The sequence below is a fragment of the Alligator mississippiensis genome, chromosome 9 (genome assembly GCF_030867095.1).
Source record: "Alligator mississippiensis isolate rAllMis1 chromosome 9, rAllMis1, whole genome shotgun sequence".
Lineage (NCBI taxonomy): Eukaryota > Metazoa > Chordata > Crocodylia > Alligatoridae > Alligator > Alligator mississippiensis.
The window spans coordinates 60,539,542-60,822,695 of record NC_081832.1 but is presented as its reverse complement, the minus strand read 5'-3'; the positions used below and the strand labels follow the sequence as shown (position 1 = coordinate 60,822,695).

Genomic DNA, 283,154 nt, shown 5'->3' with positions numbered 1-283,154 from the left:
TCACTCACTGTGATCACCTTTGCTGGTGAGTCCTTGGGGATCTCTGTGTCTGGGAGAGCAGGGCTCCCCCTGCTTCATCAGGCTCCTGAGGTACTTTCTTCTCACTTTGACCTAGTGGAAATGACCTCCAGAGTTAAAGCAACTCCTGTCCTTCCACTGAGCCTTCCCAATCAACCCCTGTAGGTGATCATGGATTTCTATCATGTGACTTCATTGCTAAATTCTTTGTCCCTTAATAACCATTGCCAATACTCCTAGAGAGGAACTAGCATGCTTAACATTTCAACAATAGATCATTTAAGTCAATGACCCTCTGTGCTACTATTATAGAATCCCAGTCCTCTTTTGAAAGGTCAAAAGAGAAGGTAACAAAGCCCACGTTCAAAATGGAGTCTTCGGTCTGACACACATGTATGTAAGGAGATCTCAGCATCAGGTAGATTTCACAAACTGTACTAAGAGGTTGCAGACGGTCTGAAATCTGCTTCCACCTCAGGCTGGCTCTCAACCAGGACCTTCTCTGACTTCCAAGGCAGTCTTTCATCCCTTTCAAAGTTCCTTTGTCTGCTTGTGACCCCCAAAACCGGCACCATTCAGTTTATGCTCCTTACCACAGAAGTTTGAGAGAGACCTCCAGCAACAGATTCACTGTGTTGTCCTTTATTGGTTCATTAAGCACTGGTAATTGAGTTAGCCATTGCCAGCCTTCCTGAAGATATGTAAAACCACTCAGGAATGAGTAGCTCTTTACTTTCACATAGCAGACAGTGGGATAATAATGACGTAGATAGAGATTTGTAAGAAGTAATGCAAATGTCTCCCAGGTTCTACACACATTTAATTTCTTGCCTGGACTATAAATGCTACTTCTTTTAGGGTAGCTTTGGAGTCAGGGGTGGACACTTCTCCAGGCTGAAGTGTCTATATCACAAGGGTTGGATACAGGCTTGGGCCCAAATGTTCCAGATACCTGGGAAGATGGGTTGGCTACAGGTTTCAGTCCAGGTCTCCCCAGTAGCATAACTAGACATGGGTGAGCAGGGCAGTAGCACTGGCATTGTGGCAGAAATGTCTGGCCTATGACTCCCCACAATTCTCCAGAGCTCAAAGGGAAAGAATTAAATAAGAGAATGGATTAAATGTGGGTCTCATCCGGTGGGCAGGGAAGTTTATTTAACACAGAAGCTATTGGATAAATGGGAGGTTTTACCACTACCTCCTTTGGTTGTTCTCTGAATCTAGCTCTTTCTTCCTCCTCCTCTTCCCTGAGCAGTTTTGTGATTCAACGCTGCACTCCTTTGGCAGTTTAGTGAATCCCACTCTTCACTTCCTTTCTCTTCTGATGTGTACCCAAGAAAACCATTCCATTTTGGGTCAAATAACATGATTGGGGGGGCGGGGTTCACTTCAGAGGGAAAAAAATGAAAAAATGTAAGCTCCCTGCAGTTTGCTTTGAACTGGAGAGTTCTATGTCTGGTTCTTTTCCTCACAGCCAAACTGAAAAATCATTTTTATATGCACACAAAAAGTCTGTGTGACTGTAACGTGCTCAGTGCTAGGGCAGCAAAGCCCCCCCCCCCCCCCCCCCCCGCCCTCCTGGCCACCGACTCAGCTCCACCTTGTGGTTCCCTTTGGCATTTCAGAGTCCCACCCTGTTATCTCTCCTGCCATGCCTTGATACTACAAATTGCCAGGGAGGCTGCTCATAGAGGGCAAAAAGGGGTTTTGCATGGTTGGCCCTTTTATGAGCTTTGGTCCCCTAGCCTGGTCCCACTTTACTCTGGATGAGCCCCTTGGCTTAGGGCCCACTGTCCTAGGACTGCAAGCTCTCAGGGTCGGGATCCAGCCATACCCTCATGACTCTGGGCCCCCTCACCCCTGCTTAGGTGCTCACAGGCTTTTAGGTGCTCACAGGCTCTGGGCTCTGCTCTGGTCTCACCTTTGTGAGTTCTGGGCCTGTGCCCCCAGTCTTTGCTGTGCCTCTCCCCTTGTGGGCTCTGGGCCTCTTGACCCCTGGTCTCACCTTCTGTGGCCTCTGGGCTTGCTCCCCCAGTCTTTACTGTCTGACAGCAGAATCCTTCTGCCAACCACAGTACCTAGGATCTAGGTACACTTCTCAGTGGCCTCCTCTACTGCTACAGCCACAATCTGGTCCTCCAGTATAAATGTAAATCAAAACACTTGAGAGTCCACTCCACAACAAAGGGGTCCTTTCCAAGGGCTAATCTTGCCCTGCAAAAGCTCCTTTCCCCAAAGGGCCCGAGGCACTTATCTGTTCCTATTCAGAAAACAGGGATTCCTCCACCTCCTCTGCAACTCAGAGTCCTTCCTCTAGGTCACCCAGCCTTGCTTGCTCCTAGAACTCTGCCTCCTGTGGCTCTTACAGCCAGACTGCCCCTCTGGCTTGGATCAATTGCTTATAAGTCACTCTCTGGGTCACCTGACCCTCCACTTCCGTACCCAGACTGGTCAGTCACTTCCTGTACTTGGGATGGGCAGCTATTTTATTCCAGGGCTCTCTGCCCACCTTAGCTTATCCTAGAGGTTGGGGAGGGTCAGTTACCCCTGGGCTCCCTCTCACCTTTAGTAATGGGGTATGGGCCCCACTACAGTGACAAAACTGAAAAGGCCTGAAAAACTGGCCCTCCAGTGAGAACCTCAGTGAGAAGCTCAGCCTGTTTAGTTTTTAAACAAAAGAAGGATGAGGAGTGACTTGATGACAATACATATGTTCCTAGATGGGGAGAAGATTTCTGATGCTAATGGCCTCTTCAGTTTAATAAACAAAGACACGATAAGCCCCAGGGGCTGAAAGCTGAAGCTAGACAAATTCAGATTAGAAATAACATGCCATTTTAAACATGTAATTAAACATCAGAACAAGCCACATAAAGCAGCAGTGCACTCTTATTTATAGTTTAGCCAGCAGATAAAAGCTTGCTGCAGAAACCACTGCTGAAATTCCATGGACTCCTTATACAAGGGGTCATAATGACAAGCATAATGATGCCTTCTATCTATGAATAGCTAAAATAGGGAAAGATCTAAGTCTGGGATTTTCAAAGGGATCTAAGAGGACCTGAGTTGAAATGGACCTAAATGGGAGTTGAGTGCCCAACTACTTCAGGTTCCTTGAATTACCTGAGGGCTACATACCAGTTGTAATGGCATAATCTAGTGCACTTTGTGTTGTGAGTTCCCTCAGTGCTGACACTCAAAGGCAATGGATTTGTTACCTCTCCTAGCCAAAGGCTTGCTTCCTGAGCTCAAGCCCTTATGACAGATGTGTTTTGCTGTGGAGATCCCTACTTCAATCCACACGAGGTTTGTGATAAAAGGATTCTCAGGTCCATAGCAGTTCCAACATCAGTCCTCCGCTGGCATCAGCTGATGTGTGCAGAGGAAGTGGAAATGCTCTCATTGCATCCTGAAGGCTACTGTGCACCCTCACCTCCCATTAAAATCAGTGGGAAGTGGCCTTTGGTCTTCTGCAGAAGCAGGCTCTAAAGCTGCAATCTAGTATGGCTCTTTAAAACATTGTATATTTACATGCTATTGCAGGTACATTTGGGTGCAGGTTATGGCTGCTATTGAGGGAGGCAGCTGGGCCAGGTCTCCAGAGGTGTGTTGTGGAAGTGGTGTCTATCACCTTCTGGAGGGTAAGAACTATCATCACGACTAATTTGTAAGCAATTCTTAGAGTGAATAATAACACACAGGTATAGTTCATTGCATCTGTGGAAACAAATCCACTTTCCCAACAATCCCTGACCAGTCTGTTGAACCTGAGTAGGGTAATATAAATGTTTACGTGGTCACTGAGTCCTTCCAAATCTGACAATGATTATCAATTATCACTGTCTAGCTAAATGGACAGAATTTTTTCCTATATGTAAACATTTACCAGCGGCATGCCTTGACTTGTGGTGTCCCCTCATCTGTTAAATCCAGCTTAATTAACGCTTCTAAAAAAGAAAGAAAGATGAAGGCAAAGGATCCATGTGCCAAGTTCCCAAGTGAGTTAAGTATTAGTTCATCGCTACATTTATAGAGAATTATGCAAGGGATTTTGTGCTCTTATTATCTGTCTCTATATATACTATAGAGATGGTTTAATAACCCTAGTGCAAGTGAACTGATCAAAGAGGCCTGATAGAAGCAATTTATCACATGGCGCTGCACTTTGTCACAGCGATGTCACAATGGAGATTTATACCTCAGTGCACATCTCATACTGAATACAGAGGCATGCACAAAAACATATGAAGATCATTTAAGGTCCTAGGGAAATAGCTTGGGTGGTTATATGACCAACTGGAGGTCACACTCTAGAGCCCCCATAGTAGGGACCAGGAGAAGACAGCCTGTCCAGTGACGAGAGAGAGGACCTCCACACCCACACACACACACACAACATACACACACACTTAACCTCAAGCCAAAGAAAGGTTTCAGACAATGTTTCCAACTGCCCTCTAAGGAGGTTTCTCCCCTCCAGATACCTTCAGCCCTTTCCATGAGGACCAGCTCCTTCCCCATCGGTTCATTTAAAAGCTGTCATATCTCTTAAACTAACTTGATTTTCTAGCCCCAGGAGGCTAAAGAGCACAGATGAGTTATCAATGACAGGAAGACCTGATGTGCCCATGCAAAAACTGCTAGCACAGGAAATTATCCCTTATCCATGAAGGGAATGGGTTCCTCCAAATCTCCTCTTTGGTGCAGAAGCATCATGGTGTCATACCTTCATAATGAGATCTTTGGCTCATGGTGATCTGGGCCCGAGGAGCTTAACAGTCTGTCAGTATCATACTTCTTGTTGTACAGAGAGGGTAAAGAGACCTGGTTGAGGTCCCTCAGAGCAAAAGTCTTCATTGACTATTGTACCTTCACTTGCCTGGAGGTGGAAATGAACACTGCTCCACATGAAGTTAGCCCAGGCTGGAGATGGCACTCACAGCATGGTGTGTAACAACAGGGCTGAGCCTGCGCAAGCTGAGTTGCAACGTTCTGCCTGTTGGGCAACTCATACCCCAGTACAAGGGTCTCCACCTTGCTGACAGACAGACAGACACAGACACTTGCTTTCCAAGGAAGGGAGAGATCTGGGGTGCATTTTGTTTTCAGACTGATTTGGAATTAGAGCAGGGAAAAAGCAACTTCCACTAGCCTTGGCCTGAATAACCAGAGCATCTAGAAGTTAAATAGGCAGCCAAGTCCTTCACTATCCTCCCTTGATAGCCTTTGCCCTGCCTTTGTCCCGGCACCACCTTCTCCTCTTTCTCTGAGCAGCTCACAGAGGTAACAGCCAATAGTTGCACTGCCCTCCAGTTCAGGCCATGGATTTCTCTGAAGAGTGTACAGAAAACAAACCAAGTCTTCAGACTGTGCCAAACACAGAGAGCAGCTGTCCTGCCAGGGCCTGGAGGGGATCCTCCAGAAAAGCTGAGTGTTTGGGGGAGGGGAAGGAAAGACACTATTTACAATAGCATCTGGCTTTGGGATTTGCCTTTGTTCTAATCGTATTTATTTTTGTACCAGCCAAGGCCTCTAACCCTCGTTTGAAGGCAATGGAAAGGAAAGAGCTTGTTTCCCTCAATTGCACAGGAATTGCAGCTCTGATTTGGCACAGGGAGCATTTCAGGATGCTTGAAAGAGCCTGGGCTGTGCCTGTGCGACTGCCCGAGATGACCGCCTTTAGCCTGTGGGGCAGGAAATATTAATGAGCTACTAATTATTGCTAAGGTTCCTCTCACGCACTAGGGAGGGGAGGCTCTTGGTCACAACTGGCATGTCTGAAACAACACATTTCTCTGCTGTTCTTTCTGTTCTCCCTAGGCCGCTGCGCTCTGGACTCCACGATACAGGCACACGGCTTCCATCTGGGCCCCTCACACCTCATTGTCATTTGTTAAGGTGAGATATTAACATCCATTTTGAACAGTACAGATACTATAGCCACCCTCAAGAAATATGATAATAGGGGATGGAGGGGTATTTTGTTTTGGACACTAAATAAAGTGTCCAAATAGATGAAGCCTGATGGAAAAAGTAAGGATGGAGAAGCATTGCTCAGGCAGAGTCAGCAGATCAGACTGGGGCAGCTAGGCTGCTGCCAGGCTATTTGTATGGGCCACTCACCTCCTGCGGGACTAAGTTTATAGAGTGAGCCAGCGTCACGGCCCCTGAATTCTTCCACAATACCGTGTGAGAAATCCCAAACCTGGCAAAATCCAGGGGAGCGTGAGAAGGAACAGCTTTGTTCTGGTTTCCTCAAGCCAAGCATTCCTGAGGGGAGTATTTGCACTGATGATTTCTATGGCTTTGCTTCTGTGGGACCTGTTTCTCAGCACCTCCAAAGGTCAGTTCCCTGGTGTGGTGCAGACTTCTTGGATGGGCAGGAAGGAAGTGGTTTCATAGCCTCCTTGTTTTGCTTTTTTCTGTCTGCTGGTTTCTTAACCTTCTCAAAGCTATTAGACTAGATCCACAGTTTCTCAGTGTTTTCAGGCTTGAGACACCCCTCAATAGGCTCAAGGCACCTCTCAGAAAATGCCAGCTGTGGCAGAGCACCAGTGGGGTACTTGCCACTCTGGGGCAGTTACAAGCTTCGTGGGAGCTTGCTTGCAGAGCAGTGGGGAAAAGCCACCTCTAGGAACCATTTTAAGGGGGAAGGTGGTGCCAAAGCCCTCGCAGTGCTCTGCCATTTTAAAGTCTGGGCCAGGCCGCAGGCAGGTGTAGCCCAGTCTTGATGAGTAGCCATCTAAAACTCAGGCCAGCAGGACCGGGGGCAGCAATTCCTGCCTGGTGCTGAGGGAAGCAACATCTCCTGGAGGAGCTGCTACTCCGAGAACAACTAGGAGCTAAGGGCAGGAGCTATGGGGATGGCTTGGAGGCTCCTGGTCCTGGGCATGACCTAAAACTGAACTCTGTCAGTATAGGAAGGCCTGGTAGTCCTGCCTGTGGTAGGGCAGGGCCAGGAAATGCCAGGTTCAAGGACCATCCCAAAGGTGGGTTGGGATGCCTTAATAACCCCTGCCCCCACCACCTGGCAAGTTAATGATTACTGGAGAGAAAGAGAGTAGTGGGGCCAGGGATGTCCATAGAGGACACCTGAGCCCATTGTGGGTACAAGACCACAAAGGGGAGTAGTGAAGGCTGGGTTAGCTTTGAGAAGCACCTGAGCCTGAAAGGGTGGAAGACCCCATAAGGCAAGCAGTTGAGGCTCTGGTGAGAGGGCAATTTGCGGGCCAGGCATGCCGATGAGCAGCACCTGAGTCTGCGGAGGTGTTCGACCACAGACCCCAAAGTATGGGGTGGAGTAGAGAGTGGCAGTGGTGAAGCCCAGTGAGTGAGGGGCGTGAGTTGGGGCCCTGAGGGCAGGGGCTTGAGTGGAGACCCTGCTAGCATGGGGCCCTGAGTTAGGTCCAGTTGAGCTTTCAAGAGCCTAAGGCCGCAGGTGGGCCAGAGGCTGGTTGGGGGGTGGCAGAGGAGAAGCCACAAGGAGAACAGGGGGTGAGCCATCAGCCCCTTGATGGAGAGCAGCCAGGGGAGTTACCTGGTTACGAGACCAGAGGCAGAGTCAGCACAGCATTTAGTTAACCTCCCAGTGCTCACTCAGATGAGGGTAGCGGGAGATGCCCAAAAGGCTGTGTGCTTGCTGACTGGGGAGTGAAGAGTAGCAAGCCTGCGGACCCTCCAGGTGAGGGAAGGGTGAATATGGTCCCCAGGAGAAGGGGCTGTATGTGCGAGGCCCAGGAAGGGTGGGATGAAAGAGACTGCGTGAGAGCCAGTGGAGGGTGAGAGGCCTCTGTGAAATGGAGGCGGTATGAGTGTGGTCCTAGCAGGGCAGAGCGAATGAGGCTGAATGCTGTGACAAGTTGGGCCTGGCCACAGGCCAGAGCTTAGCACAGCTGTGAGCAACATCTGCAAGGCTTGGGATGCAGTACAGGGGTGGTTGGAGCTGCATACATAAGCCCAGGAGAACAGGGCAGTCAATGGGTAACCTCCAGCCTAATTAAGATCATAATTACTTAAGAGCAAGGCGTGGCAGGAAAGATAGGCGGGCAGCGTGCCCAGAGGCAGTGGGAGACCAGCACAGTGGCTGGCTGGGGAGCTCCCACATTTGCCACACCAGCTTTTAGTTTTCACTGGGCATGTCTACACATGCATTTACATCAGCTTAAATTTACTGTGGGAATAGGACAGAGTCTACATGTGCAGGCGTTAAAACACATTAACACTGTGTTACTGTACAGTAACATGTCTACACATGCATTACAGCACAGTAATTAATTGGGCATCAATCCGATACATGCATGATGCAGGTTTCAAATTTACACTCAAGTCGGTGTAAGTCGCCATATTGACTGTTCAGTACGGGCATACACATGTAGGCATGTGCCCATACTGTACAGTAATTTCTGTTACTGCACAGTAAATGTGCATGTGTAGACACGCCCACTCAGTTGTTAGCTACAGAAAAATATTACAGCAGTTCTTCAGTTTGTAAAGAATTCTGAAAAACCACAACAATGGTTTGAACATTATGGATTCCTATTTGAAATCTCTGGATTTATCTTATGAACCACCTTAAAAATCTAACAATGCTAACATAGTGTAGTGCCTCACAGCATCCTTGAAAGGATGTCAAGGCACTCCAAGATGCTACTGCAGTACATCCTGGCTGCGAACACTGAATTCAATGGCATTCCCATAGTGGGCACTATAATGTGACAGGAGGAATCTAACGTCTAGGAACTTGCAGAACTCTGCTACTAGACAACACTGAATGACAGAGGACATAGAGCAGGAAAAATAATGCTTGAATGTTGCATTGTCTTGTCTTTCACCATCACACCTGAGCACTGAATGTGATTTCAAAAGCGAGTCAGCTCCTGCCAGCATGAGAAATCAGAAACTCAGAATACTGCAAAACATGCAAACAAAAGCAAACAGCATTCACAGCTGCAGACCAGATTCCAGTCTCCAAGCAATTGGACTTGAAAGGGGATGTGTTTAGCAATTGGACATTCTTTAGATCACAATGGGGAAACTACAGAATTGCCATTAAGTTGGACAAAAAGGAGAACAAACTAGGAGGTGCTCCACTATTATCTGTAATGTGCAATGAGCCACATGTTCCTACAGCATGTGGCGAGGGCAGTAGCAGACAAAAGAGGGCCCTTATAAAATCTTAGAAGCACTTCAAAAGCATTTTTGACCATTATAAGTCTTATATGAAAGGTAGTTTATCAACAATTGCAATCAAGTGGCCAGAGAAACAACAGATCTGTACACTGCCCAACTGCGCGAAATAGCTGACGTGTGTGATGATCATCATAGAATAAGTGAACCACAAGTGGGACAATTTAATTTCCAACCGCAAATACACAGCACTTCAGAAAAACAGAAGAGAGTGTGCCAGCTCTGCCTATGAGCAACACTTCAGTGCAAAGTTCTGCAGGATGAAGAATCTATGGACGGATGAGAGGCATAGGTTAAGAGCTCATCTTGAATTGTGTTCAAGCCAAGTACCAAAAATCATGCCAACAGTTCCATGAATTCATCCCCATAACAAAGAACCTCTCAACAACAGCAAAACCACACCTTTAAAAGGAATACTTCACCTACTACACTAAACATACTGCATTTTAAGAGATCAGATGATGGTTATTTACCATTATTATTGGATTATGCATGTGTTATCACAAAGGTTAATAGAGAACATTTTGCTATATTTTGTCCCTATTTCAGCAAGCAAAATGTTGGCCACCATACTACCAAGAGCAATAGACATGTGCAAAGGTAGTGAGTGAGCTCACATCCAAATACAGAGAAGGAAACATGTGGAGCAATTGTAAAGCTCATTCACCAACTAGCAATGGGGAAGCACAAAAGTACAAGGAAAAACAGAGCAAAATTCATGCAAAAGCAAATGCACCAATTAGAAGCAGAGAAAGACAAAATGCAAAGGAAGTGTGATGAGTATTGTGGAGAAATACTGACAAAAAGCTTTATACATTGGTCGTGTACCATATTCATAGATTCATAGATGTTAGGGTCGGAAGGGACCTCAATAGATCATCGAGTCCGACCCCCTGCATAGGCAGGAAAGAGTGCTGGGTCTAGATGACCCCAGCTAGATGCATATCCAACCTCCTCTTGAAGACTCCCAGGGTAGGGGAGAGCACCACCTCCCTTGGGAGCCCGTTCCAGACCTTGGCCACTCGAACTGTAAAGAAGTTCTTCCTAATGTCTAGTCTAAATCTGCTCTCTGCTAGCTTGTGGCCATTATTTCTTGTAACCCCCGGGGGCCCCTTAGTGAATAAAACCTCACCAATTCCCTTCTGTGCCCCCGTGATGAACTTATAGGCAGCCACAAGGTCGCCTCTCAACCTTCTCTTGCGGAGGCTGAAAAGGTCCAGGTTCTCTAGTCTCTCCTTGTAGGGCTTGGTCTGCAAGAGAAATATTGTTACAAGAGAAATCATTATGCCAAAGCTTGCAAACAAGAAAAAATAAAGAAACACGTGCATCATAGCAATTATTCAAAGGGCAAAATTTTGCATGGATGTGTCAGTGATGCAGTTCATAGTACCAAAATAAATGAGGACTTGGACTAACACCAGTTGTAAAAGCGAGGCAGCAGCACACAAGCCTACATGAAGCTGAACACCAAATTGAAAGTGGTATCAGCGAGGGTATAACAGACATACTCCTAAGATAATTTACTGTGGAAATTCATATAGACTAAAATTTCAGATAGTACAGGCAAGACGGGAGCTGCTGCTTTCAACTAAAATAAGTGCATTTGTTTATGCCAAAACTTGATCAAACTGTTCTTACAATGGACACACAAGCAAAATATTCAAAGTGGACAATGCACTGTGGCATTAATTTACCAATGCCACTCAAAAAATACAAATAAATGTATTTGAATGACTGGAAAATCTTCCAGGAATGTTATACGTGGAAGAAATGATTCTACCAATGTAACATCCACCGCACAATGGATCACATTTAAGGAAAAAAATAATTGGAGCAATATCACTAATGAAGAGAATTGTTGCTACAGACACAGGCTACAAGTTGGATAAACAGCATGGGAGACATAAGCCAGGCAAGCTGTGCGTTTACATAGATTCAAGCAATTTAAAGAAAGCACTAAAAGGGTCATACCAAATGCTGACAACTGAAAAAAACATAGTTGTGTTAGCAAAAACAAAAATATTCACCATACTATTGCTACATCTTGGGCACTAACAGTTGACTATGAATTTAGGATAAAACCTACAGGAGAAAGATACCAGTATTACCTGCAAGTCTTACCACCAAGAATAATTGGGACCAGTATCATAGCTGCTACATTCTGCTATGTGTCTGCATAAAAACAGCATAAGGACATTGTGGTAAATCACAACCATGACCTCACCTGTACTCTAGAACAATCCTAAACAGTGAAGATAAAAAGGAGTAAAAGAAAGATGTAAAACACCTAACAGATTAAATAATTTCAGGGAATATTAAGGTGTGAGTAAATTTCCTCTATAAATGGCTTCTTATCTAGAGCAGCCCTGCTGTATGAAAATACAGCAGCTAAGCAAGATGATCTCCCAAACCTGCTATAAAAACAGAGCGCAGAAACATAACACCAATCAAGCTGGTTATATGCCAGCTTCAAGGCAGGGCCTGGAAAGAATCAAAGACTAAGCCATATACCACATAAGGGGCATGTCTACACATGTGCATGCTTACTGCATAGTAAAAAGCCCTTAATTGTGATTAAATTTGTTACCAGCAAATGCAGGTAGTAAATTTAAGTGTGATTAGTTAATGCACAGTAACGCACATGTAAATGTGACCTGGAAGCAAGTTTGCTCCCAGGTCTGCCCAGCCAGTAGGGGGCCAGCCTAAGGTGAGCCACAAGGCTACAGCTGGCTCAGGGCTGGGTTGCTCTATGGCAGCCCCAGCCTGCAGGCTATGAAAGCCTGCACATATTTTGTGCTCTGGAGCACACAACACAGGTAGCCTGAGGGCACTGCAGGCCTTATGTGTCCCCCTGGGCAGGCCACAGCCCTGGTGTGCCTATCTGCTGGCACCTCAACAGTGCTGCCTGGCACTGCCCTGCCTTGCGGCTGCCAGGACAGTGCCATTGGGGCCACCTGCATTTAGGTTCTGGCAGGTCCACCTGAATGCAGCTTCTGGCAGTAGGGCCAGTGCTACCTGCCTGCAGCATCCCCCCAACAGCCTGCCCTGTGCCTGCAGGTGCTGCAGGGCATAGCCTCTGCTGTATGGCTGACTGTCCCATGCTGTGACCTTGTGCTGGGTGCTGCTGGCAGCTGCCCAGAGCCGGCAACACCAGGACAGCCACGCAGGGGCCCAGAGAGCCAATGCGGGACCCAGCATGGCCTCATCTTCCCCATCCAGGCCCAGGACTATACACGTGTGCACACCCATGCCCTCCACCCGGCACCTCAACTGCAGCCAGGAGGAGACTGGCAGCCTTGTGGTGCTGCACCAGTTTGAGTGGGCAGGCATTCCAATGCCCACATTTATGAGGCCCTGTCGGGTGAGATGCAGAAGTGAGGGCATGACTGGTTGTGCCACATAAAGGTCAGTGTCTGGTAGGCACAGTGGGTCACCGTGAATGACCACAATCATTGGTCTGGCTGTGCCCACAAGACCATGCCCTTTATGTGGCAGCTGACCAACTTTTGGTGCTACAACCTTGTGATTTATACCAGCACGGGTGGCCTGCCCAAGCCACTTCCCCACACTGACATCTCCAGTGCCGTATTACCAGAAGGGGGAACCCTGGCCAGTGCCTGCCTAGACAGCTGCACAGCCCCAGCGCCAGCAAGGAATGGCCAGCCATGACACCACCAGCTACCAGTAGTGCCAGCTCTTCCCCGGGGGGGGGCCCTGACTGGATGCCTGCACACTGTGCCCCACGTGCCAAGGACACTGGCACATAGCTAGTTGGGAGGACCACGCCAAGCCACCAGTCACACCAGCCCTGGACACATGGTAAACCTCACACTGTGGGGAGAGTCCGCCTGGCCGACTCACGCTCCCCTGGCCCCGAGTTCCCCCCCACAGCACACAGAGAAGCAGGACACAGTGCAAAACGTTATTGAGCAGCCCGTGCCCCTGTAGCTGGATGGACTCGGGCCTCACATCAAGGCTGGCAATGATGTCCTCCTCAGCAGTGGGAGGCAGGGACATGTAGCACTGCCACAGGTAGCCCTCCAGATGGTGGTTGCAGGCCAGCCGAGGCTTGCCTCCCCATGCCAGTGTAGCTCAGGATCCCAAACCAGGAGTACAGCTGTTCCTGGGGCATCATGAAGACCAGCAGCAACAGGGTGTAGTGGGTTGGGCACCCTTTGGCCTGCACAAACAGCTCATCGTGCATTGCCCAAGCCACGTGCAGCAGGGACACACTTGGGGTGCAGTAGCAGCATGGTGTGGGGCTGGTGCCAGGGTTCCCCCCCAGAGAGGTCCTCTGCAGGGAGGATGGGGGTGCAACCAGCTCCTCATCCCAGTTGTCCAGGAGACAGGGACTGCATCTTCCCGTAACACACAGCAGTGCCCAAAGAACAATTCTTGTAGCCATGAAGAGAAGAGGGAAGAGAGAAATAATTATCTAAATCAGCAACCTATGGCATATGGACAGGATCTGACTGGCAAGGGCAAGAGGCTTCAACACCATTTTAGCTATAGAAAGAGAGCAGGAAATTCACCCTGCAAAAAAAGTTTTCCAGTCCATGTTTCACTAACAGAGTGCTAATCCCCAGATATCCAGTCCAGCCTGTGTTCCATGTTCTACATTTTATTGTGTACTGATCTCCTTCTGCCCCTTCGTGTCCCTCACCATGGCCTCTGGTCACTATCACAGCTGAGTTTGTAAAATCATGGAAGGCTGGTCATGCTTCACAATAGCACATTTTTGTGCTGAAGCCTCATTAGAGGGGCAAGAGAGCAGCCCTCTGCACAGAGTAGGATCTGCTGGAGCAGCCAGAAAGGAACAGTATCCCACAGTACTAGCCAAGTTGCAAACTGTGACCCATGCTAATAAAAGGTTGTAGACCTCTGGCAGTAGTTAATGACACGGTCCATCCTTATACAGTGACAGCAAGCACTGCAAATTCAGCAAAATGGCATAGCAATATGGCAAGTGATGCAAACCATTTCAATATGAGAGATGATATTAAGGTGCTGGGCTTGAGCCTTTGAGTTTGGGCATGCCACGTCAAGCCCCAGTTTTTAGGCCCAGTGCTTCAGTTGGGACATCTGGAGTGTGTGTAAGGAAGTGAAACTTGGTGCAGCCAAAATGCTTTTTTTTTCTTTTTCAATGTTGGGGCAGCTGAGAGCCTTGAGGCCCTGGAGGCTTGTGCTGTTTCTCTGGGGCTGAGCATCATGCTGGCAGGGAAGAGGGGGATGTTTGTGGCTGCCTATGGCCTCTTCCTGCAGGTCAGGGGGTCTTCCATCAGGGATTGAAATATTTTATTTTTTAGTGTGGGTTGGTGGTGTCCCAATGTAGGTATGTGTGTGTGGTGCTGGTCTGGTCAGGAAGGTCGGTTAGAGGCAAGAGCTAGACTTGCTGCATGGCTCATGCCCTTGGGTACTGAGCTTGGGCTAAGAAACTGATAATTTCTAGTTCAGGTTGTGCCCCCTTGGACTCAGCCAGGACGGGGGTCATGTGAAAATATTTTTTGCGCCTCAAAACATGGCAAGCTGTGATGGGCTGCAGAACTGATCAGACCAGTGCCAGGGCTCCCTGGCTGAAAGATGCTGGGCTTGATGTGAACTGGGAGCAACTCTTCTCCCTAATCTCCACATGTGTAGACACCTACCCAAAAATCCTTACTCCAGCTTACTGCATGGTACATCTGGGCTGGAGTAAATGCATCTGAAGATGCACCCAAAATTTCCCAGTTCTCATGTCCATCATTCTGTTGGTATTACCTGACATTTGGGGGGAAAAAACCACTGGCCTTTCAAGAATACTGGAACTACAAAAAAAGAAAGAAAAGCTGAGTCTACAAGATGGCAGATCATACAAAGACATCAAAACATAAAGCCCAAAGCACCTGAGAAATTGTCCCAAGAATTCACTGGAGCTATTCTGCAGTAGAAACCTGTATCTGAAAAGACAGAAGAGTTGTAGTCTGGGCAAGCATGACCCAGGCATTTGAGACCTAGTGAGCAGACGTGATCTGGTACTCATGAGAAAAGGCAGCTAAACAAGACAAGAAAAAGCCAGTGCACCCCCAGCAGACTCTAGAGTAAAGTTAGAAGAGACCTTTTCTCCGTAGGTCACACAAATTTCTTCCTTGCTGTAGCATTGGTCAGGCTTCTGGGTGCTAAGTGAGGTGTCAACAACCATCATAGAGAAAGAAACCTGTGAAACATCTCAGCAGGCTTTCTATCACATTGAGCAAGCTCCTGTAATTTACTCAAGAATTATATCACGTCCAGTTATCGCCCTGCCCTTCCAGCCAAACTACAAAGCCAAACAGCCAGTTCCAATTGCTAGCATTTGATTAAAGAGACCTGCTCCTCCTCCTTCCCCCTATTAGTGGCCTTTTGTTTGGCTACAATTTCAAAACTTTCTTGGCCTTATCCACATATGTACAGGTTTCCATCGATTTATGCGGGTTCTTTATATGTGAATTTGCTCTTATGCACTGAGCATATTTAGGCTCATAATTCATTATATGAAAGGTAAATTCTCTCTTATGTAATCACCCCCCACCCCCAAGCAGATAAGTCTATGAGGGGATGGGAAAGGGCCATGGCCCCGTCACCCAGCCCCAGCTGCAGCGGCCCCAGGGGTGGCCAGCGCCAGCTGCCTGCAGCTGCTGGGCTGCACCGTGCTCCGCCTGTCCCCCTGCACCTGGGCTCACCGCAGCTCCTGGGCTGCGCCATGCCGTGGTGCAGGCAGCTGGTGTCAGCTGCTCCCAGGGCCACTCCAACATGGGCTGGGATGAGTGTGGACAAGTGGAGCCCTAGGTGGCGCAGGGCATAGCACTCACCCCAGCCCCAGTTGCAGTGGCCCCAGGAGCAGCCAACACCAGCTGCCTGCCCCAGGGCACAGTGCAGCCCAGGAGCAGAGGTGAGTGTGGAGAGGCAGAGCATGGTGCAGCCCAGCAACTGCAGGCAGCTGGCACTGGCCATTCCCAGGGCTGCTGCAGCTGGGGCTTGTGTGAGTGCTGCTCTGTTTGCTTTGCTTTGCTGCCTTGTGCAGCCTCAGGAGCAGCACCCCTTCCCTAGTCCCAGCCTCACTCCCTCCCTCTCACCACCATGGAAACCTATCCCTATTTGTTACGTTGTAAAGAGCGTTCGCTTTATGTGAATTCAATTTATGGGCCATTCTCTGGGAACACATGTACAGCATAAATCAAGGGAAACCTGTAGATCAACAAACAGCATTGTGTACTTGTCCCAGCAGAATGTAGCCCGGCTGAGCATAGAGACCTGCAAATGCCCAAAGCTGAATCCTCAACAGAATGCAAGTGCCAAAAACTTCAACTCTGTAGCTGAATAAATAACTGAATAAATAGCTGAATAAATAACTACCATTTAGGTGCAAAAAGTGAAACAGGATTGAGCCCTCAGTTTTCCCATCCACAAAAATGGAGTTTAGCATATCACACCACTTCCATACAAGGCTCTGGGATTCTCCAAATGAAATGTGTTCTAGAAATGCAAAGAAAAATCATCATATCTCTAAGGGCTACTCACTGACTTGCAAAGTTGGCTAACACTCTGTGCCTTTATTGTGAGATAAAGGACCATTAACAAAGTAACTCACATTATACAAATGATCCGGAGGAACCAACATCCTCAAATACAATGAAACCAATGAAAGCATAAGCATCGGATCTGGTTAGGAGAGTTCATGACTCAGGAAGAGGTTTTCAGAAAAGCTTAGTGCCAGCCTCACTGGTCCCACCAAAGTCAATGAAGAGCTTGAGAAATCTGACTTGCGGAGATGGGGTAATTTTTTTGGTCCAGATAAGCATTGTGCTGACATTTAAGGCCAAATTGAGACTCAGACACCAGATGGGATTAAAGAGATTGGAGCTAGACCCTGGCAGTGGGCAACTGCTGGGGCAGGGGACAATATCCCAGCCCTGACTCCGATCTGTCATTTGGAGCGGGGGCTGGGAAGCAGGCAGCTGCCCGGGCGAGGGGACAGTTCGCCTGCCACCTGCTGCCTGGGCTGACCAGGAGCATTTTGCTCCCGGTCACCTATGTAACCTTGCGCTACTGTGCATTAGCTATGTAGTAAATCTACTACCTGTATTTACCATTAATAGAAAACTGCACATTAGCTTATTTTAAGGCGCAGTGCTGCTGCACAAAGTTACCTAGTGATGCTTTACTATACAGTAGATTAGTCTACTGTACAGTAAAGCATCTTGTGTAGATGCACCCACTACATGCGAAAGCTACTACCTGGAACATCCTGTGTGTATTCCCTCCTGGATTGCATCCCAAAGCAAATTGGCACCCTTGCCACCTATTGGCCATGCTCTGTAATATCAGCAACTCTAGACAGTTTGAGAGAGCTCCTTATCACCGACTACCTTTTTTGTGGAGTAAAATGCAGGGTAAGTTCCTCCACAGTGATTGTATTGTGAATCTGCTCCTTTTGTAAGGAGTTCTAGTTGTTCCCACTGGAATTTGCCTAGGGGCTTTTAGGAAGTGCAAACGGCTTGCCCATTCTCTATACAGGTATGTTTGCATATTTGATATGACTCTGTCACAGTGCCAAAGTACACAGAGAAACGGTTCTCAAGCTTTTTAGACTCCGTACCCCCTTGTTTGATTCAGGGCACCCGACATAAAATGCCAGCTCTTTGTTTTCAATCATTTTTGGTGGAAAAATAATAGAGCAGTTTTTTTGCTGCAAAGAATTTAAGAAGACCACAACAGGTCAAAATGTGTTGACACCAAAAGTTCCTGTTTAAAATCTATGGATTTATCTTGTGACTCCTGTGTCAGTCTTTGCACACCTAAGAGTGCTAATATCTCATGGCACTCAGCAGTACCCTTAAAAGGATCTTGTCGTACCCTAGTTTAGAGTCACTGAACTAGAAATAACTAGAGCTGGTTGAAAAACAGGCAGGGAAAATGCCAGTCATTTACTGCTCTCGTTATGTTACAATGTGCCTTTCCTTCTTGAGAAGCTGCCTGGTGTTTGGGGTCCTGGTCCTTTGTTTCCATGCGGATCCCTGGATTGTCTCCCAACAGCCTTGTGGTGTTTGAGTAGCAAGCCTTTTTTTCCTGTTTAATGTTATTAAGTAGCCTGGCAGGAATTGTTGGCACTTGGCTTGTCTCAATCACTCCTGAGGGGGGTGAATCCTGCTGCCAAACTTCCCGCGTGTGCTTCCCTCTTGGAGAAGGACAAGCTGCTGGGATCTCAGTGCATCATTCAGGAGTCAGGACAGCTACAAGGCACATGGATTACTCAAGATTTCATAGGTGTCCTGCATCTCTGCACACCACAGCACCATCCTGTTCCTCCCTGGAGCTGGGGCCGATAAAGATGGGACAGAGCAGCAGACTTTTATGGAGCCGAGGAAAAAGCAGCTTGAAATTAAGCTACTTGCCGCACAGTTGAGGTTTGGTACCAAGAGGTGTACGGCACCCTCCCTGCTCTCCAGACAATCTTCTCTGTTTTCAAGGGACTGGATTTTCCATGAAGTGTTCACTGTTTCCATACCCTGTTCTCTTCCTGTCCAAAAGCTCTTCCTATTTTATTTTCCCAGTGGCCTATCTTCCCATGTGGTCCTCAGTACCACAGTAACTCATTGTGCCCTGTGGAAGGTAAGAGAGGGCATATCTTCCTCATACAGTTGACTCTATCCAAATTTTAGCCCAGTCCCAGTACTATCCATTGGGAGAGTGTTTTTGGCTAGTGCTTGGAGAGAGTCTACAGTTATCTGCCAGGAGTGAGCATGTTGGGTGGGAAGAGCATCCTGCTGTGCTGAGACTGTGTCCATGCTTCCCAGATGAGAACACCTGAGTCTGGAGGGGTATTGACTGTGGGGCATTTGTCCAGCATTGGGAGGTGTAGGGAGCACAGAGAAGTTGCTGGATATGGGATCCCATTTTAACTCTACCTGGAATCCAGCTACTTTTGCAGTGCAGACATAAAATCACCATTAAATTCTGGTGGTCCTTGCAAGGAGGTGTTTGTCCCCTCCAGGACATAGTTATAGGTACTTTCATATCCCTCCATCCAACTCAGCTCAGCTCAGCAGTGCTGAGTTCACTCTCTCAGCTCAGTCACATTGCCATCTGTATTCCTCTCTTGAGTCTCTAGTCTCATTATGGTAAGATCCTTGGGGTAGGGACTTTCTTTTTAATGTCTTATGTGCCCAAGACCTGACAGCTAGAGCCATTCCTGCCTTTAGGTGCCTCTGCACTCCTGATCCATAAACCTCTTCAGTCAGTCTGTTAAGATGCACACCATTCACTTACAGTTTGGTTTGGTTCTGCCATCTGAACATGTTGAGTCAGGCAGAGATACTCCCTCCCCACACACACACTATTTAAATGTATGCTAAAGGACTGCAGTCACTAGGCTTGAGACAGTACAGCCCAAGAAGAGGAGGTTTTATTTAAGCAATGTTATGTTTAGTGGCTCTTGGCTCCTAGTTGGTTTCCCACCATCCCTTTTTTACACACCACCTGTCATGCATATTTATCATCTCAATTATAATGGAAAAAAACACACTGCTGTGGAAATACATGGTTTTTTTAATCTAAATTGCCCAGTTTATATACTTCACACACCTCTGCTTAGTTGAACAGCTGGTGTTTACCAGTCTCCTCATTACTTCTTCACCCCAACTATGGTAGATGCTGTTGAAGAGCACCACACTCCTCCCAGATAACGCTGGCTGGGATTTATGTCCACGTCCCAGACTATCTGTTCCCCCACATCCCTTGGGAAGCTTTCCCCAGAGCCATGCTGCCCTCTAGTCCTATCCAGAAGGAAAGCCAGCCAAGAAAGAAGCCAAAACACAATGTTTATTGGGACAGAGGAGTAATGTAATACCCCTGGATAGTTTCCAGCAGCATAACCCATGTGTGCATGTGAATCTGAGTGCCTCTGACTCAGACTATTTCTACACAGCAAATGAAGGTGCCATTGAAACCCAGGCAGGTGAATCCAAGTGGAGGGTAATCTGGTAAGTATGGATAACAACAGTACCAGACTCTGGTGCAGACTAGCTGCCCAGGATCCCCTCAACTTTGTGTCACCAGCATGGAGGTCTTTGCTGCCATGGCTTCACTACTATCAATCCCCAAGATTATGGCTACTTTGGATAAAGTATTTTCTGTGCAGACACACCCCACATGCCTGTTTGGGCAGAGTGTATTGCTATTACCATTCAAAGATGCCAGTTGTATTAGTAAAAGCCATTATACGTTGGACTCGGAAGATATGGATGCCAGCACCCTCTTCCCTAATATAGTGCCCATCCTATGAGCTCTTCTGTGATGTCTAAGTCCCTGATCCTTAGAGTGTCAAGGGTCTTTGTAAAGACAGATTTCCTCTCAGAAGGTTTGGATAATCTTGAGTCTGGGAGAGTGTTTCTGGCCAGTGCATGGAGAGAGTCTACAGTTATCTGCCAGGAGTGAGCATGTTGGGTGGGAAGAGCATCCTGCTGTGCTGAGACTGTGTCCATGTTCCCAGGAACCAGGTCATGATGGCCATGCCAGGCCATGATGGTCTATGCCAGAGATAAAGTGGGCTCTGCATCTGGATTTGACCAGAACTTCTAGAGTCCAATCTGTGACTTCTTTTCTCCTGATCAGTGTGGTGAAGGGATCAAGGGAAGCTCATCAGAGGGGGCATTAAAAGCTTCCCTTTCAATACCAGGTAGTGTTAAACCCAAGATGAATGTATATTTCTACAAGCTAGAGGAACTTGTGGTCTTACTCAGACTACTGGGCCACGGGCAATAGTGTGTAACATTTGAGGTGCTATTCTTCACAGAAGATGTGAAATGAACTCACTTCTGCCTATCTCCAGAGAGCTATCCTCATGGGCAGCAAAGTCCCAGAACTTCTTAAGAGTACTCCTCTGGTCCTGGCCAACATTTCATAATCGCTGGAGGCCTAATCCAAACCCCCAATGAAGTCAGAGGAAGGATGTTGGGACTGGATCCTAGCAGGACTCAGAGGACTAAGAATGGTTGTGAGCTATGCCTTAAGACCAAAATGTTTCTTGTATTCACCACCCCCCTGCCCCCCACCCTCCAGTTGCTGTATCCAAATTGGTTTCTAGAAGAGATGGTCCCAACCTGAACCCTGAATCTGCATATCACAGGCCCTTACTTCTCAAACAGGTAAATCCAGACTTCCCTAAAGTTAGGGCCTAGCTCCGAAACAGAGGGACTGGAAACCCCAAGGGAAGTCAGTGCGAAAAGTCAAGATTGTAGCAGAAATGGGCGTGTGAGCCCAGAAAGTTTGGGAACCACTGTTCCAAATGGCTGGAAGGCAGCCACAAAGCCAACTTTATGCAAGGGCTGAAAACTGAATTAATGGCTGTGTGTAGACTAAACAAGAGGTGTGTGTACAACACTTTAAAGCGGGCTAAATGCTTTTGCACCACTTTAATGGTGTTGGTGTTTGCACATGTTGGCAGCGTATTACGCATTAATTCCAGCTGCTGTAAGAAATTTGGCGGCGTAATGTGCTTTAAATGACTTATGACACAGCAAACTAAAGCTCCTTCAAGGGGGAGGGGCAGCTCCACAACTCTGCAGGAACCCCTGCAGGCAGCCTGGCAGCAGCCTGGGAAAGCAGTTCTGCCCAAGAAAAGCGGCGAGCCTGATTCCCCCACCCCGAGCCTGCCTGCCTGAGCTGCATGGGGGCCTGGTGCTTCCCTCCACAGCTGCGGTGCCCCCTGGGACTGCTTGAGTTGGGTGCCTGCAGGTGGGTGCCGCCTGGTGGGAGCCACCGCTGCCATGGGGAGAAACACTGCCCCCCCGCTGCAACCCAGGAACCGCTCCTCCCACCAGCAGCTCACCTCCCCTCCTCGCTGGAGAGGCAGGTAAGTCGGGGGGGTGTGCATGACGTGTGGGTTTAATCAGCCCTAAATTGAAGCAATGTTTTTAAAACCCACTGCCTCAATTTAGGGCCCCCATTTCATCTACACACACCCAATGACACTGAGCCACTTTCTTCCCTGCCTCAGGCAGGGTGTGGAAAAATAAATCTTCCATGGGAAGTGGCAGAGTTGGGAGCAGAAGGGAGGCCTGACTGCCAGCCCAGTTCCCTAATCATGGTGCCCCTACTTGTCATTACTCTGATGAATGATTGTGCTGCTGCGCAGTGAAGGGATGTTCAAGGATATTCGCTCATAATTATTATTCCTGTTTGCTGGGCACTCATCTTCCATAGGAAAGAGTGGTATCTGTGTAAACCCAAATAATACCAGCTATCTCTGCATTTCTATTCATATCTGTATTTACATTTTATTCCAGGGGATTTTTTTAAGGCTTGGGAAACCAGTTCTCAGGCTTGCATAAGTTAAGAGCTGTTCTTCTCATGGTGTTTCCACTATCCAAGAACTGCTATACATTGAAGAAATCAAAGCTCCACTTATCCCACACCTATAAATAGTTCCTGAGGACATTTAAATGAAAGAAACATTTATTCAATTCATATAACGCTCAAGAAGGCTTGTAATAAAAGAGCAGAATAATTTATAAAACAGGGGAGTGACAAGAGAACAAAGTGACTTAAAAGGGAGGCAGAATATCAACATAAAATGGACCCCGCCCTCCCAACAATATCTCAGTGTGCCAGCTTTTGTTCTGGCACTGGTTGAAATCAGGAGTGATTCCATAAAAATGAATGGTGTTACACTAGCGTAAAAACAGAGCAAAATCAAACTCATGAGTGTTCTCTGGAAACACAAGTATGAGACCAATGCTCCTATCTAGCAACTGCTGTTAGAGGAAGATTTCTATAGCACTCTTCTAAGTGCAGTAACTGGAGGAGCATGGGGGAGCTGTTTGACAGTGGACCTTGAACCTTTCTAGCCATTTGCTGATGAGAGAATTGGCTAATTTCCCTGAGAAGTGATTAGCCATCATGTACTGAGTAGGGCTGGGATCCAAGCCCATAGCAGGGCAAGTTGATGGTTTCTTCTGGTAAGAAATTATTTAATCCAAACTTAATTTTTATGACATAGAGGAGGAAAAGACAACTTTTTTTTGGCCTAATTATGCCACTCTCTCCCCCACGCTCAAACCATGTCAGCCCTGTCTTGTCTCTCTGAGTGAGAGGCAACACTCTCCTCCTGACAGCCTTCGTCTCTGCTCCGAGCGATCCCTCACTGCTTCATTGGGCCTCGCTGTGAAATGCATGCCTATACCCCATCCTTCCACGGTGACATGACAGGAGGACACCATGGCAAAGGACTGTGACTGCAGCACTTCCCTGAACCTGGCATAAAGACATCCTTTCCACTGGTGTCTTCCTATATTGCAGTGGAGGAACTCCTATATTGCAGTGGAGGATGGCTTCCTCCACATTGGGTGGGACTTCCCTTCTTGTTCCCCATTGACTCTCCCTGGTGGCTGAGCTAAGAATCCACGCTGAGCTCTGGAGGACTGGCCACCTCCACTGCTCAATGTGGCAGTCATGATGCATCTCATTGCCCATGATCCAGAGCTGATGGCTGGAGGAACACTATCCTCCCAATCTCTTGTGCATGGGCCCAGGTGCTGGCATGGTAGCAGGCACACAGAGTCTATCCAGGGAGTGACTGTCCACTCCAAGTTTCACTTTATTTTCAAGTATTATTGAGTTTAATTATCCCTGGCCAGGATGACCTCACATCCCACTAGGAAGAGAGCCCAGATTTGTCAGGGGAAGAGGGAAAGGAAACAATTCTGCATGGGACATTCCCAAGAAGAGATTCTCGCTGTTTATTTACTTTTCCCAGGCAGCACAAATTTATTTGCTGTTAATTTAAAGGGGCCACATAAGGTTAAAAAACAGGGGCCAGCTCTTCAGCCAGTGCCAATTCAGTCTCCATCCGTTCCAGTGGAGTGACACTGAGTTAGACCCGCCTGGGAAATGGCGCTGTGTTTTAAACCAAACCAGCTTCCTCACCAGAGTTGTAAGTAAGAGTTTATTTGATTGCCATTGAAAGGATTTTTAAGAAAAGGATTTACTCTTCACTATGGTTTCCTCAATTTTGGCCCTAGAAATGACAGTCAGATGGCGATATCTGGAGAGCTGGACCAAGGCCAACTTAGGACCGATGTCTAGCTCAATGCCCACCCCCCCATGTCTACGGGTAAGGACAAGCAAACAATTTACAGCAAGGTGAGCAGCTTAGTCGCTTACCACGGGTCAGCCGCTCCCTGGCAGCAGGCAACGTTGCTGTGATTTAGTTTGCCCCTGCTGCCAGGTGGGTGGGGGCACACAGGCAGCCCCTTTTAAAATGCTGTAGCTTGTTTGTCCACACCCTAACAGTGGAGTCTGAGCAATATCATAAAACAACAATAGTAGTAAAAAACACTGAGAGAGCCAGAGCCCTTCCTACCAGATGACACAAGAGCTGAGGTTTGCTATTGTGACTTCAGGACTAAATCAAGTCAAAAATAAACAAAAGGGCTGACCACTCACACATCCCTCATCTTGGAGGACATTGCTCTCTTCACCCTCTGTTGCCTTCTTGTTTGGTTTCCTTTTGCTTAAATGTTGATGTTGGTTAACCCAAGAAATGCAGAACCAGAAAGCTGATGCTGCAGAAGGAGCAACTTACCCTAAATGAAGGCCATCCACAGCTTCTGAGGTTCCTGTGTGAATGCTGTTTGTGCCTCTCCCATTTGGGGTGTTTTTTATCCCATGCCATGCCTCTTGCTTGGGGCTTATCAGGCTGAAAACAAGGACAGAGTATCCTGACCAAGTAGGGCCTCTTACCAAAGGATTTAATATTGCACTTTCGCTGCTAGAGACATGTAAAGAGACGCTAATGTAAATATGAATCTGGTCCTATAATTCTTTGGGATGCTTCAACCTCCAGTGAGCCCCAAGATCTAAATACGGCATCATTTCAAGCACTGCTTGATGTTTGGGGACTTGCATTTCATTAGCTAGTCATCTAGAAGAGCTCTGATGCACTGGATGAGGAACCAAACTAAAACCATTTCCAGCAGAGGCGATGTGGAGGGGATGCCCACCCCCCTGGGGCTGACAGTACCAGTGGAGTTTGCAGGAGCTCCACAATTACTGCCGCCGGGCTCCCACCACCGCCACCGCTCTCCCACTGCCAGCACAGCTGTGACCCCCCCAGCCGCTGGAGGCATGTGCCGTTCATGATTTCCAATGACCATCAGAGAGTCTCAAGCCCTATATTTTTGTGCAATAAGCCTAGAGAGGTTTGGATCCTTCTTTATTGGCCCAGTGATGTTGACTAGTAACATTTATTTGCCATGAATAAACACGTGAATAAAAGCCTTTCTTCTTCACTGGTCTCATGCACCTTCAATGTGTACCTAATATTATTGTTAACACTGCCAGACTCCAACAAGAGCAGCAGCGGAAAGGGATCTTGGAGTCACTATAGACTCCAAGATGAACATTAGCCATCAATGTGACAAAGTGATCAGTAAAGCTCACTGCACTTTATCATGCATTAGCAGGTGCATGACAAACAGGTCCAAGGTCAGGCTGCAGCTGAAGTACTGTGTCCAGTTTTGGAGCCATTCTTCAAGAGGAATGTGGACAACCTCAAGAGGGTTCAGAGGAGGGCCACTTGTATGGTTAGGAGCCTGCAGGCAAAACCCTACGAGGAGAGATGGAGGGCCCTAGATCTCTTCAGCCTCCGCAAGGGAAAGCTGACAGGTGATCTTGTGGCCGCCTACAAATTCATCAGGGGAGGACAGCAAGGAATAGGAGAAGCTCTGTTTATCAGGGCACCCCTTGGAGCAACTAGGAACAATGGCCACAAACTGATGGAGAGCAGATTTATGCTAGACATCAGGAAGAACTTATTTACAGTGAGGATTGCCAGAATCTGGAATGGGTTTCCAAGGGAGGTGGTGCTCTCCCCTACCTTGGGGGTCTTTAATAGGAGGCTAGATATGCACCTGGCTGGGGTCATCTGACCCCAGTGCTCTTTCCTGCCCAGGGCAGGGGGTCAGACTCAATCTGCTAAGGTCCCTTCTGACCCAAACATCTATGAATCTAAGATGACTGTAGTACCTGGCCCACCATCCCAAGGCAGAATATTTCCTTACCTCATACACACATTTTGTCCTTCAGACTCAGCACACAAAGGTAGTCTGCCCAGGTCCCACCATTCTGGCCTCATGAACAAAACACTTCACTCACGGATCAGTGAGGACTTCACTCACTGATCTCTGCCCTTTGAGCAGCAAGAAAAGAACTTGACCCCCAATGTCTCCCTGTGCTTTGTGTGTGTTTGTGAGCTCCACTTTGTTGGAAGTTAAAATGGAGCATGAAGGAAAAGCAGCAAAGTGAGGAGGAGGTTCTTTTGGTAAAGGTTTTTCCAAAATGATGCAGTTCATCTATTAGGATTAAGATTTGCCTTCTCTGAGCCCATTCTCAGGGTAGAACTGACATTCTAGTGCCAATGGGTGACTAGTGATACTCAGCTAATTAAGCACTAAACTACACACTGTTGTGCTGATGGACACAGCGTGCAGCTTGGACAGGGACATGGATTTGGGGTTTTATTGAGAGCATTGGGAAATATGCCTTATTTTTAGGAATGACAAATAATGGGGACTACAGACAACAGGAGAATGCCCTTCAGCAATATCCCTTCCTGGAGGCAAGACTACATATATGCACCCTGGACTGCTTCAGGAGCATCTTTTGGAGGTCTCTCTCCTTGGACACTGAGCCTCAGCATCTTAAACAACCACAGGCTCCTCAGTCAAATAGATTTTAAAAACATGGAAATCTGGGCATTCTAGTTGGAGTCAGGACTCCAAAGGGTCAGGCTTGAAGTGCTGTGAGTTATTGCCCTCCAGTGGCAAGAAGTGGTATAGAGGGAGTGGTACAATTTTGTACTGCCAGGACCCAGATCTTGTGGTGTGTTAGGGGCATTGTGTGCATGTGGCACTTACTGGCCTCACTCCTTTGCATCTTCTCTCTAAAGGGCATTCTTATTTTTTCAGCAACAAACATTCCTCAAAGCATCAAAATACAATCTATTATACTGCTCTCATAGAAGACAGACAGAGATGCTGACTATTGCAACAGGGAGCAGGTGTCTTCACAAAGACAAAGCAAACTCCCTCCTCCCTCAGCACAATCATGAGCCCCCCAGCTACTCACCCAATGGACTGTGAAGCAGATTGCAGGAGAAGCCTCTGGGTGCTCCTTGAGAATCCATGGGCACAGCTGTCTGACACCACACCTTTGTGGCTTCTCTTCCATCTATCATTTGGAAGACCTGTGGTCAATCCTGCATCAAGACAGGACTGTCATCCACTCACACCTGCCAAGCAGGAGGCGGGGATCCAATGCTTGACCAGAGATTTGCTGGGATGATGAATCATCCTCCCCACCACTGGGGCCTTACTCTTCTATGGCTGTCATGACCAGTGTCCCCATATGGGGCTTGTGGCCTGTCTGTAGTGTCTGAGATGCACGGTGAGATTCCAGGCACTATGGAAACAGGACATCTGCCTCACATTAAGGAGGCAATAAAGTGTGTGGCACTCTCCTGCCACTCTTACGCATCCTTCCCCATTGCTCACGAATACTTCATGAATGGCCCTAGCTTCCTGCTCTTTTCCATCCCATTAAATACTACATGCTCAAGTGGGGTGAGCTGGGATGCAGAACACTAGTTCTTGGGAGCTCTTCTCTGCTGAAAGGACTGTGTGACCAGTGAGGAGGTGGATGAAAAGAACCATTAAAAGCAGAGATTTGTCATTTGTTTTCTTTCCCTTTGAAATGTTCCAGCAATGAGAATACGGGGCCATCTAGAATATGCCCCCATCTAGAATAAGTGGGCATCTAGCACTGTGGCTGCTGACTGGGCAATGCCATGTTAGCTATCTCCCTCCAGAATATGATTCTGATGCTCCCTGTGCAGGTGGGCAGAATGGATCAAAAAAAGAGGAGGTAAAGAGCCCCTTTTGCCCCAGACCTCAGCAGGGGCCACCATCAACATGAACTGAGGGCAGGCCCCAGAATGCCAGTCTGTGCTCCCAGTATGTGTATTCAAACAATGCAGCCCATCCTCAAGGCAGCAGCCCCATGCACTCAAGCGATGGCCAAAGCTATCACCCAAGCACTCATGCTAGTTAAAAGGCTGAGGCATCTTTCTTCCAGGCTGAACCTTTACAAAGTAGAAGCAAGAACTATTGCTGAGCAGTCTCCCTGGCTGAGCAGACCAAAGCTACTCCTATTCTCCCAGGCTTGGGACAGACATTCAAAAAGCCTGAATTGATTCAATCTTTGCAAGTTAGTCTAACCTGGCTAGGCTGAACCAGTTTGTAACTGCACAGACATCCCAGACATACAGGCATGTGCCTGCAGTGGCTTAGGTAAAAGCTGGAAGGCGCTAGAGCAGTTCTCCCAACGCTTCCACAGCACTGAGCTGAGGGAGGGGGGGAGAGGGTGTGGCCAGGCCCCAGAAGGATGCTCTGATTATCTCAGCAGGGAATTGATAGCAGTATTTATCACCCCCTAACTCAGTGTTTATCACCCCATTAAGAAAACAACAGAGGGACATTACCAGCTACCTGTTGATTCAACAGGGACCATAGCCAGCATGTGGTCTGTTAGCTAATACGCAGACACCTCCTCAGCAAGGTAGAGGGCAGGCAGGGAATTCCTACTTAGCAGGGAGTAGTGAGGGTGAGGGGGGAGGTGCAGCCAGGGAGCAGAGGGGAGGCGCCAGCCCTACTGTGGAGCAGAGAGCCCCGCCCAGCCCCGAGAACATGCCAGGATGCTGGGGGAGTCTGGTTTATCTTAAACCAGCAAAGGGTCTGGGATGGACATTTCATAAACCGGTTTGAGCCAAATCGGTTAAATCTGATACTATATTCAACCAGGTTTATCTCAAACTGGTTTCAGCTATTTTCAAACTGGTTTATGTGCACCGAACATCTATTCTGTTACAGGTTTAAATCCATTTCTAATCACTTAAACTGGCTTATGTGTAATGTCTGCCCCTAGCCCCAGGGTACTCAGCTGTTTGTAGCTAGGCAGGACTCTACCCTACTACTTTGCTTGTGGCTTTAATGAGGACAGTTTCTCCCTCTCCTCACAAGGGACTGCCTGCCTTTCCTTTTCCCACCATCCACACAGATCCTGGAGTGGCCTTTGGCACATACTTCTTCCCTTCTCATCTCTTCCTCATGGAGTTTATGGTGCTTTGTAATGCTGAATGCCTCAGAGGCAATCCTGGTGGTTGTGTAGCAGGCCACCAGCCCCTGCCTGCCTCTCCCTTTCCCCCCACCTCCCAACTCCATCAAAACAAGCACACAAGTGAAACCAAATAGAAATAAATAAAAAAATGTTCTTTGACTAATTAAAATGTAGCTGGGATTACAGCTTAGACCCCACCGCTGGCTCCACCAATCCATGTGCGCAGCCCAAGGCTGTGAGCACTCAGGAAGGAGATGGTATTCTGTAAAATAAGCATCAGACTAATGACCAAGCTCAACACTTTGCCAGCACTTGGGCAGTGCTTTTCCCATCTGATCAGCTGCATTCTTGGAGTGCCATCTAGTGGCAAGACCCAATAATGTGCATTCCCAAGGCACAGGAAACCAGTTCCACCCTAGAACAGGCCAAGAACTGAGCTCCCAAGCTGCGGCGTGGGGTAACACACAGGCAGCATGCCCATTCTGAATGTGGGACACTGGGGCACGTGTGGCAGCAGTGTCTCCTCTGTATGTGCTTTGTGCTTGCTGATAGGCTAAGGGTTTAGTTTTCCAAGGGATCCAAGAAGGAAGTCAGTGAGCAAGCTATGAGGAAAACATCACATCCCAAACCCCTGATGTGACAGCCAACCTCTGTGAAATGAAAAGCTAACATGGCACAACAATAGGCTGCTTTTCTCAGGCTGACATTGAGAACTTTCCATGTGCCATTTGCTTTGGCTTCAGAAGGCATGTGGGCAACTGTCTGCAATGAGGTATGAAGATCTGTCATCATCTGTCTCACAAACTTGGTTTGTCACACTTGTCCTCCTTCACTGAGCCACCTAGCCCGATATGTGGCACAGCCATCCAGAGCCTTGGGTTGGAGGGGCATGCTGTATATGTAAGCCAACTTGGCATAGATGACATCTTGCAGCTTCTTGTCTCCCAGCACTGTGGCTGCAGCCAGGGCCAGCAGGAAGTAACCAGTAGCATCTTGTTCATCCTAACCAGAAAGCACAAAGGGAGATGTTAAGGACTGGCTGAAATGAAGGCAAAAAAGGCTGTGCTGGAACTAGACAAGGGCCTAGCATCTCATGGGAGACCACTGGGATGCCTGACTCATTTAAAATGAGACCCCTGGTCTGTCTAGCAGCTGCATTCCAGGCTGAGATTTGTGTTACATTGGCTCTTCAGCAAGACTACTATGTTCCACAGAGCACTTCATGGAAAGATGCTCCTCACCTTCAGTTTGTGCAGGGTCAGATTGCCAAGGTGACAGTAAATCTTAGAATAGTACATGGCCTCTTCAGCACACTGCAGCATGGGAGAGCACAAGGCAAGCGTCTTCAGATAGCAGTCCTCAGCCATCTCGTACATCTGCAGGAAATAGTACACTGAAGCCAGGCGGTGAAATGCAACCAGCTCTTGCAACTGATCTCCTGGAAAAAGAAGTGCTGATACAGCAATACTGCCACCTGCTAATAAATCATCCCCATTCCAGTACTACTAAGCCCAGGGCCTGCTAGTGCTGAAGTTCTGTATTTGCTTCGCAATCAGGGGATGAACCTATATGTGCACTTTACTGTAGAGCTGACTAATTAACCCCACAGGAAAGTGTCACAGTCTACACGTGCACAGATATTAAGGTGCAGTAAACTAATTAACTCTGCCGTAAGATAGCACTGTTGGGGACAGTACTATCTTAGAGTCATAGAATCATAGAAAATTAGGGTTGAAAGGGACCTCAGGAGGTCATCTAGTCCAACCCCCTGCTCAAAGCAGGACCAGCCCCAACTATATCATCCCAGCCAAAGCTTTGTTTAGCTGGGTCTTAAAAACTGCCAAGGACAGAGATTTCACAACCTCTCTGGGTAACCAATGCCTTACTACCCTCCTAGTAAGAAAGTTTTTCTTAATATCTAACCTAAACTTCCTTTGCTGCAACTTGAAACCATTGTTCCTTGTTCTCTCATCTGCCACCACTGAGAACAGTCCAGCTCCATCCTCTTTGGAACCCCCTTCAGGTAGCTGAAGAGTACTATTAAATTCCCTCTCAGTCTTCTCTTCTTTAGACTAAGTAAGCCTCGTTCCTTCAGCCTCTTATATGTCATGTACTCTAGCCCCTTAACTATATTTTATGGCAGAGTAATTAAGTGTGATGAAACACACGTGTAGATGGTGGTAGGGGCTGGCTGAGGCATGAGGGTGCTAAAGTGTGGGGGTTGCCTGCTGTCTACCTGCAGATTCTGCACCCTCATGCCCCAGCCAGCCCCTCTGCCACCCAACACTGCCACCTGGAGCCCAGGGCTAACCCCCAGAACCTGCTGCTAACCTGAGGCTGCTCTGTCCCAGCTCAAAACTGCTGCTGTCCCGGGTGCATGTGTAGATGCTGCGCCTTGGCAAAGTTGACTCTGGCTCACACAGCTCTGGAGTTTATTGCATTGCATTAATTGAATGTGTAGATGCACCCAGGGAGTAGAGGCAGGAACCCCTGTGATTTAGGAGATGGCTGAGACTCTCCATGTTCATCCGGATGGTCCAGTGGGGACACAGCCAACAACAGGATTAATGTCGTGATGGGCACAAGGGAAGAACTAAAGGGCAAGTATTAGTCATTAGAGTCTCTGAGGGCACCAGGCCTGCACAGGCTGTTTCACTAGTCCCACCTACAGTCATATACTGGCATTGTCCTCAAAGCATCCTACCTAATTAAACTATTTAGATGCAGAGTTGTGAGCGGTGTCATCAGAGAAGTAAAGCAGTGAGGAATCGCCGCATTCTAACTCCTAATTTCCCATCATCTGACAAAATGACGGATATGAGAACAACCCATGCAATAATAAGAGGCCGTCCAGCATCTTTATTATGTCAGAAATATATTCCCTTCAGGCAATGAAGTTTTCTCCCTTCTGAGGAGACAACCCACCCACTCTGTGTGGAGAAGACTTGGAATAGCTGCTGTCTCTCAAGGAGGCAAAACCACTCACCTACGCTGGTGCTCAGCCTGGCTGCCAGGGTGGCAAATTCTAGTGCCTTCTCATAGCCCCGTAGTCCAATCTGCAGCTCTGCCAGCTTATTGAACAACCGCAGCTCTGTCCTGGTGGCCTTCAGTTTCCTGGCCAAAGGCACAGCACCTCCCTGGGCAGATGGGGGGACAGTAAGTCCAAAGGGATTACTTGGCAGTTATAGCTCAAAACCCATGCTTCACATCAGGGCAAATGAGCAGCAACACACAGCACTGACTTGCTGGCTAGACATTAGGGATGGCACAGAAGCAATGGTTTAGGTGCTGGCAGGAGATGCTGCTAACCCAAGTTCAAATGTTGCCCTGCCCCAAACCTTCTGTGTGACTTGAGCAAGTCAGTTAGGCCTGGACTCAAAAGAAGTTTGATACTTTAACGTGGGATTCAAGTATCCAATTCTGAGAGTGTAATCCTCAAAGTCCCTGTCTATATTTCACCAGGAAAGCCCCCTGGGTGAGGGATAGCTTGCCTAGTCAACGCTGAACAAGTCGTGGTTGTCCTGGGGTCCCACAAGCCAAGCAATTTTGCTCTTGGTCAAGCATTTGGCAGGTGTGCTCACAACTATGGCAATGATTCTCCACCAGGGTGCCATGGCACCCTGGGGTGCATGAGATCCTTTCAAGGGTGCTTCAGGGTGTCATGCAATGTTATCACCACTAGATGTGCAACTGTAACTCATAAGATAAACCTAGAATTGCAAATGGGAATCCCCAGTGTTAAAACCACCCTGACCTGCTGTAGTCTTTCTGAGGTCTTTGCAACAGAAGAAATGTCCTATTATTTTTCTGTAGTCAAAAAACAAGTGAGAGCTAAGAACTGGCATTTCCTGAGCGGTGCCTCCAGTCTATGAGGGATGTCTTGAGTCCAAAAAGGTTGAGAACTGCTGAGCTATGGGACCAGGGTCTACACAAAACACAGGAAACTGCTTTGGGTTGAAAGAAGTGGCCTCTACTCTGCTTCAGACAAGCAAAGAAGTTGTTTAACTCCAGCAAAAGGGTGCAGGGCTGTGACCCCTGAGTGGAGGGAGGTTTGGCCCACAGGCCCTGGAGAAGACAGGGCTTAGTGATCCCTCTGAGCTAGCTCTGGTGCTCCAGGCTTGGTGATCTGGCTCTTGTAAGCCCCACCTGACTGAGGGACCCAGCTCCTCTGTGCACAGCATAGAACCTAGGGCCCGAACTCAGGGTGGGGGTCCCACCAAGAGTTAGGTGCTCAGCATTGCACCTTCCATCTCTTTGTGCCTCAGTCCTCACACAAGTGTTTGGAAGGACAAGTCCACAAAAGACTGTGAGGTGCCCTGAAGTTTTGGGCCTGATGTTCTGGTCTGGGACCAGATTTGGACCTACAGCATAGATAGCTCCTGCCTCCTCCCAGTACCCTTGGCACTCACTCCCCTTGTCTGCCATGAAGCATCCCGACAGCAAAAGGGCTCTTCCCTGCCTGTACCCTGCCACGCTCAAACTGGAGTTCCCTATCGCAATGCTGTTCTGTGTAGAGCCCATCTCAGGCACTCAGACCAACTCACTGTGTTAGTTCCCAGAAAAGTAACCACTCAGCCTTCCTCTGGAATGGTCTCCTGTCTCAGAGGAGCCCTTGCTGTGGCAGCAGCTACTGTCCTGAGTATCACGGCTCCAGGTGCAGTGGCAGCAGTTGCACTCTCATGCTCCTAAACACCCCGTCACCTCACCAACACTTCCCTTTCAGCCTCTCTGTAGCCATTTCTGAATGACCAGCAAACCTGCCCTTCCACTGGAGAGCTCACTACAGCTGTTTGCATGGGAGGAGTACATTGATGGGAGTGCTCCAGTACCCTGTAAAATTCCACTGCTCGGTGTCTGTTTCGGCTGCCATTAAAAAAGATATCCCCCGCCTCTTCATACAGATCCATGGCCAAGGAGAAGTCCCCTGGTTTCAGTGCAGTCTGTATAGCTGCCTAGAATGAGAAGAAATTGAGGTGAGAACCTGAGAGTCCACCATAGATGTACTCCAAGGTGATTTTGTTAATAAAATAACAATAAAAACAAGCTCAAATCTTCAGAATGGTGCGAACATATTTTGCATGCTCTGTTCTAGTAGCAATGCATGAAAATTAGTAATTAGAAGACCAACTGGTCATTTGCATTTGAATGCACAGGTACTGTCATACATGCACAATTGTGGTAATTGCACTTGCAATTTATGTGCATGCAGTTTGGACACTGGGACCAGGGAGTGAATTTCTATGTAGATGCAATATGCCAGGCCAAAAGCATGTGACAATTGTTCAGCAAAGTGGTGTAACCATTGGCTGTGCAAGTTCCACCCAGCACTTGGGAGAACTGCTTCTGGGTATGAAAAGGGGATTTGAAAACTTAGACAGGGGGGAAGTCAAACCCATAGCTAGAGCAAGTGGCTATACATAGATAACTTTCAATAGTGCAGGAGTCACTTATGTCAAAAAGCCCTATTAAAGCCATCTCCCAGCCAAAGCAGGATCATTTCCTATTGTGTATTCATTATCATAACTCTATTCCCTCTGAAGATATTTCTCAGACTAACAGGCAAGCCCTGTTAGGAAGATCTGAGAGAGATTTGGCCTATACTTATTCTTTGTTAATGGTAACATTTTGCTGTTCATACATTCCATGTGCTGAAACCACCATCTAAAGAGTTAATTACAACCATCTGTAATAAGTGCTATAGATTTTCCTGCTGTGAATTCTTGACTTTTAGGATCAAGGCTACCAATTCACTTCACACAGGTCAATGAGCAGCCATTGGATAACTGACAACTTCCAGACCCTACTGTCTTGATTTAGATCCATGCTGAAGATGTACAAGTAAAAGGGCTGGTAGCGGGGCAGGAGCCTAACTACTTGTCTTACCCAGCCACACCAGTTTACAGTATTTCTGATGCTTGAAATAGAAGCTTTCTGTATCCAGGTTGCTACTTTACTGTAAATTCTGGTGGTTCACACCATTAGCAAACCAACGCAGCCTTCTCCTCTGAATAATCTGCAATTCATGCAAGGCCCTTTCCCTTTCAAGGAGATGGCTTTCTGTGATTAATGCTTGCACCAGGTATTATTGTTTCATTTCTCCCCTTCACAGCTAAAACAATAGATTCCCAAATACTAGTGATGGAAAGGACTCAGGAGATGAAAAGATCTAGTCACCTCATAGAGGCTCAGATAGCAGAGACTTGCACTGCCCACCCCTGCCTTACCTGGAAGTACATTTCCACCGGCTCATCCTCCTCCATAAGATAGTGGAGCCTGCCAGCCTGCAACCAGGCCTGTGCTGCTTTGACTTGCTCCCCCAGGTCAATGAAGATCCGTAAGCTCTGTTTGGTACAGTCCAGGGACTGTCTCAAGGACCTGGAAGGTTAACAGGGAATCATCGTTACAGAGCACAAGATGATGCCCCCAGAATTCAGATAAACTTTCATTAAACAACTCTGCATGCCCTCCCCACATATGTGTTGCTTTGGCTCATTGTGAACCATCTGTCTCCTTTTGGCTCCCATCAGCTAACTGAAAAGTGAAACCTGTGCAAGAACAGGCCTCTCTTGTCTCTCTCTCTCTCTCTCCCTCTCCTGCGAGCTATAGGGAAGCTCCTACTAGCAACAGTACCTGGGCCTTTACCCTAATTTTTTTGGCACTAGAAGGCAAAATGACCAGTACTTACTTGTGTGAGCCATGTGATACAACATTTGGCATCCGGCAGGGGGCACTGACCCACCGACAAACCAGCCTTCAGGTTGGTTTGTGGGTTTGGCAGATTGTCTTTAAAGCTACTGGACTCCAGCTGTCCTTCTTGCTGAGGGTGTGGGGTGCCTTTGTAATCCAAAATAGCACCACTCACATGACAGATGGCTGCTTCCTAAATTCCTTCCCCCTGAATTCACTGTGACCTTACATGCCATTCCAGGGTCTTCAGAGCAAATTCACCAGTACTTGGCATTTGTTTGCCTTTAAAAAGCACAATACTTCCTTTGCCTGTGGTGTTTAATGGCAAATCCTGACTCCATTTGGGCCTAACCTGATAGGTTACCTCCAATTTATCAAAAAGGAAGATTTAGAGGTGACATGATTGTGGCATATAAGTGACCTCCTGGGGAGAAAACAAGGTTAAAAAGGGCCTTTTAGCTAGCAGAGAAAGGAATAATGAGAACCAATGGCTGGAAGCCAAACCCTTATACTGTATTAGTGTGATCCCAGCAGAATGGCAACTCAGGTTTATGTTAGAAAGAAGTAAAATTGGACCTGGTTTTGCAAAAACTGATTGGTGGCAAAGTGCTGTAGAAAGGAGTCAGAATATACGTTACAAATACGCCTTTGTCCCATCTTCTTTACAGATGATTTAGATTGGTTCCTGGTAACTTAAAGAACCTGGATGGACAACACTCTTATATCAGTATAATTGGCATTTCACTGCTGTAAAAGTGTGGTAGATAGATTATATAAATCCCTAAACTGAAATAATTTTGCCCAATCCACTGCAGAATTATCCTTAAAAGAATCAGAGAGAAAACTCCCTTAGTGGAAGTTACACTCATTTAGGTATCATTTCTCCAAGTAATAGCTGCATACTATGAGCCAGCCCAGAATGGCTGACTGCCTGTTCTGTTCCTTGTGTAATTTACAGTAGCAAGCAAAAACTGAAAGAACTAGCACCAGGTTATGTGTTTGTCTGTGCTTGCCCAGAGATGCCCCCTCTCCCAGGCTCCCTCTCCGATAATTCCTAGCTCGGTGTATCAGGCGGCACTGGTAGTCAGACTCTCTCCTAGTAAGAGATGTGTATCCCAGAATGTGTAGCCACCATTGGCCAGGTGATCTCTTTGGCACATTGCAAGGCCCATCAATTTTTTGCTGGAGGGTACTAGACTGGTCAGAGGCAAAGTTCCTATTACCAGAGGGAGTCCTTTTCAGTTGGCACCAAGTCAAATTTATGGAAGTGAGTCCATCGGAGTCAGTGGAGCAGGGATGGATTTGACTCAGGGCCATTTCAGTTATAACTCACCTATTTTTATTCACTTCTCAGCATCCTAGAAGCAGCAATGGGACCTTTAATGCATTAAAGGAATAAACGGAGCGCAATACATTTTCCCAGTCTCCTGTGTGACAGATCAGTGCATGACTGCCAGCTCCTGCAACCTCAGGTTACGCAGAAGAGATGAGTTGCCATGTGCATATCTATGTCATTCAGGAACCACTGCCTGTTCTACAGCCTACTGCACAATAGTCTCCATTAAACATTTGGTGTTTGCCAAGTTATGACATGTTTGTAAAGGAAATCAAATGATTTCCCTCTGGATCTGCAACAGAAGATATTCATGGACACAGGCGACTGGTAGGGGGAGCACAGGGGGGCCCCTGAGATTGGCCCCCGACTTGGTACCACTCAGGACAGGACTGTTTTATTGCCATGTGGGCCAGTGACATGTGGGGGGGGGGGGCACTAAGCTGCACACAGAAGTATAGGAGTGGATATGGGGCTTTTGGCCCGCCCCCAGGCACACCCACAATTGTGCCCCGCAGACTCAGGAGGCACCAGTCACCCCTGTTCATGGAAATGGTGCAGTAAAGAGTTTTCATGACTTGTGCTGTGTACAGCCTGGGTAGTATAATGGGTACTATAATACACCTGCCATTGTGGCCCTCTGAAGACTCTGTCCCACAGCCCTGGAAGTTGCTGCTTTTGCTTTCTGCTGAATGGAAACTTCTGGCCAGCAGCCTCTACCCAGTGATTAACCATTGAAGTGACTTACTTGGATGTGTCTAGACTCCGGTAGAGCTGGCTGAGGGTCTGTAGGACTTGTGCTTCCATCTCTCGGTCCTGGAGCTGCTGTGCCAGGGATACCCAATGTTCATGGTAGGTAATGCAGGCCCCAGGATTCGGGGACACTTTGCTGTAGAAATGGCAGAGGGACTCAGTGATATGAAGCTGACCTGTATGGTATGGGGAAGGGGGTGGGATTAAATGGCCACATTAGGGATCTAAGAAGGTGCAACATATAGGCAACTCCCTTCCTTATACATGCTCCCATTAACAAAGCTCCAGGCAACATACTCACTCTTCATGTTGTGGGACTTCAGAGCATACACCAGTGCCAGTTCATGAAAGATTTTGCTGTCTTCTATCCTGTGTCTGCCCACCATTGCCTCAGCTAGCCACACCAGCACCTGCACCAGCTCCATTTCTGAGTCTTCACTACCCTGGAGCTCAGCGTACAGCTGAAAAGACTGGAGCAAATACCTCTCAGCCAGCTGGTTGGCCCTGTGAGAGAGAGTCAAGTGTCCCAAGTTGGCCAAAGCAATAGCCTGGTTCCTCCTGTTGCCAGTCTCCTTGGCTTTGTTTAAGGCCCACAAGTAGTTTACTGCTGCCTTCTGCACCTGGCCTTCTCCATTGAGGGCAATAGCCAGGAGGTTGTGAACTGCCCCACCCTGAGTAACACCGTCCGTTTCACGCAGAGAGTGCAGGAGCTGCAGCATGATCTCTGCAGCCTTAGCTGGCTGGCTGTTCAGGATGTGCATCCACCCCAAAGAGAGGGAAGACTCAAAGGCCTCCTCCTCACTCATCTGCTTGCCAAGGACTACAGCTCTGGCTGCATAACAAACTGCCCCATCCAACACGCCATGCTGGAGGTACGTTTTGGACAAGATGGCACACAGAGCTCTCTGAGTGGACACAGCACCAGTTTCATGGGAGAAAGTCAATGCATGTCTGAGACAGAAGCAAGAAAGTACTGAGATGCTGCTTCTGTTCAGCTGACTTCCTAGGAGCTTGGCAGTATTCTGGAGGACTAAACCAGCTCTCCATATAGGTGTTGGTGCCCCTTTGATGCCACTGGGAACAAACCGCCGGGTGGATGCCAATGTGATATGCGGCAAGTATTTCTTGTCATACAAATAGCTCAATATGGGAGTGGTATCCAACAATGTGGCACTGGAATCTTGGCTAGAGAAGTTGGTGGAGAGGATTTGAAGGCGCTCTGCGAAGGGCAGGACCTCATCATACTTGCCCAACTGTAAGAAGAGCTTGACAGCAAGGAAACAAGCCCGGGCCTCCAAAGAGGTATTGCCCACCACAATTGCATCCCTCAGGATGTACTTCACAACTTCCAGCTCATTCTCAGAACTGAAGCCATGTCCCGGCAAACAGACTAGCAGGGCCACCGCTTTCCCCAGCATGGAGAAGAACTTGAGCTTCATCTTCTGTTTCAGGTAGATGGCAGCAAGGTTCACATGCAGTGCAGCCAGCAGAGGAAGGTCCCTGAACCCCTTGTCCATTACACTTATGGCTTCTTCAAAGTAGACTCGGGCCTGGGACAACTTGACCCTTTTGATGCAGAGCCTGCCCAGCAGGAAACAGACCCTGATATGAGCCCAGTCCAAATGAGTTCTCTTGGCCCAGTTCCTAGAGGTCTCAAGATACAAGATCAGCTCATCCTCATCAGAGAAGCCATAAAAGGTGGAATTGAGGAAGGAGAAAGAGAGGTCATAGAGATTTTGAAAATGGGCCACATAGCCACCTTGGTTAAGGAAGGTCAGTATGGGGTCAAAGACTTCAGCATCCTCCATGTGCCCAGCATTCAGGTCAATAAAGAACTTGGGGTCATCAAAGTCATCTGGCTCCTGAAGCAGAACGTCTTCCAGGGTAGCAGGGAGTGATTCCCTCTCTGAGCTGGACTGCTCTGAGACACTAGGTGTGGCCAAGCCATTCATAGCTGCTTCTTCCCATGACCCGAGCAGCTGGACATCCTTACATCCTTGGAGAAGAGCCTCTAAAATGGACAGGCAAACCACAAATAAGACCTTCATCACCTCCACGCAGCTGAACAATGTCCACCTCCCCTTCCACAAACTCACCAGATGGCACTTTGGGGAGCATGACTGCAGGTTCAAAACCATCTACAAGTCAAGAGAAATAAACATGGCCACTGTTAGCAGACAGATAGAGGCAAGCAGCATAACTGAACAGCCCATACTGAGAGGACCAGCCTCCCCCTCTGCACCCTCTGATTCTCCAATAAGCTCTGAGTACCTGGCTTAACAAGGTTACAGTCCTAAACATCACAGTCAGGCTAGATTTTCCATTCTTCCCTTCTGGGGTGGTTGGGATAAACACAAGAGCATGGAGAAGTTGTCCCCAGATGCAGGTCAGTGGTAGAGTTATTTTATTGGGTATTGGGAAGATCACACCCACCCAGGAAATGGGGAGGGAGCTAATGTACTGTCTGGGAAATCAGTTTGCCTCCTTTTTCATGATGCATCCGATGAAGTTTCAGACATGGGTTTCTTCCTGAGGGCTTATTCTCTAGAAGGACTCCTATATGCCCTGCCTTTCACATTCCTTCCCACATGTGCCAAACATGACAGGTAGTGCATATACAGGCAACTGCCATTTGCCATGGCTGGTAGAAAGCATCTTTCAAAGCACAAAGCTAGGAGGCAAGGGAATGTGCACTGTATCACCACATCCTCTTTGTTCTTCCCATCTTAAACTCTTTTGCTAACATTAAGAATCTGAACTTCTCAGCACCAATGAGCTATTGCTAGATTATTATATCTCTGTTTCATAGATGGGGACATTGAGGATGAGACACTCTCTGTGTAGCCAAAGGCCACTGAGCAAAAAAAGGGACAATTGGGAACAGAACCAAGGAATTTTGGCTTCAGGGCCTTCCTTTGATAAGCAGACAATATTACCTCCCAGATTAATCATTTATTTGCCTTAGAATCTCAACCAGAGCCCCGAAATGATGGACTAGAGACAGGAGAGTGATCTTCTCTGTTCATGCCCATCCAGGGGAGCCATGTAGTTAATTTTCATATGACAAGCAAATTCTTTGAATTCTTTTCTTTCCTCTCTGCATCTAGATGTTTGCAAAAGGCTGAACTAATTCTTCAGTCTCCCAAGGGAACAGCCTCCGCTAGGAGCACAGCAGAGATGCTTCAACTCATCACGTGCCAGGAGGCAGCATTTAGCTCTCACAGGGAGCCGATCTGAGCCCAGGACCCATTCAGTGCATTGCACTTAAATGGTGAAATATGGCTGAGGACTGGGGCAACTCCAGCTGAGTCAGTCTTGAGCCAGACAGAGGAAACACTCCTGGGGAGGCTGGAGGTCAGCAAGGCTGTGGTCTCTGAGGCTCCCTCTGGAAAAGTCCACTAAGCTCAGCATTTCTACACATACCTTTTCGTTCAGCAAGGCACCGGAGATCCACCGCTTCTGAGCAGACTCGATTAATCGGGTCTGCTCTGCATGTGAGTTGACGTGCACTGTGCCGTGCCACATGCAGTTGTATAAGTGGAGAAATGCGTGTCAGCACACAGAAAATGGCAGCGGTGCACTTTTGAACTAAAGCACCTCCGAGGTGTTTTAGTTCAAAAGCACGCTGCCGCCATTTTCTCAGCGCTGATGTGCATTTTTCTGCTTATACAACTGCAAGCATTGCAGCACCAGGCGCTTTTCGAAGCACCTGGTGCTGTGGTGCTTGCACATGTAAAAATGCCCCTTAGGGTCTGGGTGAGGACTTGAGGTGCAGGCTGCCTACTCAGTGCAACTAGTAACTCCTCCCTACCCCTCTCCACCCTGCAAACTTCTGACTGGGGATATAAGGCAGGGAACTCCCTAGAGATGCCTGGATGGGGCTCCATTTGAAGAGGCGGCTGCCCCAAGGAGCAGTGAGGGGCAGAGGCACTCACCCAGCCTGTACACAGAGGTGATGTCGGTATGCGCCAGGTCGCTGAGGACGCGGATGTAGTGCTGCTCGCTGCCGTTGCATGGGAGGCGCAGGAGGGAGCGTTGCTCTTCGTCACTGAGAAACTCCAGACCCTTTCCCCTATATGGGGGCATGCACCAGCAGACGTCAGTCAGTGCAGCTTGTATTTCCACACCCCAAAGCAGCTGTCTTGTCACAAGGCACTGGTCTTCCAGGCTCCCAACCCCACATGGCCAGAACCCTGCTGTGGGTGGGAACTCCTGCTACCCACCCAACACAGCTCTGTCACAGTATTTTCACAACCTCAAGAAGGAAAGTCCCCGAAGCAACAAGACCTTGAGTTGCTCTGGCCCAGAAATGGCCAGCTGAGGTACTGGAAAACCTATGAAACCCCCCCACAAAACTAGGTTCTGGCACCACCAGAGGATGTGCATCTACTTGCGACCTGTAGTACCAGCTTGACAACTGAAACAACTATTAGGGCTTCACAGTATGAGGGAGTCACCTCCTTCCTGTATCATCCAGTGGTTCTTGCCCTGTCTTTCTGATGGTGCTGTTTTGTCCAGCTCCTCTCACGCACACTGTGCCTCACCAGCTGGGGATCCACAGCCTCCTGAACAATACCATGTAGCCAGTGAATGTTTAAAACTAAAACTAAAATGGGAGGGATAAGCCAGCTGCTCTGTGACATAGACACAGCGAGCACACAAGCCTTACAGTAAAATGAACCCCAGCAGGGTACTGTGTTTGTTCTTACAGGCACTAATTTCCAGTCTGCGAAATACCTAGGATGAGTAAAAACTGACAGCTAAGCCTGCTTTAGGCAGAGAATCCATCAGTCTGCCGGTTGCAGAGAGAGCCTGGAATCGCAGCATGATCTCCATGTGCAAAAACCTGGATTTGTTCACATGCCAGAAACAGACTCCAAGCCTGCCCTTCTCTTTCCCCTCCACAGGCGCTTGCCTGGAGTACAGCAATGTACTTACAGAGGTTCACATGTCTTGGGGTCTATGCATTTGGTTTGGACAAAGCCAGTCGTCCCCAGGCTCAGGGATCTTCCCACAAACCACTGCAGTCCTGGTATAAGAAAGCCAACGATCTCTATGTTGTCTCCTTTGGAGAAGCTCAGTTCATCCCATCCTCTGCCTCGGTGATCCTCTATGGCTGTGCACCTACCTTTGCCTGAGAAGCAAAGGTAAACATCCTGATTTCAATGCACTGGGCCTTTTAAGTATGACCAAACCTTCCCTGGCTGGAAGTGGGGAAGCCAGTAAGTGTTGATGGTTTTAGCATGAAAAGAGGGTTCCTCCCTTAGAGAGTTTCTCCTGTTACTTGCTGTTCACATGAAACCACAATCTTCTGTGTGATGTCCTCACAGACTAGATGACTGTGATCTCAGGAAGGTGAAATAAGCAGCAGAAACAAATGAGGCTCCTCATGGACAAAGACTGAAATCCCTCAAAAAAACCCTCTGATAATTAAACATGAGAAAAATTTAAATACTTGGGCCTCTGTACCACAGGACAGAACTGATTCTCCATATACCGCTCAGAGTTTGCCAGAGATGCCAATGAATCTTTAATGGCTTGATTTGCAGTCAGGCATGTAATTGCACCCACCATTGTGTGTCTAATTTGTACGTGCAGTTACCTCCCATCCCCAACCGGCCAATACGCAGAATGGCCTACTGCACACACGCTTACCCAGTTAATGTGTAGGGTTGCAAAGACTGCCAGCACCAGCTCAGCATGCAATGGCATGTTCACTTGTGTGTGTCTAATTGTTTAAAATGCAGACCCTAAAGGATCAAAGGAGACAGAGGCACCAGAGAGAAGAGGAAATAGAGGAAAAGAATGCAGAGAGGAAAATAAAAACAGGAAGATGCACAGTGCTGGCAACTTTTTGTACTCCAAGTTCTAAGATTGGGCTTTCACTGTGCCTGCTCCCTCAAGACCCCATAAGGGGTATGAATGATTCCAGAGGGTCTGAAGATGCCACTCGGGAGGATCCTACTTCAAGCAGAGGGTTGGACTAGATGACCTCTGAAGGTCCCTTTCAGTCCTACTTTTCTATGATACTTTTATTCTAACTCAAGTGCTTTATATACAGCAAGAGAAAAGTGCCTTATGCATCTGGATAGCCCTTTCCATGGATTTGTAAGAGTCGTGGCCTTGCTCTAGAAAGTCCAGGCTGTTACACCAGTGACACTTACCAACTGGCTGAGAGGTTGGACTACTAATTTCTTTGGAGACGCTGAAGCTCACTGGATAATTCTTTAGAAACCACCTGCAAAGGAGAAGCCGTGCGTAAATGCATTAATATTGTCAAAGATTTGTTCAGTTGACAAGTATCAATACCCCAGGGCATCAGTCAGATCGGGGAAGCTCAAATGTGCATTAGAACCATTTTGGGCACTGAGCTCTTGCTCACTGGGCACACGGGTATCTGAATATCCCTTGGGTATCTCATCAAATTCCACTTCCTTAAAAACATGATGAACTTCACAAGGTATGAAGGGAAGTTTCACTGGTGAATTCAGTAAGAAATATGATTGATGTTCTTGTCACCATAGCTGATCTAAGTATCTGACCAGAAGAACTATAATTCCTCATCAGCGTCACTGGCTTTCTGTAAGTCTTGGGCTAAGATTTTCCTTCCAGTTACATCAGTATAAACCAGGGGCAGGCAAAATGGCAGATGCAGCTAGTAGCCAAACTCCATTTCCCAGCAGCCCCTGCCCGCATTGCTGCCTCTGGTTTCCCTGGAGACCCCAGGAATGGCAGGGCCGTGACAGTGTGGAGCTAGGGTTTCCATGGAGGCTAGCCCCAGCAGCACTGGCAGGGAGTTGCTCCAGTGTGGTATGAGGCCAGGGCAGAGCCAGGATCCACTGCCTACATGTCCCTGTCTGGGGCACAAGGGCAGCAGATTGTAGCTGTGCCCTGGCTCTGGACTATACTGTCACCACCGCAAGATCCTGGCCCCGGAGCTGCTCCCTGCTAGCTGCACACCCTGCCAGTGCTGCTGGGGCCTGTCTCCATGGAAACCCTGGCCCCACACAGTCACAGCTACACCACTCCTGGGGCCTCCATGGGAACTGGCTGCAGCAATGCAGGCAGGGGCTGCTGGGAAACGGAGTCCACTGTGGACCCAATCCAGCCTCCAAGTCGGATTTTGCCCACCCCTAAGTAATCCCATTGAAATCAGAGGATTAAATCAATATAAAACCAGAGTCAGATTAGAATTAAATCCTTGACCTATTCTGGGAATAGAACAAGAATTGGTTTTTGACCTTCATTGCTGTATATATGGTATAGCCTTACGAACTTGCTGGGATTCCAGGCCTCCATTGTTCAGATACAAAGGGTAGCCCCTACAACCATCCATAGGGACAGCAGTTCCTCATCCTGGATTTCATGCTGCTCTGAACCTGAATGTTCCAGATGAGGAACAAACGTTAGTTGTGTAATGCACACTACTGTCCATCTACTTACTGGTAAAATGGATGGGGCAGAGGCTCTATGGCTGCCACAGGTACTAGGCCTCGCTGACCTGTCAACAAGGACATCCCTTCCCATCTTGACTCTTCTCCAATGTCCCTCACGTGAAGTAGCTCATTTTTGCAGAACCTCAAGCCTCCCTCTCCCTCTTCCACAGGTTGAAGAACATTCAGCACTGCTCTGGAAAAGAAGTTACCTGCAGATTGAAACAAGGAAGCCATTACCAATGTAAATTATGGACCAGCTCAACCTGAAATCCAGCTGGGATGATTTAGAGAAGATCCCGAGATGGGCACTTGCTTCTAACCTTCTTGGATAAGCAGACCCAGATATATGGTAGCCAGGCGATCTTCATTGACAGTAACACTGATCTTGGTGTCCTCCACCAGAGCATAGTTCAGCCAGTACACTTGGTCAAAGAGAAGCTGTTCCAAACAGCAAGCCACATGGCCTAATAAAGTAAGAAAAATACATGGCCTAAAATTCTTCCTTTTCCACATGCTCCCTCCCCACCAAAGGACAAAGCATTTGTGCCTGCAGAGCCATCCAGATCAGCTTTTTGCAATCCTACAGTTGGACAGTGACCACTTTGGTGCTGATCCTTAATCAGCAGCTTGCCTTGGAAAACTTAGTAGAGCCTCCTCTGTGTCTGTTGCACTGAGTTAGAAGACAGTGCCATGAATTTGGCTGGGCACCATGCCAAATATTTCTCTTGTGCCATCAGCCCTACCGCTGTCATTAATCTTTCTATCCCCATAGCCAGTTATATTGCTAGTGTGGCTTGTGGCAGAAGGCCACCTCTGTTTCTCCCCAAAAACTCTGTGACAATTTGGTTAGGATGGGCCCAGCAGAGGATACACACCTTACTCTATCTCTTTAGGTAACCTGAGCTGGATACATTCCTGAGGGAGGGGGGAAACCTGCTCCCTCTGCCTACATGACTGGTATCACATACCTGGGTAAGGGGCTTGGACTCCCTGGAGAGCTAGGAACTGCCAGTCTACCCAGCAACAAGTGATGCATTTCAAATTGGTTGGCTGACAGCCAACAGGTGCTGGCCTCCATTGGACCAGGTAAATGAGGTTACAAGGGCTATATAAGTTAAGGACTTCCCAGGAGGAGGGGGTAGCAGCCATGAGGAAGACTCAGAGACAGAGAAGAGCTGAACCATCTGAAACTTGCTCTCTCTCTCAAAACTCATGATCAAGGAACTGCCTGCCTCCAGAGGGAATCTCCACCTACCTCTGGATGATACTTGTGAGTAAGCTACCTGAGACCTAATTAGATATATAGCTTGGAGTAACTCAGATGCATGATCAAAGGCTACCCAGCCACAGGAGTTTGCTCTATGGGATTTCTCTGATATTGCTGTACCCTGTACCCTATTCCAACCCTACCCCCTGTAACCTATAAAGTTCTCCTTTGTACCTAGTGTGGGAGACTTATTGGGAGTGGGTCTAGATTATGCTTGGGGGTCCCCTTGGTTCGGCTGACTAAGGGACACTGCTACTTATGCTTCTGACTGAGGGAAGCATCCCAAGTTCTTGAAGTGAATCAAGTACCCTTGAGGGCTACTAGGCCTGTGTTTCCCAGGGTGCACAGAGCCAGAATTAAGCCCAGCCCAGGGTGGTGGCAGTGGAACCCCCAGGCTAGTGGGTGTGCTACAGGAAGGGGGCTGGCCAGACGTGAGGCGCCCCCAGGGAGGCACTCGGAGCCTGGAAGGTGGTCAGGCACAGTGAGGTAGGTGGCTCAATGCAGGAGCACCCCCTACTGAACCACTACATGGCTAAACACTCAATTCTAGATATTTCGTGGCATGGAGCATCTGATTTGCCCTCTCATTCCCAATGCCTCCATGCCCATCTGATGTGGTGGATAGCTACCTAAAGCCAGGTACGTGGAAAATTTCCAGATTTCTTCTGTAGTCTTAAAGGTGAGAAGGAACCGATCCTTCTGAGCCTGGATGCAGACCAACCTGGCTGACAGCTCCTGGAAATGAAAGAAAGGGCCAATGTGTGAGAAGGTCCTGGGGTCCTCAGTCACTCCAGCTACTATGTCGTGAGAGGGAATACAAAAAGTGGTACATGCAACACTCCACTTGTTATAATGGAAGGGCCTGGCACCGGGCTATAGACCTTGGATTCTGGTGTACTTCAGGATGGAGCTCTGAATCCATGACCTGGAGGGCTACAGAGCTTTGTTACTTGCCAGGGATCATAACTGTTGGCTCCTTCAGCAAGGAAGCACTGAGCCTCTGCAGTTCTTCCTCTGAGCTGCAGATGCTCTGACACAGCAGAGAGAGTGGGAGAGAACTGACTCTCCCCACAAAATCTTTTCCTCTCCTTATCATGCAGGCCAGTGAAATTCTGCTTATGAAATCCTGGGAATCTGCATTGTTCAATAGTAAACGGGAAATCCTTAATCATGGCAGAGGCGTGATATCCTAAAGAGAACTCAGGGGCTTGAACCCAAGGGATCATCTGACTTTGAGAGCAGGATCTCTCCCCCATAAAATAAAAGAGATGTCCCCAGCAGCAGTATTCGCATACTCTGCCAGGCTTCCAGATACAGAGGGACTGAGACCTGTTTTAAGGAATCCACAAAGAGCTATGATGCCTTTACATGTGAAGAGCCAGTGTGGAAGGAAAACTAAAGCCGGTGAATTGCTACACGGTATTTTACAACATCCTAACAGTGTCTGTGAATCTCGGCTGAAACAAAATTAAAGGAAATCGCCCTGTCTCCAAAGTGGTTGGTTATCTGTCTGTCTTCCTGCCTAGGCTGACTTTCAGTGTGAGTTGAGCACCTAATGCCTTTAGACTCTTCTGAAAATCCTACCTTGCTTTGGTTCCTCCGATTCACACTAATGCATTATCTAAGTGCTTCCCAGGTAACCCAGACCTTCAACGCAAAGTCCCTTGAAGATTTCATGGAGCTCCTGTTCATTATCCCTTCCCAATAGGAAGATATGCTTTGGGCGTACTGGATTATTATGTCCCTTTCCCTGCCATCCTGGTTATGGGAACACCTTCTTACAGAGGATGGTGTGGTGACATACACTGTTGGTGGTAGGAGCCTGGATGATTCAGACGCCTCTGTCTGGTCTGTGAAAGTCACACTGTGAAACCAACCCCAATGAGGTGTATGTAAGCAGCTCACCTTCCCCATCTCTCTGGCACACCTGTGCCTGTAACTCTCACCTTGAACAGAGCACAGACATCCTTCTCATCATTTTCCAGGGCCCACAGCTTCTTCCTTGCTGCTTCCTGCAGCTGGGAATTGACGCCCTGAGAAGAGTGACTCTCAACAGAGAAGGAGAGCGAAATTTCTTTAAAATGAAACGTGTGGTTAAGAGATAGAAGCTGTTATGTATGAAATGTGTCCCTACTTCTCCCCAGCTTGAACACCCTCCTCCCCCAGGTTTAGTTCACGCATTAACCTTGAATACAGACAGAATGGGGTAGAGCTATGTGACAAGCAAGATGGTAGGCTGCTGCTGACAGAAGGGTGTTCCACATGCTCTGCTATACCCATGACTTTGTATGAAGCAGTCTGATAGGCAGACTCTGCAGAGGATGGGCTCCAGGACAAAAACATAAGACTAAGATGCACTGGTTGAGCTCTGAAACACAGCTAGACATGTGGCAGCAGAGCTTGAGACCCCAACACATGGGGTGCGTGGTCAGGCACATGTGGAGGCAGGTTTCTATGGTTTTCTTCATTTGCTGCTCCTGGAGTCTCACTTCTACCAACTCCCAATAGGCCACGGGGAATTACTGACATGCCGTGAGGGGAGATTAGGCCCTGAAGAAAGCAAGTATGGTATTGTGGTATGGGGACCTGGAGACTCCCTCTGGCCATCCTTAATATGTCCTGCTGTAACTCCTAATGTATGAACCCACTGGCACAGAGTTTACTTTGCCAAGCCCCATCCTTACACCTACCCCTCATTTGGTACGTTGCTAAAATAACTCAAGTCAGTCTAGTGCTTACACCAGCTTCTTCTTGGAAACTAAGAGTAAAGCCAAGAAATGCATGTGATGGATGAGAATATCCATCTGGGGAACTTCAGCCAGGGAGTAAACCATTGAATTATAGCTTCTTTGCTATCTACAAGCATTACAAATCCCAGCAGCTGACAAGGCAGTATCTTACCAGTGGGGAACCCTTCTCCTACAGCCAGTGACACAGACTTGGTCTCCAGAGTGCCCTCTGCTAACTGTGCAGGCTGATCTCCTGGCTCCGGCTCCCTAGGATTACCTACCAAGCCATCATGGAGGCAGAGAGCTGTAGTCAATGCTTATGGAGGAGATAACAGCATATTCTACCCTTACAACAGCCCCTTAAAACAAATGTTGTGCTTTGACAGATCCCAATAGAAGTTTATCACCTTAATCATGGATGTTACCTTAAATCATAAGCAGAGGAGGGAGAGGTCAATGATATTATGAAGATCTAACTACAAGCCCCACAGTGTGCCTCTTAATGACTATCTGGTTATGATCCTATGCCAAGGTAGCCCTGAGCTGCGGAGAAGTCTCCCTCTTGCTTTCAGACATTTAACATGCCGAACTGGGCAGTAAAAGTCTAGAAAAAGCACATTTGAGGGAAGTTTTATAATTATTACCCTTCTTCAGTCCAGGAAATTGAATAATTTGCATAACTCTTTGCTCATCATTTTGCCAGTGGAAATGAGATTTTCCTAACTGCCAGCTCAGGCCAGTATCTGAAAACCAGGCTGCATTCTTTCTGCTTCACACATCATCAACCATTGCCATAAAAGACCCTGGAATTGGCACTCTAGCTGGCAATTATGTTAATGATGCCTGAGGCACAGTGAACTCCAGCTTGCTCTTCCACAGCTGTATTGGCTCTTCAGGGTAACAGGATTAAAAGCCAATTCTTGTCAGTAATCAGACAAGGCTTGTAAGACATACAAGCATCAAGAGATCTGAGGCTGGAACAATGCAACGGCTTTTATAAGTCACTTTTCTGACTATAGCTGTACGTTAATGTTCTTTTTATTCAGTCAGCTTTTCTAGCCTGTAAAATAAACTGCAATTTGCACACAGACTTTTAAACCATAGTTATAGCTAGCAATAGAAAAATACAAGCCTGAGGCTTCTCATTAGTGGGCTTTGCTTACAAAGAAAAGCCTCTCAATGTTTTTATTTCACTTTATGTTTCAATATGCTTTATGAAGGCCTGTCAGTAACTATAACCCCCTTGCACAGAGGCATGGGTACAGTGACAGGAGAAGTGACTAGCCCAGTGCCATGAAGTGGGTCAGTGGCAGAGCCTAAACTAGAATGAATTCTCCTGACCATCAGTACAGTCCTGTCTGCTAGATCCTACTTCTAGACCAAGGCTTGGCTAGTATTTATTCAACAAGCCTACTCCTTCTTTCCCTGCCTCATTTGTTCTTTCCTCGTTCCATCCTTCCTGTTGGTGTGATAGTTCTAGCAAGGAGGGTCTGCTTTCCAAGGACTCCATATAAAGGTTTCATTTTGGGCCCCTGTCCTTTGCTACAGAACCAGACAAATGCAGAACTGTAATGCAACAGGGTCCCCTGGAAAGCTTTAGACTCCAGGCAACTGCACGACTTGCCCTGTCCTAATCCCACCCCTGTTCACACACGTGTGGCCAGCAGCCTAAAGGAGGCAGAATGTTGCCCTCAGGAAAGCACCCATCTGTTTCAGACTGAGCGGGGTGTTTTCCTTCCTTGCATGCTCAAGTACCTGATGCCATGGTCTCCTCCTGAAAACATCTTCCTTGGGGCTCAGCTGTGTAGTTCTGCAGACTGGACCAGCTGGGCAGGAGCACAGGTGCAGCAGAACAGCAGGAATCCTGCTCTTCACCTGAAGAAGACATGGTGCAGGCCAAGCTGATTAGAAACCAAGCAGGGTCCTCCTAGCCTTGGGTCCCCACAGGGTCTCATTCCAATTCAGCAACAATAGCAACAGCGATAACAGAGGAAATCACTTGTATTGCGGTGCAAGTAATGGCCCTGCTCATACTGCTGTCGCTGCTGTCTGACAAAGCGCTCTTGAGGGATATCGTCGAGGACATTCATCTCCAACAGGCTCCGCGGCAGCATGCGGATGAGCGGAGGAATGGGCTTGCCTCTCCGGCGCTCATTTGTTTTGCCTTTAATTTTGTTCCTGCCAGCTCAAAAGGGGAATTCAGAGCATGTTGATAAATGAATTGAAACTGCCTGTCGGGTCTCATTGCAATTCAAGCCGGTGACTCATTGGGACCTTGCTGCCGAAATATCCTGTAACTGCTAACAGCAGCTCTCCTGTACAAAGCCCAGCTCAGAGCTTGTGCCCTGGCCAGCAACAGGTCCTAGGGAATGGCGTGCTGGATTTCCAGCTCAGCTGCAGCAGTGGAAATTCACAGCGACTCCTCTGCCGGAGTGTACTCCAGATTTATGCTGATATAATTGGCATCAGGATCTGGCCCTCTGCCTCCTTGTTTGTGGGGTGAGAGAGAACCCAGAGCGAAGAGGAGCAGGGAACTCACAGAAGGGGAAGAGAGCAACCCATTAGTGCATGGGGCCTCTGTTCATGCTGGTCGGTGCCCATCTCTTTCCTCCAGAGAGGTGTTTTTGCCCGATCAGGGCACCAGGCTTGATTGCACCAAGATAAAGGGGCCTGCTATGTGCATGAGGGCCTAAAATAATGAGCTGCCAGATGAGGCATTCTGTGAGCTCTGCTATAGGTGTAGGGAGCCCCTGGACAGGAATGGGGATAGAGGCAAGGAGGCTCCTGTAGGGACCTGGAAGACAGCTCCACAGAGCTGATTCAGTGAATCCTTCCCTCACCTGCCTGTCCCTGTAACTGGTTTCTGGAGTATACCTAGAAGCTGCAGCTGAGAGCCAAGTGGCACTTGCAAGTCACTGGTGAGAAAAGGAGAGGCTGCAGAAAAATAACAACAGACATCTCCATGTGAGTGGATGAGCAGCCAAACTGAACCAGTCCTGACCACTAGGACCTTTCCCAGCAAAGCTTAGCGAAGCAGAGAATCACAGGGCTAGAAGGGACCTCGGTCTGTGGGCATCTAGTCCAGCCTGCTGCCCAGATGCATGAGACAGATGTCCATCCAGGTTCTTCTCACTGTGAAAGATTCACTGACTTCACAGTGACTTCATCCCACTGACTAGGACAAATAGGGAGGCTGGGACCCCTGCCAATCACTTACCTGTGCACCATAATGAAAAGTCCCTTTGCAACAAGGCTCCACAGCAGCAACCCATGTGTCCACCATCCCATCCAGCCCTGAGGCTGGTGTCCTTTCTAATGGCAGAAAGTGAGTCTGATACTCCCCAGCCCTGCAATGGTGCGTCGGTCCTACCAGCCCTGGGACTCAGTCTCTTGACACACAATGCACAATGCATCTTTTGACGGCTGCACTGCATTTGCAAAGCGGGGGTGGGACCGGGCCCATCTCCCAGGCCGGTGCGGCTGCCCAGTGCCAGCCCTCTGACTCCAGTAGTTCTTTTCTCTCTCTCTTTCCAGATTGTATCTCAAATGCCAGGCTGCACATTCCTGGCATTCTATGTTTCAGCTAGTGACAGGGAAATCTGCATGTGGCCTTTGCTTGGGCATCCCTGGCAGCCAGCTGGGCCCCCTATGTCTGTTGTCAGGCTTCAGTGCACTTTCTCGCACTGAAACAGCATCCTTCTCCACCCTGAACAGCAAGAACCATCCGGAGTCCTGACTCTGACAAGCACGTCTCACCAGCGGTAATTACATTAGTGTTTTCTCTCTCCCTCTATCCAGGGTTGCTTTTCTCTCATTGATGAACTAATCCTCCCAACCTCTGCTGTGGATTAGGGAGGTGTTGTTCTCCCCATTGTGCAGTAGCAATCTGGTGCTGGTTGGCAGCTCAGAACAGGCTTCAAAACCCACCTGATAAGCAAATTAAATTAACCCACAATGTGCTCCGTCCAGGCTGCTAGTGGTACCCAGGATGAACTGGTGGCCTGCAATGCAGACACAGGGTTCAAATTATGAGGGAGCTTGGAGGGGGGGTGGGAGGCCTAAGCCTCTTGCCTTCGCCCCGCAAAGAGATGAGAACTGCCCCGTGTCTTTCCAAGAAGCACACGCGGCAGCGGTGACAGATCCTTCTGACTGCCACCGCCGCAGACCCCCCAAGAGTCGAAGTGTAATTCAAAACCTGTACAGACATACTGCCATGAAGCACGAAATGAGGAGCTGGACCTGTACCCTCCAGTGATTAGCACTTCCCTCCTGAGAACATCCCTGAGATGCAGTATAAGCACAAAATACAACCAAATGGTACAGATGGGATTTTCAGCTCAGATTGCTGAGAAGGAACCACTGTGATCACCTCATCCGGTCTCCTGTACAGCACATGTTGTAGGACTGCCAGGCATTAACTGTTCATAATTCTTAATGAAAATGTTTAGTCTCCTTTCCCAGGCCTGAGACTAACAGGGTAAGCTCCATGGGGCTCTCCTCAATGGGTAGGTGTACCGAGGTAGCAGGTCTCCGCAAAATTTCTCCACCAAAGGTGCAGCTTAGTCTCAACCTATCAGGCAACCTCCAGATGTGCTCAGAGAAGAGGAAGGAGTACTCTTTTAAGGAAGGGTCTTTGCTGACTGGCCATAGCTGTGGGATAACTTGCTTGCTGTGGTTTTTCTATGAGGCATCTGAGATTGAAAGGAAGACCAGCTCAAATGAAATGTGGTGCCTACTAAAATAACTGTCATATCTGGCATATCCGGCTGCAAGAGAGCATGACACAGCTGGAAGGAACAAGAAGCCAAGAAAAGAGAATTAAAGGAGCAGGCTCTTGTTTAAAGGTGTTTCCTTAAGGTTAAAATACAACTAACCATGTCAGAGGGGCCCGTGCTTCTCCTGGGGAAGCTGCAGCATAGCGCTATATGCCACATAATGTGCTACAATGGCATAACTGGAGAATGACTCCAGCTCACAGGTATTACTGAAATACTACCTATAAAGAGTAATGATTAACACTGTGACTGGGGATGGAAGGGGACATTGGCCTTTGCGTAGCCTATTTACACGTGCCCAGCAGTGCCTGTGTCCTACTGGGAAGAGCTGCTGTGACTGCCTCGGGTTACTAGTACATTTTGCCCAGTGATCCCCCAGCACACAGTACTTCTAACTGGGGCCAACTGGAAAAATTATGTCAGAATATTTCAGGGAGATTAATCCATTTCTACAAAGCGGGTGGGACACTGCTGGTTTCCCTGCTCAGCTCCTTGGCAGACTGTCCTGTCCCCAGGCCACCAGTCCCTTCTGGGAACAATTCCAAAATTTGGGGAGGGGGCAGGAGGCTGTTGCTAATCAGAACAAAAGCAACATTTGACATGCTGAATTCTTCCACGAATGGGAATCACTTTTCCCCATCCAGTTCTACTTCTAATATCCACCAGTGCCTGGCCTCCAGATTTAATTCATGATTCTATGAACTGGGACCATAATTCTCACTGACACCTTGTTCTAGCAGCTAGCTTGTCTCCTTTGAAACCTTCCAAACATTATGCCACTGCCTCCTATTACACTGCAAATAACAACAAGCAAGCCCCATTTATCTGGTATCTCTGCAAATCTGTCTAGCTACAGGGACCAGAAATGTGGACTTGGATGTAACCATGCTGCATTCCCCAGTGTCCTGGTCCTTTCAGAACAAAAGAGCTTGTTGCTTCCTGTAACACAGATGCACTAAGAATGGGTTCAAGTCACAAAGTTTGGCATCAAACGTTGAAAATTCCTAAATTCAGAATGGGGGAAAGCACAAGATACTTGGATTCCCATCTTAACGGTCTAGGAGTCATTGGCAAAATTCAGATCCATGTGTGGACTTCAGCTTCCCCTGGAATATCTGGTGCATGCAGATCCAGGTTGTGCGATAAGTCTCTAACAGAAACATGCTGCCATGCTAGGGTCAAATTTTCCAAAGATCTCCTTAGAGTAGGGCAACATTTTTCAGACCATTCCCCCCCAGAAGATGCCTACTTGAATTGACCAAAACTATTCAACACATTTGACACACATTGTGAGTGGTCTTATCCAAAGAAACTGAAAAAAATGAAAAAGTCAAAAATGTTAGTATGACATTTTCTAAGCACAATTTGCTGATTTTATTCTGTTTGTGTTTAAAGAATGATTTCTTTAAAATTTACTAAAGCTCTGCTTTAAAAAAAAAAAAGCAAAGAAGAGCACTTCTAAGTCTAAATGATTTTGTGTTCTGCCCAAAACAATTCCCCCAGCCCCAATTTTTTCTTTGGCAAGAAAACCAAAAAATCCAATCTCTACACAGCTCCCCTCAGTCCAGGACCTGCTTTCCCCAGCTCTCCTAGTAAGTTGAACCCAGTTTTGCATGCTGATCACATGAAAATTTGGTCCTGAGCATTTTGGAAAGTCCTTTTCTTAGTACAAGGCAAACTGTCATATATTAGCCTGGACAGACAAGGTTCTTTGCGTTAATGTGCTATCTTTTATTAAACCAACTAAATAGCTGGAAATGTTTTTCTTTGCAAGCTTTCAGGCACAAACACCCTTCTTCAGGCATTGAGAGAGTCTGCCTGAAGAAAGGTGCTTATGCCCAAAAGCTTGCAAAGAACACTTTTCCCAACTGTTTAGTTGGTCTAATAAAAGATATCACATCTGCCCAAAGAACCTTGTCTGCCTATGTCCTTAGACCAACACAACTACAACCAACAACGCTGAAACATATATTAGTCTATGATTTGAGCTGCTTTGATTTTGGGGAATTCAACCGGAAAAGAAATCTAGTGAGAGCCAGTTCTGTGAAACGTAGAATCATAGAAGCACAGAATCATAGAAAATGAGGGTTGGAAGGGACCTCAGAAGATTGTCTAGTCCAACCCACTGCTCAAAGCAGGACCATCCCCAACTAGATCATTCCAGCCATGGCTTTGTGAAGCTGGGCCTTAAACACATCCAAGGATGGAGATTCCACAGTAACTCATTCCAGTGCTTCGCCGCCCTCCTAGTGAGAGAGTTTTTCCTAATATCCAACCTAACCTTCCCTTGCTGCAACTTGAGACCATTTCTCTTTGTTTTGTCATCTCCCACCACTGAGGACAGTCCAGCTTCATCCTCTTTGGAACCACCCTTCAGGTAGTTCAATGCTGCTATCAAATCCCCCTTCAGCCTTCTCTTCTGCAGACTAAATAAACCCAGTCCCCTCAGCCTCTCCTCATAAATCATGTGCCCCAGCCCCTGAACCATTTTCATTGCTCTCTGCTGGACTTGTGTCCACCTCATCCATAAAAGTTGGCCTTCATTTCTGGTCCCTAGTAGACTTCCTTGTGGGAGCCCTTTCCATGTAAGAAGCCTCTGTTCCTAGTTCCCAGTGGGAAAGGGGTCTTCTGAGTAGATCATAGAGCAGTGATACTCAACGAAGATGCCATAGCATGCTAGGGTGCCTTGAGATCTTTTTAAGGGTGCCACAGGGTGCTGCACAATGTTAGCACTGTGAAACATGAATCACAATATAAATCTAGAAATTTCAAATAGAAATCCAGAGCTGTGGCCTTTCTGAGTTCTTAGCAACAGAAAACCTGCTCTGTTATATTTCTGTAGGCATAAAAAGAGTGAAAACTAAGAGTTGGCATTTTCCATGGGGTGTCTCGAATCTATCCAGGGGTGCCTTGAATCTAAAAAGGTTGAGAACCGCTGGCTGAGAGTAACTTCCCCCCACGCACCCTCTGGGTCAGGGCTGAGTGAAGCATATCAGTGCCTGGGGCAGGGAGTTTTTCCAGCTGCTGGCCATCCTCTGGATAATAACCCAGCAGATTTCATTTGTCAGGGCTGCCTTATGCTGGCCCCTTTCACCCACATTGAACTCATGTCAGTCAAACCTAAGCCGTTGCCATCTCTCCTGTTCCGCATTTCCCCTTTCATGATCACAACTATGAGATTTCTGACGAAGAAACAAAACTTATTCTGTCCTTACATTGTGCCAATCACTCCAGCAGCCCACTAAGTCTACACTGAAAACCCCAGCCCCATTTCCCCTATGTGCCTGCATACCAAGCACCCAGCTACCAGAAATACTTGCAAACTTTTGCTTCCCACCTATGTTTGCTCAGCTGAGCAGAACCTCATAGGTACGCACTACGCGCTGCAGCAGGCATGCAAAGCACGATAGGAGGCAAACAGAAGGCACAAGCAGCTGTACTGACCTGTTCGCACATCAGCACAAGTTCACGCTGGTCCCCAACATAATTTCCCGGGGACTACTTCCCCTCTGAAAGGTCTTGGTCTTGCAGTTTGGACCATTCCAGAGGGACCGGACAGTCTGGTGCCTTAGGAGATCAGTACTGCCAGCTTCCAGGAATCGGAAAGCATGGGTGTGTGTGTACGTGTTGTGAGCCGAGTGAGCAGGCACAACACAGCCACTCCCTCGCACAAGGAGAGGAATTTCTTCTAAGAGCTGCTTATCATCCAGGGAACCTCTGTTTCCCAGCAGTGAAGTGAATGGTGAAGTCATTGAGTTACCCAGGAGCTGTGCCATAAACAGACCACGCTCCCTGCTCACAGGAGGGAAGCGCAAATGCTGAAGCAAATACCTCCAGCAAATATATACACCAGAGGCTGCTTGTTTGCTGAGGCTGTGAAAACAGGTCTGGGTTGTTTTCAGCCAGATCAGTATCAGCAGGGACTGGGCCAGCAGCTTGTCTGTCTTGTTTTCAAGCTGCTATTGCAACAAGCTAGTTGTCCTGGCCAGGACACCTGCCCAGTTCTGCCTCCTGTCCCTCCCACCCCCATCCTGTGTCCTTGAGGTTCAGAAATTTTAACCCTGGTTAAATATCAACTCCCACTGCTACAGCGAAGTCCCAATGGAAAGGAACTATCTACCCTGTGTCATCAGGTCTTAACAACAGGCTACAGGGCACAGGTGCCCAGAATGAAAGCAGGGCATTTTTATTTGACATATATTACATTCACTGACAAGTGGCATTTCAGAAATTCCAAAACTAGATGTGAATTTGGAGAAAATTCGTTGAAAAGTATTGGCAAAACACACAGACACATACACACACACACACACACACACACACAAATATATATGCTGGGAAATATTTTCAAAATGCTAAAATGTTTAATTTCACTATTTTCAAAACGAAAAGGTTTTTTGTTTTGGAAACACTGGTGTGTTCCATTTTGACCTTTTTCCAAAGAAAACTTGTCGTTCTGAAATAGGGTTTAAAGTCGACTTAAATTAAAAAATACTAATAATACAGGGCTAAATAACTCCCAGAATGAAACAACACATTTTGTGCTGGGCCCAGCAAAGCATTCTGGGTTGACCCAAAATGCGGTGGTTTTTGTTTTTTTCATTTTGCTGGAACATATTGCATCGCATCGTATCATATCGTATCGTATGGGTATGCATATATATTTCCAATTAAATACAAACCACTTTTTCCTGATTTTTTTGGTTCAGATCCTGAGCTGAGAAATCTGTTGTTTGCCCAGCTCTGGTCCAGGCCCCCATCAAGGATGGCTTAACTACAACGGGAAAGGGGAAACTCAGGCCTGAGAACCTGAGTGCCACAATGAATGCAGAGCTATGTGGGGAAGTGGGGTGGCATTTTCTCATAGTCTAGGTGTTCAATCATATCACTAGTATCATGAGGTATAGGTTGAGCTCCTGGCCTTGGCTTGCCACATGACACCAGGCAAGATGCTTACTTCCCCTCTCTGCCCTCAGTGCATGACATGGAGTAAAACTGAAACTGTCCTTTGTACAGGAATACTCAACAGGGCAGCAACTAATGAGTTAATTAGTACAGCAAAAGAGAACTAGACTGGAATCCCCCTGCCTGCCTGCTCAGAGGCCCTGCACCCTGCCTCTTCCCCAGCCCTCATTGTTTCCAGTGGAAGCTAGAGGAAGTCTGCTCTTTTGAAAAATCAGGCCAGACCCATGCATGTCCACTGTGTTTCTGGTGTCCACAAGCTGCCTGGAACAATGTTACGCTATTGCAACAAATATTGTAGCCTGCAAGCTTGTTTAATTAACTGATACAGAGACAAAGCAGTTTCAGATGCAGAGAATATTTGAGGCTCCAGAACCAAACGTCCTGGGCTGCTGTGTCAGTATCTATCATTCCTTGGCACTTGGGCTATTAATTAATGAATTAATTACTATTATTGCTCCTGGTATGGAGCTCCATGGGCATGCTTGCTGCTTCAAAAACAAATGGAGACCCAGGCAGTGCCCAGCAGAGCTTTAGGACTAATCAGAAACTAAGATGTGAAGGCCACTGATAAGAATTGGAGAGGAGGAAAGAAGAACTAGAACAGCTTCACTGAGCTCATGTGGTTGCAAAGTCCTATGGTTACACATCCCACCTGGCAATTCTGCTTCGGATAAGTTAGTCCGTTCAGTGCTATTATTTTTATGCAAATATGCTCTTTATTGTTTATTTTTTTCTGAACTGTGATGGTATCCAAAGCTCTCCAACAGGTGAAGACCCCATTGTGTGGGCATACTGCAAAAGACAGCCCCTGCTTCAAAAACTTACATATTTTCTAGACAAGACAGAAGTGGGTGAAAGAAACCAAAGGGTAGGAAGGTTGAGCGTAGTAACAGCAGTAGAAGCATGTTTCAGAGGCCTGTCTGTCTAACCTCATTTCTCAGATAACAGTTAATGCTCTAACAATCTAAGCACCATTAGTCATGGGTTGTTTTACACCTTGGAATAGCTTATTGCAGAATCAGGTTCACCATTCCATGCAGTTATCTACTGCAGAGGCAGCAATAACATCACCATCCAGGGATGCAACATCTCCAGATGGTAGAATGAACCTATGAAACCATTTACCACTGAAAACTAAAGCCATTCCATATTCAGGGAGTCGATATCTACCTTGTCCCTCCCACACACAGGGTCCTTTCCCAGGACACATAACAAGAGCCAAGCATCTGGCTCATCCACTCCTATCACAGCCATTCCCAGGACAATTCTCCCACCTCCCTCTTGCTTCTGCCTAACAAGAGGCAAAATGCAAAGACTCCCCTGACTCCTGTGTTAAGATCCAAACCCTGACCCTTTCAAGAATGCATTGGGACTCATAGGAGCACAGAGGAACACGAGAGCACACAAGTGTGTACGTTGCTCTCTGCAGCAATTTCTAGTCAGGCTCAGGGTCCACAAGGAATTGAGTCCCAGAAGCTGTGTAGCTGCCAACTGATTCTTCTCAAGTGGAACAAAGACTCTTCCTCATGTGATCCCTCCTGCCCCTCATTTCTACAAGAGCAGAACAAGAGTTAGATTCAATCTCCCCACCACCTTCCATGCTCAATTTTGGACAGTGTGGGTGTCAGGGGACAACCCCAATGTTCTGCTCCCCTCTCCAGACACCTGTTCATCACCTCCAGCTACAATTGCCAACCGTCATGTTTCTAACCCCTTCCACATACAACATCCAAGCCAAATCTCATCCTAGGATTCAAACTCACTACCTTCAACTGCAAAGCCACCAGCCTGTCTTTGGTAGGCTGGAGGAGCAGAAGCACAGAGGGCATCATCATGCATGTGAGCACAGTGACAGATACAGATGTCTCACAGCCTTGCCTGTGCTGGGAACCAATGTGCCAGATCTCCTCTTCCCACAGTAGGGTGAGGTCCTGTTTCCTCTGGTGTTGCTTTCTTCTCTGTGACTTTGACTTCCTGACCAGAAAGAGAGGCTGCAGGAATGAAACAGCCTTGATGCCCTTCAGACTGCAGAGGACTCCCCTCTTTGTTTAGGGGAAGGATACCCTTTGGCAGGGGAATTGCTCCTGGCTTGTTGATATCCCATAGCTGATGTAGCATCTGTGAAGAGGTCAACTGGCCCTACCTCTCCCTATTGTGCTGATCTACTCACTGATCCTTTCTTCTGAGCTCCTTATTCCTGCCTTTATCCTATGCTAGAAATATTGCAGTTATGCATTGTCCACAGCATTAAGTAGCCTTAACCCTATCAATAATTCAAGAGGATCAATGGCCTGGCCTTTTGAAGCTGGTAGCATGTAGATGGCAGCCCAGCCGATAAGAAGCTACATTGACCCTCTCTAAGTACCTCCATGAAAGAGCCAGGGTGGAGATAAAAACTGGAACAAGACAATTGGATATCACATGGGGGCTCCTACTGGAACTGGGGCCTTTTATTTCTGCCTCCCATTTCAAAGCCAGCTGATGCCAATAGGGACCAAAAGCCACCCCTCTCAAAGAGGTATTTTTTTGACTGATGTGAAATGGGTTTGACCCAATTGACAGGCATTCTTATCACCCTGTGCAGTTCCTTGTTAATTTGTCCAATGAGGCTGAGGAGTGAAGGAGTCATGAAGTAACATCTGCCTGCTATCCCTCTAAGGTGAACTCCCAGATCAAGTGAGAAGGATACAGTTTAGGGGTGGAGCAGAGCTTTCCTGAAGGTTGCCTATGATACTGTGCCTGTGACATCCAGACCTGACAATACAGAACCTCTCCTGAGTGTCACAGTCACTGTAAAATGGAAGGAAGAAGCCACTGCGCCTACCGCAAGATTAGCAAAGTCACTGCTCAGAGCTCATTTGGGTTACATAGCTAAGCAAGCAGCAACTCCTGCCTGGCTTCTTGTGAGATACAAGGTTCCCAAACTATGGTCCATGGGTCACTTGGGCTAGGGACAGACATTCAAAAAGCCTGAGCCTGAATTGATTCAATCTTTGCAAGTTAGTCTAACCTGCAAAGCTTGAACCAGTTTGAAGGTGGATAGACGTTGCATTTTCATTCCAGAAATACAGGCACGTGCCTGCAGTGGCTCAGGCTAGAAACCAGGGGGTGCTATAGCCCTCTCTTCCTTTCCCCAATGCTGAGCTGAGGGGAGCATGGCCACGCCCCAGCAGGGTGCTCTGATAAGGGAGTGTTTCCTCCCTCCAGCAACCCAGCAGGGAGTTCATAACACAGTGTTTATCACCCCTAACTCAGTGTTTATCAGCCCATTAAGAAAATAAAAGCTTCTCTCATTAGTTCAAGCTCTTCTTAAACATCTTTTTCCAAGGAAGGAATGGAGGGGCGTTACCAGCTACCTATTGATTAGCTCCAAAAAGCCCTAAGCTGACACTGTCCTGTCTCCCACAGCATGGACCATAGCGAGCATGTGATCTGCTACCTAATGCTGAGAGGTGTCTGTGTAAGGCAGAGGGGAGGGGGGATCCCTGCTTCAGCAGGGAGTGGTGAGGGGGAGAGAGGGAGCAGGGGGAAGCCAGGCAGACCCCGCTGTATGTGCAGTCTCTACCAGAGCTCCAGCCAGGGAGCAGAGGGGAGGGGCCAGCCCTGCTGTGGAGCAGAGAGCCCTGCCCAGCCCAGAGAGCATGTCAGGATGCTGGGGGACTCTGATTTAACTTAAACCAAGAGGGGGTCTGGGACAGACATTGCATAAACTAGTTTGACCCAAATTAGTTAAGTCTGATACTACATTCAACCAGATTTATCTCAAACTGGTTTCAGGCATTTTCAAACTGGTTAATGTGCAATGAACATCTGTTTTAGACCAGTTTTAGACATCAAATGTAAACCAGTTTCTGGTCACTTAAACCGGTTTATGTGTAATGTCTGTCCCTAGCCTTATACTCTGCCAAGAGCTGGCTGAGGACATGGACAAGCTCTCCTAATTCAAAGCAAACATGGGGGAAGGGGGGGTTTGAAATGAAGAACAAGAGGAAGCAGAGAGATTCAGTGAACCTTTTCCAAAAAGGGCTGTACACTCACCACTTTAGACATCTAAATGTACACACACACTTTCTCAACATCACAGAACACTGTGGTAATCTCAGGACAGATAATAATCATGAGAGAAAGCAGAGGCATGGTTTGTGCCAGGTGGAATGGGAGGAGAAAGAGATTTGTGCGGTCACAGTGGGAGGGGAAGCGAGGGTGGGTGAGAATGAGTGGATAATGTCAAGTATGGTGAAGTGGTCTAGGTTATGAGACCCCCCTCTGCAGCAAAACTGTGAATGGGTGTCCATGTGGCTTCTCTTAGAAGTGGCTCATCTTAAAAGGCTCCTGGTCTTTTGGTTAAAAGGCAGAGCATTTTAGCTGTTTCAGCTCCTGGACGAGTGAAAGACCATCAAGCACAAATTTACATTTGAAAATAAACTGTTGAGAAAATGGGTCCTGCTTCACTTACCTGCCATTTCCTGCATTTTGCTCTCCGTGCTTTCCCACCAGGGCTGGATTCCCAGGAGTGTGGCCAGGCATCCCAAGTGGCCTGGACCCAACCAGAGTTTGTTTCCTCACTGTCTAGTCCCAGCCAGAGACTCTGGGCACAGTGTTTACTGCTGCCTCAAAGCACAGTGCAGGATAAGAGGACATCACAGAATGCATCTATCGTGACTGCAGACTGCTAAGGAAGAGCTCCTGCTAAATAGGGAAGGAGGGGCTGGTGGGCTGATTACAATGAACCAGAGTTAAGGGGAATGGGAATCTGTTGGCTGCCTGCTGCACTCTGCTGAAGGCAGCTCCCTGCACATACCTTGACAGGAACTCTGATAAGGGACACTGACAAAACTAATTAAATTAGCCTGATAAGCCCTCAGCTCACCTCATTGCCCAGATCCTCTGGCAGGCAATCAAAAGTGCCATTGTTACTTAGCTTGTAGGACAAAAAAAAGCTGTTTCACTTCCTCCTGCAGAGTGTCTGAGGAGCCCATACCCAGCGGTATCAGAGCCCCGCAGCCAGCCCTTGGCTACAAAACTCACAAACAACCTTGAGAAGAACTTTTTGAATTTCAGTTTCCAGTTCTGCCAGTGCAAAAAAAAGATATTGTGGAGTTTGAAGTACAGCTGCCCTGTCTTCCTTGCATGGCTTCTGAAATGGATCCAAGCGCCTTGGCTGGACGGCTTTTTAATTAACTTGTAAAAGATTCAGGTAATTTTAAGACTGGTTACAGTCTCCAGGGTAAGAGTCCTAGTTATTAACACAAGATGGGTATGGGCTGGGCAATGGGGTGGGCATGCTGCTTTTGTCCAAACCCTGACCTGGAAGATCTGCCTCCAGAGCTGAGAGGTGGAGCTGGCCTCCCATAGTCATTGGTCTGCAGAGGCAACTGAGGACATGGATTTCCTAAGAGAATGCCTCAGCAGCTAGACCGAGACCTGTGGCATGGCATGCAAGTCACCTAAGCCCATTGGGCAGCCCTCAGATGTTATCTTCAAGGGACACAGAGGGTCCCTGATGGTAGCACAGTCAGATGTATGATCTTTCTCCACCTGTAGAAATCTGAGATCAAAAATAGCAGGTAGTGCTATTTGCTTAGTGCTCTAATAGCCTTGGTTACCACCATTGTTGACCGTCCTTCTATACAAGGATGACAGCCTTCCAATAAGTGGCCTTAGTACAAGAATAGGAACCCCTGCTGTGGGCTCTGACCTTCACTGTTGCCTGGAGTGACTCATGTTGCCTCTCTACCTGTATTTCCCCACCTGTACAACGGGGATAATGGTAGTCACCAACTTCCCAGGGGGCTGTGGGGATTCATTAGTCAATAGTTGTAAAGTTGCTTTGAAGCTGACAAATGCAAGTGTGAATGGTTTTTGTTGCAGCCAATAGGTGGCAGCAGTTACTGTACCATGAACTTCCCAGGTCCCAACAAAGATCAAGTCCAAATAGCGCTGTGAGTGCTGCATCCCTGGAGACCATAGAAATCAGCTTCTCTGCATATTAGAGCTGTGCTGAGGGCAAGACCACATAAGGGAAATGCAGACTGCAGCTCACTCCAGAGCAAGGCCTGCCTCAGCGATGAGATGGGATTACGCCTATCAAGTCACTGTGTGCAGCTACCACAAGACACGTGTCCTCCCTCCGAGAGAGACTGAGGTTTCTGGAACAGAGAGGGGAAAGCATACTTTCAAACTTCTGCTGATAGTGGGATTCCAGACAGCAATCTAATTCTTTGCCTTTCACTACTGTCTTTCTGCCAAAGATATGAAACACTTTATACACATTAATTTATCAAGGTCTCAGGAAACAGGCAGAGAGAGGAGAAGGGACTTGGTCCAAGGTCACAGTCAGTGTGTGTGAGCAATTAAACTCAGGAGTCCCAGCTCCAGCCCATTGCTTTAATAATGAAACCAATGAAGATGAAAAGTCAAACCCAGTGTCACAAGAACAGACCAACTGCAAAGCATCGTTAAGCAATCAGCCCCAAGCCCCACACAGTAAACAGCTTTGTACTTCATGAAGTGCAGACCCAAGGGGGAAATATTGAGATCAGGGTCAGTGAATTCAATTTGGGAATCCCTGCAGCTGTAAGGAAGCATGGAAACGAGAGCAAATTTAGGGGAAGTTTTGTGACGCAGGGAAATAGCATCTTGTGCTTTCACCTCAAGCCACTTGGCTTTGGAGTGCAAGTGAAATCAGTTTGGTCTCTGGTTAGTTGCCAGATGACATTTTTCACTAGTAGACGACATCCCATCTCAGCAACTGCCATAAACACACAGGCACAAAAACTGTTTGTTGCTAACTTGCAAAAATCACTCTCCATGCAATAAGATAATGAGTAGCCGATAAAAGCCCTGATTGTTTTCAATGACAAGTTTTATGTTCCTGCGTCTCTACTGTGGGCCAGGTAACACATCAAGCAAACATAGCACAAGATTTTCTGCACGGTTTCGTTCAGGTTTTGTCATTTTTAGAGCTGGTTGAAAATCTAAAGAATTGTAAAATGCTTTCAAATAATTTTCATTTCACAGGTTTAAAAAAGGAATGATTTTTGCTTATGTGAACAATGTTTATGCTTTTTTTTCAAAAATATTATTTTCATTATATTTTAGTTTTTTCTTTTGCCTATTATTGCTTCTTTTCTCATCTATCTTTCTTTCTTGCGCTCTTCCCCACCTCTTTTCATACTCTTTTTCCTATTTTGCCACTGGGTTAGGGATGGAAATGAGGGGAAGAATGAAAAAAGAGAAAGTGAAAACCAAAAACAGTGTTATTTTCCTCATGGTAACTTGATCAAAAATTGACAGTTTTGAATGGTTTTTTTCCTACCAAAATGTCTAATTTTGTCCATCTTTGGATGAAAAATTTTCATTCAAAAGTGCAAGCAGTCCTAGGTAATTAATTATCCTCAGGTTTACATCCTACACATGTCAGTTTTCACTTAACATTCATGTTAAAGTTATTCATGTTAAGTGACTTCTAAGTTTCACATTAAAATACTAACAAGACACAAATTTTAAATTTTCTTGCTGTGCATGCTAATTCCAGAACTATGGCAAGACTTATATTAATTCAAGCCCAAACAGTACTGTATGACTAAAAGACATCTCATTTGCATCTAAGTGCCACCGCTCAGATTTCAAATTTAGATTATCAAACAAGATAATAAAGGAAAATTATGAAAAATAGTCACTGAATAATTTTGATGAACCAATAATTCTGAAAAAGAAATCACCATCTGCTTGCAGGCATTCCTCTGAATAAGGAAGGGACAAAATTAAATGAATAAAATTTATTATTAAAGCTAGTCAGAAAATTGTCATTAAAACTTTTTTTCACATTTCAAAATTGTTTTTATTCTGTTTCAGAATGGGACAAATTAAAAAGTGTGTCCTGCAAAAGAGATTATATAGACCTGGATGGGAACTAAACAATTTGCATGAATTTCTCATCCCTGGAGTTCTAAGAGGAAACGTGATTTCACTGACTACATAGTTTAATCCTCTACTCAGTGACAACAATCTTAAATTTCCTGCGCTGGTCACTTTGCCCAGGAGGCTTAGATTTAACTCCTGACTTAAGGCAAAAGGGTAAATGTGTGTGGCAGTTCTGGGGTGCAGACATAATGTGCACTTACCATTGAACATAACACTCATTTAATGTCCAGTCATTTTTTTTTATTAGACAAGTTAATTAAATGGTCTACATTGGGCACAACAGAGAAAGCTGAGAGTCATGAGATTTTGTGACAGAGGTTCCCAGCATAGCTGAGCATGAGGCAGTTGCTGATCAGGACTGAGGTGCATAGGGTAGTGCAGGAGTGGGCAAAATGCAGTCCATGGGCCGAATGTGGCCTGCCAGGCCATTCTATCCGGCCTGCAGGGCCCCTAAAAAAATGTAGAAAATTAATATATATCTGCTCTTGGCTGCCTGTCATGCAACCCTCGTGACTTGCCAAAAGTCAGTAAGCAGCCCTCTGCCCAAAATAATTGCCCGCCTCTGGAGTAGCATGTAAGGTGAGGTGGGAAAAGACAGTCTAGAGAAGCAAAGAGTCCTTCAGGTCACTGTTGAGGTTGGCAGAGTTGATGGGAGCAGAGGAAAACTCCCATGGTGCCTGCCAAGCCCAGCCAGCTATTGCTAAGAGTTCCTCAGAGCCAGACCTGAAATTCACCCCACATTGGGCAGGAATCACTTTGATTTTGAATTTCCCCATGAAACAATGTGAGGAACAAAAGGAAAAACAAGGACTTGTGATAAAGCAATTCCAGCAATAAGAAAGAAACCTTTGCCAAGGCTAAATGGCTCTTACTGCTGAATACAAGTATGTGCTGTTCCCTGATGAGGTCTGGGAAAGACCAGGGAGATGAGCCAACAAGTTTCCATGAAAAAAGAAAGATCCAAGGCCTTTTTTGTGGTGCCACTGAACCACCATCGATCACATCTTGGGACCCTTGGGAGTGAGGTGTTGGTTCCCTCAGTCGATCCTCACTGCTTCAGGATAAGTGAAAAGAGAAAAGCAACATTAACACGAATTCCCTGTGATCTTAGGGGCCTAACACACAGCTAGCCACCTGGAAGCATGGCAGATCCCTCAGCTGGCAAACCTCTGCACTGACTCCAGTTTTGTGATACTACTTTATGCTGACCTGAGAACTGTTCAACATCAGAGCCTGGCATTCGCGGTGGCCTTCACTTGTGAGTGTGTGTAACTGAGCATGTGCACAATTTTTCTCTTGGGACAGATGAACCTAAGTTATGGGCTCTGTTACCTGGGATGCGTGAGACATAGTGCATGTGTGCCTGCAAAGCTGAGCACACATGAAAAACCAGACATGTCTGAACAATGATACCAATTCTTGTCCCATTGCTAGGAAATGCTACCATCAGGGTTGTCTCTCTAGCAGACATCCCCTCCAAAATCTGTGCGCTTACAGCAGCTAGAGTGTGGGGTGACACATCCAAAGCCTCTTCATTGAACAAGTGCAGGGGCTCTGAAGCATCCCTAGAGGAATTCTCTTGGGGTCAGGACAATGGAGACTCATCCTCTAGCCCTTTGCATGGTTAATTTTCAGTGCCAGCTTCCTTTCAATAAAGTGGATGTTCATTTCCTGTAACAGGTTTATTCCTTTCTCGGGGAATTATCTTAAGTCCCAACCTGGTCCTTCTGAAATGCTGATCACATAATGGGCTACCCAAGGGACAGGTTCAGGGCAGGGCTGTTTACTTTCCCAGAAACACTAATGAAAACTAGAGACTGAAAGGTGAAGTATTTTCTGCTTTGCAGCTCTTAGAGCAAAATGCTGCTCTCCATTCCCTGAGGTAAAGCTCTTAATTCATGTAATTAAATCCCACAATTCCCTTGCTGGGGGCTATGTATTATTACTCACATCTCACAAATGGGGAAACAGAGGCACAGAAAACTTACAGAAGGCAAGACATGTCTCTCCAGGAGTCCAAGTTCCCGGCCTACCAATTTTCTCTTTAGCCACATTTCCTCCTTTCACAGGTATGTTTGCTGTTTATTAGGCTCCCGGCACTGCTTACCTGGGAAATACATCCGCTCAGGCAGGATGGCAGCTAGTCACTGTCAAAGAAGGTGTAGTTGCTTCAGTGATCAGAGTTCAGCTCCTGGGGCACTTGTCCATGTTACACCTCTCCTGGTACCACATTACACTTTTCCTGTGTCCATATGACAAAATCGCTATTAAGCTAGCTAAATAGCATCTGTGTATCCACGTTGTCAGCTGATTTTATTGTTTTAGATTTTTTTTATCATAATAATTTAACACACCTCTGACATGTTTTATTTTTAGCTCCTGAATTTCTTCCATGAGGGTTTTTTTATCATGTTAAATTTTCAAAGTGGATCTGATTTATGCCTGCAAAACGTGATTTTTCCCTGTTTTGCAACTATTACACCACCGGGTGCTTCTTGGGTTCACTCGGTAATCCATGGAAATCCATTGAACCTCTACTGTAATACTTCAACAAGACTCCAGGGGCTAATCTTGCACATTTTTATGGGTGATTTAGTTCAAGGTTTAGATTAATGAAAAATATAACGTTTTTGGATTCCAAGAAAAAATGTTCCCTGTGTTCTCATGTACTTTGTGGCAGAGATCAAATTGTTATGCGTCAGGCAGTTCACGACTCAGGTTAATTAAAGTTACTTTTTGTTGGACTGGGTTTTTGGTTTTTGGTTTGGCAGGGCTGGGGGGGCAGGGCAGGAGTGAGAGGGACCATCAGGGTTGGGAGGGTAGGGGTAACCCAGGTGGTAAATGTAAACCAGATGGTATTCAGATGAGGTACCCCCTTTCCAAATGAAGGGATTTAGCAGGTTTTAGTGCGCTATGGGAGGGGTAGCTGCTTATGAGGGAGCAGCTCTCCTCCTATCCCCTATAGAGTCAAGACCAATTGGAACTTAGCCTTATACGGGTTTAATAGGGAAAGAATAGTGTGGAATATAACGTATATGGTGGGGGGCAAGGGGACCCTGAGAGATAATGGTACCCCCCTTCTGGGCACCCGGGAGAGTGGGGGAACCAGGGGAGCAGAGGGGAGTTAAAGGGATTTTAGGTGAACATACACATATAACAGAGACAAAGCAACAACAGACTTGAGGCACAGGGTTCACAAAATATAAGATGCAGGGTTTCCCAAAATATGAAAACCAGATCCCACAAAATTTGAGGCATAGGTACCCTAGTGGGGAGGGGTAAAAGAGGTGAGGGGAACCCGCTCCTGGGAGGGTAGGGTGCTGGAGATCAGGAGTGAAGGGCCCTGGCAGTGTATAGTGTGGGCTGTTCTAAACTGTTATATGTGGCCGTTGCACCCAGCTCTGGGGTGTATCTCAGCCCTCCCCATACACTGTTATATGCAGCTGTTACACCCAAGAGCTGGGCACATATCTGCCATTCCCATGCAGTGTTATATGTGGCTATTACACCCCAGAACTAGGGCTACCCTATGCCATGCTGGACTGGGGACTCTCTTGGACACCCCAGACCATATGGGCTGGACCAGGGAGAATTTCCAGCTGTAATCCCAGCCCAAAAAACAGCCCAGTTCCAGGAAAACCAGAAAACTAGAAAAACCACAGAGGCATGGCATGGGGTGGCCCCAAAAAGATTTCCACGTTTAATCTCAGCCCGAAATAAAGTCTTTATTTGGGCCCGTATACTTAGTAGAGTGGGCATGGGGGGACTGTCAGTTGGCAACCTGGCATGCACAAACTGTGTTTTGGGCTGGGCAAGACTCTGGCCAGAGATGTCCAGGAGAGTCCCCCAGTGCCACAGAGGTATGCCGTGTGGTAGATCAGGAATGATTTCTAGCCATAATATTCCCAGCACCAAATCCAGTTCCTTATTTGGGTCCATATACTTAGCACTATGGCTGGGGTGTTGTCAGCTGGCACTTGTCCACATTGCATGTAAATCCTTTTAGAAGCTTTGTCTCTTTAAGCACATACATATTGAATATTGCAGGATGCTCAGCCTGACAGAGTCTCTCAGAACTGAATTCCACGGCTGGTTGGACCAAGTCCAACCCACAACTGCTCCGGATGCTTTAAGTAATATCCCCCGAAAATCCAACCATTTGCACAGCTCTAAAATTAATGTCTGAAAATGTAAGTTTACTTGAATATAATTTATCATTTGATTATCATTTTAATGCAAGCAGCCTGGGGAACATCTGCCCCTCTGTATGTCTCTTCTCCTCTCCATGTTAGGAATTGCTGGGAAGGGCTGTAACCGGAGAGCAGCCAAACCACTGGCTTGGTAGGTGATGTGGTTGGGGGATGGAAGGAGGGTCTTATACTGGATGGAGCACTTAAGTGCTCTACCCACTTCTAGTGCAGCTGCCCAGGCTCCTGGCTTCTACAGTCATTCAGATATTTACTGGCCCTTGTCCTGGCTGGAAGATTTTCCATGAGCTCCAAGAGCCAAATTCTGTTCTCAGTTATATCTGAAGTAACTTGATTGCTTCAAAGGAGTGACCAGGTCAGAATTTTGCTCTGTTGCACTTTAATTCACTACTGCACTGAAAGCCAAGCTGCACCCGCAGTACTGGGGGTGTTGCATTGATGTTGTTGAGACAAGGAGAGCCTATTCACAACAACTGAATACACACTCCTAGCACCCTTATCCCTTCCCAGGGATCCAGAGTAACTCGGCAACAAGAAATGTGTTTAAGACTTTCCACCAAGGGCTTCCCATTCCCCAGCAAGTGCCACAGATGGGCCCTACAGTCTGTCCTGAATGCAATTGCTAGGGTTAATATAGACCAAAGGGAGGGGCTGCATATTCCAAGGCTGAGGGAAACTGCAGGAAATCTCCACCTGCTGTCCTCTCTCTGTATATGTAGTTAGGCACGTGCATACATAACTATTTCCAATGGGATGTTAAGGTTGCAAATGAGGCATTCAGAAATTAGGAAATGCCAAAATTATGGCTGTCGAAGCAACCTTAATTCAGCCCCCTTGAACACATGCAGCTTGATGAAGTCTCTAATTACATGACCAAATACTTGTGTATAGTCATACCAAACCCCTTGCCTCACCCAGTGTACTAAATATGACAGTGTCATATTTATTGCACATCATCCAAACCCTGCATGGAATCCAGAATGATTAATTTCTTCTTGGGCTTTCCCATGAAAAACATCACTGTAGTATCTACTGGCCTCACAACTCTGCATGGATTTACCTTTACATCACCCCTATGAGAATAAGGGGTGTGTTTGTGCCCAAAGTAAAAAATAGAAATGAAGAAATTAAACCCCAAATGATCACATCCACACTGCTTTTGGATGTTTGGGGGAGACACTTGGAACCAGCTTTTTCACAGTGCTTAGTACTTTCACAGCATTTCATATGTTCAAAGCACATCTCCCAGTGACTTCAGTTGCAGCTATGAGTGCCCAGTGTTTCCACAGATCAGACCCCAGGTGTTTCAGATCAGGTACCTAGAAAAAGAGAAACGCAGTCAGTGCCCCCCTGTGAAAAGTTTCGCCTAAGTGTTTTGCCCAGCACCATGTAGGGGCTGTGACAGCAGCAGCGACAGAACCTAGTTCCTCTGAGCAGCATTCAAGCTTCTAAAATTTAAGTTCCTGCAGTCCCCTAGCTCATTCACAAGTACTCACCTTCTGCACTAAGAAGAAGAGTAATAAACAGGAGTCATCTTCATTGAACAGCTCTGAAATTCCATAGTCATATGCCAGTTTTCTCCACAAGAGCTTTCCCTCATTCAGTGCGGAGGATGCTCAGGGAAAGAGCAAACTGTCCCATAGCACAATGGGTGGGAGAGAAGTAAGGCATCAAAAGCAACTTGAATTCTGAAATCTTCGAACAGTGAATTTTTTACTTGGTAGCAAAAACACTCACAGAGGATGGTTTTTATATGGGGTTTCCAAAATACCTGGGGAAAATATCAAACTTAATAAGTGAAAATTCCATTCAATGGAATTAGACTGACTCCCACATGGACTATCATCACGGTTTGAACCTTTATCCACAGTATAGGTCTCAGCCTTTTTGTCCAGAGATATGAGACAGCCTTCTTTGCTGGCCATCTTCAGGGATAAATGCCATCAGCAGAGGCTCGACAATCCTGAATTCTGTTCCAGGAGTTTCTGTAGTGACTATGGTGATCCATCCCTATCCAGATAACACCACGTTCCAATCCAACCATCTTTCCTTCCAATAATCTTCAAGTGAGTGAAGCTGCTTCTTTCTCTTTCTGGGGGCCAGAGGCATAAGTGTCTAGTGCCACAGCAGCTCCTAGGAGGATCAGTTGCCCTGTGCTGGAGCATACTCAGGATGGATAGAAGGTTTGATGACTATTGTCACCTGTCCCTGGCAAACCTCTACCTGTGCAGGTGGAAGTGATATTTTTCAGAGGCTTATCACTCAGACCAGCCTATGTGGATTTTCATGACAAAAGTCAAAGGCACCTCTCTGATCCAAGAAGGATACAAGCATCAAGATCCAAGTTCATCCTCCTGAAGCCTAAAGGCACTAGAGCAAAATGGCCAAGAAATGTTTTTATTATTATCAAAGCATATTTCCTTTAATCTCTTTCACAAAAACTAAATACAGTAAATGCTCCTGCCCCCCACCTCACCCTTTTCCCAGGTTGAAAAGCATCTGCCAGAACTTCCAGAAAGAAATTGTCACCGTCATCATCATTCTGAGTCGGATGCAATTTCAGTTCAAATGGTTAAGGTTTGGCAAAACTTTAAACCACGTCTACTAAGGAAACCTTAACTATAGGCATCACTGTACCTTCAGCCTAGATTCTGTATCACTTGGGACTCATGGCATGGAAATAATCCAGTTTGACTTGGAGTGTGTTTGCAGGGCTGGCAGATGAAGGAAAGGAAACTTCTTTTAGCCTGTACCCTGCAAAGACCTGAATCCCACTAAGTCACCATGGCTTCTGTTCTACCCAGGATAGCACACATATACCAACAAACTCTCCCTATGCCTGATGAAGGGTGTTTGTCCCCAAATGCTCATGAACAACAATTTTTCCAACTACTGAGCTGGTCTAATAAAAGATACCACATCTACCCAATGAACCTCGTCTGCCTATGTCCTTAGACCAACATGGCTACAACCAACAACACTAAGTCACCATCTCAGTCTAGGACCTTTCACACAGTTCTGCCTATGTACATCCATCCTGTTATGTAGCACCTATTGCTATACCAGTCTTGGCACTTTCTTGGGAGGCACAGTTGTGAAGGAACAGTCTTTTTTCAGGGTGGGGCTGAGCTTTAAGGACTGATATTGATAGGAAATAATTTTTAGCGTTGTACAGTGTTTTACATCTTCCCAGTGCTGCACAAACCAGCTAGACACAATGAATGCAGGTACTGTGGAAGCTTCTGAAGCGCACATGTGTGCATGCGCACGCACACACAAACACCCCCCCACACACACCCCATTCTGCTATGCGCCTTTGCTTTTATGATCCTGTCACGTCCCTGCCCAGATCCATGAATGCACCTCATTCCTGATCTGCTGGCCTACCTCATGCTGTTTTAATCTTGTACTCTGCCCAGGTACCTCGGTCCTCATCTGCAGGACTCTCTGGAATTCTAGGTATGGAGCTCACTTGAATGGATATTGAAAGTTGTTCTGAGGATGGTAAGTTAACAAGATTTTGAAAGCAGGTCAAGCGAAGAAGCTTAATTAGCTCATTGAACCATGGGGACCTCTTCCCTCTGCCTGTGCTTTATTTACCTGAGCAACAGGTTTATTGATGGGGCAAACATGTAGTATCACTATTTTGGGATCCACAAAGCAATATGCAAGGCACTCAACCCAGCAGGGTACCTGCCCCTCAGCATTTACAGTCTACAAGTTGTGGCCCATTGAAGGGTGGTGGACTAGGGCTCATGAGCTGCATTGTTTCCTTATTTCTAGAACCCACAACTGCTTTTCTTCTTTCCCCTCATTTCTTCTCCAATGAAGATTGCCAATTCTGAACCTCCCCTCTGGGCCCTGACCCCCTTCCCTCTCCTTCCATTATTGGTCCCCTCTCTCTGTGCAAATGAGCTGATTACATGCACGGTGCATAAGTGAACAAGACACTTGGAGGATTTAGCTAGTTAATTTACTGTCTAACCAAAGGCATGCACACAATTCACATGACCTACTACCTGTCTTGTTATGTCACTGTAAGCATCTGCTTCCCCAAATCAAATAGAAAAAGGCCCTGCCTGTGAGGCAGTTCAGCCAAAGAAGCAGGGAAGAGATGCAGAGCCTGTCAGGCCACATAAAGAAATCCCTTTCATTAGACGCGAGATCACTGCTCACTTCTCTGGATCTCAGCAAAGCTTCTCCAACTCCCCTCAGGTGCGGCTCAGGTCTTGGGTCCTATATCACAGGTGACTGAGCCCAATGAGCAGCTTGGCTGGGTGGCACTTTATTCTGGTAGATACCTAGTTACAAATAAAAGAAAGAGCTAATGCCTTTGAAGTTCTTCAAGCAATTCTGATCGTGTCGCTGCAAAGAAGACTCCATGCTGATTTCCAGGGAAGAGCTTTCTTTCCATCCACACAGCCAGGTATGATACAAACATCCCCCTGTTCTTGCACAGTCCTCATCAAAACCATTTTCTCAAATAATAATGTCAGCAGAGCTCTCAGTTGCAAATGTGTTTAGAAATGACCTACAACTTGGGGGAGGTGGGGAATCCGGTACTCTCTACTCCAGCAAACCTGGACCTGGAAGGTCAGGGCCACTAAACAGTTATTGGAATGGGAATCTTAGCACAAGGAAAAACCTATTTCTCCAGAATAGATAGTATTTCCCACAGGAAGCATTTTTTGACTATGCCACGTACAATGGCACAAGCGGATACTATGTGGAGGTCTGCGAGACATTGGTATAGTGGGTCAAATGAAGGAGGGTCCTCCTTCATAAGGAAGAGCAAGGGAGAGGGACTGGAGATGGGGGTCTGTGCGTGCAGATCCTGCCAGGGATATCTCCTTCAGCTAGTGAAGAGGCTTTGAGGCTCTCCTGGCCAGCTCTCCCTGTCTGAGAATCAGGGCCAGCCCATCCTATCCTGCAGAACCTGTGACCACAGGGAGCTGTGCCCCCCCCCGCAACATGTTTAAAGGGCTCAATGCAGGTAGGGAGCCCATTTCTGACTGAGCGAGGGAGAAGTTCCCGGCTCTGCTCCCACCCCGGGCCAGGCATCCCCAGCATGTGCTATCCCCACCCTGCGCCCCTGCAGCACAGCCCACGTGCATGCAGCCTGACCCCAACTATTTTATTTCAGTTAGTTTATAGCACAGTTAACTGCAATTTTGATTTTTTAATGGATCAGGGGCCCCCAAATCTATATGTTGCAGGAGGCCCCAAAAATTGTGGCCCGGCCCAGCTGAGAATTGGGCAGGACTCTGATGACAGGCAAAAGTGTGACAGTGGGGGGAAGGGGTGAAAGGGAGGCCTGCTCCTGGCTACAGCAAGGATTTTGAGAACATACCGACTAGGGCTGAAGAATTGTGAAATGAACAGGCAGATACAGACTTTGTCGTCTCAATTTGCAAACTTGATGCATTGCATGCAACAAGCCCTGGCACATTTCAGCCAGCAGATGGCAGGCGGGACATCTCATTCTGCCAGCAGGATCAAGCCCAGCAAACCCTGCCCAATGGAGCTATTTCTCCCTTTTCATCACAGTTCTCCTTCTCCAACCCAGCCCTGCCTTAATGAAACTCCTCCAGCTGCATCTGGAAGAGGCTCCTGCTGACAAACTTGCCTGAGAGGAGGTGAGCACTAGGTGGGGTTCATCTTGGGCATATTGTAGGATCAATAGCTAATGGGAACTGCGGGAAGGGGGAGTAGCTGCTTCTTTTGATAAGCAAGCTGTGTGCATGCACCCCCCTCCCCACCTTGCTGTGGTCCACACCCCCCTAGAGCTATAAGAAGAGCTTTAGCTGGAATTGTTCTGCATTGCATGACAGCCCTCTCCATAGGACTCAGCAGACCTGAGCAGGAGTCAGTCATCTGCCTGGTCTGTGTGCTTCACACTGTGGATGTGTTGCTGGGAAGAGGAGAGAGAGAGAGAGAGAGGAACACCCTACCCTGGTTTATTCCTAGGTTCCCTGCTTCTTGCTTCTTCCTTCCCCCCCACCCTTGACCTTATTATTAAGAGCAAAGGCAGGAGCCTGAGGAGGCAGTAGAGTGGGATCAAGGAGACACCTTGGCATGAATTAGATGGCAATCACGAGGAAATATTCTTCTTAAGGAAAGAAGAGAAAACCCACTCCCATCGCAAGGAAGAAGGCAGAGAAGGAGGCTTTAAAGAGCAGGTTTGCTCTCTTTGTTGAATGAGAAGGACAGAGCAGGATCAGCAGCATGAGCACTAGCAGTAAGTACGGCTCTGCCTTTCCTTTGCTATGGGAACAGGGGTTATTTTGCATGGGGTCCGGCTGGGAGGGAGAGGAAGGGAAACGTCACGTCAGGGTGGACAAACCTAGTGGGGTAGATTTTTTCCTCCTCTTCCTTCTTGACAAGCCATGACTTCCTCAGTCTCTTTATTTTATATAGAGAGAGATACAGCTAGAACCACTAAGGGGCTAGATCCTTGTGTCACAGCTGTGCATGGAATGCATTGTCTTTCTGCAACATGGTTTAAAAGATCTGTGCACACACATGCTCTCTGAGCTGGAGACTCAGTTGCTAGTGCCACCGCCTATGTACAGATAGAAATGGATATAATATAGCTAAGGGGAGGGCAGAGTTTGATAAGAATGGAGAGAGATGAGGGAATGATATAATCAAGCCTGGTGTGTGTGATACACAGAAGCAAGCATCCCCTCCCCGATCCAGGTTAGCAGGTATCTCTTTGTATGTGTGCCAGAGAGACATAGACAGCGACACACGCTACATATGAATTGCCAAATAAGCAGAGCAGAGCTAGTAAATGTGCTGCATAAGATCAGTACAGGCACCTACTGCCGGTCAGGATGGTGCCCTCCTTTGTGGTTCAGTTGCAGATTCTTGTGAGGTGAATTGGTGGCTTCAAGTTCCTCTCCATTTCTGTTCCATATGGTTGTTGTTAGGATGTACCTCATTAGCAGAACTTTGGCCTTTTTCATTAAAAATGCCCCCAAATCTGCTGCCCACCTCAACAAATCAGCATAAGCCGCCGACCAAGGATGTGTCTCCAGTGGCAACCTGGCTAGTGTGGGTCTCCTGGCTAGCGTGGGTTCCAAAGGTTTCACGCGTGGCGGAGAACTCCCATTCACAGACTGGAGCGTCCTGACTTCCATGCCCCATTCAGCACTGGTCTTCTTGATATAAGGTGTTGGCTGTGGCTTTCAGGCAAAATGCAAGGCATAATTCCTTGGCCTGTTTCATCCAACAGAACAGGTGATTCCAGATTTGTTGGGCTGTGTCATCGGCAAGTAAACTTTCCAGGTGCCCGCCACATGAGCCACACCTGGTATGTGCATTGCCAACACGCTATTGGGGGTGGGAGGGGTGTATGGGGGGGATGCTCTTATAGGAAACAATAAGGATCAAATCCTTCCTCATTCACTGGATGGATGGAGGATTATACTCCAGGGCTTTGCAAGAAAGAAACTCTAGGGCTGGTACACAAATGGCCTGGAGGGGCTGGGACTCTGCTTAGCGCCTGCTGGACTTGCGTGATCAGCTGAGAACACAAAGGGTTTGATTCAAGCAGGGGAGAATGGGAAGGGATTTTGTCGTTAAAGGAGTCTTGACAAATACATAGCAATTCCTCCTGGTTATTTGCTTCCAGCTCTTAATAACCAGCTTGGGCACTGATAATTACTGTTTGTAGAACCCGCTCTTCATAAATATCTGATTGCGCTGCTAAGCCCCCACGTGTGCAGAGGTGCCAGCCAAACCCAAATACGATAATTAGCACCTCAACTCTTTGTGAAAGCCATATAACACGTGGGAGGCAAAGGCGGGGCAGCATGGCCAGTGGGTGAGAGCAGAGAGACCTGGGATATACTCTGATCTTGCCACTGCCACCCTGTGTGACCTTGGGCACTTTAGCCGCTATGTTTCTGTTAACCCTTTTCAGACTACGAAGCTGGGGGACAATGATATGTATTGACCTTTGTCAAGTGCTTGTGATCCTTGGATGAAAGGTACCATGTGCTGTTGTTATTGCTGTAATAGAGATACTAGTATTACAGCAGTACTATGATTCACAACAGTCTGAAAACTAACACTTGCTTGCTATTCATTTGCTATTTGTACCAAAGAGTTTGGTGCCCTTGGTGTGGGCAAAAAAGGGGGTGCTCCTTGCCCCTCTTTTTTTTTAGTGAATCTGTTAACATGGGTTTTATTATCACTCACTCTGGTAGCAGCCAGAAGTCACCACTGAAATCAGGTTGTCTTTGTACTTGCGCTAGGTGCTGTACAATCACAGAGTAAGAGACAGTTGTGCCCCACAGAGCTTACAATGTAATAATGATCTTACACCTAGGTATGGGACTGAAAGGCCTGGAGACATGCACAGGTCTATTAAACTGGTGTGTGCAGGGCTTGAGAAGATGGGGGCTTAATTCAAAAGGCAGAGCTGGCTTCTCCTTTATTGACTTAGTTTAATAGGTAAGAGGAGAGGGCAGAAGAAGAGGCCATACCTCTGGGTAGATTATTCCTATCTCGCATACACCTGGAGGTGTATATGACTGTGTGCAAGGTGAGGGCTGTAATGCAGAAGACAATATTGCTCCTTAGGCTATGGTGTAAGCAGCCATGTGAATGCTCACCACGGCCAGGGAGTCCAAAGCCACACAACCTACTGCAGGAGAGGCAGGAACCTTGTACCCTGCTGGGCCTTCCAGACTGTTTTAGTTTAACCCTGAAAGTGCGCCCCACCATGACCCACCATGCTTCTGGCCATGACCATGGGAGAGGACCCCATTGACTAAACACTGCCCATTCAGAGGGCTAACGTTCTGTGCCATGCTTGGGACACCCCTGGAACAACCTCCACCCACCTGCATACCAAATCCCAGCTACACAGCCAGGATTCAGTGGTTGTGGGGTGGGAGCAAGTGGGCACAATGTGCTTCCCGACAGCAGTCCTCAGGGCAGCAGAGAGGCCTCAGCATCACCTGTTAGCTGGAGAGAGGAGGGGCTGGTGATGTGTACTGCCTCCTGGGCCTCACTTACACATTTGGCCTTCAGTTCCCTTCAGCAGTGTTGCCAGAGGTGCAGGTGGCTCAGATGTGCTGGCACCCTGCTCCTGTGCTTATGTCCTGCTGGGAAGAACCAAGGTCTGGGATCCGAGCTGGGCTACTCACACAAGAAGCAGCTGTTGCCCATAATAGGGAACTGAGCTTCCATGTGGTACAGAGCAAGGCAAAGCCTTTCCAGCCCAGGGACTGTGAGATCAGGATAAGGCACCACATCAGGGTCTCTCCTTTGGCAAGACAGAGTAAGGACTGAAGATCAGGAGACAGCAGATCAGAACCGTATCTGATTCATCTTGCGGCAGTGAAAGCAGCTGAGGATTTGGCCCAGAGAATCCCATTCATTCCTGTGCTGTGCTGTACAATGACATTGAGATCCCGTCTGACACCGACAGGAGGCAGGAAATTCAGAGTCCAGGGCAGTCATCCTGTTGGGTCTGACTGATGTAGAGGTCTCCAGGGAGGTCAGCACAGGGTGTTCTGTGCTCTGTGCCTACCTTTGACCCTAGCCTTCTCAGTGCATAGCCATGCTTAGCTCATGGAATCGCACACAGGCTGCTCAAAATCATGGGTAATCACAGGGTGTAGGACTCAAAGGGGACTTCTGGGGCAATGAGTCCAGGCCTCTGCATTCTCAGGCAACCCACAAATCTTCACACACAACTAGTATCCAAACCAGCAAGAACACCCCATGACATGCCATAGGGAAAAGGGGAAATTTGCTGAACGAAGCCTGTTTTAAGAGGCACCATATGTGCCGCCCTCCACTGCCGCCACAGGCAAGAGATTCAAGAGATGCAGGGATTTGAGCTAAGAGGATGCTGTGGCATGGGGAAAAAGGGTCCTTGTCTGTTTTGTCAGGGTGGGTTCACAAGGAAAGTTCAGAGGACCAGAGCAAGGACTGCAGGCTAGATACTTATATTTGTTAAGCTATTTATGCCTCTCTCTATGTTAGCACTGCTAATTAGTTATAAATGGATTCATAAGGTTATAAATAGGTACATCAGTGCCTCTCTGTATTCCTACTGAAGCTGGATCCTTTGATGCAAACCCTTGCCAAAAAGGGCATGTTGTGTACCAGTTCTAAAATTTCTCCAACTAGAGATACTGATTAGCCATGCTTCCTCCTGGGGCTATGTATGTAGAAAGGAGCCACTGCTCACCCCTGTATATAGCCACACTGCAAATGAAGCAGTGATTGCATCCATAGTTTTTCCACTTGCTGTAAGGATTCTTCAGAGTAAGGGTTGAAGTTGTCCAGCTGTCCAGGGGACTTTAGATGTATGGCTTCTGTTGAAATAAATGGAAGTTGTGCATCCTGTTCCTTATGGCAGTATAGAAAATAGGAACTGGATTTTAGCATTTCAAGAAAAATGTGGTTGAGTTAAAATTCTTATAATCTCTTTCTGGACAGCTCTAAGGGAGTGAGACTAAATCTCATCCCAGGGGACCATTGAGCATTTTGCTATTTACTTCAGTGGGCACAGGTTTTGGCCCTTCCATCTTTTCAGGGATTCCTCATCAGCAGTGAAGCCCTATTTTTCATAGCTCTGTCCTATATCCCCCAAGGCCATTGAAGAGTCCCAGGTGAGTTTTCTTGGTCTTGTGGAGATAGTGGCCTTGGAATGATGGAAAAAAACAGCATTATGAGATGAAAATCTTGCAGTATCTTGCTCCAGATAATTACTGGCAATTACTGATTCCTATTTTCGCAGCTCTAACGCAAGCCATTAGTTCATTATAACACATCATTGTAAGTTGCCTTCATTTTGAATAGAGACACAAGCGTAGGGTGACCATACATCCTGGTTTGGCTGGGACAGTCCTGGATTTCATAGGCTGTCTTGACCAGCTGGTGAAAAAGAAACAAAAGTCCCAGATTGACGCCACTCTGCCCACACTGCCTGGCCTAGCTCCTCCTGAGCAGTGGCTGGAGGTGGGGGCAGGCTGGGCTGGGCATCACTCCTCCTGCCTGGGACAGGGATTGGCTGGGGGTGGGAGCAGTGTCCCAGATTTCCTGTAAATAATATGATCACCCTACAGGAGTGATAATCCTCCCAGAGAAGAGTAAATCCAAGCCAGGGCCAGCGGTACATATGAAAACCATTTCACCTTACTCTGAACCTGGACAGCAGGAGTGAAGGAACAGTCGGTGCTTCAGAGGTTAGAACAGAGATCCAGGAGGGACTAATCCAAGCTAAGCCACTGACTCACAGCGGACCTTGAGTAAGTCTCTCAGTCTTGTTTTGTCTCAGCTCACCGAGCTGAGAGAGAACATTTCGGAACCAGGGAACTCACAGAAAACCAGACCCTGCCTCTAATTCAGAAGAAACCAAATTGCCACCTCCTTTTTTTTTCTCCAGACACAATGGGGCTTATTAGCTATATCACACAAAGCAGCGTGTCCATGTGCCATGCAGAAAGGGGATGCCTTTTAAAGGGCTTTGCAGTGGTGGCTGAAAAACTCCCTCAAACCACCTGTCATACCCTGCTCTGCCTGTTAAATATCAGCTCAGACCTTCTGCTAGCTAAGCTGTCTCAAAGTCTAGGAAAGAGACGTTAGGAAGAGCTGATTGTTGAATGACTGGGGAAGTACTAGATAGTGACAAGAACATTGTATGACAAGTACCTCATAGGAGCAAGACAACTGCATGGTTATTTTTGTCTTTGAAATCAGAATCCCAGTTATGCGGTGATCCACTAAGTACAATTATGCCATAATGTCCAAGGCAGTGACAAGGTGCCTACCAACAAACTATTAAGTCCCCATGCAGTTAAAGAGGAGTCGTATAGTGCTGTATGACCCTGGGCGTTCCAGCCTTGCCTTACAGAAGAGACATAGGGGGACACTCACTGTCCCTCTTCCTGCTCATCCATTCAAGTAGGGTGGTGCCTGCTTAGGACTTGCTTATGAGAGCAGAAAGCCTTTGAAAATGTGTGAGGTCTCTGCCCTTTGAAGAGGCTCCACATCTTACAGACAGGGCGCCAGTCATCAGGGTCATGATAAACTAAGTTCTGCACCTGTCCACAGTCATTCAGCTGGGCGCCAGCTGTTTCAATGCAGACAGTTCATGGTTGACATCTGTCAGCATTTCATTTTGCCCTGTGATGATTTGCCCTTGCATCATCCATTGCTTATTCAGGGATCCTTTGTAGCCTCCAGCTCTGCAGCATGCATGGAGCACACTGGGAGCTAAAACATTCCACGTGGGGCATGCCTAGCAAGGTGAGACGATGTCTGGCAGAACAACGATGCCACCACAGAGCCTTAGCACTATGATTGATTCCATCCCATCGTAGGTTTATTGAACATGGCCCCAAGTTCTTCACTCTCTGCCCTGATGAGCTCTCAAGAGCTGCTAGAAGAGTGATACAGACTCTTCAGACATATCCTACAGTAGATGTTTCAGTTACAGGCTCACCCCTAAGCTGGACTTTTCTTTTTCCTGTGGGTTAACATAGGAAAGTTTCATAGACAGAGGGATGAGCTGTAAGGAGGCTTATAGTGGCAGATTGTTTGAGGTGTCTCCCTATACCTCTATAGGCAGGAGTTTCAAGTCCTGCTCTAGATCCATAGTAAAGGTTGTCCCCAGTTGGCCCAGCTGTAAATGGGCACCTGGTCACTCAGGATGGGAGTCAAAGGTGGTCAGATGTGATGCTGACCACACTGCTCCCTTGTTTGCTGTTGACTACAGAAACTTACCCACGCTAGTCACTAGGCTCAGGTGGACTTTTGATCTTTTTTTGATGAGTCAAAGGGAGATAGTGCTATGCACCGGGAGATGAGAACTTCAGGTGTGACATGGGTGAAGGCCTGAAGATGGAGATGGAAGACTCCAAAGGAGGGATTAAATAGAGAGGTATGAGTTGATCACAAGCAGGAGGAAAGGAATATCCTGGGAAAGAAAAGCACAGGTAGGGACAGAGATATATAGGGCCTTGGAAGTGAATAACAGCTACCTTCAAGATGTTTGTCTCTTGTCATCAAGAAAGTATCTGGTATCCAAACACTCACGGAGAGCACTCAGTGGAGTAGCAGTATTGCGAGGCCTGTCTAGTTCACAGAGTTCTCCATTGACACATACTTCCCTTTAATATGTAACCAAACTCCCTCATCCTAGACTTCTTGTAGCAAGTTGCCCCCTTGTTCCTTCTAGTGCATGTTGGGAAAGAGATGTCATTAACTTCTTTTCACTTCACGTGGTGCCAAACCAGCAGATTTTGATCCTAGTCAGCTGCTGTCTTCTAGAGGTCGTGTGCAAATTTCCATCCCATAATGTGTCACTAGACTTCTTATGAGTTGCCTTCCAAACCATCTTGCATGGCAACATGCTTCTTTGAGGGCAGAAAACACAAGCCACCCAAACCTGCCCTGAGGCCAGACGAAAAGCAGGCTGTAAAGTCAGTCACAGCAATTGAATTTTTTCAAGTGCCCATCATGCTCTTGCACAATAAATGACAAGTTTCCTAATGACAGAACTACGATCAGGTTAGCCAGATAATTATATTTGTGATGCCAGCAGGCTGGACTAATGATAGACTGTCCTGTTATCAGCAAGTAGACAGCATGGTGCTTGCCAGTGCTCTCTCCAGCAAAGAAGACAAGCCCACCAAGTTCCTGCCAGACCCCACAGTCCTATCATGATGGAGCCATAATGAAGTGCCTGGAACATCTAATTAGATATTTTTAGACTAACTAAATCAGCGCCTTTCCATTGAGAGCATTGCAGTACCTCACGAGAGCATCTGGGAGACAGTGAAGCTGACAGAGCAGCTTGACAGGAGCGTGATGGGGAAGATGGGGTGCACTGGAAGAGTAGGTTCAAACAATAAGTGCTGCAGCACTGGGGGAGGCAGAGTCCAACTGGAAATCTGGCATATTAAGGCTTCTTCCTCACACAGCGTGCAAGTTACAGAAAGGCAAAATAAACGCATGACTGGAAAGGAGGAAGCTACAGCAAAGGAGGGGGTGCCTTACAGTGATAAAAATGTGGTGAACAGCGCCAGGCAAGCCAGCTTGTCTCCATCTACCTGCTCTGAATCTCCCTGTTGGGTTCTGAGCTACCTTCCCCTCTGCCTTTTGTGCTCACCATTGATCTCTAGAAGTCCTGAGAGCTTCTGAGTGCTGTGACCCGTATCCCAGATGGATGTGCCTTGCTCTCTACACAAGGGCTGTCTGAAGAATAGCAGTATTAAAACAATCATGTGGGTCGGCTAGTTTAGGCCCTGGAGTCCATTGTGACCCTTGATGATGTTGTAGCTTCTCAGCAGATCATAGTTAATGGAGACATTTTCTTTGTGTGGTCTTGGTCCCTTAAACACTTCAGTATCAGCCATCCTCCTGTGCACCCTGAGCTGAAAGTGTTGTGCAGTGGAGAGGCCTACTTTCTTTGTTGTCAGGAGCCGCCGATTCAAAATGAAGAATGACCTGTAACTTGTGTACTAGCTGGTATGTCCTTATCTCCCTTTCCTTTTTTCCCTGTCTTTCCTCTAACCCCAATAATTGCCCCTTTTTCTAGTCTCGGTGTTTTACTCTTCTTCCAGTTTGCAAGGTTCATTCTTTTTACTGAAGGGATCCAAATGGGGCTTCTTTATGAGCCACGATGGAAAAGTCCCAGTCAGTGAAGAGCTTACAGTCTGAGGCAGGACAAAGGCCACGCCAGGTCCTTCCAAAGTATATGGTCCTCTAGAGACAGAGCTGGCCTTAGGGAAAGTGGCACCCTGGGCAAAGCTGTATTTTGGCGTGTGCCCCTTTCCCCTCCCAAGTGAGCAGTGCTGCTGAAGGCAGAGGCAGGTGGGCAGGGGCGCAGGGTGCAGTCCAGCAAGGAGGTGGAGCTGCCAATCGGCTGGGGTGGGATGGGGTGGGGCAGGGAGAGAGCGCCGCTGTGTGCATGTATGTATATGTGTGTGCCTGCACACGTGTGTGTGGTGCCTCCCTGACCATGGTGCCCTGGGGCAGTTGCCCATATTGCCCACCCCTAAGGCCAGCTCTGCCCTATACTCCACAGTGAACAGCATACCTATATTATACGTACTAGCTATATCCCCAATTGGGAAAGAGGCATTCATGGTGCTCTATGTATCCTTCCTCTCTGTGCCGCACCTGCCACCCCTTAGGATTTTACAGTTCTTTGAACTTGTCTTTCTCTTGGGACGTGTCTTGATGTAGGGATGTAGGTCAATTTGATGAAGGCTTTGTGAGGTGTCTACAGATAGAGTACAAGTCCAAGAGTCTCCTGTGAATGAGAATAAATTTGAAAGTGGTTTTAAAATCAACTGGCTTGGTGGTGGTTTCTTCTCCTTAGTTAGAGGCATTTGTTGGAACATGTCAAGCTTAAAGGCTAGAATCCCCTGGCATCACAGCTGTTCTCAGTAAAGTGCAGATTCTCAGAAGAGAAGTTGGGGGAAGGGGGGGAAGGTGACAGACTGGGGAGAGGAGTGAGATTGTGTTTCAAGCCCTGGTCAAGGACTTTCCCATGCTGAAACCTTTAACAAGGTTAAAAAAAGGAGAAAGACAGAGAGGGAAGTGTGCATGAAACTCATCTCTGCTTTTCCCTAAAAGTCAGAAAGCTTCTACCCAACTGTGATTGCAATTCAGGGTTCATTATAAGCTGGAGGAAAGTATAGGGTAGGTGGATGCATCATCTAGGAAGGGTGGATTTGCTAATGAAAAGCTTTTCCTTCCCCATGACCCAAGTGAACGGCCCTCTGCCCACCAAACAGGTGGGTGGCTCCGGAGTTATTTGTCTGTCACCAATGGCCAACCCATTGTATGCCATTCTAAATCATAAAATAGTCCTCTCTGCCTTAATAATCCTCCAACCAAGTTGGCCACCACTGTGGCTAGTGGTGGAGTTCTTCTGAAGATCCAGTAGTTTTTCTTTGCCTTTGTTGTGGGCTATTAAGTGACAAACAGACTGTTTTAAATTCTGAATAGCATCTGATAGCTAGGGGGTGACATCTTGGTAACTGGGGAGAGCTCAGCTGGGGTACAGCATGACTGCTGTGTCTCCATGGCCAGCGCTACCTGGAAGGCAGGGGGCACGGGTGAAGCAAGCAGAGGCCTAACGTTAGGAGACAGAACTTCCCTTTATGTGATCCCAACTAAATGAGGAATCACATGCAGTCATCAGGAGGTCCCATGGCCCATCCTGACTCAGCAACAGGGCTCAGCCACAACATCCAAATGATTTGTGGGGAAGTCAGAGCAAAGATCTCTCCCCAGAGCTCCGTGATCCTGGTGAAGGATGATGTGGCCAAACTGTTCTTCAGCAGCAGCTGAGTCTGCATTGTCCTGACAGGCTCTGAGCCATGGGTTTATGATAGACTTTGTTTGGCGTTCTCTCCAACTGAGCTCTCTGAGAGTCATTTTCACACCTACCCACACACCTACTCCCACGTTCTCTCTCACACATACACAGACTACTACTCCCAGGTGAGTGGCTGGGGTATTACTCAGCTCCTTTCCAAAAAAGCAGACAGTCAGACTCTTGAAACGTGCTCCTAGTCCCTACTGCTCTTGGAGATTCTGCTAGTCAGAATATTTAGTAAGCTATTTACAACTTAATGACCCATGGTAGAGACAGAGAAAAACTCTCTGAGACAGAGAGACAAAAACTCTGTGAGAGCCAGCAGCCACTGTGCATATGGACCAGTAAGCATTTGTTGTCCCAAAGCTGCTTAGGCTCCGAGCGTGCTAATGGGGGTAGAGCAGGCATCTGGTCTGGTTGGAAAGGAGACCTCTTGTTTGGGGCTAAGGCTTTCCAATTCCATTTCTTTCATGGTGAACCACCAAACTCATAGATTTATTGAGATGAGGCCAGGAGGGCCCCACATACCATATTTTCTTGCATACAACATGCCCCAGAATAAAATACACACTTTGTTATTGAAATGAATGAAGGAAAAAAAAACTTTCCTCCTAGTAAGTAACTGATCAGCAGCAACTAGGGAGCGAAACCTGCTCGTTGGTCTGCTCTCTGCAAGTCCCAAGCAGATTTTACTTCATTTTTGCCCAGTAAAGCAGAAATGTCTCTTTCTGTATTTTTTGCATGCAATGCACACTGAAATTTCCAAAAGCTGAATTTTGAGGAAAGTGAATGGTGTATGCAAGAAATTATGGTAGCTTGACCCCCTGTGTATCTCAGGCCATTAATTTTCATACCACTGGATGAAGCCCAATCGTTTGTATTCAGCTAGGGCAGATCTTACAGAAAGAGCTCCAGTCTGGGCTAAAAGTAATCAGGAAATCAAGAATATACTGCCTTCCTAGTTAATTTGTTCCTGTGGTTAATTCCTCTCATTGTTAATCTAGCAGCTCTTGATGCTCTGCTTCTGTCACAGAAGCTCCCTGCCTGCCCGTGCTCTGGGGAGCAGGTTAATCTCCCCTGCCCCTCGCTGCAGTGCTCCGTACAGCGTATGGCAGTGTCTGAACAGTCTGATCTGCTCTAGCTTTTCTCTCTCTCTCCCGGTTTCACAGCAGAGCCCTTAGAGTGACAGAGCGTGAGCATCCTACTACATTGTTTATGCACTACACCACCTCTCTCTCCAGCCTTACACGCAATGAATATCACAGCAAACTCCTCCCCTTTCCCCTGTCTAAATTCCCCATGCTCCACACTGTCCCACTCAGCATGTGGGCGGGCAGGAGAGTGGGGTTATCCTTTCACATTTCATTACACTACTATTGATCAGCCACAGTATCTTCTGTACCAGATCCAACTCTTCAGGGGATGAAGAAGGTAGGGCAAGGTAAGCTGAGTTCTCTTTAGCCTCTTAGGTGCCATAAATATCCATGTGTGACGTGATCTGGTCAGGGCTCTTCTCGAATGGTGCTCTTCTTTCCAGACGCACCGAGCTTTTGATCATTCGATCAGATGGAAAAGAACTCCTGCAGGTCCTGACTGTGACACTAAAAGTGTCATTACATTAGCACGCTGTGGGGCACCTATCGGGTTATGCATAGTGTAATCCCATCCAGCAACAGCTGAGGCAGGCTTCCGGCCGCTAGGTTAGTGTGCAAACATATAGCTGGCAAAGGGAGCCAGATGGACTGCAACAGGGAGGCTTTTGCCACTGGTAGAAGGATTTATCAGCATTCCAATAGCTTTAGCCATCAAGGGCCAGAAAGATGTCCCGCGGAGGAGCTCTTTCTTTGTCATGCATGTCTGTTCCAAGGCCACAGCCTTTTCCTGATCAGTCACTGAGTGGCTCCATTATTGGCAAAATGGCTGCTTTGCTCTTGAATCACAGGTGTAGAGTGAAACCCAGAGGGCTAATGGCCCTGATGAGATGCTTGCATAGTCACTGAAGGGTGTCTCAGTCTCCTCCTAGGTTCAGTTTATTTGGGGAAGGCATAGCCACAATCCAGCGTTGACCTAAGTTCTTGCTTCTTCTCATGAAATGCTGAATGCAAGCTTCCTCCTCAGAAATCTGACTCTGACTTGCTTGTCTCATTATCTGCATTGTCCCATTCCTGGCTCCTCCACACGCATTTCTAGAATAACATCCTTGAAACGGGCTTTCTTGGCATTCTGTTCTTCTTGCTGTTCTGCTGTGGTATCCACTGAGCAGTGGTCCGCTTAAGAAGAAGCAACTTAAAAAGAAACTCAGATCATCTCTGTTCTACTGGCAGAAGTTTCTCGAGGTCTCTAAAAATATTTAGCTCTGTCCACGGTGGAGGTAGGAAGTTTCATACCACAATGAAAAATCTCCTGTCTCCCCACATGCTGCAGTTCCCCCAGATGGGGAATGTGAACCGTTTTACGACTTTTGAGTGTATGGCAAAAGCCAAAAAGTTCACCACATGATCTCAGTAATGACAGCACTGATGCATTTCTGTTTACTACCTCAAGGGAACAGCAAGTGTCTGGCCAAAGAATTTACTGGGACCAGGATGGACAGAGCTGCTCCCTTATTACACTGTGTAATGCACAGTATAGAAGCTAAGAACACAAATCTAAGTGTAGCCAGATCCCTCTGCTCCATTGGCTTCTATTGGATAGTAGGATAAAACCTAGAAACTGTTTCTAGTGGTCTCCAAACACCCCTTGTTTATGGGGACGCACCAGATTTAACCAACTATGTGTGACTTGCATATGTAGCGAAGACCCTCCAAAATCTGTCCAGGGGAAGCAGAAAGAAAGGGAGACTTCTAGTTGGTACCAGGTCCCACTCAGTGTGGTATGGGTATGTGTGAAAGCCTCTAGCCACAGAGAACTAGCTACTGTGAATCCTAAAAAGGAAGTAGTGAAGACATTGGCCTATTGGGATGACTTAGGCAGTGGCTTGGCTTCTCAGGCAGAGTACTTGTCTGGGAACGCTGTGTCCCACCTCTCTCTGTCAGCTCGCTAACTAGCCATTCCCCCGCCTATCTACAGGTCCTGCTGGGCTAGATATAAAATACTTCCCATCCCTAAGGATGTTATCAGTCAAAAGCTTTTATGACCTTTTAAAAATAGCTAACAGTGAGGAAGGAGAGAAGATGGGTGGGTGGGTGATACCTAATAAGGCAAGAAGGGGAAACTGAGCCAGTGGGGTAATGGAAAGATTCCCATGAAAGGCACGTGAGTGATTATGGGGGCAGGGAAGGAGAGATGTAGTCATACCACGCTGCTAAGCCACATGCCCCTGGATGACTAGGAATCCTAAAAAGAGCCGGGATGTGATATGTGCAAGCTGAGCGTGTCCTGGAGAGGCATGAAGTCAGAGCTAGCCCACGCTGCTTCTGCTACAATGTCTCCCTGTTCTTAAGCGAATAGTAGCCATTACTATAAAATATCCAGCTGAAACTCATCCAGGTTCTTTTTCTATGGTGTCCTTTTTGTGACTATCACTCCTTCAGCCTCGAAGGGATGGTCTAAGTGAATGCAGGAGAATCTATTGCTACTTATCCCCTGTCTAGCACAGAGACCCGCTTCCTGGCTCGCTACTGACCATGAAGCAGATGGCCTCCGAAAAGAGCTGCACAGTCCCTCTACAGATGTGGTTCTCCTCTCAAATGGATCACAGCTACTTGTACAGGAGGCACAGGTGCTAGAAGTAAAAGCCTCTGCAGTGTGACCAAAATGGAAGCTGCAGCTTGCATAGTAAATTTCTAGGTTTTGGGCTGCTGTCTGCCAGGGTGCACTGCCCAGAGCTGCAGGACTCAGCTGATTTTGGCCGTTTCCGCTGCCATGGAAATTCCTGTGGCTTGGCCTCAGAGCAGCTGGATGTGAAAGCACGCACATGACAGACCAATGGAGTGCTGTTGCCCATCCCAGGAGGGTTCATCTCCATCCATCAGACAAGATCTGCTTGGTCCGAGTCTATCTCAGTGGAACATCCTGTCTGGTACCAACAAGGGAGTTTTGGAGCTGATTCCAGCAACTGTCACTGACTCCCTGTGGTTCTGGCAGTCTCCACCACCAGCAATGCTGACGGAAGGACACACAGAGCATTTCCCCTAAATGCTAATGGGTTTGGCTCTGATTTTGCCTGGCAGCCAAGGGATTTGGACACGCTATGCTTTCAGATCTCTTAGGCAAACTGGAAAATCTCTGAATCCTATAAGTGACTTCCCTGTAACACAAAGATGCAAAATGTGGCGCCAAATCCAACCACACCCTCTTCCCCCTTCCTCCCCCCACCTATCATAGCACCATCAGCCTCCACTATTAGTTGGAATCCAGGCATGAACATAGTGGCTGGCTGGGTGTAAGAGCACTTGTGACACAAAATTCCTGTAACAGCAGGTATGATGTAGTCTATTTAATGCCACAGGCATCATTGCCTATATGTGAATTATAATCAGGCTGCCAATGAAATACTTGTCTCTCTCCCTTTTTTTTTTGGTCGTATCTTCCCCCTTCCAGGTTGTGGGCAATGACATGTATGAATGACTCCCTGAGCATATGGGAAGATCCGAGGCAATTTCTTCCAGGAAATGTGTATCAACCTGCACTGCAGCAGATGCAGGTGCCAGAGTTAATGACTGTTAACACACTTTCAGAGCACCACCCTCTCAGGTGATCACACTGCCATCGACTCTTGTCTGCTGCTCTATATTTTCTGAACCATCAGAGCAAACATATAGGAAGTAGCAGTCATAAGATATCGCCAGAGGAATTGACCAGCCCAAAAATTCACTGGTGCTCTGCCATAGCTGGTGATAGAAAAAAAGAGGATATTTTACTTGCCCATAAAAGAAAAATATAGTGAAAGTAAATGAGAATAACTTAGCCTGATACCTTGCATGATTCAGTGGTAGGTGTCTGAATTGTTGCATTTTTCAACCTTGCCTTTCCAAAGTCCCTCCATCACTGCTTCTCACCTCCCTGCTTGCATTACCAACAATTAAAACTTCACAGAGCCGCCTGCCAGAAGCCTGGCTCACTTAACCATATTTTATACAGGGTGTTGGGAGACATTTTCAGCCTTTTCTCACTACTGGGAACAACAGTGAGATCATTGCTAACAAGATTTTTCTGTCAAACTTGCCAACCTGTCAAATACAGGTCATTGCTCCCATGCTCACTTTTTATTTCCTTTTGCATCCGTTTAGGCCAGTAATTGGAAAACATGGAACCTGAACGGGAAAAGGACTAATGCTGCCTGGCTGACTACAGGAGAATGGGGGAATCGGGTGTAATGTGTGCATTCAGTTATTCTAGCCTCGCTTGCAAAAGAATGTTGGTCATTTGTATGCCATTTTGCAGAATACTTCAGCTCCAGCTCCCAGTTCGTCACTTAGGCAGGGGTCTGAAAACATACCAGTAGTTACTTATGTATCCTCTGAGGTCTCTTCTGCTGAGTTTCTTGCCAAAGAACTTGCTCCCTCACTATGATCTCTGTACTCTGGTGAGTGGGGCAGCGGTCACTGCGACCAACATCATGTCCCATTGCTGAGTCTACTGGTTTCTGACATCTTTGATTAACTTTTCAAATGCAGCTAAAGGTGCTGCTGTGTCTGAGGGGCCTGATAGAGCTCTCTGGGCAGTGATATGGAGGGAGGACTTAGGGTCACAGTCCCAGCTGTCAAGACAACTATTTGCTCCAATTAATGACTTGCTAATTAATGGAGCTCAGGCCAAAAGGCACAGTTAAATGACATCAACCATGAAGTATAGTAGCAGGCAATGGTGGATCCTTCTGGATCAGGGTGTATGTGTGAGAGGAGAATCTTAGTTTGTGCACGGTTTGAGCCAGCCACACAATCCTTCCTCTTTGTCTTACCTGGCTTCCCTTGTTTTGCATCCTTCTCCTGATGCCTTGTGCTGCTGCTGTTCTCTTATTTGTGAAACATCCTATATGGAGCTTGTGGGGCTTAGTCTATTCATACTGTCCATGAATGGGAACTTCTGCCCCTACACAGAGAGAAATTACTGTGTAGCTGGTGCAACATGCTGATATGAGAGCTCTTTCCATGCTCCCCACAGTACCCGTAACTGGAGTTTCTCTCCTTTGCCCTTTCCAGGTAGGTAATAAAATAAATGGCTAATGAGCATGGATTAATCGGCAGCTCCCCTGAATTCTAGGCTGGGCAGTCCCTTCCCCCCTTCACTGGTTCTGTAGCACAAAAGTATCTGATTAATGAAAAAAAATTGTTTCCTGGGAATCCAATTTAAACCCAAAACTAGAACAACCAACCAGTGTTGGTGTCCTCTTCATTCTTTTCCCTGAAGAGGTTCTTGTTCTCCAGAAAATGCCCTTTCAGCCTGGCCAGCTGACCACGCGTTAATCATTGCTAATGAGGGAATGGAAGACTCCACTCCCAGAATCAATTGGGGACAGTATGTCACTTCCACTGGAGACGAGCACCACTCAGAGGATTCATTCTGGCTTTGGGGAGGGGAAGGGGAGCTCTGACCTCAGCGCTTCCTCTTTTAGCTGCTGGGATGGATTTGTTATTGGAGAATCCCTCTATTCTTGTATCTACTGTACTCTGAGCCTATGCTTAGCTCTCCCTGCCATGCAGAGAGTGTAGAGTGTTAAGAGGATCTCCAGTGCTTACTGTACACAGATGGATTGATTACGTATGTATTCCAAAGAGATGGGGGGGGGGGGGGAATAAAACCCCTGTAGCTCATTTAGCTCTCTGGAGCTGGCCCCTGTGATCAGAAGCACGAGGCTGTTGCTGCATGACAGCTGAGCTTAGCCGTGGTCCTTGGCATTCCACCTAAGGGCCCAACTGGGTAATGTTTTCCCCTGATAGTGATGAAAGGCAGTGAGGGCATTTAACGGCAGACAGAAATGTCTCTCTGCCTGCCACTTCCACACTGACAAGCCCTCTCCTTTGAAGTCAGACTTCTGGGCGTGTGCAGAAGCCAAGGAGAAAGAGAGAGTGGGAAGGAGGGGGAGAGAGAATTACGTCTTTGCCTGGAACCCCTGCATAAATTCATGGGAGTTTATTGTTCCAGGCAAGCTCTGCCATTTGCCTTTGTCATAACACTGCCATGATCCAAATGCTCTCTTCTCAGCCTCTTCCCCACGTAACTCAACTGAAAGGAATCTAATTTGTTTGCTTTTAAATTGCGGTGCCTATGGAGAGCAGGTGCCATGCAAAGCTCCTTTGTACAGGTGGGTGAGTGCACCCTGACCTGCCATCCTGCCAAGCCAGCTCTGCCACTGCTGTATCCCCTGCCGTTCTAGCCCCAGGCTCCCCACCCAGCACTGCCAATGCATTTGAATGCTGACACGCTGCATGACCAGCCCAGCCCAGTCTGTCTTGGGCCCCCACCCAGCTCCATCAATGTACCTTAGTCCTGACAGGGTCCACACCCTGTTCCTTCTAGTCCTGGACTCTCCACCCTGCTCTGTCAAGGCACCTCAGTTTGTCTGCCAATCAGCTTGAATCCTCTTGGTGTGGGGTGTGGGCACCAATATGATTCTGCTTGGGAGAAATGACCAGTGTGAATACACTTCTTAACCACAACCCCTCAAGTTTTTTTCTGCAAAGGTGGCACTGCATCAGTGAGATCATTCATGTAGCATACTGGTGATGGAGAGCCCAACCACCTTAGGCCAAACAGTCCAGTGGTTAGGGCCATTCCTCTTGTTGAAGCTGCCCAGCTGGGCAGCCTCAAGTAAAACTTCCTAGGGCCATAAGGACAGCAAGAAAGAGGGACCCAGGAAGGGAGAAAACCTTGAATCCCAGCCCCTGCCCCAGGGCTATTTCTATATGATACTGTACTGTTGAGGGCCATATAATACCTCTATCTACAAGCCTTGCTGCAAGTCCCACAGCAAGTCAATGGCAGATATGTGAATAGAGCCCAAGCATCCTGACTCTCCGCCTCTGACGACCACAGTGAGGCCCAGGCTAAGCAAAATTGGACCCCCGCTCCCAGCAATGAGAGCCTGAATGGGCTAATTCATTGCGACAGGAGCAGGAAAGAATGTTCAGCTTCCCTTGGAAGATGCAATCCTTGTCCTGCGCCACCTCACGTGTCCCTGCCCGTTCCCAGGCCAGTCATCTGGAATGCACACTAATTACTTTAGCTAGTTCTCTTTCTCTGTCTCATTTCTGTTCATTAAAATGGCTGAGAGATTTCACCAGCACCTATTATTGGGCAGCGGCTCTTTCCTCTGGAGTTTTTCAGAGCTGCTGCCTCACTCTCCCAGGGCTCTGCTGGGCTTTCTCCCAGGCAACCAGCCCCTCCAAGGATACTCTTCCTCCTGAGCTGTTCTCTCAGCCAGAGACATGCAGCAGGGCTGGAGGCTTCGCTGCCGAGGCAGTTGCTGTCTCAGTGCAAGAAGCTGTTTCCCTGTTTAGCATTTGGCTACTGCAAGGGCAACTCAGCACAAGGGGAACTTCCCCTTTGGGACTTGTTGTTTCATTAGAATAAACAGCCAAGCGGGATGTTATTTTTCCGTTCCAGCTGAGAGATGCTGTATCTTCTGTTTTCCAATGTTAACCATAATTTATGTGTTTAATTCTCTTTGCCTTTAACTCCACTTATACTACTGAAGCTTGATAAGGAGTGGGAGAAGCTGCAGTTTTGCTTGAGCCAATATATTCCTGGGTGCATCCCAGCCTCCTACCTTCATAGTTGCATAGTTGGTAGGGTCGGAAGGGACCTGAGCAGATTATCGAGTCCGACCCCCTGCCATGGCAGGAGTAGATGAGTCAAACAAAGCCCAAGCCATCCCATGAAATGTAGCCAGATCCCAGTGGCTTTCTGCCCCTCTCAGATCATACCCATGCACAGAATCTACTTGGTTTATACCCAACATGAATGGTCCCTGCATTGCCCCAGAGGCCTGCAGACTCTGCAGATATTTCCAGGCACCTTGGCCTGTATACTGAATTTGTCACTACACCTGTAAATCCTCCAGCTTTGTGATGCAGGGAGCTTTCACTGTGAACATTGCACAGAGATCACAAAACAGCCAACACACCTCCTTCTGGTGGAGAATGTACTCAGCCCAGCTCAGGTTTGGAAACCAACAGGTCAGACTGCTAGGCCCAGTTGAAAAGGGAGGTGCCTAAAATGCAAATTGAATAATCCAAACATTGCCCATATTCCAGGATATTGGGCCTATGGCATGGGCCTAAATCCATCAAGATCAAATCAGGTGGGGACCATGTGGATTATTCTGTCCCAAAGGCTGGCTTCAATCTTTTCTGTCCTAATAAGAGAAAGATACTGGTCCATAGTCACTGGCACTGGGGTAGAGTCATCTCTATTTTTCTTGAAAGTAGGGGTGTCAAAGATACAACCCACAGGCCAGATCTATCATCCAGCCCACAGTGTTGCCCATTGATCTTGGACTGAACCTGATTGTTGCATGTGGTGTGCCCTTGACCAGCCCACATGCTCCATGCAGTGTGTATCAGTCCCAACTTCCTGTGTTGGACACTGCACAGGATTTGATGCATGCTGCATATGGTGTGTGGGGCTGGTGTTGGGGAGTGCAGATCTACAAGTGGCATGGGGTGCATGCTGCAAGTGGCATGCTGGATCCAGTGTGTGGGGCCAGTCTTTGGGTCCGGTCCAGCCCATGGACAAGTCCCGTGCCATTCATCTGGCCTGCGGGGCATGATGAGTTTGATACGCCTGCTCTAAGGGTTTCTCCTTTGGTGTCATTGTACAGAGGCCTCAAGGGTATTTCCAGGGCCATAGATACATTAGACAGGGGCGAGCAATTATTTCGGGCAAAGGGCTGCTTACTGAGTTTTGGCAAGCCATTGAGGGCTGCATGACAGGCAGCCAAGGGCAGATAAATATTAATTTTCTAAATTTTTTAGGGACCCCGCAGGCCAGATAGAATGGCCTGGTGGGCCGCATTTCACCCGCGGGCCACATTTTGCCCACCCCTGCATTAGCAGGTTCTCCTGACACCAGAGCTTCCAGAATATCTTGACCTTGCCAACGTGAAGAGCCCTTCCAAAGGGAGGTCCCAGTGCATTTGCAAGTTCCAGTAGAGCATTTGCCATGCCCTAAGACACTTCTGCGTCCTTCAGCAGCACCCTCCTTATGACCACTGGCATGGCTATCATGTCTAGAAGTCCTAGTCCATGGCCAGGATCCCACTCTACTGGGCATGACAGAAACACAGATCAAGTGGATGTCTCTTGCCCCAAACATATGTTCAGCCAAAGAAATCTAGAGATTAAATCTAGACTCATCTGAAGCCAAGCTATGGTATCCCCATGAGAAGATCCTAGCCAGGTGACCTCCCTGCCAAAGTGAGGCTGTTGGAGGAAGCTGGGATTCTTCAGGAGGTGACAGAGACTAGAGAGACAGTAAAGGAGGTCCCATCTCAGCTCTTTCCTGCCTTTCACTCCAGGACTTTGTGTGGGGAGCTGCTTCCCCATTTTATCTTCTCTGCTTTGTTCAGCCCGGCTGTATACGGGGGTTGCCATGGTGACTCTGACGAAGCTCTGCAGTGTTTAAGGTTTCAGAGGCGATCCCTGGGATCTTCCATGTTCTGTTGCAATAGCGTGTGCCTGAGGTGGGGGCTGGGAGAGCCAGGAGGTGCGGAGTAGGGAAGCAAAGCCATCTTGCTGACTCGGAGTGGGAAATGCACTTACTGCAGGAAGGCTGCCGCTCCAAGGACACAGTGTAGACGCTCAAGTGAAGCCAGATACTTAAAGCTCTGGGCTGGTCAGGTGCTCTACTCTCTCCAGACTGCCCTGTGCCTGTGGTACAGCCCAAGGTGGGGGGTAAGGCCCTATCCCCTCCTGGCTTGTTAAATATTAGTCCCGGACTGAGGCCTGGTGGTGGCTGAGATCGGTACTGTAGTGACAAGGAGATGCACAGGACCAGGGAACAAGCTGGCACTGGCAATGTGGGTTTAATTCCCCAGTGAGACTTCACTAGCCTCCCCTTGCTGTAGTTGTTAATCTTCAATAAATATGTTTTTAATGAGCAAGTGGTATTTAAGTATCATAGAGTAACTACAGCAGCGAGGGCTGTCTCTGTAGATTTAATGGGCCACAGCCACCCACCAGCAGATGCTAATATAAAGCCATATAATACCTCACTGAAACCCCATTAAGTTGCACAGGGTTCTTCTGCCTCTCCTCTTCCTTGGCACTGAGCAGGTTAGCTTGTCAAGGAATCTGCATAGCATCAGGCATCCTTTTCCTCTCTAACGAGCCCCAGGCAGCCATGCTGTCATCTGGTACTGGTGTCATCACAGTCCACGGTCGCATGAGATGATGTGATGCTGCAAACCGTACGTTAAGTGTAAGTTGAAACCAGGATACTTTGGGAAAGTTTATGCCTCAATTTATGAGTCATTCATTAATGAATAAATACAGAAGGAACGCAGACAGGAAAAACAAATTTGATCCCCAGCCACAGGACAGCATCTCTAGGGACCATGTTCTGTGACTCCCATCAAAGTCCGTGGTTCAGACCCCACCGTGGATTTCATAGATTTCATAGACATTAGGGCTGGAAGGGACCTCATAAGATCATCGGGTCCAGCCCCCTGGCCAAAGGACCAGTGGATGTAAATGAACGACATCAGTGCATTATGCTACTTTGTACCTCTTGATGATCTGGTCCAATGTGTATTATGTATGGATATCCATGGGCAGAGCTTGGGCGTGACTCTGCAGTGTTGCTTTGCAGACAATAATATATATTTAAGTGTTTGCCAGAGCTGCTGTGTCCCGTTAATGGGATCATTAGGATGACATGTTACTAGCTGATTACTGAAAACAATTATATTTGATGGGGATTAACTGTAGAAGTGACATTAATCTCTTGTACAGTGGCTAAGCCCCCATAAATAGTGTGTTTTTGATAATCAATTGCTAGTGCAACCCCCTCCCCCCAATAAATCTCAATTAAATGCACATTTAACTCACTTTAAGCATTGCCAAATTCCCTGGTACATTTCTACACTGCTGTTTGCTTTAGGCAGATGTCTGTGTATGTGCTAACGCAAGTCTGTTTACCAGACAACCTTAAACCAGGATGCAGCTTGCCAAGGCGGAGCGACTGTACAGGCAGGGAACTGTACTGGCTGTAACAGTTCCCCGGCACAACAGTAACACTCTGCTCTCTCCACACAATCCCCCTTGCCTCAACAGTAGCAATGGGGTATCGTTCTTTATCCCCATTTGGTAGAGGGGGAAACAGAAGCAAAGATGCGTGGGCTGGAGTTTTCAAAGAGAGTCACATGCCCAGCTCCCATTCCAATGCAAAGGGCATTCTGCACCAAATCCCTTAGGTACCTTCAAAAATATTAGCATGAGGAATGTACTCAAGATCACAGCAGTAGTAGCGGAAGAGCTGGGAATATGGCTCCTGTGTTATGGTCCTGTGTTGTATCTGCTAGACATGGCCCTGCTCCTATATAACTGTTGTATCCACAAGACACTGATGCAAACATCTTGTTGGGCTTTGGTTAGTCCTGCACTAACCTGAATCACCTTTTAAGCCGCAGTATGGGTAAGAGTTGGAAGGAGGTCTGGAGTGAGCTAAACCAGTGGTTCCCAATCTGTGATATGGGTACCACCAGTGGTACGCAGACAACTTGTCAGTGGTACGCGTTACCAGATTTATTATAATTACTTTATATGACAAAAATTTGCTGGTGGTACTTAAGGTTGAGCCGAAAAACTTGCTGGTGGTACTTAAGGTTGTATCGTTTTAAATTGGTGGTGCGCAGTCTGTCAGAGTTGGGGAACGGGGGGGGGGGGGGGGGGGGGGGGGGGGGGGGGTGCTATCTCCAAAGAGGAGTATACCTCCACTGCTCAGGCCTGTAGGGGGGCTGTTAGGAAAGCTAAGGCGGACATAGAGCTAGGACTAGCATCCAAGATCAAAGATAATAAAAAGTCCTTTTTCAAATATATAGGGAGGATGAAGAAAGCGCCGGGAAATTTGTGGCCCCTGCAAGATACGCTGGGCAATCTGGTGGTTACACCAGAGGAGAAGGCAGACCTCTTTAACAAATTCTTCACCTCCGTTTTCTTGTGCAGGGACTGGGACTCCCCCACCGTGATTCAAGACAGACTCGAGGGGAATGCCTCCAGACCTAAGGTTGAGGAGGACCGGGTTAGAGTACTTCTGGAGGGACTGGACGTGTTCAAATCAGTGGCCAGATGCTCTACACCCCAGGGTGTTGAGGGAGCTAGCAGGGGTTATTGCAGGGCCCTTGGCACAGCTTTACGAGCGCTCGTGGTGCTCGGGCCAGGTGCCAGATGATTGGAGGATAGCCAATGTGGTCCCCATCTTTAAGGAAGGGAGGAGGGAGGACCCGGGCAACTATAGGCCCGTCAGTCTTACCTCAATCCTGGGGAAACTCTTTGAGAAGATCATCAAGGAGCACATCTGTGATGGGCCGGCATCGGGGATGATGCTTAAGGGCAACCAGCACGGTGTCCTTAAGGGCAGGTCATGTCAGACCAACCTGATTGCCTTTTACAGTGAGGTCACAAAAGCATTGGATGCAGGTGTTGCCATGGATGTCGTCTTTCTGGACTTCAGCAAGGCCTTTGACACTGTCGACCACCCCGTCCTCATTAAAAAAACTAGGTGACTGTGGCATTGATGCCTACACGGTCAGATGGATTGCTAATTGGCTGAAGGGTCGTACTCAGAGGGTGGTGGTGGATGGGTCATATTCGACCTGGGGGGAGGTGGGCAGCAGAGTCCCCCAGGGCTCGGTCCTTGGGCCCACACTGTTCAATTTCTTTATCAGCGATTTGGACGATGGGGTGAAAAGCAACCTGTTCAAATTTGCTGATGATACCAAAATTTGGGGTGAGGTGGGCATGTTAGCAGGGAGGGAAAGACTGCAGAAAGACCTGAATAGGTTGCAGGGGTGGGCTAACAAAAACAGGATGCATTTCAATACTGACAAGTGCAGGGTGCTGCACTTGGGCAGTAGTAACCAGCAGCACACTTATAAGATGGGAAACTCCCTTCTTGAGAGCACGGAGGCAGAAAGGGATCTTGGAGTCATCACTGACTCCAAGATGAACATGGGCCGACAATGCGAGGTCACGGTCAGCAGGGCTAACCAGACCTTATCGTGCATCCACAGGTGCATCTCAAGTAGGGCCAAGGAGGTGACCCTCCCCCTCTATGTGACACTGATCAGGCTGCAGCTGGAGTACTGTGTCCAGTTCTGGGTGCCCCGCTTCAAGAGGGATGTGGACAACTTTGAGGGGTCCAGAGGAGGGCCACCCGCATGATCCGGGCACAGCAGGGCAGACCCCACAATGAGAGGCTACGGGACCTGAACTTGTTCAGCCTTCACAAGAGAAGGCTGATGGGGGGACCTGGTGACCATCTATAAACTCATTAGGAAAGACCAGAAGGGTTTGGGGGAGACCTTGTTTCCCCTAGCGCCCCCCCGGGATAACAAGGAATAACGGCCACAAGTTGTTGGAGAGTAGGTTTAGATAAGACATCTGTAGGAACTACTTCACAGTCAGAGCGGCTAGTATCTGGAACCAACTTCCCAGGGAAGTGGTGCTGGCTCCTACCCTGGGGGTCTTTAAGAGGCTTGATGCCTACCTGGCTGGGGTCATTTGAGCCCAGTTTTCTTCCTGCCCAGGCAGGGGGTTGGACTTGAAGATCTACAAGGTCCCTTCCAACCCTACTTCTATGATTCTATGAACTGCTGAGCTAAACAGAGTATGCCGCATGGCCCAATCTGAGCAGGACGAGTTTTGCCAGATTTCTTGTTAGCCTGGGGGAGATTCCAAGCTTGAGGTGTGGCTCCATGGTTGTCAGTGGGGTGGTGTGTGTGTGGGGTGGGGGGGTTAAACATTAAAATAAGCAAGCAAAGGTAATGCCAAGTGTCACAAAGGGAGAGGCAGGAGAATTTGATTCCTACTGGCTACAAAAGTGCCAGGCAGAGCACAGGACACAAATACATGGATTCACATCTCCCTGCCTCCTAGCTTGGAACATGAAATGCACTGCGGTCAGTGTAGACAAACAGGAGAGAACAGCCTCAGTCCTAGGTGAAATCCCAGCAGGGCTGAAGGCAGTGGTAACACTCCCATTAACTTCAATGGGGTCAGGATTTCACCTCTTGCTTCTGTTTCCTCCTTTTTGCTGGGCCCCCAAGCGCTGTGCTCTGCCTCCTTAAGCTGAGTCCAAATCTCACAGAAATCTGCCAGTGCCCCTGCAGTTAGGATTAGAGGGATGCACTCTCATTTGGGCATGCTGAGCTGTCTGTGTGTAGTGGGGTGTCCAGGTCCTACCTGCTAGAGTAACAGAGATGGCAGCTAGAGTATCCCCACACACCTCAGAGCTGAGACCGTGTCGGAGGAGCCATTAAGAAATGAAAAGCTGCTCAAACGGATGGAAGACGTCTGCAAAGAGCTCACCCCGAGCCTGGCAGGGGCCCAACCTGCTAATTACTTTGGTAGGGGAAATACACAAACATGCAGATGGCAAGAAGAACAAAAACTGCTGTCTTTTCAATATTAGAGCCTTGTTTCTGGCCAACTGCAACTGACACATGGCAGCAGATAAATGCCAGCAGCTTTGGACTAGGCTAGACTAGAACATTTCCCCGCCCTGCTCAGAAGTGCTGGAAGTCCAAGCAAGGGAAGCCGAGCCCACAAACGGGCTTTGCCTCTGTCCGTGAGCAATTGGCATCCTTTCATCTGCGAGAGACAGTGGATACTGAAACCTATGGCGTAGATGGCTTGCAGTGTCTCATGTGACGGAATAGTCCAATCCGAGATTTGCATGACCTGTGGCAGTGGTTGCAAGTGTATGTGTCATGATTAGGTGGTTCAGGAGCTTCTTGCTTCCTGCAGACTCTTTTCTCTTCAAGCTGTTGGAGTCAATTCCTGTCATGGACTTTAATGCCCTGGTGGAGACAGCAATGCCACTTGTGCCAATCGCTTGCCAAGGTTTCCCGTTGGTCAGGATCAATTCCAAATGCCTTCGTATCTCATTTGCATGCGTCTTTGTAGCAAAGCTTGGGATGTCCTGTTGTTCTTGTTCCCTCTGATAGTTCCCTGTATAGCATGTCTTTGGGTATCCGTCCATCTTCCATTCTGTTCAGGTGGCCCCCAGCATAGATGTCTCAGTTTGAGTAGGGCTGTCACACTTGTTAAATTTGCCCTTTGAAGAACATCTGTGTCGGTAACTTTATCTTGCCATTTGATGTTGAGTATGTGGTGTAAACAACACAGGTGGAAGCTGTTCAGTCTTTTCTCTTGATGTGTATAAGTTGTCCATATTTCCCCACCATACATGGAAGTGCTGAGTATGCAAGCTTTGTACACTAGCATTTTGGTCTTGAGGGTAAGCTTTGAGTTGTTCCATGCTCTTTTAATTAGTCTGCTGAAGGTGGTGGCAGCCTTTCTGATGGAAACATTAAGGTCTTCATCCAATGAGAGGTTGGCAGTCACTGTGGGGCCTAGGTAGCTGAACCCTTGGATTACTTCTAGCTGGTTCTCATTAAAAGTAATTGATGGATCTTGTGGAACTCCCTGTCCTAGCACAACTGTTTTCTTTATACTGATGGTGAAAGCAAATGCCTGGCAAGCTCTTGAGAGGTGATCCATGAGTTCTTGTAGTAGGTCTTTGTCATGGGCTATACGGGCAGCATCGTCAGTGAACGGAAGCTCCCTGATAAGCACCTTTCTAACTTTAACCTTTGCCTCTCTGTATGTCAGTGAGCATGCACTAGCATTTGTGTAGCAGCAGCCTATGGCTGAAGATAGAGAGGGCTGAGCTGTGACCACTGGTAACTACATACACCCCAGCTACCAAGCAAGTGTGGGGCCAAGCCTACACCTTTCAGCCTCTGACTCTTCCAGCCAAGCATCTAGTTGAAGAAAGGGGTCTACTGCAGAAGCAATCAATGAACGCTTGAGAAGATCCAGTCTGCTCCCTCCAGAGGAGGCTGGTGCTCTCCAGTCAATACATTACAGCGTTTGTCGTCTACCCTCTGGGATCTCAGGGTGCTGGTTGCTTGGGGTGCTTGGAGGTTTGTTTATGAAAAGGTGCCAGGTCTTGCCAGCAAGTGCCCATCCCCAAGGTGGCTCAGGAAACAGTGTGAATGGCTGGTTACTTTCTGTGCAGAGTACAGCATTTCCTCCATGCCATGGGAAAGCAGGAACAAGCAAGGAGAGCAATAGGTGCATCATAATATAGAAAAAGGCACTTGCTGAAAAGCTGAGCAAGCTACAGGAGACAGAGATGCTCCCTTTTGCAGTCAGGCGAGTCATGTGCATATTACTTGTGTTACGGTCATGCCTAAGAGCCTCATGGTTTTGGGTGCTGGACAGATATGGCAAAAAAAGTCTTCTCTGCAGGGTTTATAATTTATTTTAAAACACTAAATAGCAGGTGAACAAAACAAGCAAGAGGGGAGTGGTAGCTTGTGTCTTCTAAACTGGCCGTGAGCACAGTTAGTAGCTGTCAAGGGGTAGAGGGTTAGTGATTCTGCCAGCCCCTTCCCTCATCCTGTAGTATTTACTGCATGTTTGAATGGCTTGTCAACTGGTCTCAACCCCCATCTCCACCCCATTACCATGGCAGTGCTGGAGTCCTTTAGTGTTCCCTCTCCAGAACCTGAGTACATGTTCAAGTGTCTAATTTAAGGTTCACAAGGGGATATGATCTTTTTATGGCCAATTAAAGGCTCCATTTTCTATCTTTAACTTAATTACTGCTGAGATTACATAGATTAAGAAGGCAAGTAAACACACACTCTGTCTTTCATTATCAGGCATATTCTTCATCATACACATACTTACCCTGACATATGCATGTGATTGCAAGAACTTGCACCATCCCCCCCACCCCCCCAAATACCGGTCACCCAGGGCTCATTTTATTTTGAATGAAGGCTCCTGAGAAGCCCTGTACTTCCACATTCTGGGAATCAGGCAGAACTTGGACTCAGAAGATCTGCCTTCTATCCTGGGTTCCCTGCTGACCTGCTGGATAACCTTGAAGAGTTCCTGTGACTCAGTTTCCCATCCATAAATTAGGATCAGTGAGACTCACCCTCTTTGTAAAGTGCTTAGAGATCTAGGCATGAACAATTGCCACATAAAAGCTAGGTACTATTGCTATTCAGCCCCAATGACTTCATGGGGGTTGTGTGGGCATAATTTAGAACAGAATTCAGGCCTGTGATTACTCTCCATGCTCATTTATGGTATCATTTATTAGCTCCAATCATGTATTTGGTAGCTTGCAGCACTCCATCCAGACACTATCTACCAAAGAGGCCTAGGACTAAGTTGCGCAGCGTACAGACAACACAGGCATGTATTAAACATAGACAGGCACAGGTGATTCAGTTCTGGATTTTACCAACCAGTATTTAAAGAAGTAATGCTGAATGACAGAATTTGGAATTTATGCATGAAAGTTCTTGTACATTTTTAGAGTCCAGCATTAAGCCATAACCTGGGAGCTGAGCTCTGATTGAGTGTTTGTTGTTGTGTCTTGAGCCTTCCAGCTTTCAGTTCACCCGAAGTGTTCATCCGTGGCCCTGTAATGCACACCCCTAGTTTCATCCTATTTATGGGAAGCATGCCCCTGTAAGACACCAGGGCTGCACACCCCCTGGGAGATGCCAGAGCTGTGCTGGCCAGCTGTCTCATCCAGGCCAGGTTTCCATATCATTGTTCTGATATCTATAATATCCCTGGATAGAGATTTTATTTCAATTCTCACTGAAGCAAAATGAGTTAAAATTAGCAAATATTAGACTCCTCATTCCCTGGCTCTTACACAGCTCTCCAGACTGGAATCTCAATGCCCAAGTGAATGAGACTTAAAATAAAACAGACTATAGCAAATTAAATTGACTCTGGGGTAGGAGAGAGCAAATCTCAATCTGGAAAAAACTAAGGTTTGGAAAGGAAAGGAATCTGTATTCTGCTAACATGTGAAGGACAGGAAGTTTACTTCCATACATTGCTCGTGTTGGTCTGGTTAATGTATTGCCCAAAATGTACTGTCTGTGCAACCAAACAAACTGCACAGGCTGACACAGTGGAGATTGGATTGATGCAGGCTTGTGCTGCAGGAATCCAGTGATCACAAAGGTATCAGGAAGGCTTAGAGCATCGTTGGGTTTTGATTGCCTTTTTAAAGTAGACACCATATTGTCAAGTTTTGGCATGATGCTGGGCTGCCTGATCCAGGGTGGCAGGAGATTAGAGACTACAGTGGGAAGGACCAGCCATCTTATCTGGAAGAGCAGGATACAGGTTACCAGGCTAAATGGACTAATCATTGCAGCTGCTTATAGGAGGAAGTGGGATACCAGAGTACATGGTCTGATGCAATGTGTCAGCAGGCAAAAAACCAGACTCTCTCTCTCAGTCTTTCTCACGCTCTCTAGTCTAAAGGACCGTTTTTCTGATCTGGTCCAGCAAATCCTAAATCCTCATATTTTTCTGTCTCTCAAACAGTGTCCTAGTTTAAACACACTGGCTTTCAGCTAGCTTTGTGATATTTTAAATATAGCATCCTCTCTGGCTTTGATGTATGCACCATATGTTTCAAAAGGATGTATCAGATCCATGGGGCTGGTGGGTGGATGGGCAGAGGTTAGCGGGACAGAGTACTTCCATATGGGAAACTACCAATACAAAATACAGCAGTAAACAGAAAATCCCAAACACAACAAACAGCTAGAAATAGGCTCCTTTCTGTCCTGGATTCTTCTGGCACATTTATGTGCATGGAAGGAGCCAACCTGGGTGTGAGCTTTTGTCCATGGTACCCTGGCACTAGCACTGCAGCCACCCCCTGGGCCCAGTGTGAGATGGCACTGTGTTCGAAAACATCTGTGCTTGTGTCAGCTCCTTTGCCCTTTCTCGTCCTCAGTGCTCTGTCTGCCTTTCAATGTCTCCCTCCCAACAAAGCTTTGAGAGGTAGGAACCACCGTACCCTCAACATAGAGACTGGGAGACATACAATATAATGGGTAGCAATCTGAGAATTTGTACCTGGAGACAAATACACGCTATGGAGGCTCAAACAGGGGAACAGACTGACCATCCTTGCCTTCTGGGTCTGAGCAGCCAGCAGTTATACATTCAGGATTTCTTCAGACAGCCAGCTTTGGACAATGTAACCATAAGCATTTCTTACAGCATGGAGGTGAGGCTGGGCTAGATGGGTCAAACTTGAGCCCCGTCTGGTCCCCAACCTTCCCCACTGGTAGAGGATAAAAGGATGGAGCAAGGGATTGTCAGCCCAGTCCAATTCTATACAGGAAATACAGAATAGGTACATGGTGCCTATTTGGGGAAGTTTCTTGAGGGGGAAAAAGTCATTTGGGCCAGTCAGTTGGCTGAAGCTACTTTATGTATTGTTCCCCTACCTGTAGTCAGCCCCCTTGAAAGCCCCTCCTGAGTGAAGGAAGAGATGTGTTTTGGACAGCATCTCCCTGCTAAGCCAGCTGGACTACTCTGCTGGCTTCCTCTCTCCCCTCCATGCTGAATGTCATTTTTATCCTGACCCAACTTATGTACAGAAGCCAGGCTGCCATTCAGGTGACCCTTGGCTTTCAGGGGGGCCATGCCCCCTTCCCACCTGGGAGTGATACCACTCCCAGAGTCAAGAACAGAACTGCTTTCCTTGTAACTCACTGACTTGCCCATATCCCTAGGGGAGAGTCTCCTGGGTGTCACAGCTAACATTCCTTGGAGGAAAGAGCCCTGAGGAAAACCTTTGGGTTAGATGCAGCTATCACAGGATGAACTGGCTTATTACAAGGAATTCAAAGACCCTGTGTCTCATTACTGGCTTCCCCTTAGGGAAGAGATATTCTGGATAATGTATCTGTGGCTCTTCCCTCTGAATAAGAGTATAGGTCTTTAGGTGTGGGTGGGCCTACAGCCACCACTCAAGGATCCTGTGGTTCCCAGATAGCAGATTAATGAAGAAATTGCAGCAAAGTATTCTGGAAAGGAAGCAGGACTATAAGTGGGTGAGCAATTGTAGCATGCGGGAAGGAGCTTGTTTAAGGGCTGGGTGAGAATCTTGGAGATAAGGAAGTTGCTTCCTAAGTAAAGGGCTGCTTAAGAGTTTTGCACCCAGGTGTCTGGATTGAGTCTTATACTTGTTGTTTGTCTGCGAGCTATAGGTACCCTGGTACCTTTTACTTTGATTAGAAGACTAAGCTGCTCAGAAAGTGGGAAGGATGGAAGTGAGGTGGCAGTGAAGGACTGGTAAACCACTATAATGTTGGCCTGGGGAAAGAATTTCTACTTTGACATTCCCATGGTATCCAGCACAGTAGTGCCAGATAATGTTAGATGATGGTGAGCAAATGGTAGATACAGTTTGCAACTAATTTGGGGTGCTTTCTGCTCTGCCTTGGCACTGATGCCACTGTTCTGATATGGTAGCATTTTCACAGCAGCTCTTCTGTGTGAACAGCAATGGAAGATGCAGGGCAATGGAGAATTAGGACTCATAGCTGTCTCTGATGATCCAGGGTCTTGACGTATGAGGTAACGAATGGCCACAGTATCCATTGACTTCATCAAGAGTGGAGGGCACCTGGTGTCTTACAGGATTGAGCCTTTACTGCATTTTATTGCACTTTCATTTCTGTTTCCCTGGATAACGAATGGTGGGTGGAAGATGCTAGTGTAATTATTCTGGCTGAGTCTTACAGTGTATCCTGTTCTCTGGAGGATGTGGCTGATGGCCATTCCTGCTGCAGCTTGGAATTGGAGAATGACCATGGATGACAGCTGTGTCTGACTGTCTCTGGGCTCTTCCTCTTTTTGTTTCTAATCCTGATGTCTCTTGTAGGAGGGGAGAGGAGGGGATCCTCTGACTCCTGTCCCATCACAAGTTCAAAGCACTGTGAGTGCTAGAGAAGGAGGGGTGAATGCAATTCTGTACTGCTTCTCACCCCTCCCCTTCATAGCATATAGAAATTATTTGTATTTTTAACAGCTTGGGCAAGGTTTCTAAGTCAAAACAGATGTGACAATGAAATTCCGTCTTCAGCCTCTTGTCAGGACTCTCCTCCAGACCTCCTCAAATAAACTTGCCCTCATCCCAAAATACTGGGATGTGCAATACTCAGGATGTGTTGCACATCTGCCTGGGGAGGGTGTGGGGGACTGTCAGGAGTGATGTCCAGAAACCAGTGAAGTAAGCAGCAGCAGCATAATTGCCACCAGGGTCAGGGAATTTGTACAAGATCATTCTGGGTGGAGAAGTGGCTGATACATTAGTAATGGGAGTGAGAATCGCAGCTGTCAGCTCTCAGCTGCTCCCAGTCTAGGTCTGCTCTTGCAAGCGAAAAGATGCTTTCTCTAAATGCCAGTTCAACTGATCACCTCAGGCTGGGAAAGCTCAGCTGTTTTCTTTCCTTCTCAAACATCCTCCCTGTCATAGGGTAAAAGTTGCCCTCAGTGAGACAGGACAAACATTGCCTTCAGTGAGGCCTGTGCAAACCCATTGTTAACAGATGATGCTCTCAGTGAGGCTTCTGCCATCCCATTGTTTTCAACAGGCTGGAAAGCAATCACCGCTAGCTGTGCACAAGCCGGAATACAAACAGACGGAGAGCTTCTTGGCTTTGTTTGCCCTCCAGAGCCAGTCAGCATCTCAATGCATTCTTGGCCCTAACATCAGGAGGCCTCACCCCAGGACTCATGGAGAGTAGGTGGGCAGAGTCTGGAGGTCCCTTTTCATACAGTCACTTGTAAGCAGAAGCCTGTGGAAGAGACTGATCACTTGCTTCTGACCCCTGCATCTCTGTGCCATTCCATCACGGCTTCCCGTTCTACAGCAAGCAGGCCACACTGCTATCACTAAAAGTCTGATGCAGGTAGAGGTGGCTCAGCTGCAAATGCGATGTAGGGATTTTGTTAACGTTTTGGCCTCTGCCTGGAAGCAGCTGGGTTTTGGTCACTTTTCAGGGGCCCAGACTGTTGGGAATCGTCGGGGAATGATCCGTGCAGTCTATCACAATGGCTGGAGGCATTTGGCTTGCTGGGGCCATAGGGAAATAGGTTGGTGATCTCAAGCAGGATCTCCAAGAGGAGACTGTCTCCCTCACTGGGTGATTTTTGCTTCTTTAGACGTATTAAGTCTTGAATGACCCTTCAGATGTGAACTGTAATCTCTCAAGAAATACCTATGCTAGCGATCTAGTCCAGATTGTTATCAATGACAGCCACCTGAATTGGAAAGGGGACATGCACGCAGTGTGTGTGTGCGTGTAGAATTTAAGGCACGCTCACCACCTTGCTTGGGGCTGAGCAGAGAGATGAGTGAAATGCTTCCTGAGGAATCCTTCCCGTCTAGAATACACCTGCACTTAAGGACTGGTCTGGGGCTTGGGTGGGTTGGAATTTGACCTCCTGTTAATGCCTTTGTACACATCTGTCTCCACCTCTTCTTGTCCTCCCCTCCCCCAATGATTCAATATTCCACTTTCCTGAAAAGAAGGAAAATCAATACCAGCAGTGCAGCTCCTGTGAGCAGCTCTTGGATAGCAAAACAGCGGATGCTGCTCAGCCCCCAGATACAGTTGGCTAGCAGCATGCCAAGGCACATACCTCAGGGCTCAGGAGCAACCCTACAATAAGAAGCCAAGAGGTACCTCCCAGCAGAAGGAAACCAGCTTGCAATACCAAACCAGGGCATGCCCAGTGCTCCAGGAACCCTCCAACAAGCAAATATGCATGGCCCATTGCTCATCAACTGCAGGGCAGCTGGCACCAGTGGTTTGGCACCACCCTACAATAATTAACAGCGTAAATGCCTCAAGGGGAGTATGCAGCTAGCTGAGTTGGTTATGTGTTGTATGAAGAGCACAGCAATTGCCAGGCTGGGCCAAACTCATGGTCACTCTAGTCTGGTCTCTTGTATCCAAAAGTGGCTGGCACCAGATCCTTCAGGGGAAGGTGCAGGGAAGCCTGCAGCAAGCACGTAAGCCTCCTGTGAAGCTACATCTGAGTGGTTGCCAAACAGAGCCCCATCTTTCATCATCAAAATAATGTCTCTTGGCCAATTGATTCTCAGTCTGCGGGCCAAGAATTTGCCGCACACACCCATCTGTGGGTGCAACACTGAGCTCTTGAGCCGTGTTACTTACAGTGAGCTAGCAAAGGAGCAGGCCGCATGGGAAGCCAGGTTCTGCTTTGTGAGCTGTGAACAGACCTGTATTTGCAGTACAGTATTTGCATACCTAGCAGGGGAGATACCCTTCTTGGCCTTGAATGACTCTGTGTACTTAGAGGGTGAAGGCCTGTCCCTTGCAGGCTGACCCCTGTGAGAGTCTACAAATGCCTCCAAATGCGAGGATCTCGGCTACACGATTTATGGTGAAGAGGGATTGCTCTCAGGCTTTCCCTCTAGCTTGCTCCTTCAGCCTTTTGGCTAGGGGCAGGCAAGACGAGGGGGCATCTGAACCACAAGGCCTCCAGGCTAGGGGCTTACACATAGGATGCCTTCCAGAGATTTGGGCCGGCACCAGCTTAAACAATTGAGCTCCACTCAGTTGATAGAATTCAGAACTAATTTGGCCCGAGACATGAAATTTCAAGAAAAAGACAAGAAAAAAAAAACCTTGGGCACAGAGAGATGTCAGTCAGGAGACGTATTCCCAACTCTAGCCCCTGAGGGGAGACTGAATAGGCATGAAAGAAGAAACAGCTGCTGGAAATGCTGAACCTACCTGAGGAGGTGTGGTGGCTGTAACCAGGAGTGGGGGAGAGCAGTGACCAGGATGCTTTATAACCTCTGGCCACAGCTGGTCTGCTGCTCTGCTGGTTTGAGTGCATTTTGCTGGGTGCTCCTGATATACCTGCCAGCACTGAATGACTTGGTCATGCTGTATCTGTGAGGTAGCTAAAGTCACAATAGTGCATCTTACTCTGCTCATATGCTCAGCTCTGCTGAGGCTTTAAGCTGTTACTATGATTCCCATGCATTGGGTCACCCTGGCTGTAAGTGGATGGGGACTGGAGGAAGCAGAAAAGTGCTTGTTCCTCGGCTGGCCTAGCAGGTGATAGCATATGCAGCGGCCGTGAATTGTTGTGTTGCGTTCATAACCCCATGTGACTGTCCAGCCAGAGCATATTCAAGGAATGCAAAGCTTCTCTACAAACGTGTTGGAGCTGGGTGAGCTGTCACTCAGTGCATCTTACTGGAGTCTGGGCAGGAAGGCTGTTTCTAGCTCTGACCACATTACTTCCTCAAGCCTGAGGCCAGGCCATGTGTCTTTGGTGAGGAGGGCAGAGTCCCCCTGCTTATGGGGACTTCTAGGACTATTCAGCTCCCCCAAAAGCATCTCTGTACCATGCACTGCCTCTTCTGCAATAGGACACTGCATTCCTGTGGATGTAGACTGGGGATAAGGGGGCTGGGGAAACAGGGCTGCTTTAGTGCTGTCTCAGCACAGCTGTGGCAGAGCCCTTTGCTGCCCTTAGGATGTCAGCCACACCCCAGAGTCATAATCAGGGCGTCTCCCTCTTCAGTAGGGCTATTTGGGGAATTGTTCATCAGTCTGATTTCTTGTCAGACTGGGGTGGTGGTTCCCAGCCTCCTCTCCCTTGTGCCTGGAGATGAAAGGAGCCCTGGGAATGCCAGGCTGGCTTTCACAGAGGCGAGCACCCCTGCTTCCAGCTGGGGGCAGTTGGGGGGCAGGTGCTGGGCGCAGGTATTCCCCCAGGCTACCCTGGAAGGCAATGCTGAGAGCACTATTAATACCTACCTACAGATGCCACTGGATTGCCCTTTCATATTTCAATTCAGCTCTCAGCTTCTGGCTCTTCATTGCTCCACCCCCCTTAGCCACTCTTAATTAAAACAAATCTGTCTTCTCCTCCCCCTTCCCAGAGACACTGGGAACTGATAATATTCTCTGGTCTAATCAAGCAGGGAATAAACCATTCACTGTGAAACCTGACTGGTTTAGGATAAGGACTGTGAGCGGTGGTATGTTTCCCTGCCTGTTATTTCATATGTGAATCGATGCCAACCATAGGCAGCAGTGGATACAACCATAGGATACAGCATGTACCCATTGGGTCCATGCATGTATTGCATGCACTAGCAAAGCATGCAGTCATTTAAGGTGGGCAGATGTGTAAGTCCCTGTATGGAAATGCATATGAACACAGGTAACTGGGAAATGGGCTGGATGGTCTAATATGCCTCTCCCATCTCCAACATGTACCACTATGCGTATACATACCCATGTGCATGTAGAATACACCCACCAATGACCCATCTGATATATGCATCCAGAGCAGCTGTGTGTGTGACTCCACGTCAGGATGAGAAGAATCATACTGTTAAAACAGATCAGTTTTTTAGGAAAGCATCAAGTCACATGAGTTTCTCCAGCCTTTGGCCAGTTTGAGGGGAAGTGAGAAAGTTTCCTGCTGAGCTGCTGTAATTTTTCTTCCTCCAGCAGAGCCTGGCTCCCCTTTCATGATAGAGAGCAACAACCACAGGATGAGGAGACGGGACAGGGATTTTGCTTGCAGTTGTCAGTGCTTTCTACTGGCTTCCTTTGCCCAAGACATGAGGGTGAGCAGAATCCGAAACTGCATCCTGCTGGTGAGGAAGGGGATGGTGCCTCTCCCACTATGCAGACATGTAACCCTCGGTTACAACAGTTCATTGACTTCTTCATTTCCTCCATGAAAATCTCATTGTGGAGCTTGGAGACAGTCAGTCCCAGCACTAGGGCTAGGCAGGGCCAGTGCAGGGAGCCTCCAGCTGTCTGGAAGGATGGCTGAGCTTCCCACAGCCACTTGCAGGAGCTGTTTGTTGATCTGCAAATGGAAATCAAGCCCCACCCAAATTGTGTCCAATTCCAGAGATAGCTTGGCTCAGAGACAGAAGTAAATGTTTCCCCTAGAAATTGTAACCAGCTGTTGTACGACTGTTATCCTCCTACCTCTGGGGTCCATGACCTATGGCCACATACACACTCCCCCATCATTGCAGATCCCAGGGAGCTATTGTGTGTGTTTGCTGATTCCTCCTCTTTCTTGGAATACACGTGATAATGGAGATACAAACACTAATATCTGCCAACTGGCACATGTTGACACAATATGTACAGGCAAGTGTGCACACACACACTCATTACTACAGCAGTTCAGTTCAAGGCAATCTTATTGCCATCACAATAAGGTATCTGAGATATCTGTTAGAGGTAAAAAAGAGCTATGCTGGGTAGGGTTACAGGTTGTGATGCACACATGCTAACACGTGATGAAATGCTAATACAGCCTGAGTTAGCATGTATTTGCATGCATCTGTTTGCTGGTGTATTAAAATGCATCCTGATGTAGCGTACATGCACTAACTCCCTAACATGCTAGCATGCACAAACACACTCCCATTCCAGCATGTATGCTTTCAACAGGTAGATACCCCATAGCCTGCACACCTTCAATCTCCCTGGGCCTTTGCATATGCACATGCTCTGCATTCCAGGCAGGAGTAGGTAGAGTGCTCCTGGCAGGGCCCTTCTGCTGGAAACTGAAGATAATAAACAGCAGCTCTGGAGAGAAGCTGGTCTAGCCAGGTGACAGAAAGCCCTGAGCCACCAAGAGCTTTTGCCTCCTCATCTATTTAGGAGTTTTGGTGATTGAATGCTTGGCTATTTGATTAAATGTTAAAGCCTGGCTCTCTTCTGGGAGTTGGCTCTGTCGTAGTGGCTCTTCAGCAGCTTGTGAGACACAGAAGAGTGTAACTGCCTCTGGGGACTAGCAGGTCCCTTACGGTTTTGAATGATTGTAGAAGTGTCTTAGCTAGTGGAGAGGAAGCCACATCCAACTCTAGCCACATGTCAACCTCAGAGAAAAGGCCTGGACCCACCTGTGTTTGTGCAGCTCTGTTGATGTCAGTGGGGTTACACTGGGGGTCACCAGCGGCAGAACTTCCCCTGTGGGATCTTTGCCCTGGGGATGAAGAAGATTGTATGAATCTCCCACCCGTGCCCAGGCAGTGTTTGTAAAGCCTTCTCCTCCTGAGACCGAAAACTCCCTGATGCAGAAAAGGGAGAGCAGATCTGGAAGCAAAACAGTCAGAGCAACGTTTACAAGGAGCTCCCCAAGGAAGGAACGGGGAGGCTTCTCCCCTGGCAGTCGTAGATGACAGCAGTAGAAACTGACGGCCTGCAGGCTGGAGATGCGGTGCCCCGCTGGGAGGAGGGCTGTTAGAAACCCTACAGAGCTAAACTTAGTGCTCAAAAGTGTCTGAGTTGTGACTGATTCTTGTGAGGGCTTTTAAACGTACAGGTGCTCCCAGGTGAAATGCAGTTGGGGGAAGGGGGCTGGCCTGGGGAATGCCAGCACAGGGGGAACGCAATGACACTTGGTTCCTGTCCCCTTGGGAGTCCCATCCCTAGCAAGGTGGCTGGAAGCAAAGCTTCCTGCCTCTGCCCTCCACTCACTTATCTGTATACCAACACATGTGACAGGCTCCTGTATGCCAGGAGGGCACTAATGCCATGCCACATGCTGGCTCGTCTCCATTGATCTGGGAGATTAAACAGCTTTGCCAGAGGCTGCGTAGGCCCTGGGCATGCGTTATCTGAGTGGTGGCTGCACCTGCCTGCTGCCCAGGCTGCTTTCCCTTTCACAGGGTGCCAGCCTCTGACATCTAGCTGGGCCGTGCGCCCTGCCCCCATGGCTCATGCAGGGAGAATATCGCTGAGGCTTTGCTCCTTAAAAGGACTGGTTTAATGGAAAGGATGCAAGGGATTTGGGAGCCTGTTTGATGCCACTGAACCTGCTTGATCCTCAAGTCAACTCAGTCTTGCCACCCTCTGTCAGTCCAATGGGGAGTTAATCCCTTTGCTTACATTTGCAGTGGCTCACAGCCAGGGTTGTCTGTAGGGCTGGGTGAACCCTCTGTCCCTTGAACCACCCCAGGTAGGATTCTCGGGCTGGGAAAACCACTCCTTGCTGTCTCAGTACCAACTTGAGGGGAATCTCTGGGAACAGACCAGAGCTGAATCAGTCAGAGGGGCCTTCTGGATTGTCAGACTTGTAGGGGTGACTCTCAAAAACTGCCACAAATTTAACAGAAGCCAGGAGTGCCTGAGCAGTAGCTGCAGATTCAGGCAGCCCAGTCTTATCCTGTTGGCATGGGTGGGGGGAATGTGTTGCTCTGAGAACCAGGCAACTCCATTCTCTGCCCTATTCCTGATGGTCTTGGGTGAAGTGAATGCTTCCCTTGTTATATTTGCAGCCATCACGCTCAAGGAGACACTTGGGATGTGTTAGAAAATATAACCGCTGCCCAACTCTTACATAGTAGCTCCTAAATTCATCTATGTGATTTATCAGGGTTGTGGGCATAGGATGTTGGTTTCTTGTTAGCTCTGCTTTAAGGCATCTTTGTATCTGGTACTTTTGCCCCAGTCCCTGATACAAGTTAGAGCAGCACTGGGGCCATTCATCAGGTGAACAGCCAGTATACCAGTTATGCCCTCTGTCCAACACACTCTTGGGATTCCCACATCAATGTCGGTAATGGGCACAGAGCTCCTGAACCATTGGAAACCTCCCTCCCGGGGCTATTTCTGGAGGATTCTTGCCCCTTTGCATCACAGGAACTTTATAAAAGGACCCCATTACAATTGGAAATCTGGTCCATCAAGAGTACTACCCAGTGGTTTCCATCTCAACTCAAGCACCTCACCCCAAGATCCTGATTGACAGCACACTCAGCTAGTGAAATGAAAAAAGAAGTATTATAGCAGAAGAGTAAGCTTTTATTGGCTGATCACTGTTCCTAAGAGCTGGCTTTTGTTACTCAGAAACTACTGAGAGCACATTAACCTCCTGATGGATGGCTGTACATATCACAGCCTGAATTCTGCAAGATAGCTGTTGCTAAAACAGCTCCATCTTTCCAAAATCATGAGTCAGGCTCAGAAAGGTCAGGAGATTTCTTAAAAATCATGAGATTTAAGACAGCACTTAGGGAAGTAGTCATTTGCTGTTTGGCTTCTGAGCACTCAGGGTTCAGGTTTTCAAGCTTTATTCCACAGCTATACATTCTGGAAAGATTTTTTTTTTAGTGAAAGCTGAGATTTTTGTGTTTTGTACCATAACTTCAGTATCTGGTACTTCAAGAAAATTACAGAATACTGTGCGAGGTGGCCATACCATTTTGCACATCCCATAATATGAGTTTGAGTTTGAAAAAAACCCCTACTCTCTATTGCAGCTGAGATGGCTGAGGTGTTATGGGCTGAAGCGAGGCAGCGCCATCAGGATGCTCTCATGCTGCTCCTGTCCTGTAGGGAGATGGGAGGCATCCTTAACAGCACATCTTGGTGCAGTCTGAGGGATCGAGAGTTTCCCTTTGGGGTCCTTGAGTTGCCCCCCATATATTATGGTTTTATATGACCTGCCAAATTCACAGGAAGCAAACATCCTACGCACAGCAAATATGCTATTATAGCCGTTGGCTGCATTGCCAGGTAACTGGGTTACTCGGTGTCCAGAGACAATCACCGGCTTCCTTTAACATTCAAGTTTAGTGAATAATTTTCCATAAGCCCAGCCAGAAACTAATTGTGCTCTTCAGAGTAAAGAAACTTTTCCCTGCATCCTATTTTTTTCTTCTTTCAGTCCTACCTCTTCCTTTTTCTGCTTATTTTCTTCTCTCATTCTGGCTTTCTTTACCCCAGTTCATTTGTCTCTTTTCCACTCCCTTTACTCCATCTTCCTTTGCAGAGAAGGTGTATTCCTATTGCAGACCGTCTCCTACCCAAGTATAAATCAGCACATGATGCTGATGTGCCCTGGCTAGTAACATGGGAGGCTGGCACCACTTACATGTCTTCCCACATTAGTGTCCAGCAGCTGTTGCTTCAGCATATTGAGTCTATTTGACTCTTAACAGGTCCCTGTGTATTATGGACACAACCAGCTTCTTTGCAGAGCCCAAATGGAAGGTTGTTTCCCCTCCGGTGCCAGCCCTGGTCTGATGAATCCTTCTGAGGAGCAACAAGGTTTCAACAGCACGTTGCTTCCTTAATGAAAAGAAAAGGGGGCACCATGACAGATTGGCATGTTGTGGAGTCTTTGACCCCCTGGGTCACTGCACTAGCTTTTTATCTCTGCTCTTCTGGGTTCAACTCTGCATTTAGTCACAAGGTTGGTGGGCTGGATCACAGCCATGAAGCACATTTGTGCTCATTAGAAACCTATCACATCATTTAGCCCAGTTGCCAGTCTTCCCAAGGGAGACCCTGGAGTGGAAGAGAGGAGTGGCCAACAGTCAGGATTGCACCATATGGCAAAGTGCTGTGGGCAAGCCCAGAGCTAGACTGGCAAGGTGCTGCGAGGTAGACGTGTCTGCCAGAGCACAGCTGTGTGGGGCCCTGGCACTGGTGGTAAGTGAGGGATGAGGAGTGTTGACAGAGCAGTATGAAGAAGGGATGCATAGAGCTGAGCCATAATTGGTCCAGCTAGTGCTACCCCTTCTGCTATCCATCAGCATTAAAATTCATTACATTCCTCCCTGCTACACCCAAAATAAACATGGCCCTTTGCAAGTGCCAGTTCCAGCTGAGCGGTGTGTGTTTGGCCGCCTCTCACAGGCCCACCCCGCAGCCATTGCAGGCATGACACCACCAGACGGGACATCTGCCACTTCAGCTCTGCTGGCTGTTCTCGTCCTGAGCACCCACATCTTGTTTATTTCCCTTGTCACATGGAGGGAGGTGACAGCTTCCTGGTACAGCTACAGAGTGTGATAGCACAAGGCAGGTGGAAGCAATAATTGGTTGTGATCTAATTAGGGAAGCCTGGGGCCAGATTAGGAGCAGTGGCATGGTTTGGACTTTTTAGCTGTAAACTGCAGATGGCTCTGATGGGAGAAGTGAGAGGAAAGCCAGCATGGACTTGCCTCAAGTTTGTAATCCTGCCTTGTGCTCTACACTAGCTAACTCAAGCATAATGTAAGAGGGTAGAAATACCTCAGTCCTGACCTGGGGCTGACCCCCAAAGAGTCCTGTCAAGTCTATGAAATCCTGCCTTGTGGTCTTAGTTTCCAGGGCTGGGCTCCCGCGGGTGCCTCAGTTTCCATGTACAGCCCCAGCCCTGCTCACTGTCCTGCTCAGCGCTGCCATGCTCAGCTCTGCTGGTGCACCTCAGCATGGCCCACAGTCCCCTTGCAGTTTTCATGATTTTTTTGAATTTTCATTTGCTAGACACTCATGTCTATGGCTCTGGTGCCTCCACAATAAAATACTATGGTTGGCAAGCTGGTCAGTTGACCAGTCAATTGACTGTATATTTTTGATTGGTCAAAGATTATAGCAATTTAAAAACAAAAAACACCTGCATTTTTAAAAATAATTTTCTTGACAGAAATATGATTTGTTATTGTTTTTGACACATTTCTTAATGGGAAATGTATATTTTTTCTGTGTACTATTAGGACCAATTGGCAATTTTTTACAATTTTTGACTGCTATTTGACCAAACTTTATTTACCTGGTCAAATACCCAACCCTATAAAATACTGTCATGCAATAAAATGCCATATGCATGCAGAATAAAATGAAATATGCAAATCAACATCCCAGCCAGTCTCATCTGGACTAGAAATATTCCAGGTAGAATAGAAGATAATAGTGATCATTCCTCTGCACTCCTGCTATAGCAGGAGGTGGGTGAAAGGGAGAGAGTACCCTGCTGGGAAGGGTGACAAATCCAGGCTCTGATAGGTGCTGACTCTGTGACTTCTTGGAAAATGTCCTGCAACCCGCCCTTCCCCAGATTCCATCACTAGTGTAACCCTGAAGGCATCCACATAACCACATCCCAAAATGCTCAGGAATTCACATTAAAGCTGGTCAAAAAGTTGCCAGTGGTATTTGATGTAATTTTTTTTTATTTGATTTTTTTCCTAGGGTTTTTTGGTGACAAACTGAAAACAGTCAGTTTTTGGCAACCCATTTTTGGAGGCTTTGCTACAATCTGTTGGTTTTCATAAATCACAATTTGAACCTTTTTACCAAAACCCCAAAAAACATGAACTGAAAAAAATCTGGGTTTTGTCTGAGGGGAGAAAAAACAGAAATATTGACCAACTAGAATGGTCTGTGAACATGTTGTCTTTGGTCCCAGTCCTATCTTCTGTCTAAATTATGTTTTGTGAATAAAATTGAAAACTTGACTGAACACATGAGAACTGACAGCAGGCATCTGAACCTGACAGCAGTCCCAGGTCGGATCCCAAATTCACCGTCACTGTGCTAGGTTTTTCCTAAGTATGGGCTGGAGATGCAGAGCAACTCCTCACCCTTGGTGTTTGGGCTAGTTCCTTTGCAGATCTTCTCTCACTGGAGCAGGAGAAAGTCAACTTGACCCTCAGCCCAGTTGTCTTGGTATATTTTAATGACTGCTGTAAACGCCTGATCCTTTGTGGCCATAACTAGCAGTATCAGTGCCAAGAGAAGTCAGTACTGGGCACGTACATGTGGAGAAGGCAGCAGGAGAAACCAGGGCAGGGCAGATGAGTGCACCATTGTTTCCTGGTGCCTGTTTGCATTGGTCTCTGGTCTGGAGCTTCCATCTCAAAAGGCAGTTCCTCCACCCATGCCCCTCTCTTTTCTCTGTGCTGGGTGCTGACCAACAGCCCAGAGACTCTAGAAACTCAATTTTACTCAGCGAGAGCTCTACGGCAGCCAGTGCCATGAGTCGGACTGCTGTGGGCTGGGGTGAAAATCTCTCAGCTGGCTGCGGTGGCTAAATGTCTTTCCCCTCTGCCTGTGCTGTCCCTCAGGCCAGACTGTCAGCTGGCCGACAGCCTCGTGCCAGTTCCTGACACTCTTCCCTACCATTGTCTACTTGACAGCAGCCTATTGTGTGAGTAACACTGAGCTTCAGCTGGTGCGTGCTCAGGCCCACACATCAGTACAGCCTCTTTGATGTGAGGTTACCCATGCAGTCCTCAGGGGACAGCAGGCTGCTACTTTGACAGCCTGGCATATGGCGATCTCACCTCTGAGGAAGCAATCTTAAACAACCAGTGCAGCTGGGCAGGGGAGAGGATTCCCCACTGCATGGGAGGTTTGTGCGCGTTGATCGGGCCGTCCAGCAATTACTGAGTTAACAGGAGTTCTGTGATGAGACTGTGGTACAAGAGTTACCCTTGGACTCTCTTATTTTCTAGATGTCATCTTTTGCATCGTGTGAGCCCAACTCTGCTGTCAGGCACACAGGCACAAATCTCACTGACAGTTTTGCCTCTGTATCTGTGGGCTGACTTACCTACCTCTAAGGGGCCCAGTTTTAGCAAAGCTGGAGTTGGCCTCTCTGATGAACTATGCCTCTCTATGATCATAATATCAACCTGCTTTGTTATGCATTGCAGATTTTAGATGCAATGCTGAGTGCTTGACCATCTCATTCCCTTGATATTTGTCCTTCTGAGTATCTGAATTAGAGTATAAAGTTCTCAAGGTAAGTACCTTAATTTTCTGGCAAGTTTGAGAAGTACTTTGCATGTGTACTAATACATGGCTATGGACCCAAGGATGGAGTGGGTTTCAGATAACATGTATAGCTGGTGTGCAGTTCAACCCTTTTTAGACCCAGCTTCTTTGTGAGCACAGACCTTAATACTTGTCAGGTTTCCTCTGGCTTTTTGTACCACTATCTCCCTTCCGCTGTCCTAGTGTCATATCAGTGATTTATGTCTCCAGGCTGGACGGGGGCTGGTGGGTTACTTCATCTCAGGTTCTTCCTGCCCAAAGCTCCAGCATCTTTCTAGCAGCCCTGCCCCAACATCTGCCATTCCCTCATTTTTTCTTGGCCACTTTGCTTAGTTCCCCTCATGCTTACAAACAATACTTTCCTCACACAGCCATGAATTCTGGGTGTCCTTGTTTTCGAGACCCTTTGGCCTCATTCTCAGAAGCATCAGGTGCTTCCAAGTCACACTGACTTCAGCTGGAGCTGTGAGTTATTAGTACTACTGCAAAGCAAGAGGATTGAGGTGTGTGAACATCTAAAAATATTTGGCCAGACAGACTGTCCACTGAGCATGAGTGGTCACGGTCACAAGAGTCTGTTACTTCTGGTTCACCTGTCCTTGAGCATGGGTGCTATCCACTCTACAGTTTCTGATCTCTGATGCTGTGGTGATGATTGTGAGAAGGTAAGTGAGGAACATCTTTATGGACTCCCTGATGCTTGCAAAGTGAGAAAGGCAAGCACTCTATTCAGTACAGGCCTCTCATGGTTAACACAGGTTAACTCTGATGTGTTTTACTCAGTGCTACTCAGCTGAAAGCCAAGTGCAGTGCTTGGGTGCCTTGATGTTCTTTTGATTTGGCGTTTGTGGCACTGTGTGACCTACTGTCCCATCGCAACTCTACCAAAGCCACCCATTCCAGTACTGCCTTCCTCCTCCTCTCCCAGCTTTGCCAGTATAGGCCTCTCAGTATAGGCACCCCTCTCTATGGCATCAACAGGATGCCCTCATGCTCGAAATGGTCAAGAGCCAACCTCTTGTGCTTCTAGTGAAGATCTAAGCTTTGATCTCCTCGTGCCTTGTGTCCAAACACCAAAGCTATCCTGCGCTGGGAACAGATCTGACAATTCTAGATTTAGGGAGATCAATTTTCTGAAACAAGCCCAGGGAAGTCCCCGATAACAAGGCATTGCCAGTCTAGAGCTGTTTCCCAGACCTTTCTATTGACATGAGACATCTCACCATATGCACTGCAATCTGTGACCTGCTCAGTGGTGGCCACGGGGTTAACAAGATTATCCCCTTCTTTCAGTCAAGGCAGACATGAGGGGCTTGTTGGAGATTAAAAGGAGGTGCTTGTGTTACTGGGAACTGGATCAGAGGCAGGGAGAGGATAGTATGACTTGCTAAGAGTGTCTCGTGATTCCTTCCACTTTGGTTTATTCCCTTGACCCACTGGATGAATGGATCAACATGAAGTTCCTCTGAGAAGGTTCTTCCTTGTTCCTGCTTAGAACTGCTGAAGGTTTTTCTCTCTACTTCTGTCTCTGGAGGGATTTCTTTGCTTCACAAGACCTCTTTAAAGTAGGGAGGAATCCTCCCCCCTATACGTGCTGATGGGAAAACTAAGACTTAACGTAACTGTCTGTGGCTGCAGAGGGAATGAAGTCCTAAGTCAGTTCAGTGTGTCTACCAGAAGCACTAGGACTTAGTTCTTCTGCTCCCTCCATTTGCTTTTCAAAAGATAAAAGCATTTGGAGAGAAGGAAGAGAGTAGGGGAAGAGTTACTTGAAACTATGCATGCCTTGGATTCCATGACACTGCTGGCTGGTCCTCCACATGAGTAACTACTGGCTTGAATTTTGATCTAACTCTGGCTAGAGCTGTGGGTGGAAGTCTGAGGTAGAGGTACAGGTCCTAGCTCTCAACCAGGGGCAGTCTCTGATGCCCTTGCCTTACTAAGAGGAGACATTTTCTCTCTGATCTAGATAAATTAACTCCAAGCTGAACAAATACTTCTCTGATTAGTGCTGGGCAAGGCATCCCAGAACTGCAGTAAAGCTGCAGCATCTGTTGTAGCTGCCACTGAGTCCCCCAGAGCCAGGCACGTATTTCACAATGCCCTGGGTGCCTTTTCTTGATGGATTTTTAGCATTGAGTTTTCCTTCATCATAGTAGTCACATAAATTGCTCCATGACCTCAATGGAAAGTGTGTAGTTATACATAGATTCCCTGGACCACATTGAACGCTGGTGAAATTCCTGGGCTTATCCCATGTGGAATTTGGGCTGAGGCTTTAGAAGAAGCAGTCCTGTGAGTCTGCGGGAGGGAGAGGACTACAGCCAGTTCTGCTCCTTAGTGAAAGTCCAGGAAGGTTTCTGTGCAGGATTACTCATCTGGAGAGCAGAACCCAGACTCTGCAACATATAGCAGAGTATATAAGTTTGATACGTTGCAAACCAATAGCTTGCAATGATCAAAACTCAGCCCCTCATGTTTGGGGACTGGGCGCCATTGTCCTCACCACCTCATCTGCGCTGGTTTTTCAGTGAGCTCTCTCTTTCCCCCAGTTCCTGGATGCTGACTCCCCCTAAGCCACTGCCAGTACAAGCCGAAGCGCATGACTAATCTTTCAGCTCCTAAAACCCTTTTTTGCCTCTGTTTTAGGGTGTTCACTAGGTGAGCGTTCAGCACAGGGAGGACTCAGCCACTTGAGTTGTCTCACTGCTCTAATTACCTTATAGCTTTGGTGTTGTCTGGTTTGGCTACCTTTGGTTATGAGCAGCTCCTGCCCAGGGGTTACACCCAGTTAATCCCTTCCAGGAGGGCTACAGCTATTTACCTCTACTGCCTGTTCCAGTTCCTTTGGTTATTGCAGAATTGCCAGCAGTGCTTGGCGCATGCATGGCACCCTGCCTGCAGGGAAGATGGCAAGCAAGGAGCTGGCATCATATTCCCTTATAGGGCACTGAGGGGCTGAAGAGTAACAGACTTGCCATTCACTCCCTCCATATCCCCAAGGTCCGGGCACTGCATGAGGATTAAGTCTGAGGTTAACTCAGGTTAACTCCGACGTGTTTTACTCAGCGCTGCTCAGCTGAAAGCCAAGTGCTTGAGTGCCTGATGCTTTTTTGATTTGGTGTTTGTATCACTGTGTGACCTACTGTCCCATCGCAGCTCTGCCAAAGCCACCCATTCCAGGACTGCCTTCCTCCTCCTCTCCCAGCTTTGCCAATACCACTCAGTGCTTCCTTCTCACCTCAGTGGTGCCTGGGAGAAATGCTACCAGCTGTAGGAGCCACTGTCCCATAAAAATCTACCCTGTTATTTATCCCCTGGCTTTGGCAACCACCGCATGGTGTGGATTTTTCCAAGAGGATGATTTACAGGCCAATTACTACAGGAAATGTGCAGAGGATTAATGTGATTAATCATTCCCCTGCTCCTTTCAGCACAGGAAGGGAGTTGGAGGAGTGGTCGTGGGGGTTTTATTGGCCTGGGGGCTGCTGACCCAAGAGCCGGTTCTGTAGAAGAGTTTCAAGCTCTTGGCCTGAACCTCCAGAGTGATGGGGATGCCTGAGTCACCCCTTGCGCCCCCACCCACCAGCACTTCCCATCCTGCACAGCAAGCACACCTGCCTCCTGCCCTTGCCAGCACACGCAGACTGTACACACCCACCTGCCCCATCATGCATCTTCACATACATCTGTGCACTCGCACACCCATGGCACCCATCTGCCTGATGCACACCTCACAAACCATCACATCCAGCTGCTCTACACCTGTGCACCCATGTCACGGGCATCTCTGAACACCTATATCACACCTATATCACACATCTATATCACACTTAACCTGTACATGTTTTCATACCAGACACCAAGACATAATACTATTGCTAATGAGCTGTGAGCTTTTTGCACATCTATGACATCCTTTACCTGTGGCTCCCTAAACATTGTGCAAATATTAATTACAGGTCATTAATTAATTAAATCGGGCTTTCCCGTGCCCCGGTGGAGTAGGTGGATCACAAACACACTCCTGTCAAACATTACACTGAGACAGGATCTCAGAACGATGTGTTTGCTCACTGTTACATCCTCCTTCCTGTGATGATCTGACCTGCAGTTTCCTTTCTTGGCTTGTCTCTGTAGCACTAACGGCATAAGACCAGGTGCAGAGTTCTGTTAGGATGGCAGTGGTGAAACCACGTAGCCGTGGCACTGCACTGTTAAGGAAGAATGGAAAAATGATCTCAGAAATACCCTGTTCCCTCCAGCTTGCTTTCCAGCTGCTACAAAATGTCTCCAGCAGCCCCTGGCATTCCTTTCACTCACGTGCACCGAGCGTACCTAGTTTGTTGTTTGTGGGCATATTATCGATTCAACATCCTGTGTTTGAGACTGAAACACCCAGTGGCTGCAGAGCATGCAGGGTTTATCAGGGTACGCAGGCACTAGAGTTCTGGCTAGCCAAGCCAGCCTGATTCCTAAACTTTCCTGTCACCCAGAGTCACTGATTTTATCTCATATTTAAGGCAGTTGATGATCTGTTTATATAACACCTTTAAACCAGCTTGTGCTCTGTTTATGTCGCACCTTTTAAAATGGGCAATTCATGGATCCTGACACCCCTGTAAGGCAGCCCTGTGCTGCCTGCAACACGCCAGTTGATTCAATGCTTCTGCCTCTGCTTAGAGGCTCTTGTGGTCACGGCACCAAGGCAGTCTGAAGACCCGTTCATGTGCTAGTTGTAACGGTCCCCTAAGCCAGCCCACAGCCCTTGGGGCGGGCAGGGGAGCAGTGCAAAGCTGCCCAAGGTGGTGCTCCCTGAGCTTCTTGCTTGACCAGCATTTTTACAGCAGCTTGTAGCAAGGCACTGATCTCTTTCATGGCAGCACCATGTGGTGCCTCTAGACACAGCCAACTGCAATACCAGGCTGCAGTGGTGACAGCAGGTCTCGTAGCTGTCCAAACAGATGGGTTTTGCCTTCTTACTAGCTGTGGAGGCTTCACGCTGCGATGTATTTGATGAAGTTAATTATTCTCTTGTGTTTTTGTCTTCCTCCCCAGAGGATCCCCAAACACTTTGTAGGCCCCACAGGGATTGCTCTCCCCTCCGTTCCAATCCAACTGCCTCAGAGGAGGAAGGTAGCAGTGGTTTCACAGTGCATGGCAATGTCACACAGCAGTTCAGGATGTGGCAGGAAAAGGAGAAGGACAGTTGATGTTATTGAGACTGCAGAGGGGCTTTTGGAAGGAAAGAGCCGATTGTCCAGGAACCCTGGAGCTCACATCCTCATAGGAAAAGCCATGAGCCCCTAGTGAGTAGATAATAGTCAGCCCTGTAGTTATCTGACGTGTCCCAGAGCTGCTTCCTCCCACAGCACTGACTGAGGGAAGAGCAGCATCAGCTGCTTGCCTCTGGTTTTCCTTCAGAGACCTCCCATCCAAGGATGGACCAGACTCAGCCTTGCTCAGCTTGTGACACCATCGTGGCCATTGCTGGGCATGACCATGAATCCCAGGTTCTAGAAAGCACTTGGCATAACAGGGCCTTGAACCCTGACTCGAGGTGCCTCTGCAATGCAGAGGGATGCTGTGATGGATGCAGTTCAAGCCCAGGACACCCCGCTGGCCAACTCAGACCACAGTAAGTGGTAAACAAAGAAGGACGTGCCATATCAGACTTCACGTGCCCAGCCATGCCTAGTCTGAAACACTGGAGCTAGACTAGGGAGGAGTCCAGGCCCAAGGGGCCTTTTGCACGGCAGTTGAGAGCAGCAGTGCATTAACGACGAGGTGAACATGGCTTAGTTTCCTGCTCGGCAAGCATGTCCATGTCAGGCAGGGGTGTTCAAGCCTGAGATTAAGCCATTCCTGAAGCCCATCTCCACCTCCTGCCCCAACCATTGCATCTGAGCCTACGAGGCCCCTAATGCTACTTACATTATTATTACTGGATTATTTGGGTGTAATGAGCTTTGTCGGATTGGCTGTCCTTCTGCAAAGGGGTGTTGTGAAGTGTAATACTTCCTGTGCCGAGCCAGGAGGGAGCTGCCAGCCTCTCGAAAACAAGTGGGAGCAGAACACAACAATGCATTCATGTTTCCAGAGAGCCTGAGGTTAATCTCGCATTAGGGGAAGCTTTCCACTCGATGCTGAACAAAGCTGGCCTGCAAGGGGGTGATGGCTGCCTGGACCAGGTTCCTGGCCCAGTGATACTGTTGTAAATCTGGAACAACCACATTGACTTCAAGACTTACCTTGGTCTAACTGATTGTCACTGAGCCCCTGACTTCACTGACCATGGGAGCTTCCTCCATCCCTCCCGCTCTGCCTCTGCCTCCCTCCCTCCCAGACTGTCAACACAGGGGCTTGATGACAGGTTGCTATGGACACCGAGAAGTTCCCCCTAGGGACAAGAGAAGCCTGGAATAATTGATGGATGAATTTTCCGACGCAGATTTTTATTAACGTTTATTTAAATGTTGATGAATGCCTTGGCTCACATCTTCCCCCCACCCCCCTTTGGCCAAGGCCTTGCAGAGTGGCACAGCTGACTCCCAACATGTGGATGCTGCTTTGTTCTCAGACTGGGTGCAGGCACAAGATGGGGGAGGACGTTTGCATTGCTGTAACTCTTGCTCTGCTGGAGTCTCTGACACAAGTTATCGCTATTCCCCATCTATGGCAGCAGGACATTGTCTCAGGACTTTGTGTACCCCCAGGGGATGCTGCTGAGGCTAGAAGACACTACGTTGTACCTCCAGTGTACAGAATACTCCCCAGAATGAAGGCTTGACAAGACTTATCTAGCCTGTCCTGCTATGGGCCAGGGAAACATTGCTGTTCAAGTGAGCCAAGGCTGTGCAGAAAGGCTTTATTCCTTCCTCAAGTACTTTCTGAAAGTAGAGTTCTCCAAGTTCCCAGACTTTTCCCTTGCCCCAGTGTGGAAAGGAGGAGGAGGGGATCTACTTGTCATACTGTTCTCACTAGTTGGCATTTTAGTGCCTTGTTTTGTGGTTGGAAATGGGGCCTCAGACCCTGTCAGCATTTTGGATCTCTGGATGGGTGACCGACCAACAAATTCATGGCTTTTGTTGTTAGCTTTTATTAGTTTGTGTGGGATGCAGGCAGAACTCAGGGATTCCTGCGTTGTCACTCCCGGAGCTGCCAGAGGGCAGCTCCACTTGGTTCAGACATCAGGAACCCCGGCCCATTTTGTAACAATTTAATCTGCTGGAATAAAAATGGACTCAGCCCTAACATTTGGGAGCTCAAGGAAGCTCAGATCCAGGGCCAAACAGTGGAGCTAGCAGTGACTGGCTGAGCCTGGCCTGGGCACTCATCCTGCCACCCTCAACAGGCTGAGCCCCAGCTGGAATGAATGGGAGCTCTGTGCATGCTCCAGCACATCTCTGACGTTCTGAGGATGCCTTGTAAATAGCACAGGATGGATGGACTGTCTGGGAAAGGTATGGTTGTCTCTTAACATTTGCGTCACACCCTAAGATTCACTAATTGTGGGCACTGCTGTACATTTGCACAGACCAACAAAACAGCTCAAATCATCTGTAGCTTGGCACATCGGATGGGATTTGGCACAGGACACTCTCTAATTTTGCTTTGATTTGTTAGCAGTGAAGACAACAATGGGACAATTCTCTTTTCTCTGTCACAGAATTTTCTGAATGTAGTCCTGTCCCCACGACAAATGACATTTCTCTGCTGAGAAATCTCTTCTGTTCAGTGTCCCTTCACTCATGCTCTCAACCTTTATTCATGGACCAAGTTTTCAATAAACTCAATTTCCTTTTCTCCCAGGGAAGTAGTTTATCACTGGCTTAGTTCTGGTTCACTGACATTCCCACCTTTTTCCCAATCATTTTGCCCATGCCCAACTGTTTCGCATATTTCTAACAGCAGCAGTATTTATTTTACCGCTTAGGTGTAAAAACCAGTGATATGTGTCCATAAGCTTCTGCAAACTGTGCAGAGGAGATGCCCAAGGTGGTTTGTTCTGTGAAATCATAAGGATCTAGACCTGCCTGCACCTTTAAATGTCTTCTGTGTGCTCTGGAGGAAGATTTGTCTGTAGCAGTCAGCGGTGGAAAGACCATTTAGGCTGTACAGCCCATTCCTTGGAGCCCAGAGTTTGCACCTTGTGGCAGGCAGAGTCCTTCCTGGCAACCGACCTGCTGAGTGATGGATGCTGCTGAGCAAGCAGGGAGGGCAGGAGGCTTAGGAGGGGAGATGAATCCATAGGAGTTTCTGCCCTCTGGGGCTTTCTTCAGTTTCTTGTCAAATGGTTTAAGTGGTTCAGCTTCTACTACTTCCCAGAGAGGCTGCTCCATAGGATAATGGACTTGGAAGAATCTGACCTCTGTTACCCAGGGAAGGTCTCCCTGGGACATCCCAAGGTCTTTCTAGAGAGGCTGCGCACACCCAGGTTGCTCCTGTTTGCTGCAGTCCAGCCAGGGAGCTGCTCCATCCCTTTGAGGGAGACCAGGCCAGGGAGCTGATGTTCCAGCCAGAGCCCACCATCTCCAGGTGCCAGATTTGATTCCAGCCTGGGTCAGGATGGACAGGAGGTTGTTACCCCTGAGAACAGCCAGTGGCCTGGATGAAATGAACTCATCTTAGTTCCACACCTAATGACACTAGTGCAAGCATAATGACAAAAACCACCGCTCCTCTATGGCACTAGGCAGGCTCAGCGGAGACATAGGATCAAGGGGCTTCCTACTTTTAAGAAGCCTTTAGGAGACCTTTCTACAGCACTAGATTCCCTTTAAAGTAAAGGAAAGCCAAGGTGACCTCTCGGCTTCATGCAGAATGAATCAGGGTCAGCACTGAGAACTTGGGGGAAGGAGCTTCTCTGGCGTGTGAAGCAAGAGGATGCTGTTCACAGCTGAGCTAGATGTTTAGCAGGCTCCTTGGCTGACTCCACAGCTGGGAAGCAGATGCAGGCTCTGCCAGAGTGAGGTTAGTGCTTGGATTAGGGTGTGTTTACTCAGGCAGCACCTCCTATTCGGAGGTCTTGGGAGCAGATGTGTGTGAGCTGTCTAGCCCTTGCCTGGCTGTGGCAGTGAATATAGCAGAAGGGAAGAAGAGATGAGAAGGGTCATGGAGACAGCTGACTCACAGAAGTCTTCAGCAGGCCTGTAGCTTTCATGCAACGTCATGTCTCAGAGAACCAGAGACCTCCTGGCCATAGGTGGTGGAAGGCCTGGGCTAATGGGGCTTAGCCCCCTCCCCAAACTGGGCTGGCGACAGCGGCTCCAGCACCACCGCAGCACCATGCCCAGCACCCCCTCCATGTGCTCCTCCACCGTTGCATGCACAGTACCAGTGTGCACAGGCCCCAGAACAGCCCTGCGGGAGGGAGGGGCAGGATCAGGCGGGCGCACCGTCCAGCCTCCCCAAATAATATTTTCTAGTACCACTTATGCTCCTGGCACTGACAGGCACCTCCACCCACCTGTGTGCGGCTGAGGGTGGCTAAGTCTCGTGGAACCGCACATGGCCTCTTGGGTTCCCTCCTCCCCATGGTCTCTCCTTTTCCTGAGCTTCCTGGCCGACAGTGTTATCGAACTTATCTGGAGCAGTAAACTCATGTAACCAGATGGCTCACCCAGGGGAGAGACAAGACTCAATGTCCAGTCCCAATTACTACTGCCCCCTTCTACGTGTGTGCACCCAGGGAAGCCAGTGTGTGGCTCGCAAACCACTGTGCCTGCCCCCAATGTGGGCATATCTTACCATTGCTGGGTGCAACCAGTCGTTTCCTTGAAACAGGCAGCGTAAAGCCAGGGCAGAGTCTGGCTCCCAGGAATGATGACAGGGAGTATTACTCTGTCCAAATCTAGAGCCTTTCACCCTGGGACCACACAGAGTTTATTGGGTTGGTCACATTATTCCCATTATACAGATGGGAAACAGAGGCCCCAGTGGAAGTTGTTTGCCCCAACTCATGCACTGCATCAAGCAGGTTGGACATCTCCCAGCCCTCTGCCCTGCTCAGACAGGCTGCCTCTAATGGCAGGCTTGTCAGGCTTGTGCTATATTTGCAGAAAGGGGCTTGCTGAAGGGTTTCACCATTATGGTTGCTGTTCACCTAGCTTGGCACTGGGCTGCTGATTCACCTCATGCCAGGCAGTGCCCTCCTGAAGATAACAGACCTGGTGTTTTTCTCTCTCCTTCTCCCCAGCAGTTCCCTATCAACAAAACCCCTACAGCTCCAGAAGTGGCTCCACCGTCATCCAGTGCTACCGCTGTGGGGACACGTGCAAAGGAGAGGTGGTGCGTGTCCAGAGCAACCACTTCCACATCAGGTGCTTCACATGCCAAGGTAGGAGCTTGGAGCATTTGGTGTCTCTGTTCAAGCTGTTCTGCTGACCTCAGAGCAGGACCAGAAGCCAAACTACCAGGGTAAGTCAGCCTTGTTGAGACCCAGTGAAGCCTATATGTATTCACATGGGTTTCTGTGTATGGGTTTAATGCCCACACAAGGAAGAGGCCAGGCTTGGTATGGGAAGGTGACAAGCCAACTTTGCCCCTTCCTGATGCTGAGATACACACCTGGTAGCATGGTCCTGGCATCTCTACTCAGCTCTTCCAGTGCACCTGAATCCCCACCCCATCCCACCCCACACAGACCTCTCCCTGTTCTAATCCTGGATCTGGCCCCTGCCCGCTCTCTGCCCCATGTTCATGAGCTACAGATACCTACATGCATTCCAGTGAAGTGTCTCTGATTTGGTGTACTGCAGGCAGTGCCTCAATCCTCCTACCCTCAGAGAGAGGGGAGAAAGGAAGAGCTGTTCTGAGCTCCTGCCCCCAGGCTTCCCTTCAGGGGAACTGGCCTCAGCTGAGATAAAGCAGGGAGAAAAGAGGGGAGAAGCCTGGAGCTGCATGTGATGGGGTCTTCAGCTAGCAACCAACTTAATTCCTGAGTAGTGAAGTCAAGTGATAAGAAGCAAGGATGAAATCAATGCACTCTGGGATGCCATGTACTGCAGCTTGGACTAACCTCCCTCCGGGGACTCTGGGCTGTGGTGCTTTTGATCTGGAGGTGCTTTCACACACCCTGATCAAAGCAGATGCCCTGTACTCATCCAGCTCCACCTTGGCCACGTGCTGCTGCTGGGCTTCAGAGGCCCTTTGCATGCATAAGGCAAAGGCACACAAATGCCAAGCTGGGCAGTGAAGCCCAGTGCCCCTCACAGAGGAGTAGTCTGGGAAACGTCCCTGATCCCATCTGTGTTTGTGGAGCCTCCTGTACCTTTACAGCTGTGGGAAGTAAATGGGTAATTGTGGTAATTCATTAATTTTACAAGACCCATCAACCTAAAGGAATATGGGCTTCCCTCTGCCTCAGATGTGGGATGCATTCAGGGAATGAGGCGAGATGTGCATGATTTGTGTTGGCAGCTCCTGTGATGTGCTTATTGGTCTGCTAGAAACTGTGCTGAGACCCTCAGTCCCTGAACTTAGGACCACCAAGGACATGACAAGTGCCATGACTTCAGATCACTGCTGCCTGCAGCCTTCAAAGAGCTAACCCCCTGGAAGTGGCAGTCCCATGTCCACCCCTGCACCTTATAACTACCACCACTGCTCACCTTCAAAATACCCCAGCCTTTGTGCTTCTCCTGGGCTGTTTTGCAGTAGGTACTGAAAGCACCAAGGACCACTCTGCCTCTTCGTTGGACCGTGTAGATGAAAGCAGGGGGAGCAGAGCTGAGAAGCCGTTAAAACTAATGGCCCAGAACAGATGCTTAAGGGCTCCTCAGTACATTTATTAAAACAGCCGCTCTTATGTGAACCAATCTATACCCTGTAAAGCACAGAATTGCTAGGGCTTATTAAAGGCCCCTGCTCCTCCCAGTTCCCATCACTTCATGCTAACCAGGGCATAAATCACCCTCAGCTTGGCCTCTTTTTAGCTACTTCTCACCCAGGGAGAAGTTAAATTTCCCCTCAGGTTTCCCCTCAGGTGGGGAAGTCTTGCTCCAGGGCTCTCCTGGTCCCTCCTACAATTAGAAACCACCCCCCACACTAATATGTACCATCAGTGCTTGTATACATGACAGGGCGTTAGTCCTCAGGGTTTTATTCTATGCCCCCTAAATTGAAACAGTGGGTTTTTCACTGAAACCCACCATTTCAGTTTTTCCGTCACGTTATAGTGATGTGCCTGATTCTTTTTTGTTGTTGTTGGAGCCAGAGTCTGCCCACAGTTAGGGGGGTGAGCAGCCTGCAGGTTGAATGGCCCCTGAGCTGCAGGGAACCCTGGTCCTTCCCTCCGAACTGGGGCAGCACCCAGCCTAGTAGCAGCTCACCTGGGTCGCCCTGGGGAGTGCCACTGTTGTGGGGAGAAGGACTGGAGCCCCATACAGCTCAGGAGCCACTCAGACCACCTGCAGCTCGACCCCTGGCCATGGGTAGCCTCTGGCTCCTAGTAAAAAAAAAAAAAAAAGGAAGAAGGATCAGGCCCTCGCTGTAACATGACAGAAAAATTGAAACAGTAGTTTTCAATTAAGAACCCATAGGCACTTGTAGACATGACACTATTATCATGTACACATGATGAAAATGTCACTTTGTGTAGCTTAATGGCGTCACACTCTACATGTGCAAGAGCTTTGGGGGGTTTAAATTAATTTACATTGTTGCAAACTAAACTACATGCCAATGCACTTTAGTTTGCAACATTGCAAATTGCAATGATGCAGCTGTCATCTCACCCCCCAGCTGCAAGAAAGGCGAGCAGGCTCTGCAGAAAAAAAGGATCAGTTCCCTCCTTACTTCTGTCTTCAGCAGGCTCCTGTGGCTGGCAGGACACCAGGGGATGCTTGGGAATGGGCTGGCTTGCCCCTGGGGCAGCACAGGAAGGCAGCAGGAGGGTGGCTGGGTTTGCTGGAGGCCAGGGAAGGCAGCAGAGATGGTGCACGGGGCACTGAAAACCCAGACAGGCTGCTAGCCAGCCAGGTGCTGCCCCAGCTTGGAGGCACCCAATCCAACACTTCCCCAAGACCACCTGGCCATGCTCCATCCCCGCTGCCTTCTCAGGACACGAACACAGCCAGCCGCCCTCCTGCCACCTGCCTGCACTGCCCCAGGGGCAAGCTGGGTGTGCTGGCAGCCAGAGAAGGTGGCAGGGATGGTGCACGGGGCACTGGAAGCCCAGGCAGGCTCGACCAAGTGTTGGAACAGGTGCCTTTGAGCTGGGGCAGCACCTGGGCAGCTAGCAGCCAGCCCGTGCGGCCCTGCGCCCCCCTGTACCATCCCTGCCGCCTTCTCCAGCTGCCAGCACACCCAGCTGCCCTTCTGCCACCTTTCTGTGCTGCCCCAGGGGCAAGCCAGCCTGGCCCCAGGCATCCTGCTGGCTACAGGAACCCGCTGAAGGCAGAAGCAGTGCGGGGCCTGATCCTTTTTTTTCTGGCAGAGCCTGCCTGCCTCTCCCCTGGCTGGAGGGTGAGCTGCCAGTGGGCCAAGCAGCCCCTGAGCTATGGGAAGCCCTGGGCCTTCCCTCCATGATGGCCTGGGCAGGCTGCTAGCGGGCTGGGTGCTGTCCGAACTCAGGGTTGAGGAAGAATCGGATCAGGCTGGGTACTGCCTCCGAGCTGGGGCAGCACCTGGCCACTAGCAGGCCAACCTGGGCAGCCCCAGGGGGTGCCACCACCACAGAGGGAAGGACCGGGGCCCCTTGCAGCTCCGGGGCCATTTGGCTCACTAGCAGCATGCCCCGCAGCAGCGGGCAGGCTCCGGCTCTGACAGAAAAAAAAAAAAAAAAAAAAAAGGAATGGACCCCTTGCTGTAACGTGACGGAAAAATTGAAATGGTGGGCTTCAATTAAAAACCCACCATTTCAATTAGGGGGAATAGAATAAAACCCTAAGGTCTAAACCCCATCATGTGTACAAGCACCCCATCCAGATGTAGTTTAGTTTGCAATGATGCAAACTCATCTAAAACCCTCCAAACTAGTGCATGTATAATGTGTGATACCTTTAAGCCACACAAATGATATTTTCATCACATGTACATCGTGACAACCGTACATCCGTGCCTATGTTATCTCTTGCACTCATGTATGCACTCACGTGTGTACAAGCATGGGGAGCTCACATGTGCATGTTCCCACACACGCGCTGGTTCCAGCCCAGCGCTCTCAATGCTGGTCTACAGGTGCACAGAGGGTGGCTGAAGAAACCCCTCCCCCAGCTACGGTATCTGCCAGGAGCAGAAAACTCTTCCTCCAGACAAAGAGCTCAGACTGTCTCCAGCTTCAAAGGGGATACGGAGCCACCAGGGGGGAGCTTGGCAGTGTTCTCTGTCTCATTTCAAAGTGAAAGGGAATAAATAATGAGAGGAAATCCTCCTCCCTCACCTTCCTCTCCCAGCTCCCTTGCTGCCCAGTCTCACCTTCCCCCAGCTCCCATTCCAGCCTGTCTCTTCCTCCCCCTGAAGACTTTCCCCAGCCCCCTCTCTCCCCTCCACCCTGAACACTTGACAGCCATTGCTGAACGCTGTCACTGCTAATGTAGTTCAAGTTGCTGGTGCAAAGAGGGCTGAAGCCTGCTTCTGATGCTCTCGCCTCTGCTCCATGGCAGAAGCCTCTCTGTCCATCTGTCCTCATCATGGTGGTATCTAGTGTCTGGAGAATCCAGTGAGAGGAATGAGGAGGCAGTTTCTTTTGTTCCACCCAAGGGCTCTTTGCCAGTGAAGCAGCAGTGCTGGCTGCTTTGAGTACCCTCCTCTCACTATGGGCCACTGCCAACCCTGCCAGGAGAAGCAGGGCATTGCCAAAGGCTGCCACATGTAGGAGGTGGGAGATGGGGAGTGGAGCCACATGGCTGGAGGCATTTTGGCAGAAGCTTGTAGGTGAGGGGAGTTCCTGGCAGGGCAGAAGAGACGCCCACTCCCATCCCAGGCTGGCAGGGCACTGAGCTGCTTAGTTTCAGCACCATCTCAAGGGCTGCTGAATTTCTGAGGCCCTCCAAAGGAGTCTGCCCTTCACATCCAGCCCCTCTAAGTGCCCCCAGCCTCACTGAGTACAGGCTGGACTCCTGTTGTGTTGTAACAGTTGGAGCAAGAATGCTAAACTCATTCAGTCCCACAGGCTGCATAAATGGTGCGGGGCTGGCCCCAAAGGCCAGATTAGGCCCACAGACTCCCCATGCCCCACATGCTAGATCCAGCACCCACTCCACTCCAGGATGCAAGCTGTACACAGCACCTACTTTGGCTGGTCTGGCACTACACCACACATGGCATCTGCTCCAGCCAGTCCAGACCTATGCTGCATGCATGCCGACTGGCCAGAGTGGGTGCTGCATGTGGTGTAATCCTGGACCAGCTGAAAGGGTTGCTGTGGGCACTGGAACCAGCATGTGGGGGAGGTCCCAGACTGTCCCCGTGTGGGTGCCGCATGTATGTGGGTCCCGGAGTGGGTACTGCATGCATGTGTCCAGGGCCCTGCATGCAGGGATGGTCCAGCTTGTGCCACATGTGGTCAGCTTAAGACCCAGAGCCTGAACTAGCCCACAAGCTGGATCTTTGACATGCCTGGATTAGAGCATGATAATGAGGTGCAGATGCTGGCATAGCTGAGAAGATAATGGGAAGATGAGAGCTTCTAGTCAGTCATCTCAGAGTCCTTCATCTTCAGTTCAGCAATTCATATTCAGACCCAGTTCAGTAGCAGCTTCCTGATATCACCATCATATGGTCAGGCTGTGGCCTGTGTAAACTGTGTTTGGTGACTCCCTGTCTGTAGCACACAAACCAGCATCATGGCCACCTTGTTAGCCCAGGTAGAGAAGCCAAGCAGTCAGGGCTGAACCACTGCTTCAGGCCAATGTGAAATGACTTAAAATCAGGTTCATCTCTGTCTAAGAAGGCAGTTTTCCTGAACCTCTTCACAGGAGAACTGCCCTTCTGGTGTGGTTCAGTATCCCTCGAGGTGCAGCAGCAGCTTTAAACCCAGTTTAAGGAAATGGGAGTCTTCTCCCTTGCTTGCTCCGAGGGCCTTATGGCTAAGGGCAAGCAAAATTTGGGGGCATCCAAACCCCAAGCCCCCAGGCTTGGGCCTGCAAGTAGGATGCCTGCCAAAGGTTTTGGAAACATCTGAAGCCCCAGATGCAGGTGGAGGATGTTTGCCGGTAGTAGGCCCACTTATGGTTCTGGACACTTGGATCTGGAATTAGTTTTGGCTATTTTGGCCTCGGATACAAATTAAATAAAAAATAATAAGCTGCATGGCAGGTGCTGTACCAGCATGTGGACTCTAGCTGCTACACACCTTTCCAAACCTGGCACGGTAGCTCTGCCCACCTCCTGGTTGACTCACGCCCTAAAACCATTGGGAATCTCTTATGGTAACATGGCAACTTTCCTAGTCTGCAGAAAGAGGCTGTCATTGCTTAAGTCCTAGAAGAGGGATGGGGAGGGGGCATTAATGGGTCTGCGTGGTGGAAGCTTGCATGACATCCACCCTGGGAAAGCCTAGCTCTAGCAATCTGACAAAGCCTTCAGTTTCCTGAGCGTGGAAGGAGTTTATTTGCCTTTCCTAATTTTTTGAAGGCAAAATGTTGTGGGGAGCGAGGTGGAGCAGATCTCTCTCCAGGTGCCATGATCAGCTTGGGATAGTTCAGCTCCCACGCTGGCTCAGCTCATGTCCGTTCCCACCGGGCTGCGCTGCCCTAGCTCTCTGCAGTCTAGAAGGGTGCGGTCTACCAGCAGTTCCCCTCCAGCCCTGGAATTTCCTCTCAGCTGTGCCCAGCCCTCCCAAATCCTGGAGCTTCATCCTGGACCTTGCCAGTGACCCAACAGTGACATCTTGTGGGGCTGAAGGAGGTGCCAGTGGCCCTGCAGTTAGTGCTGCAGGGCTGGCTGGCTGTGGAGTCAAAGAAGCCAGCTGCAATATCAGCAGTAGCCAAGCAAGATTCCCACCCCCAAGGCTCTTGGTCAGGTCCCTGGGGGAGTCGTATTTGAGAAACAACTGCTAAGGGATCCTTCTTTTACCTACAGCCCACCTGTGTATCCTAGGGCACAGCTCGTGAGCTGTGTAGAGAAATCCAGCCCAGCTGGCTTTGATGAGCAAAGCGCCTTCATGCTTATTCTCTGCAGCTTAGTGCCAAGCTCCCATGTGCCTAGGCGGGGGTTGCAACCCACACACCTTTTGTGCCAGTGTAATTGGGATGTAACAAGCACTAGCAAACTCCCAAAACATTTCTGAGTTGCTTTGACTATGCCAGTACTGCTGGACTCCTCAGTCAGTTTGCCTCAACCCAGGAAGGTCTCCCTGGACTGCCCCTTTTAGAGATTCATGGAGGAAACATGTCCAGCTTGGATCAGTGCCAGCCAGGCTGACTCTTCTCCCTTTGTGGGTATGTTTCCTCCCTCTCTAGTGTGTGGCTGTGACCTGGCCCAGTCAGGCTTCTTCTTCAAGAACCAAGAGTACATCTGTACCCATGACTACCAGCAGCTCTACGGGACTCGGTGCGACAGCTGCGGGGACTTCATCACTGGAGAGGTCATCTCTGCCCTGGGCAGGACTTACCACCCCAAGTGCTTTGTGTGCACCACGTGCAGGTGAGTTGCAGGTGTGACTGACTCATGCTAACTCTGAACATGGGGAAGGCACCAGCTTTGGGGCAAAAAATTTTGCACTGCCCTAAAGAGTGCTTTAGGTGTAGTAAAATGTGCTCTTCCCACCAAGGATGCTGGAGCAAGGTGTGAGGGGCTCAGATATAAATTCATTGGTCCTTATCTCCTCACCACACCCCTAAATCTGGCATGCCAATAAACATGTCTTCCAGTTCCTGCTTTTATGGAAGTCCCAGGGAGGCACTGAAGTAAATGAGAGCTTCCAGTCCTGTCTTGCCTTACTAGTGCAAGTGGGTTTGCCCCCTGGTTTTGCATAATGCACAGCAGTGAATCAAAGCCATCCAACCCTAACAGGGACAGGGCTGAAGTGGGGGGAGGACTGCAGGACTAGAGTGGGGGGCATCAACAGAGCGGCGGGGGGCGGGCGGGGGGCAGAATGGAGCAGCTTAGGGCTGCAGCTCAGGGTGAGATGCAGGGCATCTTGTGTGGGAGAAGCTTATCCAGACCCTCATGCTCAGAGATGTTGCACATAAATGTGTTTGTGAGAGACAGGGAGGAAAATGAGCAGGGAAAGCCTGCTCCTGAGTAGACAGGATGCTAAGATTTTTACAACCCTGGGTCTTTGGGAGCCAGCCTGTGTGTGGGAGGGAGTGAGCTGACTTGCCGCAGTATTCCCTGTTCACAGTGGCTGTGATTTAGTGCCCCGGCACATCAGCTGGATGAAGAGCACATTGGAAACAAGGAGGGCTAATAGTGGATGGGGTAGATGTCACATGCTGAGTCACTGGTTGCTAGTGTGAACATGGGGAGCTGTTAGACTGGAAGTTCAAGGGTTACTAGTGTCATGGTGAACTGTCTGCTTGGGATGAACTCTCGGATCCACCAGCACATCTCTGAGTAATGCTGGAGGGGACAGCTCTATTATTTTGCCATTCAAAATGCTGTGAATTAATTAAGTGATTGCTAATGAGTAGAGTGGATGGAACCAGCCACTCAGATATCCTCTCGGTCTTGTTCCTTCCTGACTCATATGCCTCTACCCCTGCTCTTCCGTTCGGGGACCCCCGCCATAGCCCAGCTCCAGGGTTGATCTGCAGCCACAGCTCTTTCAACTCTGGGCCTCCTTTGAACAGAGCTGCTCTGAAGAGGGTGAGGGGGCTGGGACACAGGCGCCCTTCTAAGAACAGGGGCTGAGGACCCCTCAGACTCACCATTTATTGAAACCAGCAGGACCTTGATGTTTTATTTTGTGGTGGGGCCTGGAGACAGCATGAATCCAACCGGGGTCTGTCTTACCTTATCCCTTCAACTGAGGCACCCATTTATGTGCCAAAGAAGGGTCATAGCTGGGCTTGCCATTATTCACATTCTCCCCTGGTAACAGCTGTGGGTGCTGAATCCAGACAACAAGAAACTAGCTCTCCTGAACCATCAAAAACAAGGCTAGCACAGGGTAGTCATTCCCCAGGGATTGGAGTACTGGCAGCAGGACTAGGCAGGGGCCAGTGCTCCAGGCTGTGAGCAAGCCTGGCTTAGCAGCATGGAGAAGGGAATTTGAAGAAGGGTATACTGAAGAAAAACCAACTAGAAGGCACTGCTTCTGGGCTCCTGCATGCACACACACAGTCTGTGAGGACACGGGAAGGAGGTGCCCCCCAGGCATGGGCCACACCCCGTGCCTTTCAAGGAAGGTAGTTACCCTGGGTCTGTGGCTGCCTCTGGTTAGAAAGCTGCTGGGCTCTGTGTGCTGGTATCCAAGCAGCACTGCTCACCCTGTCACACAGCTTGGTATGCTCCCTGCCACCCAGGCAAAGGAGCAGAACAGGGATGGCCACTGTGACTGCATATGTCAGTGCATGTGTGGTCTCTACTACTGTGCTTGCACGTGCACATCAGTGCATTCACATTCTTGTGTTTCTGCACGTTTATGCAAGTGCGTCACTGTGTCTTTGGGCACGGGCATGTGCATCTGAAGGTATGGGACTGTTGGTGGGTGGAAATGATTGGGTGCAGAAGTGTGTGTGTGGTGTGTGTGTTCATTCTCTGGCTGTACATATTCATATGGACCCTTCCTACATAATTTGCCCTCCCCCATATCATTCTGTTGCTTTGTAACTACCTCCCTCCCCAAGCATATATGCACACTGCACGTCCAGTTCTTCACATCCCTCATGCCCTTTCTGTTTCTCCCCAGACCTGCTGCCCTCCTTTTTCCTTTCCCACTTCCCTGGCACAGCCTGTGCCCTTAGCAGACAAGGAGATAGTGCTGCTCCTCCCTCTGCAGTCCAACTCCTCAATGGGACTAATCCCACTGCAGCCAGTATCTCTTACCCTGAGTGGCTGCCCCATGAAGGAAGGAGCAGAGGCCCATGGAAGGGATCAGGATGTCAGGCTGACCTGGGAAGCTACCTCAGAGCCTGGGACAAGTTCTGAGTAGGCAGTGTGTGTTTCTCATGCTTTCCTCCCTTCTCCTTGGCTGCAGGAAGCCGTTCCCCATTGGAGACAAAGTGACGTTCAGTGGGAAAGATTGTGTCTGCCAAAACTGTTCCCATTCACTGATCAGCACCAAGCCCATCAAGATTCATGGGCCAAGCCGTAAGTCAGACAGATTTGATCTCACTGTCTTGTGCAATGGCTACAAAGGGTTAATGAATGATGACTTTGCAGATGGTGTTTTCAGGTGACTGCAGTGGCCACTGCTCCATGCTAAGTGATTGTGGGTGGTGTGGACTGTGCCTGTACAAGACCCAGCAGTAGCAGGCAGAGCCGGCTGGATCTGGATCCGATTGTACTGTAGACAGCATGATCTATGTTTGCTCCCTGATGTTTCCTTAAATGTACTTCTTGGCTGGGAGAAATGTGCTCCCTAACGCGGTTACAAACCCATGCTTTCCTAGCCACAGAAGCAGCCAGAGGCAGCACTGGAACACAGACATCTGCCCTAGTGAACAGCCAGTCTCATGCGTTGCTCCTCTGGTGCTACACGTGTGTCTCACACCAGATTTCTCCCTGGGGTGATCATAGGAAATGCTCCTGCATCAGGATGCAGCATAATGTGAGAGATGCAAGTGTTTCTAGTCAATTTGTGGGCTAGTAAGGGAGGCAGTCTCAGCTCCACCAGTCATTTTCCTGTGGCTTTGCAGGTTGTCGCTTATGTCTGAAATTCCCTCATTTATTAATGAACATGGAGAGCTTTCCTACTGAGCCTGCTGCAGCCCAAAACTGTCTCAGGAAAGGTTTGAAGGCAACACAGGACTGCTGGGACAGCACCCAAACCCTTTTCTGGCAGTAAAGAGTGGCAGGGCAGAGTGGCATGGTCCCACTGTGGATGCTGGGCTTTGCCAGGCCTGATGCAGGTGGTCCAGGGACAGTCTCATTTAGGAAAGTCGAAAAATGGGAGCACGGCTCAGCAGCATCAGAAGAGGGCTCAGCTCACTTGTAATAAGCAACAAGGAAGTGCCTGCCCTAGTACCCAGTGCTTCTGGCTGCTCAAGAAAAGAGGGAGGCCATCAAAGAAAGCTGCTTGCTTACTTGCTTTCTTCAAGTTCAGTTCATAGGAATTGAACTGAGCTCCAGGTTCTCTCCCTCTATACTTGAGCTCCATCCCACAGCAGCAAGCACCAACTTGCACAGGTGTTTATTTATTTCCTGTGCCAGGCTATGAGAGCTGGTCTTGAAAAGCCACCCCTGGTTTGCTCGTTATACAAGGCCTGGTCCAAAGCTTCCAGAGGGCAGTGGAATGGCTCCACTGGCTTTCATGGACTTGGGCTCTAACTTCAGGCCTTCTTGGTGTTTGTTTTATTTGTAACTTTCTTCCTTTTGCCTCTTGCCCCCCCCTTTTCTGTCTCAGTCTGTTTTGTGTCCATGGTGCTGCACTTTGGCTCTGAAAGCTCTTGCCTCTCTCTCTTTTGGCTTGTCCGAGCTGCTTCCGCAGCTCTCCTGAGACATTGCCAAGAAATGCGCTCTCTTCACCTGCTCCTACTCAATGAGCACCAAACCCAGAAATGAGGCGGCAGTCACCCTGAGAGCACAGTTCTTGAGTCTGCTGGAGACACAGAGCGTGAAGGGGGCCCTCAGGGCAGCCTCACTGCCTCATTTCTGGATTTGGCTCAGCCGGGCAGGGCCGTGCTTTCCAGTGGCGCCGTTATGAAGCCGCAGGAGCGGTAGAGATGTGCCCATTGTCCCTGGAGTCTGCCTGTAATGTAAAGATTTTCCTGGCTGGTTGCATCTTAGCTGAAACCAGCCTAATGTCTGATGCTTAGCTCTAGTAATCCTTGAGCTTCGTGCTGCTGTTAGTAGGAGCCCATCCTAAGGGAGCAGGAAGGAAGTTGCGGTGAGTTAATAACCAGCCTATGCTTTGTTGGCGCCCACCTGAACAGTGTCTGTTGCGATCCAAGTCTTTGGGGAGAACTGTGTCAGCATAACTCTCATGCAGATGGCAGAAGGCTGAAGGAATTGGGAGCCATGCCATACCTCGGTGACCAAGCGCCTGTCATGTCAGCAGGACCCAGCTGCTGAGTGGTCGGGGCACATGCCATCTCAGTGGTGGCTCTGCCTGCCCTGCAGCACCGGAAAGGGTCACTGCTGAGACCAGGATAAACCCCGCATGACTTGGACCATGGCAGTGAGACGTACCCACTCCAAATACTCTGCTGTTCAGCAGGTGCTCAAAAGAAGGGCTGGCACATCATGGCTATGCCAGTCAGATGCCAGGCTGGCCATGCTAGGAAGTGCCAGGAAAGGTAGTAAAAGGAGAAGTCCTGACAGCATTAGTGCCAGAGCCTGCAAGCACATTTGCCATGGACAGCAGTAGGAGACCACACCAAAGGGGGTGGATTTGTCTGCTTAGAAGAACCTTCTATGGAAAATGATGCTTTCATCAGGTTTTTTTCTTTCTCCAGTCAGAATTCAGCAGGGGAGTAGCAGTTGCTGTGCTCTGGACTGCTTTTCTTGTGCCCACTCAAATTGGTGCCTAGGGCTGATGACCCAGTAGTCAAACTCTAGTCATGCTACTGGATGTGTGTCCAAAACTTTGTGGTAATCACATGAAAGTCCCAGTATTGGTTTAGTAGGAACAGGCAGAGTCCAAAGCTTTGGCCCACCTGTTATCATCATGTGAAGGGGGCCAGCACTTGCCATTTTTGCTTCCACACCTGATGCCTCTGGTCATGGTCTGGGGCCCTGAACCATGGGCTTTCCCAGCATGGGTCTGATCCATATCACAAGCATCACTCAGCAAGGTTCAGTGACCTCTCAGGTGGAAGAGGAGGAAGAGCAGGGGAAAGCAAAATCCCATTTATTGTTTGAATCTTGTAACTTTAATAGAACCAGCCTCGTCTGCTAAACCTCCCCCTTCTCTGTCAGGTGTCTGCTGTTGTCCCTTCTTCACTACCCTGGTACTGTCACTGGAGAGGCCTGAGTTACATGGGTTAGGATTTTAAAACAAAATTCTCCTGCTTCAGCAAAGAAGCCAGCCACTAGCTAATGGGTTTATGAAGAAACATTCCCTCTAGGCAGGTTTTCCAATAACGGTGCATCTCAGGGGTTTTCCTGAGGCGTCTGGTATTGGCTGTTGTCACAGAGCGTGTGCTAGCCTAGCGGGACCACTGATCTAAATATGTGACCCTGACACACAGTCCTAATGGTGGTATCCCACTATATTACATTCTCTTTGGCACAGGCAGGAGAGGCCAGCAAAAGCCATGCTTCAGCTGGGACATGTGTGCTGGATTCAGATATGATAGGCAGCAGAGGCTAGCACTGGAAGCAGCCAGGCCAGATGTATCAGAGCCAGAGCAAGGGAGTGCCGAGCACTGAGTCGCTGTTCCCTGGTGTCCATTAGGCCACTTTTGGCTATGGGAAAGGAAAGGGAATCCACGAGTGTTATCTTTTCCCCCTCCCTCTGATTTCTCCATCCCGTCCTAGTCAGGTGACCACATCCTCCTCTGGCATCCACTCCCAGATACGCTTTCTCCAGGCTGCAAAGCTGAGGTTACCCACAGGCACCATGAATTATTCATAGCCAGCTGCAGACAGTATCCAGGATGTGCCTGGGCTAGGGTGACATCTGCCCTTGCTCCGGTCCCAAGCCATGGTCATCACCCAGGCTGCAGGGCAGAAGTGAGGGAAACATCGTGGAAGTAGTTGGCTCAATAGCTCAAGAGCAAAGATACCCTGAAAGCAAGGCCACTGGCTGCTGCTGAGAGGCTCCCTCATTTCCCTGGAAAGCAGGTGAGCAGTGGTCACCAAATGTATGGGGGGAGATGCCAGAGCTCAGCAGGGAGCAAGTCCTGGCTAGCAGGGCTTAACTAATCTGCTTTGCTGCCACTTTGTGTACCAGGTCCAGTTACCCTTTCAACAGTACCAGTGGACTGGATACACGGGGGGGTGAAATGCAGCCGTGAAGCCCTGAGGTGAGCCGAGTGAAGCACACCGTCAGCGCTGCCATGAGCTACTGCCTGGCATTCAGTGCAAGGGAGAGGAATGAAATCCCTTTGGAGAATGGCAGTGAAGGGGTTAAAAACAGCCCTTTGTCCCCTATGACAGCTGCCCTGAAAAACCTAGATAATCCTTGGTGGGCTGTTGGACCGGAGAGAGAACAGCGGAGAGGAGTCAAGGTCAGGGCTCTCAGACCCAGGTACTTCCTGCTGCCAGCCTCCGTGGGAGCCAGGGAAAGCAGGAAAGGAAGGGAGTCTGGTGCTGCCCGATGTTTCGCACTAGCCCCCACTCCTAGTGGGAGCCATGTGTGGGGACTCAGACATGGGTCAAAAACTGCTGTCATTTTAATCTCTGGGCCTCCTGCTTACAGGTCATGACCCAGTGAGTAAACCCTGCTCAGCACTGGGTTTTCTACTGGTGGCGCTGAACTGGTGCTGGTAACAGGTTCAAGATGTCTGTGATACCCCTTCTGGAGCACTCACCTAGTGATCCCTCTGTCTTGGGCCAGGCTTGGGCATCTGCTGCTCTGTGCTGTAGGATCATGGTGTAGTCCCCATGCATTGTGCACACATGTGGTCTGCACCCTGCATCCCTGGCCCAGCCACCCTGCTCTCCAAGGAGGAGAAGCCCAGCTCTATCTCAACTCAGGCTGTGGAAGGCAAAATACAGGGACTAATTAGGGAATATGCTGATGAAACATATTCCCACTGGAAGGAAAATGCAGAATGTGTTGGGGTAAATGGATAATTCAGCTGAGGCGTCCCTTCTTGCACCCGCATGGAATTGTTTGAAGGGGTGGGTGTGTATGTGTGTGTGTGTGTGTGTGAGAGAGAGAGAGAGAGAGGTCCTGGAGTGTGCGCACATCTCCACGTTATCCTATACACAGTGTCTGGAGGGGTGGGTATGTCATGTGTCTCTGATCCTCTCTATGCCCATGGGACTCTCCTTTACCTCCCTGTAACTGGGTTGTCTGTCCCCCTAAGAAGGGGCAGTCAGTCCTGGGAAAGACATTCAGCTGTGGGCCTTCTAATAATGAGGTATTGTCTCATTAGGCATTTAAAAACCCTACAAGAGAGGGCTGAGAGAGAAGCCTGTGAAAGGATAGTCTGAGAGGAGGAAGCAAGCAGTGCCTGCAGCTACTTGCTAAAAGACAAACCCAGGTGCTGTGCAGGAAGCCAAAAGCCAGAGTGCCCCTCTAGAGTGCCTGGGACAGGGCACAAGGACTTTGTTATGTTGGCTTATTTGATTTGTTTGCTACCTAGGGGCTATGGGGCTTATAAGGACTGGCTGGGGTGTTCATAAGAAAGCACAGCCCCCTGCCAAAGTGGCAGGCTAGGAATCCCGTGTACATTTCCCTGAAATTTTAGGCAAGTCGAGACACTGCCCCACTATTTGCCCCAGTGTGGGTGGAGTTTTTAATTCTTAGAGCACAGTGTCCCAGGTCTTACTGTAGGCAGAAAGAAGTGGCAGTGGGGCCTCCCTGGGAGGCCATGAAGTTTGCTAACCCTTGGGATTTTCTCCTGAGTTTTCCAGGTCCTTCAGGTTGCTGAGCCCTTGCCTTGGAAGCTGTGGTGGTTTCATGCTCTCTCCTGTCCCTTGTCTCTCCAGATTGTGCGGGCTGCAAAGAGGAGATCAAGCAAGGCCAATCACTCCTGGCCCTGGAGAAGCAGTGGCACGTCAGCTGCTTCAAGTGCCAAACCTGCGGGATCATTCTGACCGGAGAGTACATCAGCAAGTGAGCACTGTGTCCCTCTACCCTTTGTTCCTCCAAGAATCACAGCCGCTTGCTGGGAAGGGAGTGAGGCAGAGCAAAGCTGGGAAGGGCAAAAACTATTGCTGTAGGACTTGGGACTTGTGAGCTGTGTTGCCTGGTGCACGAAGGCCAATGGGTGGGTACCACAGACACAGATGTAATACAGATGCCCCTGTTCCAGAGGTGGATTCTGGGAGTGAACCAGCTGGTCACCTATTTCTATACCACAGCTGGCTGGAGGGATTCAGGCAGGGCGTGCTAGATGCATCTCTCAGGAGACCTGAGGAGGATCTAGCCATGCCTGTGAAGCAGATTGTGACAGCGCTCCCCCCCACTTGCTCCCCGCTGGAGGAACCACTGCTGGCTGGTGAATACGTGTCATAGATGCTCCTTCTGGATGAAATGTCAGCCCCAGCCAGGCAGGTGTCCTAGGCTTTGGGGTTGTTTATACATGTGCTTTGGGCTTCAGGAGGCAAGGGGGTGGGGTGCTTTAATTAGAGTGGCTCTGCAGCTGCTCTAATTAAAGCATCCGGAGTATCATGCATATCAGTGTCCCCGTGCTGAAAAATGGTGTTGGGGACACTTTAACTAAAGCGCATTCAAAGAGCTTTAGTTAAAGTGCCTCCACCACCATGTTTCAGCATGGGGACGCTGATACCCAAGACTCTGGAGTCTGCTGGAGGGTGGTAATTACCACGATTAATCGAGTCTGCTCCGATGCACTGTAATTACAGCAAGACGGAGCAGCCTCGATGTACGTGTATAGGCACCCTGGAATTGCCACATATGGAGAAGATTCTCCGGTAGCTTGCATGGCCTGTGCTGCACCAGGCGAACTGGACCTTTGCCCTCTCCCCTCAGGAGTTGTGGTACTGGGCACATGGCTGTAATGCTGTAGGTCTGACAGCCACGGGCTTGTTTAGTGTGAACCACCAACTGTATATCTAACTCTGAGGCCCAGAGCAAGTGGCAGGGAAAGGGTTTTTTTCTCGGCATGCCAGCTGGCTGCAGGGTTTCTGACTCAGGCCTTGGCTCATGAACACTCCCGCCTGCCGTCGGCTTCCACAGTCCCCCTAGGGCACTACAGGCAGATTCAGTCACATTAGCAGGCAAGAGCAACTCTGTTGTGTCCTCAGTTCACTCCTTCTGCCCCAGTACTCGGGCTTCAGCTGTCCCCAGGGCCTGGCCTGGCCCAGCCCTGCTCTGCCTCTTGCTCTGAAGCCGATCAAGGGCCAGCAGCCCAAAACCTGGCTGTGAGCTATGTAGTTATGGCAGGTCGGAGACAGCAAGTCAGTATGGGGCCCTCAGACAGGGAGTCTGTGAGCAATGAATCCATGAGTCCCCTCCTGTGGGTAGGGCCCTGGCCTGGCTCCTGGGGTGGAGGAATCGGGCACTTGCCCTTCAGGAAAATGTGTCCTTCTCTCAGAGCTGCTCCCTTGCTGCTGGAGCAGAGTGGGGAGCACTGAGGCATGAAGTTGAAGCCTGTCATGGAGTCCTTGCCCTGCCCCTGTGCAGAGTGAACAATGCTGAGGAGCCTGAAGAAAAGGAGTCAGCCAGGCAAAAAGAGCCTGAAGGAGCAAGACTGGAGGACAGGGCCGTGGCGGGAAGGGTCTGGAAGAGCATGAGAAGACCCTAAGGGAAAAGTTGGGAAACAGGGACGGGGGTGGAAAAGCTAAGTGAGCAACGGAGAAGATGCCCTCTTGGCTTGCCACCCGCTTTCCATGGGTCACTCATTCTCTCCCTTTCAGCAGGGGAACCGCTTTGCAAACATCGCGGTGGGCTAGTCAGTTTAATGAGGGCAGCATCTCAGCAGAAATGCACTGGAAAGCCAGTAGCATGCACAGGCTGGGGAGGGTGTGTGTCTTGGCTACAATGTTTTGTGTCTTGGTTGTCTCCTTCCTTTCTTCCTTCTACCCTCTCATGGGCTCTGTCTCCCTCTCCTCCCCACAGGGATGGCGTTCCGTACTGTGAATCTGACTACCATGCCCAGTTCGGCATTAAGTGCGAGACTTGCGACCGGTACATCAGCGGCAGGGTCCTGGAGGTGAGTCAAAGCAGCTAGGGGGCTGCTCACTTCCTTCAAGTGACTGAGGAACAGGGTGAGTGAATCTCACCCACCACAGAGGAAGCCAATCACTTGCTGTCAAGACCACCCCAGGAAGCCCTGGCTTAGGCTGAAGCTCTGGCCTGGCCCACTTCCATTGGCTTTTCCCTAAATCCCAGCCTGCGCAATCTTTAGGTCCACCAGTCACAGGTGTGGGTGACACAAATGACAGACATGCTATGTGATTAGGTCCATTGCAGGGCCCTGGGGCACTGGGCTCTTGGATCCTAGTCCAAGTCACTGCAGCGGTGGGGTGGTAATGGGCTTTTTCTTCCTGCAGTTTCCTTACTTATAAAACAGGGCTCTAGATATGCCTGAGCTTAGCATCCAAAGTACTAAAAAGACAGACTGAACAGGAAGTGGTTGGGAAGAGAAACACTGTCATCTGGAATTGGAGTCCCTTCCTTCCCCTAGCTGTCATGGGACCAGAAGTAGCAGCATCACTGGGACGGCAGTATAAGTGGCTGAGGTGATAGAGGCTGGGTGGGTAACCTGGCACTGCTGATGGGTCCAGAGGTTTCAGCATGCTTGATCATGTGCCCATCTAGCAGGTAGGAGCTTGCTACTCAGAGCTGAGAGAGTTACTGTGTTAGCCCAAGTGGTGGGACTGGGAAGGTTCCCCTGTTTTTTTCCTTCCAGATGGCTGTTGTCTGCAGGCATGTGCAGGCAGGGGGTGTTACAGCTGCTCTTCAATAGCGTCATAGCCATGCCTGTACTGTCTGAGCTCTGCAGATAGATGGACGGGTAGTTGGATGAACAGACGGACAGAAGCAGCATAGTATTTGTCTGTAAAGCACATTGCCCTGAACCTGGGCTGGAATTCAGTGCTATCCTCAAGGGAATCCACCTTTCCCAGTCTCTGCAAACTAGGTTCCTTGCTGGCATTAATTAGGGAACATCTCCTCTCCCAGGTACCACACTGATGCAACTCAGCTGCAGTGGTGTATTGTAACCATTGTAACCATCAATTACAGCACCTGCCCTCCTGGTGACACTATGACACTGGCACATTTCTCAGATGCTTTCCCCCAATACATTCACCTAAAGTGCTCCAGAGCCTGCCCACCCACCCTGTCTGTTGCCGTGGCAACAAATCCAACACGGCTGCTAGTCATGTGCTAGTAGAGGAAAGGAGCTGTGGTGCTCAGCCTGCAAGGAGCAATACCAGGGTCTGAGCCAAGCATCCTGCTAGCCACCCTCTTGGGAGGGTGGAGTGAGCCAGCTAGAAGGCTGCAGGCACCCAGAGGAGTCAGGGAAAAGCTAAAGGTGCAGCAGCAGTGTATGTAAATGATATGAGAGAGCCGAAGGTATCTGAGCAGTGCTACATGGTTCTTTTAACAGGGATTCAGTAGGCCAAACTGTGCTGAACTCTGGGTCTGATCCTTTGACAGATCCCTCCCTCCCTTCCATGGGGATTTGGTGCAAGTACCACAAAACCACAGAAGGATCCCAGTGGCTCCTTTTTCTGTGCTCCCATTCTTTCTGTCACCCTAGCAAGCTGCATGTGCAAAGCACGAAGGAGGGGGAGGCATCTCCAGGAAGGCATTTGGGCCCCACCTACCCGGCATGAACAGGACAGCACCGATCATGGAAGGGGATTTCAGTTGTTTGGATGCCTCAGGCTGACCTGCACTAGAACACACCAGGCAGTGGTGAAGTGGTTAATGATCTCCTACCATTATTCAGGTTGCACTGCTAGTGCAGAAGGCAAATCAAGGACTAGCTGGGATGAGACAAACACAGTGACTAGGGCTGGGGCTGGACTGCCAGATCCACCCTCCTGACTTGGTAGCCTTGGAGAAGCCCCTGTCCATCTACAGCTGGATTTCCTCATTCAGGTACCAATTGTGGCCTGCCACAATTTGAGTGCTTTGAGATGACAGCAGTTCCCAGCAGGACCGTGGTTAATATTCCCTTGCGATAGGTATGACCATCGGAGGCTGTCTGCATGGTCAGCCTACTAAATCCCCAAGTGGGAGGGAGTGTCTTGTGCACAGTTCTGGTGTTGGCAGCCTTGTACTTTCTGGTGTTTTTCTTTATGCCCCCATTTCTAGAGTCACGGGATTCTGTGAGAATCTTGATTTCTAGTGATTTAACAAAAACAGGTTTCTAGCCTTTGCACTTTCAGAAGAAAGCCAGGAAGTATAACCCAAGAGCAACCTAAGGGCACAGAAGGCAAAGAGAAAAACCCCTACCCGAGAAGAAAAATGTTGGGATTTTTAGGTAATGCTGGAGTGGTGTTCAGACACCATGGCCAATTTTAAACCATTCTTGTAATGTTTCTGGGTCCTGGTGTCTGAATGGGAAATGGAGCTGAGAGGACTGCAGGCTGGCTGACTCATTCCTGGGTACCTTCCCTTCACCATGGCTGAGTTGGAGGGAAAGGTTGCAGCCAGCATAGGACCATACATTACCTAGTTCACTGTCTTGCAAGGAGGGGGATCCATCATCTCTGGAGCCTGTTACGCAGACTCCTCAGAGAACCAGAGGATACCTTAACTTACATCTTCTTAACATCCATCCCAGGGGTTGTATTTCGTGCTGCAGTTCCCCTCTACTCCCTCTTTATTGGCTACATTTACCCCTGTTACACCATATCATCTATTAGTAACTGATGCCACCTTTCACATCCACCTCTACTACAAGTCTATGCCTCAGCATACCCAGCTGCAGGCGGGGGATAAGGACCCTTTTGTGCCCCACAGCAAGATGTCAAAATGAATCCTGTAATGTCATGCAGGTCTCTGAATGTCAGCCATATGTCTCACAAGCTCAGATCTCAGTGGTGACACTGAGTCTAGACAAGGGAACCTCCCTGTGCCAGTGAGCAAATGGGCTGGACATAAATCACTTGGGCTCTGAGCACGTCTGGGTAGACTTTGCATGTGACCTTCTTCCAGGTATTGAAATGGAGCTTGATGTACTGTGCAGTGAAGGCAGCAAAGGGAGGGAGGTGCCGTGTACCCTATAGCATTATTGGCCTATCCCAGGGAACTAGCTCAGTCATGCTGTGGAATCTGACCCCAGCCCCTCAGCAATCCCGTGTCTCTTCGGAAGAGACTCATTCTGGCTATCTGGCTAGGCAGCGGCAATCACACTCAGTTAAGGTGGACACTCAAGAACCCATGCTGAATTCCTCCCTGTGAAGCATTCAGCTTTTGCTATCTTCTCTGACAGCATTTGAAACAGAAGTCTCCTTTAAATAATTTTAGGTCTTAATGAGCCTTTTTATGCTATCCCATGAGCCTTTGGGTTTCCAAATGACTAGGAGTTGTGCAGTCAGCCTTGAATGATTAATGAGTCTTTAAGGGACCTTGGGTAATAATGAACAGGTCTCTTCACTCACAGCATCTCTCAGGCTTTTATGGGGGCTGTAATTTTAATCAATAACAAGCAAACAATGTTTGCATCTGGTTCTGAAGTGTAATTTCCTCTCCTTGAAGAGGAAAGGAGGGTTCTTTTTTCTGAGGTCAGTATTTCAGTGGAGATGGTCTGTATTGTGGGGTGTAGTGTAGGTACTCCCAGACAAATGACCTGCAGGTTTCTAGCCTTTGTCAGTCCTGTGGTCCCTCACAGCACAGCTGTCTCAATCCCACACTGCATTCTCCTTTTCCATTCCCATCTTGGGGTCTAACCCAGTTTGACCAGGGCATGTCCTCTTCTAGCCCACCCTGCTTCAGCTCTTCTAGCATGCATCTGTCCTTTAATGTGTCACTCTGTCATAGCAGTCTTACATTCCTCCTGTATAGTGGTAGCCAGTGAGCCAGAATGTGGAAGGGTTTGAGCTATAGAAATCAGCTATTACCTGAGAAGATCAGAACTCCAAACTCATCTCCTTTGTGACCTTCCCAGGCCTTGACAGAGAAGAGGTTAGGTCATAATTTTCAAAGGGTGTCTATAATTTTAGATGACTTCAGACATCTACAAATGGAAACACCTGAAATGGCAGGCATTTGATCCCCTAATGTTTTCAAAGCCTGTAAAAATTTGGCTCCATTCAGTGGGATTAGCTGCCTCATTTCCTCTGTGATGGCAGCTCTTTTGACACCACCACAGGGTCATCATCAAAGGATGGCCTATTATCAGCTGATGTCATACCTGTCTACCTGTAGATACTTAGAGCCTGATCCTTCCACAGTAGAACTCCCTGGGCAAATTCCACGGGCTACAGGGATTAGCACTTCGAGGTCCAATCCCAGGTTGAAAACTGTCATGAAATATTGAGGGAGTTGCTGTGGTTGCTGATGTCTCAAATGATTTATTTACACCCTGGGTTGTGATCACTATCTAAAGCTCCATCATTGTGACCTGTTGTCACGGAGGGGGCATGGTAGAATAGCACTGCAGCAGCCAAAGGTGTGGTCAGCATGGTATGACCAGTGGTTAGATGGTGAGTACCTTGGCCTTCTTTGACTGTATTTCTTGCATCTGCACAGATGAACTATGCCCACCCCACAACCTCCCATTATCCCCTGCAAAGTGTCTGGAGTAAACTAAGCCATGGCTTTAGGAACAATGGGAAATACATCTCAAGCTGTAGGCAGATCCAAAGGGGTAGATTTGTGGTTTCCGAAGTGGGACAGGCTGAGAGGGTGTATAATCTGGGAACAATTGAAGAGATTGTTTCCAATTTGCAATATGCTTAAATGTGATATATTGACCTCAAAATCCTTGTGGTGGAATCTCATCAGGGGCGTAAACTATCCTTGTTTTCTTAGGGATTGATCCAATTCCCACTGAAGTCAATGGAAAGTCCCACAAACTTTGATGAAACTAGAGCAAGCTGTTAGTTCTTTTGCTTTGTGAGTACAGGATCCTCCTCCCCAATGAGTCCTACAAGTGGTTTTTCTATCTGTCTTTTCCTTTGGGAGTGAACGTGAACGTGATATGGATAAGAAATGGATGCTCCATGTGCAGTCGGACCCACTGAGCTCCATGGATTGCAGGCAGTGTGGACAGCAGCAGAGTGAGCTTCCCCATACATGGCTCTTGCCAACACCTACTGATCTTCCCTGCTGAGGGGAGTTTGGTCTGCATGGCATGCTGGTGAGCCTATCACGCAGGGACAGCCAGCAAAGGCCAGCCAAGCAGGTGCCTGATGCAGTGCTGATCACCCTCTCATTTCATGCAGAGCTGCTAGGAGCCATTGAGTGGGAACGCATTCCCAGGTAGGGCCGTGGGCACACAAATGGGTTACATCAGGACAGCTTGTTTTGCCACAGGCTAAAAAAGCTGCAAGCACATGATGCTGAAGTGATGCGTCCCCACCCCAAACAGTAACAAATTTACCCCGGATGAATCACGGTCAATTTTCTCACGCTCTCAAATGCCTGCCTGTCAGTGCACAGCCTGCAGCTGCCAGGGTGTGACGTGTTCCAGGCTTATGCCTCAAGCGTTGCTTCTCCCCTCAGGTGGCCATAGCCTAAGCTGGTACCATGAAAAGCTCTGCGTGTGATTAGCAGTTCCCCATTCATAATCTCGCTAGTCCTCTTCTTGATCCCCCCCCTTGTAGCAAATGATTTCCTTTTCCTCTGGACTCTCCCAGGTTCAGACTGATACTGTATCCAAGTTAACTGTGCCCCTAGAAAATTGCAGACTCCTCCCCATCCTTCATTCCCTTAACAGCTTTAAATAATCCTTCGCCCTCTTATATTATTATCATAAAATGTCCCTCAGGGGTTACACACTGTACAGCACAGACCGGGTTTCAGTGCTGCCTGGATCCAACTGCGGCCTGTGAGCTCCAGAGCCCAGAAAACGAGCCTGTAATTGAAATTCTAACAGACACATTGAGTGGAAACAAGCTACCAATTAAACCTATTATCCTTGTCAAAGGGCAAGGGGAACAGCCCAGCAACGTGCCACTGGGGAAATAGCAGGTTGTTACAGCTGAAGTTTGGGCATGGTTGGCACGGAAGGGGGCAGGAAAGTTTCTCTGGTGGAAGAGTCTTGAGAAATGAGGGCAGGGAAGAAATAATCAAGTGGGAATCGCCTTGGCTTTCCTGTGGTAGGAGGGGGCTGTGAAGTGAAGCCTTGGGTTCCCTCTGCACTGTGAGATGCCTGGTGCTTTCAGAAGGTAGTCAAAATCCCAGGGTTGGTTTGCAAAATAGGAGCCTGTGGCTTTCGTTTGATAGGTCATAGCTGTGACCCCTTAGTGCAGCCTCCCACCCTGGGGCTGGACAGGGCCAATGACAGGTACAAGGAAGATACACTGGGAAGTTGGACACAGAAAACATTCCTGCAGCACCAAAAGAGTGCTATGTTGAGACACACCAGAAAAGATGGCTGTAGTGCTTAGGAAGCTCCACCAATCCCCACATGTAATCTCTGACCCTCAAGGAAGCCCCTGGATCCCTTCCTACATGAGGTAGCTGAACAGTAAGTCATTGCCAGTTATTCACTACACTTGCCAAAGTCAAGATTTGAAGGCTGGAGTGGCTAGTTAGTTGGATTTGAGCTGACTGGCCCTGATTTTCTGCAGTCCTGTTTTGTGGATGGTCACTTCCTACAATGCCAAGTGAGTGCAGAAGGCTGCAGACTGGCTTGACAATGGTGTGTGCTACCTGAGTACCTTATGAATGGGTTGATTGGAGGAAGTGGGACCTGGGGCTCTGGTTCCCTTCATGCATCATGGTTAGGAGGATGTTAATTCCCAAACATTCCTGGGGCTGGGTCAACTTGTGTGGTCACTTGTCAAGGCTCTTTGCTGTACTTTGCCATTTACTTCTTCCCTGTGAGGAGTGTGAAGGATACTTGGCAGCTCAGACCCAGGAGAAAAGTGGAAAAAGCAGCTCAGCAATTTCTGCCCATTTAGATGCCTGATTTCTCCGCTTGTTGCAGGCAGGAGGGAAACATTACCACCCAACCTGTGCCAGATGTGTCCGCTGCCACCAGATGTTCACAGAAGGGGAGGAGATGTATCTCACAGGTATGGACATGCTGGCCATGAACACTCTCTTGGTGTGGCAATCTGCTGATTCCAGGGCATGTCAGGAGTGGGAGCACAACCATGTGCTGGGCTCCCCTGGCAGATGGTCACTGGACCTGTGGTTTAAATATGCAGTGCAGGAAGGCAGAGAGGTCACCTTACTACCATAAGTGGAGGAAACTGCAATGCCTGTGGTGACTAACCCAGGAAGTACCCTATGCTATGGCTGTACCACTAGACCCAGGCCCAGCTAATGGGTGGCTGAGATGTGGATCATGCAGGTTGGTTGTGTTCATAAGATGTCAGAGAATCTCCTGCCTCGATTTCCTCCCTGGAGATTAGACCTGTTCACCCCACAGACTGCTCAGGTATAAGCTGTTGCTTCCTCCTCACTGTGCCTGAAGTCCAGCAGTGCAGAGGTGCTGCTATGTCCAGGCACACAAGCAGTCCTTCCGTGACACTTGGCAGTCATCTCTTTAGACAAAATGTTGCTCCTGATGGGGAAGGAGCAGCCTTTCCAGGCCCAGGCAGAGCCTGTGCTCACTACCACTTTCTTCCGTTTCCAGTTCAGTAAGCCAGTAAAAGCTGTGAGAACAGCAAGGACCTCTCAGAGACATTTTACTAGAGTAAATGTTATTCCTCTTGGCCAACTTCTTCCTTACTCAAAGTCATTTTCAGCAATGCCCTCATGCACTGCATATGAACCTCATCAGTGCTGCCAGGGTGCAGTAGACGTATGTACCAGGAATTCTCACCTACAGCTGGAGAACCACATCATGTCTGTCTAGGAATGTCTGTGGCATCCAGCACCGCAATGCATTTCATAGAATAACCCTCACACTGTGAGGGCAGGTCAGGAACAAAAAAGCCCCATTTCATAGAAGGGTAAGCTGCAGTACATAGTGAATAAAACTAATGGTCTCAAAAGTAACCACCAGATTTGGGTTCCCAACTTGAGAAGCAAATGTGGACAATCCATGGCACCAAGGATGTGCCCAGGCTGTCTTAGTGGGTCTGTGACAGGGTTGGCATCTGAACCCTGATATCTCAGGCCCTGCTCTAGCTCCTTAACCAGAAAACTAACCTCCCTCTGTTTCCTGGTTGTACTGAGTGTAGCCCTGAAGAGGTTGAGGCTTCCATTATGGGTATCTGGGTTAAAAAGAAACAAATGAACAGGCCTTTGAAGGATCTCAGCCCTGCCTAGAGCTGCCTGTGGGGCTATTTTGAGCTCAGAGGGAAGGTTTGTTTTCTCTTTGGTAGCCTGCACTTGCCTGTTGCCCTGAGTCATTGATTACCCATGTGGATTTGCAGGAGTAATTGCAGGGCTGGGTGCCTCCCGCCCTCACACCGCAGGATTCATGGCAGGAGCCCTCTGCTGGGGACTGACAGACTCCTCTGTGCACTTAGCGCCGGGGAGTGGCTGTGCCATTAGTGTCATGCTGAACTGTCAGCTGGTGTGGTCCTGGCAGAGGCCCTGTCATTTTGGTGGGGGAGGCAGAGGCGTGATCTAAGGGCTGTGCACCTGGCTGTCACTCCCAGCACGCGGCCTGTGACAGCCCAGCATCACTGCGGGGCAATGGGCCCACCAGGTGCCACCCAAAGGTGGGTGGAGGGAGGGAAGGGAGGGAGGGACAGGGGCTGGTTTTCTGGCTTTGACAGTTCACAGTTTATTCCAGGACTGGGAGGTGAGCATCAGAGGAGCTGCAAGGGGGACGAGCCCAAGCTGCATTCCCAATTAATGTTCTGCTGCTCAGTTCCAGAGTGGGTGGGGGTGAGTTTACATTATGGGTGAGCTTTCAGCCACACAAGCCAAGGCATGAGTTCAAGAGTCTGTATTACTCTGGGAAGAGCAGACTGCAGCATGGCTGTCACTCCCACCTAGTGCAGGGAGCAGGCATGGTGACATATGGGGTACTGGGATTGGAGAGCTGCCTGTGATGTGGCAGACCAAATTCTTAGTCAAAAGGCAGTCCCTTCTGGGAGGCCCTATTGCGAGGTCTGGATGGTGCCTGGGTGTAAGCCGGATTTACATCCCAAGCGAGAGGAATTTGCTGGTCCCACGCTGGCCTCAAAGGCCCATTCTCAACATCATTCATTGTTGGGTGCTGACAGTGTACCTGGCACTGCATGAGACACAGGCCTTGCCCCCCACAGCTTACAGGCTAAACAATGCATGACATGCAATTCAATGTTCCCAAAAACTAGCACAGCAGATCAGCACTAGTAGGGGTCCAGGGCTAGAACAGCAGGGCAGTTTAGGGCAAAACTGAGATGTGTGGAGGTTCAGGGCTAGGCTGCTGGTCAGGACTGAAGGGAGTTGTGATGGGGGTAAGTCTCGCTCCAACTGCTAGAGGTAGTTTGGGCTCTCCCCTGGAGAACTAGAAACTTCTGACCCTGTGCTGTGCTGGGTTTCAGGTTCTGAAGTGTGGCACCCCATCTGCAAACAGGCAGCAAGAGCAGAGAAGAAACTGAAGGTAAGTTGGAACATTGGCAGTGTGTGAAGGGGTGTCTGTGAGAGGTGATGGGGCAGGGGGTACAGTGCAGGGTGACAGACAAATACCCCTGACACTGCCCTGGGGGGTCTAGCACATGTCTGGAGATGAGTTGTGAGGGTGGCATGCAAACCAAGAGCCACTCTTTGCACCAAACTTCCCACAAGAGCCTGGTCTGAGTGTCAGCACACTCTCAGCCTCCTGCTTCCCATGGCAAGGGGGCTCTCTACAACCCAGTCATAACCTGCAGGATGCTGTCTTCCTTCAGAGACTCCATGTTGCAGCCACCATCCTTCTGCCCACAGGAAATCATTGACAGGCCTCCATTTGGAGGCCAGTAGTTGGTCCATAACTGTTTTCAGGAGGCACTGTTGAGAAGATTGAGGTCCTCCCAGCAGAGAGCCCAGCCAGGCTCGGTGGTTTGGCAGGTTTTCATTTGAGTTTAGTATCTTGTTTATTGGTTCCCACTTTTTAAACAGTAAACACACAATGCAGAAATGCCTCAGTCCAGGGGTGCAGTCACCAGATGGTCCATCAAAGCTGTCTGCCCTCCCTCCTTTCCAGACACAGGAAATCAGCCAGAACAGTCCCGCACTTCCCCACACTGTCAGTGACAGCTTCACAGTCACATTCCAGGATATGAGTGTAAAGTGTAGTTCCAGTGTGTGTGTGTGCACACATGCATGCTCACAGAGACTTGGGAGTGCCCTCTTAGTGTCCCGTCATCAGATTTTGGGCAAAATTCACCCCTGATATAAGCAAGTGAGACTCCATTGACTTCTTACCTCAAGGATGGACTTGTCTCTTTGCCCTCTCCTGTCTTCATGGCATGAGTGAAGGTCGCAGATCACTTGACCTCTGATCTACTTTGTTCTTTCACGTTCACACAGCACAGAAGAACATCAGAAACCTCCATCTCACCCCCTGGTTCCAGTATTGGTTCCCCCAACAGAGTCATCTGCGTAAGTACAGGTCTGCTGGTGGAGAAAAAGCATGGTGACTGTGCCCCCCTCCTTGAGTCTCTGGTTTGCTGGGGGAATGGCATTATGCATGCCCTGGTGAGGGCAGATTAGATGTCTTTTCAGTGCAAGGAGCACCCATGAGGTCAGGCCAGTCTTTGGGCTATGGGGAGCTCCTAGCCTCAGCAGGCCCTTTGAAGACAGAAGAGTATTTCACAGGCTGTTCACCACCACTACCCTTCCAGCCCCTTTCCCACTGGTGCCTCTTCTCTCCTGGGAGAACTTATGGCTTCTTGTGAAGACATCTCCTGACCTTTCCCCTTTCCTGTGGTTGCACACTGGTTCTTTTTGGTCTGTTAACCTCACGCTGTGTATTCCAGCCTCCCCCTTCTTCCTCCCTTTCTCCTTATCTTTCTCTCTGTCTCTGTCTCTGTCTCCATCTCTCCCTTTCCTCAGGCTAAAGTGGATAATGAGATCCTTAATTACAAAGACCTGGCAGCTCTTCCCAAGATTAAAGCCATCTACGAGGTGCAGCGTCCCGACCTCATTTCCTACGAGCCCTATCACAGATACACATCGGATGAGACGCTGGAGAGATATAGCTATGGGGAGGTACTGAGTCTCCGCATGCCCAAAGAGGGCCTCAGAGTCTGGCAAGGACTGAGGTGGGGGGGACACAGATAATTGTGGTTCAGCAGATCTGAATCTGAAATAACTCTGCTGATGTTAATGGGGTCACTTCAGATTTATACCTGGTGAAAACAACAGGATTTCACCTTGGATATCGCTGATGAGGATCTGTCATCTGGTAACTGGCCCAGATGGAACAACTTTGGTGACAACCTATGCTACTGTGGGTCAAGTGAAGGAAAGCCAGAAATCAGCTACAGCATCAGACAATTACAATCTGGATCAGCTATGGCTCTGGCCAAGCTGGGGGAAGCCATTTAGGATGAACATAGATAGCACTTAGCAACCGACAGGGGGTCTGGAGAGAAAGGGCTCCCTGCAGAAATGACTTCCCCAGGGAATTTCTTCAGCTGCATCCCAGGGCATTTCAGGCCATGTAATGAGTGAAGGGAAGCCCTACAACCAGCCCCATCCCAGGATGGGGAATGGGCAGATCTCCAGCAGGGTCATTCTATGCCTGGCTGAGCTCCTTATGCACCAAATGGCACTGCTGAAAAGCTGGCTGTTAAGGACCTGACACCTAATTTCTCTGCAGTTATTTTCCCCAAGGTGCCCAGTTCCAAATGAGAGAGAACAAGGTGGCCAGGGACTGGGTAGGACAGGCAATATCTGCTGCTTCCTCTTCTGATGGGGAGAATGCAGATGGAGGGGATTGGTGCCTGCCGTGTCTGTGGGATCACTAGGAAGCACTTTGTGGAGTGGTGCTGAGGCAGCACCTAGCATGAAGCAGCCCCTGCCTCACCTCCTGGTACAGGCTGGGGCTACTAGGCAATTTCACCCTTAGCTAAATGGGAAGGAGGGGAGAAAAGAGGACTTGACCAGGGTCCTGATCCTGTGCCCACAGTTCCCACTAGGATCAGCAGGCACTGAGGGCAGGACTGGGCCCTTTGAGTTGGTTCTGAAAGTGGCCTTTGTAACTGCTGCCCATAAGTACCCTGAAGTCTCCCAGGTAGAGTGGAGTCACAGTTCCTCACATGCCAGTTGTCCAGCCTTGCTTTGTCCAGGCCCCTTAGTGGTTCATGACCTCAACACCAACAAGGGAATAGTGACTGTGCCTCTCAGTAGAGCTTCAGAGGCTCTTGCCAGGTCATGAGGGTTCAGTCTGCCTCCTCCTGGGCTCAGATCAGGGCACCAAGACGTAGCGGGCCTGATTCTTACAGGTAAATCAAAGTGTAGCCCAATGAAGGTGTCAACATTTGTCTGGCATTGATATAGGCAAAGAGCAAATCAGGACATTGACTGGGATAAGCACAAGACCTGAGAGACTAAGGGTAGACCCCAGCTGCCTTGCATCTCTGCCCTCTCACTGAGGGGTGTCTGTCTGCTGTCCAATAATGGCCAGTTTGTGAGCATAATAGACAGTGACCACTGCCTTGACACTCTCATTCTGTTGCTTGGTGCCCCATGAGGATCTGTGGACTGGATCCACATGCGAGTGGAAACGATCCTTCCCTAAACAGAGAATGCCAAGTGCTGCGTGGAGATTGTGCTGCAGGCAGAGCTGGCCTGCAGTGGCCCAGACCGCCAACGCCTGGGGGCTTAGCATGGAGACTGCAGCTGGAAGGTAGCACAGGAAGCTCCTCTAGGCCAGGTGCCTCTCCAGCCTGCTATGAAGAGCCCTTGAGGTTTTGGCATCTCCTGCCCTAGGTGCGTCTTGCTGCGCATGCTTCCTCAGCTCCCAGGGAAGCACCTGTGAGGAGCCTTGTTAGTACCTCTGAGACCTCATGGAGTTTCTCAGGGTCACTCCACCGTTCCCCTTTCTCACCCTCTGTGGGTGTTGCCTCTTACTGCACACCCTGTGGCTGTTACAACATCAGCCTTAACCTCAGGTTGAAACTTTGAATCTGGAAAAGTCCCTTTGACCTTAGGCGCCAGTGTGGACAGAAACAGGACCCTCCTGGATGGAACATCATACTTGGAGCGTTGATGTAAGTGTGCAGCCCAGGGTACCATGAACACACAGGACTCCAGGAAGGGTCTAATCTGGGGGCTCTCTCTCCCCTTTCCCAGGTGACTGGGGAGAAAGCATTCGCTTCATCAGTCTCCTCCACTGGGCATCTCCCCTGGAGCAGTAACCAGGCAGGACCAATGCTTCCCCTCTGTTCTTTAGACCAGGCTGAGGTAGTGGGGTAGGCTGCTAGTTCTTTCCCATCAATGGAGCCATCTCTTCTGCAAGGTCCACTCAGTGCCTGACAGCTTTAATGAGACTGTGTTTCTGCTAAGTGGACTGTAACATGGAGAAAATGAACTGCTCTGTGATCCTGGCCAGTCATGTCTCCTGTTAATCATGTCTCATCTCTCTCTCTTTCTCTGCATCTTGTCCTCTCTCCCCTGGGCTGTGTCTCCTCTCCCTCCTGGGCCTCCTGGCACCTCCAGTCCCTTGGAACACTGTCTCCATATTCTCAGGTAATTACACAGTGCTCCAGAGCCTCTCAGACTATGATGACAGGGTTTAAATAGATTTATAAATGGGGGCCTGACTGGACCAAGGTGACTCGTAGTGCCAACAGTGGGAGTTTAAACCAGTACAACTGCTGGCTGAATGCCTTCTTGCTCTTTTCCTTCTAAGTCCCCAGAAGTCAATGCATTCACTGCAAAATTGGATATGGCCTGCTTGAACTAGTTGGAACTATGTGGATGTAGTTTTGTGCAGGTAACAATTTTAATGTCAACTGCACAGGCCTGTCTGCTCTGCCCTTGCATCATGGGTGGACTAGAGGAGAGTGGAGACATTGTTTCTCCTGCCCTTGTCCTTTGGCACATCATAGAGTATTTGTGTGCATTTGTACTAAGGGCCATCAAGTTGACAGGACATGTTTTGTGGCTGTGGTGTGCGGGAAAGGCCATAGTAGCATAACTGAAGCGGGGAGACAGGGCAGAAGCCCTGGGAACAGCCATTGCCACGGTAATTGCTGATCACACCACTCCGATAGGCACAGCTGGAGCTGGTGCTGTTCTGGGTGCTGTGTGGCTGCCCTGGGCACAGAGCTGTGCTTCTCCTCCTCTGAACCAGAATGGATGTTCTTGTAAACTTTCTAGACAGCCATTAATCCCCTTGTTGCTTGGGATCACAGATGACTGGACTCAGTGACCCAAGGGGTCCCTTATAGCCCTGTGTTCTCATTTCCACCAAACAGTGATGGACCCATCAGTTGAGTCTCAGAGTAACATTAATGGGCTCTGGAAAGAGCCATGTCCATCCTGCCCTAGCAGAAATGAGGCGGCCTTTTTGAGGCGAAGGAGGACCCCTTTTTTCAAGGTACAATAAGAGGAATGAATGGGGAGCTCTTCAAACAGTCCAGCTATGGAGGCCAGGGGAATCTGGTTGTTCCCAGAGGCTCCACTACGGACAGGCACAAGAATGCAGTGGAGCCATTGCTTTTGAGCTCCCAGCCTGCTGGAAGAGCAGGACTTCCATGGGCACAAGCTGAGCATGTATCTGCAAGTGCTGGATATCTGCTGCTTTGCACTATCCACCGCCCACTCGGCCCATATGTCTGTACTTAGTACTGTTGCCAGCCACCCACACGTGCTGTGCACCAGGATCAGACCCCCCACAGCTTTCAGTTCCCAAAGACAGGCCTTGACCTAGCATGTTTAGAAGGGGCAGTGCTGCTGGGAAAGAGGGAGTCGATACACACCCAAGCAGTTCCAACACTTCCTCTGTCTGTTAGAGCTTATGCCTTTGGACACATCTACACCAGCCCTTGACATGACAGAGACTTTCTGCTCCCAGCTGAGATGAGGGGTGCCCTTGTTGCCAGGTACATGCATGACTGAAGGGATAGGAAGTATTTCCTTGGAGGAAAGGGAAGACTGTGAAGTGACCTGGTTCTCTCTCTGCCCCTATGCACATCCCCCTATACCCAATCAGCCCTTTAGGAGACACTAAACACCATCATTGTCCTGCTTCTGCTGCCTTTTAGCCCTAGGACCCTGCAGGTCTTGCCTGTTATTCACTTCTTCTTTTGCTCTTCTAGGACATCTATGAAAGTATTGACATACGGCAGAGGCGAGCTTCCAGCCCAGGCTACATTGACTCCCCTACGTACAGCCGCCAGGGCATGTCCCCCACCATCCCACGGTCCCCATTTCACTACTACCGCTCAGGTAAGGACACCAAAGGCACCACTACATTCAGGTCATCCCTTCTGCCCCTGGCAGAGACCAGCACAACAACAGTCACAAGGACACATGGGCCTCTCTCTGCGGCCTCCACAAACTCAGCACATCCCTTTGCCAGCAGCATGGGTTCCATTGGCAAGCTTGACTGTACACAGGGAAGAGTTAAAGTCAGGATGTTGGGGCCATGGGGTGACTCATTTCCCTTGAGATGCTTATGCACAGCACAGGTCAGCTAATTCTTCTCTGGTGAGAGGCAAAGGGGCAGACTAAGGGAGCTTCATTTTCTCTCAAGAAGGAGCTTGTACAAAGCTTCTCCCTATCTCTATGGAAAACCCAAGAGGAAAGCTCCATGACAGAGCTGAGGGATGGAAGGAAAATCGTTTCCTCTGTTCATATCTTGAGCAGTGCTGGGTGTTTCAGAATGCATGGACTGCAAGTGAACTCCCCACACATGCATGCATGCACATACATGCATGCGCAAAGACACACACACACACACAGCCTGGGCCTAGCTTGTTGGGGGTGAGGAATTGGAGTGCATTTGGGCAGTATCCCCTGAATGCTAAGGATGAGCAGGTAAACCCAAGGCCAGGGAGTCTAGCAAAACCTCAGCCCCACGGCTTCCCAATGTATCACTCAGCAGGGCCCTGCCCCATCAACAACCCCTTTGCACAGCCTTTGCTGGAGGGCAGAAGACTCTGCCTTTGCCCAAGAAAGACAAAGACCCTAGGCAGGGTTTGGTTCCCCTGGAATGGGGTCAGGCCAGGCCCGTGAACAGTGGTCACCTATGGAGTCGCCTCTGCCTCCCTGAGTTCTCCCTTCATGATGGTGCATAGAAAACCTTCACTTCCACCACAGCCATTAGCTCACTGGCAGTTTGCTGCTTTCTAACACAGCTGCATTTAACACCACTTTTCTTCTGCCTCCTGTTCTCTCGGTCACTGCCGCTTCCTCTGCTCCGTACTTTCCAGGCACAGAGAGTGGGCGCAGCTCCCCCTACTATAGCCAGTTAGATGTGAGGTCTTCTACTCCAACCTCTTACCAAGCTCCCAAGCATTTCCACATTCCAGGTAGGCTCTGGAGCCCCCCCGGCCTGTGGGAAGCCCCGTGTCTGTGGCATGCCTGCATGTGCTGTATGTGTGTCTCGCATGAATAGCGCCACTACCTACCTCAAGCCGGTAAGCAGTAGGACACATCCCCTGGGCGAGGCCATCCATAAACCAGACCTGCAGCATCCCCTTCACTTCCCTGCAAGTCCCCACTCACTCCCCCTGCTCCCCACAAAGCCAAGTTCCCTACAAGGATCCTGCCCTCTCCACTGCCATCCCTCCTGCCCTTCCTCCCTTGAGGATCACAAGGCAAAGCTTGTCTGAGGGGCTTTCCTACATTCATTCTTTACACACAATGTATTTTATACTCCCCCTAGGGCCCGCTGCTCCCTTCCCCCAGAGTCTTCTGGGCTTGCCCGATGGCTACTTCCCTCCACAAGGGACTCCAGGGGGCCACCAGGTAAGGCCCACTGCCCTCCCCCCATCTATGCACAGCCTTTGGGGGGCTGGAATGAAATGGGCACCTGTGTCCCCTCCAGACAAAGGGGGCAGCAGGAAGGGATGCCTACCCTCTCCCCATTGCAGCCACCATGACAGGCTGAACCATTTCTCAAGTCCCTGTAAAGCCAACCCACTTCAATGAGCTTTAGAGGCCTCTGACCTACTCTTCCCTTCCTCCTCTCTCCTCCCCAGCCCTTGAGGGTACTTTTGGGATTGGCTGGATCCACGCTCCAAACCTTTGTAGGGTCTAAGCTTGGAACACAAGCTCCTGACTTTGCACCTGCCTTTTATCTCCAGGGGAGCCCCTTGTGGTAACACTCTGGGACCAAGGGCCCCCAGACTTTGATGGATATCTTTAAAGCAGCCAGCCACACACACAGGCCTGGTAGAAGTATGGTGGGTCTGGATTAGGACTGCTGCCCCGCAGCTAGTTTCTCTGGCTATACCCACAGAGCCAGCCCATAGCCGCAGATGATGCCAGTTGTCAATTGTACAGACACATGCAGGACCCCAGGCTCCCTGCAGCAGCCCTGCCTGGCCCCGTCCCTACCCTGCTACCCCTCAAGCACAGCTGTGTGCTGGAGCTCCGAACCGCTTGCTGATGTCTTTTATGGATGGCACCCTCCCTGCTCTGCCAGCTGGTGGCTAGGCCCAGCTCTGGGGCGGTAGCTGTAGGCACAGTCTCCAGGCAGCTTCCTTCTCCTGGCTTGCTTTTTTCTTTCTGGCTGAAAGAGGCTTTGGCTGGTTTTGTTCCGCTCTCTGGTGGCTTGTGGATGATTCTTCTAAGCTCCATCTCCCCTGAGAAAGTGTTCCACTCCTGAAAACCCATCAGTAACAGCCCAGTCTGTGAGGCTGACAGACAGGGAGGAACCACCAGACATGGTCTCCATGTGCCCCTTCCCTTCTCCCAGACAAGTTTGTCTAGGAAGCCCCAATGCCAAGAGACACAAGAAGAAGCATCTGCCATCGCAACAGTGCATGTTACCACCGAGCATGCCCACTGCATGTCCTCACATGCACACTCTACTTCTCTTCCATAGGGTTTTCTATAGTGCCCATCACCATAACATCTAGGCACTTAGCTTCCAAAGCAGGCTTGAGGCCTTTTCTCTCCATCTCAAAACCCCAGCTGGCACTTGGTCCAGCTCCCTGGAACTAGAGTGCATTGTTTTGCTTAAAGATCCATGGTCATGAACAATACCAAATACAACAAATGAGCAAGATGGGATTCATTTCTCCTGCCTCACGACCTCAGCCTCCTGCAAACTTGCACTGACCTCACCCTCCTTTCTCTGTTTTCTCTTCCTCTCCCTTTTTTGTTCTGTTTCTTCTTCTTCCACCAGCTGCTGGAGAGAGTAACATCTACCGGAAACCTCCCATCTATAAGCGACACGGTATTGTGTGGGCACTGTGGTGGGGTGGTTGCCAGTGGCTCAGTAGTCCTGGTGTCTGGAGAGCAGGGTTGAGAGGAGGGGCCAGATGTTGCCTTCTGACACCTAGCTGGGAACAAGCAGTAGCTGCAGGGGCTTTGATGGGGTTACTACAGATTATGTCTGCCTGGGAGTGAAATTTGATTAGTTCAGGAAAACAGGGAATTGGACCATTTGGGTACCTTATGGGCAGGGACCTGAAGAGCAAGTAGGAGAAAGAAAGGCTGGAGGCTCTAGGAGGGGTGATGGCTGCATTTTCTAGGGGGGGCTTTTGCCTGCAGAGCTGGGGCTTCCCATCCTCAGGAGTGGGACTTTAGAGCTGAGGTCAAGCCTGAGGTCAAGATCAGCAAAGAGGCAGGTCCCAAGGTGGGTGGAGGGTCCCAAGGATTGCTGCACCTGCTGTTCACTTTAGGGCAGCAGGATTCAGCCCCCACCACACAATCATCCCAAGGATGGAGACTTGTCACTAGGGCTCAGAGATCGCCCAAGCTGGGAAGGTCAGGAGCAAGGGATGGCCTTACAGCAGTGGGATGAGAGGGGAACTGGAGATGTGAGGAGGCTGCAGGCCAAGAAGCTGGAGGTCAGTGATAGCAGAGGGCAGGGAGGCCTGGGACAGCAGGAGGCTGCAGGACTAGGAGAGTAAAAGACACTGGGCAGTAGGGACACTACCATAACTTAGCTGGATGGAACTGAAAAGGGAATCCAGCTTTCACATGAACATTTAGGAACCAAACTCAGACTGTCCCCTGCAGACATCACAGACTGGACGAGAGCCAATACTCAAGACCCGTGTGTCAGGGCTGGCCTGTGGGTAGGTGTGTGGGGTGGGGGGTGGTTACTGGGGAAGTGCCTGGTTGTGGCGGGGTATGTCACAAGCCAGATGCTGGTGAAGGAGGGCTCCTTCTACATCCCCAGTTTGCTTCCATTTGCTGAGGTGCAGCTGCTTTCCTTGTGCATCAGTAACCCCGTGTCTCCTTCTCTCTCCCTTGAATCTCCTCTCTCCTATCCACCTTGCTCCCCTACTGCCCCTGCTGACTGTCTGCGCCCCCTGCACTGTAAGTAGCTGACTTTGCTGCCTTCTCTGTGGCTGCCCCAGTTAGTTACTGAAGGGGTCTGCTTGCTCTTAGCTGTCTCAGATGCAGGGGGTTGACTTGGGCACCATCTCCCTGGGTTCATCATAGACCAAGCCTGGTGGGGGGCACATGCTGCCCTCATGCACTCACTGGGGATGAGAGAACAGGCCACCATTTTGTTTTCTTAACAACACAGCAGAAGCCTCAAAGATTTGGCCAAGTGGCCTGAAGCCAACGGAGGAGGCCTGTACCCTGACATGCAAGCCGGCCCCAGAGCCACTGCAAGCTATAGCTTTGCAGCGCGGGTGCAGGGTGCTAGCAAGAGACAGTGATACCAAGCATGGGGCTCATGTTCCGGCTCCTCTCCCTGGCACACCCACCCTCGCAGCTCCAATGGCCAATGCAGGCAACTCACCACATCCACTTTCCCCATCCCTATAGATTATGCCTTCTGGGATCATGCTCCTTCCTCAGTCCTTTCCCTCATGGGCATCTGCTCATGCTGCCATGTCCCTAGGGTGCTTTTAGTCCTCTCATCTGGTGATGGCCAGGGCACTGGACTTGATGGCCCAAGAGGCCCCATTTAGTCCTTTGTAGCTCTGTATTCCTGAAGCATCTCCCTTGAGCCTCAGTGGGTGGAGTACACACATTACAGATTAAACAAAAATCAGGAAAGGGCGCAAGCCAACACCATTGTGGACTCTGGACTGGGATTTCTGTTTCCCCTTGCTGCTATAAGGATGGTGGCAGGCAGAGGCAGAGCCTTCAGACCTAGAGAGCTCCTGCTCCAGTCCACCATGAGCATGGCTCAGGGTTCAAGGAGCCAGCAGGTTTTGTTCTTTCACCTCTCAGTGCCCAGTGCTGAGTTGTGTCTCTTTGTGCCTCTGGTGTAAAATAAGGTGATGGGGGATGTGAGGTCCCACCAGCTAGTGTCTAATCTGGGCAGGCTTTTGTTTGTGCACTAATGAGGAAAGGCTGGGAAGCCACTGGGCAGAGAGGGGAGGATGTGCCAGAACCCTGTCTGGTAATTAACTCAGCTGGGTAATTAACTCATCTGGGTCTGAGGATGGCCAGGTGGAGTGGGATCCACCAGACTTGCCTTACCACAACTCTGCCCTGGTGGGGCACAACTCTGCCCTGCTCTGGTTTGGGGAATGATATCAGCCCCCACTTCTTCAGGAGCTGTTTGTGCTTCATATCATGCTGTCACCACTTTTTGTCTCCCAGTGGAAGCTCACCTAGGAGTGGTCTTGAGGGTAGGAGGGGACTGCCTATCTTCCTGGGAGGGCTGTGGTGTCTCCAGAACTCAGGCTTCCCTCTAAGCTGCACTGTACCTGTTGCTCTTGCAGACCATCCACCTGCAGCCACGAAAAGCAAAACCAGCGAAGACATTGCACAGTCCTCCAAGTACAGCCCTGCCTACTCTCCGGACCCCTACTACCATTCAGAGTCAGAGTACTGGTCTTTCCAGAGCTCTCCCAAAGGTAATGCCACCTCCTGGGGCCCAAGTCAAAGGTGCAGCCAAAACCATTGACAGTCCAATAATAACCTCAGCAGAGGTCATTTCCTGGGAGGAGATGGGCAATGACTGCAGAGGGATGACACTGAGCATGGCCCTGCCCTCAATGACATCATCTTGGGGTGGTTACCATTTATTTCCAGACTTGGGACCTGTTTGTATGTAACCATTCTCATGCCACATCTGATTCTTCCTTGTGCCTTCTTGCAGTGCCCCGAGCCCGGAGGTTCTCATCAGGAGGAGAAGAGGATGGGTATGACCGGGGGATGCACAAGGTGAGCCAGGGTCTCCATCACTTCCACCCCATCCTTTGGCATCTCCTCTCAGTGCCCCCAACCAAAGGAGGGGAGAGGGTTGCTGGCTGTTAGAAACCATTTTAAGTCACATACCTTGCTCAGGATCATGGCAGAGGCAGGCTGTCTCCATCCAGCATCTCATTCGGTCATTGTTGCAATGTGGTGCCTTCCTTTGCTAAATGGGTGGGAACTGTTCCCATCCACACCCTGAAAGAAGGAATTTCTGCTGGACTCCAGCCATTCCAGGCTTAGGATCACTTTCTGGATGCTTTCCAGTCCTCCATGTTCTTACCCTCTCCTGGTGCAGGGACTTGCAGATGTAATGAACTTGGATAAGGTACCCCTCCTCTGAAATGTGCCTGGAGAGGGAAACTGACCCTGCCGTAGAGAACAGGCATTGCTTGGGGAATGGAGGAACCAATTTCACTAAAGAGCTCCTCAATTTTGCAGTGTGTGTGTCACGTTGGAAGGGACAAGCATACGGACTTGCAGGTGTTACCTGGTCTCAGGGCAGAATCAGTCAATTCCAGTGCTGGTGGCATTGTGCATTTTCACTGGGAGATGACGTGTGACCATCATCTGTGATGCTGCCAGTGCTAACTGAGGGAAGCTGATTTGGGGTGAGGAAAGCAGCTGTTGCTGCCACCTTTCTGCCCCATATAAAGCTTCTTCCTTTCCTTCTGTCTTTCCGGTCCCTAGATCCAGAGTGGCATTGGCAGGCTGATCCTGAAGGAGGAGATGAAGGCACGATCCAACTCTTACGCTGATCCTTGGACGCCGCCCCGCAGCTCAGCCAGCAGCAGAGAAGCCCTCCATACAGCTGGCTATGAGAGCTCTCTGAACGGCTGTAAGGAATGCCATGACCATGGTGCTAGTGTGGGAGGGAGAGGGGCTTTCCAGCTCTCACCAGACAAAGTGTCTGTGGCTCATAATTTGTTGGGAATTCACTGACCTTTGGAGTAGGGGAGGAGATACAGATTGCTTCAGGGGCCAGGTCTGCCTGGGCTGTATCAGATCCAGCAATATAAGAGAGGAAGGATTACTGGCAGTCCAAGAATCCCTCCCACAGAGGTCTTTTCTGTGGCCTCCATGCGAAATGAGCTGGAGAGTCTCATACCAAATCACTGGGTTTCCCACCTTCTCCTCTATTCTGATTGACGTTTCATTGCATCTGTGTTCCCAGAAGGTGGAGAACCCATGAGGTGACCGGATCTCATGTCATATTGAATCCATAATGATGTCTGTGAGGTAGAAAAACACCCATGAGAAACATAAAGACAAATGTATGCTCAAGATGCTAGATGTTTTTGAGTTTCCATGGGAACCCCTCCACTTTGTGTCTGTGAATGTTACACACATGTCTGCTCAGGCCATAGCATCTCCCATAACTCCCTAATAGCTCAAAAGGTTCTTGCATTAACCTCTGATGGCCCAGAGATGATTCCACCTTCATTTTTTCATTTTCTTCGCATGGAGGGATTCAGGCCTGCCAAGTACGTGCCTGCAATCACACAGATTGGCCACCAGATGGCACCACTAGTGGCTTTCCAAGCCAGTGGTCTAATTGGATTAGGCCAGGCTGAGTGAGTAGCTGATGGGGTATGGAGGTGACCCCAGGCTGCTGTGGTGCCAGCCCATGCAGATGCTGTGCCACTGCTGTAAGCTCCCTGAATAGTAACCAGGGAGTTGTAGGGGCAAACCCTCAGCTGCTGCTATTCACAGTGGGTTCGATGGCCTCTGTGTGGCCAGAGAAGCTGTGGGCCAAAGGGGCAGCTGGGCAGTGCCCCAGACTGCTCCATCCTCCAGGCCTCTGCCTGCACTCTCCTTCCACCCTCTGGGCAGCCCCTGCTGCCTCACCTCAGAGGCAGTGTTGCTCCTGCATGACAGGCCTGCACAGGGCAGAGCCTGGTCCAGTGGTCAGAGCAGGGACACTAGAAGGTCCCCCTTCTAGACTGCCTGAGCAGCCACTGCCACTGACTGCCTGACCAGCCTGGTCAAGTCCTTGCTGCATAATGAGACCTGCAGCAGTGGCTGTGCAAGACTTGGGGCTGGGAGACTTAGTTCACCAGGCTTTGGGAGTTGTTGTTTTTAACCCTAGCAGAAGATGCCATAAAGGGTGCAGGATCCATGCAGTGGGAACAGAAGCCCTGGGGTGGGGTGGGGTGGGGTGTGAGCTTGCACAGGGGTGAGTGGTGGATGCTGCACACAGCCTCAGGGGCCAGGCTACCTCAAGGAAGGCAGGGACGTGGTGAAATTGTGGTGGGCAAACCTGGCTCTCTGGTTTGGCGGTGCTTTCTAGCTGTGCTAACCACCAGTTTTCCCTCTGCTTGCAGCTCCCCGTACGCATTATCTGGCGGACAGCGGTAAGTGCATCTCCCCTCTCTCCTGCATTCAGTGCTTCTCCATGTTACAAACCCATCAAGGGAGTGTTCTGGGGGTGAGAACAAGAATGGAAGCTGGACTAGGAGCCTTGCACCTGCTAGAGAACTGAATCCAGAGGCTCCAGAAAAGATCTAGTCCCCCTCACCTTGGGGAGGGAAATTCCCTGGGCCTTGCAGGAGCAGATTGGGTGACACAAAGGGCTGAGGGCATGTTGGCTACAGTCTAACAAGGAAAGTGTCTGTGAGACCCTTGCATGGATCCTGTTTGTCCAAGACAGACCCTTACAGAGCTGTGACTCTCTCTTTTCTAACATGCCTGTGGATGCCTCAGAAAAACTGCCCACCACAGACCAGAACCTGTATAGCCCCTTCCTGTCTGCATTATCATGCATGTATCTGCATTACTGAAGTGTCAAGGAGCCCTGTATGTGGGTCAAGAAGTCCCTGTGTACAAACACAGAACAGAAAAATGGTCTCAGCTCAAACAACTCACAGTCAGAGTAGAAGACAAGAGAGGATAAATGGAGCCAGACAAATTGTGGAGTGCAAGTTGACCATGAGACAGCAGTGTCCAGAATGATCTGCAGTGCTCCAGCATCCCAGCCACTGCCAGGTTTTCTATAGGCAACAGGGGAAAGACTTCAACAGACTTAGAGGAAGCTCATCAGCTGGTTTGGCTGAGACAGAGTGGAGCTCATCTTATATATGTAGGACAGAGAGAAAGCAGGGGAGAAAGTTCTGAGCTAGTTTGACAATTTCATAAGCAGAGGTAGAGGCCAGCTTCATAGCCCTTTCAGAGCCTCTTGGTTACAGATGAGACACACAGATAGGGTAGGAAAGGCCATGAAAGGCCTGGAAAATGAAGACAAGCCAGTTGTGTTTCATTCAGCAAGGAAGGGAGAGCTAATGGAGGGATGCAAAGATCCAGTACTGTGGTCAAAGTGCTGGGTGAGAATGGCCCCAGAATCAGCATCCTGCATGGTGGACCTGAGCAGGGCAAGGCTGCATTTGTCAAAGCCAGAGAAGAGGGTGGCAGTGATCAAGACTGGAGATGAGGGGATCCTGGGCAACAGTTTTAGCTGGATGGATGGACCAGAAAAGACATTTCTTAGCAATGTTAATACAGAAAGATTCAGCAAGGCTTGGACAACCTGGATGCTACCACCCAGGGAGAGGTTTGAGTAGAAGATAAGCTATGGGTCTGAGGAACAGGCCAGAGGATGCTATAGACAGTAATGATTCAGAAAGAAGGTAGGAGGCTAGAAAAGATTAAGCCATTCTTTAGCCCTGTTGAATCTGAGCTGATGGCTAGAAAACCATGAAGAGATGTTTAAGAGACAAACCAAGATTTTAGTGCAGATGGAAAGCAGGTCTGGAGCAGAGAGGAAGGTGTGTGAGTCTTCTTCATGGATATGGCAATTAAATGCATGTTTGCAGATGCGATAACTCAGAGAAGATGACAGAGCCCAAAGACAGAGCCCTTGGGAATACCCACAGAAAGGTACAAGGAGACAAGGAGGATGGAGGAGAGTGGTGAGGGTAGAGACACCAAAGCCAAGGAAGGACTGAAACCAGGAGGAAGGGCAGGATGAAGGGTGTCAACAGCAGTAGACAGGACAAGGAGCATGATAATGGAGGCTTGGTCCTGAGCAGAGAAGAGGGTCACTGGAGACATCAGCAGTCATCGTTTCAGTGGCACGCAAGAGTGGTAGCTGTGCCAGAGAGTGTCGAGGGTGGAATCAGAGGAGGGGAACTCCAGACAGACATTGTCACTTGGGGTGCACCGAACCGAGCAGGGAGACACAGTGGTAGGGGGGTGAAGCAAATGAGATGCGGGGCTCAGATATGAGAGGAAAAAGCTTGTTTCTCTCATGTGGGGAGGACAGATGGAGACTGAGAGGGCATGGAGGGAAGGAGAGAGGATAGGGTAGGATCCTTGGGGCATGTGAAGCAGGGAGCAGTTTGTGGTTCAACCTGTGCTCTGTCTGGGGCAGTCCCTGTTGTTGGGGTGTGCAGCTTGTTTTCTTCTTTCCAGATCCCCTCATTTCTAAATCTGCGTCTCTTCCTGCCTACAGACGGAATGGGCTGCATCGGGTAAGTGTGCCCACCTGGCCAACTGGCAAGGGCCAGTGCTCTAGCACATTAGTGCTGGGGGAGTATTTGGGACATGAACTCCTTTGGAATGGGGCCCGGAGCAGTTCTCAGGAGGCTGCTGGCCTCATGGGGATAACCTCCCCTTTGTGCCTGGCTTCCAAACCCTCCTGCTGAAGTTGAGGATCCTCAGAACTGGAGGGGAAAGGGAGTGGTTCTCTGCAGGTACCTTCATTCCCTTGTCCTTGCCCTGCCTCCATGCTCTGCATCCTCCACTGAGACACAGGGAGAGATCCCCGGGGGTATTTCTGTGTGGATTCCAACTTGGGGATTGAGGCCAAAAAAGTGCCATCCAATCTACGGGATTTAGTTGTGGCAAAAATCTCTTGGTAATCGTGGAGTTCAGATCTTGGAGGATCTGGCCTCCGCTTGGGGTGTTGGGGATGTGTGCACTTGCCAGTATGGCATTTTAGTGCATAGCAAAGGATGAAGAAATAGCCTGTGATCACTGCAGGGGGCTGGGAGGCAGGAGACCTGGGTTCTGGTCCTGCCATTGGCTCACACTGTGACTTTGGAAAGTCACATCACCACCCTATGCTTCAGCTTCCCCATTTCCATACCAGTGTGGAGGGTATTGGGTCGATTGGTTAACTAAGATTTTTAAAGCACCTGAGATCCCCAGAGCCTCTGTATCAAATCCCCTCCTGCTGACTCCCTATATGTTCCCATTTCTCTTGCAGCCTCCCAGTGCTGAACTTTTCCACTATGACAGCACAAATGCCGTCAACTGGGGGATGAGAGGTAAGCGGGGCAGTGGGAAGCCTTAGCAAGTCCTACTATAAATGCTGCTCTGCCCAAACCCCAGGGCTGGGCCCTCTGGCAGGACCAATATTCTCCTTCTGATCCAGAATATCAAAGGCAGCTTCCTTGCAGTGAATACAATGGCCATTATTTGTGTGGCGCCTACACAAGAGACAATGTGTTGTGCTGCTGTGTACCACCCGGGGCTGGCCCTGCAGCAGCAGATAAAAAGGGTGCTGTCACATGATGGGTGGTAGAAGGGTTGAAAGGCTGAGACTGAAGGACTGCAGATAAAGCCTCTAATATAACAGTCCCCACAATCCTCCCTCTGTTTTGGCATTTCTACCTGACTGGGGAATGAAGATGGGCTTGTCCTCATCACTCTGGCTTTTAAGGCATCTGAAGTGAGCTCTAGCCCATGAAAGTGTGTGCTAGATAAATATATACTTTAGTTAATCTAGAAGGTGCAAATCTACCCTGCCTTTTAAGGCTCTGGCCAGTCAGGTCCACATTCTTATGTGCAGTTCTCTGTAGCAATAAGCTTGCAAACCAGCAAGGAAAGGGCTAACCCCAGCCCCCTGCACTATTCTCCTTGCAATTTAAATGCTGTGTAATATAACTCTGTTACTATCAGGCCGCTTCATCTCCCAAAGAGAGGCTGCAGGGCTGAGGGATTTATCCCTACCAGATTCATCCCTACCCTCCTCTTAGCTTGGAGCCAGTCTAGCCAGACTAGCCCCTTCACCCAGCTGGACCCCAGATAGACCCTCAGTTTTGGAAACACCTCTAGGACATTTCACCAATCCTTCTATCACCACCAGTGTGCCCCAGCAATTCCTGCTTTCCACAGTGGCCCTCAGGGGCCAGAAGCAGCTGGGTATAGGCTGGTTACTGTAGAGCCTCCTCTGCCCCCTTTTGCCCAGGCGCTGGGCCAAGCTTAGCGCCAGCACAGGAGAGAGTCCAGCCCATTGTACTTTGAAAAAAACTTTCAAAAGATATTAAAGCAGCAAGAACCTTTTAGAGCTGAAGAACTCTGATAGGTGCCATACTCCATGCAGCTGGTCCATTGAAACTAATGTTAGTGATAGCTTCAGAGTGCCCCATGAGCTCAGGCCTTGGCACATCCTCAGGGTTGCTGCCTTGGCACATCCTCAGGCTGTGGAGCATCAGAGGCAAAGGTATTTCAGGCTGCATTAAGAGCAGTGGGTGAGATTCCAGACATTGCTGGGGCACCACGAGCTTTGTAAGTGAAAGGAAGGGGCCTGGGCATTGCAGCCTATGGGCCCAGGACAGACAGCAGGGAGGAGTGAAGCAGGTATCTAGTGCCTCTTAGGGAAGATGAGGCTCTTGCCTGGTGCCCAAGGGCTGGAGGCTTCTGGATGACTCAGTTCTCTGACTCTTCCCTTTTCTTTCTTTCCCTACAGAATACAAGGTAAGACTATCCCCAAGAGGCTATGTCCCTCCTCATCAGAGCTCCCATCTCCAGCAATGCCATCTTATCCCTGAATTCCATCTGGGCAGCATCCCAAGGGCACTGTCCCATGGTCAATATCCCATTCTTTCATCTCCTGTGCCCCTGTGGTGGTCTCCAAAGCCCATGGCTGGATAGAGGCCTCTTCAGAGGTTTTACATTCCCACAGAAACCCCTTGCATTCACTTTTATTTTATCCCTTTGGCTCTGTACTGCATGACCCCATCCCCTGTGCATGGCCACCTCAGACAGAACTGGAGTTGCTTTTGTCTCAAAATGCTCTGCCCAGCAAACAAGAGCACACTAGTTGCAGGGGAGGGTGTAGTGATAGGATGGGTCACCACAGACACCAGCTCTGGGCACTTCAACCTATTCTGTGCAGAGAGGAGATGTGGGGCACAATGTTAGCTCATTTCCTGCTCTGTAAGAAGAGCCAAGAGATCATCAGCTTCAGCCTGAAGAGCTACTAGAGTGCAAAAGGCCTGCTAGCTTAGTGTCACCTCTGGAAGTCAGCATCTTACCTGCACAGCATGCCTACTTAGAAACTCAGTCTGAGGTTAAAGTTATGCTGTGAAAGATGGACCTGTATTCTCCCCACCGAAAGAACAGCACCAATGAGCAACACTGGATTTGATCATGAACTAGCCACTATGCTGTGAGCCCTTGTAGACCCATAGCTTCGTGAATCCACTAACTGCTATAGATAACCCAGCTCTTGACCCTGCTTCCCCCTCCCCAGCCTGTTTCCCTGTCTCTCAGGTCCAAGAACCTATTCATCCCATCTCTCTCTGCAGATATATCCCTATGAGCTACTTCTGGTAACCACCAGGGGAAGGAATCGGCTGCCCAAAGATGTGGACAGGACTCGGTTAGAGGTTAGTGAAGCCTCCTGCACAGTGTCCTTGGGAGAGGGCTTGTGCCTGGTCCTGAGGGAAGCTTCCCCTGCAGAGACTTGCTTTCACACTGACTTAAGTCCTTCCTCAAAGCAGTCTCACAATAGTGGCTGGGTTAGGCTGGGCTGGGTGGGGGCAGTGAGCTGCCCTCGTGCCTGTGAGACATTGTCTCCCAACATAGAGTCCTGATGTGTTTCAGCACAAGGTCCCTGCAGATGGAGCAGGGGTTGTTGCTGTTATCCCAGCCATCACCCTGCAGATGCCAGCATCATGTTTCTTTTCTCATGAGAAGTTTCCCTTGAAAATCATGGTGGGGCCTGGCTGCATGAAACCAACAGAAAGAGCCAAATCTAAGGAAGGTGAGGGGTCACCAGTGCAGTGTTCCAGGGTCAGTACTGGCAGGCAAGATCTGTGCCCAGCTCAGAGAGAGGGTCATTTATGCCTACAGTGATACACTCACACACAGCTGTAGTCACAAATGCACAGCTACATCCCACATTAGCCACAATCATGCATGCAGGCAATCACAGTCGCACACGTTCTTGAAGAGTCACAGTTGTGTGCAATCAGTTACAACCGCATGTGCACAGACAGCAACATTCAGTGACACTTGTACATGACCACAGTCATACCTTACCCTCTTACACAGGCTGAGCCCGTGAACAGCCACTTAGGCCCATCCCTTCCTGCCTCGGTCCCCACCATCGTGCACACAGTCCACCAAGCGCCTCTCTGCTCTCTCCCCAGCGCCATCTGTCACAAGAAGAGTTCTACCAGATCTTCGGTATGACCATTGCGGAGTTTGACCGCCTGGCCCTGTGGAAGAGGAATGAGCTGAAGAAGCAAGCGCGGCTGTTTTAAATGCACTGCACTATAAATATATACATACCTATAAATATATATATAGAAAGATCTCTATATTGAAGCTCTGTATAACTCTCTCTATATTGTACCATAGGAGGCGGCGGCCCCTCTCTTTGGAACCCTGTAGAGTGAATTGAAGCCTCACAGATATTTTTATGCTCTTGGTTTCCTTTATTTTCTTTTTTATTCTGAATACAGTTTGGGGGCCTCAGAGGCCACATTTTGGGGGTGGAAGCCTGGTTTGTAGTAAACTCTCTGGCCTTTCTGAGTGCCTGGCCTCCCTCAGAGCCTCACTTTCTCAGAAGCGCTCGTGTCTGTATATACCAGCTCTACCTTTGTGGTGGCAGGGAGAATGGGTATCTGCTACACATGCAGTGACAGATTTTAGGTACTCTCCTTCCTCCTGCCTCCCCAGCCCTTTCACGTCAGGCTTGGCTGCTGCTTTGTGGCAGGATCTTAGGGAAGGGGTGGAACTCTCCCCTTCCTGCCCATGGTTCTCCCAACTCCCTTGAGGCTGGCCCTCAGCACCTGTTTCAATCCCTGTTAGCAGCAGGATTCTTGGTATTCTCCAGGCACCTACTGGTGTGGGAGGGGTTGTCTTCTTCCTCTTTCAGCAGTCCCAGGAGCTGAGGTTACACTGCACAGGGAAGTGAATAGAGCAGGCCTAGACTACCTCTTCCCCTGTGACACGGGCTGCCTGTGCCCTCCCTACAGCCCTGGACTGTGTTGGTATCTGATGGAAATGGCATGGCACATGACAGCCATTTAGCAGTGATACAGTTTTGTTCTGCTTTCCTTTCCCCAGCTGCCAGCAATGAATATATTTGTGTGCAGCTCAGGGACTGCAGAGCTGAAGAGGGCATTGTGTTGGAAGGCTATGAAGGTTGTTACAGGATGCTCCACTGAGTCTAGGACAGTTGTACCTCTTCCACCTGGCTCTCAGCCTCACGCATTTCCCAGGGTTGGGAGCATGGAACATGCTCCAGTTCTGACTGTAGAGCTCCTGGTGATGAAAGTGCTCACCCCCTGCAATGCAAACACTGCAGTTGTGCCTAGTAATGTAACGAACAAATGGGTGAAAGATAAAGGATGGACTGGGTCTCTCCATTCCCCGCATTAGGAAAACAACCTCCAGACACTAAAACATGGGGGAAAGACAGTACAAGAGCTAGCAGTAGAGCTCTCTCTGGGCTGAGTTTTGTTCTGCACTTTCCCAGAAAGCACTCTGGCAGGTCTTTAACAACACGTGGACGCAGAGAGATTAGACTCATGATCCAAGGCCACGCTCTCTCTAGTTATGCCACATGCTTCCCCAACTCTGATGTTTCCAGACCACAGGGCTCCACCAGTATGGCTCCACCCTGCTCCCCTTGTCCATACCAACGCCAGCTTCACCTCCCATAGTGCCAAAACAGTAGTTTGTCTGTCACCTTCAGTCCCCAGCCTTCCCAGGCCCTTTACACAGGCCTTGCACTTGGCTCTTGCCCAATCATCAGGTCTGCAGAGGGCTGTTGCTGCTGTAAGGGTTGTAAGTGGCCTTGAACCCAAACTCCATATCGATCTAGACCTGAGCCTTGGAGAAGTCAGAAGGGTGCTTTAATGTTGTGGGCCGCATTTTAGATTCTCCATTTAGACATTGTCTTGAACAGCAACAGTCAGTACAGCATCCTCTTTGTTTGTCCAAATAGCTGGTTATGGGAGCTGCATCTCCCTTTTTTATTTCTTTTGCTGGATTTTTTCAGATTTTTTCAGAGTTGCTTAGTGACCAGCAGTATCCTGTTCCAGATCAAATCAGTATTGCAGTCTTCTGCAGGGGCTAATAAAGAATTTTATAAGGACTCTCATCTAACTCTGGGGTAAACTGTGGGTTTTTTGTTGGTTGTTTGGTTTTTTTACTAATATGCTATTTCAACACAAATGCATTTGCCTGCTGCCTTGTATGTTTCTCTGATTTTCTGTGTGTTTTCTTTGGCATGATTTTTTTGGAAAGTCTCAGAACTGGGCACTCCAGTCTATGGCTAGTGAAGCAGGGTCAGTACCCAGTATTGAATCAGTCAATATGTTCTTTCTTATGGGAGTGGAGTAATGTTCTGCTTTCACAAAGGGTATGGAATTAATGATCTAATGGATCTTTTCAATTTTTGTCTGCAATGGTCAGCTTAAAAATCTGCAAGGGATATTTTCTACTTTGGTTTTTTTCATCAGCTGGGTTCTGTCCCTTTCATCAAGTTAGCACCACCACAGAGGCCAGCTTCAGGTGCATGGTGAAGGGTCCCCAGGGAGAGGCTGCAGGATGTGCCTTTTGGGATGTTCTAAGATGAAGATGCCAAACTCATTGCACAAAGAACTGCAGTCAGGAGCTATGGAATCACCCTAGTCCGTAGCCTTGCTTTGCTGGCAGAGGGCACCATTGCAGATCCACCCAGTTGGCACCATGATGATGGAACAGCGGGAAGAAAATCACTCTTTAGCAAGCAGCAGTGGCTCTTTACACTTTTATGCCAGCGTGGAATCAGCTGTGGGATGAAGTGGAGATTGTAATATTGTGCTGGTAATTGCTTCTGTCTACTTTAGTGCAGCAGTAAATGCAGCCAATTGTATTTATAATGATTTCACCTCATAATATAAAACTGCAGCTCCCTAAATCAAACTCAGCTGTTTGGAGCTATAAGGAACCTCAGTCTTAAACAGCAGTGTCAACGATAACCCCCAGGGGATTCACGACTCCCAATATGTTAATAATAATAACACTAACAATAACAGCAGCACTTAACACTTACAGAGAGCTTTTCATTTCCAAAGCACTATACAAATATTATCTAAATATTCTTCACAAATCACTGGTAGAAGAGGCATTTTTATTTGCATTGTAAAGATGGGGAAACTGAGGCACAGAGTTGCTAAGTAACATTACATGAGATCATTGCGGTAGTCTGACTTGTCAGAAGATAACACAGTTGCTAATCCTCATCCCTAGCAGGCGTTTTCCTATTTTGGGGCGGGGGATACAGCAATGTATATGGCCTTCCAGAAAGATCCTGGCAGGATCCAGCCTCACTAGGAACATTTTTAACTGGGAGAGGCTTGCAGCTATGATTTTTCATTTTATTTTTGGACAAATTTGAAGAGCAGGGTGGAGGGGGCTTGTAGGGAAAAGAAAGGGAAGCTTTTGGGCTACCACCTGTGAAGGCTCTGACTGAGGAAGATGTGCTCGAGGTCCTTTATTTGTTCGCGTTGTTCCCTGGTGCTTTATCCTGGGGCATCTAGAGTCTCCAGGATGATCTTCCAGAAGGATGGGTAGAGCAAATGCTCTGAGGTCCTAGGGCCCAACATCTTGCCACCTTACCCTTCAAGCTTAAAGTCCTAATGCATTGTCATAACAGTAAGTATGATACAAGCTTGTGAATCTGGGATTTCTACTCCATAGCCCACAGCAAGAGAGACAAAGGGCTCTCTTCTCAGGTCGAAACACCCAGCTTAAGTGTGATTTGGGAAGGGAGGTATTGGGGATGGGGGTGGGGGGGGTTATGTGAGACAGAATGCCATGAGCCTAAAGATGGGAAAAGTGCATTTCCTTCACTTTTCTAACCTCATCTACCCAGATGCACCCTACAGCAAGAGGTGTGTCAACCAGCTCCTGTTAAAGTCAACAATAAAACTCCTACTGAGCAGGCTCGTGGGAGGTTGGCAGGAAAAGAGATTCAGCAGCCAACTACAAAAAGAAGGCAAAGGGTAGGTGGAGGAAGCTGCTTTCTCGAGGCATGCCTGCTGATGCTTTCAGAAGCAAGTGACCCTAAAGGAACCAAGTGATTTACCCAAAACACAAAAGAGCTGGGGGGGTGGTTCTTTGACTGGAGAAAATGGAGAGAGGACTATGATATATGCTAGTACATGCTAGAATATTTTAAGGGGACAGAAGACATCATATAGGGCTGTCTGTGTCTCGCTAACATCCATATCTGTGTGTTCCCAGGTCTATAGCACCCGAAGGTACATTCACACCAGCCCTTCCTTTCCCTAGGCAAGTCCACTGAAGTCTTAGGAAAAGCCGGTCCCTGCCAGCAAGTAGTGTCTCTCGCATCCTTTTCTCCCCCAGGATCAAGGAGGGGTGGGGCCTGGGGCACTAAAACTTTTTGCATGAAGACCATTGTTCTGGCCGATTCTAATCTGCTAATTTTAGTGCTTTGCAGGCACAACCACAAGCCAGATGGAGCCTAGTTAGTGATTCCTTTAGTTGCTTTGTAGGCTCCCGCTGGAGTCTGTCCCTGTGAGTCTGTCCCTCCGCCTTTAACCACAATTTGAGCTGGGAGGAGGAAGATGGGTTGGCCTTTTGTTTCAAGGGAAGAAAAGACCTTGCTTCAGCCCAGAGACCTAGCAGTTGTTCATTCCTAACCCTTAGGGCTGAGTCCTTGAAGCTTTTCCTCTGCTCCCCCATGCAGAGAAGAATGAGTAACAGGGGCCAGAATGCATCCCTGGCGCTTTGTCCCCATGCAGGCAGATGAGTGCCGTGGACCCCAAAGGGGATCCTGCTGTTTGAGGTGCCAGATCCCCACAATGCGCGGGGAGACGCGAGACCCCAACGGGGGTGACGGACCCGAGTCTTGCAGGGGAAGGACCTTTGGATGGACCGGGGCGCAGCAGCAGGGAGGAAGGAGACTGAACCGGGTTTCCCTGGGAGGAAACGGCTGGCCTTAACTGTGGGGTGCGGTTACTTGGGAGAGCCCCTTTCTCAGCGCCCCTCGCACACGTCTGTCTCCCTCAGAGACCCGGGCGCAGGTGCTGTTCGCAGCCCAGGGCCTGGCAGCGGGGAACCGGAGGAAAAGTCATTTTGTTCTTCAAGCCACCAGTCCTTCGGGGCCCCTCCTTTCTGCCTCCTGCCCCCCAGGGAGCCCTGGGCACAGAGGGGGCTCAGTCGGATTCAGATGCGGTCGCAGAGCAGCCGGGCCGGAGGGGACCTCAGGCCCCAGTGCAAGTCCCCGGCGGAGGGGGGCAGGGGCGTGGGCGCCCCCGGGGCCGTGTGCTGGCAGGGCCGGCCCGAGGACGGGGCGGGGCGCACCTGGCCGGGGAGCGGCCCGCCCTATCCCGGCGAGGGAGGGGCGGGAGCAGGGCACTAAGACCCCGCGTCCCGGCGGCGGCAGCACGGGCGGCGCTGCACGGCCCCGGCGGAGCATCCCCAGGGCGGCGGCGGCGGCATGGAGCGGCTGAGCGGTGAGCGCGGGCGCGGGCGGCGGCAGGTGCCGCGGGGGGACCCGGCTGCGGGGCGAGCCCCGCGCCTCTGCCCGCGCCTTGCTGCGGGGGGTCCGCGGAGGCCCCTGGCCGCACAACAGCGCTTCCCAGCCCGGGCTGCGGGGCCGCCCCGCTCCCGCCTGGCCCCTTATCCCCTGCAATCCGCCCCAGCTTATCCCCGAGGGGCCCGATCGCGAGCAGCCTGCTGTCATCTGAACGCCCATCCCTTTGTGGCGCGGGCGGGAGCAGCCGTGCTGGTCTAAGGACAGAGGCAGGCAGGGCTCGCGGAGCAGATGTGGTATCTGGTATTACACAGTTGGCTGGTCCAATAAAAGAGATCACCTTGACTCGGAGAACCTGGCCATCCCTGAGGACCCTGGTTTCCAGCTCCCAACAGCATCAGCAACGGGGACAGCCTTTGTGAAGGACAGCGCGGTGGCGCTCGCCGGGGTGGGGGCTGCAGGCACTCGCTCTTCCAGGGGAAACCGAGCCCTGCTTCTTCCCTGGTTATTTCTCTCTCAAGCAGCCATTCTTACCCTGGGAGAAAAAGCCCGGCCATGAGGATGGTTGTGGTTTCTCCTGGGAGAGCCACCACTCTGCTGGGAGGAACTGAACGCCTGTTACCAGGTCTATTACAAGGCCTGTCTGTAGGAGGTGAGGGACAGCAGCATGGGCGACTGGTGCCTCCTGAGTCGGGGGTGGGGGGCACTTGCCCCCCCAGCAGCCAGTCAGCAACTGAGGGGGGGTCCCCCTGCAACCAATCCCACCAAGTGGGGGGGGGGTCTCCCTGCGGCCAATCCCTCTGACCCTCAAGTGGCAGCAGCATGCCACTGACACTTCCAGATCAGCATGATTGGATTGCTTCTCCTGGCACCCCCACTTCCTGGCTGGCACTCTCAGGGGGAGCGCCGGCACTCTCGGCTGCCCCCCCCACCCACCCAGGACCACTGGCTGTCAGAGGGTGCACCAGTGCTCTCAGGGGGTGCATGTTCACCGCCGTGCACCTCCTACGCATCGCCACTGGACAGCAGGGCACTGTCTGAGCAGCAGAGGAGGTGAAAGCAACCTGGACTGGAAGCAGAAGTGGGTGACTTGGGGCTTTCCTTTGCTGCCCAAGTTCAGAGATTTGAGATTTGTTTTGTAAAACTCCCATGCATTTTAAGGATCTGAGAGAATAGGCGCAATAAGGAAAGTACCGTTTAAAAGAGGCGATCAACACCTCTTTGCTGGGTCAGTCCCCAGGAAAGCTGCTCTGCCAAAGGCATCTTGCAAACCACAGTCGAGCAGGGGCGGGCAGCAGAGCCGTACTGGGAGGATATGATCACCCTGTCTGGGGCTGCCATGGACACACATTCCAAGAGCACGGCTGTAGTTTGTGGAGCCCGTCTGCAGAGTGGCTGGGCTTTGATTTGTAGTTATAAATAAACCTGCTGTGCACTTGATCCCACTGCTGAAGATGATCGCTCCTTTCTGATCTGGGAGGAGCATCTCTGGACTGGAAGGGAGGGATGACTTTGATGTAAATGCAGTTGATGTAGCCAGGGCTGGTGGGTGCAACAGTGTCTAGCACAGTGGGGTCTTGGCCCAGGGCTGCGGGTCCTAGGAACAATGGTAACAGTAATAAATAGGAGGAAGAGCTGCCCAAAGGGTGACTTCTGTTTGGTAAGGTGAGAATACTCTGAAGTCCAGGAGTTCAGTCAAACAATGCCCGAGTCTTAACCCTGCGTTAGCACAAGGCAGACTCTGAAGGGCGAAGAGTTCCTCTTCCCCTATGTGAAAGGATGGGTGGTGTTTCCTCAGTGGAAATGTGTATGGGATATTTTCTCATTGGGAGTTGCTCAGTGTTTAGAGATGAGTGCCCATTTCCAGTGGGGGGTGGTGTTTGAGAGGGGAAGGCAGCTGCTCTTTGCCTCGCTAACTGACCCAGTCATCTCTCTGCTGCCCAGCCCTCTGGTTTACAGGCCTGCCATGGGTGTTGAAGAGACTTGCAGGTGAGGTCTGCATGATGCTGAGCCCGTTGCTAACTGTTCATCTTTTGGCCGGTCTGACCGCATGTCTACCTCAGCAGGAAACTAGAAATCAGGACTTGGATACTTTCTTCCCAGCTCTGCCACTAATTTTGTCTCCTTTCTCTGCCTCAGTTGTACCTGTAATGTGGGGGTGATACCAGCCTAGCAGAGAAGAGGGGTTTTGAGGTACACGTAGTTAACAAACGGCTGTCCCTGTCGCCCTGTGCACGCAGCCCTTTGAAGTGGTCCTGTGAAGACAGGACCAGCACTTCACACAAGCAGTGTCTGAGTCCTGCTCCCCTGCCAAGCAAGACCTGTGCAATCCTGTTCCCCTGACATGTTGCAGGGACCCTGGGACTCATCAACACTCACGTTCCTGGGACCAGCAGAGCATCAAACTAAAGGGCTGAAGTACAAAGCTGTCAACAGTAGCCCCTGTTCCTGGGTGTCCATTCAGAGACACTTTCAGTCTGGAATAGGCTGGCCTGGGCTAGCCCCTTGGCTGGTGCACCCCTGGAAATCCAGGACAGGCTCTCAACAGAGCAAAATGGGATATCCACGTGTAAAACAGCAGGCAAGAGACAGCTCCTGGAGAGCGGGGCAGAGTGGGGATTGACACTTACTTTAGCAGTAGCTTGTGTAAGAATAGCAGGATCTGTTTACCCCCAGTCTACCCATTCTGCATAGCCTCATTCTCCGAATAAGGGCTGGGGCTCGCTTGTGTTGAGAGCTGCTTTGCTGCCTCTTTCCTAGGTGCCTTCTATGGTAACTCACACAACAGTCATGCTCTCTGCTTGTAATGTTTATAATAAATCGCTGTTGGCACCCGGACTGCTCCACGCGAATGTAAACGTCTTGCTGTCCCTCCGTTTATCATGCAGAGGCTCTGGGAACCCTCTGTGTTCTCTGGTTTATGGAATAAGCACCAACAATTAAAGGGAAACCTTAGGCATGTACCGGGGGTCCCTCGCCTACTTGCAAAGTTTGGTAGAGGGAAGTCACATCCCACCTCCAATACTTCCTAGACTCTGACCTTTATCTGCATCTGGTGTGGCTTTGATACTACATGTGACCAGGCCTTTGTCTTTGCTTAATGCTTATCTGGTTCTTGACCCCTGTTAGGCCTCTTTTCACTGCATTAAATGCTTCTGGTGATGCAAATGGCAGAACATTTCTGTCCCCAGCAATGGTCCAGCCCTCCCATCTGCTCCTGTGATCTCTTGAGCAGTGGAACATGAACTGTTGCACTGGCTTTCTGTGAGAGTTTATTTCCTGTGCATGCATGATGGCTTGTGAATGCCAAATCATACATGAGTGATGTGAAGAGAGAGCCTTTTAGTTCAGTTGCTTGTGCTGGTCTGCCTCTCATTAATGTGGGCATTAGGTTAAACAACTAAGAATAAAGCCTTGATTGGACCCACTGGTTCTTGCCATTGCTTGCTCTATGGTGACCTTTTGCTTCTCTTAAATACCAGTCTTCAGGCCAAATTCATCCATGGCTTAAATCTACTGAAGCTAGGGGAGATGCACAAGGGATAAATTTGGCTCTACTCACCACAGGAATGAGAAGATATTGGGGTGGGTGGGAGGGAGGGAGGGACCCTGAATCATACTTGATTTGCTGCCTAAAACTCTGCTACAGGAATCCCAGCCTCTACTAGAATGCGCCCAGTGGAAGGGTGTGAGGAGAGGGCAAGGGTGGGGAGAAATACAGGATCATCCCAGCTGTTATTCTCCAAGGCAAATGGAGAGCTCTCCCCCACATTGCAACCATTCTTTCCCCTGGAAACTGAGCTGCTGCAGTTCTAACAGGAATATAAGGCAACACTTTTTTTATAGCTCAGTGTAAAACGGAGAACAAGTACTGAAGACCTTCCTTTGGGTGATCTTCCTTTATCCCATGTGGCTATCCCCATTTTCAGAGTGTCATCCTGGGGAATAACAATTACAGGGTAATATAACGGTAAAAAAGCAGAGGCAGTGAGTGAGGCCCAGGTACAAAACCCCAGAAGCTTTGTCCTCAGACAGACCCCTCCTGCTAGCCTTGAACCTTTGTAGATGGGCTCTTTTTCCATCCCCATACAATATGGGTACTTGGTTTTCTTCTCCTCCCATATGAGATGGTGCAGGTGAGCCATAGCAGTCAGATACTCAACCCTGCTCAGCTACTCTCAGAAGCAGGACGTTTGGGACTGTGCTCGTGGGGGTTTCCATTTCCAGCCCATTTCAGGTTAAAACAAACTCCGATGGTGCTAGTGATGGGGTGCCTTCCCTGGCACCTCAGTCTGGATGTTTGGTACCTGAACCATCTACACAGGGCAGTCACATGGGAAGGGAATAACCAGGATGAGCAGACCTAGCAATTGGTATCTTCCTCCTTTTCACCTTCACCAGGCCTCCTGTTGCTCCTGGGCTGTCCTGCATTGCATGTGGTGGGGAAAGTACACCTGTTTCCAGAGTTTGCTGTAACCTGGCTCTGGTAGCTTTGAGGCCTCAAGCTCTCCGTCGGTCAGCAGCAACAGGCAATGATGTAAGCCCAGCTACTATCACCTGGAGCTAGATGGGAAACTGATTTTTCATCCTATAGAAACTGTTGAGATTCATGGTCCCATAATTTCACCTTTTCCCCCCTTAAATGTATAATTATTGTAAGTGAAACATTTTGTATAGAAATAAATGGAAATTGAGGGTTGTTGGAATGAATCTTGAAATTAGAATTTTTTTTAAAAATCCAAGATTTTTGTCCTCCAGCAGGATTGTTTTCATGCAGAAATAATCCTGAAAGCAAAACTGCAGTGGGCTAACCCATAGGAGCAGAGGGCCAAAATAACACTTCTTGTTCTATAGCAAGCCAGTGCCTCTGACCTGGCTGCTGCTGCAGCAAATGCAAACTTCCTCTCACCTCGCCCCCACCCACCTCACTACTGAATCACTGCAGAAGCCCCCTGCCACTGAATCACTGCTGATATCCAGGCTTTGCCGGTCAAATATAATTTGTCCTTGGGCCAGTTTGTCTGGTATCTTCTAAAATGCTGGTATATTCTGATAATCAAAATAAAGCTAACTACCTTTCTCTGACAATGAGGAACCAGTGGAGTCAGCTAGAAGCATAGATGCATCTTGGAGTTTCATTAGAAAGGAAGGTTATATTGGTATGTGGATTTTTCCCTCCACTTTTGAATCATTAAAGTTTCAGTAAAACTTAACCCACTGAATGTAATAAGCCAAAACATGACAACCTCCTATTGCAAGGGGCTCAAATGCCATTGCTGGTGTTTTCCAAGTGTTGTTTAATGTATGGGTCATGGAATGGGATGGAGATATGTCTAGGTTAGAAATGAGTCAGGAATAAAAACTGCCCAAAGATCTGTTTTAATTCCTGCTTTCCAAGCTGACTACTGTGTGCTGAAATTAAACATGGAGATGACAAAAGGATCTGGGCTTTTACAGAAGGTGACTGATATAGCTAATGACTAATCGGCCCCCTCCACATGTAGCTGAGGTTGTCAGGTTTTATCTTGGTTTATGTTTTAAGTGGATTTTTCCTCTGACCCCTCCAGAACAGGAAGGGTTAAGCTGATAGGAAATGCTGTCACAACCGTGGCCTTGGTGCTGCACCTGATTCTCCCGATGGTGCTCAGCAATGGGCGGAAACGGAAGGGCTGGTCTCAGCTGAGAAAATACCCTTATCCTGCTCTCAGCTGGGCTGGAAGGAGCCAGCTAGGAGCACACTTCACTACACACAGCATCCTGTCCCTGCGCACAGGAGTCTGGGCAGGAGTATCTCCTTACTCCACAGCTGTCCCAGGCACAGGAGTCTGGTTTTTTTGTGCCCCTGATTGAAAGTCAGTGTTTATTCTCACAACTGTCCGTTGCCAGGGGCTGGAGTGCAACCCCTGCACATTCCTCAAGGCAACCTGTCTGTACCCTGCTCCTCAAAGCACGTGGGGGGAACTCGGGGTGGCCCTTGGGCCTTACTGACTTTGCTAATGAACCTGATGCTGGAAGCACATGCCTGCTGTATGTCACATGAACAGGGGCTGTTTGACGGGGTTACTGCTTCCTACTCGGTTTAGAAAAGCAGATGCCACTGCTGGGGAGGGCAACTGAGCCACAGCCACTCGTGCTTCTCAGCAGGGTCCTCGTCTTATCACTTATTTCTTTATGCAGGCTGCTGCATGCAGAGCATGGCATGTACAGTCCCCCTTGCTCCTTCTGCTTTCTCGAGATCTAGTTTAGACCTGTCCTATGTGATTCTTGAAGCTTGTCATAGGCTTTCTCCCACTGACCTCAAGGACTAGATCTTGCTTTTGGCTTCTGATAACCCCCTTTCTGTCTGTTTATCAGCTCTGCAGCTCATAAAATATGGAAAAACCTCCCTTGTATTCCCTTTGTATCATGATACTACCTCACCTGAAACACCCTTGTCCCCTGTGTCATTATTTTCCCTTTCCTCTGCTATTGCTCTGTGCAGTTGGATTACAAATTCTTGGCATTCTAGGGATGCCCTCTGGGCAGGATGGCCACCAAGACAGTTGTTTGTGTTACATGCAAGAGAGATGGATGTGGGCCATCGTGCATGGTTCTGAGTGGTTTTTGGCTGTTACTAACTCAGCAGGAGCTGAATCTCTAGCTCAGCAGTTCTCAACCAAAGTGCCATGGCAGCCTGGGATGTCTTGAGGTCCTTTTAAGAGGTGCCACACAATGTTAGCAGTGTTGAGTTTAAAATGTCATTCACAACATAAACTCAGTGATTTCAAGTAGAAATCCATAGTTGTGGACTATTTCTGAGTACTTCACAACAGAAAAACTTCTCTATTATTTTTTGTAGGCAAAAAAGAGTGAAAACTAAGAGCTAGCCTTTTCCAAGTAGTCTAAAAAAGGAGCCTTGAGTCTAAAAAGGCTGAGAACCACTGATCTAGGTCTTCACAGAGGATATTCAGGCTGTATAGCAGGGGTAGACAACTGCTGGCACAGGTGGCAGACCATGGCATGCAAAGACATTTTGTTTGGTACACACGCCTCAGGGTGGATGTCAGGGAAGAGGCAGGGGCTGCGCTGCCACAACAGGAATTGTGCCCCTCACGGCTCCAACACCATCCACCCCTGGCATGCCAACATCTTACAAACCGAGGTTGTGGGTGTTTTTGGCACTCTACCCCAAAAATGTTGCCAACCCATGCCCTATAGGATTTGTAGAGATGTACCCTCTGGAGACCCACCCACCTTTGCAACTTCCTAGCCACAGAGGCCATGTCCTTGTCTCTGCATAGGGCAGCAGTAGGCAATGCCACAGAGCCATCTGTAGTGCTTGCTGGAGTGCTGAGTATGCAGATTTTCCACCACAATGAATGCAATTGGCCATAATAATAGCTGTCTTGAACCTTGGGCTTTGTGGGTAGGGCATAGTGGAGACAAAGGACTTCAGGAAGGTGACTTAGCAAAGACCCAGCAGTGTATTTTGGATGCTCTCCCAACACTGTGTTAATAGCTCTGGTTTGTCTCTGTGCATTAGGAAGGGTTGGCTGGGGGGAAAGCCTTCCTGCTTTTGCATCCAGGCTCTCGCAGTGCCTGTAGAGATGATTTGCTTGTTTCTATGAGCAAATCGCTACCTTCCATGGCCCAGCTTGGGTCACAGATGTTGGTGCCAGAATAGATCTCTTAGCTCCAACTCCATAGCATGTTCTTCTGAATAGCACACAGAGTGCTCCTTTTGGGGTAAGCATCCCCGTATCTCTGCATGAGCACCAGTAATTAGGACAACTGTACTGTTCCCTAGCATAAATATTGTGCATACACATCCTTGCCTCAATTTTTCCATCTTTAGCTTGAGGATAGTGATACTGAATGTGATATCTCATTAGCTGGTGTATGTCCAGTGCTTTGAAAGGGGTATACTTGGTAGCCGTGTTGGTCTGAGACAAAAAGACATACAACCCCCCCTAGAACTCTTAGTTCCAAAATGATACCTTTTATTAGACCAATTGGGAAATTGCAAGAAAGTTGTCCTTTTCTGCAAGCTTTCAGGATCAAAGTCCCTTCGTCAGGCTCTGGGGAAAGTATAGATGGTACAAGATAGTAAAAAGTCCCCATAGGTAGGAAATAACATTCTCATGGATCCAGAGGGACAACCTTCCATCTTCAGCTCCCTCTGTGCAAAAATGAAGTTTATTTTTACCATCTTGTACCATCTATTCTAGGTGGTGTTGGTTCTAGGTGGTGTTGGTTTTTTTGCAGTGCTTTGAAAGGTATAAATAGCCTATCCCTGCCTCATGATGCTGTTCCTATTTGTGTTTGTCCTTTGCCTCCCTGAGGGGTATTAGACCATCTCTTCTGTCTGTTCGGCTGCAGTTTCCCAAAGGAGACCTTTGAAGCCATTTTGTCTGTGGGTTTTATTCATGAGCTGTTCACATCATGTTGTTACCCAAAACCAACGCCAATCTGAGAAAGAGAATCCCAGCGCAGGAAATGCATTGCCTGTAGCAGGAGGGCAGCTTTAGCTGTGGGTTTGAAAAGCCCTCTAAAGAAAGGCAAGGGTGGGCAGGGAGCCTGACTCTTGGCGTTGACTTCCCCTTCCAGATCTCTGCTGCTGGCCCTGGGGTCCCAGAAACCCTTATCTCCTTGTCTCTTATCTACTGGGATGGCCATGTGCTGAGGCCAGGCCAACTTGCTGCTTTCTATGCACTGCAGAGTTTGTTTTGAAGAGACCGACACCAAATTTTTCGCGGGGGGTGGCATGGAGGGGAAGCCTCCTCTGGGTTCAGAGTAATCCAAACACTCTCTCCTTTGGTCTTAAAGTTTGTTTTAGACATTACTCAGCAGGGCTGGACCCTGCCTAGCTATTCCTTTAAAAGGGCATCTCAATCCTCTGTCTTCATTCATTATTTAAAACTTCCTAGTCTGTTTGGAAGTGAGCTGCTGCTGTTACACACCCAGATCTCTGATCTCCATTGTACCAGGCTTGTGCTGGAGTGACGCTGCTGACTTCAAAAGGCCATGGTAGTATAGATGAGACTGGAATTTGGCCTGTAATTAAACAAAGCAAAAAGACCTGGCCACGTCTGTTTCTTCAGTAGCTAGAATGAAGGACCACAGTAAAAATCCGTTGTGCGCTACAGACTCAGACCATGTTTGTAACTGGGTTAAGGAACAACCAGATTTGTTGAGTAGCTCTATCTGTATCTGAAAGACTGGATGTGTTAAGAGGGACAAAGCAAAGGGTGTCATGGGAACTGATCAATATTGGACAATTCAGAGTTCCTGGAGCTACCTGCAGCACTGTGCCTCTGCCAGGGTCTTGCACAGCTGGTGAGCTGGCCTGTTCTGCCTTGCACAGTGGGCCAGAAGCTCCAGGGGCCAGGGATGCTAGCGCTGCTTGTGAATACAAGCCACAGTCGCAGCGTCTTTGCTTTGTTTTTGTTTTGCTCAGCCAAAAAAAAAACAACAACAACCCAAACCTCCATCCTGGGCAGACCCCTGACAGCTGCAGCTTTTCAGTTTCAGGAGAGTCCAAATTTGTTTTGGGTTAGCAGGAGCAAACCACAGAAGGCATTTTAGAGATTCTTTTCAGAAACTGTTATGACCAGTCTCTGGAGCTTCCTCATCCTCAGAGTTCAAGGCCCTTAACACAAAGCACAGCATTAAAAACCCCTCCACAGCAACAGTAGCAGCAGCCTCCTTGTGTAACCAGCTGTGTGGCAGAGTGGTGGGAAGTTAATTTTTAAAATCCCGTTCAGTTACTGGCAGTGATGCTGTGGGTTTAAATGTCTTGTTAATCATCATGTGGACATGTCGTGCCTTGCACTGTGCAGCTCTTTTCTTATACAGTGAGAATATACTGAAGGTGACAAGCCTCCAATGACTGGGGCATAGACTAGATAACACTACAGGCTTTTGTGAGATCTGCTGTATTTTTACATGAGATTAACCATAAATTGCAGAACAGCTACTATTAATTTCAGCCTCTTTTTTTTTTTTTTTAAGTTGTGTATGTGTGTTTGGATCCTGTCTGTCTGTTTGTCATACTCATGCCTAATGCTGAAAGCCCTGACAAGTACAACAAGGCTTTACCTAACACAGGGGTGTCAAACTCACTGGGTCCTGCGAGCTGCGTTAATGGCACAGAGCTGGTCCATGGGCCAGCTGGGTTCATAGATCAACCCCACAGCACGTGGATCAGATTCAGTGTGCCACATGCTGTATGTGGGTCAACTCTGAGACCCATGGCCAGCACAGCAGGTTGGATGATAGTGCGCTGCAGGAGAGATGTGGCTTGTAGACCATACCTTTGACACCCCTTCCCTGATACGTTGTGACATGGCTGTAAAGTGTACAGTACTGTGCTTTCTGAACAGACACTGAAGCGCACAAAAGGAAGTGTAGCATCTGAGACCACAGACAGAGCCAAATGCAGAACTCGGCATGGAACCTAGTGATCCTAATTTAAGGCCCCCACTGCAAGTGCTGGACTGAAATTATTTCATTTGCTGAGTAGCCAGGATGTCTTATACATTCCTTATAGGGTTCCCTTGGTTCACTGCCCTTCTGGCTTCTATGTCTATCTGAACCATTCCCCTGTGTGCTCTTAAACTTCCCTTGGTCTGAGTAGGTACCAGACCTGGTCTCTTGACCATATGCATTAGCTCTTGGGACCAGTGCTGTCCTTCCAGGAGTTTCAGTTCTCCTTTTCCAGAGTTGCCATCTGGTTTACAGTTCACCTCTTCAGAGAGATGTGAGTAAAAGTGGAGATGCACAGGTTTCTGTAAGGGTTTCAAAAACCTGTCATTTTTTTTACTTTAGCTGGGCAAACAATGCACAGCTTTGAACAAAATAACAGATGCCTACACACAGCTCTGTGCCTCAGGTCCCATGCCTCTCTCTTGAGTACCCTTTGGGCTTATGTCAGAGGTGGTAAGGATGTGACGGTGTTCAGAAACCACTCAGAACCAAGGCATCTGGCAGAAGTCCACTAAATCCAGTGTTTAAAATCAAACAGAGCAGTATTGTGTAACACAAGCCTCCGCACAACACAGCAGCCAGCTCCAACATTGCAACATTATACCAGCTCCAACAAGATAGTTTGCTGCATCTTCAGCCAAATATCCCAACTGCAAGATGAACATAGCACAGAATTTCTAGTGCCTGTAACAGCTACCTAACTAACAATGCTCAGTTAGTCTTGGAGGTGCCCTGTATCGTTATTGTGTTCCAAATCACTCCCTTAAGAGCCTTTAATTATACGGTTTCCCACTCTCTTCCCTTGCCCACGTACACATGGCTTCTCTAAAATATAGAGTCTGTGTCTGTCTCCATAGTTTCCTTCTGTGCTGTAAAATGGCTGGTAAGAGACCCTTTTCCAGGTAACCCCTTCATCTGCCTCTTTAGTTGACCTGCTGGTTAGTTAACACCCCCTGAACAGACACCCTAGGGGGTGACTAGTTACCACCCTGCTAGGGTCCGGACTTGAACAGCTGTTTTGCCCTAGCTGATACTCTTGCTCCATTTGAGGATCTTCTATTACTAGCTCTATGTGTGGTGCGGTGGATTTTGTTGTCTCCTGGAAGCAAACCTCAGCATAGCAACCAGGCCTTACATGCAAAATGGGAGCTACAGCCTGACCCGTGGTCTCAAACTCCAGCTGTCCACAGCCCCATTTGCAAACATGAATGGTCAGTCCCAACCCAGCATGCCACACACCCACCCCCTTCCCCACACACTCAGGGGCTGGGGGGTGGGAGGGCAGTGGATGAGGAGTGAGGGGCACTGGGTCAGGATTGGCCATCAATGATTGCAAATGGGTCTTGGTACAAAAAAGGTTGAGAACCACTGCACTAGATAACAAGAGCCAGATAAACACAGGCAGAAACGGCAGCACCATTTCCAAAGGGCTCTGTTTACATGAGGTGAGCACAGGCTCTATAAAAAGCACAGCGCTGAGGGGAAGGAACCTGGTGAGAGACCTTCCCTCTGCAGCATCCTCATCCGTTCCAGAGGAAGATGCAAGAAACGTTGGGGTGGAGTTTGAATCTCTTTGGTTAGAGCCATTGTTTATTTACTCTGCTGCAAGGGTAGCAATCTTCTCCTTCCGGGCTGCTTTGGGCCTGAAGCTTTTCAGCTTGTTTAAAATATAGCTGGAATATTTAAAGCTCCTCAACACATGAGTCCTTGGACCAAATGCATGCCTGACATACCTCCATAGGCTCATCAAAGCTCCAGCTCTGCTTGTAGTCAAGTAAAGGTGGGACGAGGGACAGCTGAGGGTTTACTCCTGGAGCTGCAAATATTTGGCAGAATGTGCTTTGTGGGAGATTTCCTGGGTTTAGTTCAGCCCTGCTAGAAGCAGAGACATCCCTAAAGTCAAGGGGAGCTTTTCCATCTGCTCTAACATACCAGATCTGCCTTGGGGCTCGTGTACAGGTTCCATCCATAAATGCATCAATTGAGTTAGTAAGTGACATAGCTAAAGAATAACGTACGCCCACCGGCAGATAACAGGGAGTGGTGCAGCCTTCCTTTCTGAGCCCTGCCAAAGCTGAGGACAGACCGGACAAATGCTTCTGAGCCACATAGCCATGGACTGTCAGGTAGCTGCAGCAAGAGCCTGGCCTTTCCAAAATCTCTCCAAATGTAGCCATACCAGGAAGAGGCATTATGGGCTTAAGCTCATGCATTATTTTTTCCCTGTTTGTATAAGCTAATAGCACATCAAACAAACTCGGTTGTGCATGAGATGAAGAGCCAGATGGTCTCCCCAAGCTCATCAGGCACAGTTGGAACCTGACTATCCTTTCACTCCCACTGATGTAAGTCAGGAGGGACTCAGTAGAGCTGTGCTGCTCCACATCCAGTGTGTTCTGGCTCCTGGGTCAGCCAAAAGGCCACAAGTAGCCCATCTTCACATTATTGTTTGTCTCTTCCTTTCTGTCCAGTTGGGGCTCTGACCTCGGCCATGCTGCTGGATGAGATGGGGATATGAAACCACGATGAAAATGTCTGGCTTTCAGAAGAGCAGTTGTTAGCTACCCTTATGAAAGCAAGATACTGTCAGCAGTGACTTATGTTCCTAAAGTAGATGTGGAATAAGGAAGGATCAGCAGCTCACTGCTAGCACAGTTGTCTTACTAATACTTCTGGCCCTCTCCTTTCTGCCCATCCCCTCCCCATTGACCTAGGATAGGACAAGGAGACAGTTGGCCCTTTCTGAAACCTGCAGGCTCCTTTGTGGTAAAAGAAGCTGAATGGAAATTAAATTGTGACCTAAAAACTGGGGCTTTCCTGCCCTGCTCTCCTTTTTAAGTAATGGGGTCTCATGTTTATCTTCCAAAGCTGGTTATCAGATAAGGATATTAATCACCATGAAGTTACATTGACTAAAGCCCCAGGAGAGGCACATACATCCTTGCTTTGCCTTTTATGATCTCTGTTCATGGTGATGACTTTTAACCCTTTCTGAGAGGTGAAGCCAGCCTTTCTGTTCCTGGAATTCCTCCCATTCAGGAAGATTGCAGAGATTAGACTGCTGAATGCTGGGGAAAGGGAGGGGAAATTTTTAACTGAGACTGTTTACCAAGGCTTGAAACTCCTGGGTGGGTGATGGGAGAGCAGCGCATTGGCTCCTGTTCAGTAACTAGAAATGCCACTGTGTCTGGATCGAGGCTACACAAGGAGCAGACCTGCCTGATGGGCGCTCTTTCAGGGCAATCAGCTCCTGGTGCCTCAGTCCTAGGAGAAGGGTATCACAATATCCAGCACTCAAATGTTGAAAGGCTAGAAGAGTTCATCCTGTGGCCACTTCATGGTTTAATCTGTGAGAGCATGTTGCACTAGATGTGCATGAGACCCCTCAGATCTTCAGGTCTGGAGATATCAATAAGAGCTGATGCAGACTATTTAGGAGCTGGCTCTCTCTTCCTAGACCCTTTTAGTCCCAGTGTGTGCCAGGATGCTTTGCAAAGCACAATGCTGCTGAAACGCAGCCACATCTGGAGCAAAGGCTGGCAGCCAGAGTGCTCTGCCTTGATGCCTGCTATCCACAAGGCTGAAGGCAGGGTAAATGTGCACCTTATAGACTAACTAAATAAGATAGATACAGGATACTCAAGTTGACTTTGTCAGAAGATCACTTCATCATCCATAAGGCTACCTGACCTCAGCTAGGCACAATGAAAAAATGTGAGGTGGGGGATTCTGAGAATCCCTCCTTCATCCACTGCCTCCGAATATGAGTCTGCTGCCATTTTCCTTTCCCCATCAGGTTGAGCATCTGGCCCTGCTAGGTCATCATCCCCAGTCCAAAGGTCCCTGTTCCATCAGCATGTGACAATGGACCCCGCTGGAGGAGGAGGAGAGGTCAGGGAGGAAACGAAAGTTTCCAAGATTTGGCAGTGATTCTTTTGAGAGAACAGAGCAAACACAAAGGAACAATTCTGGGAGAGCTGAGCTTCCCCACCAGAGGGAATTTCCTGGTCAGATACAGCCTCTGTTTTCCATTTTTTTTTATTATTATTATTTTTTTCCCCCTCACCTCCTTCCCCATTGAAAAGAAAGTAATTTGTGAATGGAAAAGGCCTCGGGAGCTAGCACAGTCCCTGATCAAACAGCTTCAGTGACTGCAGCCTTTAACAATGAATAAAAGCAGAAGGCAGAGCAAAGTGGCACCTCAGTGACTAACTCATTCAAAAAGGCACAAGCTTTCTTTCGTAAGCAACAGTCATCAGATGTTATTATGAAAGCCTGTGCCTTTCACAGTGAGCTACTAAAGTGCCACCCTGCCCTGCCTTCTGCCAGACTAACATGGCTGAGTACCTCCCTACAAGGAATAAAGATCTTGAATGTGGGCTACGGCTAGGGTAAGGAGATAAGGAGTCCTTCCAGTGCAGTGCTTTACATTGCTGAGTCCAGATCTCTCACAGGCAGCCATGTCATAAAGGCATGTCACTGGCTTTTATGTTTGGCTGGAATGATCTAGTTGGGGGTGGTCCTGCTTTGACCAAGCGGTTGGACTAGATGACCTCCTGAGGTCCTTTCCAACACTAATTGTCTATGATTCTGTGATTCTTTGATAAAGTCCCTCTCATGAGTGGTGGTGGACAGGTCATTTTTGACCTGGAGGGATGAGGGCAGTGGAGTCCCCCAAGGCTCGGTCCTCGGGCCCGCACTGTTCAATTTCTTTATTAGCGACTTGGACGAGAGGGTGAAAAGCACTCTGTTCAAATTCGCCGACGAAACCAAGATTTGGGGCGAGGTGGGCACACTAGAAGGGAGGGACAGGATACAGCTGGACCTGGACAGGTTACAGGGGTGAGCGAATGAGAATAGGATGGGATTCAATACTGACAAGTGTAGGGTACTGCACTTGGGCAGTAAGAACCAGCAGCACCTACAGGCTGGGGAACTCCCTTCTTGAAAGCACAGTGGCAGAAAGAGATCTTGGAGTCATTATCGATTCCAAAATGAACATGGGCCGTCAATGTGGGGATGCGGTCAGTAAGGCCAACCTCACCTTGTCATGCATCCACAGATGCATTACAAGCAGGGCCAAGGAAGTGATCCTCCCCCTCTATGCGGCACTGGTCAGGCCACAGTTGGAGTACTGCATCCAGTTCTGGGCGCTGCACTTCAGGAGGGATGTGGCCAGCATCGAGAGGGTCCAGAGGAGGGCCACCAGCATGATCAGGGGGCAGCAGGGCAGGCCCTATGAGGAAAGGCTAAGGGACCTGAACCTGTTCAGCCTTCACAAGAGAAGGCTGAGAAGAGACCTGGTGGCTGTCTATAAACTTACCAGGGGAGGACCAGCGGGGAATGGGAGAGACCCTGTTTACCCGAGCGCCTCTCGGAGTAACAAGGAATAACGGCCGTAAGTTGCTTAAGAGTAGGTTCAGGCTGGATATCAGGAGGCACTACTTCACAGTCAGGGCGGCTAGGATTTGAAACCAACTTCCAAGGGCAGTGGTGCTGGCTTCTACCTTGGGGGTCTTTAAGAGGAGGCTTGACAGTTACCTAGCTGGGGTCACATGAGCCCAGTATTCTCTCCTGCCCAGGGCAGGGGGTCAGACTTGTAGATCTACGTAGGTCCCTTCTGACCCTACATCTGTGAATCTATGAACTCCATCTTTTGGACTAATCTGGTTGTAAGTTAGCAGTTGAAAGGTTGTTTGAGGAGGATGGCAGGGACAGCAATGTCCATATTCATTGGTATTGTAGGGAACGCAGCCCTGAACAGCTAAGGAGGAAAGTGGGAGTGGACTACAGGGGTTCTCATGCTCGTGGATTAGGCTTCTCTGGGGAGCTGTCTAGGTGAGAACTAAAGATCACAGGGTGGTTTCCAGAAGACCAGAATAATAACCCTGGTGCCTTGACTTGGGAAGGTAGGCCCCCAGCCTCAGTGCAGCCTACCCAGACAGGCCTTTATGCATTTTAATATGCAGTAGAAGCCTTCTCACAGTCCCCGACTGGCTCTGAAGCTGGTTGGTACTGACCTGTATACAGAACTAGCAGAATTGTTCACTGGAGGGAAATTACTTGAAGTTGGGTGAACTTGTCTAAAATGCATTCAAATGAGCCTCTTTGAATGATGCTGGGCCCAGGCAGCAGGGGAGGTGGCTTAGAGCTATAAAGCACTGCCTGCACACAGGACCCTTGGTGAGTTCATACCTTGGCTATTGCAAAAATGAAATGTAGTAGGCTATTTCCTCTCCCCTGCAGGCACCTCCTTCCACTGTTGTCCCTGGTCATGCCTCATCTATTTATGGGCTCCCAAGGGCTACCAGCACTATAAATGTTTGTTTGCTGTGAGTTTGGTTGCTGTTCTAAACAGCCCTCCCCAGGCAGCCAGAGTGTCCTGGGGCCCTGCCTGCAGTGACAGGAAGAGCTTTTTATTTTAGTTACAAACAATGGTCATCGTTCCCTGTGCTCCCTCCTCCTGGCCTTCACCTGGGATCGGAAGGAAATCTCTTACATGTCCAGCCAGAGGAAGGAAGGGACAGGACGTCAGGGCCCCTGCCATCTGGGTGGTGGTGCTCCCATGAGACACGGGATGGAGGTGCAGGCACAGAGAAGCCATGAGAGGGGGCTGCGAGATGCTTCCATACCCAGCTTCCATTACCCTTCTTCCCTCCCACCATGGGACTTGCGGTAGTAGCATCACCACTCTGCTCTTGGGCCACAGGCATAGTCATGTGATGGTTTCATCTGCCCAGTCTGCAGCTTGGGGCTGCCCCTTGGACCCTGGCCCCTTCCACGTGTCGCTTCCCAAGTTCCAGAAGTTTGGAAACTCCTGTGAAATTTCCGCTATTCTCTCCTCTTTGTTGGTCCTTGGAGGGGAGCCCATGCAGACGCCTCTTGCTCCTGTGCTGGAGCCCAGCAGCTGCAGCTAACTGCTACCAAACAACCATGTCTGTGGCCTGTCAATATGGAAATGAGCCCCCGGAGGGAAACAGCAGTAATCTTAAAATAGAGTCCTCTGCTCAAGAGAAACAAAAGCGGAGGAGGAGGAGATACGTGTATCATAGCTGGATCACTGGGGCCCTGCCTCACTGCACAGGAACCTGCCAACCCAAAGGACGCAAGGTTTGGGCTGGCAGGAGGGAGGCTTTTGTTACCCTGTGGGAATCTCAGGGTTATGGAAATGATGATTTAGTGATAGCACAGACGTAGTCCCCACCCTCTGGCTGTGCCAGCACACCTCGGCCCTTGCCAGCAGCAACAACTGCTTCTCCTGCTTCAGAGTCCCCACACAGCTGTGCTGGTTTGCTCAGGCCTGACCTACAGCCTCCTTCCAGTCAGTCAGCACCAAACTTGCTGTTCCTGCAATCCTTGACTTCACCAAGTAAAAATCCCTCCTGCATTCTCATCTTCCCTGTCCCCAATTCCACAGGAGTGATTAGAAAGCTTCCTTCAGGGACGAGATTGGAAATGTAGGAAGGACCAGATGTGCACGAACTAGAAAGGCCTTGGTCATTCCATCCCAGCCCACCTGCTTCCCAGGGCTTTAATGATAAATGATCCAGTGGACTTAAGGCTGAATGTGAAGCAATAGCAAGTCTAGGGAAGTCTTGAAGGAACAAACAGGTGAGATCCATTTTTTAGCACCATGGAGGGAGCCCAGCAGACCTGCCGCCTCTAGGATGCTGCTCATGGGGGAGGCAGTGAGCAGTGTGGGGGTCTCCTTTTGGCTGCATTCACCTGCTCAGACCCTCCAGCCTGCTTTGATGTGGAGTTGAGTTCCCCCTCTCAGGAGCAAAGATGCCCTTTGATGTCTCAGTTGCCATTTCCGTTCCAGGGCTTTGTGGTTTCACGGTTGCAGTTCATCAAGCCCTTGAGGCCAGAATTGTTTGTTGACACAAATGCTTTCCAAGCTGCCACAGGGGAGAACATGAGACGCTCAGCCACTCTCAGCATCCAAAGCCCAAAATGTCAGGCCCTTTGGACAGCACTCGCATAGTGTCTTCCCCTGTGGTCTGGTTAGTCTTTAACCTCTTGGACAAAGAGAGATCTCGGAGGAGTATGTTTGCTTGCTCTCTTCCTTCAGTATCTGGGAGGGAACATGACCTCAGGGTCAGATGATTCAGGCCCCCTAGATTCTACTCCTCCTCTGCCACTGGTCCCCATGTGACCTTGACCAGGTCCCCTGATCTGAGCACCTTATTTACCCAGCAGGGAAATGTGTAGACAAATATCTGCTGACTGTGACAGGATTGCAAAAGGAGTAACAAAAGATCTTTAGCAACCTGAAAGATGCTAAAGAAGAGAAAATGATAACCTATTATGTATGGGGAAAAAATTAAACCTCCATTTCCTGTAGGTAGTTCTTGGGAAACTTGTTAACATCCTGCCATTAAGTGGTGTATTTTCAGGGTCACTAGCTGGTCATCTGGCTGTCAATACCAGGAGAGGGCACTCAGGTCTGTTAATGTAATATCCATATCTGCTAACTGGAAGGTCCTGTCCCTTGCTGCTAGCCCAAACCCCATTCTCCTGTTCAGGAATTTGTCCAGTGCTTTCATGGTGCTGAGTGGAACATCATCCCTTTGTGGGGACTTATTTGGGGTTTTATTCTGAACTCAGATGCCAAAGCAATGAACATGTAGAAGGGCACCCTTCAAAAGAAGCAGGGTTTCCAGGTGTGTAGGGTGCAGTGAACAGAGTCCTGGCATTTTTCCTCATTAATATGAGGTGTGTGGGCCCCATCAAGCTGGGAGGCAAAAGCTTTGGAGATCATGATCAACATGAGACCTATCCCGTGGTTGGTAGATGTTCTGTTTCTTGAGCCATTTTAGATTAGAGAACACACTAGAGACAGCACTGCAGGGAACCTTCCTACGTTAATTTAGAGGGGAATTGGGAGACATAAGGTCCACCCCTGCGCTCCCACTTTCTCTGGGACTTCTCTTGATATCTCTTCCACCAGAGTGTGCCATCTCCTGCCTGGTGTCCTAGGGTGCCCTGTAGCATGGCTGGGCGTCTGGAGGTCCAGGAAGGTCCTCAACAATGCTCTGGCATCTTGCTACCATCATTCCCTGCCCCAGCATAAATGGGAAATGATGGGAGATGCATCCAGTCTAAATGGAAGCTGGGTTTTCTGCCCAGCTCCCTCAGCTCTACCACAAGCTATGGGCAAAATGGCAGGATTGTAGTGGGTGAGTATGAAGGGGGAGGACCCCCGAGACGCCAGGCCTCAAGCAGTCTCCTTTTTCGTTTCCTGCAGCCACCGCATTAACCTTATCTGGGCTGGGAGCCTAATGAGTTCGGAAATTAATTCCTTCCCCTCCCCCGGGCGGATTCGGCTGAGCAGCCTGCACGCACCCCCACCCCTCCTTCTTGGATCACAGGCCTCTTTGATTGGATTTTTTTTTCCCCTTCAATTTGTATTTTGGTGTGTGTCTAACAAGGGAGACGGGAGGGGACAGCTCAGCTGAAGGGAAAACAAAGGAGCCCTCAGTGCCTGCACGGATCCCTGTGTTGCGCACCCCAATTCGGAGCCATCCATCAAGGCGGCACTGTATGAGCTCACTGGCTTGCAATGCTGGGTTACAAGCCTTGCTTATCAGGGACTCTTGCCTCTTCTGTAAATGTAGCTTGGAGTTGCTGTGTGCACTGGGGTCTCCATGCCCCTCCCTGTCACCCTTTACTGCATAGCGCCTGCTTTGTGTCTATTAATAGGTGATCCACTTGCCCCCTTGCCCTCAGCCAGTCTGCAGAGACCTTGAAACAGGAGCTGGTGGTTGTGACTCCACACATGCTGAGGCAGGCAAGGGAAAGGCCTTGGCAAGTACCAGAGGCAGACCCCCACCCCACACCAGCGCCTGGCATAGATATTGGTTCAGGGTACCTGAGCTGAGGAGATGGGAAGCTGCAAGGCTAGAAGCTGCACACTGCAGTGATCATGGCTCACTTTGCTGCAAGATGGATTGGGAATAAGGCTCTGGAAGAAATGGGGCTGTTCTGCAGTAGGGGAAGCCAGAGGTGTCTGCTTCTGGGTTGCATCATTCCCTGCACCTTCCTGACTTTCCAGGTCCATTTGCCCCAGGGCTGGTGGAAGGAGAGGGGGACAGTGTGGGTGAATAGGGAATGGTATGTCTCCTCATAGTTTCAAGGAGCCCATAAAGGTCACTTTAAATGATTATGCCATTATCAGCTAAGCTCAAAGTAAGCAAGGAAAGAGTGTTTGCTTGGAGTGATGGGTACTTGAGCACCTACTTGAATGTTACCTTCTTACTTTTCCTAGAACTTTTAACCTATGGAGTGAGTGATAGCATGGCCTGGGACTGGGAGGAGGGGAGAATGGGAGGAAAGAGGAAGGATTTATAATCAGGCCTGCTGGGCAGGCAGGCTCTTGGACACCAGTGTTACATTGTGGGGCGCAGGGGGTAGAAGATGACTCACCCTTCAGGATGGCTGCAGAGGCAGGCAATATGAGTTTTGCCGCCTCCTCCGCATGTCTAGGAGTCATGCCGATCAGGTTTGGGGGCAACCAAGACAGGTGGCCATGGACATGGAAAGTTTGTGGTTTTCCATGTGCGTGCCCAGCTTGTCATCCTGCCCAAGCGGTGCACAAATGCTTCAGCTGAGGGGTGGTTTGCTTTTGTGGTCTGGGGAGCAATCCTGAATTTCTGAGGGCAGACGTCTTGGTGCAGCTTGTCTGTGCAGTGTCGTTTATGCTGCAGTATTGCATCACATCCAGATGCCGTGGGGAGTGTTGCACTGGCAGACACCCCCCACCATCCACAGGTTCTTCTAGCCAGAGGACACTGAAAGGTGGGCTGGGAGGGAGCTGAGCTTCCCCAGCTCATAACACTGCCCTCACCCACCGTCTCCCACTTTCTAATTCTTCTGTGGCTGGGGAACCTCCATGTATTCTGCTGCTGTCAAATGGGCCCCAGGCCACCTGGCCCTGGAGCAGTTATAAAAGACTCCAGTAACCGATGATCTAAGCAGGTTGGTCTGGTGTCCCTGTTTGTTCTAGCTCCAGAGGTCAGCGAGGATTAGCTCTGTTTATGTTGCACAGGAGCCATGGTCTCTCTCCCCAAAGCAACTTTCCTTCTCCCAGCCCAGACTGGCTGGGTGTGAGAGATGTGGAAGTCTGACTGACACCCAGCTTCTGGTTGTCTGGAGAGCAGGAGTGGGGAGGGGCATCTCTTGGTCCTCTGGAGGGAGGGTGGTAGGCCAAGAGGAGCTGACAACATCCATCTTCATGGGGTGAAGGGTTAATATTTAGCTTGGCTCTGGCAAGGGAGGAGGAAACAGAAGGTTTGTGGAGATAGAAGCTCATCAACTCAGGAGGCAGGAAGTGGCTTGTGAGGGCCACATCCTGCCTGCATCCTGGACGGGCAGTGACCTGGGGCGAGGAACCTGCTCCCAGACCAGGAGCTGCAAGGGGCCTCCGATCCAGGCAGAGGAGAGGTAGGCAGGGAGGAGCGGGGTGGGGGCTGTGGTATGTCTGGGCTCATCTCTCTCAGATTCTGAGTCAGCACCAGCTCCAGATTTGCAGTCTTGCAGATCAAGATTGCAAGTCAGCCTCCCCCAACTCCCAACTGTGAGATTTGTAAAGCAGCGGGTTACCTGCGCATGCAAGCTTTTCTCCAGTCAGGAAGGCTAGAAACTCACTATTTCACATGTGCATCTTTGCTTTTTCTCTTTGCAATCAGGAACTGGGACTTTAAGAAAACACCGGCTAATATGAGACTTGTGACAACACCACCACGGCCAGACCAGAGCTGCCATGCCTCACCTTGGCAGCAGGCTGTGGCTGCCTCCTTAGTATCACTGAACAATGCTGCCTGCTCCCGTTTTGGCAAAGGCCTGTGCAGGACAATGGGGCTAGTCAGATCCTGCCCTTTGTGCTGTTCATCTCAGCAGCTGTCAGGGCAGGTGAAGCTACCAGACTCAGAGAGAAGCTGTGTTTGATATGGGTGACTTTTAAGAGACAGATATGGAGGGAGCCAGTGTCTCTTGCTTCATGTGAGGGAGGGAAGTTGGATGTCTTCACAGGCCCCTTCCCTCTTTACGTGGCCCAATGCTAACCCCTGTTTAATTCTCTGTTTCCACCCTTCCTGGGGAGGAAAGCCTGGACTGAGTGGGAAAACATAACTTGCTGACAACTGAGCTGGAGACGTTCTCCCCACCAGCAGCTGAACTATCCTAAGAGCTTGCAAGATTTCCTGCAGTGTGAAGGGGGAAGGATGGCCCCTGTGGAGCTCCCCAAGGGCAGGAGCTACAGAGGGCAGCTGTAAACTGCCCTTCTCCATTCCCTTCAGAGCCCCAGCATCAAGGGGCACTCCTGCTCTATAGAGCTGCAGAGCAGCTCTTAGCCAGCTGGGCAAGGACACGGTCTCTTAGAGCAGCTTCAGGAGGACTGTGCTGGCCCTACTTCATCCCAGAGTAGCTTAAAGTCACCTTTGCTCTGCCCCTGTACTGGCCAAACTCCTGAAAGGCCAGCACAGTTTGTCCCCGAATGCAGGAGTCTTCAAGCTCTGACATGCAGCTGCTTCTGGGATGGAAAGTGGCGGGCATTTAACAGCCCTATAGCAACATCACAGAAAATGGGGAGAGGAGTCCTGTGTGAGAGCTGCAGCACAGAAGCTTTGGACAGCGTAGATTCCTGTGTCCTGTTCATTTTCACCTCCATTTGTTAAGTCCCAGTCAACAGCAGGAAGATCGTTAGTCCTCCTAAGTGATCAGGATCTTTCTTTGCCAGTACCAGCCATCAGCTGCTAGCAGTGTGCTGGGACACCGCTTTCATTTTACCTGGGAGTGGGGAGGAGCTCCTGGGCTCTAGGGAGTGTGAACAGCTCCTCTGGGTGTGGATGCCCCCCTTGCACTCACCAGCCTGCCCAAAGCAGCAGCAGTGCCCCATGGGCCCAGTGGTTCACTTTTTTTCTTTTTTAATTTGTATCCACAGCCAAATTAGCCAAAACTAATTCCAAATCCAAGTGTCCAGAACCATAAGTGACCTTACTACCAGTGGTTCACTTGCCCAGTCTTCGGTGTGCTCAGTTACCTGCACTGAGGCCTGTGGGCTGTGCTGAGGGTGATATGCAGGCATCCTCTGCTGGGGGCAAATACCTCACTGGGAGCTGGACTGCTTACTTCCCACAAAGCACTTCTAGTGAGAACTGATGCTCTTTGTTCCTGTGGAGCTTGGCCGTGAACATGCTGGCCGGCTCTTCCCTACCCCCTTTACTAACCATCTCCATTAGTCAGCACATCAGAATTCCCTCTGCAGTCGGCCCTGTGAACTTTCCTCCCACCCCTTGGCCTCTGGAGACGGAGAGCCAGCTGTGGACCCCACCTTGGTCATATTATGCTGACTTGCAGCAAATGCATTCTAAGGGAAGAGATCTGGCTTATCCTTCTGGCTTCAGTTTCTTTTCTTTGTCTTTGCCTTTCAGAGCAGATCTCATCACTTTCTGGTCTGGGCGTCTCTCTCATCACTCCTCAAGCTGGGCTTCTCGGAGCCCTACTATCCAAATGGGCTTGGGTCTTGGCACATCTGTGCTGGCAGGCAGAGTTAGGGTGATGCTGAGATTTGGAGCATGACTGAGAGGGTTTGGCACCTGCTGCTTATGCATTTACCTGCTCTCCCATCATGTGAAGCCCAGCTGGTAGGGATTTGTATTGCCCCCTCCCCCATAAAATTAAACAGGAGTGTGGACTTGGAAATTAGTTTGTTCTTGTCTTATTCTGTCTCCTGACCTCCCATGAACAAGACATGACCTGGGGCTGGGGCTGGGGCTGGGGGTGGGTTACAGCAGCTGAGAAACCAATCCCACCAGGGGCAAATTAGTTCAGGGGTATCTTGTTACCAGGCTACTGATGGAAGACTGATCCTCCCAAGGGGAGGGCTGGGGGAGCTGCGAAGAGAGGAGGAAGAGCCAATTGGCAGGACCATGCTGGATCCTGGTGGGGAGGGGAAGGGTTGCTGAGCCACACAATCTGTACAGGGTTTGGGCACTTCCCTCTGCAGGCTTGAGAATGCTGCTTCCCAGCTCTGAGCAAGCCACAGACAAGAAGCCTTTCTCCCTTCTCCTCCTTGGTGCTTTCCCCCAGCAAATCCTGACTCAGATGCTGGACAGTTTTTTCTTTCCTCTTTTCTCAGCTGGTAAATGTGGTACAAGGAGGCTGCATGCCTTGCTCTAAAGTCGGAGAATGCCAAGCAGCTGGCTCAGCTGGGATTTAAACAGGGGCCTCTTCCTCATCAGCACACTTCCTGGTGTGCAGATGATTGTTGATAAGGTGCCTCAAAAAAGACCCTCTCTGTTTCTGGTAGCTGCTTTGCTGCTTTGCTGCTTTTTCTTTCTTGGTACTCATAGTTTCATAGTAGCTAGGGTCAGGAGGGACCTGAACAGATCATCTAGCCTGACCCCTGCCACAGGCAGGAATGAATGCTGGGTTCACAAGACCCCAGACAGGTGATCGTCCAACCTCCTCTTGAATTTGCCCAAGGTAGGGGCAAGGACCACTTCCCTGGGAAGTTGGTTCCAGATTTTGGCCACCCTAACTGTAAAATATTGTCTTCTGATCTCTAACCTAAACCTATTCTCCATCAGCTTATGACCATTGTTCCTTGTCACCGCAGGTGGTGCTGGGGAGAAAAGGGCTCTGCCTATTTGCTGTTGATCCCCCCTGATGAGCTTGTAGGCAGCCACCAGGTCCCCCCTCAGGCTCCTCTTGCTGAGGCTGAACAGTTTCAGGTCCTTCAGTCTCTCCTCGTAGGGCCTGTCCTGCTGCCCTCTCACCAAGCAGGTGGCCCTCCTCTGAACCCTCTCCAGGCTGGCCACATCCCTTTTGAAGTGCGACGCCCAGTACTGGACGCAGTACTCCAACTGCAGCCTGACCAAAGTCGCATAGAGGGGGAGTATCAGCTCTCTGGACCGGCTTGAGATGCACCTTTGGATGCATGACAAGGTATGGCCGGCGTTGCTGGCTGTGGTCTGGTATTGGCGGCTTATGTTCATCTTGGAGTCAATAATGACTCCAGGATCCCTTTCCGTCTCTGTGCTTTCAAGAAGGGAACTCTCCAGCCTGTATGTATGCTGCGCATTCCTTCTCCCAAGGTGCAGCACCCTGCATTTGTCTACGTTGAACCCCATCCTATTCTCATCTGACCACTTTTGTAGTCTGTCTAAATCTAGTTGCAGCCTTTCTCTCCCTTCAAGTGTGTCCACCTCGCCTCACATCTTAGTGTCATCAGCAAACTTGGACAGCGTGCTTTGCACCCCCTTGTCCAAGTCGCTGATGAAGATGTTAAACAGTGCGGGCCCGAGGACCGAGCCCTGGGGGACCCCACTGCTCACATCTTGCCAGGTTGAGTACAACCTGTCCACCACTACTCTCTGAGTGCACCCCATCAGCCAATTTTTTACCCATCCAACTGTGCAGGCATCAATGCCACAGTCACTTAATTTATTGATGAGGATGGGGTGAGAGACAGTGTCAAAGGCCTTCTTAAAGTCTAGAAAGACTATGTCCACAGCGACACCATCATTCAAGGATTTAGTTACTTGGTCGTAAAAGGCAATCAGGTTGGTCTGGCAGGACCTGCCTTTGGTGAAGCCATGCTGGTTGCCCCTGAACATGATTTCCTCTGCTGGCCTCCCACAGATATGCTCCTTGATGATCCTCTCCAAGAGCTTCCCGAGCACCGAGGCAAGGCTTACAGGCCTATACTTACTTGGGTCCTCCTTACTCCCCTTCTTAAAAATAGGGACCACATTAGCCAGTTTCCAATCCCCTGGCACCTGGCCAGATGACCACGAATGCTCATACAGCCGAGCCAAAGGCTCCGCGATGACCCCTGCCAGCTCCCTCAACACCCTTGGGTGGAGGGCATCTGGACCTGCAGGTTTAAAAATGTCTAGCCCTTCCAGAAGATCCCTAACTACATCTGCACTGACTGAAGTCTTGATAGAGCTATCCCCAAGATTGTCCCTACCTCTGGTAGGTGGGATATCCCGGTCCCTGTTCAGGAAAACAGAGGCAAAGAAACTGTTAAAAATATCAGCTTTCTTGTCTGGCATGGCCACCAGATTACCGTTTGTGTCTTGCAGGGGCCCTACATTGCCTGGTGCCCTCTTCTTGCCAATGTACTTGAAAAAGGACTTTTTTGTTGTCCTTAATCCTGGACGCTAGCCTGAGTTTCATCTCTGCCTTGGCCTTCCTAATAGCCCTCCTACATCCCGGGCCAAAGAGGAGTACTCCTCTTTGGTGATAGCTCCTCCCTTCCACTGGTTGTATGCCCCCCTTTTAGTCCTCAGGCATTCCTGTATGCCCTTGCTGAGCCAAGGAGGTTTCTGAGCACTCTTAAACCCTTGCTTTTCTCAGGTACTGTTAGCCTTTGGGCCTGGAGGATCACCCCCTTAAGGTACGACCCTCCCTCATGGACTCCCATCTCCTCTACCTTCTGGGCCCTTAGTGCCTCCCCCACTAGTCTCCTAAGCTCATTGAAGTTGGCCCTTCTGAATTCAAGGGCTTTAGCCTTGCTGTAAGCTCTTGACGCCCTGCGTTGGATAGTGAAATCCAGCAGGTGATGATCGCTATTGCCCAGGTGGTCAAGGACCTGCAGTCCCCTCACCAGGTCATCCCCCATGGCCAGGACCAGGTCCAGTTACCCCTAGTGGGGCTATGCATTTCCTGGATAAGGTGTTGGGTTGCAGTAGGAGGGAGAGGAGGCGCTGAGTCTCCTAGGCTTTTTAAGGCCAGCGGTTTGAATTTTCCCGCGGTGGCCGAGCAGCCAATCAGGTGGCTGAGCAGTGGCCGAGCAGCCAATCAAGTACTCCAGATTACCCAGAAGTGCCTGCCAGCTGGTATCCCATGATCATCTCTTGGCAAAATTGGCCAACTGCGGCCATAATCCACTGGCTAGGGAACTGGCTCTGTGGTCGGACCCAGAGAGTGGTGGTTGACGGAAGCCAATTGTTTTGGTGCCCTGTGATGAGTGGGGTCCCTCAAGGCTCTGTCCTTGGACCTGTATTGTTCAACATCTTCATTAATGGTGTGGACCTTAGAGTCAGAAGTGGACTGGCCAAGTTCGCCGACGATACCAAACTTTGGGGTAAAGTATCCATACTTGAGGACAGGAGGGCGATCCAGGCTGACCTTGACAGGCTCAGGAAGTGGGCAGACGAGAACCTGATGGTGTTTAACACCAAAAAATACAAGGTTCTCCACCTTGGGAAGAAAAACCTGCAGCATCCTTATAGGCTTGGCAATGCTACGCTGGCTAGCACTACAGATGAAAGGGACTTGGGGGTCATGATTGACCACAAAATGAACATGAGCCTTCAATGCGATGCTGCGACTAGTAAAGTGAGCAAAACGCTGGCTTACATCCATAGATGCTTCTCAAGCAAATCTGGGGACATCATTCTCCCATTGTACTCAACCTTGGTGAGGCCACAGCTGGAGTACTGTGTCGAGTTTTGGGCTCTACAATTCAAAAAGGATGTGGAGAAGCTTGAGAGGGTGCAGAGAAGAACCACGTGCACGATCAGAGTCAGGTAAAGAAACCTTACGACGACAGGCTGAGAGCTGTGGGACTCTTCAGCCTGGAAAAGCGCAGGCTCAGGGGTGATCTGATGGCCACCTATAAGTTTATCAGTGGTGTCCACCAGGATCTGGGGGAACATTTGTTCACCAGAGCGCCCCAAGGGATGACAAGGTCTAATGATTATAAACTCCTGCAAGACCATTTCAGGCTGGACATAAGGAAGAATTTCTTTACTGTCCGAGCCCCCAAGGTCTGGAATAGCCTGCCATCGGAGGTGGTTCAAGCACCTGCTTTGAACACCTTCAAGAGACATTTGGATGTTTACCTTGCTGGGATCTTATGACCCCAGCTGACTTCCTGCCCCTGGGGCAGGGGGCTGGACTCTGATCTTCCGAGGTCCCTTCCAGCCCTAATGTCTATGAAATCTATGAAATACTGTATGCTCCTGAGACTCTTTTGTTTTATCCTTCCCTCCATCTCTTGGTGAGCCCCCCTAACATCGCCCCTTCTATGGCGAGGAAGGAGTCCGGCAGTGAAGCCTTCGGGTCCTCTCCCCAGCTGGCTCCCTCCCTTTACTGAGCTGTCTCTTCTGCTTTCCCTAGTGCTGGACCAGCTCCTCCCAGAGCTCAGTCTGCTGCTCAAGCTGCTGGATCATGAGTACCTGAGCTCCACCACCCTGGAAAAGAAGCTGGCTGTCTCGAGCATCCTGCAGAAGTTGCAGCCCCCCACAGGTCAGTGAGCTGTCTTATCATCCCTCCTGCTCTACTCTTCCCCTCCACTGCTTCTCCCCTTTCTAGTCTGTGCTGGTGAGGGCTGGCCAATAACAGGGAGGCCTCTATTCCTACAGGAGGGGGTGTTACCCCTTGACCCCCATCCCTGTGGTCCTGGCAGAGCTTACTTCATGTTGTTTGTTGGCTTTACATCATTACAAATTGGGAGAGGGGGAAGGGCATGGAATGGCTGGGCTGTACATTGCAGGGAGCATCAGGGCCCCTCCTCAGGCAGGCTCCCCCCTCAGAGCCTGTGGGCTGTGGGGGTGAGTAGTGTGAGGAGAGGCCTCTAAAGGACTTGTATGTCTAAGTCTGGCATCTTGCGGGGTTGAGTTGGGGGAAGGGAGGATCAATGGTCCTCTCCGCTAGGGACAATCTCTGGTGAGCAGCTAAGAGTGTCACTGCCCATGGAGGCTGTAGCGTAGGGGCAGGCAATTATTTTGGGCAGGGGGCCACTTACTGAGTTTCGGTAAGCCATCAAGGACCACATGACAGGCAGCCCAGGGCAGATTAATTAATTTCCTAAATTTTTAGGGTCCCTGCAGGCTGGATAGAATAGCCTGGCGGGCCGCATCCAGCCCCTGGGCTGCATTTTGCCCACCCCTGCTGTAGTGACACTGCCTGGACTGGTTGCAGCTGCCGGGGACTTCAGAGTGACCAGCATGGGAGCTGCAGAACCTGCTGCTTCGGACATCCATTGCAAAGACAATCAGATGGGGAAGCAGTTCAGGAAGGCGGCAGGGGGAACAGCTCTCTGCCCTGGCAGGAACGAACTAACATGAACCAATACTGCTGCTCCCTTAGCCCCCACCTGACAGAGCTTTCAGCTGAGAAGCTGGAGCCCCCAGGTTCCCCCCCTGCCTCTGATCTCTCCCTGGAGACTGACACTTGCTGTGCCGCCTGCCTTGCCCCCCTTACTGACAGAGGCTCCTGACTCCCTCTGGTGGCGCATTCATGCCAAGGAAGTCCTCCAGCTGACCTTGAGTAGCAGAGGTGCAGGTAGAAAACAATATAGCTGGCAAGATCCAGCTGCTCTTCCCTCCTGATTTATCCAGGCTCTCTGGACACAAATGAACTCTCTTATCAGTTATCACTATTTCACTTGCTTTGCAATGGGAGCTGCAGGCAGTTTGGGGCAGAAAGCTCCCACGTTCTAGGGGGCAAGTGCCTCTAGATTCAGGGCTGAAACACTTGCTTCATCTCCTTTCAGTGCTGACCAACTGTATAACCCCTGGCAGGCCTCTGCTGCAGCAGCAGTGGTCCCAGGGGCCTCCCTTCCCCTCGCCCTAGCTGCCGCACACCGGAGTTACGCAGCATGTGTACGTCAGGCTGCCTGGCACGTGAAGCACTAACACCAGTTGGCTCCTGTGCAAACAAGCCCAGCCCAGGGAATGGGGCCTGCGGCGTGTGGCCATGTTGTGATTGGACTGGAGTTGCTTGGCGTTTCCTGTGGAAACGCTCATTCCCACGGGCTTTCCTGCTACCCGGCTCTGCTGAGTGGAGGGAGGATTTCCATGGGAAAGGCAAAGCAGCTCCATACCTGGAAGCTTCACTGCTTCCTCCCCCAGCACCTGGGCAGAGTGGAAGTGTCCCTTGGAGGCTCCATTTCCTTTGGAACAGCTCTCGGCAGGGGCCTCACTGAGCTGGATATCGTAGCTTTTCCCTCTGTTTCCTTGTGCTTGTCATGCGTCATTGGTGCTCTCCTGCTTCCCCACCTCTTTCCTGCTGGGGTTGCAGAGCTGTTTCTCTCCCTGTCCTCTGCCTGCTGTCTTTAGATGACAGGGGTCACTGTGACAGGTGCTGCAGGTTAACCATGCCATGCATGGTTATCTCTGGGTGCAGTGGTCCCTTTGGTTCCTGCTGATTTCCAGGGAGTGGGGTGTGTGACTGCCTGGGGAGTGGACCACCAACAAAGAGATCTGTGTGCTGGCCTCCCTGTCCCCATGTTCAGAAGTTGGCTTAATTTTTCCCCTACTCATCGCTCACAGGGAAGGATGCGGACTATATGTACGTGAACACAGAGACCCTGCACAATGGCACCAGCTTTGTGGCATCCCTCTTTGAAGAGTTTGGTATGTACCAGCTGATCACCTCCTATTTGGAGAATCCTCCAATCCCCGCTGGCCACGCAGCTGAACTGGCATAACTTCCTCTGGCCAAGAAGGCCATGAGGTCCTATCCCGCCCCAGGATTCTGGCATCACCCAGCACAAACTGTCAGCACGGCTGGTGAAGCCCGGACCTCTGGATCACCCATTATCCTAAATTTGTCCTGCACCTCTGCACCACATGCCCAAACGGCAATTAAAACTGCTGGGACAATGGTAGAGAAAGCAGGGTTAAAACCAAATGGAACAACAGACATTGACGCTCAGTAAAGCTCCTGCGACCTGCTGCCCAAAACTGAGTGTGAATTATGGCTGTCACATGGATCTGTTTTATTTCTTCACCCTTGCCCAGAGTTGAGCCCATTGTTCCATGTAGCACTGGGAAGCACCCAGATAGGAAAGGGCCTGTAGGACTCCACAGCTGGCTACATTTATAGCACTGCTGTGATACTGCACAGCTGATAGATAACATTCTTATGGCAGCAGAATGACTGATAAGGGGCAGTAGGGTGGAGTGGCTTTGTGCCTAGGGCTGTGAGATTAAAGAGGAAAGCTGTCTCGAAGGTCTGTCTGACAAGCCTGGTTTCTGGTGCTGCAGTGTTGCTTGGCCTCACAACTTCAATACTTTCCAGATTGCAACCTGCAGGATCTCCAGGACATGCAGGAGGAGGATGGAGACACTGGTGTGGGCATCGGCTTGGACCTTGCAAGGAGTCAGCCAGTCAAAACTGTGAGTCCAGCCACCTCTGAGTGGCCCTCGCCATTGGTAGGTCCTTATGCTGACTCTGACAAGACTTAGTCTCTCAGGCCAGTGATACCCCTGTGGCTGGACTCTGAGGTTGTAGTCCAGTGGCAGGACTGATGCTGTGACTCCAAGTATCAGAATGCCCCGGGCTGCTGCGTTTGGTATGGAGCCAAGGCCCAAGAGGCAGCAACAGTGAAAGATGAAGGGTTGCAGAGTGCACAAAGCTGGACTCAGTACCAGATAACCCTTTGGGCTTAGGTGCTAAGTTTTAGAAGGGAAGCAAGAAAAGTGAAAGTCAAAAAAAGAAAACTGTTTTGAAGCTAGGTTGAATCCCAAATGGAGTGGATGTGACTTGTGTTTTGTGTTGGATGGTGCTGCTTGCCTGTGACTGGAAAAAGCCATGCTGTCACATTCTGTGCTCTCAGGCAACTCCTGCCCTGTGTGGCTGGGTCTTGTGCTTCGTAAACAGTTGCCCTGTCCAGCACAATCATAAAAGCTCATAAGGGCTGGGGCAGACAGTTATTTGGTGCATCTCCTACCCAGTGCAGCTTTACATTCAGGAGAATCCAGCATCACCCCAGGTGTGGATCCACCTAGTTCCCCTTTAGGGCACACAGCTCCCCTTGAAACCATGTAGCTGCTGGCTGAAAGTGGCTCTCGTCCTCTGGTGCGCAATCCATGTTGCGTTGGTGTTGGGACCATGGCCAGGGTGGAGATGGTAAGGAAGGGAGATTAGAGGCTGGGGTGTCAAAAATGTGTTTTGGGGGTGAATATTCTCCTCCTTGGACATCCTGGCATTCTTCAGTCCTGATCAACACCCTTCTGGAAGAATGCCCAAAGAAGGCTCAGTCATGTTCATCATTAAGATACCAGCAGCTTGGAGTATTTGCCAAGTAAGGATGCAAATCAAAAGCCAGTTCACTGCCTCTGGAAGTGGATCATTCGGTGTGAACTACGTAGGCTTTGAGAAGCCAGTGATTCCATCCTGAAGAGTATAGCAAACATCCAGGGGGGCAGATCCAGAGGGATGACGAGGACTGGGGTTCCCTTTCTGGTTATTATGGTGACAGCTCTCATTGATGGTTCTCTGAGCATCCTGAGGGGCCTGTAGCTCAGCCCTGCCCCATTTCCCTCTGCATGTCTAATCCTCAGTGGTCTCTCTATGTCATGTAGGCTCCTGGGGACCCTCCACCCCCACTTCCCACCACCCCTCCACCTGAAGATTACTATGAGGAGGCCCTGCCTTTGGGCCCTGGAAAGGCCCCAGAGTACATCACTTCCCGCAGTAAGTTGAATGCTGTGTAAACAGGGAGCGCGGTTGAGAACGCTTAGTCAGGTGGGCCCAGCATGTTTCTGCAGCTGCAGGGCCCTGATTTCGACATAGTAGACAAGGGACCTTCTTCAGAGCCTCGCACTGGGCTCCTCATTAGCTTATCCCAGGGAAGGCAGCGCTCTAGCACTGAGGCAGTGATGCTCCTATCCCTGCTTCCTCCCATCCCACGGTTATGTGATGAGGGGAGGTTTGCTTTGATGCAGGGATCAGAACTGAGTGACTGGGCATGTTCAGAGCCTGAGAGAAGATGCTCGCCCACAGCCAGTGCAATGACTCAGGGAGCAAAGGGAGCTGGCTGGAGGCAATGGACTCAATGTGAAGCAGTTTTCATCTGCAGCAGTCAATGGATTTCATTTGCGGTGTCTTCCCCAATGCCAAACCAAGCTCCTGCCGTGTGGGGAGAAAATGAAGAGGTCGATCACCTAGGGTGACTTGTCAGTAGTGCTGGTGGCTGGTCAGCTTGAGAATGACCATACAGGTGCATCAAGGGAATTATATCCTATCCTTAATGTGGGGCCTTGTGGGAGAGAGGGATCCCTGAGCTACTCCATGTGGAGCTGCTTGATCAGGGGCTCTGGCACTTCACAGGAAATGCCGGGGTATTCAGTGCCTCGGCCTCTGCCTCCCTCCTATCCCAGCTGCTGGGTGCGTAGGGCTGAGTTCCCTCTATATGAGGGACAGCCGAGGAAGGAGGCTGAAGGACTCCCAGGAACAGTCCCTGAAGGAGGAGTGTGCTGAGCTTCCTTCGGAGTGGCAGTGACCTTGGAGAAGTTTTCGGAAAGGAGCTGGATGCCAAAGAACTTTTCCCAGGCTGGGGCCCCAAAATGTGTCACTTGGCAGCCCCCACACAGCATCTTTCCTCTCAAGGGCTGTGGTGTCTAGTGGCTCTCAGACAGCGGGTGGGGAGGTGAGGGAGGCCTTCTGGGGCTGAGGCTCTTCCAGAGATCCTGTACATAAAGTTCTCTGCATCCTTTTTGGGTCATGCATACTTTATCTTTGCCAGTAACTGCAGGCATGTCTAATTCTCTGAGGCTAGCCATGCTGCTGAGCTGAAACTAGTGTGAGCAGCAAGGCTTGGCCTAGTTTAGCTCAGCAAAGCCCTCAGATGAAGCCTTTTGATGATCCACTTTGCCCCATTAGTACCCTGAGCCAGAGTATTCTTTACTGAAAGCTTGATGTATTCTTTACTTTCTCTGCAGATAGCTCCAGTCCCCCCAACTCAATCGAGGATGGCTATTATGAGGATGCCGACAGCAACTACCCTGTTACCAGGATGAATGGGGAGCAGAAAAACTCCTGTAGGTACCAGGGCAGAGCCTCTTCAAGATAGCCACTCTCATGGGACAGGAGTGAACCCAGCATGGACTAGGCCAAATCCAGAGGGGATGAGCTGTGGCCTGGAGATGGGGAATCCTACCAAGAGCCAAAGTTACCTAGGGGCACACACAACCTATGGTCGACCACAGAGCTCCAAGACTTTCATAGGTGGATGTTGCAGAGATAAATTGGAGGAGTGAGGAAGAGCCAGGCCCTCTATTCATTTACTGCAACTTAGCCCCCATGGAAAGAGTGGGCACCTGCTGCTCTGGGAACCCCTGACAGAAGCAGTACAAACTAGCCCTTCCCCAGCAGTGAAAAAAAATCCATCTATGGACAGCTCAGGGGCTGGGACTTTCCTCATCCAGTTTTCACAACCCAAAACAGTTGCTCTTCAAGACCCACCTCACTAGCCACTTGAGCAAAACTGGATACTGGCAGTTGGCAACTCCTGGCATGCATGGTACCTCTAACATGGGCTATCTAGCCTTGACCTTTCTCGCTGTGCTTGGAGAAGCCATTGATTCTCTAGGAATGAGAATCTCCATCTAAGACTGAAGGTTCCTCTTGCAGATGAGGTTGTTTACAGCCCTCCCTGCCTCGTCTATGTAATAAATGTCCAAGCAGGTTAGGAATCTGGACCTGTCCCTGCATCTGACTCCATCCTCAACAACTTGGAAGAGGCTTAGGGTAACATTGGCCAATGTATAGGGCCCTCTCACTGTGAAGCTCTGCTGGCACCAACCACAGACCCCAGCTTCAGGAAGAGACGTTCCTGGTGGGTTTTGCTCTGAGGAGTAGGCAATTGTTCCCACTTGGCCAGTTCCTCCATTGCTCTGTGAACCTTCAGGGCGACACCCCCATGTGCAGGGAATACACTAGCACAGTATAAAAACAATGACATTTTCCAGAGTGTGCAGTTGCTGTCCCAGGTCATATTTGGGAGGGTCAGGGCAGAAGTGTTAGTGTGTGAGAGCCCCCACTTCACAGAGAAGAAATGACTTTGCTGGCTAGTTCTGAGCCATGCAGCTTTTGGTCAGATGCTCACAAACCTGGAATCTGTTAAGCCAGTCCACTGGCTCAGAAAGAGGGATCTATTGTCCAAGTAGGCCTGGCACTTGGCCTCCCAGCACTAGGGGTGAACTTGGAAAGGAACTGGAGGGAAATGGAAACTCAGTGTCACTGCTGCTGTTCCGGAGTTTGACCCTGAGTCTCTCCCTCTAATTTTCTCTCCCCAAGAACTGCTTAGAGAGGGAAACCTATGGGCTGGAGTCCCACTCTGGATGCAAGGTACTGGAGCTCTGTTCTCAGTGGCATCCTGGGGTGTCTGAGATTTTTATGCTTTCTTCCAGACAATGACTCCGATGCAATGAGCAGCTCCTATGAGTCCTATGATGAGGAGGAGGAGGATGGGAAGGGCCAGCAGCTGACACACCAGTGGCCATCAGAGGAAGCTTCCATGAACCTGGTGAAGGACTGCAGGATTTGTGCTTTCCTGTTGCGCAAGAAGCGCTTTGGGCAGTGGGCCAAGCAGCTGACGGTCATCAAGGAAAACAGACTCCTGGTGAGGCTGCAGCAGGCTGAACGCTGGGCTATGCAGAGGGGTTTCAGGGAGGGTTTAAGTTGAAGAAAGGTGACAGCATCATGTGGAGTTGGAGTGGCCTTTGGCTTCAGTTTGAGAGCACCAAAGCTGGGATTAACTTTGGTGGGGAATTTCTAAGCTTGTCTAACCACCTGATGAAAAACAAAATGTAGGGTTGTCTCCTATGTACCATCTCTGCAGGTGTAAGTCAGATTTTGGGAACCCCTATGATGTTGTAAGGTCATATATATAAACCCACAGATGCTGTGCAAAATAACAGTGCCCCCTGCAAGGCCCATAGCCCAGGTCTCCAAGCAGAAGCCATCAGGGTTCACCTGAGTGTTTATTACCTGACACCATCATGCCAACCATGATGGATAAAGTTTGAAAAGCAGGTTAAAGGCATTTCCCAGAGCACAGCACAGCCCATGCAGCAGGATACTGCATTCCTCAGGTTCTGTGCTAGCTCTGAGAGGACTTGTGGTCTTGGTAGGAGAAGGACAGAGGAGTGGGGATTCCTGGGTTCTGTTCCTGCATTCCTCTGTGACTTAAGATGAGTCACTCTTCCCATCCCAGAGGGGAAACTGAGGAGCAGTCACATGAGACTACGGTAACTTTGCCATCTCTGTAAACTGCTTTGGGGTCTCAGATCACGCTTCATATAAGAGATGGCCAGAACCTAGGCAGAGATGTTCACCACTGGGCTGGCATGCTCCCTCTCCCCATATCCCCATAGCATTGGCAGAAGATACAGACTCGTCTCCACTCCAAGCATAACTATTGCATCTTCTTTTTCTAGTGTTACAAAAGCTCCAAGGATCGGCAGCCACACCTAGAGGTGCCCCTGAGTGCCTGCAACGTCATCTATGTGCCCAAGGATGGACGTCGCAAGAAGCACGAGCTGCGCTTCTCTCTGCCAGGGGCTGAGGCCCTGGTGCTGGCAGTACAGAGCAAAGAGCAGGCTGAGGAGTGGTTGAAGGTACCTCTGGCTGCAGCGCCAGCTTATACCCTTGTCTCTGCCTTGTGTCACTGTCTCAGTGATGTTGAGGGACCGTCACCAGCTCAGTGTTATAGGAACCTTTCCAGTGAATCCTCCTGGCTTTGATGCTGTCATCTCTGCATGTAGCTTGGTTCCCATGATCCCTGTCTGAAACTAGTAGTAGGCAGGGTGGCTGGCTCCCATGGGAAAGGCCAGGGTTTCCATGCTGCCTTATCTTGATGGGGAAGAGGGCTTTCCTCACATCTCTTATCGCCCCTGCCTAGCTGGGGCTCCAGCTGTGAGGAGAGCTCTCCAGCCAGCACAGCCTGCCCAGGCAGTGTCCTCCCCTTCCACTGGCTCTGATAGCCAGGAGTCACACAGGCCATGGGGGAGGGCCTCCTCTTGCCCTCCCCCCTTTTCCTGCCTTTGTTCTGGTTGAAGGAGGGTGGGTAGCTTGGCCTGTATGTGGGAAGCTGCAGGGGGAAGTCACTAACTCTGTGTCTGAGCTGACAGTGTGTGAAGGGACATGAAGTAAGGGTATTAAACAGCACCACCACCTCTCCCCCAGGGAGCCACAGCCCCTGACCCTGCTCACCTTAAATCTGCTGGGATAGGGTGATCAACTGCTGAGAGACTGGTGTGCCAGTCTCCCTCTCTATCCCACCCCATTACAGTGCAGTGTGGATCAACTGGTGCCATCACATCCTGGATAGCAAATGGACCTGCATTTAAGCGCTGGATTGGGGAAGAGAGGGAACTCTGTGCACATCTCCAGGCTCATTCAGCATGGAAGTTTTGGTCGTGATTTTTGAGTACTTTGCTTCACAGGCAAATTAAAATAGTTCAGGAAAGACTGCCCTTATTCAGGGTGGGTCCTGATGGAAGTGTGCCTGCCAGTCTCACCATTGTCCCAGCCCAGCCTGCCAAACTTTGCATGTATCTTCAGGCATCCTGGGTTCCCATTCCTGCTCTAGTGCAGTCTTCCTATGTAACCTTAGGCAAGTGATGTAGTCTCTAAGGGCATGTCTACATGAGACACTTTAAGGTGCATTAGCCTAAATTCAAGGCTATTAGGGCACGTGTCTGCATGTGTGCATCCTCAATGCATTTTAAAATGGAGAATTTAGGCTATTCATGCCTAAATTTGATGCCTGCAAATGCAGGTATCAAATGTAGGCACAAATAGTTAAAGCGCATTAATGAACATGTAGATGCATTAAATCACATTAATGCTGTGTGTGTGGACTGACTTGGGACTAAAGTTAGTCCCAAATCAGTCCACACACACAGTGTTAATGCATTTTAATGCCTGCACATGTAGACATCAGCCTAAACCTGCTTAATACGCATTAAGCTAATGCACATTCAATTTTGGCACACTTAAATGCACGTGTAGACACACCCTCTATGTCCATCTGTATAACCAGAATAATAGCACTTCCCTTTCTGACAGTGTTGGAAGAAGAATTATGTTCAGGCATTCTTAGACTGACAGAATTCACATTAGTGTAGTGGTTCAGTCTGTCTGCCACTGAAGCCTCATAGGTCAGCTAGCTAGACTCTACTCTGACTTCTGTCTTTGGGACTATAGATGGGAATTTGAGACATATTTCAATCAGTTCAATCCATGGCTACCCTATTCATTAAGTGCAAGTCAAATGGGACTGGGCAGAGGAATTTTTTTAGAGGAAACTTTCCAGTGAGGAACGTGCCAATTACTCCCTGCAGCTGTTCAGAAGGGATTATGGTCACTAATCCCAACCTGCCATTTGCTCTGGTCAGACCATGGCAGTGTGGCCAGTCTTGGAGTTCATTCAGTTGAAAGGGGTCCTGAGATGCTGTTGCTAAGAGGCTTTGTCATTGTCACAGGCAATAAAGGAAGCGAGCAGCCCCAACACAGGAGGGACCGAGGCCCCTACATCCCCTGTACTGTGCAAAACAGACCTGGACAAGGTAACCTATTTTCTCTCTCCCCTCTCCAAATTGTGCTGCTGGTCAGACTGGGCTGAGGATGGGAGGAGGGAAGCACACCCACCCTGATGTCACAGTGACTGAAGGACTGGGAGTCAGGGGGCCTCAAGGCTGAGGCTTGGAGTGCTAAAGAGCAGGCTTACTTTCCTGCGTTTGCATAGCAGTAGGTGGTGAAAGGCTTCCTGAATGCACCCTCAAAGAACATCGAAGATTGGCCTGAGCTGGAGGTGCAAACTCTTCTAGTGGCCTGGGGCACATACCCTTCCTGTTCTGCTGGGTTAGGTGGAGGCTACTGGGACCCTGCCACATTTGCAGAGCTGTCATCGATGGTGGTCATTCCATGCTGACACTGAAAGGGTTAAAGCTCTTTGGGTGTTGTGGGGAGGTAGATAGCTGCTACCATTAGGATCCCCATGACATGCATTGATCTATGCTTGCCTTTTCCCCACAGAGGTTATCACAAGACAAACAGACTTCTGACTCGGACAGTGTAGCGACAGGAGAGAACTGCTCGCCGCTGGCCCGGAGGGAGCCCCGAGAACATGGTGAGAGCACCAGCCCCTCTCCCGCTGCAGAAACAACCTTCCCTCCCTTCCCCTCAGCTCAGTGGTGTCCATTAGCTGCTGGAACATGGGAAGGGGCTGGCCTGCTCACACACTCTTTGTCAGTGCCATTAGGCCCTGCTGCATGGCTGGTAACAGGAGGCTCCTTCCACAGAGCTGTGGGCAGCCCCATCCCTGAGTTTTCCCTCCACACCAGTCATTGGGAACTCTGTTGTCCCAAGGTACAAGAGTTGTTGGGAGTTGAGAATGTCCTGCGCTAGCTCCTATCAGCATATTTCCAACATGCAACTGTCCCAGCCCCTGAAAAACTGCTCTTGCCTGAGGTAGGCAGTGCTTTGCCTGGCTTTGAAGATGCCCTCTCCTGAGCTGGCACTCCGTCCTGTTCCCAGGGAAAGGCAAGAAGAGTGGCTTGGCTGAACTGAAGGGCTCGGTGAGCCGCGCAGCTGGGAAGAAGATCACCAGGATCATCAGCTTCTCCAAGAAGAAGGCATCTCCTGAGGACACACAGACCTCCTCCACTGAGGAGGACATCCCATGCTGTGGTTTGTACCACACTGATAGGAGAGGGTGATGGGAGCACAAACAGGGAATCCTGGTGAACTGAGTCTAGAGGGAAGTTTGCCTTGGGACTTGGTGACAGGTCCTTCTCTGCCCCAGTGGAAAGGGTAGAGTGGTGGGGAGAGGTTGCTATCCAGATTGCAGAGGATTTTGCTGTTGCTCTTGAATTTCCAGACTCCATTTCTGTGGCCCAAATGTAGAAACACTTTGCAAACCTACCGGCTTCAGGGGAGATTTTTCCTGAGCATGATCTCAGTAAAAACCAAGCAGGAGGGCCCAGTGACTAATGGTTTTGTGTATCTAATTGGAAGATCTCCACACAGAGGGAGCATCCAGACACCTCATGGAGTTTTGCAGTAGGGCTTTTACTGCTAAAGAAATTATTGTGAGGAAATAGCTGCCAGTTTTGTTAATGGTGAATGGCAGAGGTAGGGAGACCTGCAGTGATTTGCTGAGAGGCACAGCAGTAGGAGCACAGCAGCACTTCAGACTGATAGTGAGAGCAGATGACCTTTCAGTTGCATGATTGGCGCCTCCAGCAAAACCCCCCAGTGCCTCTTACTACCCGCCTTCTTCTCTACCTCATGCATGACAGTTAATTAGGTCCAGCCAGTTAGGCACTGACTGAGATGCTGACTTCTGTCTGGGATCTGGCTCTCCCTGCAGGTTATTTGAACGTCTTGGTTAATCAGTGCTGGAAGGAGCGCTGGTGTCGCTTAAAAGGCAACACCCTTTATTTCCACAAGGACCGCACTGATTTACGCACACACGTGAACGCTGTCGTCCTCCGCGGCTGTGAGGTGGTTCCAGGGCTGGGCCCCAAGCACCCATTTGCTTTCCGCATCCTTCGAAATGGTCAGGAAGTCTCTGCCTTGGAGGTGAGCATGCATTCTCTGAGGCTTGGAGGGGTGAAGGAAGCATTCCCTGCCTCATTCAAGGAGAAGAGGTTGGGCCCAAAGCTTGGGCTGCTGTTTCCTCAAGGTCTACAACAAACCTAGAGCTAAACAGGGAAATGCCCTAGATTCTAAAGCAAGACTTCCACAGATCATCCAGTTTAGCCCTTCCCCTACTGTGCTTTGACACTTGAGACAACCATGTGGGGTTAGCGCATGGAACAGAGAAGCAATATGGAGGAACTCAAAAAGTGAAGTGGATCAGTTGAGTTTCTCTGCACAGGATCATAAGAAAGTAGGTCTGGAAGGGACCTCACAATGTCATCTAGTCCAGCCCACTGCTCAAGGCAGGATCATCCCTGACTAAACCATCCCAGATAAGTCTGTCTATCCATCCCGCTTTTGAAAGTTTCCAAGCATGGAAAATGCACAACTTCTCTAGGTAGCCTGCTCCAATGCCTGCCCCACCTCATAATCAGAAAGGTCCTCCAAATCTCCAACCTAAATTTCCCCTGCTGCAGCTTGAGGCAGTTGTTCCTAGTCCTATCCCATACAGCCACAAAGAAAAGCCCACTTCCATCCTTTCTATAATCACCCTTCAGGTATTTGAAGACTGTTATCAAATCCCCCCTCAGTCTTTTCTTCTCCACACTAAATAACCCTAGTTCTTTCAGCCTTTCCTTATAAGTTTTGCCTCTCAGACCCCTAAGCATTTTTATTGCCCAGTGCTGGACTCTTTCCAAACTGTCCACATCCTTCTTAGAGTGTGGGGCCCAAAACTGGCCTCCACCAGTACTCCAGAGGAGCCCTCACCAGTGCTGAAAATAATCACTTCACTTGATTTGCAAGTGACACTCCTGTTTATACAACCCAGGATGCTGATGGGTTTTTTTTCAACAAGAGGACACTGTTGGCTCATATTCAGTTTATGGTACACTGTAACCCACAGGTCCTTCTCTGCAGTACTGCAGCGTAGCCACTGAATCCCCAGTCTGTATTTGTGCATGTGGTTATTCTGTCCCAAGTGCAGAACTTTGCATTTGTCCTTGTTGAATCTCATCTGGTTGACTGCAGACCATTTCTCCAGTCTATCCAAGCCATTCTGGATCCTAGCCCTGCCCTCTGGAGTGTCTGCAATTCCACCCAACTTGGTGTCATCTGCAAATTTGCTAAGCCTGCATGAGATCAACCAAAAGCAAAAGATCAGATGAATTGATGAGGAAATGAGCCTCGACATTAATAATCAATGCCATTACTCCTGCCACAAGCAAGGGAGTTGGATTCTTTAAATCTTTATCTCTGTAGGATCCCTTAAGAGAAGTGAATTTTTTATCCCGTGGTTGATTAAAGCGTACATGCATGGGTTGTCCCTGTTAATTTGTTTCATAATCTCCTTTCTCGCCCTTGTTGATGAAATGCATTGAATTATTTCACTTGGGGTCTAAATGAATATAGAGCAGCTACCCAGGCATTTATAGAATTGATGCAGAGAGACTGCTGAATTGGGTGAACAGGACAAGTGAAGTCATTTGACTCCTATAGTTGCTCTCATGATGGGGTCTGAATTGGAGTGGGAATTTTATGTGGATTCAGGTACATGAGAGATTCACTAGGGAGATTAACTTTTCCCAGCACCTTACTACAAACACTTTCTCTTAAGAAAACCCTATTTCAATGTGCATGTGTGGTGTGTGTTACTAAAGCGTGCATTTTCTTGTGTAGGATGGTGTCACAGAGCTTGTGTGGGAGATCCAACGCAACAATAAGAAAGAATAATTCCCTGTCATTCCTTATGCTCACAAGTATTAAGATTATCTAAGGCTTCTTAGAGAGAGCTGAGGCAGATCCAGAGGTCATGGTATTGCTTTTTTCACCCTCCCCAGGCAAACTGCTCTGAAGATCTCGGCCGCTGGCTTGGCCTTCTGCTGGTTGAGACTGGCTCAAAGACAACCCCAGAGGCCTTGCACTATGACTACGTAGATGTCGAGACAATTGCCAACATAGTCACTGCCGTGAGACACTCCTATCTGTAAGGGGCTCCCTCTTTCATCCTACCCCTACTCTTTAGGACAGCATGGCTGGGCCTCCCTATAAGATCCCACATTGGCCAAGGCTTGCCTGGCACCCACCCACTACTGTTCTAGTTGGGCCTTGTAGAGTACATCTCTTTAAAGGCTATCTAAGTCATCCATGGTGAGGCCCTCCTTGTTTCTCTGCTGCCAAATTTGAAGACCCCAAGGCAATGCCCACAGCCTCCAAAGCATCCTAACCCTCGGTATCAGTAAGTAGGGAAGGAGGGATATGCCACAGGGCCAGTAGATTTGGGGTTATGATTTGTGGGGCTCCAAGCTATGTATGCTTTCTACAAGCTACCAAATAGTTAGAGACCCAGACTGGGACTTGGGAGTTTGGGGTTTGCTTTGGGAACTGGAATAAGTCATTGCATCTCTCAGTACCTCATTGCTGAGACAGGATAACATCTACTCCAGTGTTCCTCTAAGTGTAGGGCACATGCTTTGCAAGTTATATGAGACCTGTAAATGTAAGATGCTAGGGCTTTGTAAGGTCTAAAGGAGTGGGGAGAGATCTCCTGAAGCAGGTCTCTGCTTTTAGTAGTCTGGAAATTGCTGGCATGCTGCATAGGCTAGGCTATGAAGTCATGAATGGCTTCAATGTGCTTTGAGCTCCATGGGTAGAAGGGGCCAGGTGAGACTGAAGAGTTTCTGCTGTTCTGGAAGGGAAGATGCTGGCTAATGTGCTCTGCCTCCACCTCTCTGTTTCCCCAGGTGGGCCAGCTCTTCCCATGAGTGCCAGACTGATCTGTCCCGGGTGGTGTATGATGATGTTCCCTATGAAAAGGTGCAGGTAAGACTGGATCATGCTCTGTCCAACTCTTCCTTACCCATCTTCCATCTTGTGGCCTCCACAGGACAATGCTAGGGAGGGAAAGGACCCTGTTTACCCCAGGCATGCTGAGGGGCCATGACTCCTAGGCAGTCACACAGCCCTGGGTGCAGACTTCCTGCTCCTGTCCAGCATCAGTGAGCTGGACTATCCATGGAAGTGAGTTCAGTGTGTCCATCTGTCTCTGTTCTGTCCAGCCTGAGGACCTGCCACGGCCCTCAGGGGCACAGGTGAAGCGTCACGCCTCCTCCTGTAGTGAGAAGTCACGTCGTGTGGACCCACAAGTCAAAGTAAAGAGACACGCGTCGAGTAAGTTTGAGGCTGTGGATCCAGATCTTATTCCTGTGGGAGGGTGTCAGATGGCTTGGGGATCAGGGGCTGAAGCTTCCCATCTGGAGTCAACAGGTCCTCTTTAGCCCCAAGTCACTGAAGCTGAGAGTCATTTCCAGCTGCTGCCTGTTCAAGGTCTCAGTAAGATGAGGTGATGGGGTCTTAGTTTAGTCCTTAAAGGAGAGATGGCCACCTGATGCCAGCATTGTCCCAGCTGGGGCTGACCATCAGGTCAATCTGACAGGCCCAGAACTGGGTGTGCTCTTTGAACTTGCCAGTGTCTGACATGTTGGTAGGATGCAATGAGGGGGAAGCTCAAAGTGCCCTTGCCTTTCACAGCCTGTCTGCACATGGAGGGAAATAACTACCAGTAATACCTGCACCAACACCCAGCAGCTACTTATCTGGCACACAGAGTGCAGCTTCCATCTGCTTCCAGAGCAGACTAAGTTAAACCACACAGAGGCACTCCGAGCTAGGGGCAAGAGCCCACATAGGGAGTGAGTGCAAAACAGGTGTGGTGCTCTGAATTCCCACCTGAGCTACTTGTTAGGCACCCGCTATGGGAATAAGCTCTGAGCCAAAGCAGCACCCTGGAGATGGTGAGATCTTCAGCTTCTCCCCAGCACCTACTGCCTGACCTAAGCCAGCAGGTGTGGGACCAAGACACTCACTCATTTCAGCCTAATCTGCATAGCACCCAAACAGGACCCCCAGTGCCATCTGGGAGAGGGGAGGACTGGCATATTGACTCTTGCTCAGGGAGTTGTCCTTCCTGCCATGACCTTGTCCAGCCTCTCTGAGCTGACCTGGTTCATCCCTGGTAAGTCCTGTTCTTGCCTTCCTGAGCTGGTGTCCCAGTTGTCCCTTACAGAGGCAGAGACCATTGTGCCAACCCTAAGCCCCTCACCTGACAGCCAGCATCCTGGTCTCTGCAGATGCCAACCAGTACAGGTATGGGAAGAACCGGGCTGAGGAGGATGCCAGGAGGTTTCTAACAGAGAAGGAGAAGCTGGAGAAGGAGAAATCCTCTATCAGGAATGAGCTGGTGGCCCTAAAGAAGGAAAAGCGGGAGCTCCGGGAAGCCATGAAGAGCAGCACAGGTATGGGCCAGCTGCAGCACCAGGCAGGAGAGGAAACACACATCTTCTGAGCTGCTCCTCACCCCTGTGTGCAAGGAGATTGTGGTCTCCATCTGGGCACAACTTGTTCACGCCCAACAGTCAGGGTGGCTGCATGTGTCCTCCATCTAGTCCTGCCAAGCCTGACCTGCAAACATCTTCCCCACCAGCAGTCATGCTCCCAGCTCTGGCATTGCACCTAAAGAGCCTCCTCACAGGCCTCCCCTACCATCTCCTCATCCCTGGGGTGCCTGATTGTGCAGACAGTTCTGCCAGTTGGGTGCACAGTTGCCAATAAGCTCCTGCTCCTCATCCTGGTCCCATGCAGGTTATACCTGGCAGCAGCCCAACTCCCTCTGGGCCTGTGTCTCCCAGATTGGGCAGTGCTGACTCCCACTTGGTCCAGCCTCAGCACTGCTCTGCTCTGGAGCTGTTCCTCACACTGTTCCTGGCTTTTCCTCCTCTCAGGCTGGGGCTTTGCCTTAAGCCCTCTGCCAAAATGGCTATTTCTTTCCACTCAGGTCAGATGCGAAGTGCCAGCTGCAGAGCTGAGTCAGCGCAGGCTGTAGTAGACTGCTGCTTCTACTGCTGGGAATTGCTGCTGCAACCCTTGACCAACAGCGTCACCTAGTGACCAAAACATGAGCGACTCCCCAGCAAAGTGGGTGTAATTGTTTCCCGCTCAGTTCCTGAGCTGGAAAAGTCAGAGCAGAAAACCAGCTCCTAATAAATCCTAGCAAAGGCAGGATTCTGCTGCCCTGCACAGCTAGAATAGGCACTATGACACTAGAAACAGACCTAGACAGAAGTGTTAGAGCATCCCCAGCTGGGACCACAACCCTCCTTGCCACCCAGAAATGAAATACTCAGATCTTCAGGTGGGGAGGGATGAATCAGACCCACCTCTGAACCCCCTTTGCAGCCTGCAACCTCCAGGCATCTCTGAACTGATGGGGCCTGACCCATCTTCTTTGTGCTGGGAGCAGGGCACAAGCTGAAGGAGCTGGAGGAGCGCATTGTGGCCTTGGAAGAACAATGCAAGGGGAAGGAGGAACGACGTGTGGACCTGGAGCTCAAGCTGACAGAGGTGAAGGACAGGCTGAAACAGTCGCTAGCTGGAGGGCCTGCTCTGGGGCTAGCTGTGACCACCAAGGCTGAAAATGGGGTATGGAGATGCTACCTACCATCCATCCATTCATCCATCCACAGGCTGGGGGACTTATGCTGCACTGGGGCAGGGCTAGGATGACTCCTTTTGCTGCTGGCTTGTGACTACAGCAGGTGGGAAGTGCAGGGATACAGCTAGACTCACTTTGGTCTTGAGACTGCACCTTCCCCTGTGCTTTGCCAACCTTGAAGCTGAGGAAGTCCTGCATCCTCATTGTCCTCCTCTTAGGCCATTTAAGTCCAAGTGGCTTCTCCTTTGTTCTGCTGAGGCACCTAAGAACTGACCTGCAGCCCCCCAGTTATTTCAGGCCTGGGCTCCCCACACAGCCTTGCCACTGCCTGTTGCAGTTTAGTCTGCCCAGCTGCCCCTTACCGGATGGTTAATGCTCATTTGATACATGGGGAAGCTGCCAATTTGTGCTACAATCTGGTGTCTCTCACTGCATCCCCATCTCCTGCTGTCACAGCTCCCCGGGTCTCTAAACATTTGTTTTTTCCCCTTCTACAGGAGACTGGAAATAAGCCAAATGGGAATGCCCCAGAGCACTTGGTCCCCGTTAACTGTGCAGCAGAGATGAGGAAAAGGAGTCCTTCCCTCCTTCCTACCAACAAAGGGAACGTGCTGCAGAAGGCCAAGGTATAGTTGTGCTCCCAGCCTAGGAGCACCTTCCCCCTCTCCCTGCCAACAAGGTATGACGCTGACACCCTGATCCCACCCACATCAGATCCTCAGACACTTAACCTTTCCCAGGCCAGGAGGCTGGAGAACTACATGCCTCCCCAGCAAATGCACACCATCCGCCTGCCGAAGGGGCAGGTAACCTTCAAACTAGCAAGGTGCCAGGCTACCTGGCTGGAGATCATTCAAGTGGCAATTTGTGGCCTGACTCCCAGGAAAGTGGCGGTAACTGTCACTAGGAGGCTGAGCTACATTGGCCAAAGCACTTGCTATCTTATCTTAGCCCTGGGAAGGCCGAGCTATACAAGGCCTCATCAGGTTTCTTTCCATCTACAACCGCTGAGTCCCACATGAGGTGAAGGACCCTGATTGGAGCTACAGCCCCATTCCCAGTACAGGTCTCGGTGTCTAAAACATGGGGCCTAAAGTTGCTCCAGATCTCTCTGTGCTGTCCTCCTGCTAGCAGGCCCTTAAACTGACTCTCTCCCTCTTTCCTTCTTCTTTTTGCAGGAATGGGAAATGAAACAAACCTAAGCAGGGCAGCAAGCCCTCACAGCCTGCCAAGAACCCACTGGACACTGGGACATACTGAAGAGCCACAAGCCCCTCTACCCCAAGGTCCTTGGAAAAGGGTGCTGGGGAGAAGTGCAAGGAGAAGTGCCCACCCTCCAATTGCACTGACGTCTGGCAAGCAAACAAGATGATGACAGAACTGCTGGGGAGGAGGGGAGTGGGAGGGGGGAAAGGGCGGGGAGGGGGGAAATCTTTCAACGTTAAGATTCGCATGCTGCTGGAATACCCGTCTCTGAGGAAGGAGCACCTTGAACAGGACTGGAACACCAGGCCTCCTGAAGGATGTGTTTCCTCCTTGGCAAATAACAAACTGGAGCAGGGAGTGAGAATTAGTGGACAGTGCAGGTAGCTGGCAGCCAGAGCTGCTGGATTATCGTCCAGATTCTGTCAGTGGGTCTGTGCTTTACATCACGTGCCTCCATTTTTTGCCATCTGTCAAGCATGGGTCAGCAGGATACTTCAGCCAGGGGGTGCTATGAGCTTTCATCACAGGCATGAAATGGAAGTTCCTGGGAGTCAATGCTATGTTAGACCCTGCTCTGCTAGACCAGACCAGACCAAACCAAACCAGACCACTGACATACTTAGTGTCTGGTCTTGCCTTGTGCCAAACTGGATCTGAGAGCATGTGCCTTGCCTCTGGCAACAGTCTAGTCCAGAGGCCCTAGAGGAAGGTGACACTCACCTTGGCACTTCTCCTGTGCACTGTGTTGGGTTCCAGATACCTAGTCAGTGGCTTATTGGGGTGCTCTCAGCCAAACAGCAGCTTCTCAAGTGCTTTGGTTTTCTTTTGACATTTCTGATACCAAGTAAGCTCGGTAGCACTGGGAGGGTAGAGGCTGTGCAGTCCTCTGTGGCTGACACTTTCAAAAGTGACCACAGTCTTTTTGGGTGCAAAGAGCAGGGATCAGCTGAGGATGAACCAGAGCTCAAGTGCCAACACTAGAAAACAAATGGCTAGCAACCAGCTGGGGCCTTGCCAAGTATCTGGGAGAGAGTATAAGCAACCAGGGTGAAGACAGCCATGTTCTCTCTCCCTCGAGCCAGTATCAGATGCAGAGCTGAGAGGGAAATGGAGACTACGGTATTTTTGGCCAGCGGTGCTTCCTCTGTACTGTACGTAGATTAGGATGCATTGTTATTTGGAGGGTATAGCCAAAATGGAGAAGGGACAGAGAAAGGGGAATAAAGAAGAGCAAGATGCTGAGGGGAAGGGGGAGAAAATAGTCTTGATTAATGTTAGTGCGTGTGTTGGGAGTGCAGAGGGGTGAGAGGGAAAGCGCTGCTGTCCTGCCGTCCTGCAACGAGCCAGTCTGTGGGAGCCGTCCGTGATTGTAAATACTAATGTCACTACTCTTGGGAACCGTCTGCCTTGTCGTTCTTTAAAAGCTGCTCAGACACTTACACGACAGCACGGCTGCCAGGCTGCTCCCGGTTACACCCTCGGCTGGTGCCAGCACTGCAGCTGAAGGAGCAATTGCTTCTCTCACGCTCACCCAGGGTGGCACTCCCCACCCGGCCACCCTCCTCCACGCCCTCGCCTGCCAGAGCGCCGGCTGGCTTCGGGGCAGGCCCACGCTGCAATGGGGCACACGGGGCCGCTAACGCGAGTGGGCTTCACCCCCCCCCCCCCCGTGACCAGCCTGGTGCTAACGTGGCTGAGCATCGCCTCGGCCTGGGGTCTGGAAGCCGCGGGTGCTGGTGGAAAAAGGATGCGAGACAGGGCAGCTCTGCTTCATGGACAGTGGGGCAGCGTCTCCGCACAGAGCGCGGCGGGGGCTGCACAGACCGAGGGCGGGAAGGGACGTCGCCTTTGTGCTGCCCTAAAAACGTGGTGCGAGGTGCAAGGCTGCCACGAGCCTCCTCCCCCGTGGCCGCGACTCCGCGCAGCTCGCACCCTCGAGCCCGGCCACGACCGCCACCCCCTCTATGACGCAACACGGGCAGAGCCAAGCCCAGACGAGCGTAGACCTAATGACCGGTCACTCGGAGGCGATGCAGACCGCACGCCCCGCCCCTCCCCGCGGTGCCTGCTGGGAGTTCTAGTCCCAGCTCCGGCCTGCTTCACTGTGGCGCGGGGGCTGCTGGGAGTCGCAGTCCCACGCGGCCCCACCCCCTTCCGTAGCGAGGCGAGGGGGTTGCTGGGAGTCGTAGTCCCTCCCCGACCGTGGCGCGGGGGCTCATGGGAGCTGCGGTGCCGAGCGGGGCGGGAGGCGGGAGGTGGGAGGTGTAGTCGGAGCATGGCGGGTGGCTCCGTGCGGGCGGCACCGCGGCTTCTCAGCCCGCTCTTCGCGCTGCGTGCCCGGCGGCCCTGCAGGTAGGGGGGGGGGCGAGGAGCGGAAGGCAGAGCAACGGATCGGGCAGGAGCGAGAGGAGGAGGCAGAGCAATGGATCGGGCAGGGAGTGCAGGACACGGGGAGAAAGGGCAACGGATGGGGCGAGGGGAGAAAGCAGAGCAATGGATGGGGCAGGGTGGAGGCAGAGCAATGGGTCGGGCAGGGAATGTGGGGAGAAGGGGAGAAAGCAGAGCAATGGATTGGGCAGGGGATGTAGCGACACTCGGAGGGTTTGGGGCTGTCGCTGCAGCACAACTGCCAAAAACGTTGGCTCCCCCCAGCCTAACAGAAAGTGCTTGTCCTGGGAACAGATTTCCATCAGCCCAGCGCAAGGGAGCCGGTGCCGGAGGAGATGAACCCCCCGCTAATGCCGCCAGCCCGGCTCTGCCCCTGCCCTCCACGAGCTGCTCGATGCCTCTTTGCAAGCCAGCGAGCGCTCGTAAAAGCTTCCCTGCCTGTCGGGTAGCGTCAGGGTTGCCGCTTTACCCGGCACATGCGTGGACTAATGTCCTCTTAATGCGCGTTTTGGGTTTGGTGTCCAGCGAGAACTGGATGTGGTTGTACAGCGTGTCTGTTTGGAGCGGTTGTCTCGCTGGGTGTTAGGTGGTCAGAGACGGGCTTAACTTGGGCTGGGCAAAATGTCCGTTCTCCGTGGTTCCTACCTCCCTTTAAGGAGTAAAGGCTGCGAAGAAGCAGCTGGCGACTAGAAACCGCTCCTTTGGTTAGTTATGGCCAAAGCAGGGTTGGCTCTAGAGTACTGCGATAAGGGGAAGTGGGGAGAGGAGTAAAGCACAGTGACATAGAGAGATCCAGAAGCATAGGTGGGGCTGCTGCTTTTATGGCTTACTTTTAAAAAAGCAGTTGGGTTCGGATGTCTTCCCCCTCACTCGTGCTTTATATACTTGAAAAGTATCCTTGTCCCACCATATATGTCAGCTCACATAGGGAACACCGAGCTCCATTGGTCTGTAGGTGACCGAATAACTGCTAATGGGTAGCTCATGATGGATGATCAGGCCACTGTGAAACCAGCCCTTACGTGCAAATACTTGGCTGTCCAACTTCTGCAGGCTGTATCGTGCCAATAATGATGACCGATGGGTGGGTGATCCCATTATAGAAGTTATCATTCAGACTGGAGTGTGTGCCTGTGGGACTTTGCAGGACAGTCTTGGGGTATATAATGGAGAGAAGAGGGATAACCTCCTGGCACCCAAGAGGAGCATTGGAGAGGTGACCCAGGTGTATTGGGTGTTTGGAAAGGGGCTCAGGGAGCCTGAGGATGTTGTAGGAGTGACAATGCTGTGTGGCTCATCTCAGACTTATTTGACTTGAAGCAATGAAAGGTTTTAAGGATATGTCATTTACACTACATGGATAAAGTTCTGTATTTCATTCCAACCCCCTTGTATCTGCCTCTTTCTGACACTGGCTCTCATGTCTTTTTCCTCCTTAGCTCAGGTGTGTAACCTGTTCACACCCTTGGAGACTTCTCCACTTCCCTCACTAGGGAATTTCCCAGCCACCTCCCATGCAATTTCTCAGTGTTGTAAAGGCAGTTACAGCAAATCCATATCTGTATGATCTGTGTGCATTATACCATCTGCAGTAGATCACTCTCCATTCTCTTGGTGAAGTGCTGATCGCATCTCTTAGGAAAAAGCTGCCTCCTTTGCTTCTTCCTCTATGTCCAGTTCTACATGGTAGTTCTTAGTAAATCCCTTTTAACCCTGATTCTGTGAGAGGGCTGTGGTTTCTTGTCTGCAGTATGAGGCAGGCTAGTCCAACAGCATGTGATATCTGGGGAAATTTATAGGCTGGGGGTGGGTGTGTTTTGTGACTTGGCTTCTTTTTCACTAGCTGGGAAAGGAATCCATGCAGACAGCTCTCTGCTTCACGTAGGCAGGTCCCTCTGACTTCGCCACTTGCTCGTTCATTCCCCTTTTGCTTGAGTGCACACACAAATATGTACATATATGAAGCATGAGTCGCATGCAGCCGGAAACAACTCAGTAAGCTCTGCTTCCTCCAGGTAAATGATTGCTAAACTTATCTGTGTAGCTTCTGCAAACTGCAGGTGTCTGAGCTGCCAGGCTCTATGGTGGTGAGGGTGTAGGGAAGCTTGTTCCCTTGGCTGTATTTCAAGGCTATTTTCCAGCCTGTTTAACGTTCCTCAGTGAAGTTCTGTAAATAAAATCATTTAACAGCCAAAGGCTGTTATTGCAACTGATCTTTCTCATGCATGCACATGCGTGCATGGTGGGTTAATGGTTTCCTCTTCCATTTATGTCTCATGATTTTGGGAGATAACTGTGTTAACAGGTCAGCAAATGTAACCATCTCTTTATAGAACAACCTGTAATTAACAGCTTTGCATTTGCATCTTTTAATCCCACAATAATGTACTATTGGCAGTCTTGTGACTGAGTTCATGGTTGTGGCAATTTTAGATTTTTATCTTTAATGGGATAGTCCCCAGTGACAGACAGAAACTCGCTCACAAGTTTCTCCTACCCTTACAGTTGAGAGGCTTGCATAACAAACCATATGATTAATGGTTTGTATGTTCTAATTCCAGTAATCTGTATTGAAACCAAAACTGCTCTGTCTCCTACCCCTGGACTAAAGTAAACTCTGTAGCTGAATTAACCAGTAAACCCCACATTGTGTATCTAAACAATTATACTAACAGAGTAAGTAGACTTAGCTGAAGTAATTCTGGAAAAAAATAGCAATTGTTTATTCTAGAGAGATTTCTTTTTTAAAGTTACACAGGGAGAACAGAGCCTAACTTGTTTTCTGTGCTGGTTCATTTTTAAGCCACCTGCAGTACCCTGTTTTGTAGAAGAAAAGTTTAATGAAGGAAATGGGACCCCCATCAGCTTATTCAGCTCATTCTTCCATGGAAGATTCTGTCATGAACATATCTAAGCTTCATATTGTTTCACTTTTTATGTCTCAGAGATGAGCCGCCATTGGCATAGAGAGATTTGACTGGCATACTTCAGCAGCAGGTATCTTGGAAACACCCAAGCTTGAGTTCCACTCAAAAGCTTGCTGGCACTTTCGAGGAGGGGGCTGCATCAGTGGGTTTTGGGTGGGGGGAGGTTTGGAAAACAACCTAGTATAGACAAGCAGTATATTCTTGTGTCCTTATGTTAAAATTGGTATGCAAGAAACTTCCCCACAGAGCAAGCACTCAGCAGTAGCTTTTCCTGGGGTGTTTTCTGGGTGTGTATTTTGGGACAAAGGCAGATAGGTGCATTGCTGGTGCTAAAATCACCTAATTAGCAGGTATTGATATGCAGATGGTTTGGGAGAAATGAGGGAGATTCTGGATATCTGTCATTGAGCTTGTGACTGTAACAAACAAAATGTGGCAGAAGGGGCCTGCTGAGTAAGGAAGAGGAAGGAGTTAAGTTTGGTGGTCTTTGAAGTTAGTGTGAAGCTCTTAGTTACCATGTCAATAAACCTTGACTAAAAGGGATATTAAAGCCCTTCCAAGAATGTGTAGCAAGGCTTTCTTGTTTAACAGTTGTCAAGGTGCTTTCTGAATGGAAAAAGCCTCATAGGACTTGTCTCAAAACTCCAAATCCCATGTAGGCTGGCAAGGAGAGGAAGATGGGCTTGAAGCTTGGGCCTGGCTTCTGACCAGAACTCTTTGGCTAGTTACAGACATTCAAAAAGCCTGAGGCAGAATTGATCTCGGTTACATGGTTTTCTGTAAGTGGCGTAGTTTAATTCAGTAGCAAACAGAACACACGTTCGCCCTTTGGTGGGGCAGGGGAGTGGTTCAAATCTTAGACCGGGTTCTGCCATTTTAAACCAGGTTTTGCATGCCAGACTTCTGTTCTGTTACAGCTATAGACCAGTTGTGTGTGCCATTCTGTTCCATTATGGATATAGATCAGTTTCCGATCACTTGTGCCAATAGAAGTGTAATGTCTGTACCTGGCCTTTGTGGCCTGGAAGAAGACTGTTTCTGAATACTGAAGACTGAATATCTTGTAACTTGATTGACTTTTAATTCTTTTTTGGGAGTTGCAGTGTTAGGCCAAACTCTTTGTACTCAGCTGATCTTTGTACAGCTTAATCCAGTTCCTTGGCTTACTAGTTCTGTCATTTCAATTCTGAGGTCAGTATTTGCTTTGCATTTGCCCTTAGGATTCCTGCTTATTGCCACCATGTTCAGCTGAGGTTTCTTAGTGAGGTGGCAGCTTCCAGTTGGGACAAATTCAGCTCCTCTGTCTCTGCCAGGGCAGGCTATTTTTCTAGCTTAACAAATTCAGCTGTTGTCTCTAGACTCTGAGGCTCAACTAGGTTCCCTTGCAGGATACCCACACAGTATGTGTGATTCCCTGAAGTGCAGGGCTTGTAACTGACCTTTGTGTGGCTGGAACTGGAGGCCAGGCAGTGTCTAGCACAGGGGTTGGCAAAATGTGGCCCACAGGCCAGATGCGACCTGTCAGGCCATTCTATCCAGCCCGTGGGGCCCCTAAAAAAATTAGAAAATTAATATTTATCTGCCCCTGACTGCCTGTCATGCGGCCTTCAATGGCTTGCCAAAACTCAGTAAGCGGCCCTCCACCTGAAATAATTGCCCATCCCTGGTCTAGCAGGTATTGCTGTGTGGAACAAGTTGTTCATTATTGGGCTCATTTAGGAAAGGAATGTACCAGGTACCTAAGAGATGCCCTGGGAAGATCAACAGGCTAAGGGAAACAGGGGTGCAAGTATGGAGACAGCCAGCTAGTGAGTCAGTCCATCTGTGAGGAGGAGCAGAGCTGGGGAACTGGGAAAAATTGTATATGCAGGAAACCCTCGCTATTCATGAACTTCAGGTTCACGGACTCAAATATTTGCAGAGGAGGGCAGAGGTGGGAGGCGGGTAGAGAGTGAGCGCCGGGGACATGGAGGGAGGTGGCGGTGGCATCTTCTCCCCTGGAAGCTCAGGGGGGAAAGGGGTCAGTCCCCAAGCGCTGTGGGGGAGCACCGTGAACAATGTGGGGGGGAGCAGAGAGCAGCTGTGGGGTCTGACAGGGAGCCCTGTCAGTATTCATGGATTTCGCCATTCGTGGGGATCTCCGGAACGTATCCTCCACGAATGGCAAGGGTATCCTGTATACGTTTCCTTCCTTGTCTTCAGCATTCAGTGGCTGAAGTCCACAAATATAGATGGGTCAGCTAGCTTGAGTGCACTCTAGTGTATGGTCACCAGCCGACATACCCCCATAATATTGCACTCTGCTGTGCCTACAAATATCTCTGAAGTGATATTCATAGATGTTAGGGTCGGAAGGGACCTCAATAGATCATCAAGTCCGACCCCCTGCATATGCAGGAAAGAGTGCTGGGTCTAGATGACCCCATCTACATACTCGTCTAACCTCCTCTTGAAGACCCCCAGGGTAGGGGAGAGCACCACCTCCCTTGGGAGCCCGTTCCAGACCTTGGCCACTCGAACTGTGAAGAAGTTCTTCCTAATGTCCAGTCTAAATCTGCTCTCTGCTAGCTTGTGGCCATTGTTTCTTGTAACCCCCGGGGGTGCCTTGGTGAATAAATCCTCACCAATTCCCTTCTGTGCCCCCGTGATGAACTTATAGGCAGCCACAAGGTCGCCTCTCAACCTTCTCTTGCGGAGGCTGAAAAGGTCCAGTTTCTCTAGTCTCTCCTCGTAGGGCTTGGTCTGCAGGCCCTTGACCATACGAGTGGCCCTTCTCTGGACCCTCTCCAGGTTATCCGCATCCTTCTTGAAGTGCGGTGCCCAGAATTGCACGCAGTACTCCAACTGCGGTCTGACCAGCGCCCGATAGAGGGGAAGTATCACCTCCCTGGACCTATTTGTCATGCATCTGCTGATGCACGATAAAGTGCCATTGGCTTTTCTGATGGCTTCGTCACACTGCCGGCTCATGTTCATCTTGGAGTCCACTAGGACTCCAAGATCCCTTTCCACCTCTGTGCCACCCAGCAGGTCATTCCCTAGGCTGTAGGTGTGCTGGACATTTTTCCTCCCTAGGTGCAGCACTTTGCATTTCTCCTTGTTGAACTGCATCCTGTTGTTTTCTGCCCACTTGTGCAACCTATCCAGGTCTGCCTGCAGCTGTTCCCTGCCCTCCAGCGTGTCCACTTCTCCCCATAGCTTTGTGTCATCTGCAAACTTGGACAGAGTACATTTCACTCCCTCGTCCAAGTCACTGATGAAGACATTAAAGAGTATCGGTCCAAGGACCGAACCCTGTGGGACCCCACTGCCCACACCCTTCCAGGTCGAGACCGACCCATCTACCACGACTCTTTGGGTGCGACCCTCTAGCCAATTCGCCACCCACCGGACTGTGCAGTTATCCACATCACAGCCTCTTAACTTGTTCACCAGTATGGGGTGGGATACCGTATCGAAGGCCTTCCTGAAGTCTAAGTATACGACATCCACCCCTTCTCCTGTGTCCAGGCGTTTCGTAACCTGGTCATAGAAAGAGACTAGGTTGGTCAGGCACGATCTGCCCGCCACAAACCCGTGCTGGTTTCCCCTCAGCATAATTTGCCCTGCCGGGCTCTCACAAATGTGAGCCTTGATAATTTTTTCAAAGACTTTACCAAGGATGGAGGTGAGACTGACCGGCCTATAGTTGCCCGGGTCCTCCTTCCTCCCCTTTTTGAAAATGGGGACCACGTTAGCCCTTTTCCAGTCCTCCGGGACTTGGCCCGTGCACCACGAGCGTTCGAATATTCCCGCCAGTGGCTCTGCAATGATGTCGGCCAGTGCCTTCAGTACCCTCGGATGGAGCTCATCCGGGCCTGCCGACTTAAAGGCATCCAGTTCTTCCAAGTGACTCTGCACCACCTCAGGATCTATGTATGGAAGTCTGGCGCCTTGCTGCTGCCTCTCTACAACCCCAGTGAGAGACTTGTCGTGCCCCTCACTTAGGAACACTGAGGCAAAGAACTCGTTGAGGAGTTCAGCCTTGTCCCCCCTGTCTGTCACCAATTGTTTCTGCCCATTTAGCAGCGGTCCTATTCCTCCCTGGGTCTTCCTTTTACTCCCAATATATCTAAAAAACAATTTCTTGTTGTCCTTTACTTGGGTTGCCATCCTCAGCTCCATGGTAGCTTTGGCCCGCCTAACTGCCTCCCTACAAGCAGGAGCGGAGGAGGTATATTCATCTTTAGTGATCTCACCCATATAGGCTTGATAATGTCAATTGCATTCAGAAATGCTAGTTATCTGAAGAATGATCAAGAGCTCCCATGCAAAAATTACCATTAGAATTTACCATCCCATTCATGACTGCAACTTAATCACCTGTGCTGGGAAAAGCTGCTTTATTTCATTGTCAGAAATAAATTTGATTCTTAAACAGTCAACTGAATTCAGTCAGGCTGAGAAATTGGAAGCAAATGTTGGACCCAAATAAATGAGATGCAACTGGGCAGGTGCATTTAGAAGAGTGCTTTATATTTTCTCCTCAACTTCTACTAAGAACATGTTAGGAAAGGGAGTATGAACAAGATACTAGTGGCACTAATATGACGGTTTTTGTGGTTATAAGTTTGTAAAGTTGTAGGTTGAAGGTTTGTTGTTCACTTCACCTACCTAGATTACTTCTGCTTATTATACAAGCTAGATGCAGCTTACTAAGTTTGAACCCAGTTCATATATCCCCATTGAGGCTGGATCTGTGTCCATTCCATATTTAAGTAGCACAATAAAACATCTGCTGTCCATATCTGTTCTCCTGTTAGAAAGGAAAGTAACCCAGAACTCACTGTCCCATTGACATGTTTCAGAGGTTCCCTGTGTGCCTTCAGCACTGCAGCCCAGCAGAGGAGCACTGGAGATGAGTGTGGCCCAGAAGATCCCTGTGATGAGCCAAGGCATCCTCTTTCAGAGTGCACCCTAGAGCACAAAGCCATCAAACTAGAAGAACAAGTCCGTGACCTAACGGTGAGTTTGCAGTAGCTGGTGTCATCTTGGCCAAGGCATCACTGCATCCTTGGCTTAGTCCCTTAAAAGTAGGAAGGCTTATTCTCCTTCTGCATTTTACTATTCTATTCCAAACATTTCCACCAACTCCATACTGTATACACAGCACAACTGAAATGCAGGTTTTTAGAAGTAACAGGGTGGTGACCAGATACAACATGCACACTAGGAGACAATGCACATTTAGCAAAGTTGCTGTTCTCCTAAGCATCAGGTGTTGGCTGCTGCTGAAAGCAGGAAACCAAACTGACTGGAAAATGTAGTGTGATCCTGGATGACAAACAGTGGTCTTTATTAAGAGATTCTGGTCTCAGCATTTCACAGTTAAGAGATGCAATCGTTTTGTCTTTGTCTTCTGGGAGTCGTGATGGTCCTGTTAGCTTGGTGACTACTAGGCCTTAGGAGGGAGTTCATCTATGATAGGAGTCCCATCTTTGCTAACATTTGGTGTAGTTGTAGTGGTGACTACATAAACATAAACAAGGTGAAAGGAAAGCAAGATACTGAGACAGGGCTTTTCACAAATTGATTGCCCTGACAGTAGTGTAATTTATCAACATAAGCTGATTACAGATTCATTGCTAAGACCTCCAGGAAAGAGTCAACTAGGTGTTGTAAATAAAATGATGGAAAAGCAACAGCCTGATCATGGAAAAACATCTTGGTGGTCTGTTGCATGATGATGCTGAGCCTACTCAGGGTCCTTCTGCCACTTTGCTGAGGAGCACTTTCTGCCAGACAATTTGAAGGCTGTGTGTGTGCGCGTGTGCGCGCGTGCGCGCACACACACACACACACACACACACACACACACACACACACACACACACCCCTTAATGAGACCTGGGTGGCCAGCATGAGCTTGCAACTTGTGAAGGGTATACATTTTAAATAGTCTATAGAGGAAAGCAAACTTACAATAAGTAAGTCCATTTGGCGTGTCTGATGCCTCTGCCTGTTGCTGTACATGCAGGAACGATACCGAAAAGCCTTGGCGGATTCTGAAAATGTCCGGAGGAGGACCCAGAAATTTGTGGAAGATGCCAAACTGTTTGGTAAGCAGAGCAAAGCTAGAATTGAGCAGCTCCATCTGCCTCAGCATGGCTTGCCTGGCATAGCACGGTTAGGTACCAGAGAAGAAAGTGCTGATCACCTACTCTCCCCTTCTCCCTGGCCTTTTTCATTTGTAAAGGCCTTATTTGGCCTGAGCTGAGTGGCTGAGTTTGCATGCTGTTGCCTCTGTATATTTGACCACACCCTAGGGGTTTATCACCGTGATGGATTCTTCAAAAGTCTTTTATAATGTCATTCCCGATAGTAAACATTCCACCCTATGAATATTAGCAGCTCTGCTTCTATAAATCAGCATACTCCATTGGCTTAATTGAAATTGTGATTTACGCTAGCTGAGAATTGGCACTTAGAGTTTGTTTCATGCTCTCTACAATGGCATTGAGCTGTGATCTCTCTTACGGTATTGAATTCCTTTCCATCCCATTCCCTCCACACTAAAATTAATGATGTAGCACAACCTGAGTTGAAATTCGATAGGCTCTTCCTGGAAATATTTTGAGTAAGTGTAGCAGTGGTGAAACGGCCTGGATTGATAGTCCCGGAGCATGTGTAATTTATCCATAGAGTGGGTACGCATGAGAATAGCAGTATAAGCACCCCTCCCTGCCCTTTCAATGTGCCTTAGCCCTTCTGTGGGAGCATTGCATCCAGGGCTGAGAAGATGGTCTAGACTCCATGGTGCATTCAGTCTGACCCATTTCTGGTTAGACAGTCATCAAGAATGCTCCTTGTGGTTATGTGACGTAGACACCACTCCACTTGGTACCAGGCTGAATCCACCAACTCCTTTCACATCGAATGATAGCAGCTCCAGAACACAACTGATCTTTGATTAAAACCAAATATTCTGTGGCTAGTATTGTCTCAGAAGTTTCCTTTAGCTTTCTCATTAGCAGGGATCTGTGTTTTGTTTGCCATGGAAAAACACAGATTTTTTCCTTTAAAGGGGAAAAATACAGGAAACCATGGATTTCCCCTTGCAGGCTGAACTGGCAGAGTTCCAGCCTGCAAGCGGCTGCTTGGGGCTGGTGGGGAGTGGGAGGAGGGTGATCATAGGCAGGGGCCATGTGCATATGCATGCGCACACATACATGGCAGCCAGGCAGCGTGGTAGAGAGCAGCTCCTGTAGCTCCTTTCAGGTAAGTCGTTGGGGGTGTGGCATAGGCGTGACATGAAGGGGCGGGGGGCATAAGTGATTTGTCAAATTTGTACATCCATAGTGGGCAAGGGGCTACAGCCTGGTCAGACAGGCATGGGCAGGAGCTGCCACCATGGTCCAGTGGGTGGGACCTGGCAGAGTGGGACAGTGACACTTGTTGCTGCTGCTGGGACCGCTGCACTAGGCATGCTGCCAGCAGTGTGAGGAGTCACAGACCGGGGCGGGGGGGGAAGGTGGCACTGCCCTCACCTCCTCCAGCTGCTTATGCTCCAGGCCATGGCTCTACCCCCTGCCGTGGCCTAGGCACCACCATGGCTTTACTTCAGAGGGTAGGTCGGGGGGGGGCCAGCATAGGCAGCCTGGGGGAAGCAGTGGCCGTGGCCAAGCCATGGCAGCCGAGTAGAGCCACGGTTCAGTGTGTGAGCAGCTGGTAACAGGAGAAGGTGAGGGCAGCGGAGCTCCTCCTGTCCCTGATCTCTCCCCACTGCCTGGTTCGTTACTCCTCACATGGCTGGTGTGGGGTCCTGGCGGCTGCAGTGGCAATGAGTCTCGCCACCCCACTCCAGCCTCCCATCCCAGGTCCTGTCCATTGGGCCACAGAAGTGGCTTCTGCCCATGCCCATCTAGCCAGGCTGCAGCTCCGTGCCCTCTGTGGGCACACGGATCTGGGGTAGGAGGCATGTATCCCCTCATTTCCCCCTCCCCCCCCCCAACACATCACTTATGGTGTTGCCTATAGTCAGGCACCCCCCTTGCCCCACACACTCAACCCTGCCCCAGACTCTGGGAGGCCTGGGGATGGGAGGCAGCGGGTCGGGAATGGTGGGTACCAGCAGGGCTGGGGGCAGAGGCTGTGGGTTGGGAGTGAAAGGCATTGGCGGGGACAGGGGCTGCAGGTTGGGAGTGAGGGGCGCTGGCGTATCAGGGCTGCTCAGCACCACAAAGCAGTGGGGAGGACAGCCACAGCTGGACCTGCACCCTGGTGAGCATATGGAGCATAGGGAGCTCTGGTTTTCTGTGATTAAAAAAAAAAAAAAAAAATCAAATCCCCAAATTTATAGTTATATAGAATTTATTTTATTATAGTTATTAATGCACTGGTAGACTTCCAATTTGCTTGAAAATTGTAGATATATCAATAAAACATTGTGTTCAACCAATACCTATATATGTAATGGTGTTTCATTTTAATTGTGGAAAAATGGGGATTTGGGGGTTTTGATCAGAGAATTTTGGATTTTTAAATAGAGACAAACAGGATCCCTGCTCATTACTTAACACTTGCCAGAGGGTTATTAAAGTTTTTTTGCAATAGAGTTTCTGTATTTTCCTTTCATGCTCATCTGCTCTGCTCTGAAATGGTGCTGAATTCAGGTCTATGTACGGTGTTGCTGCTACTGAACTGCTCAACTTTTTGCACTTCTGTATCCTTTTAGATTATAAGGGCATTAGCAAAGGGTCTTCATGTTAGGAACTGCTAAATGTGGAAGACGTGGCATTCAGTAAAGCAAGGGATAACCCTATGGACTGCTGGATTAGATGGATCCGTGGCTGCTTCTGTGCAACTCTTGCCTTGTACCCCATGGCTTTCTTCACAGACACATGGGTTGGTCTGTGCAGGTGTAGATTGTTTAATTGTTGCTGCTCTCTTCTGTTTTTCCCAACAGGTATCTTATTCCTTGCTGTTATATTAGTTAACAGGCCTGACAACTTCGAGGGCCAGGTTTTTTGTACTGTACTTGCATCAGGTTTATTCCTGAGAACAATCTTGCGAGATGAGCATGCTGCTGCCCAGAATGTTTGCAAACTGAACCAGCTTTCCTAAATGGCAACAAACGTTTCATCCTTCCACTGTGCCTGTTTCCCTGTAGCTGCTTGAGTTCTAACTTGAAACATCCTAGGTTAGGAGGGTTTTTTAAACAAAATATCTGTGCCTTACCAAATGTGAGTGTTGAGCATACCTTTTTATCTGGCTGGGTGTATATACACTTCATTATCGTGGTCTCTGTGAGTCTTGTCTTTCCCTCTTCAGCATTATACAATACTAAAGCCAACAGCTGGAGAAGATACAGAATGATTTCAGGTAACATTGAGTCCCTTCAGCTCCAAAATCAGCAGTTTTCAGCATGAGGTCATAACCTTTCAAACCTTTCAGAGTCCTGTGGCAGCATGCCCAGGGCTGATGTAGCCTTGCACTTCCTGCCACTGAACTGATATTACTTAACCTCTTGTCTATTTGTGTGTGTGCCTGCAGGGATCCAGAGTTTCTGCAGGGACCTCGTTGAGATAGCAGATATCTTGGAGAAGACAACAGAGAGTGCTGCAGAGCAAACAGAGCCCAGCGATCCCAACCCAACCCTCCAGAAGATCTGCGAAGGCCTGTCTCTCATTGAGGCCAAATTGCAAAGTGTGTTTGCCAAACATGGCCTTCAAAAGATGAACCCTGTTGGTGACAAATATGATCCATATGACCATGAAATAGTTTGCCACGTACCGGCGGAGGGAATGCAGCCAGGCATGGTGGCACTAGTGACTCAGGATGGCTATAAGCTCCATGGCCGCACCATCAGACATGCACTAGTTGGTGTGGCAGTCGAGTCACAGGCGTGATATGGGTGTGTCCTTTGTGGTCTGGGACCTTTTTGAGCTGAGGACTCTTCTTTGCTCCGTGGCAATTGTGGCTGCATGTCTATGCTTATTTATTAAGTTAGGTTTCTATTGTATATTGGCTCCTTAACAATGTGTGCCATCATCCTAGCTTTAATTCCAAGGTACTCAGTTATCCAGTGTACTTTTCTGAGCATGTGAAATAATATTGGGAGTCCTCTTTGTCAAAAGTATGTGGCACCATAGCTCCTTCTCTTGTTGGTCTAAGTCTATTAAAAATTGAATGGGGAAGGGAGTGTTGAGGGGAGAGAGAGAAAGAGAAAGGATCCAAGAGCCAGGAACCTCCTGCCTTCTAATCTCAGCTCTGACACAGACTCCTTCTGTGGCCTTAGGTGAATCATTTAACCTCTGTGCATCATTTACCCTGTCTGTTAAATATACTAACCTATTTCACAGAGTATTGTGAGGCTGTCTGCTTGGAAAGCACTGAGGAGATAACCAGCTCCAAATGCTAACAAGTATCAGATCTTTTTTGTTGCATCTCATGCCCTTCCCAGAGGCAGGGGGATCTGAGAGGCTGTATGCTTGAAATACCGGTTTCAGCCAGATTTCTCTCTCTGTCTCTGAAGATAATTTTAAACTCATGGGCTGCATCCAGACGAGCACAGGCACTTGTTTTGCTGGGGACAAGTAGCAGTGACACACAGCAGGTAACCCAAGGTAGGGTAGGGGAGACTGGAGCCAGCAACTGTGCTGGCCCCAGCAGCCTTACCTGGGATCCTTGTGGCCTTCTGGAGCTGCAGCCACAGCAGGAAGCCTCCCTGGCAGCTAGAGTGTGGCTCCGGTTGGCCAGGCTCCGGTTTTGGGTGGCGTGCACGCTGCCACCATATGCTATGCCTCTCCTTTTTTCAGCATGGGTTTTTTTTACCCCAGGAAATCTCGGGGTCAACACCCCCCCCTTTCCCCCCCAGCTACAAGGTTGCAGCACAGGGAACACCTGCATGTGTGGTGTGTGGTGCCAAAGATGGGTCTGTGGCAACACATACCACACATCCACACTCGTCTGGACACAGCCACGAAGACTCAGTCTCTTGGGCAACATGGGCAGCTGTATTTGAATAGGAATTAAGTTTAAAAAAATCTGCTACCAGTTAAGACATATAAAAAAAACTAGAACTCTTGATTCCAAAATGATACCTTTTATTAGACCAACTGGAAAATGGCAAGAAAATTGTCCTTTTCTGTAAGCTTTCAGGAACAAAGTCCCTTTTTGTCAGGCACGGGGAAAAGTGTAGATGGTACAAGATGATAAAAAGTCCCCATAGGTAGGAAATAAACTTCATTTTTGCATAGAGGGAGCTGACTTTTTACCATCTTGTACCATCTACACTTTTCCCAGAGCCTAACGAAGGGACTTCGATCCCGAAAGCTTGCAGAAAAGGACAATTTTCTTGCCATTTTCCAGTTGGTCTAGTAAAACTGGCCTGTTACAAACTAGTCAGAGGGGACCAGCAGGCACTGGGAGAGTCCCTGTTCCCCCGAGCACTACCAGGAGTGACTAGAAATAACGGTCACAAGCTGGCAGAGGGTAGATTCAGACTAGATAGACATCAGAAGCCGCTACTTCACTGTCAGGGCGGCTAGGATCTGGAACCAACTTCCAAGGGAAGTGGTGCTGGCTCCTACCCTGGGGGTCTTTAAGGAGATTAGATGAACACCTCGCTCTGGTCGTTTGACCCCAGTACTCTTTTCTGCCATGGCAGGGAATCGGACTTGATGATCTGCTCGGGTCCCTTCCGACCCTACCGGAAAAAAAAAAAGGTATAATTTTGGAACCAAGAGTTCTAGTTTTTTGTATGTCTTTTTGTCTCAGACCAGCACGGCTACCAAGTACAACTCTGCTACCAGTTGAAACTTTATCAGATCAATATTAGCTCTCTAGCTCATGCCTGAGACCCCCCCTGCTTTCAGAGTTAAAATTGGGATAATGCTTGGTAGGGATTTGCTGGGACTGTTCTAAAGTCTGTAGGTCTGTTCTTAAAGGAACTTGTACTTTCAAGAGAAAGTACCCCTGGATTCTTTGCTGTAGCTTACAAGCACCCTTAATGACATCCAGTAGATGCTGGTGACTCCAACACCTGAACTGGGTGATCTGATCTAATTGATACACACGTAACACTGACTTCCCATTTCAGTTCAGGGACAACTGCTGCTTGGCTGTCTAGGTACCAAATCTAGGCCTTTTTTAATTTTTTTTTTAGAAAGGAGCAAACCTATCTTAAGTGAAAGTCCCAAGTGTCCTTGAACCAATTTCAGCAACAGTGACCAGAAAGTGAAGAGAAGCAGCATAAAAGTGGGTGCTGGCCTGGAGGGATCCCCTCAGCTGAAGACAAGTTAACTGGCACCATGTAGTGAAAGGTCTTAGGGCAGAAGCATTTCCCCCTGGATCTCTGATGAGGGTAATCCTTTTGTGAACCCTTTGGCTAAACTGGAAGCAGGAGTCATCTGTTCATTCCCTGTATTAGATTTTAGATGCTAGCATCTGTACCTATCTCTGAGCTAAATCTGAACTCAAACTCCATTTAACAAGTAAGAGAAGTAACATAGGAGGTGGTGACATCCAGCCTCAAGCTCAAGTCTGCTTTTTAAGTGAGGAGGGGAATTGTGTTTACAGTGCTTCTTGCTAAGGAATGAGTTCTTGCCCCCTCAATTTTTCAGGCCAAATTTATGACTTGGCAAGTGTTTGGGGTCTGCTTCCAAAAACCATGTTTAGTGGGATGCCAGCACCTGCTTAAAAGAAAGCACTCCTTTCCCATTCCTTTGCAGCCTTGTGTTCTCTGCCTTTGTGATGGACCTCAAGACTATGCCTTCCCTCAACTTAGTGCTGCCAACAGTCTTTAATGAGAGAAGAATATATAGAGAGCATATTAAGTTCAGTGCCTTTTATTCCAAAAGGCTGTGAAGGATGGGCATGTCTCTTCTCATTTGGTTAGCACAAAGCTGCCTTAAGCAATGATTTAGGACTGATTCAGAGCTATTTGACTCTGAATTAGAAAAGATGTTTCAGAATGTGATGGTGCACTTCTAACTAATCAGAATCTTGAGATCTTGACCCTAGTAATTAGTGCTTCTTGGTAAATCTAAGGCCTGTTGTTTAATCACAATGGTGAGGATTTATTTTGAGAGAGAGAGAGGTCCACATAGGCTTCTCTTTCTCTGGGACCTGTTTCATGAAGGCACTATGTCTTGTGGCTAATCAGGAACCTGGCAGTAAGGTTTCTGTGCTCTGTTTCTGACTCTTCACCAAACACCATTATGAAAGTTATTTCCTCAGTTTGTGCCTCGGGTTTTTTAGGTGTAAAACGTCTCCAATATTGGGCCTACCTTAAAGGGCTGCTGTGAGGATTAATAGAATGTGTGCAGAGGGCTTTGATTTCCTTTAATGAAATGTGCTGGAGAGAGGCAAAGATATTATCACCATCTCATCTTCCGCTGTGTTTTAATCCCAATGTGAGAATGCAATTAAGCAAAACTCAAGGGGCCAGTCTCCTGAGTTGCACTGCAGTTCAACATCTGAGGTTAACTTTGGTCCTGTTGGCTTTCGAGCACCCATATAAATTTCATACTTTGTGTTACCAAGATTGTCCTAGGCTGGGTTAAATTCTCCTTTAGAAAGTCCAGCCCTCTTGCTGTCTTCCATGTTTGTAGAAAGCTTGCACTCTTATGCACAATGGGACCGATTCTTCTTGGGCATGTAACGCTGCAGTGTTACACTAGAGAGGAATCTAACCCATTAGCTTTTTTCTTTTCAGACACTTTAGTCAATGATTGACTCATGTTAATGCAAGTGTGTGTTAAGAAAGAGTTATTTGTGGAGAAGGGAGGTGTCACAAAAGCAGTAGTCATTGCCATCTATTTACACATCACCATGGTAGTGTTAATATGTGGAAATGACCTCAGTGGTAGGTCTGTGGCAGCCTTCTTTTATGTTGGCATTTTTTTTCCCATGCCTCTGCCACATCTTGTCAGTGGGGCACATTGCAGTTGAACTCTGCCATAAGGTTTGCAGTGGCACAATTATGCTAATGTGGCAGCATGTGAAACTCCGACCATATGCAGTACAAAATGTGAACATCGCGTTCTTAGTGCTTCATTAACAGGGATTCTGTTGGAACAGCTGTGATAAATCAATGGCTATTAACACGCTTTTTAAAAAAAGAAAAACAAAAAGCAATGTATTTAAGTTTATATTGTGAATATTTTAGTATTTTTTTATTATTATTTTAAAGCACAAGGTGTTTTGATATCACTTGCCAAGACAAATGAACAAAGCATTGCTAATCTCCAAAAAGTGTAGGCCTCTTAGTTGGCAGGAAACCTTCTGTACATACTTTATGTTTTCCTGTTTCTGTGCTTTTATGTACCCAAAGGTTCTCACTGTATGAAAGGGAAATTCAGAGTGCAGTGTAGGGCGTGATGACAGTGAGATTTGAGTTAATGCTGGAATGTGCTGACTTCTTTTTAGATGCTCAGATACTGTGCATTTGCTAATAAAAGTTGCATTAACAGGGGGTTTTCTTGTCTTCTGAAATGCTTTACCCATTGGGAATGCTATTTTACATGGGATGATACTGCAGGCTGAAAGAATTTTTGCTGTTTTAGTTCTTGCTATTTGAAGCCACTGGTTTTCTTCAAGGTCTTGTTTAACAACTTCTTAGCTGAACTCCAAGAAATACTACGCATGTGCGCATAGGTTCTCATACTCCCACAGGTATGTTGTGAAGAGTCTGCATTATTGCCAGCCATCCGATGTGATGCCGTCGTAACTATCCAGTGTTTCATCAGCTGCATTTGACTTCCCTAAAGGGGGCCCCTATCAGCCTTTTGTGTGGAAGAATGCCCTGCGCTAGCACTAGGTCATTTTGGAGCATTTTCAATGCTTCACTGCATAGCGCTCTGTTCTTATGTGTAATGTCTGATGCACTTGAATACCTCCATTAGACAGATCTGGTTTCAGAGTTTTGCTGTGCTGCATTTTTCCCTTTTTGTGTACAGCAGGTTCTAGTGGTATACTCCTTACTGGTGACTCGTTTCAGATAACTTTCCTATTCAGCATCGCCCTCTGGCAGAAACCCTTGAGTATTCAAAAGTGGTTTGGGGTCTTTTTCTTTGCTAGGAAGGAGAGCAGGCTGTCTCTAGCTGCCTCAGAGTAACTGACTTGCATTTCCATCTCACTCAGAGGTCAATGCAACATGAGATCATCTTTCCCTCCATTTCTGATGTTGGCTTGCTGATACCCTTGCTTTATGTCAGCGGGTTCAGTCTTTCTTGTTTCTCTTGCAGGGCTGAATATTCATCTGCACTTCTCAACTAAAGGGACCTTTCCGGTTTATTCATTAGAGGCAACATCCCAGTTTTTACATGCAAGGCAGTTCCACAAAGTCTAGCTGTCAAGCAACAGTGGCAACACTGCCCTACCTTTGCAGAAGCCACTCGCATTGTGGGGACCCCAGTTCTTTCCCCCAAACACACAGTATCAGCTGGGTGCCTGCAGGGGCTGTACATGCTTCTGTTCACATGTGCGGAACCAGCAGCAGGAAGTGAATGCTTAGGTCTAGAGGCCTGGGTGCAAGGATAAAACTGGATCAGTAAATGTTCAGTAAAAAAGTGTTTCCCAAATACCAGCCTGAAATGGGAGCTGTTGAAGTAGAATTGCCAAATTTACAGCTTGCAAATGCACCATTCCAGTCCCTTTCCCTTACCCCAGCTCCTCCTCAGTTTTCTGCTCCCTGTGCTATGCTTCCTGATTAAGCCACTGCTCCGCTTTCTGCTGCCTGCCTCATCAGATGCTTACTTTTCTGCTCCAGGCCCTATCTGCCACCATGCTTCCTGTCCCCTCCCCAATCTGCCCATGCCACAGGCTGGCGACACCTGCTCTAAATCAAATAGCAAACAGCCTCCTTGGGAGTGGAACAGCAGCAGTCCTGCCTACTTATCGCTTGCATCCTGGCACGAGTGTGGCACCGCAGCAGCAGCTTGGAGCAGGCGGCGGAGCTTCCTCCTCTTCAGCTAGCAGCGCTGCTTTGTTTTGTGTGGCTTCAAGCGGCTCCTAAGTCCCCTACCTGCTGGGCCGACGTGGCAGGGTGCCCAGCTCCTGGCTCTGAAATGGAAGTTTATCGGCCCTGGCTCCGCTGCGGCGCGGCGCTGGGTGGAGGAGCTGCCCGGGGGGCTTGTGGTTGTCACTGACCCCGCTGGGTGCGTGACCCCCCAGTGCCCAGGCGGCTGATGAGCTTCCCAGCAGAAGTGAGTCTTAGCAAGGGACTTCGGGGACAGGGACCTGCCAGCTGCTTGCATACAGGGCGGTGAGGAGCTGCTGTGCACTTCTTCCAGATGCCGCTTTTGTTTGTTCAACATCCCTTGGCTCGCTCGGAAGCCGGCGGGGACCAGGTCACTCCGGCCGCTGGGCGGGCTGTGGGGCTCAGGCCCGTGTCCAGTTCGCCCCCACCCCCGGCGCTGCTGCCGGCCCTGGGCCCGGGCTGACATCTCCCCCCTCCGTGCTGGAGATGGCAAAGAGAAGGAAACGCCTCGTGCTGCCCCCGGCGCCTTCCGCTCCCAGGGCCAGGGGCGGGCGGGCAGGCGAGCCGCGGCGCTGCGAGGGGCGGGGAAGCGGCTGCGCTGATCCTGGCTCGGCCGCGGCGCCGCCTCCGCCCGCGCCAGCGCCAGCCGCAGCCGCAGCGCCGGGATGGCAGAGCCGCGGCCGGGCCGCGCCGCCCTGGGGCTGCTGGCCGCGCTGGTGCTGCTGGCCGGGCCCGGCCGCGCTGCCGCGGGGGAGGCGCCGCCCGGCAGGATCGGTAGGAGCGGGGCCGGGGCCGGGGCCGGGGGTCCCGCAGTGCAGAGGCGGGGGCGAGCGGCCCTGGCGGGCAGCTGGGAGGTGCAGGCACCACGAGGCCCCTGCCCTGGGGTGCGGGGAGGGCGCCGCCGGGCTCTGGGGGTCCTCTGCACACCCAGATTGGCAAGCCCGCGGGGGGCGACAACCCACCTTGTGCCAGGGCTGATGTGCCCGCTTCCCTTGCCTCCCTGCTGGCAGCTGTGGTGGGCGCCGGCATCGGCGGCTCGGCAGTGGCCTACTTCCTGCAGCAGCACTTTGGGCCGCGGGTGCAGCTGGACGTGTACGAGAAGGGCAGCGTGGGCGGGCGGCTGGCCACCATCACGGTCAACAAGCAGCAGTACGAGTCCGGCGGCGCCTCCGTTCACTCCCTCAACCTCCACATGCAGGACTTCGTCAAGCTGCTGGGTGAGTGCAGCCCCCACCTGGGTTCGAACAGCGCAGAGCTGGGGACCCTCTGGCCTCCAGAGGAGCTGCCCCTGCTTCTGATGGCTGGGACGGGTCCAGCTCATTGGGGCACGGGGCTTTGGTGCCCCTCTGCAAACGCTGGCAGTCACAGCTGCAAGCCTGCTCTGGCTGCTTGTGCACACGTGTGCGTGCGCGTGTGCACTAATGCTCAGCTGACTTCCAGTCCCTACTAGAGTTCAGGGGATGTCTGGATGCAGGGATTTGGCGTTGCCATTTGACCCCAGCACCCCTGACTGATTGCCTCCGGGAGGAATGTGAAATGGCTTCTCTCCCTGTCGCTCTGCAGGCCTCAAGCACCGGAGGGAGGTGGCAGGGAAGAGTGCCATTTTCGGCGGGGAGCATTTTGTCCTGGAGGAGACGGACTGGTACTTGCTGAACCTCTTCCGGCTCTGGTGGCATTATGGGATCAGCTTCCTGCGCCTGCAGATGTGGGTGGAGGAGGTGATGGAGAAGTTTATGAGGTATGAGGCAGGCACAGCAGCACCCATGCATCTAAGAGGAGAGAAACATGCTGGGCCTGGCTGCCGTGCCTGCTCCCCCAGGGCAGAGCGGAGGGAGGGTTCGTCAGCTGCTTGGGCTTGCCCAGGAGTGGCTAGGTGTGTGCCCTGCTCCTGACTCCCCGTCCTCCTGCAGGATCTACAAGTACCAGGCACATGGCTATGCTTTCTCCAGCCTGGAGGAGCTCCTGCATTCGCTGGGCGGCGAGGCCTTCATCAACATGACACAGCGCTCGGTGGCAGAGTCACTGCTGGAAGCAGGGGTCACGCAGCGCTTCATTGATGACGTCATTGCTGCTGTCCTACGCTCCAGCTACGGGCAGTCCATGCTGCTAGTGCCCGCCTTTGCAGGTGAGGCCTGGCTGGCTGTGCTGGTGCTATCAGCCAGCTCTTCCCCTTGCAAGGACTCTGGAGGCCGCCTCAGAGCCCATGGCAGGTGCTGCTCCATGGATGCTCTGCACCAGCATAGAAGCCAAACATGCCTTTCTCCGGGAGCGTGGGGGTTCCCTCCACCAGAGCAGGCTGACACGCTGATCTATCCTCTGTCCCTTCAGGGGCCATGTCGCTGGCAGGTGCCCAGGGCAACACATGGGCTGTGGAAGGAGGCAACAAGCTGGTGTGTTCAGGTTTGCTGAAGCTAACAAAAGCCAACGTGGTCCATGCCAGGGTGACGAATGTCTCTCTACACAGCGCAGGTGAGCTATCCAGACCTCCCACTCCCGTGGCTGGGGTGGGTGGTGATCAGAGACTCAGTGCCTGTGTGTCTGCTTCAGATGCTGCCAGCTGATGGCCTGGGGGTCCAAGTCTGATGGGGTATGGGCTGCAGTGGTGTGGGGTGTGGAGCATAAGGAGCACATTCTCCTCTTGCCTCTTGTAACATCTTGGCTCTGTCTCCTACGTCCTGGTGCCCTTCTCCTGGCTGTGATCACCTCCACTGACCTAGTCCCAGTCTTCTGTGGGGGGATCCAGTCCATGCAATAGGAGGCAGAGCTGTGAGAAAGAAAGCAACAATGCAGGCTTCTGACCCCAGAGGGCACAGGGAGACCAAGACCAAGGCTCATGATGGGGCAGTTCACTTGTGTCTGCAGTGCTGAACTGCTGCTGGGCATAGATACCAGCACATAGGGGTCAGCCAGGGTCCTTGCAGTCTGAGTTGTAGGGGTAGTTGGCCTGTGCTGCTTCTGTCCTTGTGAGGGAGGGAATAGCTCCTGCTCAGCCCTGCCTTGTCTCTGCTTCATGACCGTGCCTCCAGTCTAGGACTGGATCATGCTCCCCAGAAGGAGGATGGGAGGTGCAGGGATGTTGCCCAGCAGGGAGGCTGGCTTGTAGAAGCTGGGAGCTGCAGATCAGCACAGAGGGTTCAGATGACTATAGGGCTAGAGCAGCCACGGGCTGCAAGCTGGGATGAGCACTTCTCTGCTCTGGCTTGCACTCCCAGCACCCCAGTGAAGTTGGCTTGCCAAGCCCTCAGCCCGCGGCTGCTGGTCATTCTCAGCTGCCTTGCATCTCTGCTGTCCCTTTCCAGAAGGGAAGCCCCTCTACCAGGTGCGCTACGAGGATGAGGAGGGCCAGGGCTCGGGCTTCTATGACATGGTGGTCATTGCTGCACCGCTGCACCATGGCAAGAGCAACCTCACCTTTGAGAACTTCGATCCGCCCATCCCTGAGCTCTCGGGCTCTTTCCAGCCCACCGTTACTTCTGTCGTCCACGGCTACCTGAACTCCTCCTATTTTGGCTTCCCGGACCCCAAGCTCTTCCCATTTGCCAGCATCCTCACAACCGACACTCCCAACCTCTTCTTCAACGCCATGGACAACATCTGCCCTGTCAATATCTCAAGTAGCTTCCGGCGGAAGCAGCCCCAGGAGCCTGCTGTCTGGCGCGTCCTCTCCCAGCAGCCCCTGGACAAGCAGCAGCTGAAGACCCTCTTCCGCTCCTACTACTCTGTCCAGGTGACGGAGTGGCAGGCATATCCCTACTACGACTCCACAAAGACCCTCCCGCCCATCGTACTCCATGACAACCTCTTCTACCTCAGCGGTGTGGAGTGGGTGGCCAGCTCCATGGAAATGATCTCCATGGCAGCCAAAAACGTGGCGCTCCTGGCTTACAACCGCTGGTACCAGGACCTGGAGAAGATTGACCAGAAGGACTTGATGCACAAGGTGAAGACAGAGCTGTGACGCAGCTGGGAATGAGTGTCCCTGTTGGTTTGGCTGTTTGGAGGGTTTTTCAGTGGGGAGACCCAAGGATTTTAGGCTGGGAGGAGGGGGAGCAGTGGGAGAGCTGGCACTAACAAGCTCTTTGTATATGGTTTGCCTTCAGTAACACCATCCCTGCCTCTTCGTGCAGTGTCAGGTGCCAAGTGCCTGCCACCGGCATTTATGCCCAGGTTTCCTCTGCCCCCAGCCAGCCCCACGCAGGGGAGAGAAGAGAACCTAAGCTTGCTACCAGGGAAATGTCAACCAGAGCCGTTCCAGAGCCCAAGTCGGAGATGGGGTCTGTGCAATGGGAATGATGGCCAGTGCAGATCCATTGTAGGGTGGCTTGTATGTTGGTGCCTGCATATGGGCTCCCATGAGGCTTTCACAGGGGAGGGTGTCATGGAATCTTAAACCTAGAACACATAGCCATGGACTGTGGGGGTGACACAGAGATGGGCGCTGCTCTTTCACTACTGCATGCCCTGCTATGACCACAGCGCTAATGCTGTAGGCAGCTGCCCCACTCCAGTATGTTCTGTGCAGGCTTCCCGCTGGCCTGCAGCACAGACAGGTGCCCTGGTATAACTGGGGTGGGTGGGTGTCCTTGTAATGCCCAGTCCTCAGGGTTTAGCAGATGCATGGAGCAGGAGTGGTTCTCCAGCTGTGAAGTGTCTGTGCTGTGATTACGCATGGCTTGTGGCTTTCCCCAGGCATCTCTACAGAGCTGCTTTCTTGTGACCCGTTGTCTTCCCTCTATGAGTGGCAGGGGCTGGTGGGTGAGCTGCCAGCCAGCTGGGGTAGTGTGCATCCATTTACCTTCTTGCCTGTAGATACAACTTTACCCCCATTGCCCAAGGCTAATGTTGATGGAGGGGATGGAGAACAGAATGTGACTACATGCTTAGGAATAGTTGTAGTTGCTGCTGGCCTTTGTGGCAGGAGGACTTATGGAGCTCCCTGAACAAAGGGGAAGCTGCCCTGGCCTAGAGTTCCATGGCCCCCATGTGCTTCTGAAATGGCACGTGCAGTGATACGACTGTGGTGTGTTGCTAGCAGCATAGACCTTGTACAAACAAAGCCAGAACAGGGCTCTGAGAGAGTGAAAATCCCAAGGAAGGGGCTTTGGGTAGAAATCAGACACATCTCCATGATAGAAGAACATGCACCTCCCACTCCAGACCCTGCTGCCTGAGCTGCTCGTGCCTCTTCTGTCTGCAACATGAGCATGTGGAGGAAAAGCTCTGCATAAAGGTTGGCTTGGCCAAGGAGCAGGGCACCTGCAGAATGGGACCAGCAGTGTAGTTTATTGTCAGTGTGAAGGCAAGCCTGGAGTACAGAGGAGAGCAAGCAGACCCCTTCTCTTCTTCCTTCCCCCCAGTGCTTCAGCAGAGCCAAGGACTAGGAACCACTGTGTCACTCCACCCCTCTAATAAAGCTGCCAATCTGTGTGTGTGTGTTTATGGGCTGTTGTCTCATTGTGCACAGGGGCTGGATGGGGCTCAAGGTGGGATGATGGTCTTTTCCCCCATCAAAAGAGGGAGCCAGTGTCTTAATTCAGTCTTGCTCCGTGCCACTTGCCAAGTCCTACCCAGTCTTGTCCCTCAGTGTCCCCATGGATACAGTGGGGTCATGGTAGGGGCCTGTTCTGCTAAGGTTAGAGCTAAGAGTGCTGTAGCAGTGCTGAACAATAGTCCAGCTTGCCTCAAGTTTACCCAGCAGGAGGAGCTGCTTGAACCAGGCTGCAGCCAGAGGTTCATTTCCTTTGCATCATAAATTACCCCCTCGCTGAGCAGCAAGAGTCTCCCTCAAAGATCCCCTTCCCTAGGCCTCAGTAGCTGGAATTTATGTATTTATTTATTTTGTATCCATGGCCAAATTAGCCAAAACTAATTCCAAATCCAAGTGTCCAGAACCACAAGTGGCCCTACTACTGGCAAACGTCCTCCACCCGCACCTGGGGCTTCAGATGTTTTTAACACCTTTGGTGGGCATCCTACTTACAGGCCCCAGCCTGGAGGCTTGGGGTTCGGATGCCCCTGAGTTTTGCTTGACCTCAGCCATGTTGCCCTTGGAGCAAGCAAGGGAGGAGACTCCTGTTTCCATAAACTGGGTTTAAGGCTGCTGCACCTCAGCAGGTGCTGAACCAGAAGAGCAGTTCTCCTGGGGTGCGGTTCAGGAAAACTGCCTTCTTGGACACAGACACATGGTATTTCCCCTGCCAGATTAAGAAGCCACTATGCTTCTCCTGAGCCTTCAAGAGGCTGAGAAGCTGTAAATAGTACAGTTCTGCAGCCTACAAAGAGGTGTTAGTAGTGCCTGGATGTGGTAGAGGGCATGGCAGGGGCTGGGGTGGGGGAGATGGGCTCCCAACAGCAAGGGCAGGAGACTGAAAACCCAAGGAGCTGAATGTTAACCTCACTAGTGAGCAAAGACCAGCCAGGAACCACCCCTTTCCCTGGCTTTGCATCCTGACTGTAGTTCACTGGGGTGAAAAACCAATATCCTGCCTTTGCTCAATCTCCCAGCTGCCTTTTTGCCCCCTCCCAATGGCCTCTCATGCCTGTGTCTTCCAGAAGTTGTAGCCTGCTCTGCATGATGGAGTCCATGCCCCTCTCAGATCTGTGTGGGGCTGTCCAGATTGGCCCTTGCTTCCTTAAGTCCTTGACAGGCATCCAGGCTTCCTGCTCCATCCAGGACCCTGCTGTCAGATATTGCCAGCCTGGGTACTATGGACAGTGGAGCCTAGTGAACTGAGCTGGTCCTGGCTCTCGTGACATAAGGCATGCCCCTGTTAGCTGAGTGCAGCACCACAGGCCCAGCATCTACAAGGGCCTGGTACTTCACAGCCTGGCTTCCCAGGAACCCAGGTTCTGCTCACGGCACTGCTAAGGTCCCAGACCTGTGCTGCCCTGCCCAGCCATGCAGGCTCTGCAAGGAGCCTGAGGAGCAAAATAGAAGCAGCTGTCTCCAGCCCTGTTCCCTCAGACACTCCCCTAAATGCCTCCTGGCAGCACCCCTGCTGCAACAGCCTTTGCCCCTGGGTGCTCCTAGCCTATACTCTCACCAGCACCCAGAGCCTTATGGGACCAGCTGTGGGAAGCAGGAGGCAGCCCATCAGCTGCCACCTCTGCACCTGGGGAGGGCTGGGCCAGCCCAGCTGCTGATGGTGGAGAGGCCCCACCCAACCAGCAGGTAGGAACTGGGCTGGAGCTGGTGCCTGCCTGAGACAGGTGAAGGTCTGTTAGCAAAGCTTCCTCCCTTTCAGAGTAAGACCTGGGTGCCCTCAGCCTGAAAACAGTGCTGCCTTTGTGAGGTGCTGAGCCCTGACCTCAGCTGGGGGAGATGGATGGCAGCTGCTGTGACCGATGCACCGTCTGGAGCGGGTGGGAACAAGAGGCAGGTGCTGTTTGCAGCTCCCAAGGTAGGCAGGACTGAGAGCCTTTTCCCTCTGCTTGAGGGCCCTGGTTAGCAGCTGTTTCCTCCTCCCCTCCTCCATGATTCTGGCTACCTCTCTCTTCTGCTGCTGCTGAGCTGCCAGGAAACAGCACAGGTGTGCAGCTGTGCCATGCACTGCCCAAAAGGTAAGTGAGGTGGCTGCATGTTGGGAGCTGCTGAGAGCTGTGTGGGTGCCAGCTACCCCACCCAGCCAGCTCCTGGGGGCTGCATGCTGCAGTCATGCTCCAGGCTCAGCAGGGAGATGTGAGAGTGAAGGGGAAAACTCTATGGGTCTAAGTAGCTGCTTCCCACCTACTTGGGTCTTCCCCACATGCACCAGGCCCTGTTAACCCCTCTCCTGGGGGCCCCAGCTGGGGCCCTTGCAAAATGGCTGTAATGAGAAATGGCTGCTTAGACGGTAGCTGCTTTCCAGTCCCAGAGGCCTCAGGTTAGTTCTGCATGGGGGTGTGGGAGAGCTGGGAAGACCTGCTTGTCCTCCCTCAGAAGATGCAGGTGCAGCCCACGGCGATGGTCTCCATGACCATCCTGTACTTCTTGTGGCAACCCTTCTTCTTCCTGGGGGCCTTGGCCCCTGGCTGGCATAGCAGGCGGCGGACAGGCAGCCTGCTGTAGATGGGGATGCTGGCCATGGTGCGGTCTTCTTGCATAGTGAAAGGGTTGATGCAGCCGACACAGAGGCACTGCGCCTCTGGGATGTCCATGGGAATCCGCATTGCATCGTGATTTATGCTGTGAAAGAAGAGAGGGAGCAGAGGAGGTAGGTGCAGGGACACCGCTCAGCCTGGGCAGGCCCCATGGGAATAGGTAGGGTTTTCCTCCTTGGAAACGGGTATGGGTGCCACAAAAACTGCAAGCCAGGACTTGGGTATGCAAGGAGCAAGCCTCCTCATGGAGAAAGGGGCTTGCTGGAGCTCTCTCTGCCTGGCTGCCTGTGCTGCACCAGCCACACATGAAGGAATGTGGTCCTGTGGCAATGGAGCAGCAGCTTGTAAAGTGGGCTTAGTGCCCACTGTAGGGTTACACACTATCTAACTGGGGTTGCCGTCAGCTTTGAGCCCTGCTCTGTGCGCGGAAGGGCCTTACCTGGGCTGGGGAGCACCCATCTCAGTGGTGCTTTGCCCTGCAGCCTCACCTGTAGGCCCATGGAGACAGACTCCTCTTGTTGGGACTCCAGAGTCCCAGGCTGACCTGGCACTTGGTGTCAGGGGGCTCCGAGCTGTTCCTCAGCTGGCGTACCATCTCCTGAATGCTCTCCTCATATTCCTCCACCATGGTGTATGTATCATCCATGGCCAATGCATTTGCCTTCAGCCTGGGGCCTGGGGGGGAGGTCTGGGCCCCCGGGAGCTGGACCCTGTCCCGAGCCTGTCCTCTCCTTCCTTTGACTGCTTTGCTTCGGTCTTTTGCTTCTGTGAAGGCAGCTGGCATGAAGGTCAAGGAGAAAGCGCAGAGCAGAAGCTGCAAAGGAAGGTGGGACAGGGTATAACTTTCCCAGCGCTGACCCATGCTTAATCCACCCTTCTACTGGGATGTGGGTGCCTGAGAGGGGATTCTTGCATGTAGTCAGAGCTGGACACAGGTATGGGCAAACCAGGTGGCCATCTAGGGTCTGGACAGAAAGGAGGCCTGAAAATGGTAATTTTATAATAATAATAATAATAATTATTATTATTACTATCTCTGCCAAAGGGGGGCCCAATACTAAAAGTTCACCCAGAGCTGTCAGGACACTAGGTACAGTGCTGCATGTAGCTGAGTGGTAGGAATTGCTCTACCTGGCAGGGCTCATACCCTCCAGGTGGGAGGCAGGCTGCTGTAGCAAGAGGAGCCAGGAGATGGCGCCTGGGCTCCTGGGATCCCTATTGTGTGGCTGTCTTGCTATGGGATCCTAAAATACTGAATCTCTCTTTCTTTGGTTCCTTTCTCTGTAATTGAGGGGTAGTGATCTGGACGCTCCTTCTAACATGCTTTGAGCTGGGTGGGTGGATGCAATGCAAAAAAAAAAAATAAAAAGTGTTGCCCTTTTTGGAAATGGCCCTGAGGAACTGGGGAGCCTGGAGCCGGTATGTCCTGTAGGCCAGTAGTTCTCAACATTATTTTTTGTACCAGGACCCATTTATAAACATTGATGACCAGTCTTGACCCAGTGCCCCTCGCTCCTGACCTGCTGCCTCGCAGAGTGTGTGGGGAGGGGGGACATGGGGGCCTCAAGCAGCCCCTTGCAGGCTGGAACTCAGCCTGCAAGGGAAAAGCCAGTTTCCCACATTTTTCTCCTTTAAAGGAGGAACCCATTTTTAAAGTTTGTTGATCCATTTTTAAAGTCCGTGTGCGACCCTTTCATATATTCTTTCAATCTTTTGGGTCAAGACCCATGGGTTGAGAAATGTTGCTATAGACCTCTTTTGCCAGATGGTAGCCCCACCGCCCACCCTCCCTGCAGGGTGCGTGGGGCATCCGACTAGCAGCATCTCCAGTTTGCTGATGGCCCTTCCTGAGCTGAACAGGCTGATTGCCTGCTCTTGGCAAGTGCCCCAGCTGCCAGTGAAGTTGGTGCAGAAACTAAGGACAGACTCTACAGAGGCTTGGCCACCCAGTGAGGCTGGAAAGATTTCCCCCAAGATAAATTAGAACAGAGCTTTTGACAGGGGCCTGCAAATGCAGAAGGTAACACCCTTCATGCCCCTGCATCTCCTGTTCTCCATGGGAAGTCCTGGTTGAACACATGGTGACTTCAAGGGGCTGTTTAGTGCCACAGGGGGTCTCTTTGCAGATCTGCACTTTGAATCCTCCGGGCATTTCTCAGAGTTGCACCTGTCCTCATGAAAGGTGCAGGTGGGCAGGGGAGGAAGGGAGTCAGCCCCCTGTGTGACCAGGAGATGGCTGCAGCTCTAGGGTCCTCACTGAGCTACTTTGACTCTGGAGCCAAGAAGACAGTGGCATGCCTTCCTGCTGAGGATGGTTGACCCCTCCCCTCTCCCAGGGAAGGTGATCTGGGTGCCGTTTTATGGGGAGGACATGCGAGGGAGGAATAAGGACGACACGCATGTATGACGTGTGGATGTGAGAGCCATCATAAAAGCAGGGTTTCTGCTATGACTGATATGCCCTTTCCCTCCCCACTCCCTCTTGGGCTCTGTGGGGTGGCCTGTTTGTCTGGGGATGCCACTGTCTCTGAAATGTGGGCGAAGGGAATCCGTACAAGTATGGAGCATACAGAGCACAGGGACCTTCTGGGGCAAGGGGCAGAAATATAAAACAATGTAAATGTTCCCTGAAGCTGCCCCTCATGCTGAGGAGATGGACAAATGCCTTCTTTTGCCTGTTCCCTCCAGTGGCAGAGGGGCTGCCAGGCAGTGGCCAGAGCCCCTGGGAGCTGGGTCACAGAGGTACCAGCCCTGTCTGTGGCACGCTCCATGCCCAGAGTGCTCTCTCTTCTGTCTAGCGTGCCCCAGTGCTGAGCTCCTTAGCCATCCACCTCTACCCTCCAGCTACAGCTCAGGGCTCTGGGGCTGCTGGCAGTGTCCACCCCACTGTCTCCCTTCAGGAGCATCTTCTCCGCCTCCTGACAGGCCAGGCTGGCTTCCTCGCAGTAAAAATTGTTCGTAGTGGTGGTCCCTACTGTTCTGGCTGCCGTTAGCTACGGGGATCATGCTGCTTACCCTGCAGTCTTGTGAAGCAGTGCTGTGTGCCGTCCGGTCGGGCCCCACCCCAGAGGCAGCTGCCTTTCAGTGCTAGGTGAAAGGATCCCTATTATGGGGCACGGTGGGGAGGGAAGCAGGTCTCTGAAGCACAAGCCATTCCTCTCTTGCTCATCCCCAGGGCCATGGCTGGTCTGTCCCAGGTGGGCTAGGGGAATAGTAACTTGGGCAGGCAAGCTCCAAAGCAAACAAACCCAACTGGTTGCCAGTATACAGAGTAAATAATAAAAGCCCCCAGAGTAAGCAGCCCAGGCACCTACCAGGCTTGGAGTCCAGTCCATCATCGCAGGGCAGCCCAGAGACGCCTCAGTGCTGTGTGAAGGGAACAGGATGAGCCAGAGATTAAAACAGGAAAGCCCCAGCCCCCAGCGCCTGCATGGCCTAGGAGGTGTGTCTGGCAGCACAATGAGCTTCCCCCAAGTGCCAGCTGGGGTGTTGACAGAGGGAACAAAGGCCAGTGTTGTCTGGGGTTGCGTGTGGAGGTGGCTGCCCCATGACCCCCACGCACCTTGCTGGCAGTGAGAGTTCGTGGCTGTTTTCTTAAGCACCTGCGGTCTCGGCAAAGACACAGGCCATGAGCAGAGTCCCCTGGGAGCTCCTTGGGTGGCCACTTCCTCTGGAGACAGGCGTCAGGCTGAGTGGAGGGGCCTGGCTGGGCTTTGGGAGGCGGTGGGTGGAGGGATTGGATGCAGGACTGGGAGCAGGCGCTCTGAGCTGGAGGCCTGGCTCTGGGTGCTGATTTCCCACCCCCTATAGCCACCACTCTTCCTTGGAGACTGGAAGGGAACAGTGAGTCTCTCCTTGCTCTAGGTTGAGGACTTGAGTCCAGCTGAGCTGATGCTACAGCTCAGAAATTCTCATCTTGCAGTGGCTTGGCCAGGTCAGAAGAATGGGGGAGGGGGGGGAACCCTGGAGCCTGGGTATTGGCACTGGTGTGCCTCCTGGTAACAGCCCTAGAGGACTGATGCTTGTTGGGCCAGCTGGATTTCTCTGCTGTGAGCAGTGCCAGCGTGCTCTCTCAGGCTGCGGTGGCTCTTCTGTCGGTAGAAAGTCGCAGCCCTGGGCTCTTCCCATGCAGAGAAGTGCAAGCCTCCCATGTAGTGCCATTCCTGGCTGCTCCCAGCATATGCATTTGTGGCTTCCCCTCAATCCTCTTCTTCAAAGGCCCCAAGGGCTTTTCAGACCAGTCCCTAGATCGGTCACAGGGAGGATGGTGGTTGATACAGCTCATGGCAGCAGCTTTAGGCAGACGGGCTGGGCTAGCTTTAAAGAGGTTGTGGAGCCAGCTACCCACTTGGCTTTGGAGCTGACTTTGTCCCCTTGCACAGTGCCCCTGGCCTGTTCTTGCCACACATGCACCCCATGTCATGTATGGGCTTGATGGCTCCAGAATCACATCTCTTCCTGTTGCTGGAGATGGGTGCAGGCAAGAGTTGGTGTGGGAGGAGGCTGGATTTTGTGCATCAGGATTTTGTGGCCCTTGCTGGAGAGGACTAGAGGGGCTCTCAGCTGTTTTTTCATGGAGAAGGGCTTGCTGTGTGGTGCTGAGGGTTGTATCTGTGGCAGAGCCTTGCTGCTAATCCTAGACAAGGACCTGGGGTGCCCAAGGGCTCCTGGCTGCACCTGCCCTGGCACGGGGGCTGTTGTTCTTTCTCTACAGCAGGGCCCTGCTCCCCACAGGGGCTCTGGCTGCTGGTGCATGCAGGGAGCGGTCATGTCAGAGCATTGCCACAGGGTGGTGCTACCCTAAAGCCAAATGGTTGGACAGCGGGCTGTGATGCGGGGGTAGAAGGGGGTCTCTCCTTCATTCCTCCTCTTCTCATCCCAGCAACACCACAGCGACAAATGCACCCAGGCAGAGCAGGGGCTACTCGTCCCTGCATGCAAACCCCGAAGGCTCTGAGCCTGCTCCTCAGTCTACCTGCAGGGCCCACTCCAAGCTTTCAAAATGCCAGGCCTCCTCCAACTGCCTGCAACAAAACTGGGTTCCCCTTTCCCTTCAGGCTTGCTGTGTTTGGGCCGTGCTGTCTAGCTGGTTCTCTGCCAGCATGAAAGCTTTGTGTCTATGTATCGGAAATTCTCGTGTTCATGTGACTCCAGGAGCTGGGGCTTTAGGGAAACCACCAAAGATGGTGGAACTTGCCCAACTCACAAGAAGCACCAGTGCTGCTCCTCTCTTGCCCAGTGCTGTACAGGAGGCATGGCACTAAATGGAGCAGCAGCAATACCAACCAGTTGAGGGCACCAGCTACTCCCAACAGCCGTGAGCATGGTCATCAATGTCTATCAGCCTCTGTTTCAAAGTCCTGCTGGAAAGGAGGGGACACAGACTGCAGTGTGTCACCACTGACAGGGCATGGGGCTTCGTTTCCGACCTGTCTTCCTGCACTGCACAGGAGCACTGCGGTTACCTAGGTCTGCTGGAAACGGGCATTGTCACTCTAGGACAGCTCCTGTGCCTCATGCCAAACTGTTGCAGGATGCGAAAAGCCAGGGGAACTGTTAGGCCCAGTATTCAAATGCTGCTGGAGTCTGGGGAAGGGAGAGTGTCTGAACTCCAACAGAGCCAGCCTTTGTAGCTGCAACGGGCTGAGCCAGAGGCCTGAACAGTAACTCTCCTGGACTCTGAGGGCTTCAAAATCTGGATCTTGAGCGGTCTTCAATCCCCAGGACAGCAGCTGTCACTGCCCATCCCTGGTTCCCAGCCGGCACCCTGCCTGTTTCCAGACTATGGGTGTCAGCAATTGCTATGTCTTGATGAGAGATAAGGGGAGCAGTTGCAGAAAGGTCACTTGGGCAATGATGGCTTAGACAAGAGGATGCTCTGAGTCTCTCGAACCCTCAGTGCTTGTGGGGCTCTGGGCAGCCTCTGGAGGCTCCACCCCATGATCCTGACCTCCTGTCCTGACCTAGACTAGTTTAGGAGTCATTCACATGGTCCGCCCCACTACCATGTGGGAAGAATCCCCTCATCCCAAGGCCCTTGGGGCTCTCTGAGCTGAGCGTGCCCACAGCTCCCCTTCCTCTGCTGCCCAAGGCACAGTGCTGCCCCTGCTCTGGGGTCATGTGCGCCCTGGGAATGCCTGGGATGCTTGTGCCTGGGCTGCAGCCTGCATTGTATCAACACTTGGAAATGCTGTTTACACATGAGGGAGGCTCAGAGGCATTTGCTCTGGGAGCCAGTTACCCAGTTTTGATCTTTTTTGGTGAAAAGGAAGTGAGGGCTTTACAGACATGGCCAAATTTGATAAGCTGGTGAGGCGGCTGCCCCACCCTCCAAGGGAGAAAGAGGCCGTGGCTTCAGACTTTGGGCTTTGGCCACCCTGTCAACAGAGCCTCATGCAGCGGTGCTTAAAGCACTGTCAAGCAGCCCCCACCCCTCCCCAGCCCTGAGGTTCAGGGCTGGCGGGAGCCAGTGCTAATTCAGGGGAGACGCATCGGCTTCTGCCAGGGTTAAATTTGGCTTGGGGGCTCCAGGGGAAGCTGGTGGGATTCTGCAGGCTTGCGATGTGATGGGCAAAGCATTCATGGTCAGGAAACGGAAGTGGGGGGTAAGAGGGTGAGCACACAGGCTGCTCCACTGCTATATTCTCATCTGCCGGGGGGCTCTGTCATCACAGCCCTCATGCCTGAGCTAAGGGCATCGGAGAGACTAGCCCAGACCCCTCAGTGGGTGGCTCTGCTGAGACCTGAGGCTGCCTGTTGTCTACTCAGCTTTCTGGACATGGCCCCAGGCTATGACAGCACATTTCCCTGGAGGTGTTTAGCTGTCCTAGTCCTGTGTCCACAGCCTCCATTGCCCCCACTCCAAGGACTAGCTGGATTGGATCGGACCTCCTGCCTCTGCCCATGGCTAGTACCAGTTCCTGCAGAGGAAGAAACCCATGGCTGGTTAGGGGGCATAGAGCCCAGAAAGCTTCCCTCTGCCCCCTGCCCCACCCGAAATCAGCCTGTGCTCTGGAACGGGGGGTCGGCGACCTTCTGAAGTTCTTGGTTTATATTTATCTGTATCCCTGTGTCCGTTGTTACCAGCTCCTGCTCTGCCTCAGGTCCTGCCCCTTTCTGCTGAATTTCCCAGTGCCCCACTCCCCTCTGGAAACTCTGCTGCCAGCCCGCCACTGCCTTGGAAAGGAAAGGATGAAATGTGGATGGGAGCAGACAGGTAACCAACCTCAAGGAGGAGCAGGAGAAAGTCAAATGTACCTTGCTGGTCAGGTGACTTAGTGGGTGCCCTGTGATATCCTGGCTTATTGTCCATGGTCCTGTCCCAGCTGAGCTCTCGCTCCATGGGTTGAGATTAGCTATGTAACTAGAACACCAGCCACTGGGTGCACACAGTATGAAAGGTCTGGTAGGCCATTGTGTATCATGTGCAGGGACAGTTTGCTGCTGCCAGGCTGTGCTGTTACCACCCCAGCTCTTCCACAAAACACTGCCTCTGCTCCTTTACCAAAGTCTGAGGTGATGGGCAGCTAGAGACAGGCCCAAAGCAAACCCTTGCAGCTGAGCCCTTTCCAGCTCTGAGAATGTTTAGGTCTAAATCTCCTGTCTGGTCTCCCTTGTGCTGACCACAGGGTAGTCAAGGTCTTTACTGCACCATGGGAGGGCTCAGTGCAGGATCTCTATAAGCAGCTGGCATCATGTTGCCTTTGGCCTAGTGCCTGTACCCTTGCTTGGTCTTCTCAGTCCTTTGATAGCCTTCGTTCTGCCCAGGAGTTCAACCTGCCAAGAGAGGAAAGCACTGGTATTGCTGAAGAGCAGATGCATCTGGCCTGTGCCAGAAGAACCCAGAGGAGCAGCCTGCCTGCCTGCAGGAACTGGAGGGCAGGGCTGGCAAGTGCCTGCCAGCCTGGGGCTTAGCACTAGTAATGAGGGTTCACACTGAGGGGCAAAAATGTGTGTGATTAGCATGCACAGTTATGTGCGGTTACTGGGGTTACTCAGACAGTTAATGAGAGCCCTCAAGCAGTTAACACGGGTCCAGGTGAGGGGACCTGGGTTGCATGTACAGTTTTATGACTGGCACTAAATACTGGTAACGGTGTGTACGAGGGAAGAGAGGTCGCGGGGTGCTGCTGGCTGACCTTGAAAGACATGGCCAAGGTCACCACGAGAACAGTTTGCTTTGTGACGGCAGGCATGAAGTCTCAGGAGAGCAAGATCCCGGAGAGGACGGGGCGGACTGGAAGGAGCCACCTATTGTAGTGCAGGGTGGATCCTTTGAAGCCAGGCCCCTTCCCATCTAAATATCCATTTGCTACCTGTGCCACCAAAAATGTGACCCCTGTCCCCACTCCCCCAAAAGACTGGTGGGTGCCTATCTGGGTGCCCCCTACCATAATGTCCTTGCCAGTGAGAAGCTGCCCTCCCACGTTCAGGATGAGCACAGTGAAACCAGCCCCAAATGCGAAGAGCCTCAGTTCTGTAGCCTGTGTTGTGCTGAAGGATCTCTGAGAGCTCCCAGCCAGTGCCCAGCACGGCTGCCTGGGGAGAACAGGCACAGCCTGAGAGCTAGTGTTGGCTAAGGCAGTCTTAGCAAATCCTTGCTCTTGTGAGAAGTATCCCAAGCCCTTGGAGGCATTCAGACAGCACGCTGGAATTTGGTCTAAATCCCATGGACTTTGGAAGCTGAATATTATGGCAGTCCAGTGCAAATTTGAACCTGCAGTTCTTACATAAAGGAATTAAACCAGCAAAAAGACCAGCCCTTCTGGTGCATGAGAAGGAAAGCAGGGGAGGGAGCAGCAGACAAGGGGCCCCAACTCACTCTTGCTTGTAGCAGTACCAGCCAGCTGAAACCAAGTGGGCTGCAGAGCTGGGACTGAGGGACCCATTATCTGCTGCATGAATAACATTTTCCGCCAGCCAGCACAGCTATATTTCAGCAATTGCCAGAGCAAATCCTGCTCTTTTAAAGGAGCAACAACAAGAAGAGTAGGGGACTGAGGTCAGGAAGACCTAGGATACTGAGGCTCTTCTGCTGTACTAGTCCCCATCTAGCCCTGCCCCTACCAGGTAGCAGCGATCCCGTCCTGTTTGACCTTGAGGCCTTTTGCTCAAGCCCATATTTGCACAAACTGCTGCCTGACATGCTCGCAACTTGCATGAGGCCCCAGCCAAATAGGCTTATTTTAAGCTTGCTGGAAAAGAACGTTGTTTGGTGGGAATTGAACTCTCCGTTCTCAAAAAAGGGAAAAACTAAAAGCACTTAATTCTGCCGACGCACTGCCTTACATAAACACAGAGACATTTGGGGAGGGGAATTTGTTACTAGCAGTCAGGCTAGGCCAGTGCCTGCTCCGTGCCCTCCCCTGTGCATGCATCAGGAGTGGAGGGCAGGAGTTCAAGCCCTGTTGAATGCAGAGGCATAGTCCCCAGTGATTCCCACCCGCAGTGGGAAAGTTGTTCCCATGTGATTTCCACTGGTATTTAGTGTTCCTTTACTGCCGGCCTTTTATGAGAACGTTGTTTGGTTAATGCATAAATGTTGAGTGGCCGAGCTTTATGCTGCAATGCCTGAGTGGCCTAGTAACTTGAATGGGGAACTTGGGAGCCAGGACTCCTGGGTTCTGCACCCAGCTCTACCCCAGGATCTCCTGAATGTATAGGTTGTTACCTTTTATGGAAGCTGGACATTGTCTGCTGTGGTTGCTACATGTTACCTGTGGCAAGTTAGGGTGTTATGTCTTGTGTCTTGGCAGGGTTAACAGTAATTTTACTAGATTATGGATTTGTATTGGATGGTTTAGATGGGCACAATCCTGCCTCAGGCAGTGGGTTGGACCAGATGACCTCTGGAGTCACTGACACTGCGTAAGTTTTTTTTTGGGGGGGGGCTCCATACTGCCTCCACCCCTGTTCCTGTGGGGTGCTGGCTCTGTCTGGGTTGCAGCCCTGTGCCCACTATCAGTGCAGAAATTGCAATGCCACTGTAGCCCCATGCCCTACCTTCAGTGAAGAAATCTAGGGGGCATGTGTCTTCCCCCCTCCCCCCCCCCCCCCAATGCATCACCAATGTCTGGAGGTCCCTTCCAGCCCTCCTTCTTTGTTATTCTATAAGTGATCATGTGCCCAACTACTAAATCTCTCTGGGTCTCAGCCTGCTCAGTGCCCTTGGGATAACTGTACACCTAAAACCATACCTCTGTTTGTCAGTGTGGCACTCCTGCCTCTTGTAAAAGGGACATGAAATTCCTAGCACTTATGAGTTGTTATAAACTGTTTGGAGACCCTTGGATAAAGGCTGTGAGGTGACAGCCAAGTCCCATTGCTTCAGCTGAGAGCCAGCGCATGGCTTTCCTATGGGGTGAGCTGCAGTCTTGGCCCTGCTTCAGGTTTTCCCAAATTCCACTGGAGCCCAGGCCTGATGTGACCCATGCCTGCCCAGCAGCCCCATAACATGGGGGCCAGGAGAAGGGCTCTCAGAACTGGAGGGAGATGAACTGTCTCTGTTGTCAGTAAACAGTGTGTCAGCAGAGCGGGACCAATGGTGTGGGACTTGCAGCACATCCTGCCGCCACGGCTCCAGCACATCCATCACCGTGGCAGAGTTTACAGCATGTCGCCCATTACAAATTCCAGATGTGCAGGTTCCCTGCTTTGCTCTGCCTTTTGTTTCCTTTTCTTTTGGCTTTTTGATGCTGAGCACCTGATGGAAAAAGCCTGTTTGGACTCCTTTTCCTAGAAACACCCTGTGCTTCCTTCCTTCTTTCTCCAGCCCCAAGCAGCTGCCAAGGAGAACCTGTTCACCTGGGGTCTGCCTGGGCCTTTTAGGCCCCTGCTGTTGCTAGGGTCTGTGCTGAGTATAACCCACAGCAACTGTTGTGAAGCCCTTACCAGCCTGAAGGGCTTGTAGGATTAATGAAATGGGCCCCAGTTGTTCCCCTGGACAAGCACAGACTAGTCACTAAAGCATTGGCAGGCCGACGCACCCCTAAAGAGCAGAGCCGTCATGCTTAAAACCAGTCTGGCACTAAGCTTGGCAGCTGCAGGCTGCCAAGTCCATCAGTCAAAAGAAGTGGGAGACTGCTGTTACTTAGGGCCCAGACTCATGATAGTTTGCCAGGAGTGGCAATGGAGACAGAAGAAAGGGCCTGCGGAAATGAACCCCATGGACAGTGCCAAAGGAGACCACAGTCCTTGCCTGAATCTGCCTCCCAGAGGGAGAGGTAACTGACTGCAAATAGCTTTGGGTTATTTAAGGGAGAGCTACTTCCAGGCCGATCCAGAAGCTAGCAGCTGTTCCAACCAAGCCAGATCCACAGATGGCAGAGACTCGGGGGAGGCCCCAAGGGCCTGTCCATGCTGTGATCACCCCACGCAGTCTGGCTATGCGGAGGATAATCCAGGCCATTCCCACAGCAGGCAGTGCTGGAGGGTTTCTCTCGGGTCCCCTGCATCAGCTTCCCCCATGCAGAGTGAGGCCTGGCTGCAGGCTCTCTGGTGTGGGCACAAGGAAAGCTGCAGGGTCTTTCTGCCTATTGTTCTGTTTCCTCTCAAAGCCCCAGTCTAATTCTCCAGGAGTAACGGGTTACAGGTTCCCAGGGAATAATCGACTGCAGCTGTGGAAAGGCAGGAGTGCAGCAGGGCCCCGAGCACTCCGTCTTCCCTTTGATCTCCAGGATAGACCCACGCAGAGGCCCCCATCTCCACTGCAGCTCCAAGCGCGGCTGGCCTGGCTGAGCAGGGATAGGCACCATCCAGACTGCCTGGCCATTTTCCCTTTCCCAGGGAAAGGCCCAGAGGCTGCAAGGCAAGCGCTATGATACTGGGATGGAAGGTGATCCAAGCCAGGTCAGCAGTGAGCTGCAGACCCAGCTGCTACACAGAGGATGCGTCTACATGAGAAACTTTAATGTGCAGTAGCCTAATAGCACTGTGCAGTAGTGTGCTGGGCAAAAAACGTGCTGATACACTACTGAAGGCTACTGTGCAGTAAACGTCACAAAAAAACCCCAACCCGGTTACTGGTACTATTGCACAGTAACTGTAGTTACTGATCATTTTGTTAGTACTTCATTAAATTAGTGTTAGTGCTAAGCTCAGATTTTAGTAAGGACTTCATTACTGCTCATTTACTTAGTACTTCATTAAACAAGTACTAGACTAAATGTGCAGTAACTACTGCATATTAAGGAATGTGTAGATGTGCCTGGGGAACAGAAACAAACCAAAGGCACAGGGCAGGGCAGTGCTGAGCTCTGCTGCCATGTCCTGTAGTGCAGCACCAGACATCCTGCAGGCATTTGTCTTTGCAGTTAGCATGTGTGCACCCAGTGTCTGTCCTGCTCCCAGATCACTGGGCAAGGTGTACCTGGTGCTATGCTTCTGTGCACTTCCAGAACAGGCCCTGCACTAGCACAAGTTTCCCCCCTAACCCCACTAGTGCCTCTCTTCTGGCATGGTACAGAATAGCCTCCCTATTGAGTGGGAGACAGCTCAAGGATTATTGGGTGTGGGGGTTCTTCACTGAGGTTGTAAAATTAGGAAGCCAGATGGCAACAGCTTGCCACAGTTATTGGGATTTGGATACCTGTCGTCAAGGGACTGGAAGGAGACTCATTAAGTTTCCCTTCCCTTGCAGCTCTTGGTGCCAGAGTACTGTGCCTCCACAAAGGGAGGTCGCTCCACAGCCAGACAGGTAGGAATCTGCTAGGTGGGCAGACATGCTCTCTTGCTTCTCCCTGTGGCTCTACTTCTAAAACGCTTCTATGTAGGCCTGGCTGCCACCCACATCTCCAGCAGCACTGTCCCTGGAGGCAGCAGAGATGCCATTCTAATTTTAAGACTCCGAGCCATTCCCTAATTGGTCCTGTCTGCCGATGGAATGGGCCAACGCCAGCCAAGGTTCTGGCTGCAGGAGGATTTTATAGCCTGCAAACATCCTAACATTTACATCTCAGCCTGTACCTGGCTCCTGCTTCAAACCATTCAGTTCTTGCGTTAGGACTTGCGAGATGGACAGTTAAACTCTTATTTAACTTTCTACTGCCAGGCAAAATACGCAAACTCTTGATGAGTAGTTTGTACCTAGTGGTCCCAATTATAACCTGTCTTGTCCAGGCAGTTTGAAGCACTAAAGTGCAATGCCTGGCTTCTTGGACAATGCCCAAGCCAGCTTTGGTTTCCCAGGGTCTGGCAAGATAGTTGTTGGAGCATGCTAACTACTGAGTAGGCAGGCCTCAGATCAGGCTCAGTGTAACATGCCGTTGGTGTTTCTCCTTGCTCCCCACTAGGCATGACCTGTTCCTCTCATCTGACCCATACATCCTAGGAGACAAAGCCTTCTACTTACCTACTGCTGTTTCCCCAATGCAGGTTCACAACCAACCTCGGACACTGCCCACAACCCTTACAGATTCCCTAGGGTCTAGTCTTCCCTTTGGCAGGAAGGTAGGAAGGAGCTGGAATCCCTTTCTGAACATCCATTCCTTCAGAGTCAGTGATCAGAGGCCAAACATCATGGTGTGAGAAGACTTTGGCTCAAAGCAAGGAGCCTAAAGAACAAATTGTTTGGGGCAGGAATGACCAAGTAGATGGACCTGATTGTCCATGTGAAAGGCTGATCAATGCTTCTCCCCATTATGTTTACAACTCTCTTGAGAGCCAGTTGCTCTCACATCAAGCCACCCACCTTCTGAAGAGCTGTGCATGATGCTCCCTTGCTCAAGAGCTTGGCAGGACTTTCTTTGCAACATTCAGTGTTTACATCTGCTAGGCATGGAGGAGAGACGGCTGTTGACTGAAGGGCCTAGGAACAGGATAAAAAAGCTGCTGTGGCTGGAGCCGTTTCAAATCTGGCTCTGTTGGCAATGTCTGTTCAGCCACCTCTTTGGAAAAGGGGTGAGTGGGCAGTTGTAGTGTTTCCTAGTGGAGTGAATACCACTGATTTCACACTCAACAGAGGCCACAGGTGGCATAGACTCAGTTACTTAATTATTTTCTTATCCCAGAGGACACCTTTCTGGGACCAATGCAGGTGACTAACACCTGCTGAATAGTCACCAAAGGGTATCAACTGGGATGTGGATACTGATTATGGATGGGACTGAGACTACCTACTTGCCTATATAGGAGCTTCCAGGAATCCTCACCTGGTGGTGCTTACAAGGCTGGACATTATTCAAGGTAGTGACCCAAGGGCAAGAGGCTCCATGCCTGTTCCACATCCTTCTGGCCATGCAGACAGAGGAACGTGTTTTGCCAAGCACACTGCAGAGAGCAAAGTGGGCTAGAACCTAGAGCAGGCTTGTTCTGAACATGACCCTTTGGAGCCACTCTGACCCCGACATGCACATTAATCACGCCAGCTGTCATGAGCGTAATCTAGACAGCACATGCAGTTGAGGAACAAGGAAGCTAGGTTCTGCTTTTTGTTGCTTTTAATAATATATGGGCTGAGAAACTCCAGTCTATCTCCAAGCAGTCTCTATCTGATGTCATGTAGTAGATTAAACGGCTGTAAATTTGGTGTGTTTGTGTATTAGCTCAGGGTTATTGGAGAGGGCATTTCGTTATCAGCGTCTGCGCTTGTTGTCTGAGGTACCACAGAGTTCAGAGCACACGCACGGTATCCGATGCCTGATTATCTTCTCACAGAGGAGTTTGCCTTGGCCTTGCTCAAAGGCTCGCCATCTGGCTTGTGTCTGTTCGTTCACCAGGAACAGGGGCGGAGGGACAGGAAGCCTTCTCTTCGGTTTCCTAGGGTTAGTGAATAGAGCCCTGGGGATGGGAGTTGGGTGGACTCTGCTGGGGACATGAGTGCTTCACCACAACCCAGGAGAAGTACAGCATGGGCTGCTTCCCCCATCCTGCTTTGGCATCCTGTTGTGAATGGAAAGCAGGTCCTCATTATGGCTTTGCTTCAGACAACCCAGAGGCTGCTGGAGCAAGAGGTTGTGTGTGAGGGGGGTGCGTTCCCCAGTAGCTCCAGGATAGAGCCCTGCCAGCCCATTTCACACAGGGGTCCCCAGCTTGCAGTAGCTTTATAGGCATTTCCAGGCTGGAAGGAATTGAGCTAGTAAGTAGTAAGTTTAAAACTAACAAAAGGAAGTTCTTTTTCACACAGTGTGAAACTCTCGGCCACCAGATGTGGTGGGAGCTGATGGTTTAGCCAGATTTGAAAAAGGGGTGGGACACATTCTTGGAGGAAAGGGGCATCAGTAGCTATTGAGCACGGGAGTTGGGGATACAGCCTCTGAACTGGAACTTCCTAGACCTTAAATCCTGGAGGCTGCAAGTAAGAGAGGAACAATGGGGGACCCCCCCCCCCCCCGCGATTATATGCAGTTCACTCCCCCTTTCAGCATCCATTCTCTGCCTCTGTGCAACACAAACCTATTTGCCATTTTAAAAAAGCCCACCAAGTGAAACTATAAGCCCCCCTCAGAAAAGGAGGCTACTGGGAAAGTGGCAAGTGATTCCTGGGGACAAATGATAACAAAAAAGGGATGGGAGTGGAGGTCAAAGGTTTATAACTAGTGCACTGAGGAGGGACACTGAGCAGGGCATGCTGGACAGTGTCTACTACCCCCTGAATGAGTCCAAGGAGCCAGTGGGCACTGCCCAGAGAGGGAATCAGAGATGGGGCAAGTTGACTTATGGTCTGACCCAGTAAATGGCAGTTCTTGTGAGCTTGTCACCTAGAAGCAGGACCCTCCCTAAGGTATGACCAGTCTTCTCAGCTCTCCAAGCCTGTCCACCAGACCCCTCCTTCCTGGCTTCTGGATTTGCTGTGTTGTGGCCCATGTGAGCCCTTCCCTGCTGATGGTTAATGGAGCAGACTCTTATGTGGGCACAGGTGTGTGGTGTAGGACCAGCAATAAATTCCCTAGTGATAGATGGAGGAGCAAGAGCTTTCCACAAGGTGGTTTGGGGGCTGTAGGAGGTCATACAGTAATGCTCTGAGCCAGGGTGTACTCCACGGCTGAAGGACATTTGAGTAAGAGCACAGTGTGCCATGGGTCATAACACTGATGTTGTAATGCACAAGCCAGAGAACCAGTGGCTACATAAACACAAGGAAAATGAGGAATCCTTTCCCAGACAGACCTCAACAGGCTTTTCCATGTTGCAGCCAGGCCAGCCACGCCTCGCTTCGTTTGAAGGGCTCTTCCCAGAACTGGGGCTGGGGTAGAGGGAGGTGGCTCAAGGGTCAGCATGGGATCACTGCTGGCCTTGGAGCCCAGAGCCATAGGGACCACCCAGGGCTTCACGGCCAGCAAAAGCAGCAGTGGGGACAGAGGTCGTGAAGTGGTGGAAGGAGGCAGCCAAGGATCGTTTGTGTGGAGATACAGAAACCAAGTCCGCTGCGAAGAGGATGTGTTCCGCAGCATCTCGGCAAAGTAGTAAAAAAACAACCCAGCTGTTTGGAATCCTGCTTTGCCCCAAATGTTTTTCTTACCGAGTTGTAATAAGACGAGAGTTGTAAAGATAGTAACCTCCTAAACATTACCTTATTAAGGCTTCTTAGAAACCACAGGGCACGACCCCTTGGGTCATGGAACAAGCCTGTAGCATCCAGCGAACAAACAGAGGGTAACGTTACATTTTTCACTTCATTTAGGAAACCTGGTTTCTAATTATAGGGTTTGTTTAATGGCAGAGTTTATTTGTGTTTCGGCTGGAGCCAACCCATTGGCGTAAGAGGAGGCTGGGGGCTGTGTGCCTGACTGCTGGGGGTGGGCACCACACTGCGGAGGAGCCAGGAGGTGGGAGGGGGGGGGGAGGGAGGGAAAGGAAAATGATTGGTGAGCTCAGGGGAGCTGTCTGCTGGGTGCTAGGCTCAGAGCCAAGGGGAAGGCCAGGCCCAAGGCAGTGCAGGCTGGGAAGGACAGGACGTTGCCCAAGGTTCATGCTAACAGAGTCTCTCCATCCCCAGGGGTGTGGAGGGCCTAAGGAAGAGCCCCAACACTAACCACTTCTGCCTTGTCACCAGTGTCTTGTAGGATGGTGGTTCCAGCCTCGCCCAAGTCAGGTCCCCTCATAGTTCAATGGTGTGGAAACGACTAGGAGGTCATAACCTCCTGCCACCTCTCCCCCTGACACATTCACCCCCCCCCCCCGAGGTCATAAGCTTCTGGCTGAGAAGCCATGCTCTAGGATAATGCTGAAGCAGGAGCTGTGTTGACAGTCTGGGACCCCAGAAAGCTGCCTGCACTGGGCTGACGTTACTTGTGGAAACCTGAAGCAGTAGCGCTTGTACTGTGTCCTTTGCTCTGCCCCACACTGCTCAGGCTAATGTGCAGCACAAGAAAGGACGCCCCCGAGGCCCAGCTCAAAAGGCTCTACAAATCCCTTTCCAACCCCAGTTTGTTCTGTCTGGGCTCAGCTCTTCCCTGGAGGAAGGAAGGAAACATGGGAGATGGGGCTTAGTGTGTTGGGAACAACAGAGAAGGGCTGGTGGCAGATTCTTGCTTTTGTGCGAGCAGCTGGTTCATGGTTTACTCTGCTGCAGGGATTTGGGTCAACAAGGATTCAAATTCATGGATTACCTCTGGGTTAATGGGAAATTAGGGAGCTTCTCTGTTGGTCTGACTCGCTAGATGGTCTTCGTAATGGCAGCAGACGCAGTGACTCAGGGGGTGGAGGTCTCTTCTTGGAAGCAGAACATGGCAGGTTCTGTTGCTAGGACTTGGTCACCCCCACAGCTGGTACAGCTGGGATGCTGCAGAGGGCTAACTTTTAAACAGTCTGTCTGCCACCTTTTGTGATGGTCAAGTAAAGAAATGGAAGGCTCAGTGCTTCCCCCATACCTAAACCTAGTGGGCAACATCTGTCTCCCTTCTCTGCAGCGCAAATTCAGGTGTCCCATTGGTCTGCACGGTGCTTTGCAGTGGTGGGAGTATGAATAGCAGAGCGCCCACTCCAGACTTTCTTCTGCTCCAGAGAGCACTGTACGAGGGGCAACTTCCAGAAGGGTTTGGGACAACATGAGCTAAATCTGTCCGTTGTGAAACTACCGACTCCAGGTTGGTCCACAGATTTCTCTTGCCTTATTTAAATGGGTACCCTTGGCTGTGACTTGAGAATAATAAACCTTCTGACATGCAGCTGTCCTGTGTGGCTCGGTTAGGGAGGTTGCTCCTTGGTTTTGCCCCCTGAAGGCTTGTGTTTCTTGAGCTGATGGTCCAAATCAGGGGATCCCAACTTGTGGCACATGTACCACAAGTGGCATGAGCAGCCTGTGTGTGTGGCATGTGGCAGATCAAGGAGGGGGCAGGCAGCACAGTGGCAGATGGAGCAGGGATCACAAGCTAGGGAGCAGAAGGCAGAACAGGCAGGGGAAGGGTATCAGAATGGCACTCTCTTGGAGAGCTAGTTTGTGACATTTCTGTCACAAAGGTTGGCTGCCACTGGCCCAGATGACTAATATGCTGCCTCTGCAGGGTATTTCATAGGAAGCTCACATAGCAAATATTTGTGAGCACAGGGGAATGGACTGAGTAGTCCAGGGGGCCCCTTCCAGTTCTGTGCTCCTGGATGCTCTTCTGGAAGGCTCACTTCTCCCTCTCTCCTTTTTCAGTTATTCAGAACTTGATTAGGCTAATTCCTTCCTTTCAGGAATTTTTCCATGACCCAACTCATCCTCGTGGTAATGTTTCTAGACTGATTGGGCAGATCAGAGCAGTTGGATTTGATCTGCATTCATTAAAAGGCATTTTAAGAGCAGGGGGGCTGGACCCAATGATCTCATCAGGTCCCTTCCAGTCCCTAACTTCTATGAATCTATGAAACGCACACTTCCACGGGTGTTGTGATTCATCACTTTGCATGAGGAAACTGCTTCATAGCTGAAGGGAGAGCTGTCAAACTTGGCGTGTTTTACAGACCCTTATGGCCCAGACTTGCATGTAGCCAGGTACACACTTGCCAGGTATGCATAGTCATGCCAAATTAGGTTGTTTGCATCTACAGGTGCTTGATTTGCATATGCAGTTGTGCTAATTGGGTACACTGTTGCATGTCTAAACATGAAACCCAGTGCATCCAGATTCAGCTTATGTTGCATGTCCATGATTGGCTAATGAACCCTGGTCTTTACACTGAAACAATGGACTGTGCCATGCAAAGCTCTATGCCATGGTCACCTGGTTTGGGGAGCAAGGAGGAATAGCCCTGCAGTTCCTCATTATGCTGAAATGCTGCAGCATACCATGTGCTGAGTAGTCTATACAGGGCGTATGACATCCCACAACTAATGCCAGGGCACGTACCTCATTCCCCACATGTTAGTCCATCTCCTGGGACATGAGGCCCCCGCTACAGGAGCTGGTACTTTGGGTTGTAGCTCCTGTGACTGAGACAGCACAGCAGGTTTGGTACCCCTAGCTGAAGTCCACGCTGCTATGAGGGATCCACACTCGTGTGCATGGTCAGCCTCTCTCCCTGCCCCTTGGGGACTCTCCTGGGGCCTCGAGGAACAGCTCTTTGGCCCTCAGGGAATTGTGGAAAGCATGAACAAGTCCCTCCGTCATTTCCTTCTTGGTCTCCAGCCTCAATCACTGGTGCCGGCGGGCTCTTGTTTACGGTCTGTGCCTTGCTGAGAGGAATGTATTCTGTGAAGAAAAAAGCCCCAAGTGTCAAGGCAAAGGCAAAAGCAGCCACGACCCATTTCTAATTCCTCAGATTCCACAATGAGACATAGCCTAGTGCCTTTGCCGGAGCTGCTAGTCAGGATGCCGAGTCAGGAGAGGGCAGGGAGGGGGAACAGAGACTCTCCCTAGCAGGGCTCTGAGTCCAGATGGGCCCAGCTGATTCGGACCATTGCACATGGCAGGTAGTTTGCACTGCACACGTGTTTCCAGGCATCTCATTGGTTTCCTTTGCATGCAGCATGTGTAACTGTGCCCTCACACGACTCCTCAGTCACTTCTAGCCTGATCCCAAGGGGGCAATGGGAGTGGTAGATGTCCCACAGAGCAGACCTCTGCTATTTAAAGCTACTGACACCACCTGGAAAAACATTAGCTTGAAGCAGCAGTTCCTCCCATTAGATCATTTCTGGTTCCCAGCTCCCCACTTATTATCCCTGCTAATTGCCAAAGGACACTGGTACCCAGAGGGGAGGCTGCATGGTCTAGTGGTGCAGGTGGGAGTCAGGCAGGCCTGGCTCTGGGCCAAGCCATTTCCACTGCTTCTGTCTCAGTGCCCTTGGGTATAAATCAAGCCCACTGAAGCAGTCCCTGCATCACAGAGCACTCCAAGGCTTTTCTCAGGAGCCCTTCTGTGCCCGCTACTTATTGCTCATTTGGAGTCATGATCCTCGGCTGCACCTAATTGCTGAGGAGACCATTATGCTGATGCAGATAGGATTATAGTTTTCAGGAGTTTGGGGCAGGAGGGGGAATGAGCATCCAAAGCAAATGATTCTCCTCCCTCACTCCCCCTTCCCTCCATGCAAGAGACTGTGACCTGCAGATCACAGTAATGGGGAGAGCAAGGGGAATGGGACTGCAGGACTCACGCGTGTGGGGTTGTTTCTAAGCTGAATGTTTTTTTCATGAGTTGTTGACCGGTTGCTAATTGAAATCGCTCTCTGCGAGCAGCGCATGCCATACATGGACTCGCTTACACATCTGTGTGCTGGCGAGGCTCAGCAAGCGTGGCCTTGTGGGGTTGGGACTGAGCGCTGACTGGGTGAATACTTCCAAGAGCAAAGGAGTCCCCCACTGTGTCCCCACGACAGCCAGCCCCAATCTTTCTTTCTGGGACATAGGCTCCCCTCACAACAGTCCACTTTATTCTGGAGTTTCTGAAAGACCAGAGCCAGGCTATGTGGGCCGCAGCCATTGCAGGGGTGTTAGGAGGGAAACTTCCTGCAGCGGCTGGTTGGGCATGGAGCGCTGAGACAGCAGCCTGGGCCAAGCTGCTTTGTGACTGGCATGACATTGAGGTCCTAGACCTTCTCAAGGACCCACATGGCTAGGAGGGACAATACAGCCTTTTTGGACAGGAAATTGAGGATTGTGGACCCTGCTCCACCCTTGGTAGTCCTGATAGGAATCCCCACACATGTGCGCGCGCGCGTGCACAGACATACGCATATGCTGAGAACAGGTCAGCCTATTTCTCCTGTGCTCCGATGCTCACGTGCC

At 49.8% G+C, this 283,154-nt stretch overlaps 6 protein-coding genes across 22 annotated transcripts; 4 read left to right on the top strand and 2 right to left on the bottom strand.

Annotated features, from left to right (window-relative positions):
• Positions 1 to 29,522: 29,522 nt before the first annotated feature.
• Positions 29,523 to 64,006, bottom strand: SH3TC2 (SH3 domain and tetratricopeptide repeats 2). Of its 6 annotated transcripts, XM_014597622.3 has the most exons (18): positions 63,793 to 64,004; positions 51,352 to 51,471; positions 49,769 to 49,873; positions 48,814 to 48,941; positions 47,497 to 47,602; positions 45,921 to 46,064; positions 45,608 to 45,809; positions 44,329 to 44,402; positions 43,103 to 43,298; positions 42,100 to 42,236; positions 40,261 to 40,302; positions 38,466 to 40,175; positions 38,160 to 38,340; positions 35,616 to 35,766; positions 34,221 to 34,343; positions 32,378 to 32,528; positions 30,633 to 30,829; positions 29,523 to 30,393 (listed from the first exon to the last, which is right to left on the bottom strand). In XM_014597622.3, the coding sequence occupies exons 1-18, from the start codon at positions 63,806 to 63,808 to the stop codon at positions 30,205 to 30,207; spliced, it is 3,972 nt and encodes a 1,323-aa protein (XP_014453108.1). In that variant the 5' UTR covers positions 63,809 to 64,004; the 3' UTR covers positions 29,523 to 30,204. The 6 variants fall into 6 exon arrangements, with proteins under 6 accessions (XP_014453108.1, XP_019334122.1, XP_019334123.1 ...); XM_019478577.2 differs by lacking the exon at positions 49,769 to 49,873; XM_019478578.2 differs by lacking the exons at positions 49,769 to 49,873; positions 63,793 to 64,004 and adding an exon at positions 57,816 to 58,311 and having other exon boundaries at positions 48,814 to 48,915.
• Positions 64,007 to 76,961: 12,955 nt separating this feature from the next.
• On the top strand, positions 76,962 to 182,051 carry ABLIM3 (actin binding LIM protein family member 3). 11 transcript variants are annotated; one of them, XM_006278048.4, is made up of 23 exons: positions 77,243 to 77,708; positions 132,611 to 132,751; positions 139,818 to 140,001; positions 142,499 to 142,611; positions 148,063 to 148,189; positions 150,158 to 150,251; positions 157,152 to 157,239; positions 159,655 to 159,713; positions 160,622 to 160,693; positions 161,147 to 161,302; positions 163,757 to 163,786; positions 165,361 to 165,490; positions 166,477 to 166,575; positions 168,399 to 168,449; positions 170,908 to 171,042; positions 171,288 to 171,352; positions 172,073 to 172,220; positions 173,707 to 173,736; positions 175,790 to 175,848; positions 176,586 to 176,646; positions 178,071 to 178,078; positions 178,912 to 178,992; positions 179,758 to 182,051. In XM_006278048.4, the coding sequence occupies exons 1-23, from the start codon at positions 77,696 to 77,698 to the stop codon at positions 179,869 to 179,871; spliced, it is 2,058 nt and encodes a 685-aa protein (XP_006278110.2). In that variant the 5' UTR covers positions 77,243 to 77,695; the 3' UTR covers positions 179,872 to 182,051. The 11 variants fall into 11 exon arrangements, with proteins under 11 accessions (XP_059589492.1, XP_059589491.1, XP_059589490.1 ...); XM_059733509.1 differs by lacking the exon at positions 179,758 to 182,051 and adding an exon at positions 76,962 to 77,106 and having other exon boundaries at positions 77,586 to 77,708; positions 170,923 to 171,042; positions 178,071 to 178,936; XM_059733508.1 differs by lacking the exon at positions 179,758 to 182,051 and adding an exon at positions 76,963 to 77,106 and having other exon boundaries at positions 77,586 to 77,708; positions 132,614 to 132,751; positions 178,071 to 178,936.
• A 2,922-nt stretch (positions 182,052 to 184,973) lies between these two features.
• Positions 184,974 to 234,048, top strand: AFAP1L1 (actin filament associated protein 1 like 1). The gene is made up of 19 exons (XM_059733506.1): positions 184,974 to 185,082; positions 213,696 to 213,824; positions 215,852 to 215,935; positions 216,603 to 216,700; positions 217,889 to 218,000; positions 219,248 to 219,346; positions 220,718 to 220,929; positions 221,747 to 221,926; positions 223,796 to 223,879; positions 224,349 to 224,442; positions 224,850 to 225,002; positions 225,685 to 225,896; positions 227,795 to 227,940; positions 228,698 to 228,776; positions 229,013 to 229,124; positions 230,084 to 230,248; positions 231,253 to 231,431; positions 231,942 to 232,070; positions 232,623 to 234,048. The coding sequence occupies exons 1-19, from the start codon at positions 185,067 to 185,069 to the stop codon at positions 232,644 to 232,646; spliced, it is 2,307 nt and encodes a 768-aa protein (XP_059589489.1). The 5' UTR covers positions 184,974 to 185,066; the 3' UTR covers positions 232,647 to 234,048.
• An 839-nt stretch (positions 234,049 to 234,887) lies between these two features.
• GRPEL2 (GrpE like 2, mitochondrial) lies at positions 234,888 to 252,420 on the top strand. 2 transcript variants are annotated; one of them, XM_006278053.4, is made up of 4 exons: positions 234,888 to 235,002; positions 242,813 to 242,969; positions 243,982 to 244,063; positions 247,497 to 252,420. In XM_006278053.4, the coding sequence occupies exons 1-4, from the start codon at positions 234,926 to 234,928 to the stop codon at positions 247,850 to 247,852; spliced, it is 672 nt and encodes a 223-aa protein (XP_006278115.2). In that variant the 5' UTR covers positions 234,888 to 234,925; the 3' UTR covers positions 247,853 to 252,420. The 2 variants fall into 2 exon arrangements, with proteins under 2 accessions (XP_006278115.2, XP_019334199.1); XM_019478654.2 differs by lacking the exon at positions 234,888 to 235,002 and adding an exon at positions 236,893 to 237,053.
• Positions 252,421 to 254,576: 2,156 nt separating this feature from the next.
• Positions 254,577 to 259,353, top strand: PCYOX1L (prenylcysteine oxidase 1 like). The gene is made up of 6 exons (XM_059733505.1): positions 254,577 to 254,700; positions 254,937 to 255,143; positions 255,490 to 255,664; positions 255,837 to 256,051; positions 256,255 to 256,395; positions 257,226 to 259,353. The coding sequence occupies exons 1-6, from the start codon at positions 254,592 to 254,594 to the stop codon at positions 257,882 to 257,884; spliced, it is 1,506 nt and encodes a 501-aa protein (XP_059589488.1). The 5' UTR covers positions 254,577 to 254,591; the 3' UTR covers positions 257,885 to 259,353.
• IL17B (interleukin 17B) lies at positions 259,189 to 265,702 on the bottom strand. The gene is made up of 4 exons (XM_006278051.4): positions 265,568 to 265,702; positions 265,320 to 265,371; positions 262,494 to 262,819; positions 259,189 to 262,090 (listed from the first exon to the last, which is right to left on the bottom strand). The coding sequence occupies exons 2-4, from the start codon at positions 265,341 to 265,343 to the stop codon at positions 261,841 to 261,843; spliced, it is 600 nt and encodes a 199-aa protein (XP_006278113.2). The 5' UTR covers positions 265,344 to 265,371; positions 265,568 to 265,702; the 3' UTR covers positions 259,189 to 261,840.
• Between the last annotated feature and the right edge of the window lie 17,452 nt (positions 265,703 to 283,154).

What these genes read in the sequence shown, in the direction of transcription:
- AFAP1L1 (XM_059733506.1), top strand. An exon ending in GAGGGAGCCCCGAGAACATG is followed by an intron (nt 224,443 to 224,849) that starts GTGAGAGCACCA and finishes TCCTGTTCCCAG; the next exon opens with GGAAAGGCAAGAAGAGTGGC. An exon ending in CCACCAAGGCTGAAAATGGG is followed by an intron (nt 231,432 to 231,941) that starts GTATGGAGATGC and finishes CCCCTTCTACAG; the next exon opens with GAGACTGGAAATAAGCCAAA.
- ABLIM3 (XM_006278048.4), top strand. An exon ending in TTTGTGTGCACCACGTGCAG is followed by an intron (nt 140,002 to 142,498) that starts GTGAGTTGCAGG and finishes CCTTGGCTGCAG; the next exon opens with GAAGCCGTTCCCCATTGGAG. An exon ending in GAGCAGAGAAGAAACTGAAG is followed by an intron (nt 159,714 to 160,621) that starts GTAAGTTGGAAC and finishes ACGTTCACACAG; the next exon opens with CACAGAAGAACATCAGAAAC.
- IL17B (XM_006278051.4), bottom strand. Translation starts at nt 265,343, where the DNA reads ATGATGGACTGGACTCCAAGCCTG. An exon ending in TGGACTGGACTCCAAGCCTG is followed by an intron (nt 262,820 to 265,319) that starts GTAGGTGCCTGG and finishes CTTCCTTTGCAG; the next exon opens with CTTCTGCTCTGCGCTTTCTC. An exon ending in CTGTCTCCATGGGCCTACAG is followed by an intron (nt 262,091 to 262,493) that starts GTGAGGCTGCAG and finishes CTTCTTTCACAG; the next exon opens with CATAAATCACGATGCAATGC.
- GRPEL2 (XM_006278053.4), top strand. Translation starts at nt 234,926, where the DNA reads ATGGCGGGTGGCTCCGTGCGGGCGGCACCGCGGCTTCTCAGCCCGCTC. An exon ending in CGTGCCCGGCGGCCCTGCAG is followed by an intron (nt 235,003 to 242,812) that starts GTAGGGGGGGGG and finishes GACATGTTTCAG; the next exon opens with AGGTTCCCTGTGTGCCTTCA. An exon ending in GGAAGATGCCAAACTGTTTG is followed by an intron (nt 244,064 to 247,496) that starts GTAAGCAGAGCA and finishes GTGTGCCTGCAG; the next exon opens with GGATCCAGAGTTTCTGCAGG.
- PCYOX1L (XM_059733505.1), top strand. Translation starts at nt 254,592, where the DNA reads ATGGCAGAGCCGCGGCCGGGCCGCGCCGCCCTGGGGCTGCTGGCCGCG. An exon ending in GTGATGGAGAAGTTTATGAG is followed by an intron (nt 255,665 to 255,836) that starts GTATGAGGCAGG and finishes GTCCTCCTGCAG; the next exon opens with GATCTACAAGTACCAGGCAC. An exon ending in TGTCTCTCTACACAGCGCAG is followed by an intron (nt 256,396 to 257,225) that starts GTGAGCTATCCA and finishes GTCCCTTTCCAG; the next exon opens with AAGGGAAGCCCCTCTACCAG.
- SH3TC2 (XM_014597622.3), bottom strand. An exon ending in ATGTCTGTGCTCTGTTCAAG is followed by an intron (nt 47,603 to 48,813) that starts GTGAGAGTTACA and finishes TTTCATTTCCAG; the next exon opens with GAGCTGTCAGCCAGGTTGGT. An exon ending in GGGTCTGCTTATCCAAGAAG is followed by an intron (nt 45,810 to 45,920) that starts GTTAGAAGCAAG and finishes TTCAATCTGCAG; the next exon opens with GTAACTTCTTTTCCAGAGCA.